The sequence below is a fragment of the Bufo bufo genome, chromosome 5, assembly GCF_905171765.1.
Source record: "Bufo bufo chromosome 5, aBufBuf1.1, whole genome shotgun sequence".
NCBI classification, from domain to species: Eukaryota; Metazoa; Chordata; class Amphibia; order Anura; family Bufonidae; genus Bufo; species Bufo bufo.
This window is the reverse complement of record NC_053393.1, coordinates 77,499,272-77,758,045: the sequence shown is the minus strand read 5'-3', so window position 1 is coordinate 77,758,045 and position 258,774 is coordinate 77,499,272. Positions and strand designations below refer to the sequence as shown.

At 45.9% G+C, this 258,774-nt stretch overlaps 3 protein-coding genes and 1 long non-coding RNA gene across 6 annotated transcripts; 1 reads left to right on the top strand and 3 right to left on the bottom strand.

Annotated features, from left to right (window-relative positions):
- The first annotated feature begins 37,977 nt into the window (after positions 1-37,977).
- SPAG1 (sperm associated antigen 1) lies at positions 37,978-139,153 on the top strand. Of its 2 annotated transcripts, XM_040431945.1 has the most exons (19): positions 37,978-38,064; positions 44,515-44,678; positions 47,414-47,573; positions 51,516-51,620; positions 53,353-53,417; positions 55,011-55,126; positions 57,056-57,161; positions 58,904-59,034; positions 61,857-61,963; positions 74,238-74,370; positions 93,958-94,314; positions 94,517-94,616; positions 105,630-105,782; positions 108,732-108,877; positions 119,521-119,662; positions 123,039-123,165; positions 124,164-124,310; positions 135,027-135,365; positions 138,082-139,153. In XM_040431945.1, exons 2-19 carry the CDS (start codon positions 44,557-44,559, stop codon positions 138,211-138,213), a joined length of 2,688 nt encoding a protein of 895 aa, XP_040287879.1. In that variant the 5' UTR covers positions 37,978-38,064; positions 44,515-44,556; the 3' UTR covers positions 138,214-139,153. The 2 variants fall into 2 exon arrangements, with proteins under 2 accessions (XP_040287879.1, XP_040287880.1); XM_040431946.1 differs by lacking the exons at positions 37,978-38,064; positions 44,515-44,678; positions 55,011-55,126 and having other exon boundaries at positions 47,435-47,573.
- Positions 128,426-140,683, bottom strand: LOC121001058. Its single transcript, XR_005778962.1, has 4 exons — positions 139,730-140,683; positions 136,235-136,242; positions 132,108-132,115; positions 128,426-128,436 (listed from the first exon to the last, which is right to left on the bottom strand). It is a non-coding gene; the product is annotated as an uncharacterized LOC121001058 (long non-coding RNA).
- Positions 140,684-148,564: 7,881 nt separating this feature from the next.
- RNF19A (ring finger protein 19A, RBR E3 ubiquitin protein ligase) lies at positions 148,565-242,807 on the bottom strand. Of its 2 annotated transcripts, none has more exons than XM_040431203.1 (10): positions 242,609-242,807; positions 170,341-171,086; positions 166,972-167,180; positions 165,009-165,153; positions 162,850-163,012; positions 161,147-161,261; positions 159,232-159,393; positions 154,791-155,004; positions 150,911-151,054; positions 148,565-150,538 (listed from the first exon to the last, which is right to left on the bottom strand). In XM_040431203.1, exons 2-10 carry the CDS (start codon positions 170,916-170,918, stop codon positions 149,875-149,877), a joined length of 2,394 nt encoding a protein of 797 aa, XP_040287137.1. In that variant the 5' UTR covers positions 170,919-171,086; positions 242,609-242,807; the 3' UTR covers positions 148,565-149,874. The 2 variants fall into 2 exon arrangements, with proteins under 2 accessions (XP_040287137.1, XP_040287138.1); XM_040431204.1 differs by lacking the exon at positions 242,609-242,807 and adding an exon at positions 181,627-181,815.
- Positions 242,808-254,754: 11,947 nt separating this feature from the next.
- On the bottom strand, positions 254,755-256,989 carry LOC121002393 (E3 SUMO-protein ligase KIAA1586-like). The gene has a single exon (XM_040433855.1). It carries the CDS (start codon positions 256,987-256,989, stop codon positions 254,755-254,757), a length of 2,235 nt encoding a protein of 744 aa, XP_040289789.1.
- Positions 256,990-258,774: the final 1,785 nt, after the last annotated feature.

Here is a 258,774-nt window from a genome sequence, read left to right as displayed (position 1 = left end):
ACCTGAATTGCACTCAGAGTAACTAAAGAAGCTGTCTCTCAAGCATTGAATCAGCTTTGCTGGTGTATTATCACCCACCAGATGATATTCAAAAAGCCGTTCAATGCTATGTGCCAGAAAGCGCTTGTACAGCGATAAGATTTGAGCACATACAGTCAGCAAGGTACTTATCTGTACAGTCGTGATACACCAACTGTTCACAGAGGGGTGCGGGTGTCACGCCTCGGCATTCCGCGTATGGCAGCTGCAACGAGGGTGAGTTCGCGGCTCGTTTAAAAAGCCGTCCAGTTCCGCCCATTGACGTCATCTCATCAGCTGATCGGGTCACGTGACAACAGCACGTGATAGTTTCCCGATCAGATGACCCGGCCGGGATGGGAGGCGCTCGGCGAGTCATGCTGTCATAGCAACCGCATACAAAACAGCCCTTACCTCGGAGTAAAGACCTAGGCAAATCAGCTGTCAGTCCAGCGGCCGCAATGGCCATAACGCCGCCCCAAACCGCACAGGATTGACGTTACAACAGAGCGGATTTGTTTCAATGTGTCAGCGAAGTAAGTAGGCAAGACATCTCCACATGACACATTAAACAATAAGTTCATGCATCAGAGATCGATGATTCCTTGATCTCCGAATAATGTGTTTATTTAGAGCTCATATAGTTAGGTTTCATAATAACTGTTTTGATTTAAACTATAAAATGCTTCCACCACAGAAAGCAGTATTTACCACATGTGGACTGAGTATATCTAAAATATAACTTTTACTCTAATATCACTAAAAACATTGATGATTGTAGTGGGACACGGACGTATTACATACACACATATATACACATATTACCACCATCCCGAATTGTCTGTAAGATGCAAGATAATGGGTGGATCTTACCCCGTCTTGTAGACATGTGACTCACTCGGTGGTGGATGGCGTAGTACTCCTGTGTGGTGTGGGCACTGGTGGCCAAGGTGCTTCAGATGATATAGTAGTCTGGCCAAATTGCTTCAGGTGATATGGCAATCTATGTTCTCCTATAATGCCCTGGTCTAGAGCCCTCCCTATATGGATGGTTAGGGGCTATTCTCATAGACCGGCCTCAGCGACACGGAGTACCCGCCCCGACAGGGGCGACCCCATACGGAACCTGTCCCTGAATGGGGCCTATTCCCTGTAATTTCCCTCAGTATGTTGCCCTACATGCCATGTTTCGTTCCATTAAGGATGAAACTCATCAGGGGCTTACTGAAGTCAGAGGGTTTCTAGAAAATAAAGTATATGTACAAAAATCACAGTCACTAAAAATGCTTCAATTTCCTATGTATCCATATAGCATTCCTAGGTATATGTTTATAACTTACTGCTTCAGCAGAGAGTTTCTTTCTTTGTAGATACAAAGCGGTGTGGACGGTCAGTGGTACACGTCCTCCGAGGTATAGGGAAGTGTCCCCAGTAGTACCCTCGCCTCGCCTCACCACAAGATGCCAGTAGTGCGGGGACACAGCATACACTGCTGTGTCTCCTTTTAAACTCAGCGCCTCCAGCTATTTCCGCCCTATTGTTCCGCCCTCTCCCGGTGGAACGCATGTGGAACGCACGCCGTCAACATGCGCTCCACTCCACCGGAAGCTGCGTCACACAGTCACACAGGCTGCCGGAAGTTGTGTCAGAGCGTCCTCCGTCACCAGGTAACCGGACGACGCGCAGGCACTTCACACTGAGATACGTCTCGGATGCCGGACGATAGCTTCACAAAATATAATAATTTAAATATGGATTTTTTGGCAGATTCTCCACCGCACCGATATCAACACGTAATTGGTTATGCAGATAGTGCCAGGTGGAAAAGATATATGGGACAGTAAAAGCACCTACAATCTTGTGCCACTGATATGACATCTGTCCACTCATTATTATATCTTACGGTATGTAAGGTACACTGCACCCACAACACATGATAGGTACTGGTGCCCCCACACACTCCACATCGGAGTACACCCCACAGCTCAACCATGATAGTACAGGCACTAATGTGCCCACGCTCCACGCCGGAGTGCAATAGAACAGCCGCCATAGATTAATGGACACAAAAAGGAGTTGTGAATCTATTGGCATCCCAGTTACACTCTGGGTGCCATAGTACCCTCATCATCAAATAAAACATGTATAGCTCTGTTGCTCGTTCAAGCCATTGGGATGTACCGTCCTGAGGTAGAATATCCATCTTGCCTCACATTGAAGGATTCGTTTATCCCAATCGCCACCCCTTAAAGGTCGCTTCACTTTTTCTATGCCCATAAAAGAAAGGCACCTTGGATCCCCATCATGCTCAGAACGTACATGACGCGAGACTGTAGTGTCTCGACAGTTGTGAATGTCATTTATATGTTCGCCAATTCTCCTTCTCAGCTCCCTTTTTGTTTTACCAACATATTCCTTCATGCATGTGCACGTGATTTTATAAACAACCCCTATGGTTTTACAGTTTATCAGATCCCTGACAACATAGGTTTTCCCTGTATTACTACTCTTAAAGGTTTTTCCACACTGCATAAATTTACAGGCTATGCACCCTCCACATCGGTAATTACCATGAACCCCCCTGTCCAGCCACGTTTTTTGTGCTGGCTCGGGAGAGAAATGACTATTCACCGTCCAATCACGTACACTCTTCCCCCTTCTGTATGTGATATTGGGGTATTCTTTTATAGTGGTACATAGGTCAGGGTCCATTCTGAGTACGTGCCAGTGTTTGGTGATGATTTCTCTTACACCTGCAGAGGCTTCATTAAAAGTGCTGATTAAACGTGTCTCATGTGTCTCTGTTACAGACACATTGTCGGTACTTTTTTCCTTTGGGATAAGAAGGGAACTGCGAGTGCGGGCTTTTGCGGCCTTATAGGCCGGTGTTAGTGTGCCACTAGGGTAACCCCGGTCCATAAAGCGTTTTTTTAGATCTGCTGCCTGTTTTTGAAATTCCACCTCCTTGGAGCAATTTCTCCTTACTCGTAAGTACTGGCCCCGAGGAATTCCCCTCCTGAGGGAGAAAGGATGACAGCTATCCCACCTCAGGAGGGAATTCGTCGAGGTCGGCTTTCGGAATATTGTAGTCTCAAGACAGCCGTCTTGATTTTTAATGATGAGGATGTCTAAAAAAGGTAGCTGTTTCAAATCACACTCCGACGTGAAGCGCAGTCCCATCTGGTTCTTATTTAGGCCTGATGCCCATCCAGTGAATGACTTAGGACAGCCTTTCCAGACTACCAGCACGTCATCAATGTAACGTGCCCACATCTGGACATTCTGGACCTCACAGATGGACTCATCGCGGAAGACAATGGTATCCTCCCACCAGCCCAGGAGCAGATTTGCATACGACGGGGCACAAGAACACCCCATCGCAGTGCCCCTGAGCTGGTGGTAGAATCTACCATTGAACAGAAAATAATTTTTGCATAACACAAACTCCAGGAGCTGGAGGATCAAATTATTGTGTGCCCCAAATTGGCATCCACGTGTGCCCAAAAAATGTGCTACAGCATGTAGGCCCCATTCATGTGGGATAGATGAATATAGGGCCTCCACATCAATGCTCCCCAATATGCACCCCTCCTCTAGATGTATCCCCTCCAGTTGTTTTAGGAGATCTCCTGTGTCCCTAACGTATGAGGGGAGTGACTGCACAAAGGGTGATAGTATTTTATCTATATAGATTCCCACATTTTGACTTAAGCTGTTTATGCCCGAAACTATTGGCCGGCCTTTAAGTGGGTCGTACCCTTTGTGCACCTTGGGCAAGCAATAAAAAGTTGCTATCTGTGGGTGCTGAGGAAGAAGAAAATCATATTCGGTCTGGCTAATTAATTTGTTATTTTTTGCTGTGTCCAGTATACTTTTGAGTTCCTGCCTATATTTAGTCGTGGGATCCCCCTTTAAGATCTCATAGCAGTCACGTGAGGCCAGCAGTTTTTCACACATTAGTTTATAATTGTCTGTGTTCATAATAACAGTATTTCCTCCCTTATCCGAGGGCTTTATAATTATGTTCTTATTTTTTGATAGACTCTCAAGTGCCTGTGATTCCTCCTGTGTGCAATTTTGGGGGGCCGGATGTAGGTGTGTTGATTCCAGATCGTTACTCACTAGATTTAAAAATACATCGATGCAATTTGTATCAGTTGTTGGTGCCATTCTAGTGCTCTTATTTTTTAAAGGAGTAAAAGGTCCTTCCCCAGATAATGTAGCTGAGGGGGCCGCTAGACTCTGAAGGAGTCTTACATCTGCCACCATGCTTGAAGGGACCCCTAGCTCCAGACCTTGTTTTCTCTCCATGTTACGGTAATGCTTATACCACCTTAATTTTCTAATGAACAAATTGATGTCAACTATTGTCCTGAAGAGGTTGAACCTAGGTGTAGGTACAAATGAGAGTCCCTTTTCTAGAATACTGTTTTCAGATTTTGTTAGGCAGTGGGAGGACAGGTTAATTATTTTTGGGCCTGTGTTGCAGTCAGTTGTTGCTGAGGGCGATTCCTTAGGGGGTAGGACAGATTTTGGTCTAAAAAACCTTGTGTACCTTTATTATAGGGGTTACCTCTATAATTTTTCTTCCCACGCCCCTTCCCTCTGGCCACGTTTCTTCTATTCCCTGGTTGTTCTCTATCGGACTCAGATTGGTCCGTTTCTGTCGAAGATAAATCGGTATCCCTTTCTGTTCTCCCTTTCTCACTCAAAAGTATATAGACTTTATTTTCTTTAAAATCTGATAAATCTCGTGTGAACTGTTTATGCTTTCTTTCTTTTAAATGATATTGAAATTTCTCCAAAGCTACCTGGAGCTGTTTTTCTTTGGTTCCGAAATCCGTCTCCTGTGCAAATGTTTGGGTAATCTCAATTTGTTCCTTCAGTTTCTTACCTGCGCTTTCTAGTGTGATACGTTCCTGTTCAACCAAAATTTTCATAAAACGCAGGGAGCTTGCGGTTGCTTCCTGTTCCCACTTCGTCATTAATGATGCATTTCTACATCTGTTAGCTGGCAGTAGTGTAATCCTTAACCCCCTTGGTACAATATTGTGTTCCAGGTAGTGCTCCAAACTCTGGACCTCCCACCAGGACACAATTTGTTCTCTGTACGTTTTTTCCAGCTCTCTAAAAGCCGCACTAAACGAAGGGGTATATTTCTTCTGTGAAAAATTTTTTTCAGAGAAAACCTCCTTGGCCTCTGTCAGCCAATCATCAGCATTAAATCCGGTACTCAGGAAACCTGCCATATCCATCAATTAATGAACACTAATGTACAAAAGTATATCTCTATGCACCAGGTGTATATATGCAGAGATAGGTCACACCTCCAATAATAGTATTTACCACATGTGGACTGAGTATATCTAAAATATAACTTTTACTCTAATATCACTAAAAACATTGATGATTGTAGTGGGACACGGACGTATTACATACACACATATATACACATATTACCACCATCCCGAATTGTCTGTAAGATGCAAGATAATGGGTGGATCTTACCCCGTCTTGTAGACATGTGACTCACTCGGTGGTGGATGGCGTAGTACTCCTGTGTGGTGTGGGCACTGGTGGCCAAGGTGCTTCAGATGATATAGTAGTCTGGCCAAATTGCTTCAGGATTGCTTCAGGATATGATGGATATGGCAGGTTTCCTGAGTACCGGATTTAATGCTGATGATTGGCTGACAGAGGCCAAGGAGGTTTTCTCTGAAAAAAATTTTTCACAGAAAAAATATACCCCTTCGTTTAGTGCGGCTTTTAGAGAGCTGGAAAAAACGTACAGAGAACAAATTGTGTCCTGGTGGGAGGTCCAGAGTTTGGAGCACTACCTGGAACACAATATTGTACCAAGGGGGTTAAGGATTACACTACTGCCAGCTAACAGATGTAGAAATGCATCATTAATGACGAAGTGGGAACAGGAAGCAACCGCAAGCTCCCTGCGTTTTATGAAAATTTTGGTTGAACAGGAACGTATCACACTAGAAAGCGCAGGTAAGAAACTGAAGGAACAAATTGAGATTACCCAAACATTTGCACAGGAGACGGATTTCGGAACCAAAGAAAAACAGCTCCAGGTAGCTTTGGAGAAATTTCAATATCATTTAAAAGAAAGAAAGCATAAACAGTTCACACGAGATTTATCAGATTTTAAAGAAAATAAAGTCTATATACTTTTGAGTGAGAAAGGGAGAACAGAAAGGGATACCGATTTATCTTCGACAGAAACGGACCAATCTGAGTCCGATAGAGAACAACCAGGGAATAGAAGAAACGTGGCCAGAGGGAAGGGGCGTGGGAAGAAAAATTATAGAGGTAACCCCTATAATAAAGGTACACAAGGTTTTTTAGACCAAAATCTGTCCTACCCCCTAAGGAATCGCCCTCAGCAACAACTGACTGCAACACAGGCCCAAAAATAATTAACCTGTCCTCCCACTGCCTAACAAAATCTGAAAACAGTATTCTAGAAAAGGGACTCTCATTTGTACCTACACCTAGGTTCAACCTCTTCAGGACAATAGTTGACATCAATTTGTTCATTAGAAAATTAAGGTGGTATAAGCATTACCGTAACATGGAGAGAAAACAAGGTCTGGAGCTAGGGGTCCCTTCAAGCATGGTGGCAGATGTAAGACTCCTTCAGAGTCTAGCGGCCCCCTCAGCTACATTATCTGGGGAAGGACCTTTTACTCCTTTAAAAAATAAGAGCACTAGAATGGCACCAACAACTGATACAAATTGCATCGATGTATTTTTAAATCTAGTGAGTAACGATCTGGAATCAACACACCTACATCCGGCCCCCCAAAATTGCACACAGGAGGAATCACAGGCACTTGAGAGTCTATCAAAAAATAAGAACATAATTATAAAGCCCTCGGATAAGGGAGGAAATACTGTTATTATGAACACAGACAATTATAAACTAATGTGTGAAAAACTGCTGGCCTCACGTGACTGCTATGAGATCTTAAAGGGGGATCCCACGACTAAATATAGGCAGGAACTCAAAAGTATACTGGACACAGCAAAAAATAACAAATTAATTAGCCAGACCGAATATGATTTTCTTCTTCCTCAGCACCCACAGATAGCAACTTTTTATTGCTTGCCCAAGGTGCACAAAGGGTACGACCCACTTAAAGGCCGGCCAATAGTTTCGGGCATAAACAGCTTAAGTCAAAATGTGGGAATCTATATAGATAAAATACTATCACCCTTTGTGCAGTCACTCCCCTCATACGTTAGGGACACAGGAGATCTCCTAAAACAACTGGAGGGGATACATCTAGAGGAGGGGTGCATATTGGGGAGCATTGATGTGGAGGCCCTATATTCATCTATCCCACATGAATGGGGCCTACATGCTGTAGCACATTTTTTGGGCACACGTGGATGCCAATTTGGGGCACACAATAATTTGATCCTCCAGCTCCTGGAGTTTGTGTTATGCAAAAATTATTTTCTGTTCAATGGTAGATTCTACCACCAGCTCAGGGGCACTGCGATGGGGTGTTCTTGTGCCCCGTCGTATGCAAATCTGCTCCTGGGCTGGTGGGAGGATACCATTGTCTTCCGCGATGAGTCCATCTGTGAGGTCCAGAATGTCCAGATGTGGGCACGTTACATTGATGACGTGCTGGTAGTCTGGAAAGGCTGTCCTAAGTCATTCACTGGATGGGCATCAGGCCTAAATAAGAACCAGATGGGACTGCGCTTCACGTCGGAGTGTGATTTGAAACAGCTACCTTTTTTAGACATCCTCATCATTAAAAATCAAGACGGCTGTCTTGAGACTACAATATTCCGAAAGCCGACCTCGACGAATTCCCTCCTGAGGTGGGATAGCTGTCATCCTTTCCCCCTCAGGAGGGGAATTCCTCGGGGCCAGTACTTACGAGTAAGGAGAAATTGCTCCAAGGAGGTGGAATTTCAAAAACAGGCAGCAGATCTAAAAAAACGCTTTATGGACCGGGGTTACCCTAGTGGCACACTAACACCGGCCTATAAGGCCGCAAAAGCCCGCACTCGCAGTTCCCTTCTTATCCCAAAGGAAAAAAGTACCGACAATGTGTCTGTAACAGAGACACATGAGACACGTTTAATCAGCACTTTTAATGAAGCCTCTGCAGGTGTAAGAGAAATCATCACCAAACACTGGCACGTACTCAGAATGGACCCTGACCTATGTACCACTATAAAAGAATACCCCAATATCACATACAGAAGGGGGAAGAGTGTACGTGATTGGACGGTGAATAGTCATTTCTCTCCCGAGCCAGCACAAAAAACGTGGCTGGACAGGGGGATTCATGGTAATTACCGATGTGGAGGGTGCATAGCCTGTAAATTTATGCAGTGTGGAAAAACCTTTAAGAGTAGTAATACAGGGAAAACCTATGTTGTCAGGGATCTGATAAACTGTAAAACCATAGGGGTTGTTTATAAAATCACGTGCACATGCATGAAGGAATATGTTGGTAAAACAAAAAGGGAGCTGAGAAGGAGAATTGGCGAACATATAAATGACATTCACAACTGTCGAGACACTACAGTCTCGCGTCATGTACGTTCTGAGCATGATGGGGATCCAAGGTGCCTTTCTTTTATGGGCATAGAAAAAGTGAAGCGACCTTTAAGGGGTGGCGATTGGGATAAACGAATCCTTCAATGTGAGGCAAGATGGATATTCTACCTCAGGACGGTACATCCCAATGGCTTGAACGAGCAACAGAGCTATACATGTTTTATTTGATGATGAGGGTACTATGGCACCCAGAGTGTAACTGGGATGCCAATAGATTCACAACTCCTTTTTGTGTCCATTAATCTATGGCGGCTGTTCTATTGCACTCCGGCGTGGAGCGTGGGCACATTAGTGCCTGTACTATCATGGTTGAGCTGTGGGGTGTACTCCGATGTGGAGTGTGTGGGGGCACCAGTACCTATCATGTGTTGTGGGTGCAGTGTACCTTACATACCGTAAGATATAATAATGAGTGGACAGATGTCATATCAGTGGCACAAGATTGTAGGTGCTTTTACTGTCCCATATATCTTTTCCACCTGGCACTATCTGCATAACCAATTACGTGTTGATATCGGTGCGGTGGAGAATCTGCCAAAAAATCCATATTTAAATTATTATATTTTGTGAAGCTATCGTCCGGCATCCGAGACGTATCTCAGTGTGAAGTGCCTGCGCGTCGTCCGGTTACCTGGTGACGGAGGACGCTCTGACACAACTTCCGGCAGCCTGTGTGACTGTGTGACGCAGCTTCCGGTGGAGTGGAGCGCATGTTGACGGCGTGCGTTCCACATGCGTTCCACCGGGAGAGGGCGGAACAATAGGGCGGAAATAGCTGGAGGCGCTGAGTTTAAAAGGAGACACAGCAGTGTATGCTGTGTCCCCGCACTACTGGCATCTTGTGGTGAGGCGAGGCGAGGGTACTACTGGGGACACTTCCCTATACCTCGGAGGACGTGTACCACTGACCGTCCACACCGCTTTGTATCTACAAAGAAAGAAACTCTCTGCTGAAGCAGTAAGTTATAAACATATACCTAGGAATGCTATATGGATACATAGGAAATTGAAGCATTTTTAGTGACTGTGATTTTTGTACATATACTTTATTTTCTAGAAACCCTCTGACTTCAGTAAGCCCCTGATGAGTTTCATCCTTAATGGAACGAAACATAGCATGTAGGGCAACATACTGAGGGAAATTACAGGGAATAGGCCCCATTCAGGGACAGGTTCCGTATGGGGTCGCCCCTGTCGGGGCGGGTACTCCGTGTCGCTGAGGCAGGTCTATGAGAATAGCCCCTAACCATCCATATAGGGAGGGCTCTAGACCAGGGCATTATAGGAGAACATAGATTGCCATATCACCTGAAGCAATTTGGCCAGACTACTATATCATCTGAAGCACCTTGGCCACCAGTGCCCACACCACACAGGAGTACTACGCCATCCACCACCGAGTGAGTCACATGTCTACAAGACGGGGTAAGATCCACCCATTATCTTGCATCTTACAGACAATTCGGGATGGTGGTAATATGTGTATATATGTGTGTATGTAATACGTCCGTGTCCCACTACAATCATCAATGTTTTTAGTGATATTAGAGTAAAAGTTATATTTTAGATATACTCAGTCCACATGTGGTAAATACTATTATTGGAGGTGTGACCTATCTCTGCATATATACACCTGGTGCATAGAGATATACTTTTGTACATTAGTACACCACAGAAAGCAGCAGCAATTGCAAAAGACAAGAGCAAGAAAAGAGACAGGTAAGGATTAAAGGATGTACAGATTTGGGGGTACACATAGATGAGTGGATCAATGGACTTAAGGATCTATGTAACTGTTGAATGACAACTGTTCATTCAACCCCTAAGGAGCCACAGTTTGCAATTGGAAGATCCACCACGTCTCTCTCTGTAGAATCCTCCTGTCCCAGTCGCCCCCTCGTCTTGGTTTTTGAACAATTTCAATTCCCATGAATTTTAGGCCAGATATATCACCTCCATGTACAGTATTGATATGTGTGGCTAGGGGTGTGTCCCTATCATTCCTGACATCACCCAGATGTTCCCCAACCCGACGACGTAATTCACGGGTGGTCTTGCCCACATACTCAAGGCCACAGATACAGTTTGCTTTATATATCACGCCCCTTGAGCGGCAGTTAACAAATTGTCTAATCTGGTACGTCTTTCCAGTGACACTACCGCAAAATGTGCGTCCCTGTGTAATGTGAGGGCACGCTACACAGCCACTGCAGCGAAAACTACCAACGGGTCGTCGGAGCCAGGTTTCTCTGCCCTCCTGGTTTTCGCTGAAGTGGCTGTGGACCAATCGGTCCTTGAGGCTCAAACCCCTGCGATATGTGACCTGTACTGTCTCGGAGATGGCATTTCTGATATCGGGGTCTAGTAGGAGGACCTCCCAGTGGTTCCTGAGTATCTGTTTTACTTCATCCGAGGCACCATCAAATGTGCCTATCAGACGTATCGGTCCACTGGTTGTTATTTTTGGTTTAGGGTATAATAATTCATCCCTCTTGCTGTTACAAGCCCTCCTATAGGCTGATCTCAAAACAGCATCTGGATACCGTCTATTGTTTAGCCTTAGTGAGAGTGTACCTCAGGAAGGTAAGGGTCCATTTACCACTCTGAAGAATAAAAGTGTTAAAACCCCACCATCAGGGGATCCTACTTGTATCGATGTATTTGTTAATCAAGTATCAAGTATGTCGAGATTTGTCAAACCTGGTACCATCTTTACACGACTTTAATTGCAGCAAAGCTGAATACAAATCTCTACAAAATCTTGAACAAAAGAAAAATCTCACCATCAAACCTTCTGATAAAGGGGGGAACATTGTCCTGATGGACACTACAGATTATAGGGCAATGTGCCAGTCTCTACTCAATGATGGAGACACTTATGAGAAACTTAATAGTGACCCTACCGGCACTTTCCAGCAAGAACTGATTTGCATTCTACGGGAAGCTAAAATGGAAGATCTGATCTCAGGGGAGGAATTTGATTTCCTTTATAAAAAACATCCAACTCTAGCCACCTTTTATAGTTTACCAAAAATTCACAAGGGTGGCACCCCTGTCAAAGGTCGCCCCATTGTGTCGGGTGTAAACAGCTTGACACAGAATGTGGGGATCTATATAGATCACATTTTGGCACCCTTTGTCAAGACCTTGCCCTCTTACCTGAGGGACACGAGCGATCTATTGGGTCGCTTAGAGGGGGTATCCATGGAGGAGGGTACATCTTTAGCCTCAATTGATGTGGAGGCCTTATACTCCTCAATACCCCATACCCTAGGATTGAGGGCTGTGGAAACATTCTTGAGTACAAGGGGACGTCAGTTCCATTCACATAACTCATTTGTCTTACGTCTATTAAATTTTGTCTTGACAAGGAATTTCTTTTTGTTCGACGGGGTTCTGTACCACCAGCTCAGGGGCACTGCGATGGGGAGTTCTTGTGCCCCATCGTATGCAAATTTGTTCCTGGGCTGGTGGGAACGGACCCTGGTATTCAACGATGCACCTAGTAATTTCATCCCATGCGTTTTAACGTGGGCCAGATTTATAGACAACATTTTTGTCATCTGGAAGGGCAATGAGAGTGAGTTCATTGCATTCATAAAAGAACTGAACATTAATTCCATCAATATGAGATTCACCTTTGAATTCAAAACCAACACCTTGCCCTTCCTGGATATAGAGATATCAAGGGACAAGGATAATATGCTACAAACTAAAACATTTAGGAAACCTACCTCCACGAATGCGCTGTTACATTGGACGAGTCATCATCCACAACCCCTCAAAAGAGGGATACCGGTGGGACAGTACCTGCGCATTAGGAGGAACTGTTCCACCTGGTATGATTTTAAGAAACAGGCTCAAGATCTACGGCGCAGGTTTCGTGAGAGGGGGTATCCAGATGCTGTTTTGAGATCAGCCTATAGGAGGGCTTGTAACAGCAAGAGGGATGAATTATTATACCCTAAACCAAAAATAACAACCAGTGGACCGATACGTCTGATAGGCACATTTGATGGTGCCTCGGATGAAGTAAAACAGATACTCAGGAACCACTGGGAGGTCCTCCTACTAGACCCCGATATCAGAAATGCCATCTCCGAGACAGTACAGGTCACATATCGCAGGGGTTTGAGCCTCAAGGACCGATTGGTCCACAGCCACTTCAGCGAAAACCAGGAGGGCAGAGAAACCTGGCTCCGACGACCCGTTGGTAGTTTTCGCTGCAGTGGCTGTGTAGCGTGCCATCACATTACACAGGGACGCACATTTTGCGGTAGTGTCACTGGAAAGACGTACCAGATTAGACAATTTGTTAACTGCCGCTCAAGGGGCGTGATATATAAAGCAAACTGTATCTGTGGCCTTGAGTATGTGGGCAAGACCACCCGTGAATTACGTCGTCGGGTTGGGGAACATATGGGTGATGTCAGGAATGATAGGGACACACCCCTAGCCACACATATCAATACTGTACATGGAGGTGATATATCTGGCCTAAAATTCATGGGAATTGAAATTGTTCAAAAACCAAGACGAGGGGGCGACTGGGACAGGAGGATTCTACAGAGAGAGACGTGGTGGATCTTCCAATTGCAAACTGTGGCTCCTTTGGGGTTGAATGAACAGTTGTCATTCAACAGTTACATAGATCCTTAAGTCCATTGATCCACTCATCTATGTGTACCCCCAAATCTGTACATCCTTTAATCCTTACCTGTCTCTTTTCTTGCTCTTGTCTTCTGCAATTGCTGCTGCTTTCTGTGGTGGAAGCATTTTATAGTTTAAATCAAAACAGTTATTATGAAACCTAACTATATGAGCTCTAAATAAACACATTATTCGGAGATCAAGGAATCATCGATCTCTGATGCATGAACTTATTGTTTAATGTGTCATGTGGAGATGTCTTGCCTACTTACTTCGCTGACACATTGAAACAAATCCGCTCTGTTGTAACGTCAATCCTGTGCGGTTTGGGGCGGCGTTATGGCCATTGCGGCCGCTGGACTGACAGCTGATTTGCCTAGGTCTTTACTCCGAGGTAAGGGCTGTTTTGTATGCGGTTGCTATGACAGCATGACTCGCCGAGCGCCTCCCATCCCGGCCGGGTCATCTGATCGGGAAACTATCACGTGCTGTTGTCACGTGACCCGATCAGCTGATGACATGACGTCAATGGGCGGAACTGGACGGCTTTTTAAACGAGCCGCGAACTCACCCTCGTTGCAGCTGCCATACGCGGAATGCCGAGGCGTGACACCCGCACCCCTCTGTGAACAGTTGGTGTATCACGACTGTACAGATAAGTACCTTGCTGACTGTATGTGCTCAAATCTTATCGCTGTACAAGCGCTTTCTGGCACATAGCATTGAACGGCTTTTTGAATATCATCTGGTGGGTGATAATACACCAGCAAAGCTGATTCAATGCTTGAGAGACAGCTTCTTTAGTTACTCTGAGTGCAATTCAGGTCATTTGTATTGTCTTATACCTGGATTTTATTTAAACTGGTGGTCTATCTGTTATACCATGCTTTATGATTGACTTTTGAACAGATAGTCACTTTATTATTTTTGCTGATTGATGAATCAAACTAGCGACCCTCAAACAGGTGGTCACGTGTTCGTTTGAATGCTTTTTAACCAAAATGACTCTAGACCCAGCTACTTGATAACTTTTGAGTCTATGACCCTGAATACAGGTGGTCATAGGGGGGTTCTCTGAGTCCTTTCTGGTGAAATGACAATATTTCTGTGTATCATTAGTGTGGCTATTGCTCTGGATACTTGAGAGCTACCTTTTGCAGAAATTGAAATATTGGACTGAACTTGTGACACTTACAATTCAGTCTAATTCTGTGACCAATACATTTAAAGGTTGTAGTCCCCTGAAGATTTGCTAACCTTCAAGGAAACGCGTCGGGACGTTCTTTATCAACTTGGGACCCACTATTGATCCCTGAGCACTGTACCTATATAGCTCATTCATCGCAATTTATATAGGTTGTCTCATATACATATATATATCTTTTTTGTTTGTCAGTCTTTTATATACTGCCCTCCTTTTTCTGATCTGGTATGCTAGTCTCTAGAAATAGGGACCACATTCTATCTTTCGGACAAAGCTGGGCAGTCCAGGTCTAGGTAGGGCTAACTAGGGCTAGTGATAGATTTATAGTGTGTTGAGGAGTTAGGATAAGGGACATCTAGGGCTGTGACTCAGCAGTGTGTCCCTCTTACTACGTATCCTTTCTTCTCAACCTATCATTATATCTGTCCCTTCCTCCTTTTTGGTCCATTTTTCCTCTCTCTATATTGGCATGCCAACGGAGAGTTGTATGCAATATCCCAATTGCACTCAGTCTAGATTTTTTTCTATACATCAAGCGCCTATTATTTTAACTTTTAAATAATTAAATGTTAAGTATTAATAAAGCTACCCATTTTGTGAATATTCTTTTGGACTTTAGGGTTTAGCCCACTTTAATAGTATCGGTCTGACCAAAACCCTTATCTTGGTTGTGTCAATTGTAATCAAAATTTAACGATTGTTTTGCAAAAAAATGGCATTTTTGACTTTCAGTTGTAAAATTTTGCAAAAAAAAACGAGATCCATATAGAAATTTTGCTCTAAATTTATTGTTCTACATGTCTTTGATAAAAAAAAAATTTTTGGGTAAAAAAAAAATGGTTTGGGTAAAAGTTATTGCGTTTACAAACTATGTAGAAGAGAATAAAGGGCTAGCCGACTGCCTTAATGAATACTTCTGTTCAGTTTTTACAAAAGAAAAAGGAGAAGGACCTCCACTAGAAAGAATGACTATTAAATCGTTTGATGCATGTATCTTTACAGAGGAAGATGTTCTAAGTTTGCTGTCTAAGGTGAAGACAGATAAGTCACAGGGGCCTGATGAGATACACCCAAAATTATTAAAAGAGCTTAGTGGTGAGCTGGCAAAACCGTTAACAGATTTATTTAACCAATCATTAGTAACAGGAGTCGTCCCGGAAGATTGGAAATTGACAAATGTCGTGCCCATTCACAAGAAAGGTAGTAGGGAGGAATCGAGCAACTATAGACCAGTGAGTCTGACATCAATAGTAGGCAAATTAATGGAAACCCTATTAAAGGATAGGATTGTGGAACATCTAAAATCCCATGGATTGCAAGATGAAAAACAACATGAGTTTACTTCAGGGAGATCATGTCAAACAAATCTTATAGATTTTTTTTGACTGGGTGAATAAAATAATAGACGGTGGAGGTGCAGTAGACATCGCATATCTAGATTTTAGTAAGGCTTTTGACACTGTCCCACATAGAAGACTTATCAATAAACTGCAGTCATTGAGCATGGACTCCCAAATTGTTGAGTGGATTAGGCAGTGGCTGAGTGACAGACAACAGAGGGTTGTAGTCAATGGAGAACATTCAAAACAAGGTAATGTTACCAGTGGGGTTCCACAGGGATCTGTACTGGGACCGATTTTGTTTAATATCTTCATAAGTGATATTGCAAAAGGCCTCGCTGGTAAGGTTTGTCTTTTTGCTGATGACACAAAGATATGTAACAGGGTTGATGTTCCTGGAGGGAAACACCAAATGGAAAAGGATTTAGGAAAACTAGAAGAATGGTCAGAACTCTGGAAACTGAAATTTAATGTGGATAAGTGCAAGATAATGCACCTGGGGCGTAAAAACCCAAGGGTAGAATATAGAATATTTGACACAGTCCTGACCTCAGTATCTGAGGAAAGGGATTTAGGAGTAATTATTTCAGAAGACTTAAAGGTGGGAAGACAATGTAATAGAACAGCACGAAATGCCAGCAGAATGCTTGGATGTATAGGGAGAGGTATAAGCAGTAGAAAGAGTGAAGTGCTTATGCCGCTGTACAGAACACTGGTGAGACCTCACTTGGAGTATTGTGCGCAGTACTGGAGGCCATATCTCCAGAAGGATATAGATACTCTAGAGAGAGTTCAGAGAAGAGCTACTAAACTAGTACATGGATTGCAGGATAAAACTTACCAGGAAAGGTTAAAGGACCTTAATATGTATAGCTTGGAAGAAAGAAGAGACAGAGGGGATATGATAGAAACTTTTAAATACATAAAGGGAATCAACTCGGTAAAGGAAGAGAGCATATTTAAAAGAAGAAAAACTACCACAAGAGGACACAGTTTTAAATTAGAGGGGCAAAGGTTTAAAAGTAATATAAGGAAGTATTACTTTACTGAGAGAGTAGTGGATGCATGGAATAGCCTTCCTGCAGAAGTGGTAGCTGCAAATACAGTGAAGGGGTTTAAGCATGCATGGGATAGGCATAAGGCCATCCTTCATATAAGATAGGGCCGGGGGCTATCCATAGTATTCAGTATATTGGGCAGACTAGATGGGCCAAATAGTTCTTATCTGCCGACACATTCTATGTTTCTATGTTTCTCTGGTACAAAAATGTGAATTTCCGCTTTTTGAAGCAGCTCTGACTTTCTGAGCACCTGTCATGTTTCCTGAGGTTCTACAATGCCCAGACAGTACAAACACCCCACAAATGACCCCATTTCGGAAAGTACACACCCTAAGGTATTCGCTGATGAGCATAGTGAGTTCATAGAACTTTTTTTTTTTTGTCACAAGTTAGCGGAAAATGATGATTTTTTATATTTTTTTTCTTACAAAGTCTCATATTCCACTAACTTGTGACAAAAAATAAAAACTTCCATGAACTCACTATGCCCATCACGAAATACCTTGGGGTCTCTTCTTTCCAAAATGGGGTCACTTGTGGGGTAGTTATACTGCCCTGGCATTCTAGGGGCCCAAATGTGTGGTAAGGAGTTTGAAATCAAATTCTGTAAAAAATGACCTGTGAAATCCGAAAGGTGCTCTTTGGAATATGGGCCCCTTTGCCCACCTAGGCTGCAAAAAAGTGTCACACATCTGGTATCTCTGTATTCAGGAGAAGTTGAGGAATGTGTTTTGGGGTGTCTTTTTACATATACCCATGCTGGGTGAGATAAATATCTTGGTCAAATGCCAACTTTGTAAAAACAAATGGGAAAAGTTGTCTTTTGCCAAGATATTTCTCTCACCCAGCATGGGTATATGTAAAATGACACCCCAAAACACATTCCCCACCTTCTCCTGAGTACGGAGATACCAGATGTGTGACACTTTTTTGCAGCCTAGGTGGGCAAAGGGGCCCATATTCCAAAGAGCACCTTTCGGATTTCACAGGTCTTATTTTACAGAATTTGATTTCAAACTCCTTACCACACATTTGGGCCCCTAGAATGCCAGGGCAGTATAACTACCCCACAAGTGACCCCATTTTGGAAAGAAGAGACCCCAAGGTATTCGCTGATGGGCATAGTGAGTTCATGGAAGTTTTTATTTTTTGTCACAAGTTAGTGGAATATGAGACTTTGTATGAAAAAAAAAAAAATCGTCATTTTCCACTAACTTGTGACAAAAAATAAAAAATTCTAGGAACTCACTATGCCCATCAGCGAATACCTTGGGGTGTCTTCTTTCCAAAATGGGGTCACTTGTGGGGTAGTTATACTGCCCTGGCATTTTCCAGGGGCCCTAATGTGTGGTAAGTAGGTAAATGACCAGTGAAATCCTAAAGGTGCTCTTTGGAATGTGGGCCCCTTTGCCCACCTAGGCTGCAAAAAAGTGTCACACATCTGGTATCTCCGTACTCAGGAGAAGGTGGGGAATGTGTTTTGTGGTGTCATTTTACATATACCCATGCTGGGTGAGAGAAATATCTTGGCAAAAGACAACTTTTCCCATTTTTTTATACAAAGTTGGCATTTGACCAAGATATTTATCTCACCCAGCATGGGTATATGTTAAAAGACACCCCAAAACACATTCCTCAACTTCTCCTGAATACAGAGATACCAGATGTGTGACACTTTTTTGCAGCCTAGGTGGGCAAAGGTGCCCAAATTTCTTTTAGGAGGGCATTTTTAGACATTTGGATACCAGACTTCTTCTCACGCTTTGGGGCCCCTAAAATGCCAGGGCAGTATAAATACCCCACATGTGACCCCATTTTGGAAAGAAGACACCCCAAGGTATTCAATGAGGGGCATGGCGAGTTCATATAAAAAAAAAAATTTTGCCACAAGTTAGCGGAAATTGATTTTTTTTATTTTGTTCTCACAAAGTCTCCCTTTCCGCTAACTTGGGGCAAAAATTTCAATCTTTCATGGACTCAATATGCCCCTCAGCGAATACCTTGGGGTGTCTTCTTTCCAAAATGGTGTTATTTGTGGGGTGTTTGTACTGCCCTGGCATTTGAGGGTCTCCACAATCATTACATGTATGCCCAGCATTAGGAGTTTCTGCTATTCTCCTTATATTGAGCATACAGGTAATGAGATTTTTTTTTTCCGTTCAGCCTCTGGGCTGAAAGAAAAAAATGAACGGCACAGATTTCTTCATTCGCATCGATCAATGTGGATGAAAAAATCTCTGCCAAAAAAAAAAAAGGAGGGGAAAGGCGTCTGCCAGGACATAGGAGCTCCGCCCAACATCCATACCCACTTAGCTCGTATGCCCTGGCAAACCCGATTTCTCCATTCACATCAATCGATGTGGATGAATAAATCATTGCCGGGATTTTTTATTTTTTTTATATATACAAAGTGTTTGCCAAAGTATATGAACACCGCCACCTCCTCAGCTCATATGCCTCGGCAAACGTATCTTTTACTGCAGAGGAGAAATCTCGTCTTGCAGCGCCGCATACACCGACTTGCGTGTAATCTGACAGCAGCGCAATGCTTCTGTCCGAATGCACATCAGTGCTGCAGCTAGTCGATCGGTTGGTCCACCTGGAAGGTAAAAAAAACAAAACAAAAAAGAAAAAACCAGGCCGCAAAGCAATAACTTTATTAACTTTAGAACAGAACATATTAACTTTTTAACTTTTTTAACTTTTTTACTTACCGGTAATTTTTTTTTTGTTTAGTTTTTTTTACCTTTATAGAACAAACCTCTCCTTCCCCATGGGACAATGTGCAAAGCGCAAATCGCCCAAAGATGTGGCGAAGTACGTTATGCACTTTATCCCAGGTGAAAGGAGAGGTTTGCAGCAGCTGTGAGTAAAAGGGCCCTAATAGCCCTGTGTGCCTGTCCTGTGAGATGCAATCCCTATGCTAGGTGTACCTGTGTGTGGTACTTCCGGAAACACTCACCAAATGTACAGACACCTTCTTATACCAGCGTCTGGTTCTGCGGGAAACTAAATACGGAGACAACATCTGGTCATTGAAGTCCACCCCTCCCATGAGCGCATTATAGTCGTGGACACAGAGGGGCTTTTCAATGACACGGGTTGCTCGCTCAATTTGGATTGTCGTGTCTGCGTGAATGGAGGAGAGCATGTAAACGTCACGCTTGTCTCTCCATTTCACCGCGAGCAGTTCTTCGTTACACAAGGCAGCCCTCTCCCCCCTTGCAAGACGGGTGGTATACAAATCTGCAAATTTCTGGTTGAAATGGTCTATGAGGGGCCGAATTTTGTGGAGCCGGTCAAAAGCTGGGTGGCCTCTGGGACGGGAGGTGGTGTTGTCGCTAAAAAGCAGGAAACGGAGGATGGCCTCAAATTGTGCCCTGGACATAGCAGCAGAGAACATGGGCATGTGATGAATCGGGTGCGTGGACCAATATGACCGCAATTCATGCTTTTTAGTTAGACCCATGTTGAGGAGAAGGCCCAAAAAAAATTTAAGTTCGGAAACTTGGACTGGTTTCCACCGGAAAGGCTGGGCATAAAAGCTTCCCGGGTTGGCGGATATAAATTGTGTGGCATACCGGTTTGTCTCTGCCACGACTAAGTCCAAGAGCTCCGCAGTCAAGAACAGCTCAAAAAATCCCAGGGCCGAACCGATTTGAGCCGTCTCAACCCGAACTCCAGACTGGGCGGTGAAAGGGGGAACTACAGGTGCGGCTGAAGTTGGTGACTGCCAATCAGGGTTTGCCAGCACCTCAGGGATTCTAGGGGCTCTACGGGCCTGTCTGTGCGGTGGCTGCGACGGGGTAACTACTGCACGTGCCACCGTACCAGCTTCAACTGCCCTTCTGGTGCTCGCCACGTCACCATGTTGTACGGCAGTGCTGGTACTAGGTCCAGGAAGGGCTGCGCTGCTGGTGTATGCCTCACCACGTGATCCGGCAGCGACAGCCCCACTCTGCTGCTCTTGAAGCGGATCCTGCGTAACCTGTGGTCTAGCGACACGGGGCCGGGTACGCCTGGTGCTGCCAGAGACCTCAACCTCCTCGTCCGAACTTTGGGTCAGAGAGCCACTGCTTTCCACAGGTTCAGGTTGACCCGCTAGATTCGTCAGATGAGGGTTCCCATTCCTCATCCGACTGGGTCAGAATCCTGTAGGCCTCTTCAGAAGAATACCCCCTGTTTGACATTTTGGACTACTAAATTTAGGGGTATTCCCTGAGACTACCCAAGAAAAAAAGCAAGCCTGTTTTACAAAGGGGAGGCTAGCGAAGTACCGGAGGCTGCTGCGGTTGATAAAAAATATCAAAACTGATTTTTTTTATCGCCGCAGTGCGTGTAAAGTGAATGTGCAGTGATCAAAAAAATATATATTTTTTGTCACTGCGGTGGGGTGGGCGTGGGTGAACGCACGTGTGGGCGACCGATCAGGCCTGATCGGGCAAACACTGCGTTTTGGGTGGAGGGCGAGCTAAGGTGACACTAATACTATTATAGATCTGACCGTGATCAGTTTTGATCACTTACAGATACTATAAAAGTACAAATGCTGATTAGCGATACGCTAATCAGCGAATAAAAGTGACTGCGGTGCGGTGGGGTGGGCGCTAACTGACGCTAACTACCTAACCAAGGGGCCTAAACTATCCCTAAAACCTAACAGCCAATACCAGTGAAAAAAAAAAAGTGACAGTTTACACTGATCACTTTTTTTCCTTTCACTAGTGATTGACAGGGGCGATCAAAGGGGTGATCAAAGGGTTAATTGGGGTGCAGGGGGGTGATCTGGGGCTAAAGTGTGGTGTTGGTGCTACTCACTGTGAAGTCTGCTCCTGTGCTGGATCCAACCGACGAAAAGGACCAGCACAGGAGCAGAGAAGCCATATAACAGATCATATTTACTAATATGATCTGTTATATGACTTGTGATTGGATTTTTTGAAAATCGCCAGCCTGCCAGCCAATGATCGTTGCTGGCAGGCTGGTGACGAACTTCTTCTTTTAATTTTGCCGGCCCGCGATGCGCATGCGCGGGCCGGCTTTGAGCGAAATCTCGCGTCTCGCGTGATTGTGCGCAGCGCTGCCACCTCCGGAACGCGAATCTGCGTACAGCGGTCCGGAGGTGGTTAATGACAGCAATAAAATGCAGTGGAAAGTTTTTTTTGGGATTAAGTTAATTTTCATGGCAAAGAAGGACTATGCAATTCATCTGATCACTCTTCATAACATTCTGGAGTATATGCAAATTGCTATTATAAAAACTTAAGCAGCAACTTTTCCAATTTCCAATATTTATGTAATTCTCAAAACTTTTGGCCACGACTGTAGTAAGCAGCTGCACCGAGACCTTACAGCTGCAGAAGTAGGAGCTTGCTGTCAGCTACAGCTGGGCTCCCCATAGAGAAGGCAGGGGCTGTCTTTTTTTTTGGTTATACCATTCCTGCCTTTGCTGTAGCTCAAAGAGCGCTGTATATACCGATCAGGAAAAATAAGTCTGGTAAAGCCTCTGGGGGCTGTATTCCCTCTGTCACTGGGGCTAAAATGTCAGCCTCAGTTATAGAGGATATCAGAAAAAAAATGTAAAATTGAATGCCCCTAAATGTCTGACCTTATGGGGGGGCACAAAGTGTAAAATAAAGAATAATAATGTAATTTCTGTGTGCCCCTATATCAAAACAAGTTATGGAAAGGAGACATCATACTTATTATACTGTAGTTGAACTTTGTGCTATTCAAAATATTTTTTTTAACCTTTTCTCAGGTATAAAAAAAAAATGCAAAAATAAAAAGGAACAAAAATTATTTAAGTAACCGAACAGAAAAAAAAAAAAAGCTGGTTTTCAAAGACATGTACTAAGTAATGCACCAGATCAAGAAGGGTGTCAATGGCCCAGTTTTGAACTCGTTAAATGGGTTCTCCAAGACCACAAACTTCTATTGAGCCAAGCAAAGGGCAAAACAAGCACCAACCGCCCTTCTCCCCCACTTCTGGTTACCGCTGGACCGAAAGTATGACATGTTGTCTACATGCATGTCACTGCTGCTGATCAATCAATGGTTCAGGCACAGCACGTGAGCTGCCACCGCTGAGACCATTGATTGACTGGCAGTGTCGATGTGCAGGGACCGGAAGGGAGCTTGGGTCTGGACTTGCACCCTGTCTGGCCATTTTAACAGGGGTTCCTGGTCTCTGTGAACCGATTTAAAGGGGTTTTCTGGGAAGTACTCTGACGACCTGCAGCCAGCCACACATTTTCCTCTGCAGCTGTCACTAGCATTACAATCAAATGAAGGTTCATTCATCTAATGCATGGACATGTCAGGAGACTAAAGACTGTCCATGATGGCATCCATGACAAGAGGATCAGTGGTTCATCCGTGAAGGATCCTTGCGTCCATATTTTGCCCTCTGTGTGTCCTCTATATTCCACCAACATGGCTCAGCTGGAAATTAATTTTCAAAGCATCTTCTACCAATGGCCTGTGAAAACCACAGACTAAGGCCTCATGCACATGACCGTTGTTTGGGGCCGCAAAAGATGCGGACAGCACTCCGTGTGCTGTCCGCATCCGTGTCTCTGTTCCGCGGCCCCGCAAAAAAAAAAAAAAAGTCCTATACTTGTCCACTCTTTGCGGACAAGAATAGGCATTTATATTGCCGGTGCCTGTTCCGTTCCGCAAATTGCAGAATGCAACACGGGTGGCTTCCTTTTTTGCGGATCCGCAGTTTGCAGACCACGAAAAACGGCACGGTCGTGTGCATGAGACCAAGCAGGGGTCAGCAACCTTTGGCTCATGCTCCATTCATTGCCATAAGAGCTCTGAGTAGAGCAGAGCATGCATGCTTGGGAGTTGTAGTTTCACAACAGCTGGAGTGCCAGAGGTTGCCTACCCCTGGACTATAATGTGCACGAGGCATCCGTAATCATGGACAAAATAGGGCATGCATTCGTGGGGTCCATGGAAAACCAACGATATGAGAATGCACACATTAAAGTCAATGGATACGTGTGTTGTCCATAGAGAGAGTATACATCCGTGCTTCACTTATGTGTGAATCAGGCCTAAAAGGGGTAGTCCTACGAAAAATATTCTACAGTTTTCAAACCAGCACCTGGATCTAAATACTTTTGTAATTGCATGTAATTAAAAATTTGGTGTAGGCGCTGAGTTATAAAATGTATCTGTATAGCGCCACCTGCTGTTTATTTTTCTTATTTCTTTGACCTGCTCACTGAGAAGGCCGCACATGCTCAGTTTCATCCTTCAACTGCCTCCTGAGCTGTGATAGGGAGAGCATGGACACGCCCCCTTCGCTGCAGCAGACAGGACCCTCCCCTTGAGCTGCCAGCTTGATATAAATCTATCAGAGCAATGAATGGGGAGATCTCTAGATCCATGTGAGGTACAGGGCTGGTTCTAGCTTTGTTAGAAAGAGATTGTCATGGACTATATGATGTCAGATTTTTGTTTTTTACATTAATAATGGGATAACCCCGTTAAGGAGCGACTCTCTGTTCTGGCACGTAGATTAGAGTCCTCCCAATAAAATAAGCATACTTCCCAACTGTCCCAGATCCGGTGGCTGACCTGTGGTCCCGGAAGCGCTGATTTCAACTGTATCTGTGTCCTCAGCTGAATACAATGGTAAAGCATGGAATTGCCAGCTTCCTGCTCCACCATTCTCTCCAGCAGCACAATGCAGTAACATCATCCCTCCTGCTGCTCTGAGCAGGAGGGAGCACAGGCGCAGGGCTAGGTATTACTTTTTTTTATTTATATTTTTTATTAGGCCATATAGGAAAATTCATATGCAACGCACAACATAAAACAAAACAAGAAAAGTCCTGGAAAATCAGTAGCTTCACATTCATCCTATTCCATTGAATCTGTGCGTTCAGGACCAAATCTATGAGCCCGAGTCTGGCAGAGAAAAGGGTGTTGGTAGCCAGACAGTAGTAAAATGGAGCAGATCTTTTACCTCCTCTGGTACACCAATGATCCGTAAATTATTACGTTGGCTACGTTTTTCCAGGTTGTCTAATTTAGCAGTAAGATGTGGAACTCTATGGGTATTGTCTTCCAACTGCGTAGGACGTTCTTACAACCTGTCTTTTAATTTAGAGACTTATTCCATTTTGGAGAGCCTTTTGGTGTGGTCTGTGACTTGAGAAACCATGAGGCCAAGGAAGTTTGAAAAGACTGGAACCGAGTGTCCATAGCTGGCATGACGCTATCAGAGATGGCCTGATAGACATAGTTTGCAGAGTCGATTAAGAAGTAAAAGTATCATCCAGCATCAAACTGGAGATCTTGGCACTTTGGGCAATGGGTGTTGTGAACCTGGACTGTCCATATCCAGCTTTACTAGAAAATAAGAACGCTGTTAACAGAACCAGTGAGGAATAGGATGGGATGTCCTTAGAAGTGAATAGATCACATGGAATTACAGAGATGCAAGTGGGTCTGAAGTAAGTATTAGAAGTAACTGAAAGTTGCCAAAAGTTATCACCATTGACATCTGCTTAAACTACCCCGAGGGGTGGGTAAAGAACATAAACTGGCTGGACCTCGGACTGCACCCACTAGGTCCCAAGGACTGTGGACTATGAAATGAAGCCAGTAAGGCCCCTTTCACACGGACGAGTATTCCGCGCGGATGCGATGCGGGAGGTGAACGTATTGCACCCGCACTGAATACCGACCCATTCATTTCTATGGGGCTGTTCACATGGCTGGTGATTATCACGCATCACTTGTGCGTTGCGTGAAAATGGCAGCATGCTCCTTTTTGTGCGTTTTTCACGTAACGCAGGCCCCATAGAAATGAATGGGGTTGCTTGAAAATCGCAAGCATCCGCAAGCAAGTGCGGATGCGGTGCGATTTTTACGCACGGTTGCTAGGTGACGATCGGGACCCGATCATTATTATTTTCCCTTATAATATGGTTATAAGGGAAAATAATAGCATTCTGAATACAGAATGCATAGTACAATAGGGCTGGAGGGGTTAAAAAAATAATAATAATAATTAAACTCACCTTAATCCACTTGCTCGCGCAGCCGACATCTCTTCTGTCTTCTTTTTTGCTGTGTGCAGGAAAAGGACCTGTGGTGACGTCACTGCGGTCATCACATGGTCCGTCACATGATCTTTTTACAATGATGATGGATCATGTGATGGACCATGTGATGACCGGAGTGACGTCACCACAGGTCCTTTTCCTGCACACAGCAAAAAAGAAGACAGAAGAGAAGCCGGGCTGCGCGAGCAAGTGGATTAAGGTGAGTTAAAAAAAAAAATTTTAACCCCTCCAGCCCTATGCTATGCATTCTGTATTAAGAATGCTATTATTTTCCCTTATAACCATGTTATAAGGGAAAATAATACTATCTACAGAACACTGATCCCAAGCCCGAACTTCTGTGAAGAAGTTCGGGTTTGGGTACCAAACATGCGCGATTTTTCTCACGCGAGTGCAAAATGCATTACAATGTTTTGCACTCGCGCGGAAAAATCGCGCATGTACCCGCAACGCACCTGCACCTTTTCCCGCAACGCCCGTGTGAAAGAGGACTAAATATCTCAGGAAAAGGAAAATCAATTTAGGATAAAACAGCACCTTAACAATTGATTGCGCCCCCAAGAGACCTTAGGTATAAAGTCAAGACAGTATAGTCAGTGCAACTGTTTAGGGTGTTGCTTTCGAGAAATCTTGCGGAGAGCTTGCAGAGATTACAGGTAGCCACAAGATGGCAGTATTGTTTCAGAAATGGCAAGTAACGCTTCTGGAAGTAAGACCTAAGGTGATATGGACGCTTGCTTCGTAATGAGTGCTAATGTCCTCAGTAAGGCCTCATGCACACTAACGTATTTTCTTTCCATGTCCGTTACGTTTTTTTTTTTTTTGCGGACCATATACGGAACCATTCATTTCAATGGGTCCTCAAAAAAAAAAACGGAAGTTGGGCCTCATGCACACGGCCGTTGTTTTGGTTCCGCATTGGCGGCTCGGATGCAGACCCATTCACTTCAATGGGGCCGCAAAAGATGCAGACAGCACTTCGTGTGCTGTCCGCATCCGTTGCTCCGTTCCGTGGCTCCGCTAAAAAAATATAACATGTCATATTGTTGTCCGCGCTTTGCGGACAAGAATAGGCATTTATATTGAAGGCTGTCCGTGCCGTTCTGCAAATTGCGGAACGCGCACGGATGCCATCTGTGTTTTACGGATCCGCGATTTGCGGACCGCAAAACACACCACGGTCGTGTGCATTCGGTTTCCGTATGTCCGTATTTCCGTTCCGCAAAAAAATAGAACATGTCCTATTATTGTCCGCATTATGGACAAGGATAGTGCTGTTCTATTAGAGGCCAGCTGCTCCGTTCCGCAAAATGCGGAATGCACATGGACATCATCCGTATTTTTTGCGGATCCATTTTTTGCTGACCGCAAAATACATACGGTCGTGTGCATGGGGCCTAAGGCATACACTGTGCGGTTCTTCCATGAGACATAATTGGTATAAATAACCAAAGCAGATAGGTTTTCCCTTTATCTCAACAGTACAATGTAGACCAGGCTTTTTTCTGGGTTCTCTTTTAAGCTAAAATAGTCCTGACCGATGGCGCACTTCACCCTCCTACCTCAATTGCTATCTTTGGTAAAAGAAGAATATGTGTATCAATTGAATAGTCCATGATTCAGACTCTGGCCCTAGGTTGATTTGGTGTCTGAAGAACTGTTTGGCCTACTAGTGCACTTGCTACGGAGTTCAACAAAATGCCAATGCTAGACCATGGGAGCAAGATGGCGGTGTCCCCCTCAGTGATCTGGAGCTCAGCTCTGATCCACACAAAAGACAGCTGGTGGGAGAATGCATCTGGTAGATATCTGGCGGTAAGAGGTCGGGTGGCCGTTGGTGGAATACAGAGCAGCGACAGTATGCCGGTGAAGGGAGGAGGGTTTAGTTGCCATGCGCAGGGTACGTGTTGCAGTAGCCTAGGTAGGCCTCAACCTGCACTGACAGGAACGCTGTATGGTAAGGCTGGGGGAACTAGGCCGACATCAACACGGAGTGATCACTGCTGAAGCAGCGCAAGCCAGGATGACAGCCCACTGGAGGGTTCCAGCTGCTGCACCTCAGTGGGGATTGTGTCTGCGTGTGGGTCTCCCGTCCACAAATTAACCCCTTAGTGACCAGCCTGTTTTGGGCCTTACTGACCAAGCATTTTTCTTCCTTTTTCATCATCGCGTTCCAAGAGCTATAACTATTTATTATTTATTATTTTTCCGTCTATATAGCTTTATGAGGGCTTGTTTTTTTTTTGCAGAATGGCCCCCATAACTTTCTGATTAAGTTTTAATTAACTCTTTCTGGGAGGGAGATGGGAAAAACAGCAATACTGCCACTGCGTTTTTACGCTATAAATTTTACGGCGTTCATTTTTCGTTATAAATAACATAATATCTTTATTCTCTGGGTCAGTACGATTACAGTGATACGTTTTACTACTTTTTTGCAATAAAACCCCTTTTTTTTAATTGAGAAAAAAAAAAAGTTTTTGCATTGCTGCATCCCAAGACCCATAACTTTTATTTTTATTTCTATGGAGTTGTGTGAGGGCTTGATTTTTGCGGGACGACTTGTATTTTTCATTGGTATCTTTTTGGAGTGAATGGCGTTTTTTGATCGCTTGTTATTACTTTTTTTGGGTGGCAACTAAGAATAAATTAGCAATTCTGTCTTTTTTTTTTTTTTTTTACAGAGTTCACCGTAGGGGATAATTTATGGGATATTTATGTAGTCCGGGTCGTTACGGACACGGCAATACCAAAAATATGGGGGAGATTTTTTCTTTGCAAGCGTATTTTCAATGGAAAAAAAAGTCATTATTTTTTATGGAATTTTTTTATTTAATAAATGTGTGGCTTTTTTCCTGTTTTTTTTTTACCACTTAATAGTCCCACAAGGGGACTATAACAGACAATATTTTGTTTGCTTTTAAAATGCAATGCACTATCCCTATAGTGCATTGCATTTTAATGGCAATGCTATTCTAACATTGACCAGCAGGATGCGCCAGAGAGGCACAGCCTGCTGGAAATTACTGAAAGTTGGTCTGGGGCTTACATCAGACCCCTGCCAGCCTTCACACACATAGCCACTCCGCGATCGCATTTGTGGGGTGCCGATGGGAGACAGAGGGAGTACGCTCTCTCTGTCAGCACTTTACATGCGGCAGGCGCCATGTAAAGTATTAAACAGCCCAGATCGGCACTCCTGCTGGTCCGGGCTGTTAGAGCAGGGCCGCGGCTCTCATGTGAGAGCCAGTTCCCCGATGCACGCGCTTAGACTAGGCTGTCGTAAAAAAAGCGGCGGCCCAGCCAAAGGCCCCTTAGTGACCGCCGTGAAAAGGCGTATGGGTGGTCACTAAGGGGTTAAAAGGAGTCTGTCACCTACTTTTCACCAATATAACTAAGAGCACTTCCCCACAGAAGAATGCAGACACATCCCAAGCATACCTGTGTGCAGGGGCGTAGCTATAGGGGGTGCAGAGGTAGCAGGAGCCTGAGGGGGCCCAAAGACCCTTGTGCCGCATAAGAAGACACTGGTATTATAGAAAGTGTATGCTCGTTAAGTTACACCTCTGGCTGGAGGGAAGGGGTTAGGTCAAGAATTTAGTTTCAATTTTTGCTTAAAGGGGTTATCCGAGTTATGGGAAAAAAAATAAAACCTAACAAAATTAATCAGGATATACATATACATTAGTCAAGCTTGATTTTTTGAAAAAAGAACGATCCTTACACCTTTTCCAGGTTCTGTTATTGCTGTGTTTACATGCAGCAGTAACAACAATGACTCATCTCTCCCTCATGAATATTTGTGGGAGGGGTTGATCTGTGGATGGCACTGTTTAGGGGGGAGATCTGTGGATGGCACTGTTTAGGGGAGGGGGGATCTGTGGATGGCACTGTAGGGGGATCTGTGGATGGCACTGCCTGCCATCCACAGACCACAGATCCCCCTACAGTGCCATCCACAGATCCCCCTCCCCGACGCTCACAGCAGCAGTATATTAATAAACTAATCAGTAAATACTTTAATCATTGCTTACTGCTGAGCTCTTTACTTATTATTTGGATATCTCTGAGTCTCTGACTCTTACTTTGTCTTAGCTCCGGTAACAACAGCAGGCAGTGCAGGTGGCGTTCACTCACTGACGTCACGCACCTGCGCCGCCTAGTGGGAGGAGCAGGCGCGTGACGTCAGTGACAGTGAGTAAGCGCCGCCCCCCGCACTGCCTGCTCTGCTATTACCGGAGTCCGGAGCTAAGACAAAGTAAGAGATATGCGAAATAATGCAAGTAAAGAGCTCACTCAGCAATGCCAATGAGCAATGCGGCGCCCTGTATATTCTAACCCCCAGGCAAGCGTCCCTGTTACCATGGGAACGCTTGGGGGTTAGAATATACCATCGGATTTGAGTTTTTTACGATCTCACTGAGCTCGAAAAACTCAGATCCGATGGTATATTCTAACCAGGCAAGCGTCCCCGTCACCATGGGAACACCTGGGGGTTAGAATATTTTATACCATTGGATCTTCTGACTGTTACTCTGCTTGGCCAGCTCGGGGCCCCAACCAGTTCGGGGCCCCAAGCAATTGATTGTTTTGCCTGGCCTGAGGATCGCGCATATGCGATCAGCTATTAGCCGCAGGGAGGAACTTGGAGGTAGCCGCGGCACAAGTGAGGATCGCGCATGCGCGATCAACTCACAGCCGCACGGACTGTAATGCAGAGAGGTGGGGGCGTGGCCAAGGCTGATGACGTTCCGTTTACATGGCTTAGTCACTACGACAAGCAGAGAGCTCCATGTCAACGGAACGTCACAGCTGATGACGTGGGCGGTCACATGACTGTTTAGTGTAGCAGAGAAACGGCACAAGATAGGTACAGTAAGTGATTTAGGAAAACTAATGTATAGGAGAAATAAAGCCATAAAGATAAGGTTAAGTTAACTCGGATAACCCCTTTAAGGCAGCACGAATGCTAAGTGCTTCCCTGGCCACAAAGCACTGAGGGAAGGGGGGCCCCAAGCTAAACTCTTGTACCAGGGCCCATGAGCCATTAGCTACTCCCCTGCCTGTGTGCACTGTGTCTGTATTCCATGTCCAGGAAAAGCACTTTTATTCTGATGGAAAACAGCTCCCAAGTGCCCAGCTGAAAGTAAAAGAGCTTTCACTCCTGACTCGATTTCTAACGGCTACATCTTCTGATATAGTGGATATAATGCTATGATTCTGGTATCGTTTGAACGGTTGGAATGCCAGCTTTCAAACAAGGTCATATTTCTAGTGGCTTCCAATCCCAAGATATGAGCAACTAATAAAGCAGCCCTCCCCTCTGCAGTCTGGTGGGCTTTGGGCACTTGCAGCAGCAGAACTGAGCACCTGGGAGCTGTTTTCCAGCAGAATAAAGTGCACACAGGTACAGTATGTCTGGGGTGTGTCTGCAATCTTCTATGGGGCAGTGCTCTTAGTTATATTGGTGAAAAACAGCTGACAGACTCCCTTTAAAGGGGATGTCCCATGAAAAATATTCTACAGCCGATCAGCTGTTTGAGAAGGCAGCGGCGGGGGCGGAGCCAGCACCAGAGCCGGATGGTCGTGTGAGGTGCTGCTCTCCTGCTAGCATATCCCTCACAGCACTTTATAACAAGCTAACTGGACTGCAAAATGGTCAAGATCGGGGGCCAAAAGCCTGCTGACCAAACAGGTCACACCAGATCCCTGAACCAGACTGGAGAGATCGAGAAATTTATCAAAAAGACGGCGGCTGGAGCAGTCAGCAAAGAATCCAAGATGGCGCCCGGGACGCCTCGCTCCAGCCACAAACAAGCAGCAGCTGCATTCGTCGATACGGTAGGAGAAGATCCCTGTGACACAGAGTGTCTGCCTATATCTAGGGCTTACCTCAAAGAAGCGCTAGCTGATGCCTTGGGCCCCCTTAGCCTAGACCTCTCTTCTATCAAAGAAGATGTGCGCCATATAGGCAGAAGGGTGGAAGTATTAGAAGACACCCAGGCCGCGATTTTGCAACACCAGAGTGAGGTGTCCTCCAGCCTGTCTCTTGCACAGAACCATATCAACTCCCTCTATACCGCTATGGAGGACCAGGAGAACAGAAGCAGGAGAAATAACCTCCGCTTCAGAGGCATCCCTGAAACGGTCACTGCAATAGATATCCCAGAAACTGTTATGCAGATTTGTTTTAAACTACTAGGCCCTGACTCGATCCATGAAGTGCTAATAGAAAGGGCACACAGAGCACTCCGGCCCAAACCACAACCTAATGAGCCTCCTAGAGATGTCATCTGCAGATTTTTACACTTCCAAGTGAAGGAAGCTATAGCGACCAGCTCCAGAAATGCCAGCTCTGTGGAATGGGAGGGAAACCCCATTACCATTTTTCAGGACTTAGCCCAATCAACCCTGAGAAAACGCAAAGCGTTGAAACCACTCACAGACCTACTACGCCATCATAAGATTATATACAGATGGACATTCCCATTTGGCATTTCCTTCCTCCATGATGGACGCCGCATCCATATTGCTTCATTTGGAGACCTGGATAAAGCCTACGACCTTCTTCAGATTTCACCACTCCCTATAGAAAATTGGGACATGGTCCAGAACTTGACCACCTTACCAGACCTACCTGTGGTTACACCTTGGGAACCGCTTCAAACTCCCAAATCTCAAAGATTCAGAAGAGGGAACTTACCAACTACTCCGAAACGAGAAGGCAGCGGCGCTGCGGCCTTCTCACTGTTTACCGCCGGCTCAGTGACGTCACGACTAGTATCAACTGGCCTGGGTGGGGCTAAGCTCCATTCAAGTGAACCCAGGCCCAGGCCAGTTGATACAAGTCGTGACGTCACTGGGCCTGCGGTAAACAGTAAGAAGGCCGCAGGACATACGGAATGCACACAGAGTAACTTCCTTTTTTTTGGTGGACCCATTGAAATGAATGGTTCCGCATACGGTCCACAAAAAAAACAGAACAGACATGGAAAGAAAATACATTCGTGTGCAAGAGGCCTAAGTTGGAGGGTATGAGATTAGCCCTGATGGGATGGACAGCGGTTGTCATGGTATAAAATGTATGCATTTAGGTTCAAAAATATCACAGTGATCCTGCACAGTGAGGATGTGTCAGGTGAACGCAAGGCAGGGTATATACAAACACCACTTATTTTTACCTGGAGTGCTGTCCGTTGTTTCATCTTCTATTGACGGGGTAAGCTGCTACATCCCTGGACATAGCACCCTCCTTGTGTCATTCCTCCGGTGCCGCCATTATTTTCTTTTTTTCATATCGCTTGGGTGGCTGAGCACGGATTTTTTACCTTTTTACTTCTATATTGTGAATATTGTCCGTTGACATTTCACTATGACGGACATTGATTTCCCATGTGGCTCTATGTACTCCCAGGAGGAGACCGATCGCATATTGCATGACATTGGGGAAGATGCTGCTTTTTTCAACACCCCCTCTATCCATGAGCTCAAAAAGAAGTTTGAGTTTCTGTCCAAAAAGACGGCTTCACTACGACTACACATGACCACACTTGGTGAATATTTTAAAATGCAGAGGATTCCACGTGGCATGAGGTCCAATTTGAGACCTAATTTATTTTCACATAATGCATTATTCTGCAAGAAGTTTGAAATGTTATCCAATCGGTATTCACTTGATTTTATCCTGTTAAATATCCAGTATTTGCAACAGGAATTATCCACTATTGCCAATGATACGGCTGAGATTGACCTCACATTACGGACATCCTTGTCCACTGAGGAACATGCATTGTTCAGCGATAACGTATTGGCTCATGTGGCACGTGCCAAAACCGAATTGGAGGAAGGCAAAAGATCCAAATGGAATCGTGACTCCGATGATTACAAAAGGGATGTGGTTTATACTTGGCAGGCCGATACCATGAATTCCAACTACAAAGATCCAAGAAAGAGAAAAAGAAATACACCAGCTACTTCTGCAGCATCTACTCCTTTTTTAGGGAACAATGTGGACTCACAAAGAAAAAACGAGGTCGGACCAGGAGAGGGGGTCGCAGACACCGTAGAACCAACTGTGTCCAGAATCAACAAAACCAGAGCTCAGACCAGCAAATCTCTGGTGAACAAGAGGAAGTGACGGTCATCAACTTATCCAGCAGGATGCTCACTCCAGCACAAGTGAGTGTTCTCAATAGAGGACTTTCTTTTTGTCCCATGTCTTCCCCTAACTGGTTTGATCTGGACTCAGATTTATCTGCATTTTTTCGCAGAATCAAGTTAAAAGTATGGTTCAACACTAGGGCACGGATCGCGGCGCCTCAGGTTAGCGAGTTCTCCCTGAGACGCCTCGATCTGTCCATTAAGAGCCATTTTACTCCCATTGTCAATGAGGCCTCTGTTGATGCATTTATCACTGCTGTTATATCTGATATAAATGCATATAAATTGAGATGTGGGGATCATGTTTTCAAACATCCTAATCTTTCCAAGGTGGAGGTTGAAGCACTTGACCAACTTAGACAGGACCCTTCTTTGACAATTAAACCTGCTCACAAGGGTGGCGCTGTCGTCATCATGGACACCAGTAAATATATCAGTGAGATTCTACGTCAGCTGGATGACAAGGATGTCTATTCGGTCCTTCAGACTGACCCCAAATTTGGGATAGCTAGACTTATCAGGGAATGTTTGGCTGATGCCATGTTGGCTGGCACTATTGATGAGGACTTGTGCACTTTTCTTACTGTTGACCATCCGGTCACACCTGTTTTATATATTCTTCCCAAAGTGCACAAGTCGCTTGTGGATCCACCCGGACGCCCTATTGTGTCCGGTTCGGACTCCATCTTTAGTTGCATCGCCATCTTCCTTGATAAAGTCTTGCATGATTTTGCCACAGGGGCGGAGTCGTATATACAGGATACGACTGATTTCCTGTGTAGGCTGGACAAGATTGATTTTACTGGTGTCCATGAGGTCCACCTGGCATCCTTCGATGTCACCTCGTTATATACCTCGATTGATCACGATTTGGGTATAGGTGCCATTGAACGTATGTTGGGTTCTTCATCTTACTCCACGGCTGCTAGACAGTTTATCATTGATCTATTACAGATCATCTTAAGACACAACTATTTCCTTTTTCAGGACACGTTTTTTCAACAACAAAGGGGCGTGGCTATGGGCTCTAACGTAGCACCTACGTATGCAAATATCTTTATGAGGTGCTTTGAGGAAGATGTCGTCCTTGTATCACACCACCGCAGCCAATTGCTGCGGTGGTGGAGATACATCGACGACATCTTCCTCATATGGACAGGTAGTGTTGCCCAACTTGATGATTTTCACCTGTTTCTCAACAGTGTCAATAGGGACCTTCAATTTACCTTGGTCCACTCTGAGACTGAATTACAGTTCTTAGATACCACGGTCATTTACAATCAGGGTAAGCTGCATACATGGTTATACACTAAGCCCACGGATAAGAACACTCTCCTTAGTTTTAATAGTGGGCATCCACGAAGTATGCTTAAATGTTTGCCTTTTTCTCAGTTCCTTAGAGTGAAACGCATTGTTTCTGAACCTGAACAAGTGGACCTGGCTTTGGACAACATGTCCAGGAAATTTCAGAATAGGGGGTATCCCACCCAGCTCCTTGATTCTCACATACAAAAGGTCCGTAGTGTAGATAGGAGCAGCACTTTGGAGAGGAGGGTGTCCGATAGGTCCGTCAATCGGATACCCTTCATCTCCAAATATACGGAGCAAAGTGAGGCCATCAATCGCATTATCAAGCGACATTGGGGGATCCTGGGTGGTTGTCATAGTGAGATCTTAGAATTTAGATCCCCTCCCCTCTTCTCTTTCTGTCGATCCAGAAATCTGCGTGACCAACTTGTCAGAGCAGACATTGGGCCTAGGTCCAAGTCTGTTCAAACCTCCTTAACCACACATGGCAAGGGTAGTTTTCCCTGTTTATGTTGTATTGACTGCAAATATATGGGTAGGGGTTCCACCTTTGTCCATCCCACCACTGGAGTTTCTTACCCAATTCGATTCCACCTTACATGCAATTCAAACTATGTAATTTATGTTTTGATCTGTCCGTGTAAATTATTATATGTGGGTGAAACGTCGACGGATCTCAGAACGCGGTTGAACAATCATCGATTGTCCATACGCAAAAAAAGAAAGGACCTCCCTGTTGCCAAACATTTTACGGAGCTTCAACACTCCGAAAGAGATCTTAAATGTTGGGCTATTGACCACATTCCCATGCCTAGACGTGGGGGCAACAGGGTGTTGATCCTTAGGAAAAGAGAGCTTTTTTGGATCTATACCCTCAACAGCTTGAGACCAAATGGGCTCAATGCGGATTACAATCCGGGGTTATATGTTTAGAGGAGCGGTTTGCCCCACAACTGTTGTGTGCGATATGTGTCTACTCTTTGAGGGTATTTAGTGTATTATGAACACTATTAAGCCAGTTTCTTACTTTTATTCTCTTCTTTTTTTGCACAGACAAGAATGATGCTGCGGGTTGGAGAAGTGAGGCGTACCCGATGTGTTCCGTATTTGCCTACATGCTTCCATGCAGTGCTTATGTTGTTTTTTGCTTTGGTTACACTTTCTTCATACTTTTTTTTATACTTGGTGCATTGCGCTGTCTATTGTGTGTCCTATATTGTGTGTGTGTCCACTGGGAATTGTGGGCCTTTTTTGCGGCATGCCGCAGCATTTGTTGCTTGGTGCATTGCTTCAAATGGCACATTTGGGAGACGAGTTGCATCTTGTGTATGCATTCTCTTCTCTCTGTCCCTTATGGATACACAATCAGGTAAACGGCATCATTTCCGTTTTGCGCTATTCTGTTCATTATCAGGCTATGCGCACACACAGTGATCAACATTAGGTATTTTCTCCCTGTTTGATTTAAGTGTCCTGTCATCTTGCGCATATTCTTACCGGTATTTGTGATGCTATTACACTATATCGCGTCTATGATGCGGTCTATTGTTTGCGTTTTTTTCATCTGAGGTTTTTTACCTCTTCCAAGATGGCCGACATAGCTTTTTACACTTATGCGCATGCTCCGGCTACGTTACATGAGGAAGTTACATCTTGCTCCTCACGCGACTTGGCGCCTGCGCACTGCATCCACCTGAACGCCGGACGTGGCGGTGTTCGACATGTGTGGCACGGATGGCGACACTGGGTATGTCATCGCTCCTCCTCCCTTTGGCAGCATCGTTTCGGTCCCTCCCACTCAATATACACTTTGGTATACACCTGATATGTATTGATTAATCAATTTATTTTTCTGCACTTTGTTTGCGATTATGCATTCACTATATAATGTATTTGATATATATTATCGATTCATCTCTATATTTTACACTGCTATATCTACATTTTTATGTATTATACATGCACTATTTGCACTTTATTGTATTTGGCTGTTAATTGATTACACTGTGAGGTCATAGGGGTTGGCCTATATATACCCCCTTTTGTATTGTGTTCATTGCTTGACAAAGGCTCTTGTATGAGCTGAAACGTTGCCATCCACATGGGTGAATAAACACCACTTATTTTTACCTGGAGTGCTGTCCGTTGTTTCATCTTCTATCTATATATATATATATATATATATATATATATATATATGTACACATTGTATTTAGACCCCTAATAAATGTTTTTCTATATCTGGGGAAACCCTATTTTATTTATTTATTTTGTATTTTTTGGGATATGTTTTTAAATAGCCTTTTAGCACCATGGAACTTTGTAGAAACAAAACCTATAATTATGCCGGACACTAGAGGGCAAAATGTTGACCCAACGTTGTAGTGTCAGTCTCCAGGAAAATGGCTGCAGCGCGCTCTCCCTCTATTGCTTCAATTCACGTCAAACAGGGTGTTTCCCTCTAGCAGCCTTTGTGAGTTAACGGATTCTTCCTCGCCATTGGCTGACCCAGAATGGGCGTTGAGTCACCATAGTAACGACCAGCAGCAGGCATTTTTGTGCGTGCTTAGCAGTGCAGAGAAACCTGCTGCGCCGTCAGCTGAACGCCGTTCACACCGGACCGTCCGCCTCGCTCCAGGTAGTATATATGGGAATATACCGGGCATTTAGCCTTGTCTTCATAGCTCTGCTGGTTGCGGCATTGCCGCGGTTGTGTTGTCTTGTAGGCTAGGGTTACTTGTGGTCAGTGATATGTGACGTAAGTTTCATGTTGCGGTTTTAGTGCGATTTTTAGAGACGCAGAATTTTCCTGTTGTGCTTATTCTGCACCTGGAGTCTGTGGGCAGGATCTGTGCCAGTGTGGGTGACCACTGCAGATCACAGGTGGCTGTCACTCATGCTGGGACACTCATCAGGGCACCTAGCCATTGGCTCTTCACATTGGCAGAGTCCTTGCTCACGTGTCCGTGTGCCCTTTTTTTGCCCTCTGTCCTCGCCCGTATTTCACATGTGCTGCCAAAGCTTCTCCTACCAATGGTCAGTGAAAACCACTGACGGAATGCGGACGCCATCCATAGACTTCAGTGGGTGCGCTTGGTCCTCATCATGGACTGACGTAGGCCTGTGCGTGGTTTCATCACTGATAGTGGGAAAAGTAAGGGGGTTAGGCCTCCTGCAGACGGGTGAACGCACGTAAGGCCTGTTTCACACTTGTGGTGGTGTTTTCCGGTATTGAGATCTGGCAAGTGTGAAAGTAGCCTAAGATGTGCGCGAATTTCCAAGCGAATTTATGTGCATTTCTGAAGCGTATCCGCACCAAGATCCGCCATCTCTAATTGCGGATTTGATGCGGTTTTGCCGCAGATCTCATCTTTCCATTGAACAGGGTGAAATCCTCAGCTAAAACCGCAAACACAATTGACACGCTGCGGATTTGGAAATTTACACGGCAGGTCAATTCCGCGCGTATGAAAGAAGCAAAGTGTACGTGAGATTTGTGTAATCTCCTACATTTTGTTGGTACGGTATTATGCTGTGGTTTTTCTGCACGGAAATCTGCTTAAAAAAAAACACACATATTTCTCAGCTTGCGCCTTTAAAGGGTTTCTGTCGCCAGAAATACCTAAATTAAACTGGCTGACATTAGCTGAACCTGACTAGCGTATTACTAGTTTTATCCATGCCCCGTTACTCCATAAATGAAACTTTTAGGCCTTATGCACACGACAGTATTTTTTTGCGCTCCGCAAAAAGCTGTTCCGTGAGTCAAGTTTGCCTTGCAAATGATAGGAAAAAAACGGACGCGGATGACAATCTTGTGTGCCTCCTTGTTTTTTCACGGACCCATTGACTTGAATGGGTCCGCGAAAAAAATAGGACAGGTCATATTTTTTTGACGGACTGGAAACACGGATCACAGACGCGGATGACAAACGGTGCATTATCCGAGTTTTCAACTGACCCATTGAAAGTCAATAGGTCCGCAGAAAATCACGGAAAACGGAACAACGGACACGGAACACAACAACGGTCGTGTGCATGAGGCCTTATAAGATGCAAATTACCCTCTAGGAGCAGGGGGGGCACGCGTTGCTCCTGATCCTAGAGGCTCCGTTCTCCCACCTCTGTCTCCTCCCTCCAAGTCTTGATTGACAGGGCCAGGCAGCGTTCGCATCCTCCTGCCGGTGTTCTGTCAGAATACTATACCTTTATCAGAATGCTATACCCTCGTCACTTCCGGTGATGCGGCCGCACCGGAAATTATGAGAATCATCTGGAGGAGGGGGTGTGTGGCGATGCGCAAGCGCATATCCACAGGTAAGTCAAAATTATAGCACCGCCGCGGGAGAAGCGCCCACTTAATGCACATGCGCGAAACCTGCCGGGACACACTGCGCCCGGAGCCACGGCTGGGTAGGAGAGGGTGCGCACGCGCGGCTATATACTCCCGTCGGCCACACACATCAGGATTACACCGCGTGTGCACACTCAGGGGGGTAGGGAGATATGATGGAACATTTTGCACTGACAAATCCACCTACCCCTGAGTGCGCACACGCGGTGTAATCCTGATGTGTGTGGACGACGGGAGTATATAGCTGTGCGTGCGCACCCTCTCCTACCCAGCCGTGGCTCCGGGTGCAGGCGCAGTGTGGCCCGGCCGGTTTCGCGCATGCGCATTAAGTGGGCGCTTCTCCTGCGGATGTGCTATCATTTTGACTTACCCGTGGATCTGCACTTACGCAGCGCCACACGGACCCTCCTCCAGCTGATTCTCGTCACTTCCGATGCGGCCGCGTCATCGGAAGTGACGAGGGTATAGCATTCTGATAAGGTATAGTATTCTGACAGAACACCGGCCCTGAGTGCATGGTAAATCTCACGCCTGCACCGTGCCGTATTCAGCGCAGGCGCAGTAAAGAAGTTGGCAGCCAGTGAGTGTCCCTCCTTCACTATGCCTGCGCCGAATACTGAACGGCACGGCTCAGGCGCGAGATTTACCGTGCACTCAGGGCCGGCAGGAGGATACGAACGCTGCCTGGCCCTGTCAATCAAGACTTGGAGGGAGGTGACAGAGGTGGGAGATCGGAGCCTCTAGGAGCAGGAACAACGCCCCTAATGTCAGCCAGTTTAATTTAGGTATTTCTGGTGACATAAACCCTTTAAAGGGAACCTGTCATCAACTTTATACTAACCTCATTGAGGGCAGCATAAAGTAGTGACAGAAATGCTGGTGTCAGCGGTGTGTCCCTCATGAGCTAAAAGTAAGTGGTTGCTGAGAACCAGCATCATAACCATTGCAGCTCAGGCCTTGAGAAGAGTCAAATCTACCTGAGAAGAGTCCTGGTTATTCCTAATCTCCTGCTCTCTCACCATCTTCTGATGATTGGCAGTTCTCTCCTAGAGAGAAAGGGAGAAAACTAGGTATTAGACTGTCAGCCATCAGCAGGAGAGCAGGAAGTCATGAATAACCAGGACTCTTCTCAGGAGGCCGGGACTCTTTTCCAGGCCCAGTCTGCAATGATTGTGATGTTGGTTCTCGACAACCACTTCGTTTTAACTTATAAATGACAGACCGCTGAAATCAGCTCACCTGTCTCTACTTGCACACGAACGTTGTTTGTTTCCATGTCCGTTCCATTATTTTTTTTTTTGCAGATAGGATGCGGACCTATTCATTTCAATGGGTCAGCAAAAAACGCGGACAGCACACCGTGTGCTGTCAGCATCAGAATGTCCGTTCCGTTGCCCCGCAAAACAAATAGTGCATGTCCTATTTTTTTCTAGTTTGCGGACAAGGATAGGCATTATTACAATAGATCAGCAAAAAAAAACTGATGCCCTACGGAACGTCATCCGTTTTTTTTTTTTGCAGATCCGCAATTTGCGGACCGCAAAACACATACGGTTGTTTGCATGTAGCCTTATACTGCTGTTAGTATGGGCAGCATAAAGTTGATGACAGGTTCTCTTTAAAATCAGTGGATCCGTGTGCCGTCCATGGAGAACAGAGACAACACAAGGATCCATTGAATTCAATGGTTATATTCAGATGTCCGGTTTTCTTTCTGCAGGCTGTGGGTCCACAGTAAAAACAGAAGCATGCTGGCACAGTGTAGGGGGAGGGGAGGAACACCAGAATGACAACAGAAGGAAAATGACCAGGAACTAAGCCTCAAGGCTAGGGACAGGGAGATGGTGACCACCTAAGGAAACCCTAAACCCAGCCCTACTCCTGTCAGAATGAATAGACCCAGAAGGTGGAAATATTCATACACTGTAAACCTAGGCCTTAGAAACCCTGAAAATCCCTTAGGATTAGTGACAAGGTCTGAGACTACTGGTTCCTTCCCAGATGAATGAACCAGCGTCTCCCTGAGGCCTAGTAAACAACGAGCAAATGGGAGCAACAAAATACCAAAGGAAGTACTCTTATGTTCAATAGAAAATGGATGAGCAGGAACAGGAACTCAGATGAGGACCACACACCAGCTCTTCCAACTCCAGGCAGAGAATAGTCCAGACTAACTAGAGGAGCAGTAATGACCACAAGCTGCACCTGAGACAAGAGGTGTGGTCATTACCAACAACAACACTGCAATAAGTGAAAACAGATAGGCTGTCAGTTGACCTAATGTGCAGCCAGTCTCTCAGATCTTCTACCCTCTGTCACTGGAGGGACCGTGACACATGCGCTCCTTTGGTCAATTTCTAGACCAGACACACCCATTGAAGTCTGTGGGTTCATGAAAAATCACAGACCACACACGGATGTCCATTTTCACTAAACATTGCTAGGAGACGACTTTTTCGACTTAGTAACACTTGTAAAAAAACAGATGACACATGGAGGGCAAAAAACAGACCTAACATGGTCAGGGATGAAAAATAGACAATATTTTTTCACAGACGGAAAACAGACAATTGAATAAGGCCTAGTAGGTAGCCCCCCCTTCCCCCCCGTGATGTATACATATATGAAAAAGAGATATTTTTTTTAACCCCTTAAGGACCGGGCCATTTTTCACCTTAAGGACCGGGCCATTTTTTGCAAATCTGACATGTCACTTTATGTGGTGATAACTTCAAAACGCTTTTACTTATCCAGGCCATTCTGAGATTTTCTCGTCACATATTGTACTTCATGACACTGGTAAAATTGAGTCAAAGAAATGTTTTTTTTTTAAATAAAGAAATTCCAAATTTACCAAAAATCTAGAGAAATTAGCAAATTTCCGAATGCCAATTTCTCTACTTTTATAGAAGATAGTAATACCTCCAAAAATAGTTATTACTTTACATTCCCCATATGTTTACTTCATGTTTGGATCATTTTGTGGGTGCCATTTTATTTTTTGGGGACGTTAGAAGGCTTAGAAGTTTAGAAGCAAATCTTGAAATTTTTCAGAAAATTTCTAAAACCCACTTTTTCAGGACCAGTTCAGGTCTGAAGTCACTTTGTGAGGCTTACATAATAGAAACCACCCAAAAATGACCACATTTTACAAACTACACCCCTCAAGGTATTCAAAACTGATTTTACTAACTTTGTTAACCCTTTAGGTGTTCCACAAGAATTAATGGAAAATGGAGATAAAATTTCACTTTTTTAGCAGATTTTCCATTTGAATCCATTTTTTCAGTTACAAAGCAAGGGTTAACAGCCAAACAAAACTCTATTTATGGCCCTGATTCTGTAGTTTGCAGAAACACCCCATATGTGGTCCTAAACTGCTGTACGGGCACACGGCAGGGCGCAGAAGGAAAGGAACACCATACAGTTTTTGGAAGGCAGATTTTGCTGGACTGGTTTTTTGACACCATGTCCCATTTGAAGCCCCCCGGTTGCACCCCTAGAGTAGAAACTCCAAAAACGTGACCCCATTTTGGAAACTACGGGATAAGGTGGCAGTTTTGTTGGTACTATTTTAGGGTACATATGATTTTTGGTTGCTCTATATTACACTTTTTGTGAGGCAAGGTAACAAGAAATAGCTTTTTTGGCACCGTTTTTATTTTTTGTTATTTACAGCATTCATCTGACAGGTTAGATAATGTGATATTTTTATAGAGCAGGTTGTCACGGACGCAACAATACCAAATATGACTACTTTTTTTGGTTGTTTGTTTGTTTCAGTTTTACATAACAAAGCATTTTTGAAAAAAAAGATTTTTTTTATTGTCTCCAGATTCTGAAAGCCGTAGTTTTATTTATTTTTTGGGCGACTGTCTTGTGAAGTGGCAAATTTTTTTCGGGATGAGATGACGGTTTGATTGGTACTATTTTGTAGTGCGTATGACTTTTTGATCGCTTGCTTTTACACTTTTTGTGATGTAAGGTGACAAAAAATGGCTTTTTTACACCGTTTTTATTTTAATTTTTTTACGGTATTCACCTGAGGGGTTAGGCCATGTGATATTTTTATAGAGCAGGTTCTTACGGACGCGGCGATACCTAATATGTATACTTTTTTTTATTTTTTTTATTTACTTAAAGAGAACCTGTCACCGGGATTTTGGGTATAGAGCTGAGGACATGGGTTGCTAGATGGCCACTAGCACATCCGCAATACCCAGTCCCCATAGCTCTGTGTGCTTTTATTGTGTAAAAAAAACGATTTGATACATATGCAAATTAACCTGAGATGAGTCCTGTACGTGAGAGGAGTCAGGGACAGAACTCATCTCAGGGTAATTTGCATATGTATCAAATAGTTTTTTTTACACAATAAAAGCACACAGAGCTATGGGGACTGGGTATTGTGGATGTACTAGTGGCCATCTAGCAACCCATGTGCTCAGCTCTATACACAAAATCCTGGTGACAGCATTTTTGAAACCAACTAAATTATGTTTTAGTGTCTCCATATTCTGAGCCATAGTTTTTTATATTTTTTTGGGTGATTGTCTTAGGTAGGGGCTCATTTTTTTTGTGGGATGAGCTGACGGTTAGATTGGTACTATTTTGGGGGCATACGCCTTTTTGATCACTTGGTGTTGCGGGGAAAAGATATAATAATATAGATGTATTTCTGTTAGTAAATAACCCCCTAAATTTCTACTATTTTACCTATTATTTCCTGTAAAGAGAGAAAATAAGAACATCCTGAGCCTCCCATCTGTCCGAGCAATGAGCGGCTTCTACCAAGGAACAACCAGAACCTATCAAATCCCAGTCGACCATCTTGACTACAAGTTCATTGAAGAATGTAAAGACATTAAGCATCTTGAAAAGATCTTGAGAGTTCTAAGGTAATGCTTAATGTAGCCGGTTACTGGCACAAATGTCATTTTACAATATAGGACTGAGAACAAAAGTAACAAAACGCACCATCATTTTCATGTACCATATTTTTAAGTGTTTAAAGGGAAACTTCATCAGAAAGGGGTATTTTATTTTAAAGGACCACAACTTTGCTCTTTACCCCAAATAATCAGACCGTATACGGAACCATTCATTTCAATGGGTCCGCAAAAAAAACGACTCCGTGTGCATTCCATTTCCGTTCCGCAAAAAAATAGAAAATGTCCTATTATTGTCCGCCTTCTGGACAAGAATAGGACTGTTCTATTAGGGGCCAGCTGTTCCATTCCGCAAAATACAGAATGCACACAGACGTTATCCATATTTTTTGCGGATCCGTTTTTGCGGACTGCAAAATACATACGGTCGTGTGCATGAGGCCTTCAAGTCAATATTCATGGATCTGAGGTGCGCCCAGGCCATGTGACCTTCGGAATAAATACTGAGATTCGTCTCCGTACAGTATTAGAATGTATGGGCTCCGATGAGCCGAAGTCAGTTATTCGCGAAGTCACACGTGACTTTGTTGAATAACTTTGGTAGTTGATTTTTTGAAGTGGAAAACCACTTTTAAACTTGAAACTGAACTGGGCTTCGGTTCTGAGGTACTAGTCAGAACTGAAGCAGAGTTCGGTTTCAAGTTTTGAATGGAACCTGTCATCAACTTTTCGCTGACATCACTGAGGGCAGCATAAAATAGTGCTCTCCCCTCATCTGCTGCTGATTGGCAGTTCTCTCCTAGAGAGAAAGGGAGAAAACTAGGTAGAAGACTGTCAGCCATCAGCAGGAGAGCAGGAATCCATGAATAACCAGGACTCTTCTCAGGTGGCCGGGACTCTTTTCCAGGCCCAGTCTGCAATGATTGTGATGTTGGTTCTCGGCAACCACTTACTTTTAACTTCTAAATGACAGACCGCTGAAATCAGCTCACCTGTCTCTACTTTGTACTGCCGTTAGTATGGGCAGCATGAAGATGATGACGGGTTCCCTTTTAAAGTGGTTTTCCACTTTAAAAAATCAACTACCGAAGTTATTCAACGAAGTCATGCTCGACTTTGCGAATAACTAACTTCGGCTCATCAGGGCCCATACATTCTAATACTGTACACAGACGAATCTCCTTACAGTATTATTCCGAAATTTTGAATGAAGCGACTGCGGATAAAGCATCCGAAGCTCCCTTCACTCAACACTAGATAGAATATCAGTCCGAAAAAAGGCAGATGACCCCTTTTGATTTTGATGGCCCATCCTCAGGACAGGTCATTAATATGAGCTCTGACAAGCTTCACGACCTCCGAGCATCCTTGTGCTGTCCTCATTTGCTGCCCCGTTGAAATGAATGCAGCTGCATGTGATACGCAAAAAATGCGAATTGTACCCGGACCAAAAATACGGTTGTGTAAATGCACCCTGAGAACTATGAATCCGTGGAATAGCCTACTTCAGAACATGGTCACAATAGGAGCAGTGGATAAAAAAGGCTTAGATAAATTCTTAGAATGAAACACTTTGGTTGAATTTGCTGGGCTTGTGTCTTCTTCCGTACTAATGTATTTACCTGGATTTTATTTTGTATCTGCCACACTTACCTCTTAGCTCAGTACTTAGCCCCGTTCGTGGACTGGGCAGTATAGGCAAGTCCTCTGTGGCCAGATTTAGGTTTCATGCGCACAACTGTATGTTTAATCTATGTGCTATCGGCATTTCATGTGGGTAGCACACTGACCCACTCTACGTGGCCTTGCACACACCCTTATATATTACAGGTCTATGTGGCCATTCTGTAAATGATGAAACATGTCCTATTCTTGTCTGTATCGCAGGTGAGAATAGTTTTTTCTGTTGATGGGAGTGACTGCACACGGACGGTATCTGTATTGTGCGGATCCTTTTCGTTGTACAACGAAATATGGACATGGCTGTGTGCATGAAGCCTAAACGTGGTGTGAAAATGTATGACCTTAGAGGGGGAATATAGGGACACTTCTTTGTTATAGGAAGTATTTATGACCTATTCATATTTGAGTGCTGTTAAAGGGATTTTCCAGGGGTAGAATATTCCTCAAGATAGAGCATCAATATCTGGTTGAGTTCTGACTCCCGGCACCACCACCAATCAGAGGAGGCTCTTCATAACAAGCACAGGGCCGTACATTGTAGAGTGGCTGTGCATGGTATTGCAGCTCAGGCCCATTCACTTCTATGGGGCCGAGCTGTGCCTAGGCCACTTGACTGATGAACGTGACGTCACTGGCCTAGGAAGAGTGCCACAGTGCTTACCGGAGCACCGCAGCCCCTTCAAACAGCCGATCACCAAGGGTGCTGGGAGTTGGACCTCCACCGATCAGATATTGATGACCTGTCCTGAGGATAGGTCGTCATATTCTACTCCCAGAAAACCCCTTTAATTTTAGCCACTCATTTCACCTAGTCTTACTCATAGGTGACTAGGTAGCTGAGATTTAGGCTCCTGTGTTCCCTTGCTGGATTATTTCTTAAACTTAATAACTGACAGATATGCGGGTTGTATGTTGGGAACAGGGGTCTCATCTGACCTGCCTGATGAGGTGGCCTTTCTCCATTTACTTCTATAGGGGGTTAGGAAAACTGCTGAGCAAGCGATATAGAAAGGATATTACTGGAAACTTCTCTGGGCACTAAATGTATCACCGTTTTATAGGTTGGGGGAGGAAGGACACTACCCAGATCTGACAACATTTTGTGAAAAGAGAATTGAAGCTTTGTCTCCGAACAATCGCTCTCTAAGGAAGGACAAACCACCTGCCACGGCTGCCGACTTCTCCTTGGAAGACTGGCAAGAGATTGATAATGATCTGAAGGTAGGTAGCGCTATTGTATCAGGGTATTTATGTCTACACAATGATAAATGATATGTAAGATGTAAGTCGGCACCACAAGGACCTGGCCTATAGTGCATCCAGTACGCCGTGCTGATAGTCTGTGTTTTTCAGACTATAAGATGCACTTTTTTTTTCCATCAAAGAATAGTTGTGATGAAAAGTCCCTGCTTCTTATAGTCTGCAGTCAGGGAGGAGATGGCAGTGCCAGGCCTCCTGACGGCTTCCTTAAATAGGTTGTCTGGGACATTTAAAAAACGATGGAGAAGAAAAAGGGAGACTATGAAATGTGTTGTGCTGGCATGCAGTGATGATGTTCGGACTACCTGCATGTTACTGCTGCAGCCAGTCACTGTCCACCAGTTCGCTGCTGCAGTTACATGTGTGTGGTTGCAACGTTATCACTACAGATAAGCAAAAGAGACCAGTGAGAGCGCCAGAGCTGAAGCGGTGGAACAGCCAATGCTAGAATTGTTTAATTGGTCACCACGTCTCACCAAAAATATGGAATAAAAAAATTATCAAACTGTACCATGCATCCCTGAATGGTATCAATAAAAACTACAGATCACTCCATAGAGCTCTATTGGTATGAAGATAGAAAGTTCTGAGTGTCAGAATGTGGCGTCACAAAGCAATATTTTTATCTATTAACCCTTTCGCTACCAGCACCATACAAGTACGGCGCTGGAGCGATTGGCAAACGTGCAGTGGGCATCATGGCCGACAGGTTTTTGAAACGACAGAAACCTTCCGCTAATTACCGCGATCGTCATTATTGGCTTTAGGTGCCATGATCAAGTGAGATCACGGCAGCTAAAGTGTCAAAAAATGCCTCCTACCGGCATCCCCTGTGGCCAGTGGGGATGTCGGTAATTGCTTTGAATACTCGCTGACGAGACCCAGAGCATTCATGCTGCAATTCTTATTTTGGCCACCAGATGGGAGGCCAACAAAAGAAATGAGCAATAGACAGTAATAAACTCATTTTAAAAATACATGGTTGTTCAAAATGAAAAAAACATTTTATAGGCTCATATATGAGCTTCAAAATCATTACAAATGTTTTTAAAAAAAACTTAATTTAAAAAAAAAGATTTTTATATAGTTAAAGTTTATATCACCCCCCCCTTTCTGTATAATAAAAAAATAAATACCTAAATAACAAAAATATAAACATCATGGGTATCACCGCAACCGAAAATGCCTGTACTATTAAAATATAGAAATATGGCAAATGGCGTAACAGAAAAAAGGGTCAAAATGGCCAATTCGCAATTTTTTCATTGCTTCTCTTACCCACAAAAATGTAATAAAATGTGATAAAAAAGTCACTTACACTCCAAATTGGTATCAATGAAAACGACTGTCCCGCACAAAATGAGCCGTCGCACAGCTCAGTAGATTTAACCATAAAAAAAAGTTATGGGGGTCAGAATATAGTGATGTAAAAAAAAAAAAGTTTACATTTATTTTTACACTATTTAGACATAAAAAACCTATACATATGGGGTATCGTTGTCATCGTACTGACTTAGAGAATGAAGGGCATGGGTCAGTTTTGCTGAAAACAAAACGCTGTGGGGACAAAACCGGTGGAGGAATTGCGTTGTTTTTTTCCAATTCTACCCCATTTGAATTATTTTTTTTTTTTTTTACCGCTTCCCACTACATTGTTTGCCATAATTAATGGTGGCATTAGAAAGTACATCTTGCCCCGCAAAAAATAAGCCCTCATACAGCTATGTGAACGTAAATATAAAAAAGTTAGCTCTCAAGGAAGATGGGTAGGAAAATGAAAACGCAAAAATGAAAAAAACTCCGGTAGTGAAAGTGTTAAAAAAGCACTATTTACTATTATTACTATTTATTTACACCATAAACAAACACCATATAAAGTTGAAAAAGCAAAAAAAAAATTGCTGAAGCCATTAGTACTGATCTAGGCTGTGTCTTTAACCCTTTGGATTCCGGAGGTGTTTTTTTTTTTTTTTTTTCCATCCCGTTATTTTCCCGTTCACATAGCCGTATGATGGCTTGTTTTTTGCAGGATAAGGGCTCATGCACACAAACGTATTTTCTTTCTGTGTCCGTTCCATTTTTTATTTTTTTTTGCGGACCGTATATATGGTCCACATTCATTTCAATGGGTCCGCAAAGAAAAAACGGAATTTACTCTGTGTGCATTCCGTTTCCGTATGTCCATATTTCCGTTCTGCAAAAAGATAGAATATGTCCTATTATTGTCCGCATTACGGACAAGGATAGGACTGTTATATTAGGGGCCAGCTATTCCTTTCTGCAAAATACGAAATGCACACGGACGCAAAATACATACGGTAGTGTGCATAAGCCCCAAGTTGTACTTTTTAATGGCACCATTTAATTTGGGATACAATGTAGTGGGAAGCGGGAAGAAAAATTCCAAATGGGGTGAAACTTGAAAAGATACTCAATTAAGCAATAGTTTTATGGGTTTTTTCCCTTTAGCGTTCTCTATGTGGAGAAAACTGTCCTAACTTTTTTCTAGTTATTTTTACTGAGCTGTGTGGGGGGCTCATTTTTTGCGGGAAGATCTGTAGTTTTTATTGATATCATTTTGGAGTGTGTGTGACTTTTATCACATTTTATAAAATTTTTGGGGGTAAGAGATGCGATGAAAAAATGGTGAATCGGCCATTTTGATACTTTTTTTCTTTTTCCATTACACCATTCACCGTGTGGGATAAATATTTTTTTATATTTTAATAGTACAGGCATTTTCGGATGCGGCAATGCCCATGGCTCTATACACCACCACAATGGATTTGCAGACTGTCAGCTTTAATTTGAGGGTATTTACATCCAAATCAGGTGAACGGTGCAGGAATTACAGCAGTTTGCATATGTGCCTCCCACTTGTTAAGGAACCAAAAGTAATGGGACAAAATAATAATCATAAATCAAACTTTCACTTTTTAATACTTGGTTGCAAATCCTCTGCAGTCAATTACAGTCTGAAGTCTGGAACGTATAGACATCACCAGACGCTGGGTTTCATCCCTGGTGATGCTCTGCCAGGCCTCTACTGCAACTGTCTTCAGTTCCTCCTTGTTCATTTTCCCTTCAGTTTTGTCTTCAGCAAGTGAAATGCATGCTCAATCGGATTTAGATCAGGTGATTGACTTGGCCATTGCACAACATTCCACTTCTTTCTCTTAAAATATTCTTTGGTTGCTTTTGCAGTATGCTTTGGGTCCTTGTCCATCTGCACTGTGAAGCGCCGTCCAATGAGTTCTGAAGCATTTGGCTGAATATGAGCGTAATAAGCCACTCACCACGTCAAGGTCGCCTCTATGAGTGGTCCCTAACACTAGTACTAGTGTTAGGGACCACTCATAGAGGCGACCTTGACGTGGTGAGTGGCTTATTACGCTTTGGCCAAAATGTACACCAATGCCTCATTCAACATCCAGCATAGAGGCAGGGCAGAGTGCTGGTTGCAAAGTGCTATTGCATTTGTTTTTGCCTTAATAAATGTGCCCCTCAGTCTATTAGAATTAATGACCGTCATCCCAGATCGCTGCACGGAGAGGCTGGACTTAACCTGAAAGCGTGTGCTTCCGGGTTTTTCGCTGTTTAGATGCTGTGGTCACACTTGGCAGCTTTAATGATTGTGATCAAAATAATTGTCGGTTGCGGACATTACCCGTGGGCCTCTGCTGTTAGAAATGGCACCCTATGGCACCCTCTGCACACACAAGTGAGTCCCATGTTTAAAGACTCTAAGGAGTTAAGGGTGCACCAGCACCAGGTTTATGAAATTTGGCACAGATTTTGCTGCATCACAGTCTCCTGCACAATCTCCCGCCAATACCTACTGTCATGTTTGGTATCTTAGAGTTCATGGCTGATGCCACCGTTTTTTTCCTCATTTTCTTTCAGACATTTTTAACAGACATAAAACTGAGAGAACCAGAAGCTGTCTCTCTAAACACGGACAATTTGCCTCCCATCCGCAGTTGTTCTAATGGTCCAGAAACTACCAAGGTACACTTTTATTCCTGATAGGATTAGCTTATAAATTATGGATATGTATTTCATAGACACTGAGGTAAGTGGCTGGCAAATCCTGCGGTTCTCCATAGTACCTGGAACATTACATGGCAGATGTTGAAATCGGTGGGCATCATTGTGAGGCATGGCTGAGTTGATTCCTATAGACAGAGTGAGTTTTTGAAGTAGATGGGATCTGGCGCAGGGGAACCCCCTCTATTTTAATTATTTGCTCCAATAGACATATGGAATAGGATAGGCTCGTCTGACATATCTATCTGTATTCCTCATGGCATAACATTATTGGAGTAAGGAGTTGTCTGGCCTAGAAGCTAGACAAATGGCCAAGTAGAAAAACAAAAACAAATAAACAACTCGCTGCCACTTTCACTCCGTTGCCCCATTCCCTGCCCCTGCTGAGTGGAAGTGGCTTGGTCCAATGACCAGTGGCTTTATCCAATCATTAGTCTTACCAGTCACATGTGCTTTAACAGTATATCACTAGTTGAGACCAGTGGTTGGCTGCAGCGGACAAGGGATCAAGTCAGTTGTGGTCTGACGGGGTCCAGAAGTCCTCAGGAATGGGGCAGTGGCACTGGAATGATGGAAGCGCAGACTGTTTTTCTTTTTTTTTTCTACTTGGCCACAATTGTAGTTTTCAGCCCCAAGACCTACAGCACCTTTAAAATAGTTTGACCAATTTGCAAGATGGCAGCGTTGACGTGATTCACCCACGTCAGTGCTTCCTAGGCTGTCCCTAGATTCATTTCTGCGCAAGCACTAAGCATGACAGCGCATGTGCAGAACAGAATCTGTCCAGGGACAGCACAAAAAGCAGTGACTTGCGTGAATCGCGTGCCCGAGGATCGTAGGAGATTACCCATACACAAGGAATCTGGGGACCTTCTGCTGCGTGGTGGGGGTAAGTTGTGATGTGACATACAGATGTATGTCACAGAAAAGATTTGTGGCATTGCCAAACATTTCTACAAATTGGCCAACCCTTCTGCTTTAAAGAGGATCTGTCAGCTCTACTTACAAGTCTATTTTAGCCTTTTCTTTAGCCTTTTGACCATTCATCTGTTATTCCTCCTGGAAATATATGAATAAATTGACAATTGGGTGTTACCATTCCACTTGTACCTGGGACATCTGCCTACTCTGATGCTGTCCACTCAGTGCTGATAGTCATACTGCGTAGGCAGACAACCTGTCAACAAGAGGAACGTTACAGTAGTTGTTGCATCTCAGCCTTTCATAGCGGAGCTCGGATTAACCCCATAGGCACCGCCCTGGGGTGACTGGAATTACGGAAACACCCGAGCAGCTGTTTCTGTAACTCCTGTAACAGTGAATGGAAACTGCACAGACAGCACAGCAAGCTACCATGTTTCCAGTATAGATCTAGATACTGTTTTTGACAGGACAGATAAGTGTGTTTGTTTTTCTGCCCTGTCAAAAAAAAACGGTTTGCAGGTGCGCAAATGTTTTTGTGCTAGTGAACGTCTAGGATTCTTGTTTAGCCGCTAAAAAGGCGACTTGATTGCTGGAATGCTCCTCCTGTGTTTGGTCTGTTTTTGGTGTACCTATATCTTGGTAGAAATGAATGCACCAAAATTCTGCAGTCCTCACAGCTCTTGGTTAGATTATGCCTTTTATTCAAGGAATAAGCCTAAAATTGTCATGTTAAAAAATAAAATAAAAATTTGTCTTCATTATTTTTCAGAATAAAGGAAAAGAATATGGATCGGCCAGCTCGAAGGTTCCTAGAGATTACAGAGACTGGGATAGGTGAGAAGTTCTGCTTGTCGTTGTTATTTCTTATACACATCATTAGTCAATTTATATTTCTTGTACATGTCATTAGTCAAATGCAGTTTTCAGCAGGGCTGTGGGGTGGGAGTCAAAGCTGGTTTTCGACGGAGTCAGAATCGGTGGAAATGTAGAAGCTTTTACTCCACTGTAAAAAAATCTTATCTGTTATTAATATTGTCTAATTAATTTATTTATTAACTTTCATATAAATTTAGAGTTCAGAAATGTTAATCCTAAATATATTTTATGTTTTGTCAATCTAAGGCCCCTATTTATTAAAATCAATGATAACCAGCAGACTGGTCTAGTGGTGATAGATAATCAGTTCTCACCTCGCCTGTGTTCTCTCCTGTCCTTGTACTATAATCATTGATAAGCAGGACGTTCTAGTGGTGATAGATAATCAGTTCTCACCTCCCCTATGTTCTCTCCTGTCCTTTTACTATAATCATTGATAAGCAGGACGTTCTAGTGGTGATAGATAATCAGTTCTCACCTCGCCTGTGTTCCCTCGTGTCCCTTACACTAGGGATCTTCATTCTGCTCCAAGGCCCTTAGTTACAATGTCACAAACTGTGCTGCACATGTTTAGTAGTAAGTTCCTCCTCTAGAGACCAGAGGAGTAGGTTTACTACTGGGTCTGCCTGCAGTCATCTCAGAACCGCTAGACAGAACAGGAAGACAGCATTAAAGAAATTGTCCGGGAATAAGTAACTTTTCACAAGTTCCTGCAGCCTGCCTCGGCTATGGAAAGAATCATACTTAACTACTCCCCGCTGCTCTGATTCTGCTTGCCAGCTCCCATGTGTCTTTCATCCGTTAAATTTTTTCCAAGCACGGGCATGATCATCTGCTCTGCAGCAACCAATAACTGGCTTCAGAAATGATGAGTCTCTTTTGGACACGTCATTAGCTGCAGTGGAGCAGATAATCATGCAGGAGAGGAAGTAAACAAGCCGCGACCTAAAGTTAGACACACGGGAACCAGTGCGCAGAACCGGAGCTGCGGATAGCAGGGAAGTTTGAATCTTTCCATGGCAGAGTGTGAGCAGCTGTAAAAAGTTATTTTATATTATTTTTGTTTATGATTTTATATATATATATATATTCAGAGAAAAATGGCGGCACTGGCAAAAAGTGAAAATGTTCTTGAGGGAATAGGCTTCTTACCCCAATAATAGTCCAGAAAATGAACGGCACTCCAATAGATCATGGACAAATAACTCCTTTATTCACCCGTGCGGTGCAACGTTTCGGCTCAATACTAGAGTATCATGGACAAATAAAGGAGTTATTTGTCCATGATCTATTGGAGTGCCGTTCATTTTCTGGACATATATATATATATATATATATATATATATATATATATATATATATATATATATACCATATGATGAATAGTGTGGAAAAATTGGAAGTATTGAATCTGATTAAAACATATGAGAAAATGTCATCCAGGCACACGCTAGAACAGAGAGGTTCTATAAAGTCCTGAGCACTGCACCCCCTTTATCTTTTGCCTGTGGTTTATACTAAACATTTTATTTATTTTTTATTTTATTTTAGATTCAATATTGAAAAAGAACTATCGGAAATTGATAAAAGCAAAGAGAGCAATGAGACGTCAAAGACGGTAATAAACTCGACAGCAACAAAAATAAAGAAGACCGTAGATACAACGGGTAATTTCTTTTTTATTTAACAAGCCTTGTTTTTCACAATACATATCATAACAGAGGCCCCTGTCATAATTTCCCCGCCCCCACTCCGGGCAAAATTCCTCGCAGCAGTCAGAGTTTCCATAAAAAGTAAATATACACTGTCCTAAATCCGTTATCGGGGTCCACATGTCAGATCTGAAGTCACTCCACAATGGTCAAGACCTTTCCGCAGTCATCCAGTGATAAGTCCTGAGGAACCTAGGCATCCCTCTAATGATGTCTCTCTCCTCTATCCCCCCACATCACCAAAGGCTCTAAAGTTCCTCCTAACTGTTTTGTAGAGTACCACTGAGCAAATTGGTACATCTCCATTAATTAGTTAATCTCAGACCTGGACCAGTGTCTAGCAATAAATGGTCTGCAGTTATCAAATATTTTGTTTGTTTGTGTCTGTTAACCTCTCCAAACCCAACAACTGTAAATGCGAGAATCCCAATCCATCTAATGAAGAAGAAAAAGCCTTAAAGGGGTTGTCCACCTTTGCTGTCCTTTTTTCTCAGACAACCCCCCCCCCCCCTTCCCCCAAGTGTGACCAGACCAGTGGAGGTGAGCATACTTACCTGATCCTACCCCTGGGTTCCAGCTCCTTCACTCACCCTTGTGCACCACTGGTCCCGGCTGTACCTACGTCAATATCCTGTTTGATGCCGGTCACGTTACTGCTACATGTCACCACTGTTGCCAGTCATAAGCTGCGGCGGTCACGTGACCGGCATCAAACAGGACCAGGGAGAAGGAGATGCCCCTTGAGAAACACAGCAGTCTCCTCCCTGTACCGATGTTATTAATTAGCATACATGGCGGCAAAAGAAAACAGGGGGCAGAGCGGGGGAATGGAGCAGCATATCTGGTAAAATATGAGTGCATGGACATCTACTGATCATACCCTACACTGCCAGGTACTAATATTTTAATGTCCGCACCAGTGAAAGCTCCTCTTTAAAACCACATATTGCCTTGAGCATCTATTTATAACAGTGAGGAAAGAGTTAAAGAGGATCTGTCAGATGTTTAGCACAGGGGTCAGCAACTTTCGGCACTCCAGCTGCTGTGAAACCACAACTCCCAGCATGCACACTCGCTCAGCTGTTCTTGAAACTCCTGTAGAATTGAATGAAGCATTCTGGGAGTTGTAGTTTCATAACAGCTGGAGTGCCGGAGGTCGCTGATCCCTGGTTTAGCAGATACTTGCGTTCCCCATCACGAAACCGTGGAGGAGCATATTTTCTTAGAACTCTGTGTTGTGCCGTTCCTCTGTTATTCCGCCTGGAAATATGAGTTGATTGAAGCTTGGGCATTAGCATTCCGTTTATCAGTTGGTTGTGTCTCTAGTATAAGGCCTCATGCACATGACCTTATGTGTTTTGCGATCCTCAAATAGCACATCCGCAAAATACTCATGCGGTCTTTGTGCCGACCGCATTTTATTTGTGGACCCGTTGTTTTCAAAAGGTCCACAGTCCGCGTTTTGCAGACATTGTCTATCTTTTTTGCAGAACGGACGTACGGGTTCAGAAAGCACATGTATGATCCATGTGCTTTCCACATCCTTATGTCCATTGTGCAAAAATATATAACATGGCCTATACTTGTCCGCAAAATGCAGACCGCGGACCCGTTGAATTCAACGCGTCCGCCATAATTGCGGATGCAACACCGACCACTTCTGTATTTTACGGATTTGTGTACCATAAAATGGATAAGTTCGTGTGCATGGGGCCTTACACAGTCAGCACTGATGGGACAGTGCTAGTGACAATGGGAATAATAAGAGCAGTTGTCAGTTTATTCATACATTTCTTGTAGAAGTATGTATCAGCACAGATTTCTCAGAGGTGTTATTACAGCAGACTTGGTAGGATTAGTGACGGGTCCTCTTGTCTCTCCTAGCTATCAGCCCAGAGCAAAAAAGGTTTCTTGCAGAACATGAGAAAGAAAAGGGGAATGAAGCTTTCAGATCTGGAGATTATGAGGAGGCCATATCGTATTACAGTAGGTAAGTCAGTTGTACTTCTTTTTTTTTTTTTAAGTAAAGTGACCCTTTTTTTGGGGGGGGGACAGTATAGACACGTCAGAGAAAGTTGGCTGAACCACTCGACTATCTTGTGCATATGGGGGTCTTCCAACTCGCCCTCAATGGAAAATAGATACTTTTTGAATGACAAAGTATCTTCCAGCACATCGCTCTGTCTGCATGTTTTCCCAGCGAGTCTCCTTAAAGGGGCTATGCCATGTTTGATGTAAAAAAATGAAAGTCAGACATCATATAGCACATGACAATACCTTTCTAACAGAGGTTTTGCACATGGGCCCAGAGACCTCCACATTTACTGCTCTAGTTGCTCTGCTTGATAATCGTCAGGCCTGGCAGCTCCAGGGTTGTGTCCTTTCTGCTTTAGCTCTTGCCCTTTAACTGTCACCGCTTCTAACAGTACTTATGGCTGGTGGCCGTTGAAGATTTAAACTGAACACTTGCAACCAGCTCCGTGAGACGGACAGAAAGTAAGGAAAAGTACAAACAGCAGGTGGCGCTATACAGATACATTTTATTGAGTACCTCACTGGCTATAATAAGTTTATAATTTACATGAAATTACAAAAGTATTCAGATCCAGGTGCTGGTTTGAAAAATGTAGAATATATTTTGTGACACAACCCCTTTTAACCATCTGTGCCACACTGTTTCCATAGCACCCATTCACTTCTATGGGAGTGTAGCACTGCCAGCTCGGCTGTCTTTGTCACTCCCGCCACCCTAGCCACTTCATTAGGCGGGTATTACGATCTCAGCAATGATTGGCATAGATGTGAATACCTCTTCAAAGAAAATATGCAAGACTTGCAGTTGTCTAGAGGTCTATTTAGCCCCACGGGTTTCCTTTAACCCTCAGTTCACACCTGAGCGTTTTACAGCGCGTTCCTACACGCTGTAAAACGCACAACAAGGAGAAACCAATGCTTCCCTATGGGAATGGTTCACACCTGGGCGTTTTACAGCGCGATCGTACGCGCTGTAAAACGCCCGACGCTCAAACAAGTACTTGAGCTTCTTTGGGGCGTTTTGTCGCTCGTTTGTGGCCATAGGACAAACGCGCGTTTACCATTGCAAAAAACGCGCATAAAAAAACGCGCGTCTCAGAAACGCTCAGATGTGAACCCAGGGTAAAGGGAACCTGTCAACAACTTTATACTGACCTAACTAAGGGCAGTATAAAGTAGTGACAGAAATGCTGGTGTCAGCGGTGTGTCACTCATGAGCTAAAAGTAAGTGGTTGCCAAGAACCAGCATCATAATCACTGCAGCCCAGGCCTTGAAAATGGGTAAATCTACCCAAGAAGAGTCCTGGTTATCCATAATCTCCTGCTCTCACCCATCTGCTGATGATTGGCAGTTCTCTCCTAGAGAGAAAGGGAGAAAACTCGGTATTAGACTGTCAGTCATCAGCAGGTGGGCAGGAATTCATGAATAACCAGGACTCTTCTCAGGAGGCCGGGACTCTTTTCCAGGCCCAGTCTGCCATGATTGTGATGTTGGTTCTCAGCAACCACTTACTTTTAACTTATAAATGACAGCGCGCTGAAATCAACTCACCTGTCTCTACATTATTCTGCCGTTAGTATGGGCAACATAAAGTTGATGACGGGTTCCCTTTAACAATGTGCATTGACGGCAGAGACTTTCAGTTGACCTCATTCCGTCTTGTCTTAAAATTATATTTATATATTTTTTAATTATAGGAGTATCTCTATAATAGCCTCAGTGGCTGCATATAATAACCGGGCCCAGGCAGAGATTAAGCTGAAGAACTGGCAGAACGCTCTCAACGACTGTCAACAAGCGTTGGATTTGGAGCCTGGCAACGTGAAGGGTAAGACGGCCAGTCACATACTTTCATGGTTTGTTACTTCCAGTTATATTTCATTCCTTTGTGTTCTCATGTATCATGATACAGATGTACCTGTGACGGTGTGTTCATAATGCTCCTTAAAGGGGTTATTCCATAACTAATGTAAAAAATTACAATCAGACATCATACAGTACATGGCTCTCTTTCTAACAAAGCTAGAACCAGCCCTGTACCTCACATGGATCCAGAGATCTCCCCATTCACTGCTCTGCTAGATTTATATCAAGCTGACAGCTCAGGGGGAGTGTCTTTTCTGCTGCAGCGAAGGGGGCGTGTCCATGCTCTGCCTATCACAGCTCAGGAGACAGCTGAAGGATGAAACTGAGCATGTGCGGCCATCTCAGTGAGCAGGTCAAAGAAATAAGAGAAAACAAAGCAGGTGGCGCTGTACAGATACATTTTATTGAATAACTCAGTGGCTATACTACATTTTTAATGACATGCAATTGCAAAAGTATTCAGATCCAGGGTTGAAAACTGTAGAATATTTTACGTGGGACAACCCCCTTTAAAGGAATGTTAAACCTCAGCATCAACTGTTAATTTCTTCCATTTTTGCTTGGGAAAATGGATGAGAGGTGGGGGCTTAGTCAGTGGGAGCGACTTAATAAACTTTTTGTCCCAATGCAAAATTTTGGTCCTACCACATCCAGTTGTCTTACAGCCAGCCAGACAATAGGACACGAAGGAGGGGGACACGGCAGAATTTTTTATTTATCTTTTTCTTACATAGTTTTCAGTTTTTATTGTAATATGAGACAAAATGAGATCAAAGGAGTGGAGGGATTAAAGGGCATCTGTCAGCAGCAGATTTGTACCTATGACACTGGCTGACCTGTTACATGTGCACTTGGCAGCTGAAGGCATCTGTGTTGGTCCCATGTTCATATGTGTCTGCGTTGCTGAAGTTTTAATATATGCAAATGAGCCTCTAGGAGCAACGAGGGCGTTGCCCTTACACGTAGAGGCTCTGCTGTCTCTGCAACTGCCGCAGCCCCTGCAATTTGACTGACAGGGCCAGGTCTGATTACATTTATACTGCCTGGCCCTGTCAATTAAAGTACAGGTGGTGCAGCAGTTGCAGAGAGCGCAGAGCCTGTAGGTGTAATGGCAACGCCCCCGTTGCTCCCAAACTCTCATTTGCATATATTAGAAAAAATTTCCCAGCAATGTGGGCACATATGAACATGGGACCAACACAAATGCCTTCAGCTGCCAAGCGCACATGTAACAGGTCAGCCAGTTTCATAGACCCATATTTGCTGACAGGTGGGGGTTATCCAATCCTTAAAAAAAAGCAACCCCCCCCCCCCCCAACTTATGTAAGCGGGCCCTCCACACTGAATATACTTACCCCACTCCCGGCACCGCTCCTTACCCGTGATGCTAGGGAGGCTCGTCCCTGTCTGCCATTGGCTATAACCCCCCCCCCTCACCGGATGTGTTTATCCGTACATGGGGAGAAGCTGCAGCAGCGTTGCGGGGACCAGGAGCGGCGCAGGGAGCGAGGACCCAGGTAAGTATATTCAGCATGGGGGGGCTTTTTTTTAGGATTGGATAACCCCTTTAAGGAAGGGTTATTTTTGTCTTTTATTTTTGTTGTGCATTTTCTATGTCTAGTGTACTTTTAAAAGGTAAAATATGGTGCGCTAGATGATGGCTGATCTTTTGGATGGTCACTGATAATTCCTCATGCTGATAACATCTGGTTGAAGTGTGAGAATTTAGCTGGAAGCACAGAACCGGCTTTTTTAGGAGCATCATATAGATGTCCCAATTAGTGTACACTTATCTCATGTACGTGGGTAGTCGCCACCGCTTTTCTACTCGGCCCCTCAAACAGACACAGATATGTTTGCCTTTGTCTTCTAGTATTATAGCACACTCCTCATCAGTAAATACTCAAATAAAGTTTATATTATTTAGTAACTTATACTGCTCATATTATTTGAAAGACATTTTGAAGCAGTGTTCTCGTCTCTTACGCGGGGTCAGCACTTTTAAGGGAGTCGGTCACCTCCCCCCAAGCCCTATTAGTACAGCACTACATAAATAGCACTGCTCCGACTTACTCAATATGTCTAATGTATATGTCCATACTCGCCCCCCTGCTGTGGGTGCACAAACCAGTGCTGGAATACATGGAGTGTCCAGGGTGAGTCCTCTCAAGGTACTTACTGTACATCGGTTTTCAGGGGCACATTCGGAGAAGGGGGGTGAGTATGGACATATAAATTAGCAATGAGGAGTAAGCAGGAAGAGTGCTAGTAGAACATGTAGTTACTTGACTTAAAGGGGTTTTCTGGGATTTACATATTGATGGACTATCATTAATATCGGATCGGTGCGGGTCCAACTCCTGGGAGCCTAGGTGATCAGCTGTACAAAGAGGCCGCAGCACTGTGTGAGTGCTTAGGCCTCTTCCTAGGCCATGTTACGGCACGTTCATCGGTCACATGTCTTAGGCACAGCTCAGTCCCATTCAAGTGAATGGGACTGAGCTGCGATACCAAGCACAGCTGCTATACAATGTACGGCACTGTGAGGATGTGGCGGTGCTTTCTGGAGTGCTGCAGCCTCCTCAAACAGCTGATTAGTGGGGATGCTTGGAGTCGGACCCCCGCCGATCTGATATTGATGACCTATTCTGAGGAGAGGGCATCAATCTGTAAATTCCTGAGAATAGTTCGGTTTCAGACAAGTCTAATATGATGCATCTTACACCAGGTCTAATGATAGAAGTTCCATTTAGTTGAGTTATAATGACTGCTTCCTTATTCCAGCTCTTTTGCGACGTGCTGTGGTCAACAAAAACCTACATAAGCTCCCCGCTGCATCCAGCGATCTCAAGACGGTCTTGCTTCACGAACCAGAGAATCCTACAGCAAAGGTAAAGAATCCTAGGTGTATACAATGTGAATGTCATTATTTATAGATATAACCGGTTTATACCCTCAAACTCCATGATGAAGACGGCTATGGTGGTTAATAATAATGGAATAATTATGTTGTTGATCCTAAAAATGAATAAAAAGATGAGCCGAGTCAGAGGACTGGGTACGCCACAAAAGAGATCTATGGTGCTTGCCTTTATTAGAAATTGTAGTCCGCAAATTCTGTCTCTCCAAGAGACACATCTTATCACCAACACTTCTCGAGTCCTAAAGAAGCCTTGGGTTCAGAGGGCTGCACATTCCTATCACACCTCGTCTTCAAGAGGGGTGTCCTTGTTGATACACAAACAACTACGCTGGGAGGTAAAAGAACTAGCCATTGATTCAGAAGGCAGGTACGTCTTTGTTCACTCTCCTATTGACAATGTATGTGAAGGAAAGCCCTTTATTATGCCCTCCATCATGAACACTGTTTGACGCTTGTTCACAGTTTTACCACAGCCAACTAAGGATGTGACACATGGGGAGGGGGGTTGGCTTATGTTGTCACTCAATTATCTCCCAGGATACTGGGGGAGGAGTTATGTGCCCTGTATAAACTTGATGTGTGTGTGTGTCAATAAAGTTCAGTTTATGGTTTGCCCAGCTATAGGCCTCAGCTGATGTTGTGGGATGATTTCATGCCTGAGGGAGTACGCCTTACGATCCGGGCAGGAAAAGGGGGACCCGTGACAGTGGGAGTTGACCAGACCGTCACATTTGGCTGGCAGCGGTGGGATCGTTCCTTTTCCATGGCTTCATAATCTGGGCGGGAACCGGAGCAGCTTGCATGGAAGGCTGCTACAACCAGCTCAAGCGTAACACGTTGAAAGAACTACTGGAAGTTCGTGGAGGTAGTGGCAGCAATAAAGCCAAGCATCTTATCAGCGAGCTAATAGAGCTGGATAAGGAGCGCATGGCCGCGGCTACCCCGGCTGTGCTTACAGAGGAAAGTGAAGTGGACAAAGAAATAAGGGAAGGGCTAGCGCTGTTTGGGCCAAATCCTTCGCCTGAGATTATTTTTCGCGTCATTGATAATGCGAACAAACGGAGGGAATTACAGATCCGTCTAGTGGAGGCCCAGAGAACTACAGAGGCTATACCGAACTGTTCCCGTGATAACCCCGAACCGCAGGAAATTCCTTTCAGCGCGTTCAAAGCATTTGAGGAGCGCACCAACGAAATCGATGGATATTTGCCTGATTTCGAGAGACAATGTGCCCTGCACAAGGTAACAGAGGGGGAATGGGTTCCAATTTTAGCTGGAAAGCTGTCTGGCAAGGCAGCTAAAGCTTTAAGAGCCATCCCTTATCAGGACCTGAGTAGCTATGAGCGAGTAAAAGAGGCGCTCCAGAGTCGGACTTGTACACAGAGTGGGCTTGCCAGTTGCATAGGGCAGCCACCCTCTGGGTGAATGGCTGTCAGGCCACCACCCTGGAGGAATTGTTACAACTGGTACTACTGGAACAATTCTTCCATGTTGCTCCTGCCAGATGTAAAGGAGTGGGTGAGGGACCGTAACCCTCTCGCCTTGCAAGAGGCGGCCAGGATGGGCGATAAATACACGGATGCCCAGAAGCCAGAACAACCTCCCCTCAAACCCCAACTACTTTGGGTCGAGGCCCCAGCGCAACCACCAGGAGGGAGCCGTCAACCACCCCAGCGACCTGCAGCAGAGGCCTATCGGCCTCCACAGACTACTGGACCTCGCTGTTTTCGGTGCAAGAAAGTGGGACACTACCGTAGGTACTGCCTGCTGGAACAACCCCGACCTAACTGGAACCGTCCGTCAGGTGCCAGCGCCATGGCAGCAGTCCACTCACTTGATTACCCGGTTCCAACTACTAGGGCGGCCCGGGAGTTATCTGGAGAAGAACCCCTGGGGTTCCTTCATGAAGCCAATCCAGTACAGGTGGCCAGTGAGGATAACCGACAACACCACTGTCAACCGGTGATAGTTAATGGCCAAACTGTCCAAGGCCTCTGGAATACAGGGGGCCACCATCACGCTGATTCAGAGACATTTGCTCAATAACAAGAACGAGGCGACAGGCAAATCTATTGCTGTTTGGGTGGCAGGGGGAGCCGTCTATAGAATCCCCACTGCCCAGGTAATTTGGATTGGGGTGTGGGGTCTGGAACAGTAAAGGTAGGGAGGATTTGCCCACCGATGTGATACTCGGCAATGATTTGGGTCCTCTTACGTCTGCCTTTATGCCTACACCCAACCAGGAGGTGCACATTGTAATTACCAGAGCCCAGAGTCGTGCTGCAGAAGGCCCCTCACAAACTCCGGAGACCCAGCCAGGTAAGATCCACTTTCCCGACAGCGACAGTAGGGCCCCTATCCTGGGACACCCCTGAGGATTTTGCGAAAGAGGTAGCGAGAGACCCCACCTTACTAAAGTACCCGGGAAAAAGCTGTAACTGATCAAGGGGGACTGGAGGGGGAGCAGTATGTATGGAAAGGTAGCAGATTGTATAGGCTAACTGATTCTAGGACAAATTCCTCATGGCCCAAGCGGAAATGTCAGCTAGTCATCCCCCAAAAGTATAGGCAGGAGCTGTTGAGAATTGGGCACGACACCCTCTTAGCTGGGCATTTGGGCATCCGGCGGACGTCATACCGGGTGACCCAACATATTTTTTCTGGCCAGGAATCTCCAATGATGTCCGACAGTATTGTCAAACTTGTGAAGTATGCCAACGGGTGGGCAAGAGAGGTCACCACCCTAAGGCCAAAATGATCCCCATGCCCATAATTGAAGAACCCTTTAGTCGGGTAGCGGTGGATTTAATAGGGCCCCTGGCTCAACCTAGCCGTTCCGGTAAATGTTTCATCCTGACCATAGTGGCTTACGACTAGGTACCCCGAAGCGGTAGCGGTGCCCAATTTTGAGGCTGAAACAGTAGCAGATGCCCTGGTCAAGGTATTCTCAAGAGTAGGATTTCCCCGAGAAATTCTATCTGACCAGGGTACCCAATTCACAGCGTTTGTAACACATCAGCTATGGAAGTTCTGTGGGATAAAACCCCTGATGAGCTCCCCGTATCACCCCCAGACTAACGGTCTCTGTGAGCGATTTAATGGAACTCTGAAGCAAATGCTGAAGACGTTCACGGCCACTTAGAGACTGGGAACGGTTCCTGCCTCACCTCCTCTTTGCCTATAGGGAGGTGCCGCAGGAATCAACAGGATTCTCGCCCTTTTTGCTGCTCTACGGGAGGCGAGTGAGGGGACCAATAGAGCATTAAGGAGCACTGGGAGGGGGCCACAGAATTGGCAGGGACCCCAGTGGTACCGTATGTGTTGGAATTGAGGGACCGAATAGAGGCATTGACGCAGATGGTACACGAGAACCTTCAGGCGGCCCAGCGGGTATGGTATGACCGGAAGGCTCGACACTGTAGTTTTCAACTGGGACAGAAGGTTATGGTACTTAAACCAGTCCGGCATGACAAACTACAGGCTGCCTGGCAGGGACCATACCAGATTATTGGAAAGATATGTGACACTACGTACACTGTCGCCAGCTGTGAAAACGAGGATGTGAAGCGCACATTTCACATCAACATGCTCAAGGAGTACAATGGGAGAGAGGAAGAAGTGGTGGCTGTATGTGCCCCAGCATCTGAGGATATGGATAACTTACCGTTGCCTGATCTGCTAGGGAGTGACCAGAGAGAAAGGGCCATAGAGTTGGTACACTTGGGGGAATGGCTGGGACCACAGGAGCGGACATAGGCGATCACCCTTCTGGAAGCCAAACAGGCCATGTTCTCTCAGGAGCCTGGATACACTAGACTAGAGACCCACAGGGTAGAGACCCTAGGCCAGGCTCCGTTGAGGCAAACCCTCTACCGCATTCCCAAGGCGGTCCGGGAAGGAATGCGTAAGGAAATTAAGGAGATGCTCAGTTTGGGAGTCATTGAACATTCGGAAAGCCCTTGGGCCTCACCGGTGGTACTAGTGCCAAAGCGGGACGGTACGACCCGCTTCTGTGTAGATTACCGAAGACTAAATGATAAGACTGTTACAGACGCCTACCCAATGCCCCGGGTAGACGATCTGCTGGACCGCATCGCTAGGGGGAAGTATCTGACTACCATCGACTTCTGCAAGGGCTACTGGCAAATTCCCCTAGCCGAGGATGCTGTTCCGAAATCCGCCTTCGTCACCCTGTTCGGCCTGTATCAATTTAGGGTCATGCCGTTCGGGATGAAGAATGCCCCAGCTACATTCCAAAGAATGGTAGATAGTCTAGATGGGCTCCAGGACTTTGTGTGTGCCTACATGGATGACACAGCCATTTTTAGCGACTCATGGTAAGCCCACTTAGTCCACATAGGGGACCGTATTGGACAGGATCAGAGCAGCTGGTTTGACTTTGAAGCCCGAGAAGCGTCACATTGGTATGGCGGAAGTTCAATATCTGGGACTCAGGGTAGGTTGTGGAAGACAACGACCGGAGCCGGCTAAAATTGAAGCTGTTGCCAAGTGGCCCACTCCGTTACCAAGACACAAGTTATGGCTTTTTTTGTTAGGGACAGCCGGTTACTATAGACGCTTTGTCCCTGACTATAGCGCCCTGGCTAAACCCTTGTCAGACCTGACGAAGAAAAACTCGCCCCGACAGGTCCTGTGGTCCCCAGAGTGTGAGACAGCTTTCCAAACCCTGAAGCAAGCTTTTGTAAATGCACCTGTTCTCGCCGCCCCTGATCCTAATAAACGTTTTATCGTTCACACAGATGCTTCAATGTTTGGACTAGGGGCAGTGTTAAGCCAGGTCGGAGAGGACTGAGGGGAGCACTTAGTAGCCTATCTGAGCCGGAAACAATTGCCCAGGGAGGTCAGTTATGCAGCTATCGAAAAACCGTGCCTAGCTCTCGCCTGGGCACTGAAAAGACTGACACCTTATCTCTATGGCCATGCATTCACCCTCCTCACCCACCAAGATCTCCTAGTCTGGCTCAACCGGGTTGCAGGGGATAACGCCCGTCTTCTCAGGTGGAGTCTAGCCCTACAACTATATGACTTCACTATACACTACCGGCCTGGCAAGTTGAACGGGAATGCAGATGGCCTGTCTAGGCAAACGGAGTTGGTAGCCTAAGTATCTCGGGGGCTACCCGGACAGCCCCAAGTCAACCCGAAAAGGGTCCATCTGTGTCTGCCGGAGCTGTCAGCAAGGACGGAGCTGTGTGAAGGATACCCTCCATCATGAACACTGTTTGACTCTTGTTCACAGTTTTACCACAGCCAACTAAGGATGTGACACATGGGGGAGGGGGGTTGGCTTATGTTGTCACTCAATTATCTCCCAGGAAACTGGGGGAGGAGTTATGTGCCCTGTATAAACTTGATGTGTGTGTGTGTGTGTGTCAATAAAGTTCAGTTTATGGTTTGCCCAGCAATAGGCCTCAGCTGATGTGTGGGATGATTACATGCCTGAGGGAGTACGCCTTACGATCCGGGCAGGAAAAGGGGGACCCGTGACGGTGGGAGTTGACCAGACCGTCACAATGTACAATACACTTTATTAGGCATTTATAATCTTCCCCCAGGCTCTATGCAGGTTTTACATTTAGCAGCTACCTTTGCGGCTACTTACCCACATGCCAAGGTAATCTGCATGGGAGACCTAAACATGAGGTTAGAACCTTCTTTAGACCACTTTTTAGATGCGCCGACCCAACAGGCTCCTAACTGAATTTAGATGGTTTAACCTCTGGATGGCTAAATATCCCAGAGATAGGGTGTACTCCTGCCACAGTGGCGTTCACAACTCTCTAACTCAGGCAGACCATATGTTAGGCAATGGGATAGCAATGTTAAATCTTCGCTCCATATTATACTTACCTAGGGTCCTATGGGGATATCAGATCACTCGCTGATACTAGTTACTCTTAATACATAGCGCTAGTGGGTGGGTGGGGGGGTCCCCCTGGGTTTCAGGCTGTCAGCTATTCAGGGGGGTGCTGCTGTGCACTCCAGGCAGCGAACTGTGAGAGAATTCAGAAATCAGAGGCAGCCTCTGACTGAGAGTCTAGCGGCACTAGCGCATCCTGCCATTGCCATTCATTAAATCATTTGGCTCAGGCGGGATGAGCTGTCACAGGCAGGGGCATTAGCCTATGAAGTAGTGTGTGCGCTCTGATTAGCCAGAGAGCGTGCTCACGCCTATCTCACTTGTATGCTCGCCGCTGCTCACCTTCCAGGCGGGAAAACCTCACATCTTCCTTGCAGCCGCTTGCTCCAGTGCTCCTCGGCAAGAAAACAGCTGTGCTGTGCAGCATGTGCCTTCTAGTGAAGTGACCACCTCACCAGTGTTGTGTGTGTCTGCAGATACACTGCAGAGCTGAGCCTGCTTCAGTTTAAAACAAAGGGCCTTGCTGCCTTGAATTTTCAATGGGGGGGGGGGGAGAGGGGTGGGGTGTTGAGGAGTCACAAGGCTGCTGCCAGCCACTGCCAGTACAGAAATTTATAAGGGGTCCAAATATGGATGGGAAAGGACCAGGCTTATTATCCTGTAGGATACTGTACGGTGCTGCAGGACGTGACTTGAGTCCCAGCACTGTACAGGTACGGTGGGCTGATCGGGCAGTGGCTGTGCCCGTCCGATCAGAGGCATGGGTCTGGCTGTCACAGCTGAGCCCCTGCTATCAGGGCAGGGTGCACCGGCATCAGTGAAAACTCCAGCCCGATCTATAAAAATATAACATGATCCGCCCCGTCGGGTGAACCTATAAAAAAAAATATATAAAAGCTGTTCAAAAACAGTCGTTTTTTTTTCTTCACCCTCCCTCACAAAATGTGTAATACCAAGCTTACATTGTATTTTCATGGTGACAGATTCCCTTAAAATTTTTATTTACCAGCAATTTTCTGTTTACTAGCAATAATTTTTTTATTTTAAACAAAATAAATATTTCAGTACATTTAAACGTAAAAATTAAGTTTCTTATGGTTTTGGCGGGGGGAAGCGGGGTGCCAGAGAAAGTACCCGCCCCGGGTGCCAAATACCCTAGGCACGCCACTGCATGGCACTCCCTCAATAATGTATAGAATGAATATACACCCGTTCTGGCTGAATCTTCTGGGCTCAGCGGATGGGATCCCCTATCAACTGAACGAGTTTTTGAAAATACATGAAGATGAGCCCAATCTGGCCCTTGTGTGGGACACCTTAAAGGCGATTCTCTGCGGGTCCTTACATTCCAGCATATCCTATATCCAAAAAGACACTAAACACTATGAGACGGAGCTGGAATCTCGGCAATATATCCGTCACCCGACTGATGCTAACAGGACTGCTTGGCTCCAGGCGGGCAGGCAATTCCTAGTGATACTTAAGGACAAAGCAGATAGGAAACAGTTTTTTATAAAACGGACAGCGTTTGAGCTCGGTAATCAGTCAGCTAAGTTACTGGCTCAACTAATCCAACGCGACTCGCCCTCTTCAGCGATATTAGCAGTCAGAAACTCTGCAGGACAAGAACTCTGCATTCAGGAAACAATTATCCACACTTTTACACAATTTTACCAAGATCTATATAGATCCAGCATAACAGCATCTGAAACAGAAAGAGCCACATATTTAGAAGGCATATCCCTCCCTAAACTTACTATACCACAAAGTTCCCAATTAGGTCAACTAATTTGCCTGGAGGAAATATCAGACCTTAATAACGGGAAATCTCCTGGCCCAGATAGGCTCCCCAAAGAAGTATATGCCAAATATGCGGAGTTGCTAGCCCCCCCAATTGTAATCCACCTTGGAAATGGGGAGCTTTCCCGACTCATTTATGGAAGCCACTGTAATACTTTTACTTAAACCTGATAAAGAACCCCTTGACTGCAGTTCCTATAGGCCCATAGCATTGCTAAATGTGGACTACAAAATCCTGACCTGAATTTTGACCACTCACCTCAATCAGGTAATTTTGTCACTGGTTCACCAAGACCAAACAGGTTTTATGCCAGGGAAGTCCACTACAGAGAACATCATACGGGTCCAGGTGGTTACACAGGTTGGCTATTCCCTGAATGTGGATTGGGCCCCGGACTCATTAGACGCCACCAAGGCATTTGATTCTTTAGAATGGGCTTATTTGCTTGGCTGCCTGCGGGGTGTTTGGTTTGGTCCACAGTTCCTCAGATGGATTACTACCCTGTATAGCAGCCCGGTAAGCAGGCTACTGATAAATTGGGAATTATCAGAAAGCTTCCCCCTTCACAGAGGAATGAGACAGGGCTGCCCCTTGTCACCACTCTTGTTTGCCTTGGCGGTGGAGACACTGGCAATTAGAGTGAGGAGTAGCAACAACCTAACTGGAGTGACCATGGGAGACGTCCGTATAGGGCTATATGCAGATGATATGATCCTTTACCTGTCCTCACCTGATACATCCCTTCGCAATGCAGTGGCTTTGATAGATGAATTCCGGGAGTTCTTGGGCCTAAGAATTAACTGGGAGAAATCAGTTTACATGCCCCCGGTCAGGGCATACTGGACAGGTCCTTCCCATGTGGCACGGCTAAGGGTCCGTTCACACGTCCGCATCCGTTCCGCAATATCTGGAATGGGTGCGGACCCATTCTTTCTCAGTAGGGCAGAATCGAATGCAGAGAGCACACTATGTGCTCTCCGCATCCGCATTTTCGGAGCGCAGCCCCGAACTACCGGGCCGTGGCTCTGCAAAAAAATAGAACATGTCCTATTCTTGTCCGCAAATGCGGACAAGAATTGGCAGTTCTATGGGGGTGCTGGCCGGATGTATTACATCATTCATCAGACATATCTCACACCAACTAGGCTGTATAGAATGGGTAGGGCACCATCCACGGCATGTCCACGGTGTGGGGAACTGGAGGCGGACTTCTGGCGCATGATGTGGAGATGCAGCCCGATTGCTACATTCTGGAAGGAGGTGACTGCCAGTTCAGGTAGCTTGCACCCCTGAGGTTTGCCTTCTAGGAATACTGAATGAAGATAGCTGGGATCATTACATGACAACATTCTTCAGGGAGTCACTATTTATGGCACGTAAATGTATTGCTCTGGGATGGTACAACCCCAATACACCGAACTTGTCCATGTGGAAACTGCAGATAAAGCAGATCCTACCATATATAGTCTCGATGTTTAAACACCGCAATAAACCTCAAAAATTATACAGGTCTGGGGTCTAGCACGTTTGTAGTATATCTTATTATGTTTTTTCTTTTTTGATGTTTTCACACGTTTAGGTAATTTTTTTTTTTTTTTCTGCAGCCTCTTTTATACTTGCATCTTACATCAAGTAGGTATATTACATAGATGCTGATTTCTACAGAATAGTCAACATATGCCTCTTTTTGCAGGAGGTTACAGAGCGTAACTGCATTTAACATTTCGTTGTGCTAATATGATTCTATAATTTCGTATTAACAAATGCTTATAGAAGGAAAGGCAAGAAAAGAGCAAGGAATAACAGAAGTGTATATGTCAGGTGTAATGGGAACCTTTTAAGAATGCAGTTCCTTTTTATATTAGGGCATCTGCACTGTGACTGAGAAAGAGACTACAGGATTCTCTGGGCAAAGAAACCTTTAGACGTGAGCGGCTTTATTTATATTTTTTTCTCCCATAAAAGGGCTGAGAAGTCTAATGGAGATTTAATGCCAAATTGACCTACAAGCATATACACTACTCACAAAAAGTTAGGGATATTTGGCTTTCGGGTGCAATTTATGGAAAATGTTAAAACGTTCATGCTACAGTGATATTATATCATATAAGTAGGGCATTTAAGTAGAAGCAGCAATGGTGATTTCTTAATCTCAAACCATTTATTATAACAAAAGCCAACACCAGTGATGGGTATACCCCCACAAAAAATTATCAGTGTCTCAATAACTAGTCATGTGGCCTTGAGCATCAATTACAGCCTGACAACGACGTCTCATGCTGTTCACAGGTCGACTTATTGTCTGCTGAGGCATGGCATCCCACTCTTCTTGAAGGGCGGCCTTCAGGTCATTGAGGTTCTGGTGTACAGGGTTACGAGCCTCTACACGGCGACTCAGCTGATCCCATAGGTTTTCAATGGGATTCAGGTCTGAAGAAAGTGCAGGCCACTCCATTTGAGGTACCCCAGTCTACAGCAGCCGTTCCCTAATAATGCAACCTCGATGAGCTGGCGCATTGTCGTCCATGATGAAGAAATTAGGCCTGTGTTGTTCATAAGGAGACACAATGACTGGGTTAATGTGTTATTCAAGTAGTATGGGCTTGTCACTGTACCATTCACAAAGTGTAGGGCAGTTCTGTATTGACTAGACACACCTGCCCACACTAACACCACCACCAAAGGCTTGTCTGATAACAACAGTGGCTGATGCATAGGACTCTCTTTGACATCTCCAACATCGTTGGTGGCCATTATTTCTGCTCAGCATAAATAGACTTTCATGAGTGAACAGCACTGAGGCCCACTGGTCCCTCGTCCAGCGTAGATGCTCCCTGGTCCATGCAAGACGACATCTGTGTCTGGTGGTGTGGTCAGGTACCATTGCAGGTCGTCTATCACGCAGACCACGCTGATGTAAACCGTTTCGAATGGTCTGATGTGACACTTGGGTTCCTCTCACCTCAAATGTGCCTTGAGTTGTGTGGCATTCATCATCCAGTTCCGCAGGGCATTGTTCACAATGAAGCGGTCATCAGTGTGGGATGTGGCCTAAGGACGTCCACTTCTATGCCTTTCTGTGACTCTTCCAGTCTCTCTGTTGCAACCTGCTGATGACACTCTGTGACACTCTAAGCTCGGTGGCCACTATCGTCTGAGAACATCCTGCTTGAAGCCTCGCAATGGCGAGATACTGTTGATCAATTCTTAGGTGTCATCTTGGTCTCATGATGTCAGAATGTTAACAGCATGATGAGAACGGTTTAAATACCAATTCTAATTGAACCAGGAAATTTATTGGGCGATTCATGGATCAAACGTGAATTGTGAATTTTGCCGTTAAGCTCCTTGTTACAGAAACAGCAAGTTGTACAAAAAATGCTGAAACATTGAACAGTTGGACATGTGCATCGAAAAGTTTAGAGAAGGTCACATTAAGTTTACATGTAAAGGTTAGAGGATTTAGGTTCATCCTGAAATTTCACCCACAAGCCAAATATCCCTAACTTTTTGTGAGTAGGTATGTGAATGTTTTCTTTACCCCTTCACTGGTGTTATGGAGCCTGTTCTTAATTGCACATAAAGGAGATTTCCAATTAATGCCATTTCTTTTGTGGTGAACAGGTTCAGGTACAGCCAACCTGCTATGCATGTTGCTGTGCTCCTCAATTCCGTTGGTCGGTCAGGATACCAAGGGTTGGACCCGCACCAATCATACATTTGTGGACAGTCTGAAGCATAGGCAGCTCAGTAGCACTTTTATATGCTGATGACACTCAACCTTACCTCATGGTGCAGATGTTACATTCTTGCTATAGATCATTTCATAGTTTCTATCAGCTGTGTCTTCTTCCTTCTCCTCCCATGTTCCAAAACTCAACATGGAGAAAACTGAATTCATCCTTTTTCCCACCAGATGTCACCCAGTCCCCCTCCCCACCAGATGTCACTCTGTCCCTCCCCCGCCGCACGTCACTCTGTCCCTCCCCCGCCGCACGTCACTCTGTCCCTCCCCCGCCACACGTCACTCTGTCCCTCCCCCGCCGCACGTCACTCTGTCCCTCCCCCGCCGCACGTCACTCTGTCCCTCCCCCGCCGCACGTCACTCTGTCCCTCCCCCGCCGCACGTCACTCTGTCCCTCCCCCGCCGCACGTCACTCTGTCCCTCCCCCGCCGCACGTCACTCTGTCCCTCCCCCGCCGCACGTCACTCTGTCCCTCCCCCGCCGCACGTCACTCTGTCCCTCCCCCGCCGCACGTCACCCTGTCCCTCCCCCACCACCCGTCACCCAGTCCCCCCACCAGACTTATCAATCACACAGTTAATGGGTCCACACTCACATGTCTGCTGCTTTAAGATAACCTTTGATTCAAGCCCCCTTTTTTGAGGAGTTAAGGCTCTGTTCACAAATGCAATGGACTCTGTCGCTGATTATTGATGTTATTGATTAAAATTGCTGTAGAAGTTTATAGTAAGCCAGGAATATTCTTAATTATTGATAGATACACTGGTATATAACTCATGTCATCATCTTTTATTTTTCTCGTTTATGCCCACTAGAAAGTTCTATGTGAAGTGGAAGAGCTGCTACAAAAAGAGAAGGAAGAGACGTCAAAGAAAGGGAGAAGAATCATCATTCAGGACATCGAGGGCTCGGATGAAGAAAATCAGGACCCATCAATGAATGACAAGGGTAATGTCCATAATTCTAATGCTTGCAGTGGATGCTAGAGAAGGTCCTTACTGTCTCCCTGGAGTGTGAGTCCATCTCACGTTGTATCATGTCGGTGATGTCAGGAAGCAGAAGGTTATTACTGGTGTTTATTCACAATTCTCAATGTACTTTGAATGGCCTTTTGTTTCTGTAGTATGGAGCACCCGTCCTGCTTTCCACCACACAGCTGATTATTTGCTGCTTATTACCTGCTAGTGGGTAGAACTAAATTCTCCTGTTTAGTCGTTATGCACATGACTTTGTTTGGTCCGTATCCGATCCGCATTTATTTTGCAGAACGGATGCAGACCCATTCGTTTCAATGGGGCCGCAAAAAGATGTGCACAGCACAATGTGTACTGTCTGTATCCATATGTCCGTTCCACAGTCCAGTAAAAAACATAGAATGTGTCCTATTCTTATCCAATTTGCGGACAAGGATAGGACATTTTTATTGAAGTGAAAAAAAAAAATGGCAGCATGCACACCTCGGGATCCGCGATTTGCAGACTGCAAAACTCTTCCGGCTGCGTGCATGAGCACCTTTTACATTCTAGCTTTTTTCTTTTATTTAAACATATTCTTCAGCTCTGTACAAATAGTTGCTCTTGATCATTCTCATCCCCACTTCCCTTTGGCAACACAGTAAGCAAATCTCATTATTTTGTAGTAAGAGAGGAGACTGGAGCAAGTACCCTGCCTGCAAGTCCCCATGGAAATATGGGGGCAACCTACACACCCTATCTTAAAGAGGTTGTTCAAGCTACAGATATTGATGACCTATCCTCAAGATGGCTCCGGCAGCATTTCACAACATCTAATGTTCTTTTATTTCGACCTCAAGACACAATATTGTGTCTTGAGGTCGAAATAAAAGAACATTGGATGTTGTGAAATGCTGCCGGAGACATCTCTTCTTTTTTATGTTTATCACATGGCCTGATGGATCAAGGGCCAACGGTGAGGCTGTTGCATTGAACATACGCATCATTGAGAGACCGTACAGTGCTGCTTCTATCTACTATTTGTGCCAATCCTCAAGATAGGTCATTAATATCAAATCGGTGAGGGTCTGTCACCAGGCATCATCACCAGTCAGCTGTTATGGGCAGCCACAGCGCTGGAAACTATATGGCGTAGTGGCCGTGCCAGCGTACTGTAGCTCAGCAAGTCGGAGACTACATTGGGGGGCAATTATTAAAACTGGTGCTAAGGAAAACTGCCCATAGCAAGCAATCAGATTCCATGCTTCGTTATTCAAAGCCCTTTTGGAAAATGAAAGGGTCTGATTGGTTACTGTGGGCAACTAAGTCAGTTTTCCTTAGCACCAGTTTTGGTAAATGTCCTCCATAGTGTATGGAGCTTTCTGCTTCCACTCCGTACACCGTAAAGTTTCCAGTGCTGCAGCTGCTAGAACTGCCTGTACTCACCACTCTCTCGTCTGCTCCCAGGCCCCGTGCAGCACTGTCCTGACTGCATATAGTGGCAGGATGTAGTGAACGTAGATACACTATGACCTGACATTGTACGCAGTCAGGACACAGTGCAGCGTGGGCCCAGAATGGTGAGTGCTGAATCTGCAAAGTGGTAGCACTATCTGGAGCAGGAGAGGTAAGTTTATTTTATGTATGATCTGAGGTCTAATGAGAATTTGGGGGTCTGATTGAGGGGTCTGATTGGAGGTCTGATGAGGATTGGAGGGTCTGAACTGATGTGTAATGAGGATTGGGGGGTCAGATCTGAGGTCTGATTGGGGGGTCAGATCTGAGGTCTGATTCAGATTGAAGGTCTGATGAGGATTGGGGGGGTCTGAACTGAGGTCTAATAAGGATTGGGGGGGTCTAATCTGAGGTCTTAATGGGGAGTCTAAACTGAGATCTGATGAAGACTGGATGTCTGATCTGAGGTCTGATAAAAAAAGATATATATATTTTTTTCTGATTTTCTTCCTCTAAAACTTAGGTGCGTCTTATAAAGCGAAAAATGCAGTCATTGAATTATAAAACAGGATAATATACCCGGTACAGCAGGCAGGCTACCGCACCTCTATAGTCCTAACTACTGTGGACTATGTCTCCCTCTGATCTTGATTGGCAGTAATAATGGAGAATAATTTTCATTGTGTGCTATGTGTGACCGCTCAGAAAACGGTGTCTTGGCCTGCACATGTCATCGCCACTTGCAGAGTAAGATTAGTGTCGAGTCTTCATAAGCTTCATCTGTCACGTGAGGCTTTAATGACATCTGTGTCACTAGTGACAGCGCAGCGATTGTGACCTCTGGAAGGCTCATAGTACAGCTTAGCTTCAGTGATAACATTTCGGTCCACGTCGGACAGCCTTCCAGATTTTTATTAGCACAGACATATTTCCAAATGTTTATGGCAGGCACAAAAATTATATTTATGCTTTTCCTCATAAGTCTGTGTTCACACCTTCAGGATTTATCTCTGGCAAATCTGACGTGTATTTTTTAAAGAATACCAGGATGAAACTCTTAATTTCTGCCATACATGGGCCAGTGGTTCCACACGTGGATTGGCCTCATTGCCGTTCAGTTGCACTTAATCTGTGGCTTTTCCTTGTAGGATCTGTATAGACAGTGAACTTGTATATTTGAAAATCCAAAGTGCGTTCATTATTCAGCATAGATTTTTTTCCACTACATGTGAATAGGGTTGAACATACTCAAAACTGCAGCCCCTTCCTCTCCTGCCATTGCAATAAAGACTCATGGTTGGCCAAGCTGAGCATGCATGTATGTGGCGAGTCAGGAGAAATAACTATTGGCCAAGAGTTATTTAGTGTATGTATGGGCAGCTCTAGATACTACATAGTTACACAGCTTGGTTGCAAAACAAAGACTTACATTTTGATCTAGTGTAACCTGTTATCCTGTAGTGCAGGGGTTCACAACCTTTTTTGGTCTGGGGGCCGCATTGTCACATCGCTCTATTTCAAGGGGCAGCAAATAAAAAAATATTGATTGGCGCTCATCTGCCTACTACACAAGCCAGTGCAAAGTGACTGGGGAGGAGTGATCGCTGCCACAGTCCTGCTGCAGATAATCAGACATCTTTCATCCTGATAAAATATGCAAATCAGCCGACAAATGAGCAATTCCTTGTTTATCGACTGATCAGCTGCACGATTATACCGGCCAGATATAAGATATGAGCGCTCCTATGAACACTTGTTCCCAGTAATTGTCCCAAATATCGTGCTGCAGCATAGCCCCTGAAACCGAAGAGTTATACTTACCTGCTCCCGCCGCTCCGGTCCTTCGAACTGCCTCTGCTGTTTACACCTGGCAGTGCATGGACATAGTCATACACCACTCCAGACAATGACTGGCTTAGGCGGTGATGTGGCCACAAGCAGCGTGTCACTGCTGAAGCCAGTCATTGACTGGAGCCGTGCAAGTGACCATGGTTATGCACTGTCAGGTGTAAACAGAACAGGAACCGGAAGATGGAGGCAGCCGGGGCAGCGCAGAGGACCAGAGCAGAGTGGAGCAGGTAATTATGAATTTTCTATTTCAGAGGCCATGCTCCAGGCCTCATTTTTACCAGAAAAGTGGCAACATTTCCTTCCATCCTGCCTCCTATTTATAAATCAGCGGTTTCCTTCACTGCAGAGGATGGAGCTCACTGGTTATCACCATCTCCTGCCAATCCAGTTATAGGCGTCCTGCAGTAACCAGTAATCACATTACCTTGCTAGTGGGGAAGGCGCCTATTGGTTAACGCCTGAATGACCAGGTCCGAAAAGGCCTTAATGACCAGACACTTTTTTGTGATTTAGCGCGCGTGGTGGTTCAAATGGTTGCAACTATCTTATTTGTTGGACTACCAAGATAATTTTTGCAACAATTTTTATTTGGGGGAAACTGTACTTTAAAAAGTATATATTTTTTCCAACTATAGCTCCTTATTCTTTAAATATGCAAACTGACACCAAAATAAATTATTATAATTAGTTTTCTATTTTGTGTATTTTGCTATATAATATGAAAAGTTTCACGTGAATGGGGCGGTAATGGTGACGGTTTTGATTGGTGTGGGTGTCTTTTCTTTTATGTATGATTTTTTTTTTAACTTAATATATTTCTGCTACATAATATGTCCCCCAAGAGGTCATAAAAAGACCTTGAGGGACACTGTCACTTTTTTTTAAATTTTGCACTTTTTCATAAAAAGACTGTGGTGGGACAGTGAACACTCTCTTTTATTAAGCACTTTTTCCTTTATATTTTATTTTATTTTTAAATTTATTTAGTTTTCAAATTTTTTTTTAATAATTTTTTTTAACTTTTTTTAAAATATATTTTTACCACATAATTTGTCCCCAAGAGGTCACTGAAAGACCTTTGGGAGACAATAAGTGACTTTTTTTTGTACTATTTCCACTGTAACTGGAGCATCCAAAGGAGCCCCAGTCACAGGGAAACCAGCCTGCTGCGGAGGCTTTGTACCAGGGCAGCGCTCCTCTGTTCCCGAGACACCCAGAGATCACGCGATCGCCGGGTCTACACTGCAGAGCGCTCATAGAGGAGAAGGCAGAAGCGCTAATAAAGCCTTCTGTTTTCTGCTCGGCTTCCCCGCTCTCACTAATAGCCGGGGACCCTTTCTGCTCCTGCTACAGTGCACGAGCAAAACCAGTGATCCATCTGCTGTGCGGCGCTCTGTGCAGAAACACAGCTGATTGCAGGATCAGCTGTGTTTCTGCCCAGCAGGGTGGGGGCCGCAAACCATGGCTCTGGGGGCCGAATGCGGCCCGCGGGCCGCAGGTTGTGCACCCCTGCTGTAGTGTATATTGAGAAAAATGAAAAACAACCCGAATGAGGAACCATTGTCTCCCTTTGGATTTCTTCCTGGATCAGTACCTTAAGAAGTAGTAATGCAGTTAACCTGAAATATTATGTTATCCTAAAAAGATATCCAGCCCCCCCCCCCCCCCCCTTTAAATTAAACTATCAGCATCTTGAGACACAGACGTCCATGTTCTCACTGCTTTTACAGTGACGAATTCCTCAGTATGCTAATGAGAAATTATTTTTTCCTATAGATCTATAGATGTAGTTTATGTCCTCTTGTCCCATCTGTGGTGCATCCTTAGTTTTCTTTTCTCTAAATTCAACAGCGCTCTTTTTTTATAGCTTTTACTGGGTACCTTTTTCCACCCATCCCCCTTTAACGCCAGCCTTATTAATGAAGCCTAGCTTTGGGGACTTTTGTTTAAAGGGTTATTCTCATCTACAACAATAGGTGCATATCGCTAGGATATGCCCCCATTGTCTGATAGGTGCAGATCCCACTGCTAGGACCCGCACCTATATCGAGAACGGAGCCCTGAAAGTGGTGGAGAGCGCATGCGCTGCCATCCTCCATTTATTTTCTATGTGAATGGGAGCAGTGGCCGGTCATGAGCGGTGCACTCCCATTCCCTTCTATGGGGAGAGCGCTTGGTGGTGGCCGGACCGGAGTCCTCCAGCCACCACTTTGCGGGGCTCCGTTCCTGATATAGGTGTGGATCCCAGTGGTGAGACCCGCACCTATAAGACAATGGGGGCATAGCCCAGCGATATGCCCCCATTGTCTCAGATGAGACAACCCCCTTTAACAAACCCCTGCACCATCTGTACCTGTTGAAAAATTCATACTCGCCTGTTCCCTGCCGCTCTGTACTGGCTCCCTGGCTTTATACATTGGCCTTCCAGTCCCCATCATGTAACCTGACTGGCCTCAGTGGTGATGTGTCCAAAAGCAGCACATCGCTGCTGGGTCGCTTGCCACTGAGGCCAGTAAACGCTCATCTCCATAGTCATCTGTTCCCCATAGACCCCCCAGTGCTGCGGCTGGGCAGGGGAGGGAGAGGCGTCTCCCTTCCCTGTTCCTCTGATAGGCTGCAGGCCTATTATTATTATTATTATTATTATTATTATTATTATTATTATTATTTTTTGTGTGTGTGTTGTGGTGGAGGGCGTGATTGCATGCTAGGGTGTGGGAAGGCGGGATCCAGGGTCCAATCAATATTAAAGACTGCCCTGTGTAGATCCTGTACATTCATAGGTTGGCGAAGCTGGTATCCCAGCCGGTCCCATAAATGGCTGATTGGCGATAAAACTGGTGACCGGGCAGGTCATGGAAGTGTTGTAATCTGGTGGAGACATCCCTGGGAAACCCTTGCTGTGTGTGGGCGTAATCCTGCTGAAAAATGCCAGATGGAAGTCCTGCCATGAGAGGAACACATGTGGCCTCAGGATGTCCTGCACATATCACTGAGCTGTTAGTGTCCCTCGTATCACTACTAGAGGTGACATATGCAATGGCTCCCCAGACCATCACACCAGTAGTAGGAGAATGTGTTGCTCCACAGCAACTGCAGGACTGAAGCTCTCACCACGAGGCCTCCATAGTCAAACCTGATCGTCTTGAGATCCCAAACAGAACCTGGATTAGTCACTAAACAGGCTAAGGTTCCTTTCCGTAGCAGTCCAGGTTTTTTGTTCACTATATCACTGCAAACGAAGGAGGTAGTGGCTGGCTGACAACGGCAGGACACGTAATGGGCACCATGACACCAAATTTCCTTCTGTTAAGCATCTAGAAATGCTCCAGGCAGAGGCAGGGGTGTAAAATGAAGGTGCCACCTGTGTCTGGATGGTGGGAGCTTCTCATGCTTGTCAGCGGATCAATCAATCTTCTCTACTGGTGGTCTGTCTGGAGCCCGTTCTCTGCTTGTTTGTGCCCTCATGTAACTACTGCTCCTAACAGCTAGGTCAAAAAGGCCTAGATGGCAGGCAATTAATCGAAACAACGATCCTGCTTCTTTCAGTCTGGTGATGCACCTCCTCTCAAAGCCTTTCAACTGAGCAAAATGTCTTTGAGTGCATTGTAGAGGCATGTCTACCAGTCAACGATCTCCCACCAAGAGGTACATTACCCAAAAATAGCCTCTGAGACCCTTTTTATACGACTGATTTTACACCCTTTTGTGGCAAGACCCAGCGTCGTATGCGACTACACCTGTAATCACTTACATATCTGCCTGAGACCTAACTGGATGCCGAGTTTTCCAACATTTCTTCTATCTTTCTTTTGACAGTGTATTATGTAGATTTGGATTTGGGGCCTTGACTACCATTTCATTGTCCACATGATGTCTCTCAAAAATGATCATGTTCACATTATGGGGTAATGACAACACTAAAATGTACAGCAAATAGCTACGCTTACATTAAAACCATTGTGTTTCTGCATGTGCTTATCCGGTCATCACAAGGAATTTATACAGTATGAGGGCGTGAGTGGTCTAGCACAAGCCTCTTCCACAGAATCATCTTGACTTAAAGGGCTTGTCCTGCCATGTGTATTGATGATCTACCCTCAGGACAGGTCATCAGTATCTGATCGGTGGGGGTCTGACACTCTGCACCTCAGTGATCAGCTGTGCTCCATTACACTATGCGTTGTCTCCTCTGGAGCGATGGCATACTGTAATTACAAGTACTTGCTCCAATCACCTGAACTTCCCAGTACTTGTCATTATAGTGCACCGCTGAAGCCTCAGAGACAACGGGCAGTGTAATAAACAGGAAGCGGCCCTCGCATGGAATGCTGATCGGCGGGGGTGCCAGGTGTCTGTCCCCCACCGATCTGATATTGGTGACCTATCCTGAGGTTATTGAGGTGGTAGTCCATATGGCACATCCAGCTGGCAAGGGGTCCTGGCACTTACCGGTCTTCCATACCTATAGATCTAAAGATTAGGTAAATCTTTTGGGGTTTTCTGGAACTGTAATATATTCATAGGCTAGGCCGTCACTCTATGATTGGTGGGGTCCACCTCCCGCCTATGCCGCTGGTCAGATTATTGTTTGGGCCATGGTGCTCACCTACTCTTTATTTTCAACTCGGGCATAGTGGGACGTGCCTGGTACTGCAGCTCACAGCAGGTCAGTCCCATTCAACTGAAGCCCCCGTGTGAATATACCCTAACAAAAAAAAAATTGGATCTAGCCCAAATAGTATACAGAAGAAATGGTCATCCTCTGCCTGTACAGTTTTGTTACATAATATGTCGTGGACCCTGCCCCAGTTACCCTTATCAGGTGATTTCCCTGTCAGAAATGTATTTATTGGGATTATTTTCAGGTTTTATGAGCAAATAGTCATATTTATGCCCTTTGACTGCTGCATATTATTCCTTTCAGGTGATAAGCACTGTATTATATGCTAGTAACATAGTACATAAGTACAAGTATTATATGCTAGTAACATAGTACATAAGGCCGAAAAAAATACATCTGTCCATCCAGTTCGGCCTGTTATCCTGCAAGTTGACCCTGTGAGGTAGAAGCCAATTTTCCTCACTTTAGGGGGAAGAAATTCCTTCCCGACTCCAATCGGGCAATGAGAACTCCCTGGATCAACGACCCCTCTCTAGTAGCTATAGCCTGTAATATTATTACGCTCCAGAAATACATCCAGGCCCCTCTTGAATTCCTTTATTGTACTCACCATCACCACCTCCTCAGGCAGAGAGTTCCATAGTCTCACTGCTCTTACCGTAAAGAATCCTCTTCTATGTTTGTGTACAAACCTTCTTTCCTCCAGACGCAGAGGATGTCCCCTCGTCACAGTCCTGGTGATAAATAGATGATGGGATAGATCTCTGTCCTGACCACTGATATATTTATACATAGTTATTAGATCTCCCCTCAGTCGTGTTTTTTCTAAAGTGAATAACCCTAATTTTGATAATCTTTCAGGGTACTGTAGTTGCCCTATTCCAGTTATTACTTCAGTTGCCCTCCTCTGAACCCTCTCCAGCTCTGCTATGTCTGCCTTGTTCACAGGAGTCTAGAACTGTACACAGTACTCCATGTGTGGTCTGACTAATGATTTGTAAAGTGGTAGGACTATGTTCTCATCACGGGCATCTATGCCCCTTTTGATGCATCCCATTATCTTATTGGCCTTGGCAGCAGCTGCCTGACACTGGTTTTTACTGCTTAGTTTGCTGTTCACTAAAATTCCTAGGTCCTTTTCCATGTCAGTGTTACCCAGTGTTTTACCATTTAGTATGTACGGGTGACTTTCATTATTCCTAGTAGTTTGTATTATCGTTATGTCTGTATATCGTATGTGCATAACCTTACATTTGTCAGTGTTAAACCTCATCTGCCACTTATCTGCCCAAGCCTCCAATCTATCCAGATCCCTCTGTAGTAGTATACTGTCCTCTTCCGTTTTAATTACTTTACACAGTTTAGTGTTATCTGCAAAAATGTATATTTTACTGTGCAAGTCTTCTTTCCACAAGATCATTAATATATATATTGAAAAGAATAGGGCCCAATACTGACCCCTGAGGTACCCCACTAGTGACAGTGACCCAATCTGAGTGTGTACCATTAATAACCACCCTCTGTTTTCTATCATTGAGCCAGTTTCTTACCCACATACAGACGTTTTCTCCCAGTCCGAGCATTCTCATTTTCTATACTAACCTTTTATGCGGTACAGTGTCAAATGCTTTGGAGAAGTCCAGATATACGACATCCATTGATTCGCCGCTGTCAAGTCTAGAACTTACCTCCTCATAGTAACTGATTAAATTAGTTTGAAGTGACCGATCCCTCATGAAGCCATGCTGATATGGCGTGATTTGCTTATTTCCGTTGACGTACTCCAAGATAGCATCTCTCAGAAAACCTTCAAACAGTTTACCTGTTAAACTTACTGGCCTATAGTTTCCGGACTCTGTTTTTGGACCCTTTTTGAATATTGGCACCACATTTGCTATGCGTCAATCCTGTGGAACACTCCCTGTCAGTATAGAGTCCTTAAATATCTCAAATAAGGGTTTGGCTATGACTCTACTTAATTCTCTTAGGATATGGGGGTGTATTCCCTCTGGTCCTGGCGATTTGTCTGTTTTCATCTTTTTAAAGGGACACTGTCACCTGGATTTCACTTTACTGAGCTATTAACATCACCACATCAGTCTCCACGATTTACATTAAAATATGCTAGTATTACTGCCCTGTGTCTTGTAATTTTTCTATAAAATCGATTTTATTAATAGGCTAATTGCCTCAATAAGGAACCCAAGGGGCTGTCCCTCAGGCCATTGCAGCCCATTATCTTGGAGCCCAGCTCCGCCCAGCTGCTAATTTATTCACTGCTCATCGCCGATGTAATGTGTTTGTTGCGCCCGAAATCTCGCACATGCGCCGTGGACACTCATGTCAGTGCCCGCCCGGTGTTCTGGCATCGGCCTCACAGAACTAAGTGCGCATGCGCCTGCTTTGCTCAACCCGGAAATGCACGAGATTTCAAGCGCAACAAACGCATTACGTCGGCGATGAGCAGTGAATAAATTAACAGTGGGGCGGTGCTGGGCTTCAAGATAATGGGCTCGGCTGGGCTCCAACGGCCAGAGGGACAGCCTCTTGGGCTCCTTATTGAGGTAATTAGCATATTAATAAAAGCGATTTTATAGGCAAATTACAAGACACAGTGCAGTAATACTAGTATATTTTAATATAAATCATGAAGACTGATGTGGTGATGATAATAGCTCAGTAAGTGAAATCCAGGTGACAGTGTCTCTTTAACCACCTCAGCTCCCCTAGCTTAAACCCCCTTAATGACCAGACCACTTTTTACAAACTTACCACCCAAATGAATTTTACCTCCTTTTCTTCTCACTAATAGAGCTTTCATTTGGTGGTATTTCATTGCTGCTGACATTTTAACTTTTTTTGATATTAATCGAAATTTACCGAAATTTTTGCAAAAAAAATGTCATTTTTCACTTTCGGTTGTAAAATTTTTCTAATAAAACTACATTTCTATATAAATTTTTCTCTAAATTTATTGTTCTACATGTCTTTGATAAAAATAAATGCAATAAGTGTATATTTATTGGTTTGGGTAAAAGTTATAGCGTTTACAAACTATGGTACAAAAATGTGAATTTCCGCATTTTGAAGCAGCTCTGACTTTCTGAGCACCTGTCATGTTTCCTGAGGTTCTACAATGCCTAGACAGTAAAAACACCCCACAAATGACCCTATTTCGGAAAGTAGACAGTCACCCTAAGGTATTCGCTGATGGGCATAGTGAGTTCATAGAAGTTTTTTATTTTTTGTCACAAGTTAGCGGAAAATGATGATTTATTTTCTATTTTTATTTTTTTTCTTACAAAGTCTTATATTCCACTAACTTGTGAAAAAATAAAAACTTCCATGAACTCACTATGCCCATCACGAAATACCTTGGGGTGTCTTCTTTCCAAAATGGGGTCACTTGTGGGGTATTTATACTGCCCTGGCATTTTAGGGGACCTAAAGCGTGAGAAGAAGTCTGGAATCCAAATGCCTAAAAAATGCCCTGTGAAATCCTAAAGGTGTTCTTTTTAGAATTTGGGCCCCTTTGGGCACCTAGGCTGCAAAAAAGTGTCACACATGTGGTATCGCCGTACTCAGAAGAAGTAGGGCAATGTGTTTTGGGCTGTATTTTTACATATACCCTTGCTGGGTGAGAGAAATATCTCTCTAAAAGTCAACTTTTCCCTTTTTTTTTTTTATACAAAGTTGTCATTTTAGAGATATATTTCTCTCACCCAGCATGGGTATATGTAAAAAGACACCCCAAAACACATTGCTCAACTTCTCCTGAGTACGGCGATACCACGTGTGACACTTTTTTGCAGCCTAGGTGGGCAAAGGGGCCCATATTCCAAAGAGCACCTTTAGGATTTCACAGGGCATTTTTTACGCATTTGGATTCCAAATGACTTCTCACGCTTTAGGTCCCCTAAAATGCCAGGGCAGTATAAATACCCCACAAGTGACCCCATTTTGGAAAGAAGACACCCCAAGGTATTCCGTGAGGGGCATGACGAGTTCCTAGAATTTTTAATTTTTTTTGGCACAAGTTAACGGAAAATGATGATTTTTTCATTTTTTTCTTAGTCTCATATTACATTAACTTGTGACAAAAAGTTCAATCTTTCATGGACTCAATATGCCCCTCAGCGAATACCTTGGGGTGTCTTCTTTCCGAAATGGGGTCACATGTGGGGTGTTTGTACTGCCCTGGCATTTAAGGGCCCCTAAAGCGTGAGAAGAAGTCTGGAATATAAATGTCAAAAAAATTTTACGCATTTGGATTCCGTGAGGGGTATGGTGAGTTCATGTGAGATTTTATTTTTTGTCACAAGTTAGTGGAATATGAGACTTTGTAATAAAAAAAAAAAATAATAAATCAATTTCCGCTAACTTGTGCCAAAAAATAAAAAAAAATCTTCTATGAACTCGCCATGCCCCTCAAAAGTGTTTTTTTTTTTTTATAGCCCCGCATTGATTTTACGGTGTTTTTGCAGTGATCCGAAAAAAAAAAATTCTGTCACTGCAGTGGGGCGGACTAAACGCAAGTGTGTGCACAAGATCAGGCCTGATCGGGCGAACACTGTGTTTTTTGTAGAGCCTATAGAACAGGCATGCTCAACCTGCGGCCCTCCAGCTGTTGTAAAACTACAGCTCCCACAATGCCCTGCTGTAGGATGATAGCTGTAGGCTGTTGGGGCATGCTGGTAGTTGTAGTTTTGCGACAGCTGGAGGGCCGCAGGTTGAGCATCCCTGCTATAGAACATGTCCTTTTCTTGTCCGCAATTGTGGACAAGAAAAGGCATTTTCTATATAGTTCTGGCAATGTGCGGATCCGCAAAATGCGGAAAGCACATTGCCGGTGTCCGTGTTTTGCTGATCCGCGGTGTCCGTGTTTTGTGGATCCGCGGATCCGCAAAACACATACGGACATCTGAATGGAGCCTTACAGGGGGGTGATCAATGACAGTGGGGTGATGAGGGAGTCTATATGGGGTGATCACCCCCCTGTAAGGCTCCATTCAGACATCCGTAATTTGTTTTGCGGACCCGCGGCTTTACTAAGTGATGCCGGCAGCCTGCGCTTCCATTTCATTCATTCATGCGCTACACTGCACTATCGTTGGGCGGTTTGGCGGCTTCTCTGTATGCGCTGTAGTGCCAGCCCGTAAGTCCTTCCACTCACCGCTTCTGTGCTGATTGGTGGTGAGTGCGTCCTGTTCCCCCTGCCTCCACCAATCAGCTCCCTACATTTCTTGCGCCATATGACCTCCCCCCTGTCCTGGTACCGTAGATTGCTGCCTAAGTCCCATGGTGAGGACAGTTCAGGGGCAATATACAGTATCCTAATGAAAAATGCAGTATATGGGTGGATTCCTATGGATGAGGGGGGTTATAATCACATAACAGTGTCATCCACACATCCCCCATAACAGTGCATCATCCACACATCCCCCATAACAGTGCATCATCCACACATCCCCCATAACAGTGCATCATCCACACATCCCCCATAACAGTGCATCATCCACACATCCCCCATTAGTTCAAAACCCACCAAAAGCACACCTTTTGGTTCAAAATAATTTTTTTCTTATTTTCCTCCTCAAAAACCTAAGTGCGTCTTATAAAGCGAAAAATACGGTAATTGTCTTTGGTTATTGCCAAGAACCTGTTTCCTTTGAGATGTACAGGTTTCAGTTTCCCAGTCTATATCTGGGTAGTTGAAGTCCCCCATAATAACCACCTCATTATGATTTGCCGCCTCGTCTATCTCGTTTAGTAGTAGATTTTCTGTGGACTCTGGTATATTACCGTAGGTGGTTTATAATAAACTCCTATTAGTATTTTATTATTGTTTTTGCCTCTATGTATTTCTACCCACAGTGACTCCACATTTTCATGTCCCTCACTTATATCTTCTCGGACTGTGGGCTTTAGACAGGACTTTACATAAAGGCAGACCCCTCCCCTTCTCCGGTTTTGGCGATCCTTTCTAAACAGACTGTAACCTTGTACATTACCTGCCCAGTCATAGCTATCATCCAGCCATGTCTCAGTTATTCCCACTATGTCATAGTCTTCCTCACACATCACTAATTCCAGTTCCCCAGTTTTATTAGTCAGGCTTCTGGCATTAGTATACATTTGAGAGGTTTATGTATATTTTTTACCCTACACCTTTCCTTCCGAACTGTTCTAGTTCCTCCTTCCTTCCATTTCTCCCCAAGTCCTATTACCTTAGCCCCCGGTCTCTATCTGCACTATCTTCCCATCCTATAACGTAATTACCATACCCCCCCAGTCCCTAGTTTAAACACTCCTCCAACCTTCTAGCTATCTTTCCCCCCAACACAGCTGCCCCTTCCCCATTGAGGTGCAGCCCATCCCTACGATAGAGCCTGTAGCCGAGATAGAAGTCGGCCCAGTTCTCCAGGAACCCAAACCCCTCCTTCCTACACCAGTTCTTGAGCCACTTGTTAACCTCCCTAATCTCTCGCTGCCTTTCTTGTGTGGCTCGTGGTACAGGTAGTATTTCGGAAAACACTACCTTTTTTGAGGTCCTTGCCGTAAGCTTTTGACCTAAATCCCTAAAATCATTTTTAAGGACTCTCCACATTCCTCTAACTTTTTCATTGGTTCCGATATGGACCATGACTGCTGGATCTTCTCCAGCCCCTCCCAGTAATCTGTCAACCCGATCCGCAATGTGTCGAACTCTAGCGCCAGGAAGACAACACACCGTTAGACGATCCCAGTCTTTGTGACAGATCACCCTATCTGTACCCCTCATAATTGAGCCTCCCACTACCAGCACCTGTCTGGCCTGCCCTGCTCTCCTGGTCCCCTGCTTACTGGAGCTGACATTCCCCTGACTGGCAAAGGAACGGTCTGGCTGCAGCAGTGTTCTCCCTGAACTGACATCCACCTCATCTGCCAATCTTGCAAACTTGTTGGGGTGTGTCAGATCAGGGCTAGCCTCCCTGGCACTCTTCCCTCTACCCCGCTTTCTGTTATCCAGCTAGCTACCTCACTTTCCTGAGCCTCCTCGCTACCACGCTCCCCCACATCTAGAGTGCTTGCTCAGCGAGCAGCAAACTCTTTTCCAAATTGTCAACGCTTCTCGGTGTTGAAACTCGCTCGGTTAGATACACGATGTGCTATTCTAAGCGGGCAATTTTCTCACATTTTGAACAAAGACATGCACCTTTAAACGGCTTTTCCAGGACTGCATACATTAGACAAGATGTGCACTGGACTGCGCTGTCAATAATGGAACACATACTAAATGGGGATTACGCGAGAAAAAATACAATATAGTGCAGTGATAAGAATCTAACTTGCTGTAGTCCCATTCTAAAGTCCCTGAATCTGAAGTCACGTAATCTAAAGTCGCACACCTAATACAAACACACACTGGAAATCAAACGCGTGAACGCTCACAAACTCGCGTTGTTTGTCTGCTTGCATAACTGCAGCTCTCAAAACAGACTGATTTTTTTTTTTTCCCCTCTGGATTCAAATGACTGAGCTGCCCTCAAGACTGGCTATTTAACTTCTCCTAATTAAAGAGGCACACCCTAGTTACTCACCCGTGCAACACCCTGGAGTAGGAAGAGAAAAAATTAAAAATAAATGTAATCACAGTATATTCTCAGCTGCTATGAAGTAAACCTGGCAGCAAAAGCAAGTCGGTGTATAAACTAGACTACACTGCTCTGACTTGGTGTAAAGTACAATAAAGTCCGACACAGCCACTCAGCAATGCACACAAATAATTTAGCTCTCACAGATGCTCCCTAACATAATGTAAAGTCACACACTTAATACAAACACACACTTGAAATCAAACACTCGAACGCTCACAAACTCGCGTTGTTTGTCTGCTTGTATAAGTGCAGCTCTCAAACCAGACTGCTTTTTTTCCTCTGGATTCAAAGGGACTTGCTTTTGAAAGCCAAGTGACTGACCACCAGAACTTAAAGCGAAGTCCTTTTTTTATTGATTTCGTATTCTCTGGATGAGTTGTTCTGAAGTAGCTCTGGCACCGCAACTACAGCTCGGTTAGTTGTGTAGTGGACAGAGGCGGTTACAGCAGCACTGCTCCCATTCACTCCAGTGGGAGCAGTGCAGCAGTAACCAGCTCCATCCACAGTAGATGGAGTTGTGTACTTTCAACGCAATGCTGGAGGTTCTCCCAAACAGCTTATTGGCAAGCATGTGGGTTGTTGGATCGCTGCCAAAAAGAAAAGATATTGATGGTCTAGACCCTGGATCTCCCCCATGCACTCATCAGCAGCTGTGTGATGCACTGCAGTCAGCATGGCTCCAGATATGTGTGACAACCGACCAGGACCTTATTGAGTCGCTCCCTGCCCGTCTAGCTGCTGTCTGTGCTGCACACGACGGTTACTCAGGATATTAGCTGGTGGTCATAATAATGTAACTGTGCTGTGTAGATCAGTCAAGATCTGGCCATAGTGGATGTGAGATAGAGAAATTGTAAGCCTCCCAGAAGACACCTGACTGTCAAAAAAGTGGCATAATTTATCTGATATGATATTGGGGTGGGGCTTAGTGGCTGTCTCGGAGTAAGCCAGCCAAATAGCTGATATAGAGTCAGTGAAAAGTGTCTATCCCTGCAGCATATTCATCATCTAGCCTGAGCCATGAGTCAAAAAATAGAGCCCAGAGGCACCCCACAACATTAAGTTAATCCACTGCAGGTTGCACAGTCAAAGAATCCAGGAACTCTTACACCCAGAATTCAATATTCAAAAGGCCAATTTGACAGCATCCAATACCGTAATAAAAAGGATCTTCTTTATGGCATGTCCAAAACACTATTTTAAACTGATGATCTATCCTCTGGATAGATCAGCATCTGGTTGGCGAGGGTATCACTGGCCTTGGGCGGGGCTAAGCTCCATTCAAGTGAACAGAGCTTAGCCCTGCCCAGTCCATTGATACTAGTCGTGACTTCACTGGGCCTGCGGTAAACAGCGAGAAGGCCGCGGCACTACTGCTAGCGCCGCTGCCTTCTCAAACAGCTGATCGGCGGGGGTCCCAGGTGTCGGACCCTCGCCAACCAGATGCTGATCTATCCAGAGGATAGATCAGTTTAAAAAAGCAGCAGAACCCTTTTAAATGTAAATACAAACTATAAATACGTAGCAACGCTTAATTGGTTCGCAGATTACATAATGTGTACTCCTAGACCTGGTGATAACCCCGATATACATCTTGCATAACTTCTTTGACACATCACTAAAATTTACAACAAAAGTGCAATAAACATCATATTCATACCATAGCTAAGGTCAGGTCCATGTGGATTTTGGTGAAATTCTTAATTTAAGGGGTTACCCACCTTATTGGATTTTTAATGTTATATCAGAATTTTCATTCATTGTGCACAGCACTGCGCATGCACTAGTTTCTATTGCAGTGAGTAGTAGTGTTCATTGGAGGCCACTGATGTATGGGTCTGGCGGCATGCTTCTCATTCTAATGGTGCCTGTATCGGAAGCTACTGCACATACCCAGCGATCGAGACAACCAATCGGTGTCTGCCTTGCTCCGTATCCAAGTCCTGAATGTAAAGCATTGGTGGCAGTCACAAATATTTCACTCTAATAAAAATAAAAATAAATACTTCTTTAACACTGCCTGTCCTGGAACTGATGCTAGTGACATGGCATCAGGATATATGCTTCTAGCGTAGAAGGTGACCACGTGGACCTGTACAAGACAATTGAGATTCAGGGTGACCACCTGGTAGCAGCAGAGCCTGTTGCGAAGCGGCTTCTCATGTCCATTGTGGTGCTGCCTAGCAAACATTGTCCTTGCATTTTGGATTTTGAAAGATTCCTTTTAAAGCGCATCTGTCAGCAGATTTGTTCCTATGACACCGGCTGACCTGTTACATGTGCGCTTGGCAGCTGAAGGCATCTGTGTTGGTCCTATGTTCATATGTGCCCGCATGGCTGAGAAAAATGAAGTTTTATATACAAATGAGCCTCTAGGAGCAATGGTGGCGTTACCGTTACACCTAGAAGCTCAGCACTTTCTTCAACTGCTGCTCCCTCTGCACTTTGCGATGGTTAGGCATGATGACTTTTTTCCACGCCTGGCCCTTTCAATCAAAATAGAGAGGATGAGGCAGTTGCAGAGAGAGCAGAGCCTCTAGGTATTAACGGTAACGCCCCCGTTGCTCCTAGACGCTCATTTGCATATATTAAAATCTTAAAAATTCTTTCAGCAATGCGGGCACATATGAACATGAGACCAACACAGATGCCTTCAGCTGCCAAGTGCACATGTAACAGGTCAGCCACTGGTGACCAGACCCACCCATCAGTGGCTATTGATTAACACTACTCAATACATTAGAAACTAGCGCTTGCGCAGTGCTCAATGAAAGAAGGTCTTGTTATAACATTATGCGAGTTGATAGCACTTTCAGCAAAAATCCGATAAGGGTCCATTCACACGTCCGTAATTTGGGTCCGCATTCGTTCCGCAATTTGCGGACCCATTCACTTTCAATGGGGCTGGAACGGATGCAAATCCACATTTGCTGCATCCGCATTTTCGGGATCCGTTTTTTCGGGATCCGCAATTTCGTTCCTGGAAAAAAGCGGACCAGAAAAGGCATTTTCTTTTATAGGGTCTGTGATGTGCGGATCCGCAAAACACTTACTGACGTGTGAATGGACCCTAAGGTGGACAACCCCGTTTAATGCAGAATTTCCCTAGAATCTCTAATTTACCACAAGACCATACGCACACAACTGTTTTTTTTTTTTTTCCCCCTGCATCCAATTTTGGATGCGGAGCCATTCATTTCACTGGGGTGGCAAAAAATGTGGACAGCACACCGTGTCCTATGTCCTAATAGGCATTTTTTACAAAGTGGCGCACATAAATTACTGCAGTGTTTCCCAACCAGCGTGCCTCCAGCTGTTGCAAAACTACAACTCCCAGCATGCCCGGACAGCCTTTGGCTGTGCAGGCATGCTGGGAGTTGTAGTTTTGCAACACCTGGAGGCACACTGGTTGGGAAACACTGAATTACTGGATACACACGGCCGGTATCCGACATGGTTTGCAGACTGCAAAATACATCACAGTGCATGGGGCCCAAAATCTGAGCCCTGTGTGATCAAATGATCTTAAAGGGCTGATTAAACTAACAGTAGACCATTAGAAGTACTATTGCTGGTGCAGTGTAATGGCCTCTGGCCGGTCATGCTGGGACTTGCTGCTTCATTATGCAATGCAGTATTAAGTCAAGGCTGCAGATTACCTCCACGTTAGTATTAGCAGGGACTAGACCGTCTCAGGATCTGCCCCTCTCTGCTTCATCATACAAATGGTCAGCTGGAGGAGTGACTGTTGTATTTGGTATGTTAATTGCTGGGCGAGTAGGGGGCTGGCTGCGCTCCCACATTGTGCACTGCACACAGGCCTGCGCCTTCTGCATCCGGGCACATTGTTACACTGCACTAGCCGGGTTTGCGTTTCCTTGTGTGTGGATTTTCTGTGTTTGGCCTGCTGTTTGGCTCTGCTAACCTCCAGCGTGACTACCTCCCACCCCTCCTGGAGGCTGCACAGTAGTTTGCTCCGGTGATGTCGATAACCAAGCCTGTAACTTCCTTGTAGAAGCCGGTGTGACAGCAAGAGGAGGAGAGACTGCAGCCGAGCGGATTGCAATGGGGAATGCTCAAAAAAAGTTTTCTCCTAAGAAAGGGAATGAAAAGGAGGAGATGAACCAGACGCCCAGGCACAGCACGGCAAGCACACCGAATGGGGTGAAGGAGAGCGGCAAAATCCTGGTCGAACAGCAGGGAAAACCCCAGCAGCGGGCTCGGAGCGGGAGCCAGGAAGCCAAGCTGTCATCACAGCCCCTTCCTCTTGCAGCACAGCTGAAAAACGAAGGCAACCAGCTTTTTAAGAATGGTCAGTTCGCCGAGGCGTCCATCAAGTACACAAAGGCCATCCAGAACCTCAAGAGCACACGTAAGTTCTGATTGCCATAAATCAATAGTCCAAACCTCCCATGATATAGTCCTGCATGTGGTCTACCCTTATGTGCTGCTGCTGCTGCATGTGGCTTCTCATGCCTGCACTACCTGTGCTGTGCTACTGCAGTGGTAGCGGCGTGTGCTGCAGTGCTGCCTCCTGGCACTCCTGCTAATAAAGCTTCTCTACACCCCTCCAGCTTCAGAGGACGCCGAAGAAATGGGGATCCTGTACTCTAACCGAGCGGCGTGCCACCTCAAGGACGGGAACTGCGCCCAGTGCATCGAGGACTGCAACAGGTAAGTTCTGGTTTACGCCAATGTCTGCGGAAAGGGTTAATCGCCCTGGCCGCTAAGAAGCGCAAGGCTTGAGCGTGCAATCACCTCGTGGTCTTCAAATGTTACAGGATCACTGGGATCAAAGGTCAGGGTGGGCGTGAGTGAGAATCTCCAATGTCACTGGGTGACTATGGCTGATCTGTATGCCTCCATAGCGGTGCCCCCCCTGTGCCTCCGCTCTGTACAGCGGGTTTATAGTCATATCTGAGTCACATGGTAATGAAAAGGGTACGGCTGTGACTGGGTTGTCGGCATTCCTCGGATCTTGCTCAAGAAATACCCAGAATTCATCGGGGCATAGGATATAAATGGATAGTCAGGAGGTCCATCCATCACTATATTGAGGTCAGCATGGGGCAGAGGCTGCTGCGAGGGTTAATGCCTGCAGGCTGTATATGTGTGTTAGGCCTGCATAGGTATGTACCCGCGTTCCACTTATAGGATGTTCTACCAGTTAATCGATCTGCCTTTTCGCTTTGTTGAAATGCAGGTCCGTCTGGTTTGCAGTTCTCGGGAACAATATGTAGATGTCCTGGAAAAAGGTTCTGCTCTGTAGTTTTCCTCTTCGTGGTCACCCCTGCATTTAGATTTGACAAGTATTGTGCCCCCCCCTAGATTGTAGGCATACGGCATGCAAGGTCAGACACATTACAGCAGCGTAGTGCCGACCGCACAGGCTGATGATCTGTCAGGGGAAGCTCACACTGGAGGTTCGCATCTACAGGGAACTACGCCAATATTCCACGTCCTCATCTCTTATGACTACCTGGCCACCTCTCTAGTGATAGCGGCTGCGGGACACTGATCGGGGTCCCCATTCTCAAGAGAGGTGGTGGTCTCAGAGGTGGGGGCAGCATCAAGCAGGCATTTATGGCAGCCGTATATGACTGAGTCGGGAATATCCCTTTAAAGGGATTTTCAAGTTTTATGTCATCAAAGAGAGAAAGGATCCTAATCATGGCAATCCCCAAATTAAGCTGGCCCTGCAATCAGCACAGGTCCGGCATCTGAACCCCTTGATCAGGCTCGGACTGGCCCACAGGGGTACAGGTGAATGCCCCGGTGGGCCCCTGAGCAAGGTGGGCCCCTAGTCTCCCACCCCCTGCACAAGTGGCACATAACACAGTAGACTTATATATTCAGTGTACAGCACCTCAACCAGCCTGTGTTCATTTAAAAAACGTGATAGATTATTGAAGAAACTCCCCAGTGTATTATTATAGACGGGATCAGAGCTGAGATGACTTCTAGGTATAGAGGAAAGCTGCCAGTGTCCTCTCCTCCCCAGGACTTACCTTCTCAGAGTCACTGCAGGGGCCCCATATTCCATCATCTGGTAGCGTCTTGCTGCTGTGTGAGCAGGTAATATATGAATGTGTCCGTACACTGGCCCCCAAAATATAGTTTACTGGTGGGACCTAGGCACCCCAGTCCGACACTGGTCATGATGATCAGCTGTTAGCTCTGGGGCAAGTGTTAGCCACTACATAGTATGACACGGCTGGCATTTATGTAATGTACGAGCAGGTTCATCCCTCCAGAGCAGGAGCTACGGATACTTAAAGATTGTCGGCTGTTGCTTATATATGGGGGGTCTGGACCTGCATGTACCCCAACGGAGCATATAGGAATGGGTTCGCTCAGTGACATGGACCCCTGAAGGGGGTTTTCCGGGCATTTTATACTAATAACCTATCCTCCCGATAGATCATCAGATCATAGTATTTGATCAGTGAGGGTCCAACACCCGGGACCCCCACTGATTAGCTGTTTGAGAAGGTACAGGGGCTCACAGTAGCGCCACAGCCTTCTCTCGGCTCACCAAGCACAGCGCCGTACATTGTAGAGCAGTTGTTTTCAGTAGCGCATCTCAGCCCCATTCACTTCTATGGGGCTGAGCTGCGCTTGGGCCATGTGACAGATGAATGTGAAGCGGTGCTACAGAGAGCGCCGCTGCCTTCTGAAACAGCTGAATGTCGGCGGTCTCGTGTCGGACCCCCACGATCATCTGTGAAGATGTCCGTGTGACTTTTTTTTTTTTTTTTTGCCCTTCGTGTCATCCGTATGCCACAGACACTGCTCAACTGTCTCCTGTCTATGGTCAGCTTCTGTGGTCCTTGCCGATCCTGCAACAAGGATGTCACATGACTGCTGCAGCCAATCACTGACCTCCACATTGATCCTTGCATGTAAGGCATGTGACTGCGTAGATCAGTGATTGGCTGCAGCAGCCATGTTACTGATGTACGTGACATCATTGATGCAGAACTGGAGGGTGCCACTGGGGCGGTATGGGATAGACCACGTGAGTAATTGTTATTTCATGGCATTTCCTGTTCTTAGGCAACGTTTTTTAAATCCTGGAAAACCCCTTTTAGGGTACTTTCACACTAGCGTTATTCTTTTCCAGTATTGAAATCCGATAAAGGGTCTCAATACCGGAAAAAAACGCATCAGTTTTGTCCTAATTCATTCTGAATGGAAAGCAATCCGTTCAGTATGCATCAGGATGTCTTCCGTTCCGTCCCTTGTACGGTATTTGACCGGACAAAATACCACAGCATGCTGCGGTATTTTAAGTCCCGGAACAATATCACACTTGCCGGATCCGGTATTAATGCCGGATCCGGTACCAAGTGTTCCGGAAATTGCTGCATTACCGGTTTTCTGGTCTACGCATGCGCCGGGATGTAGGAGGAGCGGGTTTCTCTTTTGATCTTTGAAAAAAATGTCTAATGGATCCGGAAAAAACAGCTTTCCGTTTGTATATGGCTTGCCGGATCCTAACAACGCTAGTGTGAAAGTACCCTAATACATCAGCAGCAAAGACCTTTCTCCTGTTCTGACAGTTTGCTACAATGTGTCAGTACAAATAACTGCTGACTGCACACATGTTTAATGCAGGATATTGATATATTAATATCAAGTGGGGTATAAAGATCGCTACTAGGGTCAGTGGCGTATTTAACCCCCTAAAGGGGTTCTCTGGTTTTTGGTGACAATCCTCCTGTACGCTGACCGGTGAAGGGAAGATAGTCTACTCAGTACTTACCCCTCTGTTGCACCTCTGATTCCACAATCTCCTCTCCGCTCACGTGACCACCCGGAGAAACCCTTTAAAGGTATCTTGGATTTTAATTATTTTATGTATACTTGCTTTTTTATGTGTACTGTCACCACTTTAAGTGGTCTAGTTCTTGTTTAATTAGCAAACAATCAAAAACTCCAAGAGAGCCAGCTATTTTTTGTACAGAATTTTTCCTGTATTTCCTGTGGGCACCAGAATTGGGCAGTGCACTTGGCGATACCTGTATCCTGTGAAGACCGGGTCACTTATTCCTTTGCTATTACGATGCATCAGTGTTGGTACAATGTGTCAGTCTGCAGCGCGGGTCTTTAGAGGGTCACTGAGTTTTCAAAAAAGTTTTTATATGTCATAGAGACATATTAAAAGTTTTGATTGATTCAGTCCTCTGACCTCAGTTCTACATCGATCACTACAATGAGGAGAGAGAAGCACTGAGATATCGTGCTCTCTCCTCGTTTAGCGATCAATGGAAGTCTCCCAGCTCAGACCCCCACCGATCGAAACTTTTCTGAATTTACAAGTGGACCAACACGCTTCCCTGCTCCCTTCCCCTTCCTTCATTGCCAGGGTAATGGGTTAACAATAGCCGTTTGTAGTGCATCCTGGAACATGCAGGTGCTGAATTGTGTCGTGACGAGCTGCTGCCCACCCACAGAAAGGGAAGAAACTCCTCCAGATAAGTGAGCAAAAAAGTTTTAAAGCGGTTATCCAACCTCTATAATGCCCCCCAAAATGCCCGGGCACCTCATATAGGTTATACTTACCCCGCTCACAGGCACCCGCATCGCTCCTGATACCTGCATGGCTGCTCTGAATATCCACGTGACGATTTGAGATGAGGGGCTTGGGTATTTGGGGGAAGGGGGGGGGGTCATTATAGGGGATGGATAACCCCTTTAAATTTTTGGGGATAACTTTTAAACTGGACCATCCCCTTAAGGAAATACCTTATTTTTATTTGCCGGGTGCAGAGCTTGCATATCATTGTGGAGTTGATGACAGCTTTGTGTGTGAATCCCAACACCTGGAGCTGGAAAGTTGTTGTCAGGGATGGCCCAGAATAGGGAGCCTTACCCTCTGTGGGATTGATTGCAAGACAGGAAATGTGGTCACCTGGGGACCTGCCTTAAACATCAGCTATGATGCCCAATCCAAATTTTCCCAATGCATACGTTTACCTATGTAAGGATTATGGCGATATTATATAGAGTAGCATTACTGTTGTCATGTCCAACCTTTAATAATTAAATGTAATTATAATGTAATATATATAATGTAAATTTTATGAAATCCATTTGGTTACTTTTGATGCAATTGACTCAAAAACTAGATATGATAAGTAGAGTGGAAGAAAAGACCTGTGCTCTTCTTTCTCACTGTGCCCGGGTGACCACCTGAAGAAAGACATCGTTCACCTCCCCAGTGTTGAGGGGCCCGCAGCTGACCCTAATGGGAGCCTAGAAGCTTGCTAGAGACAGAGCTATCATTTTGTTCAATTGGACCGCTGTATGCAGTTAGCTCCCCCTAGTGACAGCTGCAGGCAACCGGAAATGCATCACTTTATTCATTTACCTTAAGGCCTCTTTCACACGGGCGTTGCTGAAAAATGCGCGGGTGCGTTGCGGGAACACCCGCGATTTTTCCGCGCGAGTGCAATACATTGTAATGCGTTTTGCACTCGCGTGAGAAAAATCGTGCGTGTTTGGTACCCAAACCCGAACTTCTTCACAGAAGTTCGGGCTTGGGATCGGTGTTCTGTAAATAGTATTATTTTCCCATGGTTATAAGGGAAAATAATAGCATTCTGAATACAGAATGCTAAGTAAAACAGGGCTGGAGGGGGTTAAAAAAAATAAAAAATCATTTAACTCACCTTAATCCACTTGCTCGCGATGCCGGGCATCTCCGTCTGACTCTTTTACTGTCTAGGACCTGTGGAGAGCATTAACTATAGTTTAAGGACCTGGGATGACGTCACTCTGGTCATCACATGGTACGTCACATGATCTTTTACCATGGTGAATCACCATGGTAAAAGATCATGTGACGTACCATGTGATGACCGGAGTGACGTCATCCCAGGTCCTTAAACTATAGTTAATGCTCTCCACAGGTCCTAGACAGTAAAGGGGACAGAAGCAGATGCCGGCTACGCGAGCAAGTGGATAAAGGTGAGTTAAATGACTTTTTATTTTTTGTTAACCCCTCCAGCGCTGTTTTACTTAGCATTCTGTATTCAGAATGCTATTATTTTCCCTTATAACCATGTTATAAGGGAAAATAATAAGGTTCGGGTCTCCATCCCGATCGTCTCCTAGCAACCGTGCGTGAAAATCGCACCGCATCCGCACTTGCTTGCGGATGCTTGTGATTTTCACGCAACCCCATTCATTTCTATGGGGCCTGCGTTACGTGAAAAACGCACAAAGAGGAGCATGCTGCGATTTTCACGCAACGCAAAAGTGATGCGTGAAAATCACCGCTCGTGTGCACAGCCCCATAGAAATGAATGGGTCAGTATTCAGTGCGGGTGCAATGCGTTCACCTCCCGCATCGCATCCGCGCGGAATACTCGCTCGTGTGAAAGGGGCCTAATGGTTGTCTGAAGAGAAGCTCTTCACACAAGCTTTTGGAGCTCTGAAGCAGGTATCTATAAGGGTGGTTGCTCACAGTTATTTTATGTCCTTTTCTTTTTTTGTTATTTTATGCACTTATATAGCGCTACTATATTCTGCAGCGCTTTACAGACATTAGCATCCAGCTGTCCCCAATGGAGCTCACAATCTAAAGTCCTATCAGTATGTCTTTTTTTAGAGCAAAATATTCATTAAAACCATGCTGACCAATAGGGAAATAAAAAACTGCAAAGCACTGAGTTTTTTTTTGCAGTGGTGTTTTAAGACAGTGGTGTTCCTGGCACTTTTTGTCTAACGGTGTTATTTTTATTTTTTTTCAAATTGCAGCACCCTCTGGTGGTAGTTTTTATTTATTTTATTTGTTCCCCCCTAGTGTTATCTCATAGACTTCTCATGTAGTGAAATAAATAAAGAAAAAAAAAACACTGAACTGACTGAAAAAACCCCACCCCTTAAAAAAAAAAAAAAAAAAAAAGTTTAAAAAATAATTACATTGACTTCCATGGTACTATTTGCCAGCCCAAAACACCTGTTTTCATGTTCTTGGTCTTGGACTCCTATAGTATTTCTGTTCATCTTTCCTGGTGCATGCGACCAGAGTAATAGACTGGTGGAGCACAGTCCATCAGCAGCACCAGGCGGTGACCAGTCTACCTACGTGGGGTGACTATACGTCTGCAGGATGTGCCTGGATGCAGGAATGACTGGGAGTTGTGTTTACAGCTGACAACTATGCAAATCTGGAATGTGACCATTTTTTTTCATGCAAGGCGGGTTTTTAAAGGGTTAGGTCATCTGCCCATGATGCGGATTTTCATGCTGAAAAGCCACAGCGTGATACAATACCAGCAAAGTGAATGGAATTTGACAAATCTCATGTACACTTTGCTGTTTTTTTCCGTGCGGAAACTGACCTGTTGTGCAGTTTGTAAAATCTGCAGCTCGTCAATGGTTTGTGCGATTCCGCACTTTCTGTAGAGCGATTTTCCCCATAGACTTCAATAGGGTTGTTAAATCGAAAATACACAACAAAAAATACACCAAAACAAAAATGTATATACTTTTTTGTGCAGATTTACTGCACACAAATCTGCACTGTGTGCAGGCAACCTAATGACACCTTTTTTGGAAACCCGATGGGGCATAAGCGCTGCTCAGGGCGCTCTGCCCCATCAGCTTTCATTGGCTGTGCTCAGTGTGTGGAGAGTGGATCCATAGAAAATATATGGGATCCATCTAACACATGCTTGAAAAGCCAAGCACAGCCGATAAAAGCCGAAGGGAGAGGTCCCTCTGAGCACTTTTTTATTTTTATTACAAAGGTTTTGGTACTCTTTAACAATACTGTGTTTGTTTGTGGTACTACTGGGCTGCATCCCAAATACTGCAGTAACCCATTTGATTGGGGCCTTGCATGTCTCTATATACTTTGTTAGAAGACGTTCTTTTGGCTAAGGTCTCCCTTTTAACCCTTTTGCTGCCAAGACTGTTTTTGCACCTCTGGTAGCCAGGACAATTTTCAGTTTTGACAAGTATAAAAAAAAATAAACTAAATTACAAAACAACCCCCTATATCCATATATTTTCTGAAAATAGACACCCAGCGCATTGTCAAAATGCCACTCAGAAGCTTATACTCACAGACACCTTCACGCAACTTTGTGTCATATTGCCATTTTTCCTTAAAATTAAAAAAAATGTTGAGATTAGTGGGTAACATTATATGCCCCACACCTCCTAAAAATAAAGGTTTAATATTTTCAGAGTTCATACATACCAAAAAACTTAAATTACCTGCACATATCTTCATAAAATCACCAGAACTGGAAAGACCAAAAATCTGGTTTTAGGATGGACATTTTTTAAACAATTAACATCTTATAAAATACAGGGATTACAGTCTGTTGTCAACAGACCCGGCCCCAATACCTATATATTTACTGAAAGCAGACAATTACCCCATATGTGACAATCGGAGAGCAAGTATGCTTTCTGACTGATGGAGAAGTGGCTTTATAGCATGTGCAGAAGTCCATGTTATCCTCCCCCTGGGGCATATACAGTCACACAGGGAGAGAGAAGCACTTCCCCACTGGCCCCTCCTCCTCCACGCCAGCTGACATCTCAGCAGGATTAAGTGGTGGCGGGCTGCTGTCTGCTGGCATATCTCAGGCTGTGTAACAGCTAGAGATTCTTGCCAGGTCTTATTTTTAATTTGACAGTCTTAGCTTTAAAACAATATCAGGTTCGAGGCTCAGGGTCAGATATATGAAGCTTTCACTGAGACCTGTTTCTAGAGCCTGGAATTTGTTACACATCCTGAGATCCAGCCATCAGTAGTAAGGACGTATAAAGTACATCCTTGGCTTCTGTACTGCCACCATGCCAGGAAGTACTAAGGGGTAGATTTACAAAAACTGGCTGCAAAGGATAACCGTCTCTGTTGCCCATAGCAATCAATCACAGCGCATTTTATTTTAATTTTTTTTGAAGAGCAGAATAAGGGTCCATTCACACGACTAGTCCATTTTGTGGACATGTTCTTGGGCCACAGAACGGACATACAGCACATGCTATGCTTCCGATTTTTTTCCATCCCCGTTGAAATGAATGGGGTCCGCATCCTATCCACAAAAAATGTAAATCGGATGCGGGACAAAAATATGGTTGTGTGAATGGACCCTAAGAAATGTAACCTGCGCTCTTGATTGATTGCTATGGGTAGCAAAGGCAGTTTATCTTTTAGACGGTTTCATAAATCTGCCCCTTAGAACATAACCCTTGTTATGGGCTTGTCTTCTAGTGTATTATACTCACATCTATGTTTGTATCTGAGGTGTTCATGTTGATTTGTGCTTTACATTTCTATGGATACTCCTGTTTAGACAACGAATGGGTCTGTCCGCCCCGGGGTCTGAATCCTGCTCTGACCCAGCACATGCCTTCAGGCTTTTAAAGCGAAGATCCAGCCAGTGATCCAGTTCACAATGAAATCTGACATTTTTGTCTTTGCTTTCCCCTTATTTTTTCGTTTCATGTTTACTCTGTGCACTCTGTGCAGGAATCTATAGTTGCTACCTGGAAGCTGTCAGCAAGCTGCTGTTGATGGATCCATTATGTATCTGTTAAGTACTTTGAACACAAGAGGATGCTTGTGTTGTAGGTCTGATTGGCTCATTAACATGTTAAAGGGGACCTCTTACTACATTTGGGGCCATTAAACCACCAGCATGTCCTTATGCAACTGTGATTTAACTTTCTTAAGATGCCTCCCTCACAACCAGACACTGCTGTATTATGTCCTGTCCCATGCTTCATAGGCGCATGCGCCCAGAGTTGCCACACTTGCCTCCTGTAATAGGCAAGTCCGTCTACTACAGGGACCAGCAACCTTCGTCACTCCAGCTGTTGTGAAATTCTATGAGAGTTCTGAGGGGAGCAGAGCAAGTATGCATGCTGGGAGTTGTAGTTTCACAACAGCTGGAGTGCCGGAGGTTGCCTACCCCTGTTCTACTGCATCATTCCAAAATAGCTGGTTGTGTCAGCGGCATCTTTTTAGTATATGTTCACACATGGCGGATATACTGCAGAATTGCAGGGGCTTTAAATCCACCGTGTTGTACAGGACCAAGAAAGGGGACGAGAGGGGAAGCTGACACGCAGTATGGGTTTGAGATGCGCAGCATAGCAGTTTTGTAGATTTCCGCCATGGATTTCTCCCTTTTGTTATGCAGAGGAGGAAATGTGCAGCAAGATCTGCATGTGCCTGCGCCCTTAGAAAGCTGTGCCCTAGCAGCGTAAGGATGTGTTGGCGGTTTAGTGGGCCCAAGCCTGGTGACCGGCTCCCTCTCCCTGCAGTCCAATTAGACTTGTTAATGAGTCAACCTGTGCTGGGTATTCTCACAGGCCTTAATAGGAGTAAAAATAAATCCACAATGGGATCCATCACATCCGGGATCTTCAGAGAACACTATTTCTAGATGGCCCTTACTTAAAGGGAACGTGACACCGTTAAAACCAGATAGCGACACATCTCCTTTTTTTCTAATCTGTTTTTATTTTCTCATTGCAGAATTTTTTATTCTATTTACTGAACATGATTATGGGGCGTCCATCTTGCCTGACCCGTTCTTAACAGCATTTAGAGAGATGCTTTACAGCAGCCACCAAGGGCCTAAAGGGCCCTTTACCCGGGCCGAAAATCCACCAGATAATCGCTAATGAGCATTCATTAGCGATAATCTAGCAGTGTAAAGGTGCAGTCACCTAAATGATCAGCAGATTGTGCCGTCTGAACAGCAAGTGCTGCCAGCAAACAACAAGTCTGTATGGGGACAAGCGATGGCATTAGTGATCACTCCTTTACATAATGTGGAGGAGATCATGCATGTAATAGCAGCAGTCTCCTCCACTGACAAGCAGGCGATTGTTGGGACGGTCCACATCCTTCCCGACAGTCGCCTGCAAAATTGGCCCGAGTAAAGGATAATGGATAGGAGGGGACCTCAGTGACTTCTATGGGAGAGTTTTCTAGGCGTGCTCAGTGACCTGTGCAGAGGTCAGGAGGGAGTAGATAAGCTGCGATATCATCAATTGTACATGGTGGAATCTGTGTTATCTATACAGAGGTGATATCTGCCATTCTAATCCAGCCTGTAATGATAAGCAGATAACAGTAGTGATCTGAACTTTAGCAGTATTATTAGCAGGTGCAAAAGCTGCAGGATTTTGTTTATTTTTTTCTAATATAGATATTGGCTTGAAAAATGTAAATATTATACCAACAAACATTCTTTAAAATGATTTAAACAAACCATTTCTATATGCACAGTTAGGACATATGGACGCCATAGAGCAGTGATGGCTAACCTCTGGACCTCCAGCTGTGGTGAAACTACGACTCCCAGCATGCTCCATCCATTTCTATGGAGTTCTGAGAACAGCCAAGCAAGTGTGTATTTTGGGAGTCGTAGTTTTACCACCGCTGGAGTGCCAGAGGTTAGCCATCACAGTCATAGAGGGTTGCCTCCTGCTAGTATCAAGGCTCTGGCAGACCAGCCTGTCCATATATTACATGGCTGATATTAAGAGAGGAAGAAGACGCTGGGTTATGGCAGTATTTCTCAAGTATGATTACCAGAATTTTTGAACCTTTCTATGGAAGAAAATACAAATGTTCTCCTCAGAATTTATTGTTTGGGTTTTCGAAATGTTAAGATAATTTTTTATTTATTTTTTTTCTCCACAAAGTGCCCTGGAATATCAGCCATTTTCACTGAAACCACTCCTGCGACGTGCAATGGCAAACGAGTCCCTTGAGAAGTACAGACAAGCATACGTGGACTATAAGGTTGCCCTTCAGATAGACAGCGGGATGCAGCTGGCCAACGACAGTATCAACAGGTATGTCATTGAAGGAGCACCCTCCTGCCCTCTTCTGTTTTTCTTCGTTGTCCATTCCTCCCAAGCCTCTGTGACCACACTGCTTATGATTATCGTAGCCATCGAGGGCACCAAGGACCTGGGGGAGCAAAGCCTCTGCCATGTAACAAAGCAACAGTACTATTAATATATATAGCAATGGTGTGAAACGCATTGCAATAAATGAACCTTATTTGCTGAAACCGGATTGCATACTTAGAGCATGTCCGCATGGGAGTGATATGCTGCAGATTTTTTGCGCACAGTTTCTTGGCAGAAAGTCCACAGCATATCTGTATTGTGACATACCCTTAGGCTACATGCACACGACAATCAGACATCACACGTCCGTTCTAAGACTAATGGGAGTCTAAGAGGTTATTCACACTGCAGTATTTTATGGCGGCCAGTGAACAACGGACGTCAAAAAATAGAACATGTTATATTTTGTCCGTTTTTCACTGACCGACAGCCCCCATACAATTGAATGGGTCTGTTTTTTAAAGAGGACCTTTCACTAGTTTAAAAACTAAAAACTAACTATATCAGTGGGCAGAGCGGCGCCCAGGGGTCCCCCTGCACTTACTAGTATGTCTGGGCGCCGCTCGGTATAGGCTCCGGTGTGTGCAGCTCCCTCTGTTGTACGGGGCAGAGTTTTTGTATTAGGGTTGTCCCTTGCTGCAGCGCTGGCCAATCGTAGCGCACAGCTCATAGCCTGGGAGTCCCAGGGGAGGGAGCTGCACACACCGGAGCCTATACCGGGCGAACGGAGCGGCGCCCAGACATACTAGTAAGTGCAGGGGGACCCCTGGGCGCCGCTCTGCCCACTGATCTAGTTAGTTTTTAAACTAGTGAAAGGTCCTCTTTAACGTTCATTTGTCAGAAAGGGATCAGTGAAAAAAATATCTGTTTAAAATGGACAGTTTATCCATTTTTAACTGACTTTTTTTTCACTGCAATGTGCATGTAGCCTTACGGTGCTGGCACACACTGCAGTTCTGACATGCATTCAGGATGCAGTTTTTTATTGTAGCGAGCTGAAATGAATAAAATAATTTCAGCTATGCAGAACACCGGGGTTTAAACTGCAGGGTTTAAACTAAACTGCATGCCCCCCTCCCACATTCGATTATTTTTTTTTTTTTAAATCTTCCTCTTGGCTGCAAATCTAGGAAGGTCGATGTTTTTGTCCACAAGGTGTTTCCGCAGTTTCTTCTTCTTTCTCCAGAAGTTTTCATGTTTCGAATCGGTTGGGCTCCAAGAGGTCAGATCACCCCCAATCATAATGGGATAGCTTATCTTCGAATATGCCATCACTTTATAAATTTAGTTTTTTTACATCGGTTCCTATGCAGTAAAAGTGACCTGTGTTCTTCATTATGATTAGTGCAATACCACATTTATATAGTTTTTTCTTAAAGGGGTTTTCCCATCACATACAATGGGGGCATATCGCTAGGATATGCCCCCATTGTCTGATAGGTGGGGGTCTCATCTCTGAGACCCGCACCTACAAGGAGAATGGGGCGGGGAGAGTTGTGGCTGGAGGACCCTGGGTTTCTTGGGGTCCGGCCACCACCAAGCGCTGCTCCCCGTTGCTCCCATACAAGTGAAAGGGAGCGCATGCGCGGCCTCCCATTCATTTCTATTGGGACGACGGAAATAGTCAAGCACTGGCATTTTCAGGGGCCCCATAGAAATGAATGGAGGGCGGCTGCTTTCCCCGCTCCGTTCTCCTAGCGATATGCCCCCTTTGTCTGTGATGGCAAAACCCCTTTTAATTCTATTTTTTTCTTTTTGGCATATTCTGCCTCCCTTAACTCTTTTATAGAGCTGTGTGGGGACTCATTTTTTGCAGGAAGATCTGTAGTTTTTATTGATGCCATTTTGGTGTACATATAACTTTTTGATTATTCAATTTTGTTTTGGAAGTGAAGGGACAAAAAAATGGCGAATTGGCCATCTAGATTCTTTTTATGTTACGACATTTACCGTACAGGATAAACACGTTTATAGTTTAATAGTTTTGGTGTTTTCCGATATGACTGTTTTTTTTTTTTTGTCTTATTATGGGGGAATAGTGGGTAATTAGATTTTTTTTTTTTATATATATTTTTTAAACTTTTTTTTTTTTTAGCCCTCCTAGGGGACCTGAGTGTGCAATTATCAGATTGCTTTTTCCTACAGACTAATGTAATTTAATACATTAGTGGAAAGGAAATGCAGTATATTCCAATGCAAGGCTGCCACCTGCAGTTCAATGTTGGAATATACCTCAGGCTCCAGCCTATCACTACCAAGCAGCAGCTTCCTCGGTCTCTGCACAGAAAAGATGCCGCAGATGCTGTGCTCACAATTGACCATGACATCTGTGGGGTTAAATGTCTGCATTCTGCGCTATCACCAATCGCAGACATTAGCATTGCGAGTCAGCTGTTTAAAACAGAATCTTGGCGGCTTTGACCATTTTCAAAGACTGGACTTGCGCACGTACAGCGAAGGTATGTAAAGGGTTAAACTGGACAGTATACTCATTCTTCGGTTCAGCAGACTTACTATGTGCCAGTTTCTCATTCTGGCACTTGCTCTCTGTCATTGCCCACTGTAAATCTGCTGCTGATTACACACTAATCGATGGTTCATGTGGAACCAGATATCACCATTTATCCGCAGCACATCATCCCTTGTTAAAGGGATGTGCTGCTGACAATATGCAGACTTGGGCTCAACGATCGTAGCAGTGATCACTGGCTCCCCATTCAGTTTGCATCAGGCCATGTAAACGTGAGTGTCGATCAACTGGTGCGGAGTGATTCAGTGTTGAAACGTGCATTGTGTGAATGGACCGTGCGTTCTGGGGATCCAGCAGGCGGTTCTCTCTAGATCTTATGCTATTGATATATTAACACGTTTTTTTGGGTTTCCAAACAGGATTTCAAGAACATTAATCGATCTAGATGGGTCCAGCTGGAGAAAGAAACTTCCCCAGATCCCCTCAGTGCCTGTGTCCTTCCAAATACAGCATCAGGAAAAGACCACGGCAGCCACAAATAATGGCCATTCAGACAGTGGTGCAGGTATAAGGCAATGCTGATAGTACACTGCTCCACTACATTGTGACTTGCACTGGCCGGTCTCGGCTTCATCATCGTCATCATCATCATCATCATTGTTTTATTTAGTTTTTAAGACCATTTTGAAGGAACTATCAAATTTGGGAATTCCATTTTAATATATATATAATGTAAAGGAAGTTCCGGGGGAGTCCTCTGTTCAGGATCCTCATCTTTTGGCCAGAGTGGAAAATGGTTACCAGGAGCGTCTCTCTGGAGGACCTGTCCTGCATTACATAGACATCCCATTGATATGAATGGACGCTGTGTAGTACTTAATTTCTGCTGTGGTAGCGCTGCAGTGAAATGAAACCCTTACTGCCAGGTTTCTCTACAGATAACAGCTGATCTCTATGGGCCTCAGCTGGGGAACACTGTGATCTGCTTAGTGCCAAGGGACCCTTCTGATAAGTAGGAATTGTCCAAGGCAGAGAACCCCTTGAAGCAAAACAGTTGTTATTTTGGGGTATCTAGAACCAACATGGTAAATTCTCTGTTTTATCCAGTAGTGAAAATACTGTTATAAAAGCTTTATCAATAGTAGGAGTAATGTCATCCTGATTGTACATTATAACAGTATAAGAAGTCACCAGTGATTTCTAAGAATGTATCCAGCTGGCAGAACTCCGAGATAAGACCACTTGTAATGTTCTTTAGAAGTTAGAGCTGGAGGAGGTACATAATCCCTGATACTGGAATTCTCAGCTGCTGCAGAACTTCCTAGCCAGGTCGAAATTCCTAGCCACCATTCATTGATATGAAAAGCTGACACAAATAAGACCTACAGCATCTAAGGTGTGCGGATGATGTTTTAAAGACGTTTTCCAGGACTTAAAGGCTATGGGCACCTTCAGGGCAATTTTTTAATGATTACATTTTATTCATTTTAGACTAAAATCGTTTTTTCAATTGGTCTTTATAAAAAAAAAAAAAAATGTCAGCAGTTTTTGTGATACATGTGGTTAAAAATCAGTCTATTTGCAGACTGTCCCTCCTGAGCTTCATCAGAATTTATAGCTAATCAGACTAATAAGAATATGGCTTAAATGAGGTCAGGAGATCATAGGTAAGGCCTCACATGAGCTGTCAGCTGACAGAACTCAGGAGGGATAACCGCATGTATCGCAAAAACTTATGAAATTTTTTAATAAAGACCAAATCAAAAAATTTAATAAAATGCCATCATAAAAAAAGATTGCTACAAAGGTGTCCACAGCCTTTAAATATTGATGTCCTATCTGAACACTAGGTCATCACTGTTAGATTGGTGGGGGCCTGACTCCCGGAAACCCCACTGATCAGCTGTTTGAAGGGGACACAGCGCTTTGGTATACTGTGAAGAGGCTGCAGAGCTCGCCAATCACAGTCACTTGAATGGGACTGAGATGCAGAAAGGCCATGACATGACTTCACAGGCTGAGGAAGAGGCAGCAGTGCTCATGCCATGGTCCCTTCCTGATCAGACTCCTGCTAGTCAGGTATTGATGATTTATCCTGACTAGTGATGAGCGAAACGAGCTTTGCATGTTACATCCTTAGTCGCTTCGTTCAGAACTTCGGATTAATACTGTAAGAAGATTTTTCTCCGTACAGTATTAAAATGTATGGGCTCCGATGAGCCGACGTTAATTATTCACGAAGTCGCGTGTGACTTTGTTGAATAACTTCGGTAGTTGAAAACCATTTTAAAACTTGAAACCGAACTCTGCTTTGTTTCCGAGGTACCAGTCGGAACCAAAGACGAGCTCAGTTTCAAGTTTTAAAGTGCTTTTCCACTTTAAAAATCAATTACCGAAGTTATTCAACGAAGTCACGCGCAACTTCGCAAATAACTAACTTCGGCTCATTGGAGCCCATACATTTTAATACTGTACGGAGACGGATTTCCGTGCAGTATTAATCCAAGCTTTTAAACGAAGCGACTACGGATGGAACATGCAAAGCTCGCTACGCTTATCCCTAATCCCAACGATAGGCCATCGAAATTTAACTCCCAAGTTTTATTTATCATTATTTTATTTTCAATGTCGGTGCAGAAGGTTCTGACATTTATTCACCCCTCCCTCTTTGCAATCTGGTCACAAACCAAGGTCTTAGGGGCCCCTTTGAATGCATGTATGTGTTTGTTTCATACATGCATTCCTACAGTGAATCTGTGAACAACCTGCATACACCAAAGTATATAGGTGCAGTGCATCCATAGACTCACTGTATGTGTACAAAAGGACCCGTCATATCCCATGACATATCTGCTGTACAGAATACATGAAATACCCGTTCTGAAGCACCGTTACCTTTTCACCTTCTTTGAATTGTTGGTTAGTTTGTCTGATTTTGTCTGTACATGTCCCCTCTGATTGTGATGTGCTATGGAATATGTTGGCGCTATATAAATAAAGTTAATTCATATCTAGGGTTGAGCGGACCCGGGGATGTTCGGGTTCGCAGGATTCGGCCGAACTTTGGGTAAATTTGGGTTCGAAATCACTGAAATATCGTGGCAAATATGGGGGAACTGCTCAAACCCCAAACACTGTGGCGTGTTTTTCATTGGGGGAGCAGTCCCACCGCATGTGGACCGCAGCAAACGACTATCCCCAGCAAAAAAAATGCATACAATGGAGGATGTCGGCGCGGTCCACATGCACCACAAAGGCATCCTACACAGACCAGAGCATTGTGCGGATGAAAATATAATCATATAAATCACAGAAAAAAATGCACCAAACGGATATGCCACTGACTATACTGGCCAGTCATAAATGCAGATATTAAAAGCTGAGACTTTTGCCAATATATTCCTGTCAGGCAAATATCGGAGCCCATCATGCACCACGTCACGGTCACTCAGCATGGCAAGGGGTCTCAGCTTTTAATATCTGCATTTATGACTAGCCAGTATAGTCAGTGGCATATCCGTTTTGGTGCATTTTTTTCTGTGATTTATAAATTTGGGTTCGGGACCCGAACTTAACCCGAACCCCATTGAAGTCAATGGGAACCCGAACTTTGGGGCACTAGAATGGCTGTAAAATAGTCGTAGTAAGGGCTAGAGGGCTGCAAAAGGGAGCAAAATGGGGGTAAGAGCAGGATAGTTGCCTTGCAAACAAAAGTGGTTAGGGAAATGATTTAAAGGGCTTCTGTCACCCTGCTAAAGTCATATTATTTTTTGGCTCCTTAAAATCCTTATGCTGCGATTTATCAATTTATAGGGCTCTTACTCATTTTCGTTCAGTAGCAGCCGCATCCTCCTTTCATAATGACGCCCCCTCCTCATGTTGATTGACAGGGCCAGCGAACGTGCTCATCCTGACTGGCCCTGTCTGCGTTCAAAATCTCGCGCCTGCGCCGTACCGGTCTTCAGTCGGCGCAGGCGCATTGAGAGGAGGATGCTTGCTCGGCCGCTCCTTCCTCAATGCGCCTGCGCCGATGACATCACATCTACACCCGGCGCAGGTGCACTGAGGAAGGAGCGGCCGAGCGAGCGTCGTCCTATCAGTGCGCCTGCGCCGACTGAAGACCGGTACGGCGAAGGCGCGAGATTTAAAACGCAGACAGGGCCAGTCAGAGGACGAGCGCGTTCGCTGGCCCTGTCAATCAACATGAGGAGGGGGCGTCATTATGAAAGGAGGATGCGGCTGCTACCAGCAAGTAGCCGCCCTACTTGCTGGTAGAGAGGTAATTTACATATTATAAAAGTCAATTTTTTAAAGAAATTACTGAACGAAAATGAGTAAGAGCCCTATATATTGATAAATCGCAGCATAAGGATTTTAAGGAGCCAAAAAAAAATATAACGACTTTAGCGGGGTGACAGAAGCCCTTTAAAATAACATAGAATAGAAAAAAATTAATTCATCAGCAGCGCGTCTACCAGCGTGCGCTTGTACTCGCGCATCTTCCGATCACGCTCCAGTGACGGAATTAAGGATGTCCTTGTAGCGGGGATCCAGCAGGGTGGCCACCCAGTAATCTGCACTGGTTAGAATGTGGGCATCCTCATACTCCAGAACTGTGTCCTGGCTGGACAGTTGTGTACCTGGCCTCTGTTGGTGCAGGAACCCACCCTCCGAGCCACTTGTGAATGATTGGCCTGATAACCGTGAAAATGACTCCTCTTCCTCCTCCTCCTTCTTTGCCACCTCCTCTTCCATCATCTCCCGAAGCATTTTTTCAAGGAGACATAGAAGTGGGATAGTAACGCTGAGGATGGTGTCATCGGCACTGGCAATGTTGGTGGAGTACTCGAAACAGTGCAACATGGCACACACGTCCCGCATGGAGGCCCAGTCGGTGGTGAAGTGGTGCTGTTCCGCAGAGCGACTCACCCGTGCGTGCTGCAGCTGAAACTCCACTTTCACCTGCTGCTGCTCGCACAGTCTCTCCAGCATGTGCAATGAGGAGTTCCACATTGTGGGTATGTCGCATATGAAGCGGTGAGCGGGAAGGTCGAAGTTACGCTGCCGCGCAGACAGGCGAGCAGCAGGGTGAGAATGCCGAAAGCACGCAGAGACAGCCCGCACTTTCTGCAGCAGCTCTGACATATCGGGATAATTTTTCAGGAACCTCTGCACCACCAAATTCAGCACATGCGCCAGGCAAGGGATGTGGGTCAAACCGGCTAGTCCCAGAGCTGCTACGAGATTTCGCCCATTATCGCACACCACCAGGCCGGGCTTGAGGCTCAGTGGCACCAACTACTCATCGGTCTGCTGTTCAATGCCCGTCCACAGCTCCTGCGCGGTGTGGGGTATTTCCCCCAAACAGATGAGTTTGAAAACAGCTTGCTGTCGTTTCCCCCTGGCTGTGCTGAAGTTGGTGGTGAAGGTGTTACACTGACCAGATGAGGAGGCGGAGTAGGAGGAGAAGACAACGAGAAATGTCCTGCAATCCTAGGTGGCGGAAGGACATGTGCCAAACTGCTATCCGCCTCAGTCCCAGCCGCCACTGCATTTACCCAGTGTGCAGTTAGTGAGATATAACGTCCCTGCCAGTGCTTACTGGTCCACGTATAGGTGGTTATGTGGACCTTGCCACAGATGGCGTTGCACAGTGCACACCTGATTTTGTCTGCCACTTGGTTGTGCAGGGCAGGGATGGCTCGCCTGGAAAAGTAGTGGCGGCTGGGAACCACGTACTGTGGGACAGCCACCGCCATATGGCTTTTAAAAGTCTCTGTCTCCACCAGACGGAATGACAGCATTTCAAAGGCCAGTAATTTTGAAATGCTGGCATCCAGGGACAGGGGGGTACTTCCTCTTTCTCTCCAGTGTTTGGGGGATGGACAGCTGAACGCTTCCATGGGACATTGTGGAGATGCTTGGTGACTGTTACGGTGGTGGTGTTGCTGCCACATGTGTTTGCAGGGTGGCAGATGGCACTGTCACTCCAGAGGGGGGAGGAAGAGGCCGAGACTGCAGCAGAAGAGGGACCAGGAGGAGCCTGAGATCTTTTGTGGTTTTTGAGGTGTTTACTCCACTGCAGCTCTTGCTTTGCATTTAGATGCCTGGTCATGCAGGTTGTGCTCAGGTTTAGAACATTTATGCCTCGCTTCAGGCTCCGATTGCACACTCGCGTCTTGTCGTCAGCACATTGTCTGAAGAACTGCCACGCCAGGGAACTCCTTGGAGATGGCTTTGGTTTGCTCAGTCCCTGGGTCCAGTGGGCAGTAGCAGGCGTACTGGCTAGGGAACGGCCACTCTGCTTTTGCACCCTGCTCCCTTATTTCTGTGTGGTCCACCTCTTCCTCCGAACTGCGCACGTCACTCGCATGACTTTGATTCCATGTGGGGTCTAGGACCTCCTCATCCTCCACATCATCTTCCACCCACTCCTCACCCCTGCCCTCCTTGCCGGTCTGCACACTGAAGAAAGCCGCAGCAGTTGTCATCTGTGTTTTGTCATCATCAGAGACGTGCTGCCGTGGTCCTCCCATGTCCACATCCTGAAACATAAGTGGTTGGGCATCGGTGCACTCAATCTCTTCCACTTCTTGGGCAGGGCTAGGTGGATGGGCCTGGGAAACCCTGCTAACAGAGTCATCAAAAAGCATAAGAGACTGCTCCTTGAGCTGCAGGTGCAAACTCTGATCTTTCAGCAGGGGACTGGGTGGGAGACAATGTGATGGAACTGGAGGCACTGTCAGCCACCCAATCTACTATCGCCTGTACTTGTTCTGGCCTCACCATTCGTACACCGGTATTCGGGCCTACAAAATAACGCTGAACGTCTCCTACGATGGTGTTTCATTTGTGCGTGTAGCTGGCACAGATCGACCAGGTCCTCTACCTACAAAAGGAGCTCCACCAGCAGCACCATTCTTTGAGGTCACCCACCGAACTAACAGACGGATTGACTATATTACTTCCCCTGTCACGGATGCAGTGCACATGTATCTCACACAAACAATTGGTATGTCACCCACTGATGTAACAGACGGATTAACTATTATATTTTTGTGTCAGGGGTGCAAAGCTGGTGAATTGCACCTACAAAAAAATCACTATAGGTCACCCACAGAATAAATAGCCAGATGAGATTCCTAACACTTTCCCTCACTCCAGCTGCCTGCCTCCTGTCCCTGCACTACTCAGAGCTGATGTGCGGTGCTACACGTTATACAGCTTATATAGAGGCTGGGTCACATGATGCATCGGCCAATCACAGCCATGCCATTAGTAGCCATGACTGTGATGGCTTCTAAGTGTTCACAGCTTAAAGGGGTTCTTCGGGCTTAACCTTTTTTGGGGTATTAAAAGCTAACCTTTGGAGGAAAGATTATTGGTCCCATACTTACCTTCCAGAGTGCAGCCGTTCTTGAGATCTGCCTCCCGGTCACGTGGTCCCTCCAGATGGCTTTTCTTTGCTTCCGGCCGAAGTCCGTCTTCCTGTCTTCTCTTCCTTTCTTGAGCAGGAGACGGATCTTCGCGAGTGACGTCACCGCCTCCTGCTGAAGAAAGTGCCGGGCGTCTGTCGTCAGTCACCACGCAAGCGCACTATGAATGGTAGTGCGCATGCGCAGGATTGCAGGTCGCTCTCTGCAGTGTACAGGCTTCTTTGTGAAGCCTGTACGGACTCCTGCACAGCGCGATGTAAGCGCTGTTCAAGAGTGACAGCATAGCCATCAGCCACAGTGGCTGATGGCTATGCTGTGGATCTCACTGGGGGAACTGTGGTTGGCACTTTGGGGCAATGAGGATGGCACATGGGGGCACTGGATTTCACTGCGGCACAGTGGATGACACATAGGGACAATGGATGGCACAAGGGGGCACTCGATGGCACAATGGGGACACTGGATGGCAAACAGGGCGGCACTGCATGGCACAATGAGTGCAATGGATGGCACAATGGGGACACTGGATTGCACAAGGAGGCAATGGATGGCACAATGGGGACACTGAATGGCAACAGGGGCACTGGATGGTAAACAACTGAGTATAAGTGATAGGGCTCGTGCACAGAAGCGTATCTGTTTTGCGGTCTGCAAGTCGCGGATCCACTAAATAAGGTTACTGTTTGTGTGCGATTCACTTTTTTTTGCAGTCCTATTGAGTTCTATGGGTTTTAGATCTGCATTATGAGGACCAGAATAGGACATGTTCTATCTTTTGCAGAACTGACATAGGGATGTGGAAAGCACATGGACGTCATCAGTGTGTTTTCTATATCCGTATGTCAGTTTCAGTAAAGGCAGAACATGTCCTATTCTGGTCCTCAAAATGAGGTCCTCAAATTTAGGTAAACAGCTCAGCAGGGAGGATCATACAAGATGGGCTTAGATACACAGCTCAGCAGGCTGTGTCATACAAAATGGGATTAGATACATATTTTAGCACTCTGTATCATAGAAGATGGGATTAGATACAGACTTCAGCAGGCAGTATCATAGAAGATGCCTGGGATTAGATACACAGTTCAGCAGGCAGTATCGCACACAACAGGATGTGTATCAGGGACACATACAGGATAGGATTAGATACAGATGTGATTGGATACGCTTGCTGATTCCAGCTGTTTATCACACTCTGGAGATAGTGCGGAAAGAGCCTGGAGACGGTCAGTGATGGGATTAGATACACAGCTCAGCAGGCTGTATCACACAGGATTAGATACACATGAGGGCAGAGCCTGTGGGCGGTCAGTAATGGGATATAGACACTGGGTGAGAAGTAGATTCTTGTCTGGGTGTAGATAGACACAGCAGTTATAGATGGAGTAGCTGCTGCAGGCAGAGTAGTGGGGGGCGTGGTCAGCTGTGACTCATCTCCGTGCAGTGCAGCCAGGCTTGTGTATCAATAAAGTTATGTATTCAACAAAACAAGAAGAGAAAGTAAACAGATCTGCCAGCTTAATGCGAAGTCTTCCAGGGGGGAAGGAAAGCTCAGACATGAAAAACAGGTATTGGGGGCATATGTATGCATGGTGAGGGGTGTTAGGAGCACATAAATTTTTTTTGATTTTGGGATCAGACAACCACTTTAAAAGCTTGTTGATTGGCTTCCCTGCAACCTTTCAACAAGCTTTATTAAGTCACCGAACCCAAACTTTTTTGGAAAAGTCCAGGTACCCCAACCCGAACTGTTCGGTACGGACCCGAACTTTACAGTTCGGGTTTGCTCAACACTATTTGTATTAGGGATCGACCGATTATCTGTTTTACCGATATTATCGGCCGATATTCAGGATTTTGACAGTTATCGGTATCTGCATCTATTTTGACAATATTCCGATAACGTATTGGGAACAAGGATCGCGCTGCTCTCAGCGCTCTCCATGTTCCCTCAGCAGCACAGGGGAGAAGGAAGCAGTGTCTCCTCCCCCTGTGATGCCGCTGCCGCTAATGAGAGGAGAGAGGACAAAAAAAGGGGAGGGGCTGTGGCCGCCGCTCCGCCAATGAAGATAAGTCTTTCATTAATTCATATACAGGAGGCGGGAGCTGGCTGCAGAATCACATAGCCGGCTCCCGACCTCTATGAGCGGTAGCTGCGATCTGCGGTAGTTAACCCCTTAGGTGCCGCGGATCGCAGCTACCGCTCATAGAGGTCGGGAGCCGGCTATATGATTCTGCAGCCAGCTCCCGCCTCCTGTATATGAATGAGAGATTTATTTTCATTGGTGGCGCAGTGCGCCCCCCCAAGCCCCCCAATATTAATCATTGGTGGCGTAGTGCGCCCCCCCACCCCCGTATTAAAAACATTGGTGGCGCAGTGCGCCCCCCACCCCCACCCTAGTATTAAAAACATTGGTGGCACAGTGCGCCCCCCCACCCAAGCCCCCCCAGTTTTAATCATTGGTGGCAGTGGCAACAGGATCCCCTCCTCCTCCGATCAGAGCCCCAGCAGTGTAATCCTGGGGCTCCGATCGGTTACCATGGCAGCCAGGACGCTATTGAAGCCCTGGCTGCCATGTTCAGCTGCATGCTGCTGTGTGCACAAAGCACAGAGCAGCAGGGACAGTGTGAGCTCCTATTCACCCTGATAGAGATCTATCAGGGTGAATAGGACAAGGGTTCAAGTCCCTAAGGGGGCTAAAAGTTAGTAAAAAAAAAAAAACACCAAAATATTAAGTATAAATAAAAAAGAAAGATTTACAAAAAAAAACAACTACACATTAACACTAAAAATATTCATTTTCAGCGGATTTGTGTAGGAATTTTTTTTTTTTCAAAAATGAAATTTCACAGAATATCGGTATAAATTATCGGCCATGGGCCTGAAAGTTCACAAATTATCGATATCGGCCCTAAAAAATCAATATCGGTCGATCCCTAATTTGTATCCATAATAAATACTTTCATCCTGCTTAATACTATGAGCATTTTCATGTGTGTGTGAAGACACAAAATACAACAGTACCAGGGATGGACGCTCCTCACATTTATTTATACAGTCAGGTGTCTGCCATTATGAAAATATCTAGAACTTCCACATATTTCCTAGGTTGTGCTGTCACCATCTTCTGGGACCCCGACTGATCCTGAGAATGAAGGGGATGCAGTGATAATTCTGCCCACCAGCCCCTGTCTAGCTAAGGCCCCAGTTACACAACCATATTTTTGGTCCGCATCCAATCCACGTTTTTTGCAGATCTGATGTGGATCCATTGATTTCAATGGGGCCGCAGAAAAATGCGAACAGCACATAGTGTGCTGTCTGCATCCGGATATCCGTTCCGTAGCTCCACAAAAAAGATAGGATATATTCTTGTCCATTTTCTGATCAAGAATTGGCATTGTTACAGTGGGACCACAAAAAAAAACGGATGGATGCAACACTAGCGTCATCTAAATTTTGCGAATACATACGGTCATGGGAATGCCCTGACTGTGCGGGGGACTGCTGTGTGGCCCCATTCAACCAACTGCATTGCTTTGCTTCAGAGAGACGAGTGTGGTCACTTACTATACAGCAGGCATCTGATATTGACCCCATACATTTTCTAACCACTGGTCCTTCTTTTGAAGATGGCTACCAGTCTTTTTTTTTTCCTAATGTGTTTTTTTTAAAAGAGAAATAGCAGCAAGAGAGATCTGGTATCCCTCGTGAAGATTTACGAAGACAATCTAAACCCAGATATGTAACATGCCATTATTATCTGTATCCTAGGTAAATCCATAGAGGAGAGGTTCCTGTCCCTGAAACAGGAGGGGAACGACTGCGTGAAGAAGTGTCGGTACAGAGAAGCAGAGAAGAAATATACGGAGTGTCTACAGTTGAAGCCAGAGGAGTGCGCCCTGTACACCAATAGGTGAGGATGAGGTGCCGCCTGCACTTGCTGTGACCACACGTTTTGGGGGGTTGTGACACATTCAGCAGCTTTTACCTTGTGGTCACAAACCTCCAACTCTTAAAGTAACAAGAAAAATGCAGTCATCATGACTTCAGACATGTTATGTAGGGTGGTCTCTGGTTCTGTATTTGTGTACCATACCCCGGCGGTATATGTAAGAATATGCAAAGCTGGATAAAAAGACACATCAGAGCGAGTGCACACCTATCCCATGATGAGATAAGAAAATGCTGCCCGATACCACCGTGGGTTCTCCGCTAAATCCTTATGGGTCCTTCATGGTCCTGATATGATTTATACAATCTGACCAACCCTAGCATCACTGACAATAATCAGTTTTTACGAAAAAAACTAAAAGTGGCCCCATGTTGTAGGCGGACGTCTAATAATGTAGTGCAGCAGAAGATACCACCCAAGCAGAACCAACTACCGCTGTGCAGCACAAAATACTGCCGCCCTTGCGACAGTGTTCAATTGTATCATCGCCCTTCTCACTGTAGCAGTCAGAAGGTAAAGTTCTGTAGTAATTTATTTTACTTATATAGCGCTGGCATATTCCACAGCGCTGTACAGACATGATCATCACTTGCTGTCCCCAGTGGAGCTCACAATCTAAGGTCCCTATCAGGATGTCTTTGGAGTGTGGGAGGAAACCGGAGAACCCGGAGGAAACCCACACAAACATGGAGAGAACATACAAACTCCATGCAGATGTTGTCTTTGGTCGGATTCAAACCCAGGACCCCAGCGCTGCAAGGCACCAGTGCTAACCACTGAGCACCGTGCTGGCCAGGCCTGCTTCAGTAGATGCATGAGGATATAAATCATGCATCAACCAATAACCGGTGCTGTCTGGAAACAGATCACAGATGGCAACACGGACCCAAGTACGAGCATGTGCACTGACCCCTGCAGAAAACCCTCCCCAAACAGGGGAACCCTCTCGACTAGATCTTGTGATTAAATCACCCCCAAAAAACACTCAGACACATTTCTGCTGGCATTTGCAACCAGCTTCATCAATGGGTACAAGAAAAGGTATTTGCCGAACAACAAACAGGTGTCCACAAAGTACATGAATTCAGATGACCATTCTGATTTGCGTCTACCAAAAATGGACATATGTCAATCCCTGTGGACAATTCATTTTTGCGTCCATGCGTATTCGTTTCTACCCTACACTTTTTCTATACCTTTCCCACACACACATTTCTAGACAGAGATGCCAAATTTAAAGGGGTTCTGCACTTTGTTTAAACTGATGCTCTATCCTCTGTATAGATCTTCGGCGGGGGTCTGACACCCGGGACCCTCGTCGATCAGCTGTAATAAATTGTGAAGGTTTGTTAAAGTGGTTTTGTTTAAACTGATGATCTATCTAGATCATCAGCATCTGATCGGCGGGGGTCCGACACCCGGGACCCCCGCCGATCAGCTGTTTGAAAAGGCAGCGGCGCTCCAGCAGCGTCGAGGCCTTCTCACTGTTTACCGCCGGTCCAGTGACGTCACGACTAGTATCAACTGGCCTGGGTGCGGCTAAGCTCCGTTCCCTTGAATGGAGCTTAGCCCCGCCCAGGCCAGTTGATACAAGTCGTGACGTCACTGGGCCTGCGGTAAACAGTGAGAAGGCCGCGGCACTGCTGGAGCGCCGCTGCCTTTTCAAGGGTGTCGGACCCCCGCCGATCAGATGCTGATGATCTATCCAGAGGATAGATCATCAGTTTAAACAAAACCACTTTAACAAACCTTCACAATTTATTAACTTCACAATAAATTCCCCCCTCTGTCTAGAAAAACTACCCTAGTTTTCCTCCCCCACCACCTACTGGAGTAGGTTTGTGTCTTTTTAAAAAGTCTCTGTCATAAATCTGCAGCAAAGTTTATTAACATAGCTAGCCATGACCATCTTCTCACTCATTTTTCATAACTGGAGTGAATGGTGTAAAAAATGCAAAAACATTGTCACAATATTTGCAAATCTGCTATTTTGTGACTTTTTAAAACGAGTGTGCTGCAGTCATGTTTTGTCCCCCAAGAGTGGCTGTGATTAACGCCTGCAGTTATGTAATGTCACATTACGTGGTCAGAAGACACGGAGAGGGCCACAGTGGGCAATGGAAGTATATTTGAGAGGTTTTTGTAAGCTACTGGATGGGTTTAACATTGAGATCAGGGGGAGCTGTATAAATCCATCCAGTATGCTTCCTCTATTTAAACTTCTCTTTTAACCCTAAGGCCTCATGCACGTGACAGTATCCATTTTGCAGTCCACAAACCGTGGATCTGCAAAATACAGATACCAGCCATGTACATGCCACATTTTTCTCCTAGAACTGGCTATTCTTTTCCGCAAAATGGACAAGCGAAGGACATATTCCGTAATATGCGGAACGGCCACACGGATGCGGACAGCATGTGGATGATATCCAAGTGCTGTACATATTTTTTGTTGACCCAAATAAATATATGGGTTTGATCCACAAAAGATGCTGATTGGCACAGACCCAAACTACAGTCGTGAGCAATGAGGCCTAAGGCTGCGATTAGGAGTTCTGTATTAAACAAATGCAGCTTTGAGCCCCATAAAGAAATAGCATGAAAATAATCGGCACAGACAGTCAGACTTCTTCAGATAAAAAGGACATAATCGAATGAGAAGTACAATTTAAAGGGGTTATCCCATCATAATGATCACTGTTAAATCTGTTAATGATTTGACAGTGATCATTTTTGTAAATATACTTTATTAACAAATTCCCACCGATTAGGAGAAAATTCATCCCCACTTACCTTATTGTTGTGACTCGGTCTCCCCTGGTTACGACCACCGCTCTTCCGCAAAATCCCGATGGTCGCGCTTGCCCAGAAGACTTCTTCTTTTCTCCGGGCCACTCGCTGTCCTGAACGCGCACGCTGCCGCGCATGCGCGACGGTGACTTCTTCCCGGCCAGAATAGTACAGAGCTGCGAACGCGCACGCCGGCTCTGTACTATACTGGCCAGAAATAAGTCACATTGCGCATGCGCGGCAGCGTGCGCGTTCAGTCCAGCGCGCGGCCCGGCCGGGAGAAGACTTCAATCAAGATGAAGCCCGCCCCCAGCCAGAATCCAGGAAGTGAACGCGCGGTGGCAGCAGGTAAGTATGAAACTGCTAAGTGGGATAACCCCTTTAATTATGGGCTGACCAACATGAAACCCCGTCGTTTTGGGTAAGGAGTGATGGATGACATTGCACAAGTTTATAATTATCCAGTTACTTTTTATTTTGTTTATATTTTACGAGCGGATCACAGACGAATGGCGCCTTTTAGTTGAGCCCACAATTTCTTTTGCAGAGCCCTGTGCTACTTGAAGCTGTGCCAGTATGAAGAGGCCAGGCAGGACTGTGAATGTGCCCTGCAGAGGGATGCTTCCAATATCAAAGCCTTGTACAGACGGGCTCAGGCCTACAGAGGATTAGAGGTAAATGGGGGGATATCAACTAACAAAACAAGAGCACGTGGCCGCCTCCGAATTTCTGCCACACAAGCGACTTGTTCTCTAATCTGGTTTAGTAATCTGCCCATTGACATTGCTGCGGTCAGGGTAGTGGTGGTGACATGGGCAGGCGAAGTCACCGAGCTATAAAAAAAAAACAAGTTATTATAAAATGTGATTACGTTTTCATGATATAAAACGGCAGTCGGGGTGACTTTTCTCCCTTGATTCATTGGTGCCTTGTTTTTAAAGGACATCTGTCAGCAGATTTGTACCTATGACACTGGCTGACCTGTTACATGTGCACTTGGCAGCTGAAGGCATCTGTGTTGGTCCCATGTTCATATGTGCCTGCATTACTGAGAAAAGTGATATTTTAATATATATACTGTAATTGAGCCTCTAGGAGCAACTGGGACCTTGCTGTTACACCAAAGCCTCTGCTCTCTCTGCAACTGCTGTGCCCTCTGCACTTTGACTGACAGGGCTAGGGAGTGTATACGTCAGCACCTGGCCCTTTCAATCAAAGTGCACGAGGGCACAGCAGTTTCAGAGAGAGCAGAGCCTCTAGGTGTAATGGTAACGCCCACGTTGCTCCTAGAGGCTCATTTGCATATATTAAAACATTATTTTTCTCAGCAATGCAGGCACATATGACCATGGGACCAACACAGATGTCTTCAGCTGCCAGGTGCACATGTAACAGGTCAGCCAGTGTCATAGGTACAAATCTGCTGACAGATGCCGTTTTAAGGGGTTGTACATATTTTGCAATCCCTACAGTGCCACCACAGAAACAATGAAGCATTGCATAAGAGATGCTTATTGAGAAAAGAAAAGCAACCAAATAAGTGTTCCTCGATGACAGTGATGCTTCCAGAGTACCTTCTGCAATGTATGTCTGATGTGACTTGGCGTTGGTCGGAGGGAAGCATCCAGTCCATTTGCGCCAGTTTTAAAAGGCTTTTATATCTTCATTTTAGAAATACCAAGATTGTGCCAGCGATCTCAGAAAACTTATTTCACTAGATCCAGGCGTCACAGAAGCAAAAACTCTATTGACAGAAATCACACCCTACTTATCCACCGATGGAGACGGAAAGCAAAGGAAGAAGATCCTGATAGAAGAGGTACGGCGCTCTGTCTGATCCTGTGATGTGGATCATGAGCTTGATACATAAAGCTTTCATTAGATACACCATAGTGGTCACAGAGGTAAATGTTTCCTTGGGCTCGTGCTCTGTAATTACATTTTACCACCATTTGTATCTACAATCAGATCTGGGGAGTTTTGCAGGAATGTAAGATTGTCACCCGTATAGGCAAGACTTTGCTCATATTGTGACATTGCATGCATCATATACAGTATGTTGTCTTGTGCATTACCTTTATTGTTCACTTGTTTCACTCTGTGCGGTGTAGGAGATATCTCACCCTGGAGCCCATCATCCACCTTTTCCTGAGGTGTCCTGATATAACTGAGCTGTGTGTCTGTGGGACTGGAAAAAATTACAGTAGAGTCCATTCCTTTTTTTTCCCCACCAAACAGTCTCTTTTGTTACACCATTTTCTCATCCGTATCATTGGGGGCCACAGGCTTGACCATGGGTATAGCTGTTGCCGCTAGGAGGCGGACACTAAGCACACAAAGTGTAAGTTCCTCCCCTTCAGCTATATACTTCCTACAGGGACTAAGTTAAATCAGTTGCAGGTCTGCTGGTTTTTTGTTCTTTTTTCTTTCCTTTTTTTCTAGCGGGAGTTTCAGGCAGTCCTTAAAACTGCCTGCACTCAAACCCAGGAGAGCAGGTGGTCCCCCAAGCCCCCTGCTCCTTCCCGTTCTCCAGAAGCAAAGGAGGACCAGAGGTTCCCACAAATCCTGTTTCCCGCCAGCGTTCGGATGACCACAGTCGTCCCCTCTTTCTCGGTGTAGCATCCCTCCCCAAGGGGCCGCACACCCAAAGGTGGTGATCTAGCTGGTGTCAGGGGGGCAGAAGACGCCCAACAGGTGAGGGGGCGGGGCCCGTGTTCTCCCCGCTCCCACGCCGGCAGCTGAGCAGAGGGAGAGTAGGCTCCCCCCACTTCCGGGATTTAAAGCACCTGGCGGGACACTGACGGGCTGGTCTTGCTGCTTGGAGGGATACAGACTGGGTAAGTGCTGTTTGTACCTTCTTACAGGGCCTAACCTTCCCCTTTTTCTCATTTAGGGCCAGGTCATTATGTCTGAACTCAGGCCCCAGGTCCCTGTCATTTTGCCTGTGTGTCGTGCAAAATTTTCATCCCCTCAGTCAGACTCCCTCTGTTTTGCGTGTGCGGCTCCACCATCAGGTGGCTCAGCCCCGGACCAAATGGTTCCTACTGCCCAGCCTATAGTAGAACTGGAATGGGCGCGTTCCCTGTCTAGGGTGGTACAGGATGTCTCCAACAAGGCCATTGTGGAAGTATTGGGGCGTTTGTTGGCAAGGCAGTCCTCTGACCGGTCCGACTCTGGGGATCATTGGGCGCATGCCCATCGCTGCTGTCCTGCAAAACGGGCCAGGACATCCCCTCCCAATAGGGTGTCTGTCTCTTCCATTTCCTCTGCCTCTCCTCCTCTTGTTAAAGAGTCTCACTCCGACGTGTCCTCAGTTGAAGAGGCATGTTCTGAGGAGGGAGTCAAATGAGGATGTTGTCTCGCCGGAGGGTCAGTCGTCCAAACTGTCTTCCATTGTGGACAATCTTATTACAGTGGTTATTGAGATGTTGCAGGTTGAGGATCCCGCACCGTCGTCTGCCAGCTCAGGTTTTTCCTTTTAGAAGGTCCTGTCGCTCGCACAAGTGTCCATCCGTAGGGTGTCGGAACTCACGGCTCTTTCATGTCGGTATCACTATTGTCTGATTGCAAATGAGCATAGGAGAGTAAGGTGTTAATTTGCTGTTGGGGGAGGAGCCTTTGTGGGAGTATGTATATATAGCAACATAGTATTAGCTTGCTAATTATAGCTTGCTGCATTTTCCAAGTGCTGCTTTTTATAAGTGCATTGGAGATACTCAGGAGGTAATCTGGAGGTGGATACAATCTAAACAAGTAAGATTTGTTTGTTTAAAATCTTCCCCCTCTTTACAATGGCAGACCTGGTTCTGTGCAGGAATTGTTGTGCTTTTATTTCAGGTTCCATTCTTCGGAGGTTTGGATACTGTCTGATCTGTAGACAGCTCTCCATAATGCAGCAGGAAATTTCCTTTTTAAAATATGAGATTTGTAAATTAACCATTAAACAAACTCAGGCTGAAAACATTGCAATGCCACTGCCACAGAGGCCCCCTAGAAATGGAAGATGGGTTACTGCAGGTTCTGTTAGACTGAGAGTTGTGGATAGAAGACATATCCCACAGTCTGTGGCTCTCCATAATTCATTTGCAGCACTTTCAGAGTGCAAGAGCAACATGGAGGATGGCTCAGGCACAGTGGGTGAGAAACCATCATCTCCCATGCCTAAAGTATGCAAGACTGCAGCCAAAGACAAAAAGGAGAAGGTGAGGATTGATAGTAAGCAGCTGTTGGTGGGCGATTCCATCATAAGAGGTGTGAAGTTTGAGGAGAATGGTGTTGTGAGATGTCTCCCTGGTGCTACCGCTAGCAGGGATAGACGACACATCCTTAATATTGTTAGGCAAGCAAATCAGGAAAGGGAAGTGGATGTTATTGTCCATCTTGGGACAAACGATCTGGCTTGCAATGAGGTTTCAAAGGTGAAAGAAGCTTTTAACACACTTGGAAAGGATATACGGGAGGTTGCATCAACTGTTTCATTCTCTGCAGTTTTGCCTGTGCATAACCTTCAGCATGACAGGAAGATGCGCATTAAGGAATTCAATGTATGGCTTGGTGAATGGTGTCTGAACCAAGGGTTTAGCTTTGTGTCTCATGTTAGCTCTTGTTGGAATGGAAAAGAACTGTACAAGAAAGATGGTTTGCATCTTTCTCTCAAGGGAACGAATGTCCTCGGTGAACAGTTCCAAGTATTTGCTAAGGAAAGGGGGGCAAAAGAGTGATAATCCAGCAGTCCAACTGCCCCCCGAAACAATGCCAGAAGATGCCAGTAGCACAAAGGTTAAGAAATGACAAGCTCAGATTCTTGTCTACAAATGCTCGCAGTTTAGGGAATAGGATCAATGAACTTGAGGCTATAATGGCATCTGAGAATATAGATGTAGTGGCTGTTACTGAGACGTGGTTCAAGGGGAGTAATGACTGGGATATATCAATACCGGGGTTCTCTCTATACAGGAAAGACGGAGAAGGCAAAAAGGGGGGAGGGGTGGCCCTGTATGTGAAAGATAGCATAAAATCTAATTTAATACAAGTTAGCGAGAACAATTTAGAGTCTGTTTGGGTTACCTTGCAGCTTGATAATCGGAAGGTAACTCGTGTAGGTGTGATATATAGACCACCTAGCCAAGTCAAAGAATTAGATGATCTACTAGTTGAGGAAATAGCTAAAATGACATTGAAAGGGGAAGTTATCATTATGGGAGACTTCAATCTTCCAGATGTAAACTGGAAAACCAAAATAGCTAGTTCTGCCAGGAGTAAAGATATTCAAAATTCCCTACTGGGATTATCTCTACAGCAAGTAGTTGAGGAGCCAACCCGGAAGGAGGCCATTTTAGATTTAGTATTCACAAACGGGAATTTGGTATATGATATTACTGTAGGGGAAAGCTTGGGATCTAGTGATCACCAGTCAGTGTGGTTTACTATAAGTACAGTGACTGAGTCACACCACACAAAAACAAAAGTTTTAGATTTTAGAAAAACTGACTTTTCTAAAATTAGATTAGTGGTATACGATTCCCTATCAGAGAGGAACAGTTTCATTGGAGTCCAGGAGAAATGGGACTACTTAAAAGTGGCACTATTGAAGGCAACAGAAAATTGCATTAGGCTTGTCAGTAAAAGCAAAAAAAGGAAGAGACCACTGTGGTACTCAGCAGAAGTGGCCAAAATCATTAAAAACAAAAAGATAGCATTTAGGAATTATAAAAAAAAACGAGGATGACAGGCAAATTTATAAGATTAGTCAGAGAGAGGCCAAACAAGTTCTAAGAGCTTTTCTAAAGCACAGGCAGAAGAGAAATTAGCTCAGTCAGGGAAAAAAGGCGATAAGGCATTCTTCAGATACATAAATGAAAAAAGGAAACTAAAACAAGGAATTACCAAATTAAAAACAAAAGAATGGAAGGTATATGGAAGAAGATAAAGAACTAGCTGACTGCCTCAATGAATACTTCTGTTCAGTTTTTATGAAGGAAAAGGACCTCAGTTAGGAAAGAAGACTAAGGAATCTTTTGATGCATGTGTCTTTACAGAGGAAGAGGTTCTAAGTAAAATTAATACAAATAAGTCACAGGGGCCTGATGGGATACACCGAAATCTATTAAAAGAGCTCAGCGGTGAACTAGCAAAACCATTAACAGATTTATTTAACCAATCACTGGCAACGGGAGTCGTCCCAGAAGATTGGAAATTAGCAAATGTTGTGCCTATTCACAAGAAATGTAGTAGGGAGGAATCGGGCAACTATAGGCCAGTAAGCCTGACATCAATAGTGGGGAAATTAATGGAAACCATACTTAAGGAGAGGATTGTGGAACATCTAAAATCACATAGATTGAAAGATAAAGAACAGCATGGGTTTACTTCAGGGAGATTAAAATAAATAGATGGAGGAGGTGCAGTAGACCTCGCTTATCTAGACTTTAGTAAGGCTTTTGATACTGTCCCACATAGAAGGCTTATCAATAAATTGCAGTCATTGGGCTTGGACTCCTATATTGTTGAATGGATTAGGCAGTGGCTGAGGGACAGACAACAGAGGGTTGTAGTCAATGGAATATATTCAGACCAAGGTCTTGTTACCAGTGGGGTACCTCAGGGATCTGTTCTGGGACCCATATTGTTTAATATCTTTATCAGCGAAATTTCAGAAGGCCTCGATGGTAAGGGGAGTCTTTTTGCTGATGACACAAAGATTTGTAACAGGGTTGATGTTCCTGGAGGGATACACCAAATGGAAAAGGATGTAGGAAAACTAGAGGAATGGTTAAAAATCTGGCAACTAAAATGTATTGTTGATAAGTGCAAGATAATGCACCTGGGTCGTAAAAACCCAAGAGCAGAATGTAAAATCTGTGATACAGTCCTAACCTCAGTATCTGAGGAAAGGGATTTAGGGGTCATTATTTCAGAAGACTTAAAGGTAGGCAGACAATGTCATAGAGCAGCAGGAAATGCTAGCAGAATGCTTGGGTGTATAGGGAGAGGCATTACCAGTAGAGGGAGGTACTCATGCCGCTCTACAGAGCACTAGTGAGACCTCATTTGGAGTATTGTGCGCAGTACTAGAGACCATATCTCCAGAAGGATATTGATACTTTGGAGAGAGTTCAGAGAAGAGCTACTAAACTGGTACATGGATTGCAGGATAAAACTTACCAGGAAAGATTAAAGGACCTTAACATGTACAGCTTGGAAGAAAGAAGAGACAGAGGGGATATGATAGAAACTTAACATAAAGGGAATCAACAAGGTAAAAGAGGAGAGAATATTTAAAAGAAGAAAAACGGCTACAAGAGGACATAGTTTTAAATTAGAGGGGCAAAGGTTTAAAAGTAATATCAGGAAGTATTACTTTACTGAGAGAGTAGTGGATGCATGGAATAGCCTTCCTGCAGAAGTGGTAGCTGCAAATACAGTGAAGGAGTTTAAGCATGGCATAAGGCTATCCTTCATATAAGATAGGGCCAGGGGCTATCCATAGTATTCAGTATATTGGGCAGACTAGATGGGCCAAATGGTTCTTATCTGCCGACACATTCTATGTTTCTATGGTTGCCTTTCCTGATCCTCCATCAGGATAAGGTGGTCCTTAGCCCTGTGCAGTTCCTCCGGCCGAAGGTGGTGTCGGAATTCCATCTAAATTAGGAGATTATTCTCCCTTTATTTTGTCCGGACCCGTCTCATCCTCGTGAGCAGTCGCTCCATACCCTGGATTTGGTACAAGCCGTTTGAGTCTATCTGTCCCAGACGGCATCTTTCCGGTGAATGGATTCCCTGTTTGTGATTCCAGAGGGGCCGAGAAGAGGGCTGGCCGCGTCGAAGGCTTCCATTTCCCGATGGATTTGTTTGGCCATTGTGGAAGCGTACCGCGTTAATGGCCGGGCCCCACCCTTCTGGGTGACTGCTCATTCGGCTCTGGCAGTAGGGGCCTCTTGGGCGGTGCATCACGGGGCTTCGGCCCTTCAGGTGTGCATGGCGGCTACCTGGTCCTTTTTGCATACTTTGCATACCTGGTTGCTTGTTATGCCCACCCTTGGGGACTGCTCTGTAACGTCCCATGATCAAGCCTGTGTCCCCCAATGATACGGATGAGAAAACTAGATTTTTTTACTTACCGTAAAATCTGTTTCTCTTCTGTTCTTTGGGGGACACAGCTCCCACCCATTATTTTGTTTATGGGCCTTTTCGGGCCTGTGTAGTTCTGGGTTTGTACATAATGTAATTTTCTTGTGTCTGGCTTCTCCTACTGCTTTTGCACTAAACTGATTTAGCTTAGTCCCTGTAGGAAGGGATATAGCTGAAGATGGAGGAGCTTACACTTTGTGTGCTTAGTGTCCGCCTCCTAGCGGCAACAGCTAAACCCATGATCAAAGCCTGTGTCCCCATGGTCAAAGCTTGTGTCCCCATGGTCAAAGCTTGTGTCCCCATGGTCAAAGCTTGTGTCCCCATATGAACGGAAGAGAAACTGATTTTACGGTAAGTACAAAAATCTAGTTTTTCTCACATTCAGCCCTTCTCCCCCTTTCCCACTCCACTTCAAAAAGCTTCTTGGCCACCTCTTACCATGACGCATCTTAGCACTGGCACTTACAACTATCGGACCTTGAGTCCCATAATTGAAGCCTTTCTTTAGCTAAAGTTATAAGCTTATCAACAATAGAAACGAGGCATGGTCCACCAGGGTGTTCTGGTGGGGTTATGGTTCTGAAAACGGGGTCCCGGGAGTCTCTCCAGTATTCATAGGTCTGTACCAGTCCCATAGATTTCAAGGGACGAGGATCAGAATAGGACATGCGCTGTTTGTAAACAGAACGGTCAGCTGGATCCGTGCAAATAAATGCATGTGTGCTTCACCCTATTGAAATGTATGGGTCAGTGTGCGATCAGTTTTTAAAAACAGATAGGACACTGAAGAAAAAAACTGATGCGTGCATAAGCCCTTATACAATCACAGCAGCTTACTATCCTCTGTCTGTCTTACCTATTAATAAACAATGCAAGTATTAGGTATTCATAGGGTAAGCAGACCGTTAGGCCTCATTCACACATCTGTCTCTGATGAATCCGTGACAATCTGCATTTGGTCCGTGAGTTAGTTTTTTGCCCTCCGTGTGCCATCCGTATTCCACAGACACTGCTCAGCTGAAAATTAGTTTCCAAAGCATGTTCTTCCAATGGTCCATGAAAACCACGGACCATTCACAGATTCATAGACTATAATGTGCGTGAGGGATCCGTAATCATGGACAAAATAGTGGATGCCTCCCTGGTTTTTCCGCTGATCCACAGTCCATGAAAATCCGCTGATGTGTGAATACACACATTAAAGTTAATGGATGCGTGACTGAGGAATGGGTCAGGCATATTGGATTTAACATGCCTAATCCTTTTACACTGAGGGTGTCTGGTATACGCGGCGGGAGGGATAGCTTTTCCTCATCAGTCCTACCCTTGTGAGACGTGCTGTCATTGTCACAGTGACTGTGGAAGTCTCGCCCTCAGCCCAAGTGACGAGAAGTTAAATGTTTAATTGACTGGTGACCTGAAAAGCAGGTTTGTTTAGTTCCTGTGTCAGTCTCTTGTGAGATCAGAAACCGGTCACTGACACATGCTGTTCTCTATGAGAAACATACACAGAGGTATATTCCCCTGACCACTGAGCCTAAAATGGTGTGGTGGTCGTCTGGTTCACAGCCCATATCTCGGTGTGCCCATGCATAGTGTGCACCCTCCTCATCAATTTTATTCCTGGACAATTGAGCCCAAAATTTTAGTGACATGCTCCACCCCTTTATATAGGTCACACCACCGTAAGCGCTCTACCGAATATCCTTGAATCACAAGTACGTCTGTGTACATGACGCCTTCCACAGCCTTCAAAAATTCTTTTATCTTTGGGAACTGAGATCTTTCTTAGTTCAGACCAATCCCAGGATTAAGGCTAGGGCTACTGTGTCGTGTGACAAAAAGGGTACAACTAAATTGCGATATGTGTCGCACCAAAGTCATGCAGCATTTTTGTAATGATAGTCTATGGCAGTGATGGCGAACCTTTTACAGACCGAGTGCCCAAACTGTAATTTAAAACCCACTTATTTATTGCAAAGTGGCAACACGGCAATTTACCCTGAATACTACAGTCCTATATCGTATATCTTCCATGTACTTTATCATTTAGCTATAATATCCTGCCTACATTCAGTGCGCTGCCTGTGCTGTTCATAGTGCGCCCTGCACTGATGTATGGCAGGAAAAGTCTAAGGGATCTTGATACACCATAGACTTTTTCCAGGGTGCAGGTGTCCACAGAGAGCTCTGGGTGCCACCTCTGGCACCCGTGCCATAGGTTCGCCACCACTGGTCTATGGTGTCGCACTGCGACATACTGTGACGCTCAAAAGTCCAACTTGGATGGATTTTTTGCGAATGTCGTGTCGCAATCGCAGCATGTTGCAGTGCGACACCATTGACTATCTTTATAAAAAATATTGCGCGACTATTTCTGCGACAAATGTTGCCGTGTAGCCCTAGCGCAGGGATGGCCAACCTGCGGCTCTCCAGCTGTTGCAAAACTACAACTCCCAGCATGCCCAGGCTGCCTACAGCTATCAGCCTACAGCAGGGCATGGTGGGAGGGAATTGTAGTTTTACACCAGCTGGAGAGCCGCAGCTTGGCCATCCCTGCCCTAGCGTAAAGGGGTATTCCCACCTCAGACATTTGATTCTTTTCCCTTCCTTATGCTATAGAGATTAAATTACCAATGCTATAAGCCAGGGCTGGCCAACCTGCGGCTCTCCAGCTGTTGTCAAACTACAATTCCCACCATGCCATGCTGTAGGCTGATAGCTGTAGGCAGCCTGGGCATGCTGGGAGTTGTAGTTTTGCAACAGCTGGAGAGCCGCTGGTTGGCCAGCCCTGGCTTATAGCATTGGTAATTTAATCTCTATAGCATAAGGAAGGGAAAATAATCAAATGTCTGAGGTGGGAATACCCCTTTACGCTAAGGCTACATGGCAACATTTGTCGCAGAAATAGTCGCGCAACATTTTTTTATAAAGATAGTCAATGGTGTCGCCGTACAACATGCCCATCAGCCCAAGAGGAAGCACATCTAGCCGAGTGCAGCCAAACACCCCACGTGCCTCTGGATCCACGGCTCCTCCAGCTCTATGGGACTCCACGCAGCAAATATTTACTGAGTGAGAAGATAACAAGGCCCCACCTAGCGGAAATAGTTAGAGGGGCTGCAGGTTCCACCCTTGGGCTGGGAGTGAGATGGGAACTTGGGGTAGGGTCAGAAAGGCAGCTGCTGGCAGTGAGGGAAAGTTACCAGAGGTGTATATATGATGGTGGAGAGTTCCTTGTTTGCGCTGCACACGTCTCATGTATTGGCACATGCGCAGTGCAAAAATATCTGACCGTGGCCCACATTTACTAATGTGGGTGCACCAAGATGTGGTCCGGTTTGGTGCATCTAGGTTTAGAGAAATTATCTGTGCCTAGCCCACCTCTTCTTGTCGCAGTGTGTGAATAGGAGTCATTCTATTCGGCTCAATAGAATAAGGCTCCATTCACACATCCGCAATTCCATTCCGCATTTTGTGGAACGGAATTGCGGACCCATCCATTTCTATGCGGCCCCGATCCGGAATTGCGGACCCGCGCTTCCGGGTCCGCAATTCCGATCCTGAAAAAAATAGAACATGTCCTATTCTTGTCCGCAATAGCGGACAAGAATAGGCATATTCTCTTAGTGCCGGCAATGTGCGGTCCGCAAAATGCGGAACGCACATTGCCGCTGTCCGTGTTTTGTGGATCCGCAAAACACACGGATGTGTGAATGGACGCTGAGGCCGATTTTTATTTTTTATTTTTTTTTACCCATGATCAATAGCAATGAACCAACATCTGCACCATTATTAGTTATTGCAGGACATTTAACAAAACACGTGCAATGAAAATGGAGCAGTTGCCCATAGCAACCTATTAGCTTGCTGCTACGATTTTCCAAGTTTTGTCTGTGTTTCTATTGAAGGAGTTTAAGCATGCATGGGATAGGCATAAGGCCATCCTTCATATAAGATAGGGCCAGGGGTTATCCATAGTACTCAGTATATTGGGCAGACTAGATGGGCCAAATGGTTCTTATCTGCCGACACATTCTATGTTTCTAATCAATGAGAGGTGGAGTGCTTATGGGGCACTTCGGTGGTACTTACAGCTGGAGGGCAGGGATTGGCTGAGTGACGTTCCCGCCTCCGCCTCCTGCTAGCTGTGGCTCAGCTGCCTCTCTTGTTTGCACTGTGCATGTCATCATGTTTTGGCGCATGCGCAGTGCAAACCTCTTGACAGATTTTGCCTTCATTAGACTCTGTAATACTGCAGAAATTTCCTTCAAGCACTGTGCCTGCTAAGCAATAGCCAGATATGATGGGGGTACTAAACCGTCAGCACGGACTCCACTGTTTGTACATGGACCATCAGGATTATGTTGGGAGTTATTATACAATTGTTTTTTTTCTGAAGGTGAATGATGAGGAAGAGGATGCATCTGATCAAGGTAACGTCAATGGACATGAAAATAATTCACAGAGGACGACGGAAATTCCCCACATCACAAAGCCAAGTAATGCCCTGGAGTTTGAACAAGTTATGAATGTGATGAGGGCCGGGAAAGATCAGAAAAGTTGTGCCCAACTACTGTCTATTATAGACCCAAAGGACTTACCAGTGTTCCTAAGTAACAAGCTAGACACAGAGACTATCCTGCTTATTGTACAGTCACTACAGCACCATGTCCTGGACAAGCACCCTGCCCTGGTATACCAGCACCTGGCACACCTAAGCTCCGCGGACCGGTTTTCGGTAAGAAACACTTAAAGGGGCTGAGTCACTTCAGTAAATTGCATTTATCATGAGAGAAAGTTAATACAAGGCACTTACTAATGTATTGTGATTGTCCATATTGCCTCCTTTGCTGGCTGGATTCATTTTTCCATCACATTATACACTGCTCCGTTTCCATGGTTTTGACCACCCTGCAACCCTGCAGCAGTGGCCGTGCTTTCACATTTTAGAAAAAAAAGCACCAGCCTATGTGAGCTTCCACGGTCCCGGCCACCAGAGAGGCACTTTTTCCTATAGTGTCCGAGCACGACCACCACTGATGGATTGCTGGGTGGTCGTAACCATAGACACGAGCAGTGCATAATGTGATGGAAAAATGAATCCAGCCAGCAAAGGAGGCAACATGGACAATCACAATACATTAGTAAGTGTCTTGTATTAACTTTCTCTCATGATAAATGCCACTTGCTGAAGTGACACAACCCCTTTAATGACTTGTAATACAATTCACAGTAAGCTAATAGAGTCCTTCATCCCGTATGTTGGGCTATAGACTGATCTTGTCAGATTTCTTGCCTGGATTACCAAAGGTGAGGAGCCCCACCTACCGTGAGAACGAGGGGGCTTCTGTTATCAGCATTAGTTGGGCCCTTATCCAGATTTTGATAAATTAGACTTTATCTGCATATTTATGTCAGTTTTGTAGGTTAAAGGGAACCTGTCACCGGGATTTTGTGTATAGAGCTTAGGACATGGGTTGCTAGATGGCCTCTAGCACATCCACAATACCCAGTCCCCATAGCTCTGTGTGCTTTTATGGTGTAAAAAACCGATTTGATACATATTCAAATTACCCTGAGATGAGTCCTGTCCCTGATGCATCTCACATACAGGACTCATCTCAGGGTAATTTGCATATGTATCAAATCTGTTTTTTACACAATAAAAGCACACAGAGCTATGGGGACTGGGTATAGCGGATGTGCTAGCGGCCATCTAGCAACCCATGTCCTCAGCTCTATACCCCAAATCCAGGTTCCCTTTAAGTAAGTAAAATGACAGAGGTATATTTATAAAGCCCCGGGATGCTTTTTCCGAGCACGACTCATTTATCGCACTTTTCCAACTGTGTCCAGTGTACTTTGTCCTTTGAGTTGTAATACTGTACAATATATAATAAGGTTACTTTCACACTTGCGTTGTTGTTTTCCGGTATTGAGATTCAGCAGAGGATCTTAATACCGGAAAAAAAACTTTCCCATTTAGTCCTCGTGCATTTTGAATGGAAAGAGATCGGTTCAGGATGTCTTCCGATCCGGCAGCATTCCGTTTATGACTGGACACAAAACCGCTGCAAGCTGCCGTTTTGTGTCCTGTGAAAAAAAACAGATCCGGCACTGAAAATAATGTAAGTCAATGGTGACGGATCTGGTTTTTTTAGGAGCCTAAAAAACTGATCAGTTACCCATTGATTTTCAATGTATTTAGTGACAGATCTGTTTTTTTTTTTTTCAGTTTTGATTTTTAACACAACCGCATCCTAACGGAACGGATGCACGCTGATGTGCAAAATCAAAACGGATCCATTTAATTCCAGTATTGAGGTCCTCTGCCGGATCTCAATATCTGAATTAACAACGCAAGTGTGAAAGTAGCCTAAATTACACTAAGGTCTCATGCACACTACCGTTTTTCGGGTCCGCATCCGAGCCGCAGTTTTTGCGGCTCGGGTGCGGACCCATTCACTTCAATGGGGCCGCAAAAGATGTGGACAGCACTCCGTGTGCTGTCCGCATTCGTTGCTCCGTTCCGAGGCCCTGCAAAAAAAATATAACATGTCCTATTCTTGTCTGTTTTGCGGACAAGAATATGCATGTCTACAATGGGCTGTTCCGTTTCGCAAATTGCTGAAGGCACACAGGCGGCTTCCATTTTTTGCGGATCCGTGGTTTGCAAAAAACAGCACGGTCGTGTGCATGAGGCCTTAATGCTGCACAACAAATATTTTATTTTGCATATTTTTTTATTTGACACAGAAAGGGAAATTACAACAAAATTGCTCTGTTAGGCTACTTTCACACTAGCGGCAGGACGGATCCGACAGGCTGTTCACCCTGTCGGATCCGTCCTGCTGCTATTTCGCTGTGACTATAATGGAGACAGGGGCGGAGCTCCGGCGCAGTTCGCGGTGAGAGGCCGCCGGACTAAAAAGTCGGACATGCAGTATTTTTAGTCCGGCGGCCTTTCGCCGTGCACTGCCGTGCTGCGCCCGTCCCCATTATAGTCAATGGGGACGGAGTGGCGGCACGGCGAAATAGCAGCAGGACGGATCCGACAGGGTGAACAGCCTGTTGGATCCGTCCTGCCGCTAGTTTGAAAGTAGCCTTGGGCTGACTTCACACGCAGCAGATTTTCTTGCAGAAACTTCCACAATCGGAAAATCCGTTCCATTCACCTGAATAGAACTGATTTTCAGTTGTGAAAATTTCTGCAAGAAAATCTGCAGCGTGTGAAGTCAGCCTTGGGCTAAAAGATGGCAGCATGTACTCCAGCTACAGGGGTGTCCCAACCTGCCCATTGTTTCTGCGTGTTCTGCCCCCTATATATGGCATTGAGTGGCATGCCACTAATCGGCATGTGCCACAGACGTGGTCAGTTTATAATTTCTTTCATTCAGTCTGCCGTCTACAGCTATGTGCCTTTTTCCTTAAATACGATATAATCTTCTCTTCAGGTTGTAGTCTTACTACTGAACACAGATGAAAAAGACCAAGTCCAGAGTGTCCTCACGAGTCTGTCAGAAATGGAAAATGAGAACTTTGACCGAGACGCTCTATCCAGCCTCATGAAGAAATATGGACTCTGAACTCCTGAACCCATGGGTTATATGCACGGTTTGATTTTCATCATTAGGGAGCAATAAACTATGCAAATTGTAATATATGAGCTGACTGATAACCTATGCAGCATGACTGTAAATGTCCTCTTCATCCTCCGCTCACATCCTGGATGAGAATCATCAGCGTACGAAATGTTTTCATCTGTCCATTATGGGTCACCCGCCCACGGACACAATTTTCCAGTGATATCGTTTTAATTCTATTAATTATCTCATCAGTCTCATATTAGCAGCATGGCGGCCATGCTATGACGTATACTTGCGGTCGGCGCATTGTGTTGTGGCACAGTCATCCAGATGCACTGTGTGGTAGTTTTCTACCTCAAATCTAAACCACGACTGCATATCCCCAGTGGACACCACATCCTCCTCCATGTGTCGGTAGTTTCACTACAACTTTCAGATATTCACAGACCCTGTTTAATATACAGTATAAGGAGTGGTTACATTTATTTTTTACAGAATATGATTTAAAGGAGATTTCTCAGTGCAGAATAGTGGTTTACCCTTGGGATAGGTCATCAGATCGCGTGGGTCCACGCTGATCAGCTGTTGAAAGGGATTGTGACACTTGGACAAAGGTGTGGCCACGTCATTGTTTACATGGGGCTGTCTACTTGCACTTCATCTACTTAGTAGAGGCAGGATATTTTATTACTGATGACCTATCTTCTGGATAGGTCGTCAGTATCTGATCAGTGGGGGTCTGACACCCAGGACCCCCACTGTTCAGCTGTTTGACAAGAGACTGGAGATCCTGTGAGCCCTGCGGCCTTCTCGCAGTCTACCAAGCACAGCGCCGTACATTGTATAGCGGCTGTGCTTGGTATCTTGCTCATGTCCATTCACTTCTTTGGGGCTGAGCTGTGCCTAGGTCACGTGACCAATAAATGTGACGTCACTGGCCTAGGAAAAGCTGAGAGAAGGCTGCAGTGCGCTGATGCCTTCTCAAATAGCTGAACGGCAGGGGTCTCGGGTGCCAGACCCCCCCCCCACGATCAGATACCGATAGGTCATCGGTATTTAAATCTCGGAAAAAACCCTTTAAGTGAATGGGATGAAACTGCAAGATTCTACACTGTACAGACTAGGGATGAGCGAATCTACTTCGGATGAAACATCCGAAGTCGATTTGCATAAAACGGTCTAATACTATACGGAGCTCCTGCTCCGTACAGTATTAGAGTGTATTGGCTCTGATGAGCTGAAGTTATTGCTTTGCGAAGTCTCGTGAGACTTTGTGCAATAACGTCTCAAACTAATTTATACTGTAAAAAAAAATATATACATTTCTCAAACTCTGGTTCGGTTCCAAGGTACCACTTGTAGCAGCCACTGTATCATCCTAGTAGACCTCAAGAGGCCAATAAATCTAGATAACACAGACTAGTCAGGAACAATGTCCATGCATTCCTCCGCCCTGCCTGGGGATTGTCGCCAGCGTTACGTATAGTAATATCGTTGTACTGTGTCCTGATGTGACGTATCGGGGGGAACGTCCAGGAGTCACAAAACCCAGCACCTCCGCTATAATATGGTCCTGGGCAACAGAAATGAAACCGCCTTCCTATAAGATGGCAACTTTACATATATATCAAGATCAAGGCAATAAATGTCGTCTAGGAAAATCCTCCTAAGGGCAGTATTATAGGCTTTACTACATTAAATATGTGGAAGGAGGGTCTACCTTATAACCTTGTAATGTTCTAATGCATCTTAATGAAAAAAAAAAAAAAAGTTAATAAAAACCTATTTCTACAGCTCCAGTGCAGATCTAGGTGTCTCCATGGTAACAGACTACACACTCTTTGTAGTCTGATCCTGTAGTCATACCCCCTTCCTCTACCGTTTGCATACTGAATGTATGTTCTGATTCCCAAATGACACTCTGGAGGTAACTCGAGACTCAGCGCATACAGTGCAAGTTTTTAGAGCAATGTTTCCCGAGGACAGTATGGAAAATGGGAAGAAAACTGTCTCTGTAGTGCCACCTAGAGGTGACTGTACTGTACTATCCTTTTTCATTTTGAACAGAATTGCTGAAGCGCTCTGCACTGCGCCGATTACCTAATTGATGGTTTAGGACACCGGCTTTTGATTTCTTATTCATATATTGCACAATGAGTTTCTATTAAATTAGGCCTTATGGCTCAATTTAATGATGAAAAAGTTGCAATGTTGGCAATAGCAACCAACATCCAGGTTTCTGTCTTGCGTTGCTATTTGCAACAGCGCCCCCTCAAGGCTGATTTGTATGCACAAAGCTTTATTGTTCCATTAACAGCAGTTTTCATTCTGAAATGCACTGTACATACTTCATGTTGCTTTATACTGGGACTTCCGACTTGTACAATAGTGAGAAGATTGTAGCATTTCTTTACATGGATTGCTTACAGCATATTTATCACACCAGAAGCTTTATTAAATATTTTTTCATTCATTATATTGGTGTATGACTGTTATTTCAGGGGGACATGCATGTGACAGACTTCAGCTGTGATCCGAATAACAGCCATCAACAGCTCAGTCCTGAAGAAGGAACTGATCACCGCCATTATTAGGAGGGTTTGTCATTATATTCATTTTACTTGCCATCTCCTGGTGCAGTTTCCCAGGCATCGATACAGTCCTGATCAAAAGTTTAAGGCCACTTGAAAAATGGCAAAAAATCATATGTAGCATGGCTGGATCTTAACAAGGTTCCAAGTAGAGCTTCAACATGCAACAAGAAGAAATGGGAGTGAGACAAAACATCCCCCCCCCCCCCCCCCCCCAAAAAAAAAAAAAACAGAAATCCAACTTCCAAACGTGAACTCAGTAATGAGTAGCTCCGCCGTTATTGTTTATCACTTCCAAAATTCGTTTCGGCATGCTTGATGCAAGCGTTTCCATGAGGTGAGTGGGAACATTTCTCCAAGTGGTGAAGACGGCCGCACGAAGGCCATCTACTGTCTGGAACTGTTATCCATTTTTGTAAACTTCCCTTGCTATCCATCCCCAAAGGTTCTCAATTGGATTTAGATCAGGAGGGAACACGCAGGATGGGCCAAAAGAGTGATGTTATTCTCCTGGAAGAAGTCCCTTGTCCTGCGGTCATTGTGTACTGTAGCGTTGTCCTGTTGAAAAACCCAGTTGTTACCACACAGACGAGGGCCCTCAGTCATGAGGAATGCTCTCTGCAACATCTGGACATAGCCAGCGGCCGTTTGACGCCCCTGCACTTCCTGAAGCTCCATTGTTCCACTTAAGGAAAAAGCACCCCAGACCATTATAGCGCCCCCTCCACTGTGGCCAGGGCCAGATTAACGTAGGGGCTGATGGAGCTGCAGCTCCAGGCCCCTACCATAAAATAGGCCCATCCGCCAGCCAAAAGGCCGTCGGGAGCGGCCCGCGCTAAAAGTCCTCTGTTGTACACAGCGCAGCGTCACATAGCGCACAGACAATGCAGAGACGCTCACCTCGCGCTGGCAGCAGGGAGCCTGAGGGAGGGACTCGGGAGGAGCGTAATATGATCCTAGAGTGGAAGCTGCTTCTGCCAGCCCCTCCCCTCCCACCAACCAATCAGAGCTCAGGCAAGCACTAGCAGCTCTGAGTAGTACAGGGAGTCTAAGAATAGAAATGAATCGAATGAGTCAAAAGTTAAAAGAATCTAAAGATCCGATTAGTTAGTGACTCATTCGATTCTTTGAGTTAAAAGAGCCGTGAGTCAGAGTCTAGAACAGGTTACACTGAGGCTGTTGCTGCTTTTGTTGCAGCAGTGATACGATTAAGGCCTCTTTCACACTTGCGTTGTTGGGATCCGGCATGCACTTCCGTTGCCGGAGGTGCCTGCCGGATCCGTAACAACGCAAGTGTACTGAAAGCATTTGAAGACGGAACCGTCTTCCAAATGCTTTCAGTGTTACTATGGCACCCAGGACGCTATTAAAGTCCTGGTTGCCATAGTAGGAGCGGGGAGCTGTATACTTACAGTCCGTGCGGCTCCCCGGGCGCTCCAGAATGACGTCAGAGCGCCCCATGCGCATGGATGACGTGATCCATGCGCTTGGGGCGCCCTGACGTCACTCTGGAGCGCCCGGGGAGCCGCACGGACGGTAAGTACACTGCTCCCCAGCTCCCCGCTACACTTACCATGGCTGTCAGGACTTTAGCGTCCCGGCAGCCATGGTAACCACTCTGAAAAAGCTAAATGTCGGGTCTGGCAATGCGCCGAAACGACGTTTAGCTTAAGGCCGGGTCCGGATCAATTCCTTTCAATGGGCATTGATCCCGGATCCGGCCTTGCGGCAAGTCTTCAGGATTTTTGGCCGGAGCAAAAAGCGCAGCATGCTGCGGTATTTTCTCCGGCCAAAAAACGTTCCGTACCGGAACTGAAGACATCCTGATGCATCCTGAACGGATTTCTCTCCATTCAGAATGCATTAGGATAATCCTGATCAGTATTCTTCCGGCATAGAGTCCCGACGACAGAACTCTATGCCGGAAGACAATAACGCAGGTGTGAAAGAGCCCTTAGGGACAGGAGCAGAGAGATAAGAGAAGTGACTAAGGGTGGGTTCACTTCTCCTTTATGGATTCCGTTAAGTGGGGACTATTTTATTATCAGCCAGTGACTGTGTTACTGTAATACTGTTATCAATTCAGCACATAGTTCTCCCTGTGCGTGCATTCACATTTCACTTCACTTGGTTCGTTGTACTACTGTCAGTGTCAGACTGTTGTCACTGTGGGTAACAATGCACACCACACCACAACAGACAACAATGCACACCACAGTGACAGCTCCTGAGTCCTCCTGTCCGGCGTCAGCCTCAGCTTCCCTTCACTATCACTATAATCAATCACTCTTCCTGATCCTGACTCACTCAGAGAGCTGAAGAGCCAACTGAGTCAGCAGCAGCAAGTGAATCGAATGGATAGCATCTGCGCATGCGCACCGGCACCTAGAGTCTTCGGTTCACTTGCGAGTCAGCTCAGCAGTCAGTGACTCAGCAAGTGAACCGAAGATCCGATTCATGAATCGGTTCATTTGAATGAGCTGATTCAAATGAACCGATTCATCTGAAAGATCCGAACTTCCCATCACTATTGTACACAGCGCAGCGTGCGGGAGGGATAACCGCAGGCGCACTGAGGTCATATCCGGCGGGCCGCAGCATTACAGGAACAGCACCAGCTGCTCTGACGTCCTGCCGCCGGATATACGTCACAGGATATCCGGCGGCAGGACGTCAGAGCAGCTGGTGCGGTTCCTGTAATGCCGGCCCGCCGGATATGACCTCAGTGCGCCCGCGGTTATCCCTCCTGCACGCTGCGCTGTGTACAACCTGCTCAGCAGTTTCGACCAGCACACGGCCCACAGCGCTCAGCCACACCAGCCCGCGAGACAGCAGGAGCTTCTGGAGCAGGGCAGGTATCAGATAAACTCATCCAGTTGGAAGTGAGGGCAATCATAGTGCTGTTCTGATTCATGGACACAGCTCTCAGCATGCTTAGCCAGCCTTCTATCTGGCTGTTTCTGAGCCTGTGGACTGTGACTCTCAAGAAGCAGAGCCAGATAGAAGGCTGGCTAAGCATGCTGACAGCTGTGTCCATAAATCATAACAGCACTATGAAAATTACTGACTGGCTAAGCATGCTGAGAGCTCAGTCTAAATAACATAACACATAAAGAAATTACTGTTTCTAGCTGCTAGTCCACAGCAGCTAGAAACAGTAATTTCTTTAAAGGGATTTTGTCACCAGGTTTTACCCGTCAGCTAAAAATATGCTGATGTTCAGGGCGTCTTCACGATTCCTAATGTGGGCTTATAAATGTCATCTGTGGGTTTATTTAGCTGAAAAACAGCTTTTACTAACCTGTCAGTCAAACAAATAAGGTGCCCAAGGGGATGTGAAGCGATGCCAGGTGCCGGCCGCCTCTCCGGACTTCTGCACCGCCTCCTAATCCTCTGTGCCGCCTCTCGCTCTCCCTCCCTCCTCCTTCTGCTGTAAGATCTCGCGCTTGCGCACAGGGCTCTGCCTGATGCGCCCGTGCAGACTTCTCCATTTGGCTTCTTACAGCGAAGTGCGCATGCGCCGGCACTTCGCTCAACCCCTGTATGCGCGAGATCTTACAGCAGGAGGAGGGGGGAGGGAGGGAGAGCGAGAGGCGGCACAGAGGATTAGGAGGCGGCGCATAAGTCTGGAAAGGCGGCGCTGGGCACGAACGGCGGCTGGTGCGGCCGGCACCTTGCATCCATTAACATCCCCTTGGGCACCTTATTTGTTTGACTGACAGGTTAGTAAAAGCTGTTATTTAGCTAAATAAGCCCACAGATGACATTTATAAGCCCACATTAGGAATCGTGAAGACGCCCTGAACATCAGCATATTTTTAGCTGACAGGGGTCAACCCTGGTGACAGAATCCCTTTAATGTGTTATGTTATTTAGACACAGCTCTCAGCATGCTTAGCCAGCCTTCTAAATCATAACACAGCTCTATGAAAATTACTGTTTCTAGCTGCTGTTGTCCACAGTAGCTAGAAAACAGTAATCTTCATAGTCATGTTAAATGATCACTATAGTGTCAGGAAAACAAAGCAGTTTTCCTGACACTATAGTGCCCTGAGGGTGCCCCCACCCTCAGGGTCCCCCTCCATGTTGCCAAGATAGATGCCAAATGAAGGGGTAATTGCAGGAACAAAATACTTTAATGGTATCGATAAAATATATATGTAATTAAGACACTGAGTGCAGTTCCATAAAAAGGCCCAGCATGATGGCCTATGATGCTCTTAATCCAGCCCTGACTGTGGCACGTAGAAAACATCTCAGGTGGGAGCTGCTTGTCATGCCAGTAACGTTGGAAACCATCAAGGTAAAAAGAATTCTCATCAGAGAATAAAACTTTCTTCCACCTTTGAATGTCCCATGTTTGGTGCTCTCTTGCAAAGTCCAAATGAGCAGTTCTGTGACGTTCAAGGAGACGAGGTCGTTGAAGACGTTTTTGTTTTTGAAGCCCTTCAGTCTCAGTCAGCACCAGTAAGGGCCTTAATTTGGGTCGAGGATCGTCCAGTGTCTTGACGGACAGCCAATTGGATCCTCCGGCTCAGTGCTGACGACATTTTTTTGGGTCTTCCACTTGACTTTTGTTCCAGCGATGGCGCGCTGTGAGAGACCCTGCTTATGCAGTTCAACAACCCGACCACGTTCAAAAAGGGAGAGTTTTTTTTGCCTTTGCCATCACAACGTGTGACTACCTGACAGAAAATGACAATGAATCCACATCTTTGCACAGATTTGGCCTTTTAAAAAGGCATGTGGTCCTAAAATTTGGATGAGCTGAAAAACAGCCTGTTTCAGTTTAATCGTTATTTTCAATTAATTGAATGCTCAAAAAATGTTTTGTCTCACTCTCATTTCTTCTTGTTGCATGTTGAAGCTCTACTTGGAACCTTGTTAAGATCCAACAATGTAAAATATGATTTTTTTGCCATTTTTCAAGTGGTCTTAAACTTTTGATCAGGACTGTACATTTGGAAGCCGCTCTCCCGTGCCTCACTAATCTCCATATAGCGACAAAACCGGCGGCCTCACTGCACACAACCTCCTTTTCTCTACTCTCATCACTGCCTCATATTACCTCATATTATTGCCTAAGAAAAACATTTTCCTCTAAAACATACTACCGCTATATTACATCAACCCTGTGATGGCTAACTTCCAGTACTCCACCTGTGGTAAAACTATGACTCCCAAGCTGTACACTTGCTTGGCTGTTCTCAGAACTCCATAGAATTGAATGGAGCATGCTGGGAGTCGTAGTTTTTCCCACAGCTGGATGTTAGGCATCACAGCATCAACCCATACAACCTCCTCCCATGAATATGCACACTTCGCTTCGGCCTTGCGTGTATTTTTTTTTAAATAGGGAGGGGAACTAATCTGCAACCAGACACTTCTAACAGCAACTTATTTTCCACAGCTTAACATTCCTGATCCCTAGCCCTTAGGCCCCTTTCACACGGGCGAGTATTCCGCACGGATGCGATGCGTGAGTTGAATGCATTGCACCCGCACTGAATACCGACCCATTCATTTCTATGGGGCTGTTCACATGAGCAGTGATTTTCACGCATCACTTGTGCGTTGCGTGAAAATCGCAGCATGCTCTATATTCTGCGTTTTTCACGCAACGCAGACCCCATAGACGTGAATGGGGTTGCGTGAAAATCGCAAGCAAGTGCAGATGCGGTGCGGTTTTCATGCATGGTTGTTAGGGGACAGTCTATTCACTGTATTATTTTCCCTTATAACATGATTATAAGGGAAAATAATAGCATTCTGAATACAGAATGCTTAGTAGGTGATCAATTGAGGGTTAAAAAAAAAATAAAAAAATTAACTCTTCTCCTCTTGTTCGCGTAGTTCCCGGTCTCTTCTTTAATGATGAACTACCGGCTAGGACCTGTGAAGTCAGATCACATGCTCCAATCACATGGTCCATCACCACGGTGATGGACCATGTGATTGGAGCATGTGATCTGACGTCACCAAAGGTCCTTTAGCCCACAGCTCATCAATAAAGAAGAGACCGGGAACCACGCGAACAAGAGGAGAAGGTGAGTTAATTTTTTTTTAACCCTCAATTGATCACCTACTAAGCATTCTGTATTCAGAATGCTATTATTTTCCCTTATAACCATGTTATAAGGGAAAATAATACAATCTCCAGAACATTGATCCCAAGCCCGAACTTCTGTGAAGTTCGGGTTTGGGTACCAAACATGCGCGATTTTTCTCACGCGAGTGCAAAACGCATTACAATGTTTTGCACTCGCGCGGAAAAATTGCGGGTGTTCCCGGAACGCACCCGCACATTTTTCCGCAACGCCCGTGTGAAAGAGGCTTTAAAAGGGGTTTTCCAAGATTTTTTTTTTTAACTGATGACCTATCCTCTGGTGAGGGTCCCAGGTGTCTGACCAATCTGCTATTTGAGAAGGCACCGGCACTGTACTAAATGAGCGGCGCTACTGCCTTCTCAAACAGCTGGGGTCCTAGGAGTCAGTTCAAAACTCTTGAAAAACCTTTAACATCTGCTGCCGGAAGAGAGACGGGAGGTACCCACACCAAATTAGGCAGTGTTCACACATCAGTTATTTGGTCAGTGATTTTCATTAGTTATTGAGAGCCAAAAACCCATAGTGAAGCCTACTCAGAGATAAGGGAAAGATCTGCACCTGTTCTGTGTTTAGACCAACAGACGGTGTTGGCTCAAAATCACTGACTGTGTGAATAAGGCCTTATGGTGAGCCAAAACTAGGTATGGGTCGAAAATACAGAACAGGTGCAAATCTTTCCATTATACCTTATCTCTATGTAGGATTTACTGTGGGTTTTGGCTCACAATTACTGATGGAAATAACTGACCAAATAACTGAAGTGTAAACTCGGCCTTATCAAGTTGGCTAATTTTTAGCTTCTATGCATGGCTGGCCATACATGTCAGATCTGTGTATGATGACTGCATAATGTGCACTGGGGCCTCCCATCTCTCCACCGATGTCTGGGGAGATAAGAATGGGCATGTTGAACTGCAATAGCCCACTCCATTTGTTCTCAGGGAGAAAAGCCAAATGCTAGTTATTAGGGATGTGCAAATTTCATATTTTGAAGTTCGTGTTGTGGGATTTACTGAATTGAGTTATGAATTCCGTTACCACGGACCAAAACGCAATTCCATGACTTAATGCATAACGGAATGCCTTTGGAGGCATTCCGTTATTCATTCCGTCATAATAGAAGTCTATGGCCTGCATAACTGATCCGTCCGGTTTACGTTACGCAGGAGAGGACTCCCTACTAGTTATCTTGCTCCCCCTCTCCCCAATCACTACATATACTCAGCTGAGTATGTATATGTACTGGAGGATCAGGAGAGAGAACAAGCTCATACTACTGACAAGTTATCTCATATGTATGCTCAGGGCTCATGCATACAACCGTGATTTTAGTTTGCATCCGATCCACATTTTTGCGGACCCATTCACTTCGTCTGCAGCCCAGCAAAAAAAATAGAACATGTCCGTTTTGCAGACAAGGATAGGACATTTGTAAAGGAGTGAAAAAAAAGTGATGCAGAAATGTCACCAGTGTATTGCTTTCAAGCAAAGACACCCCCCTCATTCCCCCAGATCAGCCAATGAGATACCAGATACAGCTTTTATACTTTTAGGCCCCATTTACTGCTCATCAGCAAAGGACAAGCTTTCCATTAGCAGAATACCCCATGCAACAAAATCTAGGGCCGTGCACATGATAAATGACAGACTGTGGGCGGTCAGCACAGACATTTATTCAGTATGCTTTTTACACGCATCTTTATAAGCAAAATAAAACACATATACAAATACAGGAACAAGCTTCGTCCAACGTAACTGGCACTAGTGTTAAAAGCGGATTAAACAGGTGACTGGAATCATCATATTGGACTGCAGCACACGGCATCACTTCTGAGAAGCACTCCGGCTCAATCATTAGCACCTTCTCGGCAACACTTACAGAGACCGGAACGTCAACTTTTTTATTATTATTATTTTTTTAATACCAACAACTGTTTTGCATTGTCAAAGTGAAACACATTGCACGGATTAACAGTAAAATGTTCGAGGACCACCTTCTGGACTCGCAGACTTTCACTCCTTCCTTTTTGTATGATAAAAGTAGAAAACTAGATCACAGCCATGTTCCACATCCGACCCCTTGTAGGTGTGCAGCTCCTGCACTGTGCTTTATTTGCGATTGTAGATGTCGATATACATATTTCCTCTAAAGCCTGAGTGCGTCTTTGGTAGGTGAATACATTTGTATTAATGACAGACATTAATAATCGATCTACCACCGTCAGTGGCCTGGAGGGCATAGTCTAGTTCTCAGGTGGCCGTAGAGGACTAAGCAGAATAATAATAAAAATAAAATAAAAACTAGCAACATTTAGTACAAATTTTCATGACCAGGCACTTAAAACCCAGTCTTTGCTGAAGGCACCAAAACATGAGAGGATGGTCTGCTCCCAAGAAGATGACAGGTGACACTGCCCTCTGCGATAAGTTGAACTGGTGATAGACTCCATTTTGGATTTAAACACCAGTGATGTCGAATATGTGGACAAATTTACTATTCTTTCTGACCGTCTGTGCAAAAAGATAAAATAAACATTTAAAAACTTCTGCTCCAGCATGACTAACTTTTGCAAACTGACTTGCTAACTTAAACACTTCACACATTCCTCCAGATTTTGGAATGAAGTTACTTAGCGATTGTAATTATGACCCTGCTACAGTGACACGGACAGCTGCGTCTTCACAGAACGTCGTGTGGCCGCCTTTGCAGTGCGCGCAAGCCTCCTGTAGTATCAGGTATGGCAGATAACCTGTTCGATTAGGCATCCTGTGACCTTCCAGGTGACCCGCAACCCACACCAAGGTGGGGTCACAAGCTTTCAAACAATGGATTCTTGAAATCAATGGTACGCAGCAGTGGAAGGACTCCCATTCTATTTAGTACGGTTTCCACCATTTTGCAAAGCTTTCCATGTGAGCAGAACTGGTTAGTGGTAGAAAGTAGTATTGCAGCAATAACAGGCCTAGATGTCCGTCTGGATTGTACAGTTCCCTTCTGTTTTTGGATCATTCTCAGTGTCCGTCTTCTCCCCTGGGCTGGGTAAGCCCTGACTGGCCCCCTCCTCTGCTATATAGCTCAGCTGAGGGACATCTGTGCAAGGAACAGGGATGCTAACCATTGGGACACCACCAGGCTGAGGAGAATTTTCTAGACGGTCGTTTTCCACTTCGGGGAGTGGGCTGACAGTAACAAAGCGAGTGTGATACTCATTGGAACCGTGGCTGCAGGAGGTTTTCATGCTCTCCATATCGGAGCAGCTAAATTCTGAGAAATGACTAGAATGAGAGTCTGCCACTGATGGCAAGCTGTCACTAAGAGAAGGGGAGTCACATTCACTGGAATGAGTACTTTGCTGCTCCAGGAGCTGAGCATCCATGTCCTCTCTCGTCTCGTTTATCTTGGTGCTACTTTTCTTTCGTAGCTTGCCTTTGCATTTCTTCCCTGCTGTATTGTCTTTGGACCATTTGGTGGCGCTGCATTTACTTTCTGTTTGCCCAGCTCCTGAGCCGCCCATGCTGCTCCGAGCTGGGGCGCTGCCATCGTCAACACTACTGCTACCACTATTGTGCCTGAATTTGGCTGGTTTAGACTCAATGTCCACTTGAACTTCCATGCTGTTACCTTCCCTGAAAAATAAGAATTACCCATAAGAAAACAGTTTTTAAAGATATATATTACATTTTTCTTCCAAATTTCAGTATTAACTATGTTGGTGCCCATGGACAAGCTGGCAAAATGCGTGATTCTTAGAGATGCACCAACGATATTAAACAACTCATGATAAATCTCCTCACATACTTTATATGTCCGGTGTATTAACAAGGAGAAGAATAGGCATTTCTATCATAGGGTTGGCTGTGTGTGTGTTCTGCAAAATGGGAAAGACACACGGCCGGTATCTGTTTTGCAGATACGCAATTTGTGGACCGCAAAACACGTACGGTTGTGTGAAAGTACCCTAAATCTAAAATCAATAGATATAATGTAATGACCTGTACCTGTCCAGTGGGATGTAGGAATTCAGGATGGAGCCAGCCATGGCTTTGGTACTTGCGTTGTCACTGACAGTTCCTAGGCTCACAGTGCCCGATTCTCCACTCAGGCTGTATCTCTCCTTCTGTATGTCTGCTTGGACTTCCAGCCTGTGGACATTAAGAGATGACAACCTGTTAGAGGCCTCTACCTATGTCATATCTTGGAATAATCAATAACCAAGGAACCTTGTTTTTAGGTCTGCTTCAGACGGCTGCAATATCGTAAACTCAGAAGAACGTCAGTTCTAAGGAACCACACTATAAAACCTTATGGCGATCTAAGAGAAGTTCATTCAAACCATGGAATCCGGGTGTTATGACCATTACATGGATGCTAACAAGTGGACACATTACAGATGCCTTACAGTCTGGTGAACGTGCATAATACAGGTAGTATATTAAAAGTAGTAAAAGGAATTAAAGGAGGACCAAACACAGAAAATAAATAAAGGCCCCATCCAAAGATGGAACTGATCAGCAGGAGATTGACCCTTTATTCTCTGCTGACTGTGTGCGCCAGGTCCATGCAGAAAGTGCGACAGACTGACAAACCGCAAGGACAACTATATGGCTTGTTCTGGTTTAGTATTCCTTTGAAATGGGTCACCGCCCTAAAACACCTTTCTTCATACTAAGCCCATAGTTTCCAACAGAACCACTGGCTGATCACATAAAAACACAACTCCTAGTGATTTTACAGAAACAAAAAGAGGTCGTCTCATACGGTCCACATCCCAGTAAACAGATGTGGGGAGGACAACCAGACATTTCCTCTATAGCAGGTTACCCCGATCTATACAATATATATGCTCTAATATAAGGCATATAGATAGGGTTTGACCTTTAACAATATAACAATACATTGAACACATTGTGGGATCCATGGCCTGATTTAGCTGGGTTCTGCTGAGGTACTCGGTACCCAGTAATATAAGAGCTGCGGCCCTATCGGTCCTATTTATATTAAATCTTAAAAATAAAGCAACTTTGCAAAATCCTGGTTACTGTAGACCGTTCCCACGCAGACCTATGGGTCTCAATGGTTACCTGGTTACCACTAACCCGATGTATTCTAATCTAGTGATAGGTTACTCCACTCCTGCCTTTCTACCACCCGTAGGTCAGAAAGAAGAGGATTGTCTGATAATGAGAATTATTTTTGCAACAGAGTTCCTCTTTATGCAACTGCTAAGACATCACAAAGAAAAGCAAACTCTCATTGCTGGTAACCAAGCTCTTCAGGGTCCGTAACTAACTGCTAATTGAGGTTCCTAGAAACTGGATGGGAGTTTTAAGAAATAAGGAAAGAGCAAAGAGCTCAGATTCCTTTCTGAGAAGTGATGTTTCTCAGGGAACCACCTTCATGTTTTGCCACCAGAACAGGACCGCAGTGTAGCTTTAAGAGCGCTACTGCATTTGACCACCACAACCTTGCCTGAAATCTACTACTGGTGAGGCTACATGCACATGACCGTGTGCCCCCCGTGGCCGTATTGCGGCCCGCATACAGCGTGTCCGCAATACACGGGCACCGGCCATGTGCATTCCGCATCACGGATCGCGGACCAATTCACTTGAATGGGTCCGCAATCACGGAGATGCGAAAAGGAGGCCCGTTGTTTCTGGCCGTGCCTCCGCACCTCAAAAATTTAGCGCATGCACTACTACGACCGTCGGATGCGGATTGAGGACCCCAATTCAAGGGAATGGGTCCGCGATCCGCATGCGGCTGCCCCGCGGTCTGTGCCCGTGCATGTAGCCTAACTGGCAAACAAATGGTCTGGCGCTTGCTTACCACACAATACTACTCAAGAATCTGGAATCACACAAGACCAGAACTGAGCTGAGACAACCAATTAGTAAAGCAATTTCTAGTCTATGATAGGTTCACACCCATTTCACCGGGTTAGGCTCTGTATATATGATGTCTGAACCTGCCAACGGGCGAATACACCTGAGACATATGCCCAATGTGACAGATGCCATGCTGCACGCTTTCCTTTACAGTTAAAAAACAAAAACAGCTGGTCCATGCAGATGAGATGGAGCTCAAAAAGGTCAGTCGGCCCCCATCTGGCGAAAAAAAGGCCTATGGAAACATTGAGACACCAACAGAAAACTGGGCAGTGTTGTACGCATGGAGCCTGTATGACCATACACGGAGAGTGCCCAGGTTCTGTGTGATGGAGCTGTATGCCATATTCACCCTCAGAGTTAAAGGCGTTGTCTTCTAATATGGATATAATAGAAAGGGAAGGGAACCCTGCTCAAGACTCCCACTATTTGCCATAACGGAGAGATGCTGTAGAAGACCAGCACATCCATGCATAATACCAACCCCCTGTGATACCTGGGAGCCTCGCCGATCAGCTGTCGGCCTCCTTGCAGCTCACCAAGTACAGCGTCGCACATTGTATAGTGTTTGTACCTGGTATTGCAGCCTAGAGCCATTCACGCGAACGGGACCGAGCTGTGCCTAGGCCACGTGACTGATGACCGTGATGTCACTGCTCTAGGAAGAGGCTGCAGCACTCAACGGAGCACAGTGGCCTCCTCAAACAGTAGATCAGCAGGGGTGCTGGGAGTTAGATCCCCGCTGATCTGGTATCGATTGCTGATCCAGAAGATAGGTCCTCGATATCTCAATCTTGGTAAACCCCATTAATGTTTCTATGGGAAAATACTTTTGCAATACGTCCTCCAATAGAACTTGTCACATCGGAGTCTCTAACAAGGAAAGCATGGCATCGGAGGCACAAGGAGATCCAGAGAATTTTACCAAGAACTATACAGTGAAAATAACTCCGGAACCAGCAGAAATTAGCTGTTGCAAATGCCTCTAGATACTTCGGCAGCTGTATTCTGCAGGATTTACATGGAGAGAAGTTGCAGAGAATGGGATTTGAATTAGTGCTTGTTCTTTTATTGAGCTCTTTACCATCACCGTCTCTTTCCCTGCAGGCACCGCGCTCTCTTGTGTCAGTCACTCGGGTTTTTGTACTTTTTCATATTATGTATTTAAAGGGTTCTTTCAGGACTTTGATATTGTTGCCCTATTCCCTACAACAGACCATCAATTTGAGATAGGTGGGGGTACCAGGAGTTGGACCTCCACCTATCAGCTGATTAAAGGGCTGTACAGGGCACAGCCACGGCAAATGTATGGCACATGAGCAGCACTGACCAGAGAGCTGCAGCCCTTTCAATCAGCTGATCCGTGGGGCTGCCGGGCACTCATATTCCCACCAATCTGATACTGGTAGGCTATCCTAAGGTAACCACTCGCTAGGCTTATACTGTGGAAGTGCACCCATTATTTATAGGGCACTATGCTTACCATCTGCCTCCAGGATCATGTAGATAAAAGGGTCTTGTAGGATTTGGAGAGTGAGTGGTCTTTATCCTGTAGTTGTGCTTGGACATCCAGAAGACCCCAGCAGTGAAAGACCTGTCTGCTTGCTGTCAGTGAAACCAGAGGAAGTACAGGGGGATGCCAGCTATTAGCGGTAACCTCAGGGCAATACGGCCGCAAATGTGTAATGGCACCCTCTGAATGGACTTCTTACACCTTGATGATAATTTTATAAAGACAGTGAAGATGTGGGCCACCAGCATAAACCGGTGGGGTGGTAGCAGGTAACTTCACCAAACTAATGAGAATGAACCCATCGGTTGTCCATCTGATCATCTGCGTACTCGCCCTGTTCACACTACAGTGATTTTCTTGCTAACGGCTCTTATGCCAAGTAATAAAAAGCTCATGCAAAGGTCTAGAATCAGTCAAGAAGTATTTTATTTGACGTTCCTCAGGCGGACATTTCAATCAGCAGGTGGTGATATTTACCTATTGAAACAATTGACCATGGCGCTTCCAGAGAGGCTACCAGTAATGCTAGCCCCTGCTAATGCCATGGTGCTGGCTGTTTCACTCAGGTTATCCCGGATGGCGCCAATTCTATCCATGTGACTTCCACTGGCGCTCAAGCTGCCGGTCATTCCTCCTACGCTTCCTTCCCCGATACTGGGGTTGTGACGAGCTTCTGCTACGGATGTGGTGTCTAAACAAAACAAGACAAAATGGTGGGGTAATACAAAGAATGGCCAATTGTCACAGGCTGGCATCTGATGCCCGCGCTGCCACAGCAACACAAGCATGTAATATGTGTACGGTACAGAGGTTGTTCAAACCGAAAAGATTAGAGGGTGTGGCGCTATGAAGACCAGAGATCCAATCTGGCATCCCTAATGAACGGCAACACCAGTCTCTGCCAAAGTACACGGAGAGCAGGAAGTTACAAGGGGAAATGTCCATTTTTTTCCTAAGATGCGGCAAAAACAGGATGAAAACCTGAGGGCCTGTGCTGGGCACTTCTGTAGCCTTCTCAGGAAACGAAACATAGGAGGCAGGTAAAATACACTGCACAAACCAGCACCCAACTGTGATCCGCTCGCTACGCGGGACGCCAGGGTCGGCCCATCAGATACCTCATTGCCTGCCACTTTATCTGCATCCAGTACGTTTCATCAGGGGGCACAGGCCCATTGTGAAAAAAATTAAATGGGTTTGTGTCATAAAGTAAAGTGGGTATAAGCATGGTGGGCACTTTTAGTAATCATTTTCTAGTACGCAAGAAATGGCTCTTAGAGACGGCTGAGTGACAAGGATCTCCTGTATCGCGTCAAAGATACAGGAGATCATGGAGCACCACGTATTTCCAGAATGGTTCTCTGTATAAAGAGATAAGACCCCCTTTGGTACTGCTCAGAGATTTCTGTGACTGGAAACCTGACACAGCACAATAGAGGAGGTGTCGTCGGACTGTCCCCTCTCCTGCAAGTCTGTTTTAGCAACTACTTGCTTCCCCCTTTCTAACAACAATTCTGGAGCATCTCTTCTTAGGATCTTAATCTTTCCTTATAAGGGAGGAGACAAGCACAGAGTCTGCACACGGCAATGCGACAGCAGCATTCAACAGCAGGGGGAAGCACTGAACCATTAAACAGGCAAATATACTTTCTAACCCCCGTCAATCACATACAGAACAGGGTTAAAGGGGTTATCCGAGGCTGGAAATGCCCACCCATACGCTCGGGCCCTCACACTATTTCTACTTACCCGACTCCCTGCACCCCTCCTGGTCCCCGTGCGCGGATGGAAACATCCGGTGTCGATGGGGAGCAGCCAATAGCAGGACGAGCCTCCTTAATGTCACCCACGATGTTAGGGAGGCTCATCCCCATCACCGGATGTTTTCATCCTCGCACAGGGAGAAGCAGCGGCGGCCCTGCGGTGACCAGGAGCAGTGCGGGGAGCCATTTCCAGCCTCGGATGACCCATTTAAACAGAAGGTATCACCTATATTTTTACAACTAAAACCACATATTGATATTCTTCTTTCAACCTATTGTTTTATTTTCTGATGTAGATTTTTATTCTATTTCCTGTACAGGATTAGGGGGGCGGCCATCTTGCCTGAGTTGCTATTAACAGCATTTGGAGAAATGCTTTATAGCAGCTACATGGACCATAGGAAACTGTCCGGAGAGAATTTTTTTCTATATTTCTGCATAAATTTGATCTTACACTACATCAGATTTTCTCAAGTCCTAAAAGTAGATAAAGATAAGCAAATCAAACAAATGAGTCAAAAACATCAGACTTGGTCATTTATGTACAAGGAGGAAATGATCCAGCATCTCACATCTGTGATTGGCAAAAGTCAGTGACCCTTTAGGATTAGAAGACAATCTGATGGTGAAATTAGATCTCAGGAGTTTTCAGTCAATAGGATGACAATCAGGTGTGAGGGGGCGACCCGATTTATTTAAAGAACAGGAATCTATCAAAGTCTGATCTTCATAACACGTTTGTGGAAGTGTAAAAAAAAAGAAAAGAAGAGAGAATTCTGAGAACCTCAGAAGAAGAGTTATTGATGCTCATAAGTCTGGAAAAGGTCATAAAACCAGTTTGGACTCCACCAATCCAGAGCTAGATTGTGTACAAATGGAGGAAAATGAACACCATTGTTATCATCCCCAAGAGTGGTTGAACAACAAAGATCATGCCAAGAGCAAGGCGTGTAATAGTCTAGGAGGTAAAAAAGAAACCCAAGGCAACCACTAAGCAATTAAAGGCTTCTCACATTAGCTAAAGTTAAGGTTCATGAGTCCATCATCAGGAGGCCACATAACTATGGTATACATGCCAGGGTTGCATGGAGAATGCAGCTGTTCTCCAAAAAGAACATTGCTGTCCGTCTGCAGTTTGCTAAGGATCGGCAGACAAGCCAGAAGGCTATTGGAACAGCGATTTTTGTGGACAGATAGAACTTTTTGGTTTCAATGAGAAATGTTATATTTGGAGGAACACACTGCATTCCAATATAAAACCTCATCTTATAAAATCAACAGAAATGTTGTGGAAGGACCTGATGTGAGCAGCGAGATGTGAGGAAACCCGGCAGCATATCAACAGATGAAGCTGTTTTGCACGGAGGAATGGGCTAAAATCCCTCAAAGCTGATGTGCAGCACTGACCAATAAATTCCAGAAAGGGGTGGACACCAGATACTGAAAGCAAAGGTTCACATACTTTTTACACTCAGACATTTGATATTGGATCATATTCTGCAATAAATAGATGACCGAGTGTATAATATTTTATTTATTAGTTTGATTTGATTATCTTTATCTACATTTAGGACTTGAAAAATCGGATGCAGTTTTAGGTGAAATTTATGCAGAAACAGGCAATTCTGAAGGGTTCACAAACTTTCAAGCACCATTTTATATAGAAGTATTTTCTAGACTTGCTCTGTTACCTGTGCAAGGAAAGGGAGTAGATAAGCTGTGAATGCAGGACCCTGTGTTATCTATATTTAGGTATTACAGGCAATTGCAATCCTGCCTGCAATACTTAGGAGATGACTGCTGAAAAGTGATCTCTACAGAATAGGAAGTGTCAGACTATTTCAGGCTCAGTGGCCAGAATGAAGCCAAGATTCAGGAATTTTTGTTAATTGAGCAATTAAACGATCGACAGCGACATTGAAGATTCAAAAAAAATAAGTTAAAAATTCTTTAAAGAATAAATACACCAAAAAATGATATTTAAACCATGTCATTTTCTGATGAAACATCCCCGTTTGTGAGTAATGTGTATTCTATCTGTATATACATATTTTCTACCATTTTTCCTCTCCTGCAGCGGGTTAGGGTGGTTTTTGGTGTGGTATTAAATTTATATTTTTGTTGTCATTATTTAGGAGGTGAGCGACTCGCACTTTGGATCCAAGATCCAAAAGTCGTTTCGTTCCCCAACTTCATTTAAATGCTGTACGGAGACCTGTCTCCATACACCATTAAAATGTATGGGCTGCGCGGGGGCACAGTATAAGTTCGAAGATGCGTGATACTTCAGCCTTCAATACTATGACTTTAGAAACATTTTAAAAACAGGAATCCAGAGTCGGCTTCGGTACCGAAGTACCGCCAGTACTAAAGGCCGAAGTTATTCACCGACGTTTTGAGACTTCCGAGTTAACAAATTTTGCTTCCGTGCAGCGCATACATTTTAATCCTGTACGCAGACAGGTCTCCGTACAGCATTAAAACGAAGTTGGGGAACGAATGTTGGATCCAAAGCGCGGTTCGCTCATCCCTAGTCGTCATCTCTATTGTCAATATACTAATAAAGATTTAGTGACCTATTAAAGTGGTTTTCCTACAAAAATGACTTATTCCTATCCAGAGGATAGGAGATAAGTGTCTGATCAGTGGGAACGCTGGGACCCCCCTAATCACAAGAGCACAGGTCCCGCTACCCCAAATGAGTGGAGCAGCAAGTTGCACTTGTGTGCTGCTTCTCCATTCATTCTCTATGGGAGAGTACAGCGCTCTGTTGTCTCTGGAAGTCCTATGAAGCTGAAAGGAGAGGCAGGGGAAATGCTTCACTGCCACTCCACTCAAATGGAGTCCCTATTCTCAAGGGCCAACCTCTGCTGATATGATAGGGGGATGTGTGTTTTGTGGGAAAATCCCTTTAAATCTAAATGTAGTCACCCATTATTCAAATGAACCCCTGCAACTTATGTTTTTAAAGGGAAGGGAAAGAGGACACCGAATTTATCTGGCAAAAATATCTTGGGACACAAATGTGGGAGCTTCCGCTGACAACAGAAGACCACCAATCGCTCGTCCCGGCCCCCGTTCCAAACCCTGAGGCAGATTTCTGACTGAAGTTCACTACAAGTGGAGTCATCTACGGAGCGTCGCCCGGTTCTCACCTCCTGCAGTATTCACTCCGCCAACATTGATATCATTCTCGTCATCAAATTCAATTCGGACACCTTTCCCATTACCGGCTGACACACCGCAGCCTCCACTTCGGCATAGTGATATTGGGACTACTCCATAGACATACGCCAACATAATAGGGACTCCGATGCCTGCAAAACAACATGGACACATAACATTACATGGGAGAAATGCAGGCAATCAAAGGCTTAAAAACAAGCGCCACAGCACAAGACACTTTAATAGGTTAATATATAGGAAATTTGGAGAAATTGCATTGTAAGCAGGGGCCTTACAGCAATCTATTACATGACAGGTAATACAGGAAAGCAGTGGAGCATGTCACATCTTACTACATCAGCAGCAAAGTGTAGGTGCATTATGCAGCAGCTTATAATATCTCCTCTGCTCAGAGAATACAAGTTACTAAAACCAGCGCCAGGACAGCAGCCACACTAATGTGAATCCCTGCTCCCCATTATTAGCTTAAAAGGCTATGGACACCTATGGGGCAATTTTTTTATGATTGGGTTTACTCATCTTTGGCTCAGAGGCATTTTTTTTCAGATGGTCTTTAGTAAAAAAAAAAAAAATAATTGTCATATTTGAGGGGTTAAAAATCAGTCTGTTTTTAGAGTATCACTTCTCAGTCCCATCAGGCTCATTTGAAACCTTATCTCTAATCTCCTAACCTCATAATCATTCATTACAGCTAAACTCTTATCAAACTAATAAGAATTTGGCTTAAATGAGTGTTTGAGATAAGGAGATCAGCAATAAGAGGTACACATGAGCCATCAGCTGACGGGACTGAAAAGTGATACTCTAAAAACAGATTTTTAACCCCTCAAATATGACAAAAAAATTGTCTGTTTTTAGAGTATCACTTTTCAGTCCCGTCAGCTGACTGCTCATGTGTAGCTCTTATTGCTGATCTCCTGATCTCAAACACTCATTTAAGCCAAATTCTTATTAGTTTGATAAGAGTTTAGCTGTAATGAATGATTATGAGGTTAGGAGATTAGAGATAAGGTTTCAAATGAGCCTGACGGGACTGAGAAGTGATACTCTAAAAATAGACAGATTTTTAACCCCATGTATCTCAAAAAATAAATTTTTTAACCCACAATGAGTAAAATGCAGTCAAAAGTGTCCATAGCCTTTAAAGGGTTTTTCCAGTACTTACCCATTGATGAGCTATCCTTATAAGATCAGAGGGGGAGGGGGGCTGGTGGGCGGTAGTCAGACTCCCGACACCCCGTTGTCCATCAGCAGTTTTCAAAAGCTGCGGCACCAGAACTAGAGAGCTCGGTACTCGGTGTAGAGGCCGTGCCTGGGTGCTGCACAGCCGCTCCAAACCAATTAAATAGGAGCAATGCTGCACTACTGCTGACCTGATACTGATGACCTATCCTGAGGATCTCTCATCAATACAGGTTGTAACACCTGCTAACCCCTACTTTTCTTTTAGAAGGGTCCCCCGACAATGTGCTGGGACCATCGACATTGAGTAAACCTGGCAGCAAGTGTTTAATTTCAACATAGAGCATCACAAGGCAGGTCTGAGACAGCAAGAGAGGTGAGGATCCTGTACAGAGACTGGAAAACCCCTGTCCTGCAGATAACATGCATGCTACAGTAGTGGGGTCTCCGTTTAATAACTTGCATCCTACCAATGAACTATAACATGAGGACAGCTGCCCTTGCTAGGGCTCCATCCTCCTGTCTCGCATCTGGTCCTTATTAACATTATACACATGACACTGATGCGGGAGAATTCACGTCACGGCCCAAGTGTTTTTTATGCGGCCGTTTGCATAGATGACGCCAGAATGATGCAGTTTCATGAAAACCTAATCTGACAGCGAGGTCTGTCCTCACCCTAATGACATGAAGACAGCTTACCTACGGTTACAGCAGCAACGACCGGAGATACGATGACTGACAAGGTGACGCCGCCGGCTATCGCCAGATTTCTCTTGTGCTTTGAATTGTCTTTACCCTCGTAGCGATTGTGTATCTGTAGAAAACAGTGTCAAGTGAATTACTAGAGCTGTACATGACGGCTCACGGGATAGGCTGCGCAGTCCGTTATATCCTGTGCCAAGAGTCAGACAATTATGATATTAAGAAGGTGGTCAGGAACAGACAAAGCATGAGATGTGCCAAAATAATAAAATAAGTACTGCCCTCCTGGAAAATCTGCCGTTGCTCTGGTGCTCTCACCTGGCCTGCAGCGATGACGTTGCAACCACCGACATGTAATTGCCTGCTTGTCGCGGTCACACATGGGAAGTCGCAACAACCTAATTGCAGTAAAGAAAATCGAAACTGGCAGGAGCACAGAAGCGGCTGCAGATTTTCCAGCTAAGTAAGGCTACTTTCACACTAGCGTTTCTATGACGGATCTCCATACCGGAAAAAAAAAAAAAAACATTTCCATTTTGTCCCCATTCATTGTCAATGGGGACAAATCGTAACTGAACAGAACGGAGTGCTCCAAAATTCATTCCATTCCGTTGGGGAACGGAGAGCTGCGGTTTTCTTTCCGTCCTGGGATGCAGAGCAAGACAGATCCGTCATGACCCACAATGCAAGTCAACAGGGACAGATCCGTTTAACTCTGACACAATAGAAAACGGATTCACCCCCCATTGATGGTTGTATTATCAGTAAGGGAAGCGCTTTTGCTGAACCCTGCCGGATCCAGGAAAAACGCTAGTGTGAAAGTAGCCTAATATTTAGTTTGCTATTTTAGCACATCCCCTGCTTTCTATAAGATTTCTGAATGTCCCCGAAAACCCCTTTAACAAAATCAATTCTGAAATAATTTTACAGAAAACAACAAAACTGAATACTGGTATATTCTTCGAAAGACCGCTTCATGTATTTCAACTGCCTGATCCTTTTGTTCTTACGAGTGCCCCTTTCACTACATAAGCATGCTCAGCTGAGCGCACCACGCATATGTATGGGAGGATCCGCAAAGTTAGCCGCCAAATGATCATACTGCCGACAGTTATCTTGTGTGTATGTCCGAGATTACATTAATCAAATCAACCAACCAGCTTCCAGCTCTCATTTTTCAGAGGACCTTTGGAAAAATAAAAGCAGCAACCTGTCTGGCTGTCACAGACAACCTCCCCTCTTCCTCATTTTCCTCAATTCAATCAGGCTGCTGACAAGTACTAAGTAATGTGCGACCACAAAAGGAAACGGAACCAACGAAAACCGTTCCCAATACATGGATGGATGGTCTGAAAATGAAAGATGAAGGCCAGTTCTTTAATTACTAGTTCTTATGATAATCGAAAATCACAAGTCATCTGCAGCTATTCTGCCACTCCACGCCATAGAGAAGACAGAGGAAACATACCCGCTGCCAAGCGGCTACCCGTCAGTGACAGGCACCTATGTGACATCTCACACTGACAAATACAGCACAAGTGATGCTGGCCTTCTAGTGCTCCAGGTGGGCAGACTGCTGGGTAGGTGGGCTGCCATGTACGGGACATCAGAGCACTACCACCAAACCAGTAAATGACATATTGGAATGAAGCGACACTAACAATACTAGCACTGAGGAATCATAGAATAGAAGCACATACCTTCCTTCCTACATATACAGGTATACCAATAATCATCGCAGGAATGGCAATCCCGGCTATCAAAGCAATCCCAACAGGGGCCCCTACAAGGGTCCCAAGCTGCCAAAGGATCTTCTTCTTCCTGCTCCAAGGCTTCTTTCCCCAAAACGTACATCCTGATGGACTATGAGAAAAACAAAATGATATAGTGAGTACTCTGGATATGTATTCAGGCAAAGACTTCAAGAATACAGAAAATCGTTTGGTATCTTGTGCAGATACAAGGCAAAGGATCCATAAGGTCTGTATTTAAAGGGGTTGTCCGGGCTTTTAATATTGATGGAAAGGTCATCAATATCAGATCGGCAGGGGTCCAACACCCGGCACCCCCACCATTCAGCTGTATAAGGAGAGGGTGTGCACGTCTCCCGTCTCTCTTCCTGTTCACCGCTGCTGTCTTTGGCAAAGACCATGGACAGCAGCAGCAGCAGCGAACAGGAAGAGAGAAGGGAGACGGCACCTGCACGCCCTCTCCTTATACAGCTGATTGGCGGGGGTGCCGGGTGTCGCAATGCACATGAAGTCTGTGGCAAATCCATGGTGGAATTTCCACTACGGGTGTCCGCGCCATAATGGTCTCGAAGGACACAACTGGAACAATGAAATAAAACTGAGCTGCCAGGCAATAAATGCTGGCAAACACTGCAAAGGGTACATTGAATAAAGAACTACATGGCGAAAACAAGACTACATTACACTACAAGGAAAAGAGTCTATGGATGCATTACACACCCCATGTTTTACAGACACATTTGTTGATTCACGTTTCTCTACCAGGAAGGAAGATTTTTTAAGCTTGGTGTCTAGAGATGATCATGTTCTCTAGGAGCTTGTACTTCCCTAAGCAAAACCATGTAAATCAGCCCCCGCAGGCGGCACGCCACTTCAGGGACACATTCCGCTCCACATGACTTTGGCACGACAAGAAAGAATACAAATGCTGACGATGACACTCCCTTCTGCTTAAAGAGGAGCCGTCACCTCTCCTGACATGTCCGTTTTAGAAACTACTTGCTTTTCCCATGTAATAACAATTCTGGACTCAGAGCCTCTATTCTTATGGGTCTATGTTGTGCCATTCCTGTGTTACTTCTACAAAACAGTTATGAGTGAATTGCTAGCAGTCTGCAGTAAAGGTACAGATGGGTGTTACCAGCTGGGGGCATGTTCCTGCACAGTCTGACAAAAGCAGCACTGATTGGACAGAGTCAGACACACCCTCTTCTGGTAACACCCAGCAGTACCTTTACTGCAGACGGCTGGGAATTTATTTGTAAACTTCTAGCAGGAATAATTCAGGAACTGCACAACATAGAGTAATAGATGCTGCAGAATTGTTATTACATGGGGAACGCACGTAGTTACTAAAACAGGAATGTCTGGAGAGGGGACGGGTCCTCTAAGTAGAAATGTTTAGGGACTTTACTGACCAGGAGGGAAGCCCTCCAGGGTGCCAGGCGACATGGCAGAAGGCTTGTGCCCCTGCATAAATTTGTGGTTATGAAAAACCTTCAGCATACTGAATCCACAGACCTCTATGGGGCCATATGTGTTGAGAACATACCAATATTACACCACTGCACAGAGCTCTATGTGCCCCCATGTGCATTACAAATTAGGCTGCAACTAAAATTACCCAGCACTGACGGCCACAGTGAGTGTGGGGCTAAGGGTCCTGTCCACACTGGGTTTGGCATGCATTAGAAAATCATCCTGATATACACAGCAATGTAGAGCCATACAGCTGCATATGTCGTCCACATGCTCTCACTGTTCTGAAAAATATACCGTGCAGCATCCCCTTAGTGCGGTGTTCCTCTGTACGGGATAGTTCAGCTGATGTACTGATGTATACCAGCTAAAGGGGCACTCTCTTTAGCCTCCGTTGGGTAAATGGAGTCTATGGAGAGGATTGGGGTCAGAAAACGGACACTGCCTATGGATATGGCTCTCAGCTGTAATTTATAACCAAGGCTCCAGATTAAAGAAGCCCCAGTGCCGCTGCAGCAAATCCTAATACACTATAAAAGAAGGGGGTAGATTAAAAAAAAAAGTGACAAATAGTGTGTTTTTACTAACTGCGCTGCATCAATCAGTGGCAGCGACGTGAAGCCACTTACCTGAGATAATGCAGATCTGAGATCTCCTTCATGCAGAGCCAGCAAAACTCACAGCCGCATACGGCACACGTCATGTGGTTGCAGCTTCCATCATTCATCTTTATGATATAGGCAGCACATCTTGGGCAAGGCTTGATATCATCCGCTAGTCAGGGGAAAAAAATGCCATTAGCTCAACGTAAATGAACAAAAATAGAAGAAAAAAAAAAAACTGCTCTTCTCGTAACCTTCATTCTGACATGATGTCTTGTGTGGTTTCCAATGGCCGATGAACACCAGAGTCCTACAAGTCGCTGACCTATACGTCAGTCCCTGCCCTCTCCACAATCTCCGGAGAAATCCACAGTAATAAAACCAAAATCAGACTGGAGGGTGAAAGTGAACGCACATAGGCACAACCGTGAGCGAACTAAAGGGCACATTACAGAACTCGCACAATGCCAGCCGCGCCACTGGGGCTAAAAATCTGGGCTCAGCCCCATGAGTCCTCGGAGGCATTTACAATCGCACCCATGTCCTGCTTCACTGCATCGGTTCCACCTTCGATAAACCTAAACTTTTTTGTGACTGTATGCAATACATTTGCAATTTATTTTCTTATTCTATATGTTTTTTTAAAAATTTTGTACATGATTACGGGGGCAGCCATCTTGCCTGAGCATTTGCTGAGCTGTGAGATGTAGTCTACAGATATGCTTCACATTTTCCGATATTTTTTTTTTTTTTTTTTACTAATGACCAACCCTAAGGATAGGTCATCAGTCATCAATGAGGGTCGGACACCAGGGACCTCCACCAATGAGCTGTTTGAGAAGGCACCAGCACTTGCAGTAGCGCCGCAGCCTTCTCTTTGCTCACCAAGCACAGCGCCGTACATTGTATAGTGGCTGTGCTTGGTATCGCAGCTCAGCCCTATTCACTTCTATGAGGCTGAGCTGCGCCTAGGTCATGTGACCGATGAACATGATGTCACACGGCCTGTGAGAAGGCAGCTGCGCTACTGCAAGCACTACTGCCTACTCAAACTGCTGATCGGTGGGGGACCCCGGTGTAGACCCCAACCGATTAGATGCTGATGATCCAGAGGAAAGGTCATATGGAAAAAAAAAAAAAACACAACTCTTTGAAAACCCCCTTTGGATGCATGAGTAGTAGTGAAGATAAGGAGCCCAGATCAGTATTTCTATTCTCCACAGGAGTCCTCTGAGTTATGTTAGCACAGTACAGCAGTCCAGACTGTGTTTTTCAACTCTGCTTTGATAGCTGACGGCGGGGGAATTCTAGGAAGGAGGGAAATTTAGAATGACGATCTGGACTCCTTATCTGCAGTACTACTCCTATATGCATTCCCTAAGATTACAGTCCAAGATCCTGGTGATAGAAAAAAAAGAAAAGCCATGGACTTCTATGGTAGAGTTTTCTAGACATGCATTGTGACCTGCGCTGAGGCCATTATGCAGGGAGGGGGAGGTAATCTGTAACGACTAGGCATTACCAGTCATTGTAATCCTGCCTGTGATGAGAATGAGATGATTGCCGAGAGGGGATCTCTACAGGAAAGGAAAATGTCAGTCTGTTCTGAAGCTCAGTGGTCATTTCAGGATTTTTGGATGGTAGGATGCAGACAGTCCCTGAAAGATGCTGTGCGTATACCGGTAAGGTCTAGGAGCCGGATGATGAGATCAGCAGACTGCCAAATGTTACACTGCATCAGCCTTCAAAACGCCTGGAGCCTGCCCGAGAGGAGCGATTCTAACCTACATCACAGTATCACAGAAGAGAGATTGTGTGCGGCACTCTGGGCTCGGTGCCAGCGAGATGTATAATAGGAGACGTCTTTCCTGTGCCTGGCACTGATCTGCAGAGCTCAGAAGATAAGCACTTCGCACAATAAGAAGAAATAATAAAACCGTCTCTCGGGTGAACTGGCATTATAAAGGACCAAACACGACCAGATAGATACCTGCAGCTCCAGACTCCTGGCTATAACTTATAGATGACGACCGGATTGTCCTCAGGCGCAAGCTTTGAGCCCGCTCTTGTCGCGCAGCATCACAAGTCTGGTTCGGGTGCCATATCTGTTTGCAGTGGTAGCAGAACTCTGTTCCACATCCGTCACGGCCACAGGTCAACTTTGGGCAGCTGGCACAGCCAAATGCGATGACGGCATAGCTAGAGGGTAGAAACATCACCATTAACACATGGCAAGACTAATGAGAACTGACGGCTCTCCTGACAAGTCCGTTTTAGTAAAATGTCAACTCTGGAGCATCTTTTCTCAGAGACTGCATTGTGCTGTTCCTCAAGGGAATTGGTAATAAATAGGGACATGTCCCTATACACTTTGTCAAATTTAGGCTACTTTCACATTGGCAGCAGCGGGTGAACAGCCTGCTGGATCCGTGCTGCTGCTAGTGCACACGTGCCACCGGAGGTCCGCTGCGGCCCAATTGACTATAATGCCAAGAGGCGGCACGAGAGCACTAGCGGCAGCACGGATCCGGCAAGCTGTTTACTCTTGACGTGTGGCAGACGGGCCCAAATAATTTTGTACAAAATGTATTTGCCAAGCATCTCTAATTTACATAATAAGCATAGCATTAGCATAGAATACTTTTTTGTACTTTATTTGGTTTGCAGAGTGCTGTTGCATTGTATTTTTCAACCACAGCAGCGTGCACCTGCGCATTGGGATGTGCTGACTGACCCCCCCCCCCCCCCCTCTGCGCATTGGGATGTGCTGACTGACCCCCCCCCCCCCCCCTCTGCGCATTGGGATGTGCTGACTGACACACCCCCCCCCCCCCCCCTCTGCGCATTGGGATGTGCTGACTGACACACACACCCCCCAGGATTCTTCAGCCGGTATCTAGAGTCTTGTCTCCATTAGTCCTTCCATAAGTGGTGACAACCTCTACGTGCAGGGGTTACAATGTACTGCCCACCCTATAGCCGTGGTGGGTTTGTTCACAGAACTCTTGTTTCTGGCATTTTCATCTGTATTCTCTATTCCGGTCTCACCTTGCAGATCCCATTTATATGCTGGGTTTATTCATTGTTGTAATTACGGTCATCATATCTCCCAGCTTCTGAATTAATCACAGCTATTTGTGCTCCACACCCAAGAACATCATCTATAAAAACTTTCATCAGCCCGGGCTCCTGGTCACGACATGGTGGCACCAGACATGGCCTCATTTCTGCCAGGGTTGAGCTGGTGTAAGCCTTTATACTAAAAGTTTCCTCCTCCTGTATAAAGCAGGTTCCAGCTCAGATTTCGGCAGGGTCTCTAGGTCCACCCTGCGTCGTCTACGTTGCGGGCAGTATGAATGCTTTCTGTAAAAGAACTGCTTCTACACGGCAATTCCCTGTATGTGTAACGCAGTACTGTGAATACATGCGGGCACTGCAATTTTGGATGGACACAGACGTGTACACAAGCACACCCTTTATGAGAGAATACAATTTAAAGGGTTTCTGTCACCAGATTTAACCATTTTAAGCTAGCTGACATTAGCGGTGTGCTAATGTCAGCTAAACCTAACTAGCCTATTCCTACTTTTATCTATGCCCCCGTTAAGCCAGAAATCTAACTTTTATAATATGCTAATTAGCCTCTAGGGGGCGGGGGGGGGGGGGGTCGTTGTCCCTGCTCCTAGAGGCTCCGTTCTCCCACCTTTGTCGCCTGATTGACAGGGCCAGGCAGCGCTCGCATCTGTCTGACAGCCCTGTGCTCTGGTGAAATCTCGCGCCGTTCAGCATTCGGCGCAGTGAGGGAAAGACGCTCGCAGGCTGCCAGCCTCCTCACCGCGCCTGCGCCGAATACTGAACGGCGCAAGATTTCACCAGAGCACAGGGCTTGGAGGGAGGCGATAAAGGTGGGAGAACGGAGCCTCTAGGAGCAGGAGCAACGCCCCCCCGCTACCCTCATCAATCAACTGTTTGAGGCGGCTGCAGCGCTCTTAGTACGCCTAGCACAGCGCCGTACTTTGTATAGTGGCTGTGCCCGGTACTGTATCTCAACTCCAGCAGCCTAAAGGCCATGTGACCGATGCCTGAGATATCACAGGCCGAGGAAGACACCCATTAGTGGGGGGTTCCAGAAGTCGAACCCCGACTTGAGCAGATATTGATGACCTATATACTGAGGATAGGTCATCAATATTCAAACCCTGGAAAGCCCATTCAAAGATGGCCTGTTACCACTCCGGACACATCTACTTAGTAAATACTTCATTAAATAATAATTCTGGAGCGTCTTCTCTCCCAACGCTGTGCTCTGTTATTCCACCTACAAACACATCAATAATTAACACCACGTTTATGAACCACTGACAACAGCACTGATGGGTCTGATGTGAAAGACAATGTAGGGACACGACTAGTGTTGAGCGAACTTGTTTTTTTAAGTTCTGCGTCCAAAGTTTGGGTTTTCGAAGAATCCAGTTATGGTCCGTGGTAGTAGAATCCATAACGGGATTCTTCGATAACCTGAACTTTGGACACAGAACTTAAACAAGTTCGCTCAACACTAGACACGACCTAATTGGTAACACCCATGGATCAATTAATCCTAATTGAACTCGCTCGTGTGAAACCATTCTTAGTTTGGTGGGGCGGCCCGCTCTAGGTTGTTCTGGTTGTTCCAAACTTTTTCCATTTAACAATTGAGGAGACCGTGGTGCTCTTGGGACTGATTCTGAATACTTACGCACACAGTTGGAAAAGCACGGCGCCATGTTCCAAAAGCTGCACCGTATGTGTTGTACTGTATGTCAGCTCAATGGAGCTTAGGTGCAATAACACACAGCCGGATGACAGGTGAGGTGCGGCTTCTGGAAGATAGCGCCATGTTCTTCTAATCCTTAACAACGCTATTTAAAGGGGTTGGCCAACTTTTTTTTTGTTTAAATGTGCCCCTCAGCCAGCTGTACCTGTGGAGAAATGTATACTCGCCTTTTCCCTGCCTCTCTGGTTCTATTCACGGGTCTTCCAGTCCCTATTCGTGCAAAAGTCTACAGACCGGAACCAGAGGACTAGTGAAGAGTCATGGAGTTAGAACGGATAGGCAGGAGAAGGGGAGTATGAATTTTTATAGGGGGTCATTTTTTTATTTTTACATTTTTCTTAAAGTGTGACAACCCCTTTAAGGACAATTTTTACCTCCAGCAGTCCATTTATCAGATACCATTGCATGAAAACCAACATTCAATGTGATACCTCGCTGTTCTGAATATTGCAGAGGTCTTATAAACCAGGGCTGATGGTCCAAAGGTTGGTCCGACTGACACGTGAAGATAAAGTAACGCGCAAAAATAGATCAGTTCCTTACCCACAGTCAGGAGCTGGGCACCATCTACAATCTGGGTCAGCGACAAGCCACCTTCTGAGCATAAACTCCTCGTACTTCTCCATCAGGACGTCATCGTTAAGTATTAAGCGAATATCATAAGGGTTAAAGCGTTCTGAGCACTCTGGACAGCTGATATTGACCCTGCTCTCCGAGATCTCTATCCGCAGGTACTGACGTAAGCAGTCCGCGCACGAACGATGGTGGCAGGTCATTATTTCAGGAAAACGGTCCTTGGAGTGCCGTAAAAGGCACAGGGGGCACTCCATAAAGTCTCCGCTCTGTTTCCTGGCGCAGGCATTGTCTGCCGAGTTCACAGAGGCAGAGAATATGGAATTTTTGTCAGTGCACATCTCCGAGTGAATGCTCTCAATGCTAGCAATCCCATCGACCCCACCAGTCAGGTCCCTCGATTTCCGCTTTGGATCTTTTTTCTTGCGGAAGATGGACCCCCATGGCATTCTCCTTTTCTTTGGTGCCTTTTTCACTGGAGGAAGGCTGACGGAGGAAGTTGACGACTGGAGGTCCCGATCTGAACCCATCTGGCAATGCAAACTCATTTCTACCACACCACAAATGATTCATTCAGCACGCGTGCATGGCACGGGTCATAATTCCAAGCCGTATCCGGAGCCCTGGACAGAGAGTAATCCGCGTGCCAATCAATCCTCCTTCTCTGGTTTGAAGCGGAAAATCTTGTGTCGTAGGCACGGCCACTCCGAGTCAGTCTGTGAATGGAAAGGAGAAAAAAAGTCAGCACAACTCGATACCAAGAGATGAATTTGGAGTGCGACGTACTGTCTCATAAAACTGAAATGAACTAGGAACGTGAGAGTCTAGATGGAGGGGAGCCAGGGCCCTGACGGGGAAGAACTATCGGCTGAAACTTCCTGGTAGCTCTCAAAGGCCAGAAAATGATGTCACGCAAGGAGTCCAAGTGCTTTCCTCCAAGCAAAACAAACTTTCCCGTAGATTACTAAAGTCCACCAGAAAATCACTCGTCTGAAAGGTAATAAACGGCCCAATTCAATCGAACGGCTGATAACTATACATTAATCCAACCTGGTTTACATTTACAGTTAGATCTACTATACAGATCAGATGTCCTGTCTGTCAGGGCTTGGAGGGACAGCGACATCTGAAGGTTTCTTATGCAGTTTTTCGATCCCAAAAGCAGTGGTGAAAAACAGAAGTAGTTTCTATCCTTAAAGGGGGTTGTCCCATTAAGACAACTTATCCTTAATCATGTGTCTAATCATCGGGGGGCCAATCACTGGGGCCCCTTCCGATCACGAGAAGAGGTTCCCATGCGCCCCCGTTGAATGGAGTGGCAGACAGGTATGCTCCATTAAACTCTATGGGATTGCGGGACTTGGCCATCTCAGGCAGCAACATAAAGCTGAATGAAGAGGAGCAGAGCATGCACGGGCCCCCATTCCGAGCGGCTGGACCTCCAGAGATCAGACACTTATCCCCTATCCTGTGGATAAGGGAAAAGGTGTCTTAAGAGGACAATCTTTGATGGTTGCTCATATGGCATCTTCTGCAGGCAAAATCTGGTGAAAGCAGTCTCTAGGCGGGTTTTTGGCACTGAAACCGCGGCAAAATTTGCATGCAAAATATGGCTTGTGACTGGACCCTAATACTCCCTCTCTTTTTATGTCCACACCCGATTTTGACTTCAAAAACTGTGTAAAAAACCTGCAAGTGTGACCATAAACCATGTTTTTTTTGCCCCTCTGGGGGCTCCCATCCTAATGATGGACCATTAGTGCTTTAGTCCTGGAAAACCCCTTACAGGCTTCCATTATCATCGTTCACACATGGTGTAACCTTACACTACGGAGAGAGTTTGGCCACAAAATTTACATGTCTTACAAAAAATGAAAAATGAAGGTTTTGTAATGTCTGGAGTCTGGAATGCTTCACAGACTGGCCCCTCATCGTTCACATTCACCTACTCATTTACTGACTGTAGTGAATGATGCATCCTGGTTACCGTTCACCCCAGCCACATCCGTAACCTCTGTGGAGACACAGGGCGCTGGAAAAAATGAGGTGGTCGACGCAGAGTAAGTGTCTTCTACAAGAGCTTTGATCTCAGTTGTGAAAGAGTGAAACTTTTTTGTATGTGTAAAATGGAAACCAAAAGGAGACCCGTAGGAGAAACATGCAAAGAGGAAAACCAATGCAATTTCAACCATCGAGGCTTCACAACAAGGTATGGCAATATCAGCTCTGTACATAAACTACCTGAACAGGTATGACCTTACATATAACGTGCCCACCACCCAGTCAAATGCACAGTGTCCTTCAGGCCTAAATGGCCATGTCTTGGTTTTTCTATCATCTACTATTCCAACATCCAAAATCCAGGCTGAGGGGGGCTACGGTCAGGCTGAGGGGGGCTACGGTCAGGCTGAGGGGGGCTACGGTCAGGCTGAGGGGGGCTACGGTCAGGCTGAGGGGGGCTACGGTCAGGCTGAGGGGGGCTACGGTCAGGCTGAGGGGGGCTACGGTCAGGCTGAGGGGGGCTACGGTCAGGCTGAGGGGGGCTACGGTCAGGCTGAGGGGGGCTACGGTCAGGCTGAGGGGGGCTACGGTCAGGCTGAGGGGGGCTACGGTCAGGCTGAGGGGGGCTACGGTCAGGCTGAGGGGGGCTACGGTCAGGCTGAGGGGGGCTACGGTCAGGCTGAGGGGGGCTACGGTCAGGCTGAGGGGGGCTACGGTCAGGCTGAGGGGGGCTACGGTCAGGCTGAGGGGGGCTACGGTCAGGCTGAGGGGGGCTACGGTCAGGCTGAGGGGGGCTACGGTCAGGCTGAGGGGGGCTACGGTCAGGCTGAGGGGGGCTACGGTCAGGCTGAGGGGGGCTACGGTCAGGCTGAGGGGGGCTACGGTCAGGCTGAGGGGGGCTACGGTCAGGCTGAGGGGGGCTACGGTCAGGCTGAGGGGGGCTACGGTCAGGCTGAGGGGGGCTACGGTCAGGCTGAGGGGGGCTACGGTCAGGCTGAGGGGGGCTACGTTCAGGCTGAGGGGGGCTAAGTTCAGGCTGAGGACTGTTGACTGCATTGTCTTCCCTCTTGGCAACTACAGTACTGCAGGAGTACGTTCTCAAGCGGGTTACATTCAATGGAAATTTCTCCAATCCTTGTGAACGAAGATTAGGAAACTTCATTTACAAACAAAGTAGGCCAATCAATCTGTGGCCATGTTTCTGGAGGACACGGATGTATTCCAGCCAACACAGGGGGAAAAACAATCAAAACAGGACTGAAGATCTAAAAGGTAATAAATAACTAAAAAATGTAAAGTACAGTGAGATTCATAGACTGGCTCCTTATAGAGCGAAGCTTCCCTTACTGCCGCTCGTCACACCATTAGAACATGAAGGTGCACGCCCATTACTACTGGGAAGAACACGTATCACTTTCTACAGAAGTGCTAGCTCATTACTGGAAGCCTTCCTTATCTGGTCTCAGCTCCGGCAGGAGTTCTGCTGGGCATACCCTTGATTGAACTATTTTTTTTTTCCCCTTAAATATGCATTACAAGGAAATAAGCCTATAACACACATTTAATAGCGGTGAGGTACAAAGGTACGTTTTTTGCTGCGACTAGGAGCAAGAAATAGATCATGCTGCAATAATAAATAAAGAAAACTTCACAAATAGGTTGGCCATGACATTTCTCCTCCTCTTCCCCCTCCCCCCAATAAAAAACTGTTAGGCTGGTTTCACACGGGCGTTGCAGATTAGGGCCGGATGCGTTCAGAGTGCGTTCAGTGAAACTCGCACTATTTTGCAAGCAAGTTCAGTCAGTTTTGTCTGCGGTTGCGTTTAGTTGTTCAGTTTTTTCCGCGCGGGTGCAATGCGTTTTGATGCGTTTTTCACGCGCGTGATAAAAAACTGAATGTTTACAAACAACATCTCTTAGCAACCATCAGTGAAAAACGCATCGCACCCGCACTTGCCTGCGGATGCAATGCGTTTTTTACGCAGCCCCATTCACTTCTATGGGGCCAGGGCTGCGTGAAAAACGCAGAATATAGAACATGCTGCGATTTTCACACAACGCAGAACTGATGCGTGAAAAACAACGCTCATGTACACAGACCCATTGAAATGAATGGGTCAGGATTCAGTGCGGGTGCTATGCGTTCACGTCACGCATTGCACCCGCGCGGAAAACTCGCTCGTGTGAAAGGGACCTTAATGTGATTTTGGGCAAGCCTTTATTTACTGGAAACTCTACGGCTTGCAGTCAGAGCCGTGCGGCGCATTTGCATTTCTAGCCAGAAAAGAAAACACAAAGCAGCAGATCAGGAAGTGAAGTGCAGCGAGGCGGCACAGACATACCTGGAGTATCTTGTGATAACCCACTGTTTGCCGTCCTAGGCAGCTCTGGGCACGGCAGATAAAGCAACGTGACCACGGGCCATGGAGTTTGAACTGCAGTCTATAGAGTGGATGTCGTGTAAGGGTTATAGATTACCAAGGCGAGGATGTGCAGTCACCCCCACCAGACGGCCCAACGGCTCCTCATCATCTTAACGGATCAAAGCCGACATTTTTTTTGCAAATCCGTCATGTATCTGCAAAAACGCTTCCGTTACAATAATACAACCGCATGCATCCGTCATGAACAGATCCGGTTGTATTATGTCTTCTAAAGCCATGACGGATCCGTCTTGAACACCACTGAAAGTCAATGGGGGACGGATCTGTTTTCTATTGTGCCAGAGAAAACGGATCGGTCCCCATCGACTTACATTGTGTGCCTGGACTGATCCGTTTGGCTCCGGTTCGTCAGGCGAACAGCAAAACGCTGCAGGCAACGTTTTGGTGTCCGCCTCCAGAGTGAAATGGAGACTGATCGGAGGCAAACTGATGCATTCTGAGCGGATCCTTTTCCATTCACAAGGCATTAGGGCAAAACTGATCCGTTTTGGACCGATTGTGAGAGCCCATGACAGATCTCACAAACGGAAACCAAAAGGCCAGTGTGACAGTAGCCTAGAGTTGGCTTTAAGCAATGGCTACTTCCCCGGATGGAGAACGGACCTCAGTTCCTGGGACCCCTAGCAATCACCTCCATCAACGGACCACTCATGTAATGCTCACCGGGGCCTGCCTTAGTAGCACCATCCCTGCTGTGAGTAGCAGAGGGGTTAAGAGCACAGATCCCTCTCTATGGTCTAATTTCCAAGCATTTATACCAGGATGCAATCTGCATTAAGACCATTATGAGGATAAAGGCTGAGATTTGTGAGACATGCTAATGTTAAGAGCTTGGCTTCCCCTACATATAAATGTATGTCCGCTAAAATTCCACGCTTCGCATGCCGCTCGGCATTTCCATATACTAAGTGACGGAGAAGAAAGCTGATCAGTGCCTTACTTCTCAATTAGACTGCAACGCGGCTTCTCAGAAGCGAATTCGCACTCTCGTGTGGGAGGCTGCACATAAAGCCAGAGCTGCAGCTGTTCAGATGGAGTATCACACACTGCAGCCCTTCCTCACCATCGCCTGTACACACGTCTGGACGCCCACGGAGCCTCGCAATATGAAGACTAACCTGTGACTAAAGCAGGCAGGGTGGGAAATGAACGCACTACTGTGTGCATGGGTATGAGGGCCAGCCCCGACCACTAGAGGTGACTGATACAGAGCAGCATCACAGGCCTCCTGACACTTTCACACAGGAGCATTTTTACTCCCATAATACAAACCCCAGCCTTCTGATGCCCACAGACCTGGGTCACCCATGTTAGGCCTGGAATTTGTGTACACAATATGGGGAAAAGAAGTGCGCCAGTACAAAGCTTGGAGACCGCAAGAAGCTTGTAAAGTGCCTTTCCGTATGCAAATAGCACATAGGTGTACACAGAGGTAAGGGGGCTTCGCAGCAATGGGGGTGCAGGATAATACCAACACAGCCCTGACCACCTGAAACCCCATCACAAGCCCTGACCGCCCGAAACCCCCATCACAAGCCCTGACCGCCTGAAACCCCCATCACAAGCCCTGACCGCCTGAAACCCCCATCACAAGCCCTGACCACCTGAAACCCCCATCACAAGCCCTGACCACCTGAAACCCCCATCACAAGCCCTGACCACCTGAAACCCCCATCACAAGCCCTGACCACCTGAAACCCCCATCACAAGCCCTGACCACCTGAAACCCCATCACAAGCCCTGACCACCTGAAACCCCCATCACAAGCCCTGACCACCTGAAACCCCCATCACAAGCCCTGACCACCTGAAACCCCCATCACAAGCCCTGACCACCTGAAACCCCCATCACAAGCCCTGACCACCTGAAACCCCCATCACAAGCCCTGACCACCTGAAACCCCCATCACAAGCCCTGACCACCTGAAACCCCCATCACAAGCTCTGACCACCTGAAACCCCCATCACAAGCTCTGACCACCTGAAACCCCCATCACAAGCCCTGACCACCTGAAACCCCCATCACAAGCCCTGACCACCTGAAACCCCCATCACAAGCCCTGACCACCTGAAACCCCCATCACAAGCTCTGACCACCTGAAACCCCCATCACAAGCTCTGACCACCTGAAACCCCCATCACAAGCTCTGACCACCTGAAACAGAAGGATCTCCTTGACAGCACTATTGGGTTTATTCTCCAAATTGCTTTTAGCTAACCTGAAACCAATATGGGCGCTACGTATCCTTACCCCATGGGTGACTGAAAATACAGCCTTTTCTTGCCATGGAAATGGCCGAGGATTTCACCCTCTCCATTGCAAAGGGTGAAATCCACTGTCCATGAAGATCTGCAGCATAAATGCACATCCTTGTCCGGGTGTCCCTATGATAACAGTGCATGTGCTCTAAATCATTTGGTGAACACAGCCATGGGCCAGGCACTGAACGCGGTAACGTTCTAAGCTAAATCAAATCTTTTGGCAGCCATTAATATAACATTCTAGCGGTGGCGGCTGTGCGGTGTCTGCCTCTCATTGTTTCCAATGGGAGAGCAGCCTGCTGTTTGGGCACTGAAAGCTGCTGCAGAGCCAAAAAGGGACACGTCCCTCCTTGGCGGGGTGTCCGGACAAACGCTGCTGGAAGCCACAGTGAGGTGTCCGCTCCTGGTTTAGCGCTGTCCATTCAAAATGAAGTCACCATGGTTTCTGCAGTCGAATATGCTTTGGGTTTTGCAGAGGACAAAAACAAAACGGCGCGTGAACGGGCTCATACACAGATTTCTTGTCTGCTGCCAAACCATTTATATATAAAAACTTTCCACTTCTTCAGGAAGCCAAGGCCATCTCTGCTGGAATCTCAGTTCACTGTAGGCATGCTAGGTTATAAACTTGTCAAGGGCTTGTACACAAAGTAATCATTATCAGCAACCGACAGGCACAACATGACAAAAACACTCCTCTGAATGGATTTTTAAAGCAAGGAACGTCTGCTGGGCAGTAATTTTCCAACCATACTATAAAAAAGGCCTGATCACCCGCATGCACGTACCCACCTGATCGGCAGTGTGCATGTGCTGAGACTGGGGAGAAAGCTATGGCAGTGGCTAATCTCCCCATGCTGGAATCCAAATAGCCGATCCTTGTTTCCCTGACCTCTGCCGTCAGGAGAGAGATGGGATGCCCCAATACATTAGATGGATGGTTGGTCCTATCGACCCCATCTTATGTGTATAGCCATGGAAGTCAAAGAGCGGAGTCCCCTGCTCCAGACTAGGAGTCAGCCTGGGCTGATGATACGTGGCCGGTCGCCATGTTATACGGTGGCCACTAATGGAAACGTGTGGATGGTGATAAGATCCAGAAGCAAGACCAGGGGCAATCTGTTGATCACCCGGAAGTGTCATGTCAAAGAGGTGGTCGAGATGTCCTTACAGCGATCAATCTCTGCTCGGTCTGATGTGCCGGATTATCAAATATTCTGGAGGACCAGAGGGTCGGGATGAAGAAACTTCATGAAAGACAGAAAAAGAATCTGTGAAGAACCCATTAGGACACAATCTGCGTCGTGCCACAAGTTACAGACTACAAGCCAACCAAACAACACTTACCCTCCTACTACCTGGAAACTAACTGGAAAGAAAGTAGACGTAACGTGTAGTTCCAGTATTTCGCTTCACGTTATTAGAAGTTCCTCTTGGCAATTCATCCAGTTAAAAACAATTTAATCCAGATACAGCAGGAAGCGATCGCGTCCAACTGGGAGCTACCAGGAACCAGTTCTCCGGCTCTGTCGGCAGAGGTCTATTAGACATCAGCCCTATAATTGTATGGAGATTAATGTGAGGAGCTTCATCAACAGGAAGAGCAGGTGACAGGGAGTAACCCTCATACTCCCAGACAGGCGCACTCTCTCCCCTCTGATGACACCTCCATGACACGCCCAATATCGCCAGTAATACAATGCGATGGGACGGGCAAATAAAAGCTGCTGTACTAGACTGCATGCAAAGAAAAGGCAGAGCGGCTGACTCTCGCTTAGAGGTTCCATGCGAGGTAAGGGTATGGTTTATCCATGAACCCCAGCTTTATTCCTAATGGATGCCACCAGGGACTGGGGAAGCCCACCGCCACCAAGAACTCTGCTCCTTATTATATCTCGGGCCATAAGTTCCTTGGCACTGATGTATACTTAAGGACCAAGACGTTGAACTGATCTTCTAAGACGTCTCTTCCTTCCTCAAGGGATAAAGGAGCGCCGATGTTGTGAAAAAATAAGATACGCGCAGAATTTCCCAAGTGATGTTCTTGCTTTCAGGATATCCTGTAAAATCTACCAGGGAGGACATTTTGAAGTAATCGAACATGTATCCATATTTACCACACTTTAAAGGGGCTGTCCAGGAATACTTCATTTCTAACGGGTGTCGGCTGCCTGCCTCCCCTACAGATCATACTTGCGCGCTCCCCGCCACTCTGGTCCTCCACATTGGCTCCTGCGCCTCCATCTTCCGTTCCGATATTTTTTCTATTCCTGAGGAGCAGGTGATCATGCCAGGGAGGAAGAAAGACACCAGACGGGAAGATGGAGACACAGAAGCCAACATGGAGGACCGGAGTGGGGAGTAAGGGAGGCAGGCTGCCGGCGCCACTTAGATATTATGTATTTCTAAACAAACCCTTGTTTGTGGGAACAAAACGGCCATTAAAAACAGCAAAATTGTTGTTGTAAAAAAAAAAAAAAACACACACACACACACGTCCTACTGTTTTGTGACCAAGAATACGCATTACTAAAATAGATCTGCCCAAAAAAAAAAAAAAAACGGATGCGGACCACAAAATACATACATTCATGTGAATGTACCCTTAGTCCCATTGTGATTCAATTAGTCAAATCCTCTGTTTTTCTAAACTCGTGTCCGCACAACTTGGTAACTCATATGAGCAGGACTGTGGAAACCCATTCACCTGCACGGGATGCAGACTGTGGTCAAATCAACCTGTCTAAACACAGAAGACTAAGGCCTCTTTCACACGAGCGTGTCCGGATAAGGTCCGGATGCGTTGGGTGCAATGCGTTTTGCACGCATGTGATAAAAAACTGAATGTGGTACCCAGACCCTAACTTTTTCACAGAAGTTCAGGTTTGGGTTAGTTGTAGTGTAGATTGTATTATTTCCCCTTATAACATGGTTATAAGGGAAAATAATAACATTCTGAATACAGAATGCTTAGTACAATAGGGCTGGAGGGGTTAAAAAAAAAAATTTAAATCATTTAACTCACCTTAATCTACTTGTTCGCGCAGCCGGCATCTCTTCTGTCTTCTTTGAGGAATAGGACCTTTGATGACATCACTGCGCTCATGACATGGTCCATCACATGATCTTTTACCATGGTGATGATCATGTGACGGACCATGTGATGCTCACAGTGACATCATCAAAAAGGTCCTTTTACTCACAGATAAAGACAGAAGAGATGCCGGCTGCGCGAACAAGCGGATTAAGGTGAGTCAAAAATGTTTTTTTATTTTTTTTTAACCCCTCTAGCCTTATTGTACTATGCATTCTGTATTCAGAATGCTATTATTTTCCCTTATAACCATGTTATAAAGGGAAAAATAATAAATGATTGGGTCTCCATCCCTATCGTCTCCTAGCAACCGTGCGTGAAAATCGCACCGCATCCGCACTTTCTTGCGATTTTCACGCAGCCCCATTCACTTCTATTGGGCCTGCGTTGCGTGAAAAACGCACAAAATAGAGCTTGCTGCGATTTTCACGCAACGCACAAGTGATGCGTGAAAATCACCGCTCATGTGCACAGCCCCATAGAAATGAATGGGTCCGGATTCAGTGCGGGTGCAATGCGTTCACTTCACGCATTGCACCCGCGCGGAAAACTCACCCGTGTGAAAGGGGCCTAATGGGACGGCCTCATAGGGCGGATAATACGCTGCAGATTTTCCACAGAACAATGCAAGTGGAAAATGCGCTGAGCAACAACGTAGAAGAGAATAAAAAACATCCACCACGTGCAACATAAAATTCTCGCACCAGGATCCGCTCTGCACTTAACCTGCGCTGCAGATTTTAATTCTGCTGAGGTTTATCACCGTGGGTTTCCAATACAGTGCGTGAAACCTGCTGCAAAAACACAGAATTTATGCGACACATTTTCTGCACCATATTGTAAGGATTTTTCCCGTTTGGTGTGAATGAACCCCAAGGCTGCCATTTTGAAGCAGGACTGGAGAAGTAATGACATGAGCCAAATTGGGCCGGGTGAGAAACCATGGAGACGTTGTCATGGGTAATTAGTAATACAATGGTGAGCCTGTCCACGGACATGGATACCAATGAAGCTCTCCGCCTACATTTATAGAAAAATCTACTCAATGCCAAATGAGGTGGGGAATAGCACGTCGTGACGGCTACAAAGCTGCTTTTCCCATTAGCACAGTGCCAGTTCTGCTTTCACATGCACAGTCCCGTTGCTAGGGACACGCTGCCTAACAACCACAGTCATATGGATTGACAGGTAGAACAACAAGTATGGCGTCGATTGCTCCGGTCTTCATCTCACTACGGGGCAATGATTACAGCGATTGCCAGAAAGCGTAAAGTTACAGAAGTCACTCCAACCCTCCCCTTCTGTAACAGCAGCAGCAGTTTTACATAAAAAGCTAAAACTTTCAGCTCAATCTAACACAATAATAATAAGCCAAACCCCGAGGCTTAAGTTATGCCATAAAAGATACAACTATGCTGGCACAGTGAAGAGCTAGAGAACTAGCAGGGCTACTTACAGCAATGGAAGGAGTCTGGTATACAGTCCTCAGATCCTACACCGCAGCTGAGCAGATGCAGCACTAAAGGCCACTCCTCTGCCACCCAGGGATCTTCAGCTCTACATACATGGCTTCTTTCTGACTAGTCATCGTGGACGTCGGAATGATCCTGGTTGTGATAAGAGGAAGCAAAGCTCCAGCACGGGGAAATGACAACACAAAGTGCAGAGCCCGTACAGTACTGAGTAGGCGGCACCATACATGTTTAATCATTACTTCCCGAGACAATAAAGCAGCTCTACAGGCTGCAGCCAATGACCTTTACCAGAGAAAAGTCTCCGCTCTGGCTGGAATGTCTTAAGGTATAAACACAGGAAACCTCAAGACACTTCCACCATAGAGAGCAGCAGCTCACTGCAGAGCGAAAGGAGGACTACTCCATACATCAGCTATACAAGAACAGATACTGAAACCAAGCCTGCTCCATATGCCAGCTATACAAGACCAGATACCGAATCCAAGCCTGCTCCATATGTCAGCTATACAAGACCAGATACCGAATCCAAGCCTGCTCCATATGTCAGCTATACAAGACCAGATACCGAATCCAAGCCTGCTCCATACGTCAGCTATACAAGACCAGATACCAAATCCAGCCTGCTCCATAGGTCAGCTATACAAGACCAGATACCGAATCTAAGCCTGCTCCATACGTCAGCTATACAAGACCAGATACCAAATCTAAGCCTGCTCCATACGTTAGCTATACAAGATCAGATACCGAATCCAAGCCTGCTCCATAGGTCAGCTATACAAGACCAGATACCGAATCCAAGCCTGCTCCATAGGTCAGCTATACAAGACCAGATACCGAAACCAAGCCTGCTCCATAGGTCAGCTATACAAGACCAGATACCGAAACCAAGCCTGCTCCATATGTCAGCTATACAAGACCAGATACCGAATCCAAGCCTGCTCCATACGTCAGCTATACAAGACCAGATACTGAATCCAAGCCTGCTCCATACGTCAGCTATACAAGACCAGATACCGAATCCAAGCCTGCTCCATAGGTCAGCTATACAAGACCAGATACCGAATCCAAGACTGCTCCATACATCAGCTATACAAGACCAGATACCGAATCCAAGACTGCTCCATACGTCAGCTATACAAGACCAGATATCGAAACCAAGACCGCTCTATACGTCAGCTATACGAGACCGGATACTGAAACAAAGACTGCTCCATACGTCGGCTACACAAGGCCGGATACTGACACCAAGAATAGTCCATATGGGCAGCACAGTGGGTCAGTGGTTAGCACTGGTGCCTTGCAGCACTGGGGTCCTAGATTCACATCCAACTAAGGACACCATGTTTGTCTGGGTTTCCTCCCACACTCCATAGACATGCTCATAGGGAACTTGGATTGTGAGCCCCATTGAGAACAGCTTGATGCTAATGTCTGTAAAGCGCTGCATCTAGGTCATGTGACCGATGAATGTGACATCACTGGTCTAGGAAAAGCTGAGAGGAAGCTATGGTGCTACTGTGAGTGTCGTTGCCTTCCCAAACAGCTGAATAGAGGGGGTCCCGGGTGTTGGACCCCCACTGATCAAATACTGGTGATCTATCCAGAGGGTAGGTCATCAGTATATAAGTCTCAGAAAACCCCTTTAAGATATTTCTTTATGATCGAACTGCTTCTCACTGAAACATACTCCAGACTTCTCCGCTATGGGGTTTACCAATAGAACTTCAAGGCAGTGACTATCAGTATGTCGTCATGTCTGGATTGTATTTCATGGGAAATTCTTGGAGAAGTTGCAGCAAAGAGCTCCAAAATTCATTAAAACAGGTCACAATTGGCCAGCTCCGTTACTATACATCCAGACTATCGGCCGGTTCCGCTGGAATATAGCCAAGTAGTAGCTTTAGGCTACTTTCACACTAGCGTTAATATTATCCGGTATTGAAATGCATCATAGGGTCTCAATACCCGGGGAAAAAAACGCTTCAGTTTTGTCTTCATTCATTGTCAATGGGGACAAAACGTAACTGAACAGAACGGAGTGCTCCAAACTGCATTCCGTTCCGTTCTCATACCGGAGAGCATGCTGCGGTTTGCTTTCCGTCCTGGGATGCGGAGGGAGACTGATCAGTCATGACCTGCAATGCAAGTCAATGGGGACGGATACGTTTTCTCTGACAATAGAAAACGGATCCGTGCCCCATTTAATACAGAACGGTACAAAACCGGATAATTAACCAGTTTAATGCAAGATCAATGTTGCAGACAACTCTTTATGCAGCAAAAAGCCAAATTTCGAGGGTGTGTATGAAAGTTCACAAAACCTTTGTATACATTTGTTGGCGGTTCCTACGTATCGCACAATGACCGCCAGATGAATGAAACGACATATCTACAATTCACAATAGTTCACATGCTCAATTTCACCCGCACATCTAGCCCAAAAACTGCCTCTCAGCTTTGGGCAATGTCTCTCCTCCCTAGCTGTGGCTTCTTCATTAGCTTTCAAAAACGACCTCTGCTTTAAGGAAATTGAAAGTGGAAGATCAAGAAACAAAGTAGGGTGCGGGTGTCACTGTAAGCTTACATGAGAAAAAGGACGTCTCGAAAACAGACCCAACGACTTCAGAGGAAGCCGCCGGGCGAGGATGCACAGTCACAGTGACCTAACAAAAATCCCCACTGACGGTAAGAAGACATCTTCCTCCTTGCAACATGTTGAGTAATCCTGTCTTCCTGAAACAGTGATGGATGATTTCCCGCCATGCGGTCAGCTGGTATCACATCTGCCTTTTAGCATCCCTATGGGCACATCACCCGGACCCATCATCGTTCTACCAACCCATAGGGCTAAAATACAGATGCATTGCAACCGTGCCGCCTCCATTAAAAGGGCATCTGTCAGCAGATTTGTCCCTATGACACCGGCTGACCTGTTACATGGGCACCTGGCAGCTGAAGGCATCTGTGTTGGTCCCATGTACATATGTGCCCACATTGCTGAGAAAAATTATGTTTTATCATATGCAAATGAGCTTCTAGGAGCAACGGGGGCGTTACCATTACACCTAGAGCCTCTGCTCTCTCCAACTGCCGCGTCCTCTCCACTCTGACAGGGCCAGGTGTGATGACGTTTTCACTGTCTGGTCCTGTCAAAGTGCAGAGGGCGCAGCAGTTGCAGAGAGAGCAGAGCCTCTAGGTGTAATGGCAACGCCCCTGTTGCTCCCTGAAGCTCATTTGCATATAATAAAACATCATTTTTCTCAGCAATGCGAGTACATATGAACATGGGACCAACACAGATGCCTTCAGCTGCCAGGTGCACATGTAACAGGTCAGACAGTGTCATAGGTACAAATCTGCTGACAGATGCCACTACAAGACACACTGCTGAAAGTAGCCACTTGAGAAGCTCTACCAAAATGTCCTTTTCAGCTGGATACCAGGCACAGACCTCCACCTTCTCGATCTGAGAGATCTTGACGCGTGTTAGTTTAACCCTTTCACAGTGGCACCTCATAAGTGGTTTCATCACAACAGGAACTTAGATTATATGGGCTGGATGGGTCATACATGTCTAATCCATGGTCTCCTACACCTGTGCAGTGATTTCTACTTTCTTTTCTAGAGGGCATTTACATGCGTTCATGGCAGTGTCTAGCTGTAGGTGACAAAGCCAGATCACCTCAAATCTTTGAGTACTTTCAAAACAGTGCCACACCTGTCCGAAGTACTGTTTCTAACTTTCATTTTCTGTTTAGATTTAAGATGGAGTGAGATTGGATGGTTGAGAACCACAAGCAAGTCTGTCAACTGCATGACGTGAATTAAAAGGGACACACGGGTTATGTCCTCATGATGGACCCTGATCCAGTACTATCTATGGGACTATCTACCATCAGTGGAAAAGCACTTTGTAGTTCTTGATTTTAATCACCACACTATTATGGTGACATTTTTTCACGTCAACTTGATGAGAATTTTAGATCACGTACCTAGTATACCTTCCACCATGGAAGGCTGTCGCATGGCCAGGGGTGGTCTAGTCCACCCTTAGGTGGACAGCCGACCCACTTCCTTTTAATTTTCCGGACGGTGCCCACCCTGCACTGTGCACGGCGGACGAGTCAACTCCCACAGAGGGTTGGCTCCTCTGCTGTAGCCCACTGGGAGGTGGGTTCGCCTTTAATATTGTATTCAGCACCTTAGTGGGGTCACTAATTGGGTACGCTGTCCACCTGATGGGGGACTGGGCCACCCATAAGGGTGGTTCCATTCCAGCCTCATCTGGACAGTGACCCATTTACTTGTAGTTGTGGCGGGGCTGACCTGCCACTGTCGGTTGCGGAGCGGCGGATTCCCAGTTATTCCCTGGGATCAGCCGCCCTACAGCTCGCCACTCACTGTACACATGGTAACAGCCATTCACATGAGATGCCACGGCTGACCACTGTTATTGCAGCACGTATGCACTTTATTCCTCAAGATGGAGGATTGGCTCAATGTCAAGATTATGCACCTGTTCACTTAGGAATTTGGATATGTGTCTCCCCTGGATGAATGGATGAGAGGATGTTTCTTTCCCCCCCCCCTCCCTTTCTGCAACTTAATTAATGCTAATCTATGTCTAAGATTTAGACAATGATGTTAAATTTGCACTCTCTATATGATGTCATGACTCAATAGTTGAGGCTGGAGACAGTTAGGGTTGTGTAGGTGAGTTGCAGGATTATGGCGTCAGGCTCAATGGATGGCTGGGATTCACTGGGTAGGTGAGAAGGCGCAGGAGCGCTTAGGACCTGTGAATAGTTCAGATCTGGTCGAAGGACCTGGGAGACGGTCATGTGCTCATGACGTCAGGACCAGGTGACCGGTTATAGATCATGTGATCGGGGTATGACGCGGCCGACGCATGCGCTGTGTGGCTGCTACCCGGAAGTGCGGCAATCTGGTCGCCTATCAGGTGACCAGGAAGCGCTGAAGGAGGCAATCATGCAACATGAGCGGTACCGCGCCGGAACGCCCCTGACACAGATGATCGTGGCGAGTGTTAATTGATCCCTCCTCTTTAGTCTTTATATGCCCAACCTTGTCTTCACTTGTATGTACCTCCTGACGAAGCCTACGTGGCGAAACACGTGTCGAGGTTGATGCGTTTGGGGATCTGTGTCACCAGTTCACAGCAGCGATATGGGTAGGTAACATGGTACTTAGTGCAGGGTGGGATGAGTGGTTAGAATCATCTGTACAATACCATCATTATGTGAGCACTTCACCGTCCTAGTTATACCCCACAGTATCCATAGGTTAGATGCTTTGACCGAGAGGATGTTAGTTGTTTAATCATAAGGTATAGCAATCGCACCCGCAACTATTCCTGTGTCTGTAGCCTCTGCTATATTATAATGTTGTGTTACCTGCTGTGTATGGTTACACTCACCCCCAAATGTCATTCTCCACATTGTAGAGCCCCACAGTGGCTCAGTCTTCATATCCTGTCCCCCTTTTTCTGCTCTTACCTGTATTGATTATGTCATTTGAATTGAATAAAATGAGAATTTTTATCGTGATACATCCTCGCTCTTTTTTTGTATAGTTGCAGTAGGTTGAGGAGTTAGGTATTACTATTGGGGTCGTTGTAGGCTAACTGTTTGTGGTACTGCAGCTCAACCCCATTCATTTTAAAAGAGTTCAGCAACAGCGCTGCTTATAGAAAATTAAAAAAAAATTATAAATGTATTCTGGACAACCCCCAGGCTGAAGCAGAAGAACTGGTTTCACTCATTATTATTATTATGACACCCTATGAATTTCCGGGCACGTGGAAAGCGACAGGAAGAAGGGAGCGACTCCGTGTCACACACAGGAATAACCCAGTCATGGCTACTGGCATGGGAATCCGTACAACTCCAGGAGACCTCGGGGATCACAATGGGAGGGAAAGTCAGGCAGTAGCACAGTACGTAGAACACAAGCTACCACAATAGTAGGCAGACATACCCCATACCAAACTAATGTAAAGACTTAAAGGGGTTATCCCATCATAATGATCACTGTTAAATCTGTTAATGATTTGACAGTGATCATTTTTGTAAATATACTTTATTAACAAATTCCCACCGATTAGGAGAAAATTCATCCCCACTTACCTTATTGTTGTGACTCGGTCTCCCCTGGTTACGACCACCGCTCTTCCGCAAAATCCCGATGGTCGCGCTTGCCCAGAAGACTTCTTCTTTTCTCCCGGCCGGGCCACTCGCTGTCCTGAACGCGCACGCTGCCGCGCATGTGCCACGGTGACTTCTTCCCGGCCAGAATAGTACAGAGCTGCGAACGCGCACGCCGGCTCTGTACTATACTGGCCAGAAATAAGTCACATGGCGCATGCGCGGCAGCGTGCGCGTTCAGTCCAGCGCGCGGCCCGGCCGGGAGAAGACTTCAATCAAGATGAAGCCCGCCCCCAGCCAGAATCCAGGAAGTGAACGCGCGGTGGCAGCAGGTAAGTATAAAAACGCAAAGTGGGATAACCCCTTTAAAGGGCACAAGAGACCAAGCCTTGGATCTTGACTCATTTATATCAAATATTCTTATGCAGCTAAAAATTCACACAAACAGCAAGGACTACAAAGTTTCATAAAGAGACAAATAAAACTACTTTCACACTCGCGGCAGAGGATTCCGGCAGGAAGTTCCGTCAATCCGGACACAAACTGATGGCATTTGTCAGACTGATCCGGATCCAGATCCATCTGACAAATTCATTGGAATACCGGATCTGTCTCTCCGGTGTCATCCGGAAAAAACGGATCCGGTATTAATTTTAGAGGTCTGCGCATGCCGTAACACTTAATGCCGAATCCAGCACTAATACACTTCAATGTAAATTAATGCCGGATCCGGCAACTGTTCAGTATTTTTGTCCGGAGATAAAACTGCAGCATGCTGCGCTATTTTCTCCATCCAAAAAAACGTAAGAGGAACTGAACTGATGCATCCTGAACGGATTGCTCTCAATTCAGAATACATTAGGATAAAACTGATAAATTTTTTTCCGGTATTGAGCCGCTGTGACGGAACTCAACACCGGAAAACAAAAACACTAGTGTGAAAGTAGCCTAAGCAGCAACAGGTAATCTGGATGATATGGCGACAACCATCCCCACTATGGCAGATGCATCGTTGTGATCTGCATGAGTAACGCTACCTCAAGAAGCCATTCTTAGGTCTGGTGCCCTCTAATGTCTGACCTCCAGAACTACAAGTCAGGGAGTCTCCTCATGTCTGCGCCGCCATTACTACGGGCTGTGGTCACACCACTCGACTATTTATTGCACAGTGAGACGCAAATTATTTGATCTTCTTTTAGCTGCCCATGGATTAGTCGGATTTTATACCCCGCCAATATAGTAACAATCCTCTAAGCCAGGCCATGTTCACATTTTCCGTTCTTCATCCATCCTGTAAGTTCAGAATATTTGACAGTCCAGCACTGATCCGGGCCTATTAGGTCACGTTCACGTCACCATTTAGTTTTCAGTTCTGATCCGTAAGAACCAAAAAAATAAAAAAGTTTTAGTTTTTTTTTTTAACCCCTTAAGGACTCAGCCCTATTTCACCTTAAGGAACAGGCCATTTTTGGCAAATCTGACCAGTGTCACTTTAAGTGGTGATAACTTTAAAACGCTTTAACTTATCCAGGCCATTGTGAGATTGTTTTTTCGTCATATATTGTACTTCATGACACTGGTAAAATTAAGTTAAAAAAAATCATTTTTATTTATTAAAAAAATACCAAATTTACCAAAAAATTTGCAAAAAATTGCAAAAATTTCCAAGTTTCAATTTCTCTACTTCTAGAATACATAGTAATACCTCCAAAAATAGTTATTACTTTACATTCCCCATATGTCTACTTCATGTTTAGATCATTTTGGGAATGATATTTTATTTTTTGGGGATGTTACAAGGCTTAGAAGTTTAGAAGAAAATCTTTAGAAGAAATTTTCAAAAACCCAATTTTTAGGGACCAGTTCAGGTCTGAAGTCACTTTGCGAGGCTTACATAATAGAAACCACCCAAAAATGACCCCATTCTATAAACTACACCCCTCAAGGTATTCAAAACTGATTTTACAAACGTCATTAACCCTTTAGGTGTTCCACAAGAATTAATGGAAAATAGAGATACAATTTAAAAATTTCACTTTTTTGGCAGATTTTCCATTTTAATAATTTTTTTCCGGTTACAAAGCAAAGGTTAACAGCCAAACCAAACTCAATATTTATGGCCCTGATTCTGTAGTTTACAGAAACACCCCATATGTGGTCGTAAACAGCTGTACGGGCACACGGCAGAGCGCAGAAGGAAAGGAATGCCATACGGTTTTTGGAAGGCAGATTTTGCTGGACTGGTTTTTTTGACACCATGTCCCATTTGAAGCCCCCCTGATGCGCCCCTAGAGTAGAAACTAGAGTTGTTGCGATACCAAATTTTTGATTCGGTTTCGATACCATGAAAAAGTATTGCGATACTCGATACCATTCGATACCACGCGAAAAAAATAAACAAAAAAAGCCACGTGCATTCCTCATTTTTAAAAATGGCGAATCGCGCAGTTTTTATTTTATTTTTTCTGTTCCGGCATTCACCACCTAGATTTTTTTTTTATATTTTAATAGTTTGGACTTTTCTGACGTGGCGATGTAATATGTTTATTTATATATTTTATATGTGAAATTGGGAAAAGGGGGGTGATTTATACTTCATATTTTAGTGTTTTTTTATTTTTCACTTTTTATTTAATAACTATTTCCCCCCTTAGGGGCTAGAACCTGGGATCTTTCATCCCTTTTCCTATTCACCCTGATAGATCTCTATCAGGGTGAATAGGACTCCACACTGTCCCTGCTGCTCTGTGCTTTGTGCACACAGCATCAGGGATGTTACCATGGCAACCAGGGCTTCCTGGCTGCCATGGTAACCGATCGGAGCCCCAGGCTTACACAGCTGGGGCTCCGATCAGAAGCTGCCACTGCACCACCAATGAGGGGGAGTGGAGAGGTCCCTGTGGCCACTGCCACCAATGATTTTAATACTGGAGGGTTGAGAGGGGCCGGCGCACTGTGCCACCAATGATTTTAATGGGATGGGGGGATTGAGGGGGGGGGGGCACACTGCACCACCAATGATTTTACCCCTTTATACAGGAGGCGGGTACTAGCAGATCAGCGGCAGTTAACTGCCGCTGATCGCAGCTCCCTGTCAGGGGCAGGGTGCCGGCAATGCGATTCTGCTGCCGGCACCCGCCTCCTGTATGTGTTAAAGACTGAATACTGTATATGAGTCCAGACTTTCACTATTAGGCCACACAGAGCGGCGCCCAGCGATGTCTCAGCACTCACCATTTAGTCCTGGGCGCCGCTCCGTTCGCCCGCAGTGCCCCATTACGGTCTCCTCTCCTGCTCCACATGCTGCTGATTACTATCGGAGCGATGGGAGGAGACATCAGCTTCACTAGTGGGCGTTCCTTCTCCCTGGCTGTAGCGCTGTCCAATCGCAGCGCAGGGAAAAGGAACGCCCACTAGTGAAGCTGATGTCTCCTCCCATCGCTCCGATAGTAATCCTATCATTGGTGGCGCAGTGCGCCCGCCCCTCCTCCGCCCCTCTCTTCTCATTGCCGCCCCTCCTCCACCCCCTCTCTTCTCATTGCCGCCCCTCCTCCGCCCCTCTCTTCTCATTGCCGCCCCTCCTCCGCCCCTCTCTTCTCATTGGTGGCAGCGGCAGCAGCACAGGGGGAGGGAGGACAGCTTCCTTCTCCCCGTGCTGCTGAGAGAGAACATGAGCGCGCCGATAGCAGCGCGCTCATGTTCAGAGATACTAGACTGCGCAGAAGCGCAGCCCAGTATCGAAAAAACGGAAATCCCGGTATCGTATCGATACCGGGACAAAAGTATCGATTGGGTATCGAAATTTCGATACCCGCAACAACCCTAGTAGAAACTCCAAAAAAGTGGCCCCATTTTAGAAACTACGGGATAGGCTGGCAGTATTGTTGGTACTAGTTTAGGGTACATATGATTTTTGGTTGCTCTATATTACACTTTTTGTGAGGCAAGATAACAAGAAATAGCTGTTTTGGCACAGTTTTTATTTTTTGTTATTTACAACATTCATGTGACAGGTTAGATCATGTGGTATTTTTATAGAGCAGGTTGTCACGGATGCGGCGATACCTAATATGTATACTTTTTTTTATTTATGTAAGTTTTACACAATGATTTCATTTTTGAAGCAAAAAAAAAATCATGTTTTAATATTTCCATAATCTGAGCGCCATTTTTAGTTTTTGGGCGATTATCTTAGGTAGGGTCTCATTTTTTGCGGGATGAGATGACGGTTTGATTGGCACTATTTTGGGGTGAGTGTGACTTTTTAATCGCTTGCTATTACACTTTGTGATGTAAGGTGACAAAAAATGGTTTATTTAGCACAGTTTTTATTTTTTATCATCTGAGAGGTTAGGTCATGTGAGAGGTTAGGTCATGTGATTTTTATAGAGCCGGTCGATACGAACGCGGTGATACATAAATAAAAAAAAGTATTCATATTTGGTAAGTTTTATACAATAACAGCTTTTTTCAAACAAAAAAAATGATGTTTTGGTGTCTCCATATTCTGAGCCATAGTTTTTTTTATTTTTTGGGTGATTGTCTCAGGTAGGGGCTCATTTTTTGCGGAGGCGATGGTTAGATTGGTACTATTTTGGTGGGCAAACGCCTTTTTAATCTCTTGCTGTTGTACTTTTTGTGATGTAGGGGGACAAAAAAATTGTTTATTAGGCACAGTTTTTTTTTTTTTTTTTTTTTACGGTGTTCATCTGAGGGGTTAGGTCATGTGATATGTTTATAGAGCCGGTCGATACGGACGCGGCGATACCTAATATGTATACTTTTTTTTCCCCCTATTTTTTACCAAAAGTTTATTTTTACTTGAAACTTAATTTTTTGTGGGGAAAACTTTATTTTTTTAAACTTTATTTTTTCACTTTATTTTTTGTCCCACTTGACTTGAACTTTTGGGGGTATATTCCTTTACAATGCATTCCAATACTTCTGCATTGGAATGCATTGGCTGTATGAGTAAAACTGTGTGTATTACTCATACAGCTTCCGGGGCTTGTGAGATCCAGGGGTCTGGATCTCACAGGCACTTCACCGGAAGGCATCGCGCAGCCTTCCATGCCATCGGGTCCCCCCCACAGCCCCATGGGGACCCGATGGCACCGCCGCCGCACCAGGTAAAAGCCGCAAACCGCAGGTCTGAATTGACCTGCGGTTTGCGGCGATCGCCGCCCTGGGGGGGGGTCACGGGAACCACCCCCTCCCTGCGCATTTAGCCGAGGTGCCTGCTCAATGATTTGAGCAGGCACCTTGTTCCGATCACTGCCCGCCGGGGATCGGAACAACACATGACGTACCGGAACGTCATGTGTCCCTAAGGGGTTCGTTAAAATTGGGCACGTCGTCACATTGTCCATTTTGGGGCGTGGAAGCCTCAGTTTGGACCCTGCACTCCTGCCCATGGCTTTTAAATAGAGTACATACTATAGCTGGACCCCTGCATGTTGTAGGCTTAGGCCCAGGAGGGGCGAGTCTATTAGTGTAGGTCCCATCTGCAGAAACCACCTTTTCGTTAGTAGACGGGCCCAACACAATGTTGATCAAAAATATGCACAAAAAGCTCCAAATGAAATATAATAAAGTACAGAAGTAATGTAATTCAGTATAAGGCTACTTTCACACTAGCGTTCGGAGCGGATCCGTCTGATGTTTCATCAGACGGATCCGCTCCGATAATGCAGACGTTCGCATCCGTTCAGAACGGATCCGTCTGCATTAAAGCTTAGAAAATTTTCTAAGTGTGAAAGTTGTCTGAGCGGATCCGTTCAGACTTTACTTTGAAAGTCAATGGGGAACGGATCCGCTTGAAGATTGAGCCATATAGTGTCATCTTCAAGCGGATCCGTCCCCATTGACTTACATTGTAAGTCTGGACGGATCCGTTTGGCTCCGCACGGCCAGGCGGACACCCGAACGCTGCAAGCAGCGTTCAGGTGTCCGCTCACTGAGCGGAGCGGAGGCTGAACGCTGGCAGGCGGATGCATTCTCAGTGGATCCGCCTCCACTGAGAATGCATTGGGGCCAGACGGATGCCTTCGGGGCCACTCGTGAGCCCCTTCAAACAGTGCGCACGAGCGGACACCCGAACGCTAGTGTGAAAGTAGCCTAATTCACGTGTCCAGTGTCTGCACGAGCCTCAGGGTGCCGCTACATGTACGGTTTGTTGGCTCAGACATGTGAATGTGTTAATGTTCCTTTTTAATATGACCGTACACCACACTGTGGATTTTATACTCCGATATTTTTTTCCAGGATTAGGCTACTTTCACACTTGCGTTGTTGTTTTCCGGTATTGATCAGGTCGCTTTGATTTCTATAGCAAGTTCAATACTCTACATAAAAAGCCCTAAAACCAGGGCACAAAATATAGTCGTCATATAGCAGTATCACTCCACCCGTGCAGTATATAACTAAAGATACGTCCGAACGTGCTGCCGTATTAAGTAGTGGTATTTGTGCCCTCTCGGGCCAGGATGGTGGAGGATTTTCTTACACTGCCAGTGTAAATCCTCGGCATAATTCCCTTGGGCTGCGGCCTTCTTGATGGAGCTGTTTTATTCTTTTTATAGTTATACTGACCAGTATGTTCCAAACAATCGGTCGCAGGACGTCTGCCACTTCCCCTCTAAGCATCCCAAACCTCTATTTATGTCCCAAGCCATAAGACTGTCCCTCCCAGCGCTTCCTAGCCTAACCTTTGTACAGCAATTCACCGCTCGGCCAAAATATTTTAGGCTGGGGATATTAAGTTTCATGGGTTACAGGGAGATTTATGTGCAGCTAGAACCGCATTTATTTTTCTGCGTGCAGGAGGGCGAGATTTTTCGTGCCGTAAAAGACAGATGCATCTTATTACACGAGATTGTGCATCACTGTAAGGCCTCATTCACACGACCGTTGTTCTGGTCCGCATCCGAGCCGCAGTTTTTGCAGCTCGGGTGCAGACCCATTCACTTCAATGGGGCCGCAAAAGATGCGGACAGCACTCCGTGTGCTGTCCGCGTCCGTTGCTCCGTTCCGTGGCCCCGCAAAAAAAATATAACATGTCCTATTCTTGTCCGTTTTGCGGACAAGAATAGGCATTTCTACAATGGGCCGCCTGTTCCGTTCCGCAAATTGCGGAAGGCACACTGGCGGCTTCTGTGTTTTGCGGATCCGCAATTTGCGGACCGATCGTGTGCATGAGGCCTAAGGCTGCATGCACACAGCAATGTATTTCACACAGATCGTCGCTGTGGATTTTCCAGAAAAAAATCTTATTAAAGTGTTATATGAGGATTTTGATGCAATTTGCCCCAAACTTTACCCTTTGCATTGCAAACTGTGAAACCCACAATGAGATTCAGCATAAAGAACTGAAAAAGTGCGGATTGCAAAATGTGCACGGCAGGTCAATTTAGGCACGGAAACCTGTAGACAGGATTTTAAAGCTCTCGTTTTCTTAGGCCTGTCTCAGAGAACAGCCTGCCGGGGCTCCCTGGATCCGGCATCGCCAGTTGTTACTGAAATGAGATTGGGCAAACAGACGCTGCCGGAGCTCCTGCCGCAGGTGTGAAACGGGCCTTAGCTGGATCGACTGCGTATTTATTGCATACAAAATCCACACGCAATACGCACTGTATGCATGTGGTCTAACAGATTAAAAGGGCTGTCTCACTTCAGCAAGTGGCATTTATCATGTAGAGAAAGTCAATACAAGGCACTTACTAATGTACTGCGATTGTCCATATTGCCTCCTTTGCTGGCTGGATTTATTTTTTCCATTACATTATACACTGCTCATATCCAGGGGTTACGAGTTACGACCACCCTGCAATCCAGCGCCGGTGGTCATTCTTGCACGCTATAGGAAAAAACACCAGCCCACGTGAGCTCCCATGGTCCCGGCCACCTGAGAGGAAGGCACTTTTTCCTATAGTGTGCAAGCACGACCACCGCTGATGGATTGCAGGGTGGTCGTAACTATGGCAACAAGCAGTGTATAATGTGATGAAAAAAAGGAATCCAGCCAGCAAAGGAGGCAATATGGATAATAACAATACATTAGTAAGTGCCTTGTATTACCTTCCTCTATGTGATAAATGCCATTTTAAGTGGGTTTTCCGACTGTTTAGTACTGATGTCCTATCCTCAGGAGAGGTGAGTACCTGTGTTAGTGTATGGGATCCGTATGGGTCTATATACACAAACAACTTTGATTTGTTTTGTATCCGCTATTAATCCTGGAAATCAATTCTGGAAATTGATTTGCTTTTATCGATGCATCTAATCATTGACAATATTCTACAAACGATCACTATATAGTGGTTATCTGATAACCATATAACAAGAGGCACCAGTCTAATTGTATAACCTGGGAATTCTAAGGTTTTCTCTCTATCACTTGGGATCCCCCCTCCCTTTTGACTGGTCCAATCTATACAGCTTTCACCTCTCCAACTTACTTTTGGCGCTCCACCACTCTTCCTTTTTTCTCCTCGCGAATCTTGCATACTACAGTCCGCCAGACGGACCGCTGTTCGGTGTGAAGCAGCCGCACTTATCTATCTCCCCACTCTGTGACTACACCGGAATCTCCCCCTTTCCTCAGGCATTCTTTGGCGCCCCTCCTTGTTTTGCTCATTCCTATTTTTCCTTTTTGTCTTCTGCTCCTAGGCCAGTGACGTCACGTTCATCGGTCACATGACCCCAGGCGCAGCTCAGTCCCATTAAAGTGAATGGTGTTGAACTGTAATACCAAGCACAGCCACTATACAACGGACAGCACCACTGCCTTCTCAAACTACTGATTGGCGGGGGGGCCAGGTGTAGGACCTCCACCGATCAGATACTGACGACCCATCCTGAGGACAGGTAAATCAGCTGTAAACCCCCTTTAAATACAGACACTGGGTCGGTATTTAAAAAATGTGCTTATTCCCAAAGACACAAGGTATGATATCTTCTACCCATCATCCAGGGATCTCTTGTAGAAAGAACTGATGGCGCTAGGAGGGGGGAGGACGCACAGCTCTGTGGAAACAGGCTGCTAATGACTACTCCCTCTCCAGAGTATTCGCCGAGTCCCATCAGAACAGCTTCTAGGAAATCACATCTCTAAGCGGTGTATTACAGTAGGCGGTGATGGCGCCCAGACTGTCCTCCTGCAGAGGCTGATACAAGAGAAGGTGCAAAGTGACAGGTAGATACAGAACGCTCCACCCTGGGGGCCATCAGCAGGGCGGACATGATAATTACTCCTGAGAAGTGGGAGTCTATAGGGTCACTGCCATAACATAAGGGGAACTCAGCCAATCGGCCATGTTCACACGTAGCAGACCTGTTGCAGAAATTTCAGGGGAAAAAAATAAAAAATAAATCCATTTTATATATATCTAGATGGGGATGTCTGTGGATCATGTCCTTGGATTTCTGCAAGAAACCTGCTGCACGCCATTACACCCCACGGGTACGGGGGGGGGGGGGGGGGGGAGGGTTGCAATCTGCAGTGAAAAATTGGCTTTGGTGCAAAGTTTTTTGTTGTTGTTTTTTTTAATATATATTTTGTGGTGGATTTGACATGGATTTCTGCCTCTGCATTGCAAAGAATTTTATTTGTGGTGGCAATCCGCGGCATAAATTGACAGACTGCGGATTACCACCGTAGATTTTACCCTTTCTAAGGCTACTTTCACACTAGCGTTCGGGTGTCCGCTCGTGAGCTCCGTTTGAAGGGGCTCACGAGCGGCCCCGAACGCATCCGTCTGGCCCCAATGCATTCTCAGTGGAGGCGGATCCGCTCAGAATGCATCCGCCTGCCAGCGTTCAGCCTCCGCTCCGCTCAGTGAGCGGACACCTGAACGCTGCTTGCAGCGTTCGGGTGTCCGCCTGGCCGTGCGGAGGCGAGCGGATCCGTCCAGACTTATAATGGAAGTCAATGGGGACGGATCCGCTTGAAGATGACAATATGGCTCAATCTTCAAGCGGATCTGTTCCCCATTGACTTTCAATGTAAAGTCTGAACGGATCCGCTCAGGCTACTTTCACACTTAGAAAATTTTCTAAGTTTTAACGCAGACGGATCCGTTCTGAACGGATGCGAAAGTCTGCATTAACGGAGCGGATCCGTCTGATGAAACATCAGACGGATCCGCTCCGAACGCTAGTGTGAAAGTAGCCTAATACAAAGGGCGACAAACGTGTCAAATCTGCGACAAAACCAATGCGGGATTTAACTAAGAATAATGTATGTATGTATTGTGTTGTGTTCATTGTAAAGCGCTGTGGAATATGTTGGTGCTATATAAATAACGATTATTACTGTGTTGTAAAGTGTTAAGTCTCTGGTGGAAACTCAGAGAAAAACCTGCTGCCGTGCAAATCCCGTGCAGAATTTTTACACCGCGCACGGATGAGATTTGAAAGGGAACGTGTCGATAAAATGTTTATCTGCAATGTTAAAACCAGACATCTTTTTTTTAATCTGTTTTTATTTTCTGATTGCAGATTATTTATTTTTTTATTCAATTTTCTGAACATGATTACGGGGGCGCCCATCTTTTCTAAGCTGTTCTTAAAAGCATTTAGGAAATTGCTGTACGGCAGCCCCATGGGCCCTAGACACAATGGTCAGGAGGGGACCTCGTTGACTTACATGGGAAGGATTTCTAGGCATGCTGTGTGCAGAGGTCATTGTACAAGGGAAGAATGCTGTGAATGGTGGATCCAGTCTTATCTGTATCATTACAGGCAGGATCAGAATGACAGATAGGCAGATAACTGCGGTAAGAAGTAGTGCCTATTAGGTTTAGTGGCCAGTGCAAAAACTGCAGGATTTTATGGATTTTGTTTAAATGTAGATATTGACTTTAAATTAAAAATAACAAAAAAAATTATGTTAAACATAAAATCTGACTTAAACAATTAGTCATTTTCTAATAACACATGGTCTTTAAATTGCATCTACTTTGCTGCTACTATAAAATGCCAGGGGTGCTCCCAGTGGATCCTTTTACGGTTAAAGGGGTTTTCCGAGACTTTAATACTGATGACCTATCCTCAGTATAGGTCATCAGTACCTGCTGATCAGTGGGGGGGTCCAACACCCGGGACCCCCGCTGATCAGCTGTTTGAGAAAGCACTGGTGCTTGCAGTTGCTCCGCAGCCTTCTCTCACCTTTACCCACGCCATGTCACATTCATCAGTCACATAGCCTAGGTGCAGCTCAGCCCTATTGATACCGAGCACAGGCGCTATACAATGTACAGCAAGAAGGCAGCAGCGCTCGCAGACAGCTGATCAGCGGGGGTCCCGTGTGTCGGCCCCCCACCAATCAGATGCTGATAACCTACCTAGAGGTCATCAGTGTTAAAATCCTTAAAAACCCCTTTCATCTGCAAGTAATGAATGTCGATCAATGACGCAGGAAGTCAATCGCCGCTTATGGACTTTCATTTTTATGTTGCAATTATCACAACGGATTTGAACGATCATGCGCCTTTCACTTCCACAGCCCATCCCCCATTTACAAGCACTGGTGCCTTGCAGCGCTGGGGTCCTAGGTTCGAATCCGACCAAAGACAACATCTGCATGGAGTTTGTATGTTCTCCCCGTGTTTGCGTGGGTTTCCTCCGGGTTCTCCGGTTTCCTCCCGCACTCCAAAGACATCCTGATAGGGCCCTTAGATTGTGAGCTCCATTGGGGACAGTTGGATGCTAATGTCTGTTAAGCGCTGCGGAATATAGTAGCGCTATATAAGTGCATAAAATAAATAAATAAATAAAAAATGCCGCCTCATACGTGATAATGCAATGGCAGCCGCCGACCTCTGGTCAGTGACATCATACAGACGGTCTGATGGAGCTGCAGATACCGGCAACACTACGTAACCCGGGGCGAATATATGTCTCTCTGACAACCGCTGCCTTCTATAAATAAGGCCTGGTTGCCATGACGGCACACAATGACAGATCACCGGGAAACAAGACACACACACCTAAGTACATAATGGCAGGTAGACACCCCGCTGCAGCCGCTGCTAACTGACACATTAGTAGCGTTATCTCTGCGGGCAACTCCCGTCAGATTCTGCAGGGTGGCCGAGGATGGGATATGTAGTAGAACAATGGCGCCCGGCAGGGTGCCTGCGGCTGGGTTTATGAAGCTGATGACTGTTTAGAAATATGTTACCATAACAATACTAATCAGCCGCCAGAACGGCCTCCTATTATTTCGCACTAATGAGATTTCACTGCGCACCGTCAGGGCGCGTTACTGAATGCGCCAAATCATCAGCAAACACAGGGGCTAAAAGCCCTTTTCTTCTCCTAATCCTTGTAATTACTGGGAGAGAAAGCCACGGGGCGATCACCCAGCCAGCAGCGACGGGCGCCGCTACTGTGGAATCAAATCTATCTGGTAAAGAATGTACGGCACGAGACGGCTTAGAAATCATTATCATGAATATTAAAGGGCATCTGTCAGCAGTTTTGTACCTATGACGCTGGCTGATCTGTTGTATGTGCAACTGAAGGCATCAGTGTTGGTCGCATGTTCATATCTGTCTGCATTGATGAGGAAAATGAGGTTTTAATATATGTAAATGAGCCTCTAGGAGCAACGGGGGCGTTACCATTACACCTACAGACTCTGTTCTCTCTGTAACTGCTGTGCCCTCTCTACCATAACTAGCAACATGTGGCAAATGTATCACACAGCATATACCACTGAAAAGCATACATTTTGGTTAAAAATCCTTTTTGGGAAATTTAAAGCGGCACTTCTAAGCGTTTGTATCAAGATATAAACTTATTCGTCATTCACAAAAAGGTTCAACCATTTGACCTCTGCAACTTCTATGTATCACAGCACACAGCAGGCTGTAGAATGCCATTCAAAGCTAAATCCATCTGTTAGCTTGGTCTCTCGTCTCTCCTGTCCTCTATTGTCCTAAGGAACATAAGTCAACTTTGATTGTAATTGAGCTTAGATGATCACTGATGGATTGAACACAGTAGCATTCTGCAGCTTCTATGTGCTGTCATACATAGAAGCTGCAGAAGTCAAATGGTACAACATTTTTCAGAGCGCAATTCCAAAAATGATTAGCCAAATACATCAATTTCAGTAAAAGGGGTCCATAGCTCTTAAAGAGGACCTGTCACCACTCCTGACATGTCCATTTAATAGCTCCATGCATTCCCCACGTACTAACAATTCTGGAGCATCTATTCTTATGGCTCTATGTTGTGCCATTCCTTTATTATTTCTACTAGAAGTTATGCATGAATTGCTAGCAGTCTGCAGTAAGGGTACAGAGGGGAGGTAACCAGTTGGGGGGGTGTACCTGCACAGTGTGAAAATGGCAGCACTGATTGGATAGAGTCAGTCTGTGCAGGTATACCCCCCCCCCCCACCCCCAACTGGTTACCTCCCCTGTGTACCCTTACTGAAAGCTGATAGCAATTCATTCCTAACTTCTAGTGGAAATAATAAAGGAATGGCAGAACATACAGACCTAAGAATAGATGCTCCAGAATTGTTATTACATGGCAAATGCATGTAGCTATTAAAATAGGCAGGTCAGGAGCGGTGAAAGGTCCTCTTTAACCACCTCAGCCCCCAGTGCTTAAACACCCTGAAAGACGAGGCCACTTTTTACACTTCTGACCTACACTACTTTCACGGTTTATTGCTCGGTCATGCAACTTACCACCCAAATGAATTTTACCTCCTTTTCTTCTCACTAATAGAGCTTTCATTTGGTGGTATTTCATTGCTGCTGACATTTTTACTTTTTTTGTTATTAATCGAAATGTAACGATTTTTTTGCAAAAAAATGACATTTTTCACTTTCAGTTGTAAAATTTTGCAAAAAAAACGACATTCATATATAAATTTTGCTCTAAATTTATTGTTCTACATGTCTTTGATAAAAAAAAAATGTTTGGGTAAAAAAAAAATGGTTTGGGTAAAAGTTATAGCGTTTACAAACTATGGTACAAAAATGTGAATTTCCGCTTTTTGAAGCAGCTCTGACTTTCTGAGCACCTGTCATGTTTCCTGAGGTTCTACAATGGCCAGACAGTACAAACACCCCACAAATGACCCTATTTCGGAAAGTACACACCCTAAGGTATTCGCTGATGGGCATAGTGAGTTCATAGAACTTTTTATTTTTTGTCACAAGTTAGCGGAAAATGATGATTTTTTTTTCTTACAAAGTCTCATATTCCACTATGTTGTGACAAAAAATAAAAACTTCTATGAACTCACTATGCCCATCAGCGAATACCTTGGGGTCTCTTCTTTCCAAAATGGGGTCACTTGTGGGGTAGTTATACTGCCCTGGCATTCTAGGGGCCCAAATGTGTGGTAAGGAGTTTGAAATCAAATTCTGTAAAAAATGACCTGTGAAATCCGAAAGGTGCTCTTTGGAATATGGGCCCCTTTGCCCACCTAGGCTGCAAAAAAGTGTCACACATCTGGTATCTCCGTACTCAGAAGAAGGTGGGGAATGTGTTTTGGGGTGTCATTTTATATATACCCATGCTGGGTGAGAGAAATATCTTGGTCAAATGACAACTTTGTATAAAAAAATGGGAAAAGTTGTCTTTTGCCAAGATATTTCTCTCACCCAGCATGGGTATATGTAAAATGACACCCCAAAACACATTGCCCAACTTCTCCTGAGTACGGAGATACCAGATGTGTGACACTTTTTTGCAGCCTAGGTGGGCAAAGGGGCCCATATTCCAAAGAGCACCTTTCGGATTTCACAGGTCATTTTTTACAAAATTTGATTTCAAACTCCTTACCACACATTTGGGCCCCTAGAATGCCAGGGCAGTATAACTACCCCACAAGTGACCCCATTTTGGAAAGAAGAGACCCCAAGGTATTCGCTGATGGGCATAGTGAGTTCATGGAAGTTTTTATTTTTTGTCACAAGTTAGTGGAATATGAGACTTTGTATGAAAAAAATAAATAAAAATAAATCAGCATTTTCCACTAACTTGTGACAAAAAATAAGAAATTCTAGGAACTCGCCATGCCCCTCACGGAATACCTTGAGGTGTCTTCTTTCCAAAATGGGGTCACTTGTGGGGTAGTTATACTGCCCTGGCATTTTCCAGGGGCCCTAATGTGTGGTAAGTAGGTAAATGACCTGTGAAATCCTAAAGGTGCTCTTTGGAATATGGGCCCCTTTGCCCACCTAGGCTGCAAAAAAGTGTCACACATGTGGTATCGCCGTATTCAAGAGAAGTTGGGGAATGTGTTTTGGGGTGTCATTTTACATATACCCTTGCTGGGTGAGAGAAATATCTTGACAAGAGACTACTTCTCCCATTTTTTTTTACAAAGTTGGCATTTGACCAAAATATTTATCTCACCCAGCATGGGTATATGTAAAATGACACCCCAAAACACATTCCTCAACTTCTCCTGAGTACGGAGATACCAGATGTGTGACACTTTTTTGCAGCCTAGATGCGCAAAGGTGCCCAAATTCCTTTTAGGAGGGCATTTTTAGACATTTGGATACCAGACTTCTTCTCACGCTTTGGGGCCCCTAGAATGCCAGGGCAGTATAAATACCCCACATGTGACCCCATTTTGGAAAGAAGACACCCCAAGGTATTCAATGAGGGGCATGGCGAGTTCATAGAAATTTTTTTTTTTGGCACAAGTTAGCGGAAATTGATATTTTTAATTTTTTTCTCACAATGTCTCCCGTTCCGCTAACTTGGGACAAAAATTTCAATCTTTCATGGACTTAATATGCCCCTCACGGAATACCTGGGGGTGTCTTCTTTCCGAAATGGGGTCACATGTGGGGTATTTATACTGCCCTGGCATTCTAGGGGCCCTAAAGCGTGAGAAGAAGTCTGGAATATAAATGTCTAAAAAATTTTACGCATTTGGATTCCGTGAGGGGTAGGGTGAGTTCATGTGAGATTTTATTTTTTGACACAAGTTAGTGGAATATGAGACTTTGTAAGAAAAAAATATAAATAATTCCGCTAACTTGGGCCAAAAAAATGTCTGGAGCCTTACAGAGGGGTGATCAATGACAGGGGGGGTGATCAATGACAGGGGGGGTGATCAGAGAGTCTATATGGGGTGATCACCACAGTCATTGATCACGCCCGTGTAAGGCTTCATTCAGACGTCCGGATGCGTTTTGCGGATCCGATCCATCTATCAGTGCATCCGTAAAAATCATGCGGACGTCTGAATGGAGCTTTACAGGGGGGTAATCAATGACAGGGGGGTAATCAATGACAGGGGGGTAATCAGGGAGTCTATATGGGGTGATCACTACAGTCATTGATCATGCCCCTGTAAGGCTTCATTCAGACGTCCGTATGCGTTTTGCGGATCCGATCCATCTATCAGTGGATCCGTAAAAATCATGCGGACGTCTGAATGGAGCTTTACAGGGGGGTAATCAATGACAGGGGGGGGTAATCAATGACAGGGGGGTGATCAGGGAGTCTATATGGGGTGATCACCACAGTCATTGATCACGCCCCTGTAAGGCTTCATTCAGACGTCCGGATGCGTTTTGCGGATCCGATCCATCTATCAGTGCATCCGTAAAAATCTTGCAGACATCTGAATGGAGCTTTACAGGGGGTTGATCAATGACAGGGGTGTAATCAATGACAGGGGGGTGATCAGGGAGTCTATATGGGGTGATCACCACAGTCATTGATCATGCCCCTGTAAGGCTTCATTCAGACGTCCGGATGCGTTTTGCGGATCCGATCCATCTATCAGTGGATCCGTAAAAATCATGCGGACGTCTGAATGGAGCTTTACAGGGGGTTGATCAATGACAGGGGGGTAATCAATGACAGGGGGGTGATCAGGGAGTCTATATGGGGTGATTACCACAGTCATTGATCACGCCCCTGTAAGGCTTCATTCAGACGTCCGGATGCGTTTTGCGGATCCGATCCATCTATCAGTGGATCCGTAAAAATCATGCGGACGTCTGAATGGAGCTTTACAGGGGGGTGATCAATGACAGGGGGGTGATCAATGACAGGGGGGAAATCAATGACAGGGGGGAAATCAATGACAGGGGGGAAATCAATGACAGGGGGGAAATCAATGACAGGGGGGAAATCAATGACAGGGGGGAAATCAATGACAGGGGGGAAATCAATGACAGGGGGGAAATCAATGACAGGGGGGAAATCAATGACAGGGGGGAAATCAATGACAGGGGGGAAATCAATGACAGGGGGGAAATCAATGACAGGGGGGAAATCAATGACAGGGGGGAAATCAATGACAGGGGGGAAATCAATGACAGGGGGGAAATCAATGACAGGGGGGAAATCAATGACAGGGGGGAAATCAATGACAGGGGGGAAATCAATGACAGGGGGGAAATCAATGACAGGGGGGAAATCAATGACAGGGGGGAAATCAATGACAGGGGGGAAATCAATGACAGGGGGGAAATCAATGACAGGGGGGAAATCAATGACAGGGGGGAAATCAATGACAGGGGGGTGATCAGGGAGTCTATATGGGGTGATCAGGGGTGATCAGGGGCTAATAAGGGGTTAAATAAGTGACGGGGGGGGGGGGGGGTGTAGTGTAGTGTAGTGGTGCTTGGTGCTACTTTACTGACCTACCTGTGTCCTCTGGTGGTCGATCCAAACAAAGGGGACCACCAGAGGACCAGGTAGCAGGTATATTAGACGCTGTTATCAAAACAGCGTCTAATATACCTGTTAGGGGTTAAAAAAAACACATCTCCAGCCTGCCAGCGAACGATCGCCGCTGGCAGGCTGGAGATCAACTCTCTTACCTTCCGTTCCTGTGAGCGCGCGCGCCTGTGTGTGCGCGTTCACAGGAAATCTCGCGTCTCGCGAGATGACGCGTATATGCGTCCAGGCGGAATGAATCAACCACCTCCAGGACGCGTCTGTGCGTACAGCGGTCCGGAGGTGGTTAAGACTGTATTAAATAGGTTGTCAGATCCAAAAACACGTTTTAGTTAGGGTTGGAAAAGTGTTAACAAGAGAAAGGCACTCAGCTATCCGCCACTGCTCCGTACCAGCACTGAGGCTTCTGTCCTTAACCCTTACAGTTCCTGGTGGGCCAGTGAACAGCTGCAGCAGTGCTCCTGCCTCCCGACCCTAAGTAAAATTGTGTTTATGATCAGACAACCTGTCAGGAATAAGGACCGCCTCATCCGTATTTATGTTTTATGGTTATATGTCGTAGTGTGTGATTGATATAAATATATATATATATATATATATATATATATATATATATATATTTATATCTCAATCTATCTATACACATACACAGAGTGTATTTATGTATTTGTATTACAAGGCCAGCAGCCATTCATGAATTGGTTTAAAGGGAACCTGTCATGTGGATATTTGATTATAATCTAACTAATTATATACAATCATTAACTACTAAAAAGTGCCTAAGGCTTCGTTCACATCACCGTTCTGGCTTTCCGTTCTCCTTCTCCGTCTAGGAGCAGGAGAACGGAAAGGACGGAAAAGGCACACAACTGACGCCAAACTGAGTCAATATTCATGAGCTCCTGACTCTCCCCCACCTGCTGCTGATTGACAGTTTTTTTCCATATGAATCAGCAGCAGATGGGCAGTGGAGTGGCTATAGCTCTGAATTAAAAAAACGCTGGACTCAAATCAGCTCATTAGCATGCGGCATCTTTGTGTGTATATTATGAGGTAACCATCTGTCACACCAGTAAGTGAATACATCTAAGGCTACGTTCACATCACCGTTCTGGCTTTCCGTTCTCCTTCTCCGTCTAGGAGCAGGAGAACGGAAAGGACGGAAAAGGCACACAACTGACGCCAAACTGAGTCAAATGGAGCCCTTAGGACCCCATAGATTATAATTAGGGATCGACCGATTATCGGTTTGGCCGATATTATCGGCCGATATTGAGGTTTTTGAACGTTATCGGTATCGGCATCTATTTTGCCGATATACCGATAACGTATTGGGAACACAGAACGCGCTGCTCTCAGCGCGTTCTGTGTTCCCTCCGCAGCACGGGGGAGAAGGAAGCAGTGTCTCCTCCCCCTGTGCTGCTGCTGCCGCTGCCGCCAATGACAGAAGAGAAGACAAGAGGAGGGGAGGGGCTGTGGTCGCTGCGCCACCAATGAAGATAAGCCTTTCATTCATTCATATACAGGAGGCGGGAGCTGGCTGCAGAATCACATAGCCGGCTCCCGACCTCTATGAGCGATAGCTGCGATCCGCGGTAGTTAACCCCTTAGGTGCTGCGGATCGCAGCTACCGCTCATAGAGGTCGGGAGCCGGCTATGTGATTCTGCAGCCAGCTCCCGCCTCCTGTATATGAATGAGAGACTTATCTTCATTGGTGGCGCAGTGCGCCCCCCCCAAGCCCCCCAGTATTAATCATTGGTGGCGCAGTACGCCCCCAATCCCGGCCAATAGTAAAAACATTGGTGGCGCAGTGCGCCCCCCCCCACCCAGTATTACTCATTGGTGGCAGTGGCCACAGGGTCCCTTCTCCCCTGCTCCTCCGATCGGAGCCCCAGCAGTGTAAACCTGGGGCTCCGATCGGTTACCATGGCAGCCAGGACGCTATTGAAGCCCTGGCTGCCATGTTCAGCTCCTTGCTGCTGTGTGCACTATGCACAGAGCAGCAGGGACAGTGTGAGATCCTATTCACCCTGATAGAGCTCTATCAGGGTGAATAGGACAAGGGTTCTAGTCCCTAAGGGGGCTAAAAGTTAGTAAAAAAAAAATACACATTAACAATAAACATATTAATTTTCAGCAGATTTGTGTAGGAATTTTTTTTTTTTTCAAAAATGAAAATTCCCAGAATATCAGTATAAATTTTCGGCTATCGGCCTGAAAGTTCACAAATTATCGGTATCGGCCCTAAAAAATCAATATCGGTCGATCCCTAATTATAATGGGGCCGTTAATGTTTCCGCATGCAGGACTTTTGTCTCCGCTTAAAAATCATCTTCTGAGCGGAAACATAACGGACCCCATTATAATCTATGGGGTCCTAAGGGCTCCGTTTGACTCAGTTTGGCATCAGTTATGTGCCTTTTCCGTCCTTTCCGTTCTCCTGCTCCTAGACGGAGAAGGAGAACGGAAAGCCAGAACGGTGATGTGAACGTAGCCTTAGATGTATTCACTTACTGGTGTGACAGATGGTTACCTCATAATATACACACAAAGATGCCGCATGCTAATGAGCTGATTTGAGTCCAGCGTGATGTCATTGAGTCCAGCGTTTTTTTAATTCAGAGCTATAGCCACTCCCCTGCCCACCTGCTGCTGATTAATATGGAAAAAAACTGTCAATCAGCAGCAGGTGGGGGAGAGTCAGGAGCTCATGAATATTCATGACTCATCATAATGAGCTGGAGCTTTTCAATACAAGATGTTGGCAGATTGACTGGGTCAATTAAGGAAAGTGACCCAGCATTTTGCTAAGAGAATCAGTCACTTATTTATGTTGCCCTTAGTTAGGACACCATAAAACTGGTGACAGGTTCCCTTTAAGGCTGCATAAAGAGAGCCGATCTGTCTGCCTCGGACCTGGGAAACAGCCACATTGTCCCCGGGAGGTAGTTAGCACAGAGCTGCTAACAAGGATGGGCCCGTTTGCTGGTCACACCTGGCACCTTTTGTCAGCAGGGGCCTTCCTAGCCAGAAAATGAACAAACATTTGTAATCCTTCATAACTTGTTCAGGAATAGGGCAGATGTCCCCAAAATCCAGCTCATCACCTCTGGTATGATGGGGGCATCGCAAGGACACCAGACATGGCATATCAACTCGCTTTCATCTTCTTAAAATAAGGATCTCACCTTCTGAGCGTCCTGGACACGTCACGTTTTATATGCTAGGACTCGGAATGGTGAGAGATGAATTATGAAGAAGGGCTGGGGTCTGTATCTTCACCAGCGCAACTGGGAAACTATCTTCCCTAGATGGCCGGGGGGGCCGGCTGCATGTGTAATGAAGCTCGGCCAGAGGGGCTGCGTCAGAGGTGGGAGTGAGAATCCCCCTCAGGCCTGCCCCTAGAGGAAAAACATAAAAATGTAATTCCTGGGATACTTGGGGTCACAAAGTGGGAGCTCCAATCGAATTTGTTTGTGCACCATTACTCTGCCCAAATCTCCTGGGAGGAGAGGACTTTTACCACGCAACTGCTAAGTATCAGAACTTTCTATGTTTTCTCCTTTTTATTTTACAATTGTTTGCCATTTATGTATGTCTCTTGTTAATCATTTTTTTGTAACGAAGTACTGTCTATTTTTCATACATTAACCCTAAAAGTTTGATGGTTTGTCTTGTAACCTTAAGAACCTGTTCTCTCCATGAAGAGTGTGTGTGTACTCTGAGGCGGTATGTTGTTTTTCCGTGAGGCTTACTATCGTGTTTGTATGTCTGCTTGCGAGTGGAACACTCAGGGGTGTTCTGTCAACCTTATAAAAGGCGGGTGGTGGCAAAAGTTTTGTGGTATTGCATGGGTGTGCTTGCAGGCTTCAGGTGACCATTTTATGCTCAAGTTACGGCCCGGCGCAGGGCGTAACAGCGTGTGAGGGGGTGAGGCGGATCGGCCTGAAGGGCTTGGGCAACCCTGGTCACCTAACACGGTGGGCTGGTCAGGTCACCTGTACGTGACAAATTGGTTTGCAGCAGTGGGATATCGCTATTTTTATGTGATTAAGGCTTTAGTGTCTGATTTACGGAATTATTCCTGACACTAAAGGCTGGTAGAAACCTTGCGAGGTGAACCAGCGTACAAGAGGATAGCAAAGTACAAGCCCGATCCTGAAGATTTCCGCTTAATGGAGACAGATGAGGAACTACACTCTCTGGGGCCTAAGTTTGAGGAAATTTGACGACGATTCCATCTGGCCTCGGAGCACTGGGCACACTTCTTCATCCTTAGCCTGAAAGGAGACCTACTGGAAACTTTGGCGCATTTGCCTCCGGAGACCTACCTGGATTATAACACCATAAAAAACACTCATCCAACAGGGTGAGCTGCATCGCGCCAAGATGCTCAAACCCAAGGACACTACTCTTAAGCGGACTTTGCCGGTGAAAGAGGTGAGTACCACTGTGGGGCTTGGAACCAATGTGGGGCAGAGGACACCCCAGCATGTGGACAACACAGCAGCACCTGAGGAGGAGACTTGCAGAACCAGCAAGGTACCGTGTGGGGATTATGACAACGACTGTGATTTAAATGCATGTGGGCCTGAGGGGACTTATGGGACGGCTTCAAAAACACGGAAGTCTCAGAAACCCATATCTCTCTACATAATTCCTTCCTGGAGACACTACCGGAGCTAAATGGACTGTCTCAGGAGGGTCTCGTCTGTGAACCTGCGTCTTCAGAAGAAAACTGCAGTGTTTCAGAAGAGACAGGCTAGTTTCAAGAGAGAAACTTTATTAAAGATTCCATTGACCCAGGGCTGGGAAATGAATGCATGGACACTGTCGGAGAGGATCCCATTGACAGAGGCGATGCAGTGGGGGACAGTGACCTAGGGTCCAGTGATGCAGGGGCCAACAGATGAAGGTATGGACATTGTTGATAAAGGCATGGACTTTCGTAATAAGCTGATGACAACATGGAAAACAGTAAAACCACAAAAGAATCTTCGGAGGCAGAGAATGTAAATTGTGTTAATGTTGGGGAGAAGGACAATCTCCCTGTAAAGAAGCCAAACCTGGAGCAGAGCATGGAGGAGGTAACCAGTGAAGTCCTTTCAATTTGTCCAGTCGTCATCATGGAGACCTTACTGACTGCAGGTCCACAGCACCCATACTATGGACTGACAAATGGGAATGATAATGATGACCTAGTGGCTGATACCTCACTGGATGTAGCAGCGGAAACCACTAATAGGCGACGACCTCACGGTGACAGCTGAAAATTGCAGTCAGGGGGGCGAGGAAACCTTGGAAATGACTGACAAAGCCAGACCCCTTCTTAATGGGGGCTACCCAGATGGATTACTGGATGATGAAAGATTATCTGACCTACATTGATTATTCTGGTCATTTGACAATGGACTGTTTGTCACTCTAATCACTCCTGTACCTGGCACCGTGCACGGAGTTCCAGAAGTGATCAGGATTCATCAGAACCTGTGTCCAGAGCCAGAGGAGGTAATGTTTGAAATGGACATGACGACCCACGGAACAGTCCCTAGGGACTGTACCCTTTTAAGGTCGGGAGTGAGCCTTAAGCAGGAGACTCAATGACGAGAGGCGCTGAGGCGGATCTTGTCACCAGTTGTGAGGGGGGGTCAGAGATGATAGGCCTTTGTCACCAGTTGTGAGGAGGGTCAAAGATGATAGGCCGTTCAACATCAAAACTGACCTGCCAGATATCCACAGTTCTGGGGCCACCAGGGTGAGCCCTCTTCCTGAGATGTTTCCTGAAGTCAATTATAAAAGTAGATAATTACTAGATGCACCAGGTTAATTCCTCCTTTTCAGACACATATACAATGTAAATATGGATCCTGCTGGTGCTTCTTTCTCCTACAATGGACAGTAGGAACATTTGTCTTCTGTCCTCCTCCACAACTGCCTGGAATGGTGGAGCTACAAGTGATGGAAACTAGAAGGCTTCCTTGTCTTGTCCCTGTGTGTAAGGACACCCTGACGGTGACGGCCACGTCCATGGGGCAGTGGTCCATTCATAGTATAAGTAACCAGACTGCACTCAGCTATTCATATGGTTAGAAACACTAGCTGTCACCCCGGATGTTGTCAGGGCCGTTCAGATGATTTATAAGACACCACGACCACAAGCGAGCTGAAATATACATGAGCGCCTAGATACTCCCACTAATGACTCCACAGTGCTACATAACGAGGAGCGCTGCTCTGAAGTATAACTGCTCAAAACATACTCTGGGGGGTACCGGTTCTCCTAAACAAACCCAGCAGTGTATGGAGAAATATCAGCCAAACCAGAGACTCCTACTTAGCTGTTTTAGAAGAAAAATTGCATCAGTATCTGGTTTTAATGAATAAAGAAATAAATAAATGCAGAGAATACATTGCCTCTAAGGTCTACTCTACAGCATCCTTGAAATAACCGTAGCCTTCAAGCAGCCGTATTTCTAAGCTCAAACACAACTATGAGGCGCAGATCTCCTGCAGCCGTTGTATGTATCTTTAGTTACCATCGCCTTGAGCTGAAGTTTAATTTTGGCCTAAGGTTCAAAAAAGGAACAGGCACGCCGAGGGCGCACATTAAGACATCAACCTCTGCTTAAAATACTTCCACCGGTTGCCTAGTCCAGTAAACAGCAGCAACATGAACTAGAAAATATGTAAAGGCGCTGAAAAATGCATAAAATAATGTGCAATGGAGGGAGCAGACCCCAGGCACCTGGACAGACGAGATGGGCGTTCTCCTCAAGTGATTCTCAGAAATGTATCAAGACCTCATTGTTCCTTCACCCACACTGTATGCCAGGATACAAGGCGTACCTGCTAAACCTGCACAGCGGAGGCGCCATACTGCGCATGACCTCAATATCCTGCAGAATGTGGTGTGCTATTATAACATATGACACGAATAACGTCAAGGCAAATTGTGTTTGTTGTGCGCTGACTCAGATAATCTTCAGGTAGTAAAGGGGTTTTCCGAGACGCCTCTGGATAGGTTATCAGCATCTGATCGGTGGAGGTCCGATACCCAGGGCCCCCACCAATTAGTTGCTTGAGAATGCAGCCATGCTCCTGTGAGCGCCATGGTCTTCTCTGTGGTCACCAAGCACATTGCCTTACATTGTATAGCGGCTGTGCTTGGTATCGCAGCTCAGCCCCATTCACTTCTATGGGGCTGAGCTGCACCCAGGCCACGTGACCGATGAACGTGACGTCACATGGCCTGGGCACAGCTTTGAGAAGGCCGCGGTGCTCACAGGAGCGCCCAGAAAGGAGTCTGAGATTCCTCTCCGGCAGAACGGGGCAAATACACATATGAATCCTGTGACAACCAATTTCATTGGGGCATTGTTAAAAAACCTAAACCCCAGCAGCATAATGGCATGCCTGTGGTTTAGCAGCCCCAAACCAAATGACCAGTTCCCTTTAAAGGGGGTGTCTCACTTCAATAGCATTTATAAAGTAGAGAAAGTTAATACAAGGCACTTACTAATTTATTGTGATTGTCCATATTGCCTCCTTTGCTGGCTGGATTCATTTTTCCATCACATCATACACTGCTCGTTTCTATGGTTACGACCACCCTGTAATCCAGCAGTGGTGGTCGAGTTTAAGTACTATAGGGAAAAGCACCAGCCTATTTGGTGGCCGGGACCATGGAGAGGCACATAGGCTAGTGCAAGCACGAATACCACCAATGACGGATTACAGGGTGGTCTTAAAACCATGGCAACGAGCAGTGTACAATGTGATGGAAAAATGACAGGAAGAACACTGAGCTAATTTAAGTTCTGAGTAATTTCTCTAGAAAATTGGTCCACAGACAATAGGGAGGATTGCCAATCACAGATAATACAGAAGTACGGTATTACCCCATTACAAACGGTAACATTTGTGGAGTCTACATAGAAATTTTCATGTCATCCTTTAAGCCCATGATCACAGAAGCAGAATAAGGGCACTTTCACACTAGCGTTATTCTTTTCCGGTAAAGGGTCTCAATACCGGAAAAAAACGCATCAGTTTTGTCCTAATGCATTCTGAATGGAAAGCAATCCGTTCAGTATGCATCAGGATGTCTTCCGTTCCGTCCCTTGTACGGTATTTGACCGGACAAAACACTGCAGTATGCTGCAGTATTTTTTTTCCAGCCAAAATCCTGAACTTGCCGGATCCGGCATTAAATCCCATAGAGATGTATTAATTCCGGATCCGGTACCAAGTGTTCCAGAAAATGCTGCATCGCCAAATCCGGTATTCCGGTTTGCGCATGCGCCAGGATATAGGAGGAGCTATTTTTGCCTTTGATCTTTAAATACCGGATCTGGTATTCCGGATGAGACGGATCCGGTATTTCACCAGATGCGTAAAAAAGGTCTTTCCGTTGGCACACGGTTTGCCAGCTCCGGCAGGCAGTTCCGTTGCTGGAAATGCCTGCCGAATAAAAAAAAAAAAAAACGCTAGTGTGAAAGTACCCTTAGAAGGAGACATTTCTAATCAAATAAAAAATTTAATAAAAAGAAGAAAGTTTCCGGGAACAGCCAGAGCGATATTCATGTCACTGCGCTAGTTTTCTGGCTTACTTGCATTAATACTAGTACAATAAGCCGGTTGCACACGGATATATATTTCATTTAATGTTTGTGTTAGACTACTTTCACACTCGCGTTAGATGCGGATCCGTCATGGATCTGCACAGACGGATCCATTCGGATAATACAAACGTCTGCATCCGTTCAGAAAGGATCCGTTTGTATTATCTGTAACATAGCCAAGACATAGCCATAGCCATAAACTCCATTGAAAGTCAATGGGAGACGGATGCGTTTTTTATTGTGCCAGAGAAAACGGATCCGTCCCCATTAACTCACATTGTGCGCCAGGACGGATCCGTTTGGCTCAGTTTCGTCAAGCGGACAGCAAAACGCTGCAGGCAGTGTTTTGGTGTCCGCCTCCAGAGCGGAATGGAGACTGATCGGAGGCAAACTGATGCATTCTGAGCGGATCCTTTACCATTCAGAATGCATTAGAGCAAAACTGATCCGTTTTGGACCGCTTGTGAGAGCCCTGAACGGATCTCACAAACGGAAAGCCAAAACGCCAGTGTGAAAGTAGCCTTAAGAGAGATCCAGTGTCCTCCATAACAGTTGGGTGATCTGGTGCAAGCCAAAAGTAGATAGTCCAGGCTTCCTAAAATAATCCAGTGGCGAAAATAAGGGCCCACCTTATGCCATCTTCAGATTCTGCCCATAAACCGCTGGGTTCAGCCCTAATTTAGAGGGCTTGGGCACAGCAACTAACGGTAAACCATCATGGTTGGAGGGTTTCAGTTTAGAGAAAAATGGATAAAAGTGAATGAGATGGAAGACTGAAAAGAGGAGACAGGACACAAGGCCTCTTCCACACGTCAATGGTTCACATTCATTCTCCACCGACACCGCACATATCCACTGACTTTGAAGGGGTTATCCAAAGTCTAACACGTGCCCCCCAGTGCCTGTGCCCCTCATACAGATTATACTTGCCTCGCATTGCTGCTGATCCCCACACGGCCGCCGCATCTCCCTGTCTTGCAGACCAAAAGATCCGGCAATGGGGAGGGAACCCAAGAGCAGACGGGGATCAGGGGCGATGCAAGTATAATCTATATGAGGGGCCCGGGGATTGGGGGGCATGTGTGAGACTTTGGATAACCCCATTAAAGAGCATCTGTCAGCAGATTTGTACCTATGACACTGGCTGACCTGACGTGTGCGCTGGGCAGCTGAAGATAAGCAGTTCCTACAACAGACATGTGCGACATGAATGGTGCCCTTTAAGGATAGGAATGAGATGACAGCTACAACCCCCAGCATTGCATATCCTTGGAGGACAACCACCGATCTCCGTGGATCAGTCAACTAATGGCTTCTTTTCTAGAGAGGAGGACTAATAAGAGCACCACATCAGTGTGGACTCCGGTAAAGGGACTGACCACATCTGCAGCCGGCTCTCTCGGGGACATTTCCCTCCCTGAATACGGGGCACATTCCAGGTGAGGCTTATGGCTTCTGCACAGCTGTGAATAAACCCTGCACATAACATCTGCATTTCACGAGGCTCCTCAGAAGTAAACTCACAGCGCCGTGCTCTCACCAGCCTTATTAGGCCACAGTGAGCGGACGCGCAGTTAATCATCTCAACACGGGCGGATGTATCTGGCCTACACATCAATAAAAAATGGGTCTTATGACTTTACAGAGATAAGGCCGGGGCTAGAGAGAAACTTTGGCCACCTAATCTCTCCGTCACAAGACTCAAGCAAGGGTATGTTCACATGGGGCAGATATGCCGCAGATTTTCCATCTAGATTTCAAGGGAGGAGAATCGGCGGCTTATTATAATAGCAGCAAGGTGGAGGCGATTTTGACAAAACAGGGGAAAAAAAAAAAAACACTGCGCAGAATCCACACTGAAACTGCTCTGTGGTGCGGATCTTAAAGGGATTATCTGGGAATGTCATCAGAGCAGCTGTTTGAAATGGCTGCGGCGCTCACCTGACATCCGGTCAGCGCTGCAGCCTCCTCGCTGCTTACCACGCGCAGCGCCGTACATCGTCTAGTGGCTGTGCTTGGTATTCAAGTTAATGGGGCCGAGCAGCGCCCAGGCCACGTGACTGATGAATGTGACATCACACGGCCTAGGAAGAGGCCTAACCACTCACGCATCTCCGCTGCCTCTTCAAACAGCTGATCGCCAGAGGTCCCAAGAGTCAGACCCCCAGACAATCTCATATTGAGGACTTCCCCTGAGGATAGGCCATCAATGTTAAATTTGCTGTAAATTCCACAGTGAACAAATAGTGGATTTTTTTCCATTGCAATCTGTGTCCCGCGGGGCCGTACCCTAATAGGAATGAAAGCCGTATAACAGTAGCCACGTGGCCATGACCACAATTCATATATACCGACATAAAACAGTCCCATCAACACCAATCACATGCAAGGATTTCCTACAGATGCCACTCGGGGACCGGTCTGCAGCATACTACATAGGGGGTAACGTGGGGCCACAGGCAGCATTCATAGTCCGCACTGGAGAGCTGGGGCACTGTGCTTTACCATAAATCGTATGAAGCACAATGCACTGGGAACAATGCAAACCCCAAGGTGTGTACACCAGGGGCCCCGCACACATGGCCATCTTACACTGCAGACATCTGGTATAAAATCCTCTCGCCTCTCCTTAAAGATCTGTTCAGTAAATACTTGCATTCCCCATGTGATAATAATTCTTGAACATCCACTCTTATGACTATGCTGTGCCATTCCTCTATTATTCCTACTAGAAGTTATAAATGATTGATAGCAGTCTGCATTGAAGGTCCAGAGGGATATTACCAGTTGGGTGGGATGTCCCTGCACAGTCCAGCATTGGCGACACCTATTGGATAATGTCTGACTGTTTAGGGACACCCCTCCAACTGGTAACACCCCTCTGGATCTTCAGCACAGACTGCTAGCATTTCATTCATAACTTGGAGGAATGCCAGAACCCAGCAAGGAACGACAGCACTGATCCATTCGAGAGACTGGGGATAGCCAGGAGCATCATCTCTCAGAACCAGGGGGCATCCCAGGAGACCACCTACTTGGATGGCAATGGAAACAACCCTCTAAGATGCCCAAAGAGTAACCATAGTCTCCAACAGGGGTAGGGAACCTCCGGCACTCCAGCTGTTGTGAAACTACAACTCCCAGCATGCATACTGGCTCTGCTCTTTTGAGAACTCACATAGAAATAAATGGAGCATGCTGGGAATTGTAGTTTCACAACAGCTGAAGGTTGCTGATCCCTAGTCTATAAGGACTGCGATGCAGATGTATATACCATTAGGGATCCGTAGAAAGCCGGGAGCCAATATTTGTGGCCACAGTAATGGCCGCCATTAAGAGTGCTACCACAATTATTCGAAGAGGTTGAACACAGAACCAAGGCATTAACCTGGGAGGACCATGTAGTGACCCATGGGACAACATCAACTGGAATTGGGCTCACAATCTGGATGCTGCGCATGCGTGGTCTCTGTAGACATGAGACTCATTAAAAGTGAACTTTATGCCCCGCCATGAAAACAGATCCTAAGAATTTCCATTTTCACCATAGGAAGGTTATGTAAGAATTACACAAGCATTGCCTTCTCCTGTTTGATGACCACAAAATACCGGCTTCAGGTCCATGACACCAGGGTTAAACCAGCAGCTGCTGTACCGTCGGAGGATGAAGTCCTGGGAGTAGAAAAAGTGCTTTGTCATCAGATTTCATTACTGCGCAGAGTCCAGTAAAGGACAGAGCACTGCCAAGAGGCGCTGCAGCAGTTGCAGATTGTAACCCCGCAAGTGAATCTAAAAGTGTTTTTTTACAAATCCCCCTTTCACACACTGCAGAAATAATCTGGGCAGATACGACGGCATGATGTCGGTTTTTGCATCCACAGCATGCACTGCGGGTGACACATGGAATGTTTGCCGTGGATCCCTGCAACCTCTAGGTGCGTGAATGGAGAAGCATGGCCGCCTAGCCAACCGGTTTTCTTCTGACAAACATTCTGGGTATTTCCACGTTAAAGAGCTTTCGATAGGCCTCGTTACCACAAAAAAAAAAATCAGACATTGCTGTCAGCCTCTGGTGTCGCCCCCGCAGGATGCGGAAACAGAGCGAGAATACCTGCACCTCAAATCACAGCTAAACAGGAACTCCACCGCCCACTGAGCTGTCCACCAAAAACGGACAAACCCTACCATCCATACATGCTGCCGAGACCTCGGGTACCCCCCGCAGACTGGCATCCATGAGACACACCTATGACCACAAGTGCCTTGGAGAGAGCAGGGTTAGCTTCCAGAGGAGCGTCTGGGGCTCCTCCAAGCATTCCAATCTACTGAGAAAAGGAACCAGAAGAGCAAGAAGAGAAATACCACAAGACTGAGAGCAGAACTGGAAAAACACAGGAGATTCTGCCTGAGGAAGGCTCCTTTCACACTGCGCATCGATGCCGTCAAGGCCAGCAGAGCTTCTGGCGCATACGTTAAAAGGTACCCATAGGATCCCATCGTACCACTCTCCGTCTGGTGACGTATGTCAAGGGTACCAGTGCAGCCAAAAGTATACCACACCGTATGGTATGGCGACACCACCACCTATGCACACTGCTGTGAGTTAGGCTACTTTCACACTTGCGGCAGGACGGATCCGACATGCCGTTCACCATGTCGGATCCGTCCTTCCGCTATTTCGCCGGACCGCCGCTCCGTCCCCATTGACTATATTGGGGACGGGGGCGGAGCTCCGGCGCAGCACGGCAAAAGCCGCCGGACTAAAAAGTCCTGCATGTCCGACTTTTTAGTCTGGCGGCTTTCGCCGTGCACCGCCGTGCTGCACCGGAGCTCCGCCCCCGTCCCCATTATAGTCAATGGGGACGGAGCGGCGGTCCGGCAGCACGGCGAAATAGGGGAAGGACGGATCCTACATGGTGAACAGCATGTCGGATCCGTCCTGCCGCAAATGTGAAAGTAGCCTTAAAGGGGTTGCCGCACAAACTATTCTACATTTTTGAAAGCAGCACCTGGATCTGAATACTTTTGTAATTGCTTGTAATTAAAAATGTAGTATAGCTACTGAGTTATTCAATAAAAAGGTATCTGTACAGCGCCACCTGCTGTTTGCTCTTTTTCTAATTTCTCTGTCCTGCTCACCGAGATGGAAGCACATGCTCAGGTCCATCTCCAGCTGCAGTACAAAGGACTTGCCCCTTGAGAAAGTGCACGTCCCCTGAGCTGCCAGCTTGAAATAAATCTAGGAGAACAATTGGATCCATGCGAGGTACAGGGCTGGTTCTAAGTTTGTTAGAAAGATTTCCATGAACTATATGACACCAGATCTTCATTTTTTTTTACATCATGGAAAACCCCCTTTAAAAGGGGCCTTCCCATTTGGGCATTTACAGCACATGCTATAACTGTCTCAGTTGTGTGCCCCAACTCTGGGACCTGCTCCTATCATCCCTCATCGTGCCGCAGTGATCGGAGAGGTCACTGCGCATGCGTGGCTCTCCCCATTTCCTCCTACAGGAGTTCTAAACATTTCCCAGTAAGCACCCTCTTTTTCAGCAGTCGCATAAAAGTGAATGGAGAGAGAAGTCCGCATGCGTACCTGGTCAACTCTCCAGTCATGCTGGCGTGAAATGGCGTCTCATCCGAGATAAGAACGGGTCCTAGAGGTGGGATTCACACCTATCCGCTATAGCACATCCCATGGACATGCCATAAACTTCCAGATGGGACAACCCCTTCAAATACCAGGACTGCAGTTTTCCCTGATCGTGGCAGTGGGGACAGGGCTATCCTGTACTACGGCCATGCTCCGGTCACTATTTTGCAGCACATAATCTCACCCAGAATGACGGGCCATGCTTCAGATGACCCCTGTACTACGGAGGGATACCTACAGTCTGCAGCAAAACGGTCAATGGTTGTATGAAGTCGTGTGATCCGGATAATGAGAAAGGACGCTATCAGCTCTGGCTGCGAGAGTCGGCGCAAACTAACACACAGCAAATGATAAAAGCATTCTACCTTTATAAACTACATATGCTGGACCAATTGTGTTTTTCCAGAATTAGAAAAGGGTCAGTATTATTATTTTTTTTTCACCACGGAACAGCGCCACTTCTGCGCACAGGCTGTGTCTGGTATTGCAGCACATATACAGCAATCACAATCATTCAACAAGTCAATGAGCTATTAGGAAAGTCAATCGGCTGCAGCTGTACCTATGATCTTGACCCTTCATGGCTGTGTCCATGGAGTAGCTCAACGACAGCAGCCATTTTTGGCACTGAAGTAAGGGTGGCACATGACGGATGAGGCCATCGACAAAGCTGGGCAGGGGACCGTCAGTGCCGTAGGGTGCGTCAGATTGAGGAGATGAGGGTACGGTTTTAGTAATAATATAACATCAGCAGCTCTCCCCTTCCTTCCCACTCCAGAATCTTGCGATCATCACGCCAACGCCATAGAAACAAACTGCAGCGACGTTATCGCCTTCCACTATTCTCCTCTTTGTAAAAATATAACCATGACTACAAAGTAACTAGTAATTACCCCAAACTGCTGGATTCATACACTGGGAAATAAGGAGAGGGTCCGGACATCAGCATCCGCCGACTAAAGGGGGGGGGGGGGTTCCCCTAAACAGTTATTGAGCACTTGCTGCAAGGTTCTCAGATTACAGCCGATCACTGGGGGTCTCAACAGGACACTCCCATCAGGGTCCTTTCAGGGGGTTAAATAGAGTCAGGGTCACGACTTCAAATCTGGGTGACCCTTTAAAGGTTACAATTTGATTCTAACATCAACTTCCCACTCGGATACTTTGAGCCAAAAGGCGGATTTAATCGGAAATAAACATTCCTGAGAACACTCGTTCCCGACAATCTGCCCGTGCAAAAGTGCCGCCGATCACCCGATGAACGAGCGAACAATTCTTTCCCCATCATCTGCTTCTCGTTGGCGCATGGAAATGCACCACTTGTCATATTAGGTAGACAAGACGCCTTGAACTAGGCAACTCACAATTACCTAGCATTCAAAAGGGTTAATACACAAATATCCGTAACGCTTCTTCTGAGGTCGTGGGATCTGTTTAGAACACAAGAAGGCTCTAATTAAATTGCCGTTTTAATATCCGCGGGACAGTGCGTACAAAAATGCAGTTATCAAGATGTAAAAATACAATGACGTACAAATACAAAGCAAAAAAAAAAAGTTTGAATTTTTTCTTTTTTTTTAAAAAGGATAAAAGAAATGGAACTTAATACGTTATGAGACGTTAGAAGTCCGGTTGCCTGGGGGTAACATGAAAGTCAGCCAGATCATCAAATGAGTTGTCCCCCCAAAAAATGACAACTGGATAAAGGGAATGGAATTTGAGTATGCGAATGGTTTTGAGGTCAGATTAAAGGGAACCTGTCACCGGTATTTTGGGTATAAACCTGAGGACATGGGCTGCTAGATGGCCGCTAGCACATCCGCAATACCCAGTCCCCATAGCTCTGTGTGCTTTTATTGTGTAAAAAAAACCCGATTTGATACATATGCAAATTACCCTGAGATGAGTCCTGTACGTGAGAGGAGTCAGGGACAGGACTCATCTCAGGGTAATTTGCATATGTATCAAATCAGTTTTTTTACACATTAAAAGCACACAGAGCTATGGGGACTGGGTATTGCAGATGTGCTAGCGGCCATTTAGCAGCCCATGTCCTCAGGTTTATACCCAAAATACCGGTGACAGGTTCTCTTTAAGGGCTCTTTCAGACGAGAGTGTCCAGTGTGGAAATAACACTGTATGAGGGAGCGCGATCCTCCGTTATGGACACTGCTCTTTTCACAGAAACACAAGCCATTATACTGATCTCTGCATGACCCGTATCTACTAAATTTTACGGACAGCATTATGCCAGTATAGGGCTAGGTCTACACAATGACATTTTGTCGCACCAATGTCGCGCGACAATTTTTATAATGACTGCGACGTGCTGCAACGCAACAGTTGCAAAAAGTCCATTCAAGATGGATTTTTCTGCGACTGTCGCGTCGCCATAGACACCATAGACTATCATTATAAAAAATTGTCGTGCGACATTGGTGCGACAAATGTTGCAGTGCAGTTGTGCCCCATCTGTCGCACGACACATGTCGTTGTGTAGACCTAGCCTAAGGACACGGTCCGTGAGATACGGAACTGACATCCTGCTTAGTGCCGGAGCGCACGGCGTCATTGGTTGCTAGGACACCGTGCGTTTTGTGCTGCCACCGCAGTACAATAATACACAGTGTAATGCTGTAGGAGAAAGGTCACGCAGAGACACGGAGTATCATTCTCACACACGGAGCGTCATTTCCGCACTGGACACGCTCTTCTTAAACAGTCCTAACAAAGAATTTGATTCAAAATCTGTCCTTCATCCAATCGGCACATCAAACATGGAGGGTTAGAGGCAGGGCTTGATGAGCTCCTTCATCACTGCATCTTAGGCCCGGTTCACATCATCACTTATTTTTCCGTTCTTCACAAGAACAGAAAAATAAACAAACCGATTCTGTATCTTAAGCATCCGTTATGCTCGGTTATGCACATTTGGCATCCGTTTTAGCCATTTCTACCTAAGATTCATGAAGGCAGGACTTTTTTTTCCATCTAAATTAACAGATCTGACCGAAACGGCTAAAACGGATGCCAAATGTGCATAATTGAGCATAACGGACGCTTAAAATAAAGGATCAGCTTTTTTGTTTATTTTTCTGTTCTGACGGATCAGAAGAACCGAAAAATAAATGGCGATGTGGACCCGGCCTCACAGAGCCCTGATCGAGGTGACGGTAAGGCTACTTTCACACTAGCGCTTTTACTGGATCCGGCAGGGTTCAGCAAAAACGCTTCCATTACTGATGATACAAACAGCTGCATCCGTTATGAACGCATCCGGTTGTATTATCTGTAACATACCCAAGACGGATCCGTTATGAACGCCACTGAAAGTCAATGGGGGACGGATCCGTTTTCTATCGTGGCAGATAAAACCATGCCCATTGACTTGCATTGTGGGTCATAACGGATCCGTCTTGCTCTGCATCTCGGTATGAGAACAGAACAGAATACATTTTGGAGCCTAACACAGGTAATGCCGGTAAATGGCCTGAGCCCACCCTGAGAGGGCACACAGCCAAAATATGAAATATTCAGCATTGATGAATGTTCATCTGTATGGGTTCTTTGACATGACCCCTTCTGCAGGTGAAGATATCCTCAGCCTGACCTTTTGAACGGCTCCACCAGGCCTAGGAGGGTTTGAGGAAACTCATAAGCCAGGATGGATTTATGAGGGGGGGGGCACTTCCTGTCTGTGTGAAGCTGTTCTGCTTCACAGGTTTTTGTTTAAACTGACCTTGTGTTCTGGTTTTGGGAATAAGACACGGACGGTTTTATGGCCAGCCACAAGAATGTCAGGGCGGGAGGTTCTACTATTCGGCTATCTAAAAACCATTTTGATATCTAGAGCTCCACACAGAGCATGAAGCCAAACTTGGGAAGGGAGACCGGGCAGTCCTACTCCGCATTTGTCAGAAGACCAGTGATCCAGGTGCCAGGCTGAGGGCGGGGAAGAGTGCACCAGTTTCTGAAAGGGTCACTGAGTTTTTATAAAAACTAGAGAGAGAGACATCAAAAGGTTTTGATCTGTGGAGGTCTGAAGGCTGAGACCCCCTCCCATCTGTAGAACAAGGGAGGAGACGAGTTCACATATCTCGTTCTCTCCTCAGGGCAGAAGAGGAAGCGAGGTGGACTCAATAGAAAGTCAATGGAGAGCGCGCAATATGTGAGCGCTCCTCTCTCCTCATTCTAGTGATTGGTGGTGGTCTCAGCACCCAGACGGCCAAGGACCAAAACTTATGACACATCAGAGTGTTGTGAAAACTCAGTGACCCTATAAAGGCTTTAAGGTGGTGTGACAGTCTTTTTGGTGCATTTCAGGAACATAGAATTTTTTGTTGCATTTTGGTGGCTTTTTTTCCCCATGCAAAAAAAAATGTAAATGACCCCTCCAGATGTTTGCTGCAAGTCTGTGAGAATGATTAAACACAGTATACAGCACAAGGGTAATTTTGTTTTGTGGCCTTTTTCTTCACTTGAGTTACATCGATGGCTTTTTTTTTTGTAAATCACAGAACGCTCCGAGTGTCTTTTCTGCCTCAGTTTCTAACATTTTTTTGCCCCATAGACAACCATGGCTTGAAAAAACAAAAAATAAAGTGGCAATATCTGTTTATGGTGTTTTTTCATTATCTTTTTATTAATCACAGTTTTTTTCATATTGATCTACAGAGGAAGTGACATTTGGGGGAGGAAGGAAGGGGTTATATAGCTTCCTGTAGAAAAACAACTGATGTCGGAGTACTGCAAACAGCTGTTAGGAGGGGGTGCAGGGTGCAGGACCCTCCTCAATCAGACTTTGATTGCCTATCCTGACATCACTGAAACCTTCAGATCAGTGATGGTCAGTTCGCAGTTTTAACCAGCGAACACATGCGGGCTGCCATCTTTAGTAAGGTAGACTCACCCGTCCGGCGATGCACAGGTAAGCCCTTGCCTGTGCCGGTCTGAAATCAAATGCAGTCACCGGGAGCAGGCAGTTCAGAGAACAGCCGTCGGGGGCCTTCATCAGGCTGTTCTCGGAACTGCCTGCTCCCGTTGACCGCATTTGATTTCAGACCGGCTCGCGGCACAGGCACCGGTAAGGGCTTACCTGTGCATCGCCGGACGGGTGAGTCTACCTTACTAAAGATGGCAGCCCGCATGTGTTCGCTGGCGAAAACTGCGAATTGACCATCACTGCTTCAGAAGCCATTTCATAGTGGGCTTTTTGAGAATAAAAGCTCTGTGTGAAAAGTCAGCCTCGGTGTACTGGAGCCTGTGCTATGGCTGATATTGGCTAAAACAAACAACAGGCTTTGTGGTTGAGCAGAGGAGGAAGAAGCTTCACATCTCAAGGGATGGAGTAGACGAGGTCCTGCCTAAGAGTATTCCTACGCTGTGCAAACCACAGACAAAAACAGCTCCGAGAACACAACCTACAAGCAATGGTGGCATAACGGACTAGATCACAGGTCCCTGAACTTTATCAGCTGAAAAATACATTCATGCCAAACCTGTTCTGTGAGTGGGCCATGATACAAGGGCCGCCATCAGCGGTGGCCATGCTTGTACACTATAGGAAAATGGGGTTGTCCGGGGTTTTACTACTGATGACCTATACTCCGAATAGGTCATCAATATCAGATCGTCAGGGGTCTGACACCCGACGATCAGCTGTATGAGGAGACGTAGCGCGCAGGGCACAAGTGCTGTCTCCCTTCTCTTTTCCTGTCCGCTGCTGATGTCTATGGCAAAGACCATGGACAGCAGCAGCGAACCGGAAGTGAACAACCTCTTTAATATACTTACAATTCTTCACCATACCCCAGTTGCCGCCTTTTGGGTCCTCCACCCCAACTCCATAAAGAGGCCAGCCGGCCATGATCTGCCTCAGTAACATCTCCAGGGTCTATGATCACTAAGGCGGCTCACGTGCAAAGAGGCGAGATGGGATCCAAACAGCAGCTGCGGAGGACGCTGAAAGCTTCTAAAAGGCACAAAGATTGAGACTTTTTTCTTTTTTTTCTTTTACATCTTGGGCATTTCTTTAACCCTGTACAACCCCTAAAACTTGGAAGGTAAAAGTCCCCAGGGTCAACAATTCCAGGGGAACCAGTGTGCAATGTATAACATGCTGTGGAACGCAGAGGCCACAGATGGATTTGACAGGGAGGGGTTGCAGAGAACGTAAGACTGGATTATCCGGCCGACTTTCAAAATTCTTTTAATGCAACAACGTAGTCAGTATCCAAGAAAAGGAAACCGATAGTTTCACTTTGCAAGCGGCCGCCACACCCAGAGACATTAAATGGAGCACACGGCCATGACTGAGGGGGAAGCAGCTGACAGCTATGAGTCAGGGCCGCAGGGCTGGGAGCAGACGCGGGACATTGACTCCACTGTCTGGTGGGAACTGCTCCGCCTGATCCTACATGAAGCTCTGCAAGATGTCCTGGATGCATCATCGTAAATAAGAGCTGTCAGCCAAGACGACAAGGACACTGCCTTATAATGCAAGACAGGCCTGAAGTCAAGATCATATTGATTTATCCAAAATTCAGGAGAAAGACTAGTAACTGGCTGCCAGCCCTCGGCTCCTGGTACCACAATTAGCTGGCTGCCTACGCTAAGGCACCGGTCACATCACACGGTAGCCACCCTATGAGCCTTCCTCCGGTGGGATACGTCTTAATAGCTCAGCGAGCGACAATGTGAGGTGAACGGTCCCAAGTTGAATTAAGGGGTATTCCAGGATTTTATTATTAGTGGCCTATCCTCAGGAAAGCTATCACTGGCCATCACTATTAAAATCCTGTGATACCCTTTTAAATTGAAGGGGTATTCCCATCGCAGACAGTGGGGGCATATCAAGAACGGAGCAGGGAGAGGGGTGGCTGGAGGACCTGAGGCCCGGCCACTGTGAATGGGAGCGCACCGCGCTTATGCAGTGTGCCCGCCGCCACCTTTTCCCCACTTGGTTCTCGGTGTAGGTACAGGTGCCAGAGGTGGGACCTGCAACTATCAGACAGTAGGGTCATATCCTAGCTATATGGCCCCATTGTCTGTGATGGGAATACCCCTTTAAATAGAAATGATGCAACAATTTATAGAAGGCTGCCAGCGTCGGGACAACCTGCAACCAACTTATTACAGACCATTATAAAACAGAAAGGAAATGTCCAAATTCATCAGGACCAGCGTTTTCGATGACGGTCTTAGGCCCTATACAGATGACCATATCAGTTTTGCACTTCGCAAAACACAGATACCGGCCGCGTAGGCCCCGCACTTTCCTGTTCCGCAGAAAATGCCTATTCTAGTCCACAATACGGACAAGAACAGGACATGTTCTACCTTTTTTGCAGAGCCATAAAACGGACATACGGATGAGGACAGTACGCGGTATGCCGTCTGCATCTTCTGCTGCCCCACAGAATTGAATGGGTGCAGCTCAGATATGGAATAAAAACACGGTCACGTGCAACAGGCCTAAGGCCTCTTTCACACCAGCGAGTTTTCATCTGGATGCGATGCGTGAAGTGATCCTGACCCATTCATTTCCATGGGTCTGTGTACATGAGCGGAGCTTTTCGCGCATCATCGTAACGTTCAGGGGGAAAAATTAAAATAATCGCAGCATGGTCTGTACTGTGCGTTTTTCACTCAGCTCTGGCCCCGTAGAAGTGTATGGGGCTTGTGTGAAAAACGTAAGGCATCCGGACGCAACATGTTTTTCACGGATGGTTGATAGGAGAAGTAGATCGTTATTCTTCATTTTTTATTCATGCATGTAAAAAAAAAAAAAAAAAACTCATGCAATCTGGATACAATCTGTACGGGAAAAACGTAGATGCTGAATGCAATCGCAGAAAAAAGATTCAACTTGTGCATGCAAGACCATCCGTTTTTTCCTGAACTGATCCTTGCACAATCTGTATCGCTGGCGTGAAGAAGGTCTGGCTCTGTGTAGTGCTGCTGTGAGATGTCGCACAATTACCACTTGTGGGAGAAAATAATGAAGAGGGTTTGATAAAATAAATGAGGGCCTATGTTTCCACAGCAGAAAGGTACTTTGTGAGGAGGCCCAGCAATCTGGAGCTCTCAGGAGTACGGCCACTTTTTTTCCATGGAGATTGTTATGAGACATGGGGCATAATCCTGTACAGGCTGAGACGTGGCTTGAGAAGGCTCTTTTCGGTGAATCAAGAGACTGTAAGCTCGTAATAGAAATTCTTCCGTGATTAATCCCTCCAGTGACTCAAATACATGTAGACTCTCCTTCACTTACAGGGAGGACGCAAAATGCATAAATGAGGAATTTACTGAAAGGGGGGGGGGGGAAATAATATACGACAAGAAACACTAATTTTCTTATAACAAAAACACTGGGGTCCTCGCGTCTCACGTGTCCAGTTGTAGGTTCTTCTCTTTAAGAATAGCAGGTATAAAAGGGAACCTACATTCTTCACTCATCTCCAAGTAAAAGCATTAGCATGTAGGCCTTTGTTCTGATGCTCCTGACATGACAGAGAAGGCCTGACCATGCGCCTGCTAAACGGACCTGTGCTTTCTGGGAGAAGCCATACGACACATGGACCATGAACTGTAAGACCAAGGACCACATCCAGATGGCAGTCACTGTAATAGCTTTACACTTCTAATCAGCAACCATATCAAAGGTAAATGTCCTCTTCAGCGCTCAGGAACGTACCCTCAGCCATGTATTTCATGATGTGTCCAGTAATTTAGCCTGAAGGAGTTGGCCAATGAACAGTTATCGCCGATCCACAGAAGAGGAATTAAACTGCATGATACCTGGAGGGACCAACCGTTGGAAACCCAGAGGTCAAGAGAGTAGGTAGCCCCAAGTCACCATGGGCATGAAGGGGTGGAGCGCATGTGTGATCACAGCTCCATTCACTGTCTACTGGACTGCCACGTGGTGGCCACACATGCGGACTATTACTTCGTTAACACAGTGACTGGACACCCTCTCTCATTATCGGTGAAGGGCCCAGTGACCATACATCTCTCACCTATACTGTGGACACAGCCATCCTACTCAACCTTCAAACCTCCAGCACTGCGTCTAGCAGATACCACCTATACCAGACCCAGCGGAGCATTGTATGGCGGCACGTCCAAGTCTCAGACAGGTGCGTAAATGAAATGGTATGGTATCAATTATTCTAAGGCCCAATTCACACATCTGCAAAAGGGTCCGCACCTGTTCCGCAATTTTGCGGAACAGGTGCGGAGCAGACCCATTCATTCTCTATGGGGCCGGACGTGAAGCAGAGAGCACACTATGTGCTCTCCGCTTCAGCAGAGCGCGGCCCTGAACTTCTAGTCCGCAGCTCCGCAAAAGATAGAACATGTCCTATTCTTGTCCGCAGCTGCGGACAAGAATAGGCATTTCTATAGCGGGTGCCGGTCTGGTGTGTTTTGCTTGTACGCAATTTGCGGGTCCGCAACACACTACGGACGTGTGAATGGACCCTAATATTACAACTTACCCAAGAGTTCAGCACAGAAGAGATGCCCCAGCACAACAACTTTAAGGGCTTCAATGATGATGATGATGATGGATATCTTAGATTGCATTTGACCAGATAAACCCAAATAGACTCAGTTTTTGTGAATACTGAAGGGGTTTAACTATTTGCACCCCAAATCTACCCAAGTCACCCACCACTACCTACTTATTATGGTTGAATGTCACCGCGTCCTCTCAGTGGCTGCACTCCGATATTCTGCCAGCGAACGCTCATTTTCCTCTTTCCAAGGGTTTTATACAAATGAGGTCATGGATATCTAAACGACCACATCATAATACAAGCAAGACATTCAAATGAAACACAATGCAAACGCCGGTGCAGGTTTCACTGGAACCTGCCAAGTAAAATGTTGGCCAGCTGGACAGACGGAAACTTCCACCCAACGCTCTAAACAGACAAGCGCAACAGGGCCATGGAGACGTTCAGGGCAGCAAACAAGTGGTCACGTCACATGGACCAAAAAGACGAGGAAAGCAGTGCATCCGACCGGCTTTACGTCACACCACTATACCCTACATGACGAGGGGCAACCGAGGGCTTCACGTGGTCCTCACAGCTTCCTCTATTTCTGTCCAGCTCCATGTATGAAAGATCCGCTTCCGCTGACTACAACAGGGGTCCGACGCACGTAAATGATGCCGTCTACAGTACTTCTATCTGGAACTACAATGTGGTTCTCCACAGAAGCAGTTCCGGGGACACTTTAGAGAACAATTTCTTTAAAAGGGGATGTTTAGGATTTTCAGAAACGTGAGTAAGAGCAGGAAATGGTACGGCATAAAGAAAAACAATAACCCTTTAAATCACCGCTGCCTGGGATCCCTTCTCCTGTCATGCACATCAGTCACATGACCGCTGCTGCCAATCATTGGCCTCATCAGTGACGCCTGGATGTAGGTCACGTGACCGCTGAAGCTAGTGAGGTGACGTTTAGGCTCCAAGGTCGATGGGTTCCTCTGGGGCAGTGACGCTGAAGACTGGGAGAGACCTTAATGATTTCTCCTGAACGCTGTATTATTTCCTGCTCTTACTCAGGCTCCTGAAAATCTTGGACAAAGGCCTGAAGTAGTTAATGCAGTTTAGTACAAACCCCACCGCCATGGAAAAACCATCAGTCCTAGCAACCAGGTTTTGACTACTCGCCCAAATGTAATCAGTTGCTGGGTGATTCCACCTAGTGTTGAATCTACTATGCGAAGGGAGGGGGCTTAAAGGGGTATTCCAAGATTCATTTCTTTATTTCATGTCCCTTTCCCCTTCTTTAGACCAATATATTCTGGACTGATACTTAGTTGCTAAATGGGCCTGCGCTGTGACGCCGGTCAAATGATATGCTCCTGGCGTCATGCAGGTCAGCACCCGAGGCTGCCCAACTGTGCAGGCGCAACCGGCAGGGATGGCACTGTATGCTCTGCAGCACTAGCGAGATTTATTCAATTGCATGGCGCGGTGATGACCGACACTCACATTGTGGGTTATAATCGGGCCAGGATCACATGCACAATGTACGGCACATCATCCAGAAAGCGGCAAGAGTATATTATTTGATCGGGAGCGCAGCGCTTGCCTGGTAGGCAAATTTTAATAACTTTCTATGCAAAAGACGTTAGTCTCAACAAGGGGGGGGGGGGGGGGGGTTGAGAAACAGGAGGAAAACACACTTTAAAGGGGTATTCTAAAATGTAACTGTCATTTAAATTATTATTTTTTCTTAAATGTGTAGGGAAAGTGATTCTGATTATTTTTGCATTTTGTACCGTTTTATGGAGTTGTCTTTGCGCAGTGAGTTGCTGTTGAAAACCCTTCTTCACCATTAGGTCTCATGCACGCGACTGTGCGCCGGCCATCCCTGTGCTGCAGACCATAAATTGTGCCCGCCATCTGCGGACGAGGACCCAGTCACTTGAATGGGGGTCCGCACCACAAAAGAGTAGTGCATGCATGACTTTTTAGCGGTGCAGAGGCATGGACAGAAAACCTCTGGAAACACTCTGTAGTGCTTCCATGGGCTTTCGATCTGTGCCTCTGTTCATTTCCCCGCTCCGTCCGTCCTAGTGATATGCCCCCATTGTTTGAGATGGAAAACCCCTTTAAATCACACAGCAGTACTGAACAGTGAGGACGCGCCTCGCCTCCCTATTTTTCTTATTCTTCTTCTGCCCTGACCAGGAGAACTGCAGTGCTGCGCAAGATTTGTCAGGTAAGTACTGCGCAGTTCTGTTTTTACAGAATTATCCCATGTGTCATCTGGTTTCTTTCTGAAGCTGGACAACCCTTTTAACTGAGACCGCCATCAATTGCTAATACAAGAGGGGGGTGAAAGTGCTGAGATGTGCCCTCTCGTTTGAGGGGCCCTTCCCGATTCTCAAGGACAGTGACCCTAGGCCAGTGATGGCGAACCTATGGCATGGGTGCCAGAGGCGGTACTCAGAGCCCTCTCTGTGGGCACCCGCACCCTGGAAAAAGTCTATGGTGTACCAATATGCCTTAGACTTTTCCTGCCATTCATCAGCGCAGGGCGCACTGTGAACAACAGCACAGGCAGCGCACTGAATGTAGCAGGCTATTATAGCTAAATGATAGAGTACATGGAAGATATACTATGTGGGGCTGTAGTATTCAGGTAAATTGAGGTATTGGCACTTTGCGATAAATAAAAAGGAGTTTCGGGTTTCAGTTTGGGCACTCTGTCTCTAAAAGGTTCACCATCACTGCCCTAGGCTTTCTATGAATCCATAATAAGTCAGAAGTTTGGTAAAACTATGGGAACACTTTAACCTCCCGGCACGTGAGCCGGTCCTCTCTGCCTAAATCTGCCCATCAACAGAAGTGGTCTTCCTCAGAGACAGGTCAGTGTGTCACCACAAAACGTACATCTACCAAATGGTTTTTAATTCTCTGGATTAAATCACCCAATCCATCTGCGCCCTGTAATCCCTAGTAACAGTGACAACTTCTTCCTGACATTTCTGAATAGTCATCGTCCCGACCCTGGTCCTAGGACACATTTCTCTCTCCCACCCGCTCATCCCATAGAGGAAGCAGAACAAAGGCAGCTGAATAACACGGCTGTTACCAGGGCTGAAATGTTGATTTTGTGCCTCGTCAGCCCCTGCTGATCTTTAAAGTCTAATTCCCACGTAGCAACGTACCACGTGCAGTATCCCCGCTGGAGGTATCACAGTTATCAGGCTGGAACCTGAGGCTTCATATTACTGAGGAATCAAACAGCCTTCTTCCAGGAATCGGGGCTCTGGACAAGGTCTTTCTATTCCATTAGGGGTCCACTGCAGTTACCACCGCCATCAGGTGTCTATGCATTCAATACACAAGGCTTCACCCCCACAGGGGAAATGAAGACCCACACAGTCCCTATCAACAGACCTTCTGCATGATGCATGGCTGAGGGCTCGCTCGCATCTCCGGTATCTGCATCCGGAGGCTACCGGATCCAGCACTGGATCGCCATTGACTGTAATAAGATCTGGCGGTGATCCAGTCGCTTTCCAGCATAAATGCAGACTTTTAGACAAATATTACTGCACGCAGCAATTAAGCTGGAACAGGCTACTGGAAGAACCTGCCAGATTTAAAAACGCCACTGTGAACGTACCCTTTCCCACCGGCAGCACTACAATCCAGCCGGGAATCGGCAACATGCAGCGGTTGGTGTCCAGCCGATTCTCAGCATTTTTGCCGGAGTGCTGCCGCACCCGTTATTCTTAATGGAGACGGCGGGCATTCCGTTTGCATCCTGCAGTGCCGCATCCGGAGAACTGCGACAGATTGTTCTCTGCTGGAATTCACGCTGTAGGTGTGAAAGTAGCCTTAGTCGGGTCCTCTAGGAATGCGCTTAGGGTACCGGTCCACCCAAAGCACACATTAATCGGTATATTTATTGCAGTCTTGGTGCATTTTTATTGGGTGTTTTGGTGCGGAATTTCCATTGATGTTAACACCTCCATTGAAGTCTATGGGGAAAAAAAACACTCTACAGAAGGTGCAAAATCGCACAAAGAATTGACGAGCTGCGGATTTCAAAATCTGTTACCGAAGTGCACGTCTAATTTGTCTAAGACACACTTTGAAGGTACTGTATTACGCTGTGGTTTTTGCGAACAAAAATCCGTGCAGAAAAAAAAAATGGAGGCAATCTGCAACGTCGGCAGGTAGCCTAAGGGCTCCATTCACACGTCCGTAACGTGTTTTGCAGATCCGCAAAACACGGACACCGGCAATGTGCGTCCCGCATTCTGTGGACCGCACATCACTAATAGAGCATGTCCTATTCTTGTCCGCAATTGCGGACAAGAATAGGCATATTCTATTTTTTTCGGGAATGGAATTGCTGACCCGGAAGTGCGGATCCGCAATTCCGTATCCATGCAGCACATCATGCTGCCCCATAGAAATGAATGGGTCCGCAATTCCGTTCTGCAAAATGCGGAACGAAATTGCGGACGTGTGAATGGGGCCCAAGTGTGCTCTATGGTCTGCTTGAAATAGGAGAGTCCTGAACATCACCCGGTCTATTAAAAGGGTATTCCTATTTTCTAATGTTATGCTAGCTTTCCAATATGCCATAACATTATGATCAGAGTGGCTTGGACCCCAAGGACCACCACTGATCCTGAGATCCAAGGGACCAAGACCGACCTCCACAGCGTGTAGCCAGGAATGCCAGGGCACAGGGAAAAATTTGCGCTGCTGTTCAGCCATTCTGAGGGTCCTCATAATCGAACCCTCACCAGTGAGTAAGGAATATATAGCTAAGGCTACTTTCACACTGGCGTTTCGGCTTTCCGTTTGTGAGATCCGCTCAGAACTCTCACAAGCGGTCCAAAACGGATCAGTTTGCATTCTGAATGGAAAAGGATCCGCTCAGAATGCATCAGTTCAGTCTCCATTTCGCTTTGCGGAAAACTAACAATACTTTTTTTTAAACTTGAACAGAAAATGACATCCGGCCCCTTACAGTTCACAGTAGCAAAATAAGGAATGGGGAAAGGGAAACGTTCTCAGGTCAAGGGGCCGGTGTTAAGTTCATATGAAAGCTCTGCTTCTCGTCTTTCATTAGATCAGTTTCGGCCAGCAGGGTAGGGTTAAGGACAACACCCTGGAAAATACCCTAGAATTTCATAGCAGCTGTAAACAAAGACAAAAACAAAGTTCTTGGCCATCCCTTAAAGTGATCAGAAGCCACCGGCAGATACATAATGGTACAGCACATGACTGCTGCTGCCACGCATTGGCTGCTGAGGGAATAAGAATTAGGCATGTTCCATCTCAGTCCATCCGAGAATCTGCTCCCAGCAGCTTATTCCTTTTTCCCCTGTCGAGATTACATACATGCCTATATATTAAATACGGATCTGTCCAACAGTTATCGAATATCTAACAGATCTGCTCCTCGTCTGCGATTTGGACCTGCACATGGTTTTGGCTCCCAATCACTGACCAAGCACAGACTGTATGAAAGCGTCTCAAGACCTTGTTCACATTTCCGTGCCTGATTGATGTCCGTGGAAAATGCGAAGATGTCCATGAAGAATCCGTATTTGGTTGTATCCGTTTTTCACCCTCTGTGTGTCATCTGTATTCCACGGACACTTGCTCAGCTGAAAATGTATCTCCAGAGCGTCTCCTACCAATGGTCCATGAAAAGCCGCTGACAAAACACGAATGCCAAACTGTGTGGTGTCAGTGGTTTTTCAAGGAACCATAGACTTCAATGGGCACATCTGGCCTGCATCACGGGCCAGAGCGACGCATGTCTCTGAGTCCACTGTCCCACGGTCAGTGAAAAACCACTGATGTATGAACAAACCCATTTAAAAATCAATGGGGAGAAAATAGGGAAAGCACACGTCCGTGAAAAATGGAAATGTGACCGGGGGCTAACACTGACATGCAGTTGGGGAAGGCTTCTCTGTGGCAGTTAAATACGCATATTATATAGTCCATGACATCAGCAGGAATTTGGAAACATAGACGCACGTTCTTTCCTGCAGAGCTGGAGAGGAAAATCAATGGCTTTGTTGACCGCTGCACAGCGGAAAAGCATTTGAGGGGGCAGACTAATGACGGCGACTAAACAGAGTACCCCGGTGGCAGCATAAAGAGTTAAAATCAAGTACGCCGCGATCTCTAGTGATCGGATTACTAGTACTAATACTGCAAAAGTATTTCTCCAGAATGAAATTTTGCCATTGAAAAGGCAGGGCTCACACTGGGCGCCAGACAGAGCCGGGGGACTGCCGCACTACACACCGCTACTATCTGGCCTCATAAAAACGTAAAGACCGTATGGGTCACATGACTGGTTGTCACAGGCTGCACTGCAATGGCTGTTCTAATTACAACCATTTACAGGACCGATTCTTTACCAGGGGTCCTGACTCCGAACCTCTGTACACCTGCTACGGTAAATTGCAGACCGCGGACCGACTGAAGTCAACGGGTCCGCAAAAAATGCGGCAGCGACACAGATGGCATCTGTATTTTGTGGATCAGTGGTTTGCGGACACAAAACGGATACGGTTGTGTGCATGAGGCCTTAGAGAGCACGCATCTTGTTTCCTTCAGATCAGATGTCCGCTATATAGACGTCTCAGGATGCAGCAATGGCTGAATGGGAAGGTGATAGAAATAATGGTAATAGTACAAGGCGACTAGAAAACAGGCTCCTTTAGCTGATATCGGGACTAGTGTTGAGCGAACTTGTGTTTTAAGTTCGGCGTCTAAAGTTCGGGTTATTGAAGTATCCCGTTATGGATTCCGCTACCACGGACCATAACTGAATTTAGAATCCATAACGGGATACTTCAATAACCCGAACTTTAGACGCCGAACTTAAAACACAAGTTCGCTCAACACTAATCGGGACGTCTATCTGTAGACAAGGCTTCACAGCTGAATAGTCTAATATGGCATCTACTATAGCAGGGGTAGGCAACCTCCGGCACTCCAGCTGTTGTGAAACTACAACTCCCAGCATGCATACTTGCTCTGCTCTTCTAAGAACCTACATAGAAATGAATGGAGCATGCTGGGAATTGTAGTTTCACAACAGCTGGAGTGCCGAAGGTTGCTGATCCCTGCACTATAGCAAGCCACAGCAGTGACATCAACCTGGAAGCTATAGACCCAGGGGGTAATGCCAGCTCTACACAAACCCCAAACCATACTCGGAAAATGAAAGCAAAACCAGCTCGTTACACCGCAGCGATAACAGACCCCCACAGCTGCAGAGTCGTGACAGGCGTGAGCAGGCCAGATTAGGAGATTTCTCCACACGTCAGCACGCCGAGCTTCCACCCACGGATCCACAGCCCTAGGAGTGTCTCTCATCAGAGGAAGGGATCACACAAGAAGCAGCCGCACAAGACTAAAGTATGGTGCAGGATTGTAAAAATCCAAAAAATGTCAGGGGTGAGTCAGTCACTAACACTCCTCCTTCCCTTGTATGTATCATCATTATACCAAATCCTTACTGGACACATCAGGCCGTATGCACAGATAAGGCTACTTTCACACTAGCGTTTTGTGCAGATCCGTCATGGACGGATCCGTTCAGATAATACAATCGTCTGCATCCGTTCAGAACGGATCCGTTTGTATTATCTGTAACATAGCCAAGAAGGATCCGTCTTGAACACCATTGAAAGTCAAGGGAGGACGGATCCGTTTTCTATTGTCCCAGATTGTGTCATAGAAAACGGATCCGTCCCCATTGACTTACATTGTGTGTCAGAACGGATCCGTTTGGCTCAGTTTCATCAGACGGGCGGAATGGAGACGGAACGGAGACAAACTGATGCATTCTGAGCGGATCCTTTTCCATTTAGAATGCATTAGGGCAAAACTGATCCGTTTTGGACCGCGTGTGAGAGCCCTGAACGGATCTCACAAACAGAAAGCCAAAACGCCAGTGTGAAAGTAGCCTTACACCTCACACGCAGATCTGACGCACAGATTTCCGCTGATTTTCACACGTTGCAAAGAGTAAAATCTGGAGCAAATAAGCAACAAAACCCACAGGCAGCATATAGTAATACTTGCACGAAACTCTATCTGAAAAATGTGCATAAAATATAACGCTGTGTTCATGTGGTCTTGGGATTGACCCCCAATCTGAGCTCGCACAGAGGACAGGAGTCAGTGTGCTGCAAACATTTTTGGTGACAAATAAAAGCAGATTTTTCGTCATTCCCCATCCTTGGCCCCTTTAAATGGGCCCTTCACCATACACCCAGATAACGGCAAGGCCTGATTATTTCTATAGTCATACATAACAGCCACCCTTAAAATAATGATTCAAAATTAGCCGTAAAACTACAAAATACGCGTCCATCGAGTTCTGCCTCGATTCAGATGGAAAGGTAGAACTCATTGGGGGAGATTTATCAAAACTGCCCTTAGCAACCAGAGTCCACCTTTAATTTTCCAAAGGAAGGCTGAAAAATCAAAAGGTGGAATCTGATTGGTTGCCATGGGCAACTAAGCCGTTTCTGCTTTACACCAGCTTTGATAAATCTCCCTACGAATGTAAGTGCTACTCCTTCATAGGTGGAGGGGGTCCCTCTTGATCCCACCCTAGCAGTTGGATAATTTCCTGTAGCAATTCACCATCAATCTCCAGGCTAGAGATTGCAAGCTCTTGATGCAAGGCCCTGACTCTTTATACGCTTTTTTCAGAAACTGCGCCACTCTTGCACACGGGCTGTGCCTGGTATTGCTTGTCTGCGCAAGTGAATGCCATCGACCTGCAATACCGGACATGGTCCACGAGAGCTGTGCCGCTTCAGGAAAACTGCAGCCGTATTTTTCAAGGGCTCTATGCAAACTGAGTCTGAGCCCTACATCTGGCACATACCCCAGGAAAAACTCCTGCCGTACACAACAAACATATAGGCCGTAGGCCTCCATTCACCCATCAGAGGTCAAAAGAGGTCTCTGTTGGGGAGGTACAATCGTTCATTACCCTAATCACTCCAGCGTGCACACAGACGGTGACCTCTGGGCAACAGACAAGCATAAAACAAATTGGGGGTCATTTACTAAAGCAAAATTGGGCTAAAAAAAATAAATAAAAAATATCAACATTTATTTGCACCTGGACCCAGTGTAATTAACGAACATTTCCGGTGCTTTTAGCAGAACACACACTGCCCAATTCCACGTTTCTTCGCTTTATTTCCCCGCAGACGGCCACAGGTCCTCACAGTCCTGGGGAACAATACGCTAGGTATGTGCTGACCCCACGGGCGCACAGGTTCCTTCCTGGCCTCTTACAATGATGTGACCGCTGCCGACTACCAGGGAAGCACACAATGGGGTGCGCACAATGACCCGACAGGAACCTCCCTTATAATACTGAAGCCTCTGCAGCCTTACAGTATAAAATCACAGGATATACCGCCATCCCTGGGCACAGGATACCAGGGATTTACTGGTTAGAAAACCCATTTCCTATTATTAGGGAAGTCTGGGACCCAGTGCAGAGAACGATAATAACACGATTTAATGCAGGAGAACTAAATCCTTTCCCTCAGGCTCCCCCACAAATTACAGTTGACCCTTGGGGGTACCCATTTTTTGGGGGACCATTTTAACTGTAATTTTTTTTAAAGAAATGTACCTATATAAACGAGATGGAGAATCAGGTGGCCAGTCAGCCATGAGCTTCTTTTCTGCTCATCTGCACCAATCCAGCTTTGGCTACATTTACTAAAACTGACATTTCCTACACCGGTATTAGGGTGCATTCGCACAAATGGGTGACGGCCATGTCGGTTTTGCAGACCACAAACTGCACATCCGTAAAACACGGGCACCGGCCGCGTGCAGCCCACATCGTGGTATGGACCCACTGACTTCAATGGGTCTGTGATCCGCAAGGTACGGACAAAGATAGGATAAACTCTTTCTTTTGCGGCACGGACCTGGACGCACATGGAAGGGCTTCTGGTATCTAACTTCTGGAACGCCCACAATTACTAGAATAGGGTCCTCAGGTGTAAGGAGTGACCGTCACATGGGCGCTCTATAGGGACCTGGGCAAATGATCGGCATATGAGCCTACAGCTCATATAGTCTTAAAGGGAACCTGTCACCGGGATTTTGTGTATAGAGCGGAGGACATGGGTTGCTAGATGGCCGCTAGCACATCCGCAATACCCAGTCCCTATAGCTCTGTGTGCTTTTATTGTGTAAAAAAAAACTATTTGATACATATGCAAATTAACCTGAGTCGAGTCCTGTCCCTGACTCATCTCACGTACAGGACTCATCTCAGGTTAAGGCCTCTTTCACACTACCGTTTTTTTTTTCAGTTTTGCCAGGTGTTTTTTGCGTTCCGTATATGGAACCATTCATTTCAATGGTTCTGCAAAAAAAAACGGAATGTACTCATTCCGTTTCCGTATTTCCGTTGGAAGATAGAATGTCCTATTATTGCCCGCAAATCACGTTCCGTGGCTCCATTCAAGTCAATGGGTCCGCCAAAAAAACGGAACACATACGGAAATGCATCCGTATGTCTTCCGTATCCGTTCCGTTTTTGCGGAACCATCTATTGAAAATGTTATGCCCAGCCCAATTTTTTCTATGTAATTACTGGTTACTGTATATGCCATACGGAAAAACGGAACGGAAACAGAAACAACAAAAACGGAACAACGGATCCGTGAAAAAACGGACCGCAAAATACTGAAATAGCCATACGGTAGTGTGAAAGAGGCCTAATTTGCATATGTATCAAATCGGTTTTGTTACACAATAAAAGCACACAGAGCTATGGGGACTGGGTATTGCGGATGTGCTAGCGGCCATCTAGCAACCCATGTCCTCAGGTCTGTACACAAAATCCCGGTGACAGGTTCCCTTTAAGGCAGAACACCAGCAGGACCCCCGCTGTGGAATAATGGAGTACATCCGCAGTCACCAACCAGACCCCAGCTATCACTGCGCCATGGGTAAACAGCCGTGCCTGCCAGTCCCACCAGTACAGCCCTAACTTATTGCAATCCTACCTAGAATGGGACACAAAATCCCCAGTAAACAGAAGTCATGGTCCTCAAGTGTCTCATAGTAACATCTGTTTCTCTGCAATCTCGGGTACGTTCAATATGGCCGACATTACAAATCCTACGGGATTGTCATCCAGCTCTCCCAAGATCCTCAAGGACCAGATCTTCCAGACATATAACCATAGGACCAAACAAAACATCTTACTGGCAATTTAATATTAATAAATCTAATCTATGTAAAACACGCTGGCGTACAGGACAGGGCAGCGGACTGCAGCAAGTGTCAGAACATAATGGGAGTTGTAGTTCCATCACGGCTGAAGGCTTCAGACTAAAGAGGAGCGAATCGATTGGTCTCACCAAGCAGAGTTCTGCACCCCTGCGATGGGGTGCCCCCGAAGCTGAGGACGCTGCCCCTGTGGCTTGATTGTCAATCTACCCCTCCACAACTGGAGCAGCGACTCTGCATGCACTGCTACACTGCCGGGTGGCGACACAAAGCAGTCACTGCACCACTTGAGGAAGCAGAACCTCTGCACTTGCGCCACTACAGAGCCGGCTGAGATGTCCAACCTTGTCAATCAAGCGGCAGGAGGGACGTCCTCAGCTTCGGGGACAACCCGCCACAGGTGCAGAACCCCGCGCATTTCTATTGCAGAGCACTACTGTTGGGGAGCTGTGTCTTGTACCACTCCAACAGCTGCAGGCTGGCAGAGCATGATGGAAGTTGTAGTTTTTCAACAGCTGAAGAGCCACAGGTGGCCAAGCCAATGTACACCCGGGTATCACAAAGCAGAGCTGTCCCCCCATGCACCCTATGGACGTGCAGACAGCATGCCCCCTCAACAGCACGGCAGCAGCTAGCACTTATTGTATGTGATAAGCGTCTAGTATCCGGCAGCTGTGACACAGCCCAGGTCTGCGGCAGACATTACAGCCAGGACAGACGCGTTTCAGGTTCACAAAATGCCATCTGTGGCAGCCGCACGTGTTCAACGGGGTGGGAAAATAGATACTAGTAGAGCGTAGTCATAAGGACTCAGGTGTAAAGGGGAAAATAAACCTGCACTGGGGTGCATCTGCTGCATGCGTTTAGGCTCCGTTCACATTTGCATCCCGATAACCATAACAGTCTGCCCAATCACAAAACAGATGGCAACGATGCCCAGCGTACCCTACTGACTGGTATGGGAACCGTCAGGTTTAGCCAGAAAATAAAGAGGTGCATATAGCGTCAAAAAGTAAAGAATCAGTTCACCCACACATGAGCTTTACTGACAGTCTGTGGGCACTAAGGAGCAGCCAGTGGCACAGCAGGCAGGCACGTATGGGCACCCAGTACAAAAACATTATTTGATCTCTCATTCTACAGGCAGCCGGATACGCTCAGCTGGCACCAGGTCTCAGTGCTGGCACAGTTGGGGTGCAGTTTTTACAGTCTCACTGGCACAGTTTGTGGCAGTCAGTGGCACAGCAGGCACTGAGTACATAGGCACATTAAATGGACACCCATTGCACAGGCAGTTGGGTATGCTCAGCTGGCACAGCAGTGTACATGCTACCAGTTTTTTCAGGCTCATGGGCACAGTTTGTGGCAGTCAGCAGGCATATATGGGCACCCAGTACACAGGCACATTATATGGATTGGCCACCCATTCTACAGGTTATCGGGTACCCTCAGCTGGCACCACGACTGAGTGCTGGCGCAATTGGCGTGAATTCAGCTTCTCCAGTCTCATGGGCACAGCAGGCTCATGAAATGGTCACCCATTCTACAGGTTATCGGGTACCCTCAGCTGGCACCATGACTGAGTGCTGGCACACTTGGCGTGAATTCAGTTTCTCCAGTCTCATGGGTACAGACAGTGGCACAGCAGGCACATTATATGGTCACCCATTCTAGCTGGCACCTTCCTTTATGGGCACAGTTTGGAGTCACATTTCCCAGCTACTGAAAAAGCCTCTGGTCCTGGCACCTTGTTAGTCCTTTGACACTGCCCATGGGCATCCAGTCTGAAAGCTGAGCCCCCAGCTCCTGGCACACACTGGAGCCCAGCTGCTATGTGCCCAATGTCGGGTACAGCTGCCCACTACCAGGGCACCACCTTCCTCACAAGGGTCCCTGTGACTCCCCATGGGCACCGGGTGCCAGTCTCACTCGGGCCAACAGTTTCACCAAGTCCTTTCTCGCAGCAGCTCTCTGCCCATGATCTCAGCCCTGGCACCAGACTCTCGTCCTATCAGCCGCCACCCTGCACTTCTCCACCGTGTCCTACCTCAGCGACGGGTCCACGTAGAGTACTCCTCGGGCGGACAGAACCGGGGCGGCCCGTTGTAAATAATCACCGGACTTTAGTGCCGGACCCTGCGGCCGCCGTCTGAGCCATCAGTGAAGCGGAAGTGAGGGAACCGGGGAGAAGAAGGAGGGGGTCAGTAAGCAGGGAGGGACGCGCGCTCCCAACAGTCGCCAGCACGCGGAAGCCGCACAGCGAGGCGCGGTGACGTCATGCTCGCGCACCGCCCGGGCAAAAAAAAAAAAAAAAACTTGCTGCGGAACAACAGCTGCGCGTTCCTGGCGCACGGGAACGCGCAGGATGCGTGTGACGTCACTGGCATGTCCTGTGGGTGACGTGCGGCTCAGACAGAAGAAGTCTATACGCGGCGTTTGGTGGTGCCGGAAGGTTCACGTTTCCTAAAAACACGAGCAGAAACAATGGACCTCCTTCATCAAAACTGTCTCAAACTAAAACAGTCCCTGTTGCCCATAGCGACCAATCCGAGTTCAGCTTTCTGTTTTTCCACAGCAGTTTGAAAAAAAATGAAAGCTAAATTGTTGTGATTGGTTGCTATGCTTGACTAACGGACCTGGCTAACCAATCGCAGTGGAGCTTTAATGTTATGTAATAGTTCTGGTAAAATGAAAGCTGTGCTGTGATTGGTTTGCGATAGGAACTATTTTTTCAGACAGTTTTCGTAAATGAGGCGACAGCGACTAGATGTTTGTTGCTCGGCACACAGTCCCTGATGACATCATGACAAGATGGTCAGTGGTTTAAACAAGAAGATATTCTGCGACTGCCGTGCTCCCTTTACGCTTTGATTGACACGGCCGGACAGTGAAAATGAAATAACGCCTGTCTGGTCCTGTCAATCAAAATTCTGAAGTTTTAAACTATCCCATCACAGAGGACGAAGTCCAGAGAGCAACTAAGCGATCAAAAAATGGCAAGGCTCCAGGTCCAGATGGTTACACAAATGAATTTTACAAGTTGCTATCGACTAAGATTTCGCCGATTCTCACACTTCTTTGTAATCAAATTGTGCAGGGACAACCAATACCCCCAGATATAAACACAGCCTACATTAAAGGGGTTCTGCAGTTTGTCTAAACTGATGATCTATCCTCTGAATAGATCATCAGCATCTGATCAGCAGGGGTCCGACACCTGGGACCCCCGCACATCAGCTGTTTGAGAAGGCAGTGGAGCTCCAGGAGCGCCGCGGCCTTCTCATTGTTTACCGCCGGCCCACTGACATCACAACAAGTATGAACTAGCCTGGGCGCAGCCAAGCTCCATTCAAGTGAACCCAGGCCCAGGCCAGTTTATACAAGTTGTGACGTCACTGGGCCTATGGTAAACAGTGAGAAGGCCGCGGCGCTACTGCCAGCGCCTCTGCCTTCTCAAACAGCTGATCGGCAGGGGTCCCGGGTGTCGGACCCCCGCCGATCAGATGCTGATGCTCTATCCAGAGGATAGATCATCAGTTTAAACAAACTGCAGAACCCCTTTAAGGTTCTAGCAAAGACAACACACTACTATCATCTTACCGTCCGATATCCCTAATTGATAATGATCTCAAATACCTCCCAAAGATTCTAGCTGACAGGATGTCCACTTTTCTGCCTAAACTTCTATCCAGTCATCAGACAGGCTTTGTCAAGGGTAGATAAGCAGTGTACAACATAAGAAAAGTACTAGCCGTCTTGGATACTATATATATCCACATTCACACCCATGCTCAGCTATACTCACCATCGATGCTGAGAAAGCCTTCGATAACGTTAGCTGGACATGGTTAAGTGAGGTGCTGGATGGCATGGGTTTCACTGGACACTTCAGAACATACACCTCATCTCTTTACACTTCCCCGTTGGCTAGAATCTCTATAACAGGTCACCTTTCACAACCTTTTGAGTTACCAAATGGTACTAGGCAAGGCTGCCCCCTCTCGCTTCTACTTTTCAACTAAGGGTACTTTCACACTAGCGTTATTCTTTTCCGTCACTGAGTTCCGTCACAGGGGCTCAACAGTGGCGTCGCCAGGGGGGGGCCACGGCCCCCCCTACATCATGCTGTGCCCCCCCCAACTAAAATGCCCCCCCCCCCAAGTGAGCCGCCGCCGGGCACAGGGAGATGAGCGCTTCCATTGCGCTCATCTCCATTGTAATCTGCCTGTGGCAGCAGAGGTGCAGGGGAGGGAGAGGCGAATCCCTTCCCCTTCCTCTGATAGGCTGCCGGCACTAGGCCGGCAGCCTATCAGAGGCCGGCGCAGGCGGAGCGATGACGTCATCGCGCCGCCTGAGCCTTACAGCGCGGGACACAGGAAGAGTCTACATCGCATCGCTGACACTGAGGTAAGTATAAGTGTTTTTTTTTTGTTTGTTTTTTTACAATAGTGTATGGGGGGGCTTATTACTGGCACGTGATGGGGGCTCTTGTTACTGTCACGTGATGTGGGGCTTATTACTGGCACGTGATGGGGGGCTTATTACTGGCACGTGATGGGGGCTTATTACTGGCACATTGAGGGGCTCTTGTTACTGGCAGTGGCACGTTATTGAGGGCACTTATTACTGGCACATTATTGGTGGGCACTATAGGGGCAACTACTGAGGCCACAAAGAAGGGGTGTTTTATATGGGGGGCTCTGTACAGTAGCATTTTATACTGGGACACATTATGGTGGGTACTATGGAGAAGGGGAGACAGGAGTACTATGGAGTCATCTACGGGGGGCACTAAGAAGGGGTATTTTATACTTGCAAATTATGGGGGACACTGAGGGCATCTACTGGGGCACGATATATGGGGCATTTTATACTGGTACATTATGGGGGGCACTAGCAGGGAGGGGGGAGAGGAGCACTATGGAGGCATTTACTGGGGCACTATATAGGGGTATTTTATACTGGCACATTATGGGAGACATTAGCTCAACTGGGGGCATAAGGGGGTATGTTTTGCACATTATAAGGAGAATTATTTCTACTAGGGGGCATTATGGTGGGTTTTATTACTCCCCCATGGTATGACCCCTTAGTAGCAGCACCAGCCTCTCCCTGCTCTGCTATCCCTCTGCCCATTCTCCAAATCCTTATTATGAAATCTTTCTCATTAGGATAAAACACATCAGCTCCGCCGAGCCCCCGGCCAAGGTGTTTAAGTGGCGTCCGAGATCCCCAAGGGCCAAGCCAAGTAACTGTTCATGTGAAATATGTTTATTTTATATATGTACACTCCTGTGAGAGGCGGGGAGGGAGATCTGTGGATGACACTATTATGGAGGGGGAAATGGGGATGACACTGTCATGGGGTGGATCTGTGGATGACACTTATAGCATAAGATGCTATATACGGTATGTGGCATCCACAGATCCCCCCCATAGCAGTGGCATCCACAGATCCCCCTCTCTATAAAAGTGTCATCCACAGACAGCTGGACTTTTCTTCCCTGTTGCAGTTTTAGGTATTGGGTAAAGTATTGCACCATTTCTAAGCGTACTTGTGTAAATGTATCGTTGTTATAGCTGCCCCCCCTACTTTTGTCCTGGCCCCCAGTGTGCCCCCCCAAAATTTGAAAGCTAGAGACGCCACTGGGGCTCAATACCGGAAAAGAACTGATCAGTTTCATCCCCATGCATTCTGAATGGAGAGAAATCCGCTCAGGATACATCAGGATGTTTTCAGTTCAGTCACTGAACGGCGTTTTGGATGGAGAAAACGCTGTGGCATTATTTCCGTCCAAAATTCCGGATCAGTTGCCGGAATGCCGAATCCGGCATTAATTTACTTTGAAATGTATTAGTGCAGGATCCGGCATTAAAAATACCGTAATGCCGGATCCATTCTTCCGGTCTGCGCATGCGCAGACAGGTAAAAATATGAAAAAAATTAAAAAAGGATCTGTTGCTCCCGATGACATCCGAAGAGACGTATCTGTTCTTGCAATGCATTTGTAAGACGGTTCCGGATCCGTCTACAAATGCTGTCGGTTTGCATGCAGATTGCCGGATCAACGGAACTGATTGCCGGGTCACTCTGCCGCAAGTGTGAAAGTTGCCTTAGCCCTGCAACCACTTTCAAGAGCAATAAATAATTCTGATCTTATGAAAGGAGTCAGCATAGGAAGCCACTCTCTCAAACATGCTTTATTTGCAGATGATCGGCTAATATTCTTGTCGCATCCACAAAAAGAACTTCCAGCAGTTTTTGAACTTCTCTCGGATTTCTAGCCGATAAATGGCTTCAAAGTAAACATGACAAAATGCGAAATACTGGATTTATTTCCGTCCCAAACCCTACGAAAAAATCCAATTACAAGATACCCCAGTCACCATTGCACCCCACTCAATAAAATACTTAGGGATAAAAATTGGCAAAACCCCAGAATCCCTATACTCCTTGAACTACCCTCCACTATTCAAGAAAATCACGGCCGAACTCGAATCCTGGTCAAACTTGTCCATATCGTTCATGGGTCTCTGTCATCTATTGAAAATGATGAGTTTTAGTAAATTGTTATATCCCATGCAAACCCTGCCAATTTTACTGAAACGTACAGATATACAAATGCTTTTAAAAGCTTGCCACTCATTTATTTGGAAGTCCAAGACACCTAGAATATCCCTTGTCACTCTATCTAGGCCCAAAAACAGAGGGGGTATCGGATTTCCAGATAGTAGACAATATAATTTAGCAAGTTTAATGAGGCACTGCCTGGATTAGTTACAAGGGACTTTCACCTTTCGGGAAATTCAAACTACATATCGAATCCCAAGCTCTCACTTCCTGGCTTACTAACACCTCATGGCATTCTTAAGGCCTAGAGTGAGAGACCTATCGAAAGAATTCGCCATCAATCCCTTTGATGCTCCTATAAACTTGGTAGAAAAAGCTAGATCTTTGGCGTCCATTTATAATTCTATTAGTGAGCTCAAGTCTAAAAAAGGAGACTCAGGTTTATTTTAATCTTGGCATAAAGAATTCTCATCCCTGATCATTCCGGACCAATTACTAGAGGGCTGGGCTCTGATCCGAAAACATGTATGTAGCGAAGTTTGGAGGGAGGCACAATTTAAAATCCTTCATAGAGCGATATATGGTTTTCATTCTCCAAGAGATCTTTCATTAAATAGAGATGGCAGGATAACTCGCTGCCCGAAATGTCAGACACCTAACACGGTTATAACCCATGGTCTATGGTCCTGTCCTAAAGTAAGGACTTCTGGCACAATCTTTTAACCATGATTGAAACCAGAAGCCAGATAAAAATCCCACTAGATCCACTGATCTTATTATTCCATACAAAGAGTGAGGCGCATAAGGTCAAAATCCCACCAGTATTCCATGTGCTATCACTGGCAGCAAAAATAAACGTATTAAATTACTGGTTACGCTCAGAAATTCCATCAACATAAGAGACAATGCGAATGACCACGAGATGTCTGACGTTAGAATGAATAGAAGCAGAGTATTATAAATCAAAGCTAACTAAGTCCTTCTTTGGAAAATGGAGGCCATATATGTCTCCCTTCCTCAAAAAAGAGGAAATTCTGGCAACGGTAAGCCCCTTCCAACACACTGAATGGTTCTTGAAACTGGGAACATCGGATCCATGGCATTCAATGTTTACAAATTCGTCAATTCATTTAACAAACAAAAATAAATAAATAAAGCATTATCTTTTATCTTTCACACCAAACAATTAGATGGACGTTGATTGTTAGGCAAGCACTCTGAAAAACAAACGAGATAGAAGAGACGGGGGGGGGTCAGGAAAGGTATTGTTTGTTTATTGAAGTTTTTCTAATAGTTCTAGATAAAGATGCACAAGAATGAAAAATGTATGGATGATCATATGTTAACACATTGGTCTGTAACCATGATACTTTCATTGTAAGAGAAATTTTTATTTACATAATTGTACCAGAAAAGATTTAATATATGTATGTATGATTGCTTAAAAGAAAAAAATATATGGTTAAGAAAAAAATATATGGTTTAAAAAAAAAAAAAAAACTGAAGTTGCGGCCATTTTAGAGAGAGCACAGCTTCTAGGTTTAATGGCAAAATCCCCAAAACATCCTGTACACTGATTAAAAAACAGACCTACGTGTTTCGTACATAGTTCATTTCAGTTATGTGCCGAATTCGGCAATTATTTTCATGGTTCTGCCCCTCTAAAGGATTAACGCAGATGTGAACGTATTTTTTTTACTTTCTAACAACTCTTGGACGTCCACACTGGTGCAGAAAAACTCTGACACTCCATCCAAACAATGGTTCTCGGACCGCATTGAGCAGCTTTCCAGTGTGAGGAGTTTATTTTAATTCATCCCTTTAGGACCAGACCAATTTATTATTATTTTTTTTAAGAATAAGTAGGGTTTTTTTTTGGCACCACTGAATTTACCATATCTTTTATTGAAAACCGGTAAAAAATTATTTTTGGGATGAAACTGCAAGTCCGCCATTGTTTGGGTTTTGTTTTTATGGCGTTCACTGTGTTCTAACAATGTCATGACATCTGCGAGTCAGTATGATATCTGCGATACAAAATCGATATACTTTTTATTATGATCACATTTTCTTCTTTGCATCTGCATATTCCCACCTATAACTTTCTGTCTAGAGAGCTGTGGGAGGACTTGTTTTTGCAGGGCGTGATGTAGAATGTATTATCGTATTATAAGACACACTTTTTCCCCCCAAAAGTGGGGGGGGGGGGGGTCGTGGGTCTTATAAAGCGAATACTAGTGAGTAGTGCTGAGCGAACTTGTGTTTTAAGTTCGGCGTCTAAAGTTCGGGTTATTGAAGAATAGCATTATGGATTCCGCTACCACAGGCCGTAACTGAATTTAGAATCCATAACGCGATTCTTAGATAACCCGAACTTTAGACGCCGAACTTAAAACACAAGTTCGCTCAACCCTACTCACTAGTATTCGCTAAGACGCACACGGCCACCCCCCCCCCCCCCCACACACACACACACACTTTTGTGGGGAAAAAGTGTGTCTTATAAAGCGTAAAATACGATAAGTATGCATTAGGTGCCGGGAGTAGGGAGTGAAGCGCTGCGAGTACTCACCCTCCCTGGTCTTCCTTTCTAGGGCCGGCGCTGCACTTTTCTGACCCCGTATAGCGCCAGGGTGACAGTGCACACACTATGACTTGCCGCTGCACACAGTTGCAGTGAGGGCCGGAGAAGACATGGGAGTGCAACTGCTGCCGGATATGGAGAGGAGCTGCAGCGCATGAGAGGTAAGAGAAGTTTTTTATTTTATTCTAATCTGATCTGAGGTCTGATGGTTCTGGCAAGGAACTCTGGGGGGTATGACAATGAGGGCTGATGGGGGTCTGAAATAAAGGGCTTATCTGAGGTCTGGTGGGGGTCTCACATTGAGGGCTGATATGAGGTCTGATGGGGTCTGAAATAAAGGGCTGATATAAGGTCTGATGGGGTCTCACATGGAGGGCTGATGAGGTTCTGACATGGAGGGCTGATGAGGTTCTGACATGGATGGCTGATGAGGTTCTGACATGGAGGGCTGATGAGGTTCTGACATGGAGGGCTGATAAGGTTCTGACATGGATGGCTGATGAGGTTCTGACATGGAGGGCTGATGAGGTTCTGACATGGATGGCTGATGAGGTTCTGACATGGAGGGCTGATGAGGTTCTGACATGGATGGCTGATGAGGTTCTGACATGGATGGCTGATGAGGTTCTGACATGGAGGGCTGATGAGGTTCTGACATGGAGGGCTGATGAGGTTCTGACATGGAGGGCTGATGAGGTTCTGACATGGAGGGCTGATGAGGTTCTGACATGGATGGCTGATGAGGTTCTGACATGGAGGGCTGATGAGGTTCTGACATGGAGGGCTGATAAGGTTCTGACATGGAGGGCTGATGAGGTTCTGACATGGAGGGCTGATGGGATTACGACATGGAGGGCTGATGGGATTACGACATGGAGGGCTGATGGGGTCTGACATAGAGGGCTGATGGGGTCTGACATGGAGGGCTGATGGGGTCTGACATAGAGGGCTGATGGGGTCTGACATAGAGGGCTAATGGGGTCTGACAGAGGGCTGATGGGGTCTGACAGAGGGCTGATGGGGTCTGACATAGAGGGCTGATGGGGTCTGACATGGAGGGCTGATGAGGTCTGACATGGAGGGCAGATATGGGGGTCTGATGTGATGTCCTGATATCGGGGTCAGATCCAATGTCCTGATATTTATTGGGGTCTGATCTAAGGATCTGATATGAGGTCTGATGAAAAAAGAAATAATCTTATTTTCCTCCTCTAAAACCTGGGGTGCCTCTTATCATCGGATGCATCTTATAAAACGGAAAATACGGTAATTATATTTTTGGGTACATGCAATTTTTTTTTAAATCACTTTTCATTCAGTTTATTCCGGAGAGGAAGTGACCATTTGACTTTTTTCCAGGTTTTTCCAGGCTCCTTATCTTGATGACCTGTCCTCAGGATCAGCATCAAACTGGTGGTCCTGGGACCCACCAGAGGAAATAGATCCTAATGGCAAGTGATTGGGTCGAAAGGCAGCCAAATTAGTTTTTTTTCTTCTGCATTATGTTGTCAGAGCCAGGATCTCCTGGTGGGCCTGTCCAGCCCTGCCAGTAAAGATCATTAATATCTGATATATGGGGCTCCAACACCCGCATCAACACAGGCCAGCTCCAGTGCCATTCACTTGAATGGATGCTAAGCTGCAGTGACCCAACACGGTGAGTACACTTTGAACGGAGCCGAAAGCACAATTTGCATTCAAAGTTCTGGAGCCAAAAGATGCAGGAAAAAGCTAATCAGTAGGGGGCAGGGTGTCAGACACCCTCTGATTAGATATTGATGACCTATCCTGGGAATAATGAAGGAAGCAAAAGTAGACATCACTATTCATGCCAAATCTGGATTTTATTGTGCCTTCATCATTTCAGCCTCTAAGAAGCCATTTTTGAAGCCAAGGCATGGTTGTTTTGGGCATGAAAATTTCTTCTTAGAGGCAGAAATATTGCATGGTGTTTCGGGCATGAAAAAAGGCTCCTTAGGGTCCGATATGACAGATGGTGTTTTGGATGAAGGCACAATAAAACCCAAATTTGCCAAGAATGTCGATGTCCACTTTTGCTTTAAACATGATATTCTGGATTGGTAAGCGCTAACCATCTGGGACGGACTGTTGCATGTGACATTTTTGCTGCTTCCATTTTTCACTTATACGCTACCCTGAGGACATAACAGGAACCTGGTATTCCCATCTCAATATCTATAATATATCCACAAGTGCGGGTCTCACCCCTGGGACCTACACACATTTTAAAAATGTGGCCCTATGTTTAGGGCACTGTGAATGCAGAGGTGGCCACGCATTTGCGGCTCTCTAGTAACTTCTGTTAAAAAAAGATTCTCACTTTTTCACAGCGCAAGTTCGCTCCAAGGACCAAGTCCCCATGCCACACTATGGAATACTGTTGAAACCCTATTATTGAATATTGTCAAAACACCACTTAAGAAGAAGAAAAGGGCACATCAAATACTCTGAATCAGAAACTGACTGAACAAATTGAGGTGGTACGGACCTTCTCACAGGAGACGGAGTTCTCCAACAGGGAAAAACAGTTACAACTCACCCTTGATAAAATACCAGTACCACCTCAAGGAAAGAAAACATCGTGAGTTCATAAGAGACCTATCTGATTTTAAGGAGAATCGTATCTATTCTTCCTTGAGTAACGTCAAAAGGGATAATAAACAGAGTAACTCAGAGAGATCCTCAACCGAGACGGATTTCTCTGATTCAGAACGTGAAACAGGCTCTAAGACAAACAAATATCCCAACAGGGGCACACCGAGAAGAGGTCGGCCTCGGGGCTCCTATAGGGGACGTGAAAACTTTTTTTTAGGGCAACCCAGCGAGACTCTGGACTACCCTCTTCGCTGTCGCACACAACAACCATCAACCCAACTTCAGGACCAGAGGTAATCAACTTGTCTTCCCGCTCTCTTAATCAGGATGAAACTAACACTCTAGAACTGGGACTCTCTTTTGTGCCCACCCCTAAGTTTGATAGATTCACTGCTGTTAAAGATCTGAATCTATTCATCCGTAAACTAAGGTGGCACAAGCATTTTCATTCAGTTTATTCCGGAGAAGAAGTGACCATTTGATTTTTTTCCAGTTTTTTCCAGGCTCCTTATCTTGATGACCTGTCCTCAGGATCAGCATCAAACTGGTGTTCCTGGGACCCACCAGAGGAAATAGATCCTAATGGCAAGTGATTGGGTCGAAAGGCAGCCAAATTAGTTTTTTTTCTTCTGCATTACAAAAATGTGGCAATTGCGTTGCTTGTAAGCATATCATGACCACAAAATCCTTCATCAGCTCAGTCACGGGTAGGACGTACCCCATTCCACACTTCATTAATTGTAAATCCAGGGGGGTGATATACCGCATCCTCTGTGAGTGTGGTCTAGAATACGTTGGCAAGACTATACGTGAATTCCGGAGGAGGATTGGTGAGCACTTGGGGGATGTCACTCACAAGAGAGACACCCCGGTATCCAAACATGTACACACTGACCACAATGGAAGATCTCAGTTAAAATTCATGGCCATTGACCTTGTAACCCCCCTCCTCCAACGTGAAGCACGTTGGATCTTTAATTTAAAAACGTCAGCGCTATGTGGCATGAATGAAAGACTAAACTATACTTGTGGGTTTACCATCAGAATTGCGCAAATACCTTCATCAAAAATTGCGCATGCACCCCCAGCGGTGCACTGTCTCCATACTAGACTGCGTATTTATATACATATACACACCCTAAACTGCGCATCGTTTTATTGAATACTGTGCTATGATTGCGCATTGCATTCCATTATGGATATATACCATAAGTTGCGCATTGCCCTATTGAAGGCTGTCCATGCAGCATTAGCATTGCGCATTGTTTCGACCATGTATGCATCACCTCTGGCCTGTTGCCTTCTCCCCTGCATTAAATGTCATTAGCCTGTCACGGCAACATATTCTAATTGTTACCATGGAGATGCATACACTTTGCATCCCACGTGATTGCCGGCCTGTCCGTATGGCTGGGCAATCTTCAGCTTCAGCCTGGCGTCGCATCGCGATGACGTGTGTAAAGAGGGGGCGCGACAAAAGAAAAGGCGCGACGATTTAAAGTCCACTATCAAGGTACACAACTGCGGCTGGTTGATATCGTTGTTTCCCCAAACCATAGGGGATTCACTAGATACTGGATCATTGTATCCCCCTGACCTTCCAGCATAGGACCACCCCTCCTCTGCAATACCGCATCCCACCATCCTGGGATAGCGGACATAAGCCTTTGTTGCTTTTTTCCAGTGTTTATCTAGCCTCAGGCTATACACCTGCGGTTATTTATCCGTCCTGTTCCATCCTCTGTATTTACTCCCCTGAAGAGTCACGGACAGAAACGTGCCACGTCGGGAGATCTTTGGAAGAACCATAATTATTTTTGCACTGGCAAGAATGTTGTAGATTTAGGGATCAGGTCCAAGATAGGGGCAGGTATCCAGACGGGGTCGCCCCTTTCTGGGCGGGTGCTCTGTATAGGTAGGTAGAAGTAAAATAGCCCCCTCCCCAATTGGTAGGGCTACACAGGGCAAGTCCTGCTTCTACTATACAGAAACAAAGCAAGTCTGCAACTTCCCGCGTGGTATACATCCATCGCTTCCTGAACACAATCCCTCCTGACCAGTGCTTTAAGTGGGCCAAAAGAGGTGCCGGTACTCTATTAGGCGCCGGTGCTCCCCCCCCCAATACTGAGCATGAAAATACCCTTAGAAAGTACCCTGAAAAAGAGCTACTGTAGAAAGAGCTACTGAACATAAATAAAATGTGCAAAAGGGTATTGAACAAAATGTTGTACAAAATGTACATAAAATAATTTATAAAAATTATAATAACATACTAACCATAGAACAGTAAACAGTAAAACATAAACCTGAGTCTTGAAGATGAAGGTTAATTTCTTTACCCCTGAAAAATATACAAAAGCAGATTCAATACAATCACAGTACATCAAATGAAAAATGAAAAATATTGTACAAATCATTTTACCTAGAAAAGGCTCCAGCACGTTTTGGGCTCCACTTTCCTTGCACTTTTGGCTTCGCAGTTTGTGAAGGCTGCACTTCTCCTCCCTTTTGCCAGCCATGTCTGCACATATGTTTGTGCATTAAACTGATCCAAGGGTGGTCCGTTGCATTTCAGGAAGATCAGATTTGAAAGCCTTTTGATGTCGAGAGAGTTTCTTTTATCTGTCAAAGTATCATTCATTGAGCTGAAAGCTCGCTCGCATTCACTTGTTGATACTGCAATGGTGTGGACAGCTTTAAGAAGAGGCTTCAGGTCTTCTGGTGTCTTGGAAGCTTTAAGGTCTTTATACTCCCTAAATCCTTGGACACTTTTCCTCTCCCCAACTCTGAATCTCTGACATAAACGTCTGACCGCTGCATCACCATATTGAATCTCAAGAGATGCAGGCCAGGAGTCAGACTGGAGGACCTTGATGTCTGAGAGGAGGTGACTGTCTGTCTTTTCAGATGAGGTTCTACTGACATGTGAGGAAGTTGTTGGAGTCATCCTGCACTTAACATTTTCAGCCAGGCTACGGAAAAATTGCCCAGGGTTGATTTTTATAACCCTCTCATTTTCATGCAGGCATACATTTCTGAAGATTTTCTTATTTTCAGCCTCAATGGCAATTTGTGTGTAGGGACCAGGTGTGGATACCATTGACTCAAACACCCGGATCTGTCGGTCCAGCTGCCTGTCGGCTTGATCCAAAGTCATGTCACGTCTCTGGAGCATTCTTGAGAGGTCACTGAGTTCTGTGAGAGCGTCATACATGATGCCAAGATTGACCACAAAAGAAACAGTAGTGAGAACATCATTGAGTCCTTTGTATTTTGCTCTCTCTCTTGAGTCCCTGCTGGTATCAGCAGCAGCACTTGTAAAGTGTACCTGCAAAGCTGGGTAGTTCTCCCATACTGCTTTCACCGTTCTCTCACTTGAAGCAACCCAACGCACTGATAAAACACGGCCTATCACAAGGAGACGCTGTCCAACACTGTGAGCACTCTCTGTTAACTCCCTTTGGTTTTTTGGGGATGCATGGTAGAGGGAGTAAAGCTGATCTAAAAATATTTTAAAGTGGTTGATTCCTCCAACCTCCTTCAAAACATCACAAACTGCCAGTTCCAGTCTGTGATTGGAACAATGCCAGACAAACAGGTAAGGGAATTTGGAACAAAGCTGCGCAGCAACTCCTGCTTTCCTCCCAAGCATCACTGAGGCTCCATCACAAGCAAATGCCAACAAATGTTCCTGTAGGTAGTGAGGGTCAAAGCCATTATTATGAAGACATTCTAACAGTGCTTCAGTGATGTCATTTGCTGTGGTCCCCTGCAGCTCAATGAGTTCAAAAAATACTGTGTCTGGCTGTTCATTGGAAATAGCTGATCGCAGGCACACGACAAGGACAGACTTTCCACTTATTGTAGTCGATTCATCAATGAGCACACACAGTTTTCTTTCATTCATCACTATGTCATTGACTACCTTCTTTTTCATTTCAGCTGCAATGTGATCCAGTATATTTGCACACGAGTTATTAGAGTGTAAAACTCTGCCCATCTTGACACCATTTAAGACTTGCAACTGGACATCTATTGGCATGTCTGTAAAGGGACGCCCATGCTTGCCAATCTTATAAGCTGTTCTAAACACATTGCAAGTTGAGGCGTATTCAGCCTTTCTCATATCTTCAATGTGTTTTTGCATTGTATTTTGTGTTGCCTTCTCTTTTATTTCAACTGCTTTCTTGTGATAAATTGAGTCTCTGTGCTCTTTAATTTTCTTTCGTAGTGAGCTTTGTTGTGCAGCCTTGTCCCTTCCATAAGACGAGATTAAGCACCCACTCCACTCCTGCGACACTCTCTGCCCTTGCTGCATGTCTACACGAGCACAAACTTGACTACACACACTACAGCCCAACTTTCGATTTTTGCTTAGCAGCCACTTGTAATTTGTGGAGAAATACTGTACTTGTGCTTGGGACCAACATTCTGGCCACTCATGCTCGGCAATGCGGCTGTTGTCATCAGTAGAAGTGATGTCACTCTCGTCCTCTACGTCACTTGTGAGAACCTGATCGACCGCGGCACAAGTGCTGCTTTCATTAGCTTGTGTCTGACTCTGACCTGCAGCGATATTCTGGTTTGGTGGGGGGTCAGCCAGCGAGTCCTCTGATTCTGACCTTGTTCTTTTGCTACTTATAAGCCAGGAGAGCATCTTAAAGCGTACCTGTCAGATCACCCAAAAAAAACTAAACTGTTACATGTTGCTCAGTATCTCATCCTGATCATGTACATATACTTTCTATGGCCAGGGGGGTACTGGTACAGAGAGGAATTAATGTGTGTGTGTGTGTGATGAGGGGGGGGTCTGATGTGCAGGGGGGTACTGGTTCAGAGAGGAACGAATGTGCGGTGGTGGGGGGGGGGGGGGGTACTGGTACATAGAGGAACTAATATATATGTGTGTGATGGGGGGTCTGATGTGCAGAGGGGTACTGGTACAGAGAGGCACTAATGTGTGGTGGTGGTGGGGGGGGGGGGGTACTGGTAAAGAGAGGAACTAATGTGTGTGATGAGGGGGGGGGGTCTGATGTGCAGGGGGGTACTGGTACAGAGAGGAACGAATGTGCGGTGGTGGGGGGGGGGGGTCCTGGTACATAGAGGAACTAATATATATGAGTGTGATGGGGGGGTCTGATGTGCAGGGGCCCCCTACACATCAGACCCACCCATCAGACACATATATATTAGTTCCTCTATGTACCAGTACCCCCCCCCCCCCACCACCGCACATTCGTTCCTCTCTGTACCAGTACCCCCCTGCACATCAGACCCCCCGCCCCCCCCCCCCCCTCATCACACACATTAATTCCTCTCTGTACCAGTACCCCCCTGCCAGGGGGGGGGGGGTACTGGTACAGAGAGGAACTAATGTGTGTGGGGGGAGGGGGGGTGCCTGTCACTCACCAGTACTCTTCAGAAGTTGGATTCCAAAGCAAAGTCGATGTTCTTTGCTGCACCGTCCGACTCCTGACTCCAAGGAGGACCAGTCACTGGTCGCCGCACTGATCGCTCCTCACAGGCGCGCGGGAAGGAGTTGACGTCACCTAACGTGAGGTCAACTCCCTGCCTGCGCCAGCCTGAGCCGTACTCTGCAACGACCCGCCCCCCTCCACTAGCTGCCTAGCCAACGACATTAGGGAGGAGATACTGCCAGCTCTCCGCTGCGCTCCGGTACCGGAAACCCACGTACTGGGCGCACGGAGAGGTGCTGGTACTCTCCAGGGCAATTTTTGGAAGTGGCGGTACTGAGTACCGCCGCGTTCCGGCCCACTTCAAGCACTGCTCCTGACTGATTCCATCGTCTACAAGGGTCTGGTAACACTGCTCACACCTTTCATTAGGCGGAGCAGGTTTATTTTCTCTACCAGCAACCAGGGTACCATTATATTGGTCCCTCTATGTATGTATGTTTGTGTATTGTAGTGAGTCATATTATTCTATCATCTTTAGACCACATTAAAAGTTATGTTTTAATATAATTAATATAATCACACTCCCCCCCCCCCTCTCTGGGGCCCCCTCTTCTGCCCAAAACACCACTTAGAATTAAACCAACACCTGGGATCGTAGTATCACAGCCACGCCCCCTTCTTCCCGTAATTGGGAACGCCCCTATCCTTCCCTCATTATCCAGGAAAATCCACTATGCTGCAGGCCACTGAAAAAGAAACAGCTTGTTTCGAAACGCGTATGGTTTCCCCTGCAGCAGCGCACAGATCATTGCCCCCTCCATAAGGACCGGACATCTATCCCTGGACCCATTGGATCCAAAGTGATAGAACTATTCTACCATCTCCATACGGGCTGGAACAGCGCTACTTCCGCCCGCTCTTTCCAACAGCCCATCTCCGGCCCTCGTGGGACGCCACGAGTGGATCCGGTAAGTACAAAGGGCGTTTTGACTCATTGCCATCCATTACCTGTACTACGGAATACC

Coding starts and splice junctions, on each gene's coding strand:
- SPAG1 (XM_040431945.1), top strand. CDS start 44,557: ATGAGCGGCTTCTACCAAGGAACAACCAGAACCTATCAAATCCCAGTC. Junction 57,162..58,903: donor GCCATATCGTATTACAGTAG/GTAAGTCAGTTG, acceptor TTTTAATTATAG/GAGTATCTCTATAATAGCCT. Junction 61,964..74,237: donor CAGAGAATCCTACAGCAAAG/GTAAAGAATCCT, acceptor TATGCCCACTAG/AAAGTTCTATGTGAAGTGGA.
- RNF19A (XM_040431203.1), bottom strand. CDS start 170,918: ATGAGTTTGCATTGCCAGATGGGTTCAGATCGGGACCTCCAGTCGTCA. Junction 163,013..165,008: donor TCAGATCTGCATTATCTCAG/GTAAGTGGCTTC, acceptor TTTTTCTCATAG/TCCATCAGGATGTACGTTTT. Junction 150,539..150,910: donor TCCTACATCCCACTGGACAG/GTACAGGTCATT, acceptor CTTATTTTTCAG/GGAAGGTAACAGCATGGAAG.
- LOC121002393 (XM_040433855.1), bottom strand. CDS start 256,989: ATGCTCTCCTGGCTTATAAGTAGCAAAAGAACAAGGTCAGAATCAGAG.